Source organism: Panthera pardus, unplaced genomic scaffold (genome assembly GCF_024362965.1).
Source record: "Panthera pardus isolate Hobbes unplaced genomic scaffold, ASM2436296v1 HiC_scaffold_13, whole genome shotgun sequence".
Classification (NCBI taxonomy): domain Eukaryota; kingdom Metazoa; phylum Chordata; class Mammalia; order Carnivora; family Felidae; genus Panthera; species Panthera pardus.
Genome location: NW_026526688.1, coordinates 72,789,649 through 73,042,588, shown reverse-complemented (window position 1 = coordinate 73,042,588; position 252,940 = coordinate 72,789,649). Strand labels below are relative to the sequence as shown.

Below are 252,940 nucleotides of genomic sequence, written 5' to 3'. Positions count from 1 at the left end.
CAATCTTCTGTTGTATATGTACATTCTGTGGCCACCTCATTATTGTAAACTTAATTTCATGGGTACTGCACATAGCATAGCCATGTTGAACACTCAGTAATGATTTGATGATATTGACTCGAACTGGGCTGAAAGCAAGCCTTCAAAAGTATTCAATTATGGCATCAACCTGGTGTTAGGACAAGTGGGAAGCTACCTGGGGAAAATAAGTGTCGTGCGTATCAAACTTCTTATGCCAAAATAAGTTCCAGATGAAATGCATCTTTAAATATAAAAAAGGAAACCACATGGGGTGCCTAACTGGCTCAGTTGGTTAAGTGTCTGACTTTGGCTCAGGTCATGATCCCGTGCTCACTGAGTTCGAGCCCTGCATCGGGCTCTGTGCTGACAGTTCGGAGCCTGGAGCCTGCTTGGGATTCTGTGTCTCCCTCTCTCTCTCTCTCTCTGCCCTTCCCTGCTCATACTTTGTCTGTCTGTCTCTCTCTCAAAAATAAGCATTAAAAAATAATAAAAAAGTAAACCACAAAAATACTAGAAAAATAGTATGAGAGAAACCATTCATAATACTTGAGTATGAAAAGTCTAGCTAAATATGACACAAAACGTTGTTGAATTTTGACTACATAAAAAAGCTTTTTTTCTTAGCCAAACAAAACAAACACTGTTTACAAAATAAAAAGCAAAATACAAAAGACAACAGAATGTATACACATGCATGTCAGCATATACACCGAATACTGTTTCAAGATTACCCACTAGAGTCTACAGAGGTATGAAGTAGAGGGATGAAGGACAAAGTTGGAGAAAACGCTTCATTTTTTCTATATACTCTGTCTTTAGAATTTTGAATATATGTACATACTATTTACCCAAAGTACATATAATTACAACATGTAACTATCAATCATGCACAATGATTTATTTGTTGCACTAATAATTGTTTCTTGATTTTTAAAATTTAAATATAAAAGCTGATGAAAGCATTGCCTTTTAAGGAGAATGTAGCCCAATTGAGAAGATTATGCATAGATAGTTGTTAAGAGTGCTGGAGTCCATCTGCTTGGGTTTGAATCCCATCTCTACAACTCACTAGTTATGTCACTCAGGACAAGTTACTTAAGCTGTCTGTGAGTTTCAGTATCTGTGATAGTAAAATAGAAATCATATTTATAATATAATACTTCATAAGACTATTATCGGGATTCAATGAAATAATGTGCTGAGCACATTGCCTGATTTATAGCAAGAGTTAAGTAAATGTTTATAAGGATTATGTATTACCAAGTATTTTCAAGTGAAAATTGGAATTTGTAGAAATAAGTACTTCATTTCATAAAATTGTAAGATTGACCATTATTGGTAGATTTGGTTTGTGGGGAACAAGCTTTGTTGCTTAGGCTATAGAACATTTTCTGTAATAAGGGATCTATTGTAACTAACTACAGGCTGATGCCTTAATGCTACCTGGAGAAGAAAGCATCTGGTTGTCTAATTTAGATGGAAATCCCACTGAAATCAATTCCACCATTTAAAGATGAAATGCTAATGGAACTGGACTGGGTGCCTTGTGAGAAGGTGTACTTCTTACTAGTAAGAGAGTTCATGCACAATGTGTTCTGACAGAGCATGTCATCACTGTGGTTCTTTTTGCTAAAAGACCATAAAGTGTTGTTTTGTTGAATTTAGGGTAATAATTCATACCTTTGTGTTAAATTTTTATATTTGTAAACACACACACATAATATATAATCATATATATATATAATGTCATATGCACAAGGTTGATAAACACTTAAATTGAAGAAATTGGACAGTCTATCTTATCCAATTTTAGAAGTATAGTACTTGTGTTCCTGACTTTTACTGACTTGCATTGGAATCTGACATGAATAATCAATTTTATTTATTTTTTTTTAAATTTTTTTTAAACGTTTATTTATTTTTGAGACAGAGAGAGACAGAGCATGAACGGGGGAGGGTCAGAGAGAGAGGGAGACACAGAATCTGAAACAGGCTCCAGGCTCTGAGCACTCAGCACAGAGCCTGACGCGGGGCTCGAACTCATGGACTGCGAGATCGTGACCTGAGCCGAAGTCGGACGCTCAACCGACTGAGCCACCCAGGCGCCCCTAACTTGCATTGGAATCTGACATGAATAATCAATTTTAAAGAAAAGACTTGCTTTGTACCACAATCTCAAGTAGAGTTTTATTAGATAAGATGCTCTTTGGGACAAAATGGCCAGCCCTGATTTGGTGACCTACACTGGCCCTGTATTCAGTCCGGTATCTCTTAGGTTGGTTAAATTTTAACTAGTTGTTCTCTTCCACATTTAAGCCAATTATTTTTCTCTGGTAAATTATAAATGATTAATGAATTCTGGGAAAGAAGAATATTTGTTAAAACAGATTTCTGCCACTTCTAGGTTCATTTTTCTGAGAAAATAGCTTATGTGGTGTTTAAGCCAAAATTATTATTTAATTTAGTTCAGAGATCAATGGGTCTGTTTATTGAAATAATAATCTCCCAAATTGCCTATTACCCAATTGTGTTCTGAATGGAAAGTACGACATCTATTGCTAATGGTGTTCATATGTTGGTAATTTACTCTGTGAACCACTTGTCTGCTGCGTTCACCTCTGCTCCAAAATTGTTTGCTGAATTTGAATTTTATTACATAGAGCTAATTTAAGACTTTTTGATCTGGTGACAATGATACAGACTTACAGGAATAATAAAAGAGCCACAGATGTTGACCATATTCTTTGCGCTGGATGTCGTGCTGTAGTTTAGCTGTTGCCATTTTGTATGTTGTCTCGTTTCATCCTCGTAAAAGCCTAGGAGGTAGATATTATTATGTACATCTTATAAATGAGCAAAGAGAGTCTTTGAGAGTTTGTGGTGGCATATGCAAGGTCACTATGCCAGAACAGAAATTCAAACCCGTGAGCCCAACACCTGAGCTCTTAACCATGACTCTAAATATAGTCATGAAGCTCTTCTTAACCTAAGGTGATACCCAGATGCAAGATATTATTATGAGAATCAAAATTGTTCACTGATGGAATGGGTTGTTAGTGAAGTTATTTAAAAAAATAATGTGTGTGCACGTGTATCTAAGTACATGTGTGCATGGTTGTATGAACATATATTTACCTCTATCATATCTGTCTAATCTGCCTGTCTTCTCTGAGGTAGAGACAAGGTTGCTGGATGGTCTTTTATAGTCTTTCTCAAACCTGAGTTTTTATTGTCTCAAGACAATCTGCAGTCCAGTTTTAAGGGAAGCCTTTTTTCCATGTTGACTACATGATTCAAGTTCAATAGGACTTGATGAGCTGAATTATCTCTGTAGCTTAAAGGAAGATACATCCATTAGGTGGTCCAAGAAAGCTTGAATCAATGCTAACAATGATATTTCTATTTGTCTAATAAATAAGCCATTTATAGGTATAAGCTAAATTTGTGGCCTAACTCCTCAGAATTGGATTTCCTCAAAATAGGTAGAAAAAAACGACCTATTGACATGTTGAAAATCAGTCCAATCTAATAGCAGAAATATCCCATTAAGGGAAACAACCTTGTCTGTTAGGCTATTTGCTTTGTTCATGAAAATAGCCCAGGGAAAGTGAAAATGAAAATGTTTACTTGATAGTCTATGAACAATGTGCTTTTAGTTTCACTATGTAAATCAAAGACAGAAAAACAACATGAGTTCTCATTGGGGGCTGGGCAGCAACCACAGCTTGGGTTTTGAGCTTCTGAACTTCATAAAGCTACATCAGATGTATAATTGGGACATCTGGCCTAGGGGCACAGGTGTTCAAAAGTGCTATAGAGGTGATGTTAGAAAATTAAGCAACCTAGTGCTTAGAGAAAGAAGGATTATCCCAATCAGAATTGCATTCAGAGCCAAATATGGCCAAGAAGCAGCCATTTTTAATACAGTTGGAGATTAAGAAATGTTCTGAGACTGCTCTGAATTGAGATAAATCGATGTTAGATTTAAGTGCCAAATTAGTCTCTATTACTGAGTTCCTGGTTTGTTCCTTTCTATCTTCATGTAATCTGCAATATGAGATCCCTCACCCCATGAAACAGTTCTCACCACTAAATGTGATTGGCAGAAGATAGCAAGAGCAAGTGAGTATGGTTAAAAAAAATTACAAAGGGGCCAATAATATTCACAAAAATATGCTCTAGAGAAACAGGACCTTTTAACTCTCTGAGTAGAAATACCAGCCTATGGTGAAAGGAGCAGTACAATGTTTGAGGAAAACTCTGGTCATTTTGTCAAACAAATTATCTTTGTAGAAAAAAATTATACATTCCTAAAGAAGGAGAACAGGTAGAGAGAATAGAAAATGCTATCAAATAAACAAAATGATGCATCTTATCTTACTTAATGCCTGCCTTTGCTCTGAACTTCAGTCTTGAATGAGAGCAAATACTGATTAGACTTGTGTCTTTGTTTTAAATTCTAACTCCTTGGGTTAGTTTATGACCTTAATGTGATTGCAGCTATAGTCCTTTCAATTCAAACGTAATCCATAAAGAATACACCTTATACAAAGGGTAACTTTTTATTGACATTTTGGAGGACCTGGCTTCATCCGTGAGAGGTGACATACATTAATTACCCTTCTTTAAACATAGATAGCTGTGTATGCTTTACCTTGAGTGGTAGAACAGTGACCTCCACTTGCTAAACAGAGATACGATTTGCAAAAGCCCAAATATTTACTGTTTTGCAAGGAAGACCAGAGTGTAAACCACATTCTTAGTTGATAATTACTGGGCCAGTAGGTTACTGAAGAACAGCCTTCAGAGCTAACTTAGGACAGCCTCATCCATAAAGAAACAAAATCAGTCAGAAATTCAGAACACTGTGTTTCATCTGTTATAAACACAGAGGAAATCCATTTACCAAGATCCCGGAAACCAGTTGCTTAATCATGCATCCCTCTGAGTCAGAAAGCTACCTGACATTCTCCTATCAATACTTTTTCTGGATCTCACCCAATACGTTTTTAAAGTTAATTCCCCATTAGCACTTCATTAATATGGAATACTGCATCATCTCATTAGGGGTATGGAAGACCTCTTCCTCACACTTCTCATACCTTCCTGCTTTGGTAAGCTACTTCTGGCTCTGACCACAGATACCATTTAGGATTTTCCTTGGAAAATTCTCCAAGTAACCCTTAATCAAATATGCACCCCAAACTTCGGTTACGATGACTGCACACTGTCCCCTGATATTCCTCCACTGGCTGCTCAGACTAAATGTTTATTGACTGCTTACCAGGCCCTCCTTGTTCAATCCAATGAACAAAGCAGACAGTGTCTCTGCTGTCAAGAAGTTTCCACTGTAGTGGAAAGAAAGAGGCAATAAATAGTATATAGTATTGATTGGTAATAAAGCCTGTGAAGAAAAATAAAGAAGGGTAGGGGGATGAGAGAGGCTGAGCCAGTGCTAGTTGGGATTGGGTGAGCCTGGGGAGCCCTCTGTGATAAGGTGAGGTTTGCTGGGGTTTAGTGGGGCTAGTCACCAAGCTCATGGCTGGCTCACCATTGCCACCTGCAGGCCCCCCAGGTATCTGGAGGGTGGGTGGTTTGAAGCCAGCATACGTAATTTTTTGATGTAGGGTTGTGAGAGATTTGACCAGCCCAAGGAAACGACAGAGTGAGGGTAGAGTAGAGGAACCCTGTGAAAGTTAGCCCCCAAACATGGTGAAATCCATCTACACGACTGTTGTGTCTGGTATCCCGTGAAAGAACTCTGATGATGTCACTCTCTTCATCAAAAACCTTCTGGGACTCTCTTCTTCTTAGCCAAGAAAATACAAACTTCTCAGACCTGTATTTACTCTTCTCCACAAAAATATGCCCAAATGTAGCTTATTAGGCAGATATGCTAAATCGGATTAAGGTATTGCAATCCCATAAAATTTTAAAACAATATTATAATCATGTAATAATAAGTTAAAATAAATTTTATGTAAGCCTCGTGAAGGTAAGGATTTTTATCTGCTATTACCTGCAGCACTTAAAACAACGCACCTCCTTAATGAGTACTTGTTTAATGAACAAAGTTTATTTTACTAAAATATTACTAAATACTAAATGTTACTAAAGCACTAAAATAAAATATGAAAGTGCAGTTTGAAGAAGAACATATCAATAGTAAAGGGTTTACAAGATTAGTCAGGAAAAGGCAAATTACCCCAGCCTTTGAAAGTGTTTGTCCCAGAGAAAAATCTGTTCACAGTTGTAGCAGAGGAATCAGATATACCACAGGGTGGATCAGGTTAACAGTGTAACACTGTAACCATAGCTACCTCTGCACGAACCACGGTGGTTCTTCTGTGACCCCATCTGAGTAGCATCAGTCCAGAAGAGAGACATTCTCTGTCACTTTTTGACCAAAGGAGACCTCATGGGGCACCCGCGTGGCTCAGTTGGTTGAGCGTCTGACTTCTTCTCAGGTCATGATCCCACCGTTCGTGAGTTCCAGGACCGCGTTGGGCTCTGCGCTGGCAGCTCAGAGCCTGGAGCCTGCTTTGGATTCTGTGTCTGCCTCTCTCTGCCCCTCCCCCCAACCCTCAAAAATAAACAAACATTAAAAAAATCCAGTGGAGACTTGACATGTGTTTTATTTTTGGAAAACAAAAGCAAAACTATGTAACACTTTAAAACAAATCCAAGTTGGAATGATGTCCGTTAAAACAGGTTGGACAAGTCCCTGTGCCACAACACTAGGAAGAATTTCCAAGAACTGCCGATCCATTCTGTGAAGTACAAGGAAAGAAGGCTACACACAAGCCTCTGATGTACTCACACTTGTCTAGAACCTGCTCAGAGGGCCCTGAGCAACAGCACAAGCTTACCAAAATTAAAATACTTGAAGGTGAGAAAATAGGGGAATTTATGAAGTTTGTGTGTTGGAGCTCCGTCAGGCGTTTGCACTAATTTAAGAAAAATGTCTCTAGCACACAAGTCTGGGGTTCACATGCATGGTAATGAAAGCCAAATGACCTTCATCTGCCCCTTTCCTTCGGCTTGTCTGTCCTGGTCCCGTGCTTTAGCCCAGCTCACCCATCTATGTCCCAAGCTAGCACAAGTAAGAGGGGTCATAGCCGACATTTCGGAAACTCTTGCAGGGTTTTGGGTCCCCCACCCAACTCCACTCCTCAACCACAATTTGCTGTTGAGCCCCAGACTGCAAATCTCTGTCTGCTGTAAGGAGTCGCATCAGTGCCTCCCAGCCTGGCTCCCGCACCCTGCTCTCCTTGGACGTGTTGTGGCATCTTTTTTCTCCTTTCAGCAATCCCCACCTGTTCTCCCAAGAACAGGATCTGATGAACACAGATGTGGTAAGGTATGAATGATCTAGACTGAGGTGTTACTTTTACCAAGATGGAAACTTAAACATGAGATAAAACTGAAAATCAAAGATACGAGCTTCTAAAGATAGAATTTTAGGTAACAGCTATTGAGAGAGAATTATGGGATCAAATAACACAAATCAGGCATGGTGGTAGTCGTATAAAGCTATTTAATGACGTACGGACCATGTTTCATTTCTGTATCAAATACTTAGACTTTCTTCTACGTGACTATTTCTTTAAAATGCTCCTCAGATTTTTGTTTTGTTTTATTTTAAAATGCAGATTCCCCAGCCCTTTTCTAGATCTACTGAATCGGAGTAACCCGGGGAATGGACATTTTATTAACAAGCTTCCCTAGATAATCACTATGCTCATATGTAGGAGAACCAGGACTGTAAACTGTACTGGAGAGGAATCACGCCTAATTTACACCAGGAGGTCTGATTTCTGCTCAGCAATTTCAAAGCTCATGTAATTCCTCTTTGTTATGTTTTATACCAAAGGCGTTCTGGAACAATTTGTTGTCGCAAAAAGAATTGGAAAAAACGAAAACAAAACCCCAAAATGTAGGAGTTTCTTCTATGTAAGTTAAAAATTAGAGGAGCGCCTGGGTGGCTCAGTTGGTTAAGCCGCCGACTTCGGCCCTGGTCATGAACTCGCGGTCCGTGAGTTCGAGCCCCGCGTCGGGCTCTGTGCTGACAGCTCAGAGCCTGGAGCCTGTTTCAGATGCTGTGTCTCCCTCTCTCTGACCCTCCCCCATTCATGCTTTGTCTCTCTCTGTCTCAAAAATAAATAAACGTTAAAAAAAATTTTTTTTAAAAATTAGACTTTTGGTAATTCAACTTGTTGATATGTATCACATTATGAGCATTGCCTCCATGCTGCCACGAGAATGAAAGATAGACTGGCCCCTAGTCCAATGCTTTAACGCGCACAAGAAGTGCTTACACGTAGAAGATGTTCAAGAAACAACTTGGGGAGATTCAGGCACCTTACAGAAATACACTAGAAAGGATTTAGGGAAGGATGGATGAAATGGGGAGGAGTGGGCCAAAGGTAATAGTTCTGGGGAGTAGGAAAGATGGTGACCATGAACATAAAGAGGAAAATGAGAAGGAACTGGTTTAGGGGAGAGGGGGGAGGCCAGTTTCCAACATTTTCCATTTGACCAGTAATGAGACCTCTAACAGCTGATGCATCGGAATGCTAGAGACAGATTTGGGAGTGAGAACTGATGTTGAGTCAACGAGAGACAATGAGAGTGTCCGAGAAGAAAATATGGTGTGAAAATAAAAGGGACAGAACTTGGACCTGAGTTTAAAGATAACAGAACAGAGAATAAAAGAAAGGTTCTGTCCCTGTCTCCTGCCCCAATCTTACAGATATGCCAAAGACTTTCATATATCCAGAATGAAATCCCCTGTGGACTTAATTAAGTTGACCTATTTATCTGGGCCTCAAATGGTTTTGAGTTAAAGAATAATAAACAATATAAACAAAAGAGAACCTTTGCTGTTGGATAATAAGTCCAATAATATGAAATGAGTAGTAGAATAGTCATTTTATTTATTTCATGTTTATGGAGCCAGAAGCAGATAGACTGTCTAGTAAGTTGATTTTGTTTATTGACATTCTCTGTGCAACTAGTCTTCTAATTGTGCTGAATTTCCTGAGGGACTTGGGCAAATCTGTTGGATTGAAACGTGAATAGCTTTAATACAGCATATGTCATTATAGATACCCAGCTTAGGGCTTACTAAATCTAGTGACCAGAGTATGAGGAATTTAGAAATATGCTTTTTTTTTGAGGCCTTATTTGGAAGGGAGCTCCTCTCTGATATGTAAGGTAACAGAGCCACCTGCTGGTGAACTTACTTCACCATGAGGCAACAATAGGCACACTTCTGTGGGTATCTATCCACTCAGACCGCCTCATACATTCTTGTAGGTAAATATCTTCCTAACCCATTCCTTTTGTATGTATGTAATGTATTGTCTGGATGTTAGATTTTTCTCCTTTTCTGATGAGAGGAAGGGATCGTAAGGTAGGAACCTGTCATCAGCCAGTGTTGATCACCAGCATTCAAACTGGACTCTTAGGTCAGAACACTGAACAGAGAATGTGGGTGTGAGACTTGCCTGGGAGACTCTTTGGTATCAATCTGGGCTCAGTGGAGCTGTGGATTCTAGATGTGTGTTTGGCTGTACTTCCTAAGATCCTTCTTTTGGGATGTTACATAAAAAAGCCAAAGATGGGGGTGCCTGGGTGGCTCAGTCGGGTAAGCGCCTGACTTCATTCAGCTCAGGTCATCATCTCATGATTCATGAGTTCGAGCCCCGCATTGGACTCTGTGCTGGCAGCTCAGAGCCTGGAGCCTGCTTTGGATTCCATGTCTCCTTCTCTCTCTGCCCCTCCCCCACTCGCATTCTGCCTCTTCCTGTCTTTCAAAAATGAATAAATATTAAAAAAAAAATTTTTTAAACCAAAAAATGGCCCCCATATATTGACCCTTGGATTGCTGATTTCTTTACAACAGGCTGGGACCCATGAACTCAAAAGCCTATGGGCACCAAAGCCAAATCTTCATATTTAAAACATATTCAGTCGTTTTAAACACACCCAAAATAAGCATATTTTAAAACTTATTTAGAACTGGCCTGCTTTGCAAATGCTAAGAAATGGCATCCAGCATCTGCTAGCTGTGGATAAAATAAACTTTGTAGCTCTTAAAGACCTCTACTCTGCTGCTGCCCTTTGGAGTTCCCTGATCAGAGGCTCCCAGAGGGGCTGCTGAGAGGCCTCACTTAGACCTGGAAGTCTCCTCTCCCATGAACGTGTCCCCCAGGAGTTCCCTTAGCTTCCCACTCTCCCAGGTGGAAGCCCCTGTGTTGCCATAGCATCCAGAAGGCCCCCCCCCCCCCATACCATGTCGGACTCCCTTCCCCACTTCCCACATGCAAACCTGTCAAAAGTGTTGCCCAAATAAAGCTTGCTCTGTGCTACTCCCTCCTTGGGGTCTTATCTTTTCCTTGATCAGCCCCAGATGTCTCCAAATCACTATATTGGGCAAGATAGGCCTTGTCTCCACAGGGAGAAAGAAGTGAACTTCAAAAACTGAGAAAAGTCAAGTTGTTTATATGGCCATGGCTGTGTCTCTTCTTTGACTGTTCTTGTTGCCCCTTAGAAAGCAACGTTGTTTCTCGGATGGAAGCAAAGGGGCGCCTGGGCGGCTCAGTCGGTTAAGCGTCTGACTTCAGCTCAGGTCATGATCTCGTGGTTCGTGAGTTTGAGGCCCGCGTCAGGCTCTGTGCTGACAGCTTGGAGCCTGGAGCTGCTTCAGATTCTGTGTCTCCCTCTCTCTGCCCCTTGCCTGCTCACGCTCTGTCTCTATCAAAAATAAATAAACATTAAAAAAAAAAAAGATAGAAGCAAAGAGGGCTTGGAGATATTGGTGTCCCTAGTTGTCCCTTCCCAAAGTGTTCTGGAGGACTGGCCCCAAATGGATGAAAGCTCATCTCTTTAAATACGCTGTGCTTTAAATATGCTGTAAATATTCTCCCCCTCCCCCCCTCCCACTCCCCAGGGAAGAGTTGTCCCAGCTGTAGGCAAAATGGCTAGACCTTAGTCTGGCTCTGAGTTTGGTCGAGGACCCCTATGTTCTTGACCTCACTAGTGGAGTACAGGAACAGTGGAGATACTAGGAGAGACATTTCGGCCAAGTTAGGCCCGAAAAAGGACATGGAGGCACTGAGCCTAAAGCCCAGGGGCTCAAGGATTGGAAGGTTATAAAAGCTTTACACACTTTCTTGGTAATTCCTTCTCCTTCTGTATACTTGAGTGTATGAAAATAGCATCTCCCCTCCTGTGGTCAGTCAAGGGTCAGACTGACTGTTACTGTCTCACAGCACCACTCAGTAGCTCCGATACCCTGGACAGTTATTTAGCCTCTCTGTGCCTAAGTTGCCTTGTCTGTAAAACAGAGATAATAACAGAACCCACTCCGTAGGTTTGTTGTGAGGATTAAATGAGATCAGAGTTAATTTTTCTTCTAACAGAGGCAGTATAACGTAACAACTGAGCGTATGGATACTGGAGCCAGATTGCCTGGCGGGTTTTGTTTGTTTGCTTCTAATTTTTTTAATGTGTTTTTATTTTTTTTTTAATTTTTTTTAAACGTTTATTTATTTTTGAGACAGAGAGAGACAGAGCATGAACAGGGGAGGGGCAGAGAGAGAGGGAGACACAGAATCTGAAACAGGCTCCAGGCTCTGAGCGGTCAGCACAGAGCCCGACTCGGGGCTTGAACTCACGGACCGTGAGATCATGACCTGGGCTGAAGTCGGACGCTTAACGAACCGAGCCACCCAGGCGCCCCTTTATTTTTTTTTAGAGAGAGAGAGAGACAGACAGACAGACAGACAGAGCATGAGCCGGGGCAAGGAGGGTGGGGGGTGCAGAGAGAGAGGAAGACACAGAATCCGAAGCAGGCTCCAAGCTCTGAGTGGTCTGTATAGAGCCCAGCCCGGGGCTCGAACTCATGAACCGTGAGATCATGACCTGAGCCAAAGTCCGTCGCTTAACCGACTGAGCCTCCCAGGCGCCCCAACCTGGGTTTAAATTCCAGCTTTACAGCTTACTCGACCTTCTTTATGTCTCAATTTCCTCAACCTTACAGTGGGGATAATCTGGTGGCTCTCTGCCCCTCACCCACTCACGTTCTTTCTCTCTCAAAAATAAACAAACATTAAAAAAAATTTTTAATGGGAATAATTATATTATCCATCTCATAAGGTTGTTTTATTTAATGTGTTAATAAATATAAAACATTTAAACATAAAGCAGCATGAAGAACCTATTTTTGTTATAAAATAAATAAGGCTCTTAGAACAGCTTCTGGTAAGTAGTAAGAGCTCAACAGATGTTAATTCTTTTGTTATTAGTCATGTAACTGCCCAGATCCATAAACTTTATTAATTATCCTACAACAAAGAAAGGATTGGCTTCTGTTTTCTTCCTTTTATTATAAAATTTTACTTCCAACTTAAATTCTTGCTTTTTAAATTCCATCCAGGAGGAGAGCCAGCAGCATTAGACTTGAAAGAATGAGAAGTGCATTACTGGAAACTAAATGACTCAGACATTAAGTGTAAAAAAGGAGACTCACTGCTCTGTCTACCAAAAATTAACTAGCTTGTAAACACCCTCCATGTACTTCTTTGCATCCCTCTTATACCTGTGTAGGAATGTTTCCTGTGATCCTGTGCTCCCAGCAGCCTTGCTCAGATGGTACTTATAGCTATAGAAAAACCAGGTTCTTCGTGGACATGGCTGGAAAAACAAAGCTGGCCTGGATACAATTCTCTAGCTCCTTGGAAGAGAAGTTGGAGGCTGCCATAACTTTATCTTGTTGGATTTTTCCTTCTCAAACACAGACTTTGGAAGAGGGTGGGGAATGCGGGAAAGTGGGGGGGTAGGGGGGCAGGGGAGGGGCAGAGAGAGAGAAAGAGAATCCCTAGCAGGCTCCTCGCTGTCAGAGCAGAGCCGGATGCAGGGCTCAGTCCCAGGAACCTTGAGATCCTGACCTGAGCAGCAAAAGCCAAGACGCTTAATCGACTAAGCCATCCAAGTGCCCCAGGATCTTTAAATCATTGGTACAAACTCCAGAAACAGAAAAAAGGAGCAGAGCCAGCAATCCTAAACCATGTTTTGTGGTCATGGTTGATACAGCTCCAGCACTGGGTGGCAACCAGTGGGGAACGAAACCGCCCGGTTGGGCGCACAGGTGGGGTCCGGCCAGCAGAGGGCGCGCAAGGCGCCGTCCACCCCGCCGAGCGGCCCGCCGGGCGCTGGGACTCCGGGCTTCCTGGCGCGCAGCCTGCGGCGGTCCCTGGCGCGGCGACTGCTGCGGGCGACTCTCCCGCTGGGACTCGGGCACCCGGCCACCGGGCAACCCGGCCGAAGCCGGCGCGGGTGATGGGCCGGGATTGGAGAGCCCGCCTCCGATTTCTGGGGAGACACTGAGGCATCAGGTAACCGAGCGGCAGCCTGCGCCCCGCGCTCACTCCCACTGACCCCGGGGCCCCTGGCCACCGCACGCTCCTTTCTGCGCTGCGTTCTCAGAAGAAAAGGCGGGAAGGGAGGCGCGAGGAGTTGGCTGCAGCCCTGGAGGGAGACCCTAGGTGTGGGGGCCAGAACAGGAGCGATGACACTTAGACTCTACCAAATTTAGAGACGCCCAACTGTGCTTTTACTCCGCCACGTGTCCTAGCTTTGCACTGACCTTTCCCCTCCCCGGAGAAAGAGTGGGCCTGGCACCAGCCTTTGCTCAACCCTTCCCATGGAAAGTGCCCGCCTGCCTCCCTTTCCCTTGCCCTGTGCTACTCAGTCCCTCCCTCCTGACCCGATCCTAGTGCCTAATAGCTTCTCCATTAGGAGCTTGGATGTCTGCTAGTTGCATCCCCAGCTCTTCCAACCTTTGAAAATCTACAAAATGGTTCAGAAGACGTTGGCAGCTGTGAATTTGAGGTTCGGAGTGGGGACAGTTAAAACTGTGATTTTTGTACCTTTCTTGTGCCTTTGGCCCCCTCTAAGATTTGCCTGATTTATTAACATCTGAAGTAAAAATATGTTCTTCCTCTTCCGCTTTTTGAATCCTTTTGTAAGGAGGAAATCAAGTGATGAGAAGAGGATGGGGAATCAGTTCCCCTTATTCAAGTCCTGACTACAGATATACACTAACATATGATCATTGGGCCTGGGGGTTTTTATGTGTCTGTTTATTTACATATAAATCATCTGGTGACATACAATGAACATTCTGGGGAGATTCATTTTGAGGAGATGTAAACATTTTTTTGAATAGAAATGTGTTTTGACACTTGGGTCTGCCCTGGTTGCAGTGTGTATATCGTTTGATTTGAGGGCCCTTGTCCCTGCCCTGAAATACCAAACCCTTGTCTGTCATTGTGCCCCCAAATTCTACTATGGATGTTTATTTCTTTTTGTTTACAGTCTTAAAAGTCTCTAAGAGTTCCCCCTCAGAAATCAAAGTTACCAAGGGAATGATGACATCATAATACGTTATTGAGGAAGAGCCTGCTCTGGGATTCAAGAAACAGGGCTCACTTCTGAAGGCCTACGTGCAGTATTTGGCTCTGGGTCCAGTTCTGCTGCTAATTGGCTATGTGACCTTGATTGTTCAATTTGTTTAATCTCTTGGAATCTTGTTTACCTCACTTCAGGGAGGCTGGAACTAATAACCTTCATCTGTTGGCCAATGAGTGCTAAATATGGCAATCAATCTTCGTCCCCATCTTCCTTGACCTACTAGCAGTATTGGACCAAACTGGTCATTCCCTTCTTAAAATGCTTTCTTCTTGAAGTTTCTTGAAGTTTCCCTCCTTCCTCCCTGCCTACATCTTCTCAGTCTCCTTGACTGGTCCTCTTTATCTCTAAAAGCTAGGGTTTGCAGTGTCCCAGGCCTCTTGTTGGACTTGCTTACCTTTAAAAAAAATTTTTTTTTTTTTTTTACTTTTATTTATTTTTGAGAGAGACAGAGAGAGACAGAGCACAAGTGGGAGAGGGGCAGAGAGAGAAGGAGACACAGAATCCGAAGCAGGCTTCAGGCTCTGAGCTGTCAGCACAGAGCCCGACTTGGGGCTTGGACCCACAAACCATGAGATTGTGACCTGAACTGAAGTCGGACGCTCAACTGACTGAGCCACCCAGGTGCCCCTGGACTTGCTTACCTTTTAAAAGGCACTCTCTTGGGGCACCTGGGTGGCTCAGTCGGTTGGGCGGCAACTTTGGCTCAGGTCATGATTTTGCGGTCCGTGAGTTCGAGCCCCGCGTCGGGCTCTGTGCTGACAGCTCAGAGCCTGGAGCCTGTTTCAGATTCTGTGTCTCTCTCTCTCTGACCCTCCCCCATTCATGCTCTGTCTCTCTCTGTCTCAAAAATAAATAAACGTTTAAAAAAAATAAAATAAAAGGCACTCTCTTCCATGACATTTAACATCACTACTTTGATGGACTCCACATTTATGCCTCCAACATGGACTTGTCCTCCTCTGAAATCCATATTAAGAAACCTGGCTGCCTTCTTGGCATCTTCTGTAAAAACCATCTCAGAAACATCATGTTTAAAGCTGAACTTATGATCTTCACCCCCAAATCTGCTGCTTGCCACCCTACCCTTCCCCCAACTCCCCCCACCCCCCATCTTGTCCATCTCAATGACAACCCTGTCTTTCTCTGCTCAGGCCAAAACCCTTGCAGTCAAACTTGCCTTCCACCTTCACTCCAGTCTATACCACTGTCCTTCTAGTTGGACTATAGCAATAGCCTCCTACCTAGTCTCCCTGGTTTTTCTCTTGCCCTTCTGCGGTGTATTCTCCTCATAGCTGCAACAATAATTCTGTTTTGTTTTGTTTCATGTTTTTATTTATATTCTAGTTAGTTAACCTGTAGTGTAATATTGGTTTCAGGAGTAGAATTTCATAATTCATCACTTATATAGAACACCCAGTGCTCATCACAACAAGTGCCCTCCTTAGTACCCATCACCCATCTAGCCCATCTCCCACCCACCTCCCTCCAGCAAACTCAGTTTATTCCCTATCATTAAGAGTCTTTTATGGTTTGCCCCCTTCCCTCTTTTTCACCCCCACTTTCCCTATGTTCATCTGTTTTGTTTTGCAAGAGTAATCCTGCCAGTCAGTCATGTCCTGTGTTGGATGAAGACTGTCCAATGGCTTATCTCATTCAGAGTAGAATCCAAAGTCCTTACAGCGACCTAAAAGTGTGATATATTTTCAGATTTGTTTCTGGCTTCATCTCTTTCTTGCCCCTCACTACTTGCTCACTAGCATTGCTGGCACACTGACCTCTAATATGCCAAGCACATCTCTGTCTTGGGGACGCTTATTAGTGTAGACACTTACTAGTCTTTCCATCTGAAACATTCCTTCTCCCAACAACCCATGGTTGGCTCCTTCACTCCCTTCAGGTCTCTGCTCACTCAAATATCATCTTATCAAAGACACTTACCCTTGATTACTTGATATTCAATAGCCACATTCAACCCTATCCTTCTTGGTACCTCCTGACCCCTCACCTTACATTATCTTTCTCCACAACACTGGCCAGCTGACAAATATTTGTCGGGCTTGTCTCTCTCTCTCTCTCTCTCTCTCTCTCTCTCCTTGTCCCCTCCGCAGAATGTAAACTCCAAAGAGGGAAGAGATTTGGACAGTTTTTATTGCTGCTGTGTCTCTAGTGGCTAGAACAGAGTTTGGCATATGTCTTAGTCCCTTTGGGCTGCTATAATAAATACCACAGACTGGGTGCCTTATAAACATCAGACATTTATTTCTTACGGTTCTGGAGGCTGGAAGTCTGAGACCAGGGTGCCATTATACGTGAGTGAAGGCCATCTTCCCGGTCACAGACTTCTGCTATGTTTTCACCTTTTGGAGCTCTGGGGGGCCTGTTTTATAAGGGCACTAATCCCATTCATAAGCTGAGCACTTCCCAGAGGTCCTACCTAACACCATCACCTTGGGCATTAGGACTCAATGTATGAATTTTGTTGGAGACACAAACATCAGCATGAAAGGTTATCGACACAGCTTTATTGAATGAATGAGTCTAAAAGGTGATGTTTGTAATATTTAGATCACAGGGCTAAACTGAAGATCATATTGTGAAGCCATTTTGTATGCTTAGTAGCACACAAGGTAGTTAGAGAAACTTTGCTTCAGACCCAGGTTACATACGCACAAATAGTGTGAACTTCTCAGAAGGTCCATTTTCCATATTTGTGGAATGGACAAAGTATAATACCTTGAAAGTTTATTGTGAGTATCAGGCAAAACATAAGTGTACGTGAAACATTTGACTGTGAGGAAGCTAAAAAACAGCAGTTTTGATAACTTATGTGTGAATGTGTTTTGTAAGCTATAAAGTCACACATATATATATAGCATTAATATTACTGAGGACATTGTATGCAGTATACTGTAATGAACTTTTCAAAGTGAATGATTTCAGTGTTCATAGCATAATGCAAATTAGAAAACAAAAAATTAGTAGCATCTATACCTCATACCTGTAGGTTCTAATGGAAATGATTATCTGACATCCTATTGTTCCTGCGTAATTTTCCCTTATCCTTTGGCCCCGCTATGCCTAAGAAAGCAATATATATTCTTATCATCTCAGTCTCACAAAACCACGCAAATTCAGCCGCTTAACTCACAAGTAATCCAAGTAATGATCTGGTGAGAAGCTGTCAGATTGCCATTTCTTCAGCATGGTCCTGCCCTATGAGTACTATTTATTTTATTAAAAAAATTTTTTTTTAATGTTTATTTATTTTGAGAGAGAGAGAGAGAGAGAGACAGACAGAGCGCAAGTAGGGGAGGGGCAGAGAGAGAGGGAGACACAGAATCCAAGGCAGGCTCTAGACTCTGAGCTGTTGGTACAGAGCCCAATGCAGGGCTCCAATTCATGAACTGTGAGATCATGACCTGAGCCACCCAGGTGCCTCTGGTACTGTTTAGTTCACACAATAATAGAACATAGAGATTTAAAGGGGAATATGACATGTCTTTGTGTTATAGTGTAATATAACTCAGGGTCTTGTGGTATAGTGTAGGCCAGTTTTACAAGGTGTATAGAATACAAACTGTTTGAGGACAAGAAGTAAGTGAGTTCCTACCACAAATAGAAGACAGCAGGAAGTCAGATCGCATACTGATTATTTTTTTCATCTTGAGTTATTTTTTCCTTGAAAATCTAAAGGTGTAGGCCGTATTCTTGAGACTGGGTTAGCTCTGACACCTCTAGGGCACAGAAGGTTGTGAGGTGGGGAGACCCTGAGACCCAGGCCCGGTTCTGAATTCTTGTCGTTGAGATTTAAGAATTATAGATTACAGGACTGCTAGATAAATGAAGGCAACTTCAGAGCTTCCCTGGAAGTTCCTAAGCAGTCCTGCTTTGGTTGTGATGTACCCTTTCCCTGGTTTGCAGCCCCCTTCTCAGTAATTTTACAGGCTCAGAATGACTTTAAGAATCCAGGTAATCTGTTAAGCTTTTCCTAGGTCCACACCCCCACCAATCTCACAGCCCCGCCTCCCCGGAAGCCCCGCCTCCCCGGAAGCCCAGCTCCAACAAGGCTGGGTTCTTGAGTGGATGACCAGGGTGGACCATGTGGTCATGAGGACATGATCCCAACGTTTGAGGTCTCAACAAAGTAGAGTTGTCCTAGACCTGCAGTGTGCTTGACATTACATTTGCAGAAGGGATTTCTTCATTGAAGTTGGCCGTGGCCTGGAAATGGGTTTACTTTTTAATGAAGTATAAAGGCTTTGTAAGCACTCACAGGACTGGACCAGGTTTTTTTCATATTTGCCTGGCACAATATATCAGTTATTTATCAATTGTACATAGGTTTATTCCTCAGGAATATCTATTAGTCTCATATTTATTCATCAGGAATTCTGGAATATCACCATTGTTTGAGCTATTTTAGTTTGACATTGACTCATCAATAAATATTTCTTGAGCAGTGTGCTGGCCCTTGGGAATATAAAACAGAATACTACCTATTTCCTGAACCCAAAATAATTTCTATTAGTCTTTATTTATTTCCAGACTTACACCAAGTCCAACATGTTGTTTACCTTAGTTAAAAAAAACCCAGGACTCTCAACAAGAAACGAGAACTTTTCTTTTCTTTTCCTTTTTTTTTTTTGTAAATATAAGCCATAGAAAAACAATTTAAGATGATTATTTCTATCTTCTCAACTCTACTTTTTTTTTTAAAGTTCTGATTAACAGTGTATGATTAAGTTCATTCGTTTAGTTGTTCAGTAGACCTTGGGCTCACAGTTTGAGGGGGCAAAGTGGAAGCAAACTCTGACCCCACAGAGTCACAGAGGGTGACTTTAGTGAGGACATCTTGCAGCCCTTGGGGGAGGGTCCTCCAGCGAGGTCCCCTGCTGCTTTGGCTTCCTTTTACCTTCTCTTTGGGCTTTGGGCTGCTTGCAGGTTCCCATCACTGCAGGGCAGACAGACTGACAGCCAGTTCTGCTCCTTCTGGAAAATTTCCACTGTGTTTTATACTTGTCAGATGACTTTTCTCAAGAAAACAGATTTCATGAGCCACTCTCTTTGCTCCTGGACTGTTGAAACCCTGGCAGATATGATTTAAGAATCTGAACAAAGAAACATTTAAAAGTACATGACACTAATTTGCAATGCAGCGTACGTCTCCGTCTTGGATTTTACATCGTCTCTGAAGCCTACGGTGGTCATTTGAGTTATCCATCAGCCACAAAGCAGGCTTTGTCTGATTTTTGTGGTATCCATTTGTTCTTGTCTTCCTTGTCTCTCTTACCACAATATTCCCACGATCACAAATACATCCACTTGTGCCCTGTTTGAATTTCACACTTTTACTAAACATCTTGACATGAAATCACAGAGTGAGATTTTTCTTCCTTCCCCGAAATCACTGATGAAAAGATTCTGTTCTGTGTGTGGTCTATAGAATGGCTCAGTTGGAGACGGGATGCACAATGTTTCAATGGATGGTACAGCTCTTCATCTCAAAGCAGTTGCTGGTGACTTTTCTGAGCTCAAGTGTCCTGGAGAAATCACATAAAATTAATTATAAGACCATTTATCTTTCATCTTTGTCTTTCATCAATTTCTCCTTTTATTTTAATGGGTTTTCTATATATACATCACCTCATGTCTGTTTACTCTTTCATAGTTGTAAAAACCATCCCTCTCTCTTGCATTATATGGGGGAAAAGTATAAATGACTATCTCAGTAATTATTTAATTCGTATTCTTCTTATTTCTTATTCTTAATTAAGAATTAATTTTTAATTATATATTTTATGTATTTACATAAGGCTTTGCTGTGCCAAGGTCTCTGATCTAGTGAAACAGTTTCATCTGTAAAACCTTATAAGCCTTTATAAATTTCCTACAATTTTAGGACTTTCCACATGACAGAATAAAGGATTCTATGGCAGTTAGTAAGAAATTAGAGGCTTACATAATCCTTGGGTATGAAAAATGAGAGATGTGATGTGAAGAAACCTTTAGAAGAAGAGCTGTTTTGAAATGTACTTTCTTACTCGTTCAAACATTAATTCAACCAGCTTTTGTTAAGTGCCCGTTAAGTACAGTGCTGGAGACTAGGGACACCACACTAAGACAAAGCCCCTACCTTTAAACATACCACTGGTTAGGAGGACAACATATTTTATGGTTGCATTTTTCTGTAGATTTGTTGCTTGTTTTGTACTTTGGGAATTGCCTTTGAATGAGGTTTTTTAACAAGGAAGTAATTTGAAGACAAATTATTTTCGAATGAAGGAAGGAGGAAAACTAGAGGCTTGGTAAGAGCAACTTTCTCTTTGACATCTCATATTTACATCATACTGAAAGCTGTGAGGGGCAGCATTGATTTTCGCCTGAATTGATCATGAGCTTAGAATAGCAAAGAGGATTTTACACTTGATGAATTGGCAATAGATAATTTCTTTTACAAAAAATCCTTTCCATTCGAAGGAAATAATTTCTGGAGAGTACTGGGAAATGGGAAAATCTTCTGCCACTGCTATAGATACTTTTCTGTTTTCTTGTCTTTTCTGTTACCCTATAATAATTTACTTTTCCTTCAGTTAGCATGGTTAAGTATGTGGATTATCATCCCAATATGGCAGGGCTTGAATGTAAAGTACAAGACAAAAAACAAAAGAAAAACAAACAAACAAACAAATTCATTAAGGGAGCTGGCTGACGTTTGATTTCAGCTCAGGTCAAGATCTCACAGTTTTGTAAGTTTGACCCCCACATTAGGCTCTGCGCTGACAGCACAGAGCCTGCTTGAGATTCTCCCTCTCTCTCTGTCCCTGCCCCCACTTGCACTCTCTCTGTCTCTCTCAAAATAAGTAAATGAACTGAAAAAAAAAAAAGCTCATTAAGATATAAAGGATTCCCTAGGGTTTCCCCAGGTTCTGTATTTGGTTAATGTAAAAGAAATAAGATTTTACTCGTATACTTTTCAATTTTGTTTACATTATTGTTAAATTTTAAAAAGTAAATTACACTTTGTGCTTTACTTCTAGTTTTTCAGCTGCTATAGGGAGACAAGCTGGATTATTTGCTTTTCTATTTTCTTTCAGAAATAACTATGTACCTGCTAACTGCTGAAAAAGTAAAATCGTCTGTAATCAGTTTAATAAGCATGTAACCATACTTTGTGGGATAATTACACAAGACAATGTTTCTATAAGTGACTTATTTTAAGACTTTACAGTGTTAGGTCTTCTCATTTAACAGAAGATGTGCCATATATATATATATGTAATTTGCAATGCAGTGTACGTCTCCGTCTTGGATTTTACATCGTCTCTGAAGCCTACATATATATACATATACATGTATATGTATGTATATATATATATATATATATATACATACATATACACACACATGCAGACTATACTTAAGGAAAGCTTTGTTAACATTATGCTATCATATATAGTACATGATAAATATCTTAGTCCTAACTGTGAAATATTGATTAGGACCAGTGGATTTGATTTCCTTATTTTATTTATTTATTTATTTATGAAATAACCCTCCCCCTTTTTTAAAAGTTTATATATTTATTTTGAGGGAGAGAGAGAGAGAGGGAGAGAGAGAGAGGGAGCCAGTGGGGAAGGGGCAGAGGGGGGACAGAGGATCCGAAGTGGACTTTGTGCTGACAACAGAGAGCCTGATGCGGGGCTTGAACTCACAAATTGTGAGATCATGACCTGAGCCGAAGTTGGTTGTTTAACCGACTGAACCATCCAGGCGCCCCTTGATTTTCTTATTTTAATATTTAAGGCCTAGAAATTGGCCTAAAGCAGGGAATATCCCAGCAGAAATTCCATTTAGATGAGAAATCCATTTAAATTATTCAGCTTGTTGGAGAATAGCAAAGGTCTTACTATAGCTATGTCAACAACTTTGTGATAGTTTATGTAAATAGCTGCTTTTATTTGGTAGAATTAACTAAAATAAAGTCATAGGAACATAACTAATTATCTAATTTGTGCTTTAAACTATAGTTTGACTACAAATGAGGTACTCTGGAATGACTTCTTCACCTATGATAACTCTTAATCTGCCCTTTTGGTTTCCTGCATCTGTTTCCATAATCTCTCAATTTAGGAAACACCATTGGCTTCTCCTGAGAATTGGTGTAGGGATTCGGTGATGAATGCTCAGGGCATGGATAGTGTTGGGAATCAGAGGTTTTATTACAATTTTGAACCTAAAATTAAGAGATCACAAAGAGAAGTGATCAGTCTGTTTGATTTTTATCACTTTGGGGATAATGAAAGTTCAGTTTCTTTGGAACACTATGTTAGATCTTTCCACTGATTGATTACATTTTCATCTTCACCTGGAATTAGTTCTTTTCAAATAACGTAAATATTGCTATTAATATTTAAGATAACCTTGTAAGTAATTAAAAGATTGATTCGTCTGAACTGTTATCTTTGAGTTAATTAGATGCATTTTATAGTGGATAACACATTTGTTTTTATATTTTAGGACTTGAGCCGTGTTCCTGATTTTATACAGATACCATTGGGGGTATAGCTCAGGGGTAGAGCATTTGACTGCAGGTACCATGGCTCCGTATATAAAGGACATTCGCTAAAATGGTAATTTGAAAAATATTATATTATTTTAATTTAAAATATTTAAATAGCCAATGGTGTTTATATATATTTTTATAGTAAATATTTTAAATATTAAATAATCTTAATTTCCTGTATTCAGCAGCATATCAAATATTAAGAATGAGAAGATATATAGATCTGTCTATCTATATATTCCTATATCTATATATCCTTATTTACAGCTATAACTATATATAACTACTTGACTGATGTAGTCACTAGAAAGTAAACAATTACATAACTCAACATTTGATAGAGCCTTATGAGCCATCTGGATATGGTTCTGAAGAAAGAAGGCAGTTGTCAATAGATGAAAGAATATTTTAAAACATAGCCCCTGTTAACCCGCCAGCATATTTGGGTTGATTTCCAGTCAGAGAGTTAAAATTGTACTGGCTGTTTGCTCTCCTCCCCCTGAGTCTTCTGTGGCACAGGGCACATCTTATTAGGACATCTTCCTGGAGTCAGGATAGAATTTGTAGCTGTGGAACCATAAAATCTGCTGACCATACTTGAACCAAATCCAAGACTCTGGCCTCATTTTCATAGTGCTGTGGTTTATTGTGCTAACCAAGAAAGCCTTTTGCAGTTGGATACTAGGTAACTCGAAGTGAGTTATTAGGTATTACTGAATACCTCTTCTTTAAGTATTAAAAATGTGTCTCCAATTAAAAAGGATAAATCCCTTAGAATTTGTTATTGTTCAAAATATTTAAGCTGAAGAGCTTTGAATAATTAATTGTATGTAGTTACTACGTACACTTTAGTTTTACTGTTGATGCATTTCACAATACTTGAAGAGTTGGGTCTGTATTTTAAAATATGATTGTTATCCACTAGGAGGAGCTATATCCTCTTTTAAAAAGTTAGTTACCCAGAGAAAGAGTAAAGCAAAAAGAAAGCAAGGTGTCAAGCGAGACTTACCCAAGCTTATATGAACCTCAAGTATTGGTGATAAAGATGTTACTTGTATATTATCTTTCACTTTGGAATCATGAAATGTCAACTGATCCACAAAAGTTTATACTGCTCTTGCAGACATGGAGCTAAAACATCATAGGGCAAACAAGAGCCAAGACATTAGTGCTTCTTAGATGAGAGGGTAGAAATACAAAGGTTTAGGGGAAGGAGTTTCCTTCAGCAGAAGTAACAGTTGAAGCTAGGATTGGGAAGGATTTCTGTAAGAGGGATGCGAATGGGTATGAAGGAGAAGCAGGGTAAGTTAGGAAAGAGGAAAGAGGAGGGGTGCTGGAACCAACAGATGAGGGGTGAGGGGAGGGGAAGGGGTGAGCTGTTGCAGAGACCGGGGAAGAACCCGGATGGTGCCATGTCACCGGAACCCACAGAGGGGGGACTTTTAAGAACATGCTAGTGGAGTTGGGGGAGGAGAGCGGGGGTGAGTTCCGATGTACCTGAGTAGGTAGAGGGGAGTGAAAACACAAAAAAAGTGTTGTGCTTGGTTAGAAAGAGGACTAGTGGATATGAGTTAGAATTACGTACACCTAATAATCATTCTTTGGCCGGTTAATAGGAGTGGTTTAGCAGATCATTCAAAGCTCTCCAGATACTGTCTGATGACCCTTGTCATTAACCACACATACAAATCCATACAGAGTGTGACACCACAGATGACAACAGACAAGGAGTGGGAAGACAGGGTCTTCATTCTGCCTGTGTCACTAACAAGCTTAATGACCCCACACAAGTCACTTGACCCTTGTGTAGTAGTATAAAAATAAGAACCCCTTCTTTAAGAAGGATACAGATGAATAAAAATACACAATCTAGGGGTGCCTGGGTGGCTCAGTCAGTTAAGTGACTGACTCTTGATTTCTGCTTAGGTCATGATCTCCTGGTTGACAGATTGAGTCCCACGTGAGGTTCCACGCTGGGCACGGAACCTGCTTAAGATTCTCTCTCGCCCTCTCCCACTGCCCCTGCAAAATAATAAAAATTTAAAAAAAATTAAAAAATACACCTTCTTCATAGAAATAAGACAGCCCTCAAAGCTTTGTCCACAGTAGTGGTCACAGCTCATAACTCTGAACGTGTACACACAGTACCTTTAACGGGCCCACTGTGAGAGATGCCAATGGCTCTAGGAAGATAAATCTAATTATAATTAGCAGATCTGTTCTGTCCATGCTCAAATAGTCAACTGATTTTGTGTGTGTGTTCCTGACAGCTAGTGCTGTTATTACAAGTATCCAGGGACCTGCAAACATGTTTGTATTTCACAAGTGGGATTTGCATCTTTCACATTCCATAGGGAGCCAAACTCAGATAGTACTAAGGAAATGGCGCCGGTAAAAAGCATGCTGTTCGCCTGAAACGTGTGGCTTTTCAAATTGAAGGGTTAATAAAAGGATTTCTTTATTTCATTTCTCTTCCTGTTATGATACAGAATGTATCGCCTGCAGCAAAATCCATCAGCTGGAACTAAAATGTTGGTAAGAGTAGAAAGGTAGGTACTGACTTATACTAAATAACCTCATGTTTGTGAGCAGCACAATTTCGGTGTAAACTTCTATGTCCAAAGAAGGGTCCAGAGTCATTTTAAACACTGCCTTCAGTGAATCAATAGATCTTCAATACCACTTCGGTAGTTTATAAACATACTACTAAAAAAGTAACTGCCACGAATGAATTTGCTGCCAGCACTATTCATGGATGTATATTTTTAAAATATTTTTTGAACTTTATTTATTTATTTTGAAAGAAAGAGAATGTGTGTGAGCAGGGGTGGGGCAGAGAGAGAGAGAGAGGGAGAGAGAGAGAGAGAGAGAGAATCCCAAGCAGTCTCCGTATTTTCGGCATGGAGCTCGATGCGGGGCTCGAACTCACGAACCCAGTCACCCCAAATTCGTTGATATATTTTAAGTATGATGTAACATTAGCATGTGACAGTCTTCAGCGTACATGATCCCAGTGTGGTGACAAACATGTTAACTCTTATCCAGGAGAATTCCGCTGTAGACATGTTTTTCTCTTATGGAAAGGAAAATATCCCTAAGGAGATTTTAATCTGTTTAATTTGTTTATAGAAAACCAATATCAATACAGTAATACCTTGAGAAGCAGACCCCCGCCTGGTAATATCAGTTTGACCTTTGTTGCCTAAACCCTGGCTGTTCCCTGTTGTAATAGTAACTGAACACAATATAAAATTTACTTGTCATGTATGTTGCATATATGTTTTATATTCCATATTCCATAATGTAACACCAGATTTCCCATTGGTGACTTAAGAATGGAGCATTCCCAGCTTTAACCTTTGGTGGTGAAGTTGTTTTTTGGCTTTGGCACCACGGGTGCTGTGGGCAGACCTCAGAGTGATAGAAAGTTTCCTCAATACTTTAGAAGCTCTGCAAGGTGATTACGTGCTCTTTTCATGAGTAACCATATCTATGTCACTTCAGCTGGTGCTATGGTAGCTGACACAATTTCAGGTGCTTTGTTTATATTCTTCAACTCTAGCCTGACCTTCTTTTTTGGGAGGCCATAGAGATCACCCTGTAACCATGTTCTCTCCAGTGTTTTGGTGCTTAGCCTGAGGAAACATGCCCACATCAGGAGTCCCTGAGCACATAATTTCTGGGGGGAGAAAAACAAAACAAAACTCATGTATTTCAGGAAAATGTATTGGCAACTTTTATTCTTAACTTTGACTTAATGGGAAGCGTGACTCTTTACTGGACGTAAATTGCCAGGGTCCAAAGCCCACGTGTTTCACCACTCGGCCTCACTCAGCCTTTCATTGGTTCAGGTTCCTTGCCTATAAAATAGGGGTTATAATACCTGCTTTACAGGGTTATTTGGAAAACCAAATGAGACATTGTATGAAAAGTGCCTGAAACAGAACACCTTTTTCAATGCATGTTATTAATTTCTTTATTCCAATAATGAAATGTATAGGATTCTCCTTACATATTACATGTTTTTATGTTTTAGCACATATAATAAAGAGTAGGCTCTCCATGAATAAAAGTTTAACATAGCTTTTTGCAAAATATTTATAGAAGGAAACTCTGTAAAGATCGGTTATCATAGATATGGAGAGTGGGAAGAAATTGCCAGACACCATTAACAGGGTGAGTGTGTACTTTTGGTAAGGTCTCTTCTTTTATGTTCTTTATTTGTCCCTCCCTCCCCCTCTCCCTTCCATCCTACCTTCCTTTGGCATGTAGTTGGACACATGTGGCTTCAAAGCATTGATAAAACCTTTCTCCCAAGTTGCCCAGTAATAGCAGAAACTCAGGAGTGTCAAAAGGACTTTCTCAAGAACCACCATAGTTTTAACCTCCTGGGTCCAGAGTAAAGGAAGCAGAAATTCTCTGAGAACCATAGCAACTACAGTGGTGTCCCTCTGGTATATCTAAACCAATAGCAAGACAGAAAAAGGAGTTCAACTTTAACCCTCAGTGGTTAAAGATTGTTGGTTGTGAGAGGTTCGAAGGATGGGGTCTCCACGTACTTCATACTTTGGTTGCTTTATTGAGCACAACCGGGAAGGTACAGGTGTGTGCCATAGTCTGGGGACACACAGGTAAGTAAACATCTGCTCCAGCCCTTGAGGAACAGATCATGTAGCTAGAAGGGAGATGTATTGTGATCTTCTGTCTGCCTCTCCCTGCACCATGAGCTGCTTGTGAGGTGGGGGTCCTTCTTCTTGCTTCCGAATGCCTCGTGCCTGTCTGTCACAGGGCCTATCCACAGAAAGCTCGCAATAAACAGATCCTGATCAAAATAACTAACTAGTGATTTAGGCCGAGAAACTGAAAGTAGATTTCGGAGTGGCCAACACTTGGCTTGTAGAAAGCCTCCGGTCATTTTTCAATGCCATTCAATTTAACATAACACATATGCCCTACCTATTTCTGTCTCTGTTTAACCACAGATGTTACAAGGTCTAGTGGAAATTCTTCCTCTTGCACCACCTCTGCAGCATTCATGCAGCACTTACTTCATTCCTGGGGCACTTGGTTCCCAGCTAGATGACATAACCAAACTCCCTCCACCTGTGTCCCTGGCTTCTGGTCACAGCATCACTGTACCTCGTTGCCGTGCAGTACATGTTGAGCCTAATGAAAGATGGTGGGTGGATCACGGAGATATGATATCAAGAGAGGCTGTAAAAATGCAGTTAGGCAGGAATAGGATCGAGCCAAGAGCAGACTAGCAGGTGTTTTGAGAGTAACAGTTAACTTCATTTTACATAGAGGAGCTCCTTCAAAACAATAGTGATGAGCTGATAAATAAAATGGGACCTAAAATAAGTGGACATGTTAGTTCTCAAAAACAGTTTATTATTTTTTTTAAGGAAGGGAGGAAGGAAGACATCACAAGGAAACCTTTGTGTCTGAGCCTAGGGTTCATTGTGGGGGAACAGCATCTCCCCTGAGAATCTGTGATTATAGACCTGCCTTCACACAGGTTGGTGTTCAAATGTATACTGCTTTCATAGGTGGGGAAGATTGTAGTACAAGTAATTTATTTGGTAATTTACTTAGAGGAGTTTATGGTTGCCAGTATCACCAAGGCATCTGGCAGAAAAAAAATCCAAATCCAGGATGTCTCCTTAAAAGAGGCTGCTCCAGGGGCGCCTGGGTGGCTCAGTCGGTTAAGCGGCCAACTTCGGCTCAGGTCATGATCTCGCGGTCCGTGAGTTCGAGCCCTGCATCGGGCTCTGTGCTGACAGCTCAGAGCCTGGAGCCTGCTTCAGATTCTGTGTCTCCCTCTCTCTCTGACCCTCCCCCGTTCATGCTCTGTCTCTCCCTGTCTCAAAAATAAATAAAACGTTAAAAAAAAAATTAAAAAAATAAATAAATAAAAATAAAAGAGGCTGCTCCACAGATAAAGCCTCATCAAACCTAAAAGGAGTCCAACATTTTAAAACATATGTAATAATGTCTACAGAATTCATAAATTGGAATGATTCGATGCAGAATGGAATATGCATGTTGAAAATGTTTGAAGAGGTAAACATGGTGTAAATACCTGAGCAAGGAATAAGGAAGATTCAGAGAAGGTCTAGATGGATTTGAATAAAAACCAAATGAACCATTGAATAAAAACCAAATGAATGCATTAATTAAATGTATAATCACTGAAATAAAAACTAAGTGGACCAATTAAACAGCAGACTAGATACAATTAATGGAAGACTAAAGAACTAGAAAATGGATCTGGGAAAATTATCCAGAATGCAGCCCAGGGAAAAGAGATGGAAAATGAGAGAGAAGTTAGAGATATGTGAAAAGAATGACAAGGTTTTACATTCTCCAGTTAAAAGCTCTAGAAGAAGGGGATGTGAAGAATGGGGAGAAGTAATGTCCAAAGAGCATTCTTCAGGGTTGATGAAACATATATATCTGCAGAATCCAGGAGAATCACTCCCAAACAGATTAAACAAAAAGAAATCCGTACCATACATATCGCAGTGCAACTGTCTAAAAACCCAAAACTAATATCACAAGAGCACATAGGGGAAAGGACAACACACAAATGTCAGCAATTATAAACTGATAGCAAACCTCTCAGTAATAAAGTTGGATGCCAGAGATTTGAGATAGTATCCATGAGGTTTATAAATGAATGTCATTCTAGAAATTTGTGCCCAGATAAACTAGCATTATAGAATAAAAGTAGTGCTGATACAATACTGGGTGAACAGACCTATAGGAAAAGATGGGGAGTGGGAAGGAGGGTAGGGTGGGTGATGGGTATTGAGGAGGGCACCTTTTGGGATGAGCACTGGGTGTTGTATGGAAACCAATTTGACAGTAAATTTCATATATTAAAAAAATAAATAAAAAATAAAATTAAAATAAAATAAAATAAAATAAAATAAAAATTAAAAAAAGTAAGGGATGTGTGTAGGAGAGTGTTTTTACCCACATTACCTTATGCCTGGAATTACTTGAGACATAATTGAGTCATTGAACAAAATGATACTTTGACGATTTTTTGTTTGTTTGTTTGTTTTCATCACAAGCTTTAATCTGACCTGGATTAAAATACCCATGTCCTGTTTCCCTAAAAGCAGACTAATAAGCAGGGCCCTGGACCTTGGTGCTGATATTCTGATGGAGTGTTGCGTTTATCACCTTTGTTTTACTTACTAACACACAGTTAATTTTCTTTGGCCATTACAGAATATGTTTTCAGATGCCAGTTTGTTGACTTTAAAATATTAAAAGCAAGTTGAAATAAATAAATTGCTTACCTATTTGAGGTTTAATAAGGTCTAGCGTGTCAAAAGGCACACAATGATTTTCTTTAATGTTTATTTATTTATTTTCAGAGCGAGAGAGGGAGGAAAGGGCAGACAGAGAGAGAGGGAGAGAGAGAGAGAATCCCAAGCAGGCTCCACACTGTCAGTACAGAGCCCAACTTGGGGCTCGACCTCACGAACCATGAGATCACGACCTGAAACAAAATAAAGGGTCAGACACTTAAGCAACTGAACCATCCAGGTGCCCTCCACAATGAATTTTAAATCCATTCCATAGAACTGTGATGTTCCATTAAAAAAGCGTGGAATATTTTGTTCTCGTTAACTAAATTATTCAGAAATGGCAATATGAAACTGATTTATAAACTGATTATTGTTGGTGTAATAACTTCTGTACCTTTATATTGGAACTTATGGGGTTTATATTCAAAACTTGGGAATCCTTTAGAATTTTAAGATGATTAGAAAAGTCTTTGCAGTTTGAGGACCATTCTGTATGTCTGGGGACCAGTTTGGCCCTATTAATTTTTCTAGATAGTCATTTTTTTCTAAAATTGGGTGGATTAAACTTTTCCTGGTCAAATTCCCAACTTTTCATGTAACTCCAATTTCTTAGGACCTTGAGGTTCTCTGTTGTAATGTGTTCTCAAGTCAAATCAGGCTTCTCAAGGGTAGTGGAGCCTCTTTCCCTGCACATGGAGAGAGAATGATGATAATTGTGTGATAAAGACAAAAAGGAAGGTCCATATTGAAGGCTTCTTGGATCTCCCTCCTATTCACCCATTCAGACCAAACCCAGTGCACAACTTTGCCATAATGAGTCGTGTTCTGTAGTTTCAAGACTGCACTCTGCCATGAGAGGCAGCTACCAAAGCCAGATCCTCTCACATTGATGCTCAAATCCGTGTCCCCTTTGGTGATTGGTTCTTCCCCCAGCAGACTCCACCTTCTCTTCCTTTTCAAATCTCTTTCTCTCTTGCAGCGTAGCTCTTACTGAAATTGACCTATATTTTCCTCTTTCCTTCCTCCCACTCATAAAGTAGTGTCCTTTGTAATCTTGGTTTTGCAAGTATTTTGAGCAAAGTGTATCCTATGGGTACTCAAGAGGCTGCCAGTATTTATCATTATCTCTTACTAATTGTATGACTTTGGGAAGTTACATGATCTCTCAGCGTCTGCTTTTTCATCTTTGTATTCACATGGGTTATTATGAGGATTAAATAAGAGAATACAGGGGAAACACTTGGCTCAGTGCCTGAAAGACCTCAACAAACATATTAATTGTTACTTGAGATGTGATGAATTTTATGAAAGGGAATGTTCAGGGAGCATAGGAGATTTACAGCTGGGGCCCTTCACTTATACTGAAGGGAACAACGAATGTCCTCCAGAGGAAGTGACCTTTAAGCTGAGACCTTCAGGGTGAATATAATTTGTGATCTGGAAAAAAACAAAGGTTCCAAGTAGAAGAAACCACCTGGCACATTCCAGGGCCTGAAGGCATATGCTGGGGGAATGCAGGAGCTGAGAAGTCCCAAATGGTGGGACGGAGAGAATGAGCTGGGAAGATGGCAAAAGGTGAGCCTCAGAGAAGTAAGCAGGTGCCAGAGGGCAGAGGACTCTGAAGGTCATGGTTAGGATTTTATACTTTACCTTGACCACAAATTAAAAAACACTAAAGAAAGGTTAGAGAAAGGAAATGACATGATCAGTATAAATTCTGAAGAGACCATTCTCCCCTGCATTTGGGCAGGCTGGTAAGAAACACCTGTTGCTTCCTTCTTTAGCTCCAGGAGGAAGTTCAAAACACACAAGGTCCAGTTCACCTGTGGAAACCCTCACCCCAGCCCTGTGCCTTAAATTGCCATAAAATCCAAGTTTCCTTTCCTGACTCTCAAGCCATTTTTGGACCTGCTTGAGAACCTTCTGTGCACTTCCAGAAGGCCTCATTATGTGAGTAATAAACCTCTTCATATGCTCTTGGTATGTGTGTGGCCTCAGAATCAATCTCTACATCTGAACCAAATTCAGATGGTGGGGTTGGGGTGTCTGTTGTGCCTCCTGTGGTAACCACACAATATGGATTATAAATATAAAAACTTTAACATATCTATCTCAAAAAAAGAATGAGATTATACTATGAACATCTGATTTAAAATAATGTACTTTCAACAAGGATGTTATTAAATGTTTTTCACAATATCATTTTAACCACATATACTAGTATATGTATAGTACAAATGATCTAACCAACTTACAATTAGACATATGTGTTAGTTATAATATTTTTACTACTGCTGTAGCAGATATCCTTATAGCTAAACATTTGTTCATTTTCTTGGTAACTAAGATCAATTCTAGTTTTAAGTATTAATCATAAGCACGTTCATCTCATTAGAGTAAACATTTATGGAGCACCTGCCACGAGCAGTTATTGGGATCCTAAATACAAAAGACATCAAAATTGTTTTCAGAGAAGTACTCTTACAATAAGGGATTCAGAGGAATATTTGCAGGTTAAAAACTGATTTTTTTTTTAAATGAAGACAGCTAAAGCCAAGAAATGTAGCCTGTATAAAATTTTATAAGGTGTGAAGCTTGCCACAGGGTGGCACTAATACATTTCTATTAAATTATGATATGTTAGAAGTTTTTTCTCTGTTGATCTGTTTTTTTAGTGAATTATAATTAGGTTTAATTTGATATTTTAAAAATTAGTTTACATTAAAAAACACAAGACAGGGGCGCTGGGGTGGCTCACTCTGTTAAGAGTCCGACTTTGGCTCGGGTCATGATCTCGCAGTTTGTGAGTTCGAGCCCTGTGTCAGGCTCTGTACTGACAGCTCAGAGCCTGGAGCCTGCTTCAGATTCTGTGTCTCCTTCTCTCTCTGACCCTGCCCCACTTCTGCTCTGTGTCTCTAAAATAAATAACCTTGAAAACACACACACACACACACACGACAGCATTTTTAAGAACCTAAATATTATACATCCCTTCATAACCACAGAGCCTGACAGGTGATTTCCGTTGTTTTTGTTTTTGTTTTTTTAATGTTGGTTTATTTTTGAGAGAGAGACAGCATGAGCAGGGGAGGGGCAGAGAGAGAGGGAGACACAGAATCCAAAGCAAGCTCCTGGTTCTGAGCTGTCAGCACAGAGCCCTATGCGGGGCTTGAACCCACAAACTGCGAGATCATGACCTGAGCTGAAGTCAGATGCTTAACCAACTGAGCCACCCAGGAAGCCCCCAGGTGATTTCCTTTTTAAAAAACCAAAAATCAAATTATTGAACATAGTGTATATACACATACACACACATACATATATAAATGTTTATGAATATTATAAACACATAATATTTAGGTTCTTAAAAATCCTGTTTTACATTTTTTTGGGGCGCCTGGGTAGCTCAGTCGGTTAAGCGTCCGACTTGGGCTCAGGTCATGATGTCTTGGTTTGTGAGTTCAAGCCCCGGATCGGACTCTGTGCTGACAATCAGAGCCTGGAGCCTGCTTCGGATTCTGTTTGTCTTCCTCTCTCTCTGCCCCTCACCTGCTCACGGTCTGTCTCTCTCTGTCTCTCAATAATAAATAAATGTTAAAAAAATTTTTTTTTTAAATCCTGTTTTGCATTTTTTAATGTAAACTAATTTTCTAAATGCATGTATGTGTTTGTGTTTTATTGTATGTGAAATAAGAGAGTGAAATACAATTTACAGAGTTGGGTTTATTTTCTGATCTTGTGTCTAACTGAAATTTTAGCTTTTATATTTTATATGAGGGATCCTCAATAGTCCGTTTCTTTGCTCGCCTACACCAGAAAAATTTTAGGGGCAGAGAACTTTTATAAAGTATACTCTACCATTTACCCCTGTTTCTTCTCTCAACCATTCTGAATGCACCTAGGGGGGCATTACTTCCCTTCCTTCTTAATTAGTTCTCTAGTGAGCTTCTGTTAATGACAATTACATTTACATAATTAATTATTATGTCTTTCTGGTAAAGTGACTTCTGTATCATTATGAAATGACCTTTTTATTCCTGGTGATGTTTTTTGCTGTGAAATTTACCATCTGATGCTAAGGTAGCCATTGGTACCTTTTCTTTTGAGTCTTGCTTTTTTATATAATCCGAATTCGCCATCTTGTTATTTGTTACCTATTTGTCTCATCTAACTCTTGGTTCCCCCTTTTCTCTTTTATTTGTTTGAGATTAAAGTTTTTCTTTTTCTTTTTTTAAATGTTTACTTATTTTTGAGAGATAGAGAGAGAACACAAGAAAGAGGGCACCTGCCCTGTGATCTCTAGTCAGCTTTGTCTCCCTAGACTCAGCTTCTCAACTCGGGGTACCTGCTGGGCTCCCCTTGGCTTTCCCCTCCCAGTGTGTAGCCTGGAAACTCAGTCATTGACTCATCTCATTTGTTTTATATATCTTAGGGAATCACTGTTCTTTGTTGCCTGATGTCCACTGTCTTGAACACTATTATTTCATTTTTTTTTTTTTTCTGGTTTTTTGGTTGTTTCAGGCAGTAGTATAAATTTGGCCCAGGTCATTCCATCTTGTCCAGAGCAAAATATCTACCTCAAGTTTTTATGAGAGGTTTTTGTTAGTTTCTTTGTATAATTTTTTATTTAAATCTATGCAATAATCTTGAATTGTACTTTAGATTAAGTAGGGAATTAATTACTTTATCTCGAACACATACTATTTAAAGATTCTACCTGTAAATGGATACATTATACATTAAATAATTAATTTTTGTAGGGTTTTTTTCCCTCATAGTTTGGTTAGAAAAGCAATGGCTTTGACTTATTAACACCTGGAAAGTAAGTCTAATAATGCTAGTTGTAATTTTACTCCTTTAATTACATTATAGTAAAATTTACTAAACTTAAGCTTTTTATAAATTAAAATATATCTGGTAGGTCATCTTCAACACATTTTAAACTGAACATAATTGCATTTCTTTAATACTGTGGAGTTAAAAAGCTAAAGAAATATGTCTCATACAAAGATTCAAGAAATTTTATGAAACAAAGTTACAATCATTTCTTGAGTGCCTACTATGTGAGAGGAACTTCACAAAATTATTTTTTATACTCACAATTAATTTATTAGACAGACGTTGTTGTCCCCACTTGAAAGATGAGGAAATTTACATACAATAGGATTATATAACTTGCCCAAAGTTACAGAGGAAGTAGTCACACAAGCTGGATTCACACAAGCCAAACAACTAAAACCCAAAAGTATTTTATTATCCTATGCTGATTAAACCTCTTCACTTTGTAAAGAGCTTAAGATCTTCCAAACTTTAGGAGAATGAGTTTTAATAATAGATTTATTGATAAGTTTTAGTCCATTAGCATGTCAAATAGTAATATCTTATAAATTTTGCCTCCTATCCTATAAATAACATAATGACAACTTCATGTCACATTTCGACTCTGATAATAACTTAAATTTTGAAGCACTTTGCAGTTTTCATGGCTTTCACGTATTTTTATCTCAATTAATTATCATAACCACACTGGTTAATGCATTAGCCCCATTTTGTTCAAAGTCTATCACTTGGCTTAGGTTCCCGTGATTCTTAGACCAGTATTTTTTCTATTATCCCAAGCTAGCCTTTCTGCATCATTAGATTATTTTATTAAAACAAACAAAACCAAAGTGGCACCCATGTAAAGTAACCAAGTTTTTTCCCAATTTTATGACAATACTTCCAAAAAATAAGGTTTGATTTTTATATTTGGGAAGGTATTGAAAATTTTGCTTACCATATTAGTGTCATTTTCTTTTGTTTTGCAGCCTTGCAGTACACCTCACTGAATGTGATGCTCAGAGTATTGGTGGAAAATTCATAAGTTGGGATTGGATGCCAGACTGGTAGGTTATCAATATATATATATATATATATATATATATATATATATAAAGTTTATATAGCATTTACATTTTAGAAATTTTATTATGTGTTTATTAAATTGTATTTCATTATTTTCTTAATTTATATTGTTTATTTGCATTATATATTGTTTTCATTTTGTGATACACAAACTATATATCCTAGCCATCATTATCTTATTAGGATCTAGAGCTAAGTTTCAAGAGAATTCTTTTTGGCACCTTAAAAATCGTATTTCCCTAAGATAATATACAATATTTTATATTACTATTATTATGGTCTCTGGTTTATTTATTAAGCTGACCTTTGTACCTGTTAATGAGTTGAATTGTGTCCCCCAAAGATATGTTCAAATTCTAACTCCTAGGACCTTAGAATGTTACCTTATTTGGAGAGAGGGTCTTTACAGAGATAGTCAAGTCAAAATGAGATCATTACAATAGGCCTCAATCCAATAGGATTGGTGTTCTGATAAAAAAAAAAAAAGAAATTTGGACAAAGAAAAAGACACGCATAGAGGGAAGACAATGTGAAGACACACAGAGAGAACAACATGTAGAGACAGGACTGGAGTGATGTATCTATAAACCAAGTAACACCAAAGATTGTTGACAAACCACCAGAAGCTTAGAAAGGAAAGGAAGGATTTTCCCCTAGAGCTGTCAAAAAGAACATGGCCCTGCTTGTCTACACCTCGATTTCAAACTAATAGCCTCCAGAACTGAGAGAGTACATTTCTGTTGCTTTAAGACACCCAGAGTTTGGTACTTTGTTACAATACCCCTAGGAAAATAATACAGTGCCTAAAATAGAGTCTCTCTGTTTAAGGACAAAATATACTAAATATGTATTACTGGAACCTTGTATAAATATATATCTAAATATACACTGGAACCTTGAAATACCAGGACCCTATTCCATCCAGGGCTCTGCTGTGAGAAGGTTCTTGGTCCCAACTCTAAGAAGCTCCTGCAACAAGAGCCAGCTTACCAATGTGAAACTTAGAATACATAGGCTTTTGCCTCTAGTAACAATTAGGGATCTATACATGACATTCCAGACCCCAGTCTAGACATTGGTCTTTCCAGTCTTGTCTCCCATTCTTTCTCTGATCCTTGTCCAGAGCCAAGCAGGTGCTATCACTCTTCTCCTCCTCTTTGGCTGTCATATGGTACCAGACTAGTAGGAAGCAGTAAATACATGAGGGTTACAAGCAACAATGGGAAATGTGTCCTTAGCCCTTTACTCATATTTATCTGTATTTTATCTCTGCGAATGATCATTTGCTTTTGCAGTGTTTGCCCCTACTTGGTAACAGATGACTTATCTGATAGTTTTTGTTTGTTTATAATTTTATTTTTACCTCAAATTCATTAGCTTCTATTAGAGACTTATACATTTCTTTTGGTGATGTGGTCAGTCTCTTACTGACCTAGACTCAGGTCTCTTCCATGCTCTCCCTTATCTCATCCATCATCAGTAAGGTCAATTTTTACTCCATAATATCCTTCATTTTCTTCCTTTTATATTCATCCAAATTTTCCAGTTTTCTTATCTAGCTTCTAAAGGCTGTTGTAGAATCTTATGTGGATTCTGAAGGCTATGTAGATTCTCAAGACCATTAGCTGGTCTCCATGCCTCTTGTTTCCAATGTAACAGCTTTGCAACTGTAAAACAAATAGTTGAAGTACAAGAAATCTGACTTCTTAGATTTTATCATCTTGGTTTTATCTTTTCAACCAAATTATAAACTCTCTGAGGGCGTGGATCTTTGCATTCCTACAGATTTATCAGATGCACCATTCAGCCCAGAATAACAATGAGAAAGCATGAACTTTAGAGATATTGCCTAGAATCCTGGTTCTACCACTTATTAGCTCTGTGAGATGGGACAAGTTACTCAACCTTTATGTTCCTCAATGTCACTCATCTGCAGAGTAAGGAAAATGGTAATATCTACTCTGAATGGATTATTATGGAAGATGAGTGAATAAAGCACTTAAAACAGTACCAAAAATGAATAGTAACTTTTCAATAAAATGTTCATTATCTTATTGTCTTACACTTCGGTGTTCACCAAATATTTGGAGACTAATAAAAGATAAGTTGCGTTAACACGAGAATAGAAGCACCTATCTGAACCTATTTTATCTGAACGTGTGTTGCACCTCTCACTTAAGGTGGTGTAGTCCTGAGTCTTGTTGAGTTCCATGAGTATAAAATAAGGGTGATAATACCTACCCATAGGATTGTTGTAGAGATTACTATAAATAGGTTGCTGTTGGTCAGGGCTGAATCCAGTGTCTGACACACGGTAAACGTGTAAGTAAATGGCACCCAGGAGAAAGAGTGATAATGGTAGTATTAATAGTAGTGAGGCAGCAGTAGCAGTGATGGCATGGTAGTAATAATAGCAATAATGGTAGTAACAGGAAGAAGCAGGATTTTACTTAGTTTTTGGTGTGTATGGAACATATCAGCAATTGGAAGTAGCTTGGGGGTTGTGAGGAAAAGGCGAAGATTTTCTTGACAGTCCAAGAGAGGTGATGGTTGAAGTCATGGGAATGGATGCGGTGCCTTTGAGTGTGAAGAGAACAGTACTGGGACAATCAGGGCATCTAGGGAATGCAAGGACAAGGGGAAAGTTGAGGATCGTGGAGAGAGTATAGTTCAAATTCTTACCCATCAAATCCAGAGAGTGTGGGAGGAAGAAAACAACTTGTAAGGTGGGAAGCTGTGAGTAGAGAGTGCCAGACAGTAAGAGAAAGTAGTCAAGGAAGTCAGTGACCTGCCTCGGCTCCTATTACAGTCATTTCTCAACCATTTCCTCATCTTTCCGTCTTACTCAGAATTATCTTCCCTTTAACAGCTAAAAAAAATAAATATATACATACGTTAATGAAATTAAAAACACTATATTTTAATGCTATGGCTGAATGCTATGGTCCATTAAAACCAATTGGCAATACGTCATGAAGAAAATATGGACATGCTGGAGAGAAACAAATATGCTTTTCATTTTAAGAAGCAAATTATGGCCTGAAAGTTATATTGTGAAGCTGAGGACATACATTTGACAGGAGAAATTGAGAAAGCATGGAATGTGCCTTTACTCAATATATTTGGAATCCTTTGCTGAACTCTAACATGTACCAGTGCTTTAGAGAAAGAAACATTTTTTTAATTGGTGAACCCAAAAGTTATGTCCTAAATTTTATATATATATATATATATATATACACACACAAATATATATATGTATATATTTGAACACATATATATGTTCGTTGTGACTTTTTCTGAAAATTATTTTCTAAGTATTTTTTTAAATATGAAGGTTTTATCAAAAAGCAATTTTTGCTTCAGCAATTCAGATAATATTGATTAATGTCTATTTGATTTCGATGTTGTCAATGCTTTAGTCAGTTTGTTCCAAATGAAACATATTTCTCTTGGCTTCCTGCTTTTGCTGTAAACAGCCCGAAAAGCAATTACAAATTAAAAATCATCCCTATTCAGGTAAATAGTAAGATTATATTTATTTATTATTTTGATATTTCTCTCTTTTTTGTCTCTATATACTGTTTTTAAATATATTGTTTAAACAAAGTATTCAAGGGGCGCCTGAGTGGCTCAGTCGGTTGAGCAGCTGACTTCAGCTCAGGTCACGATCTCACAGTCTGTGAGTTCGAGCCCCGTGTCGGGCTCTGTGCTGACAGCTCGGAGCCTGGAGCCTGTTTCAGATTCTGTGTCTCCCTCTCTCTGACCCTCCCCCGTTCATGCTCTGTCTCTCTCAGTCTCAAAAATAAATAAACGTTAATAAAAAAAAAATTAAAAAAAAATAAACAAAGTATTCAATACAATATAAATATAGCAACTATTATACCTAGAACAACCAAAACTGATCTATAGCTTCTTCTCTAAGAACAGTTCCAAGGATACTATCTTAGACACCTTCCTTATAATGGTTGCTGTTGCCATTAAGTATTGCACATGGCCTTTTAAAATTTATACTTTTTATTTATGATACTTAAACACGCAGTGGTCATAATGCAATATAAAATAGCTTCAATTAGTATACATATTCTTTTTCCACTTCAATCTTTAAAAAAATAATAATAAACTCCCAGTGAACCTTTACCCTGCAAATGACCTGATATGACATATTTGAACTTGCAGTGAACTTTCACATGAACTTTCAGTTATCCTCTGAGAAATATAACAGATGGAAAATAGGCAGATTTTTCAAATATTTTTAGATGCAGTGCTTGGACATGTTTAACAGAGACAACAAGGCCGACTATCTCTTTCCAGTGTTTACTTTGCTGACTTTATTGTACTGCATGCTGTTTACTTACATTATATGCATGAATTAAGAGGTTCAGTTATAGTTCTGTTTGACCAGCATCTTGATTTAAAAAAAAAATTTTTAACGTTTATTTATTTTTGAGAGACAGAGACAGAGCACGAGTGGGGAAGGGACAGAGAGGGAGACACAGAATTGGAAGCAGACTCCAGGCTCTGAGCTGTCAGTACAGAGCCCAACGTGGGGCTCAAATCCACGACTGTGAGATCATGACCTGAGCTGAAGTCGGAGGCTTAACTGAGCCATCCAGGTGCCCTGACCAGGATCTTGATTTTAAACCAGCACTTGTATATGTGTTTAAAGATGAGGCTAAGAGGGTCATAAAATATAACAAATTGCGAGAGAACTTTATCGAACTTATTGAAATAATACTGCTTCAAATCATTTAGATATGAGGGACTTTCAAGGATCTATTTCAGATTTTAGAATATGAATCAGCTATAATGTCTTTCACTTTGAATGGTTTGTAGCTGGAAATTCAGTTCAAAATATACATGGTTTTTGAACAGTTATTTGGGAAAGGAAGAGGAAAATTAAGGGAGCACTAGCTATTGTTTATAACTGCTATGGTATGAGATAGTCTCCTTGGAGGTATTTAATCTTAGCAACTCTCTTCCCTAAGTAGTTATCTTATTCATTTTGCACAACAGGAAAGGGAGACAGAGAGGTTGCGTAACTTGCCTGAGAAGACACAGCTAAACTGGGGAATTAAATCCGGGTCTCCAAGACTTTCAAGTCCTTTCTCTTGCAACAAGTTTGTGCTCCCAAGAACGAAATATTTTGTTTGGTCAAATGAATGCTAAAGATAAAAGTGTGATTATGCTGTAATACTTCTATAATCTTTGTTTTGAGAATTTAAAGAGTTTATTTCTTTGTATTTGTTGCATAATATTGCTAAATAAGTTAGGTATACAACTTTCAGACTGCTCTCAGTGATATAAAGATAGTAACTGAGACTTTTGCTTCTCTTGAAAATTTCCTATTGTTTGCAAAAAAACTATACATCTATTACATTTACCAAATAATGCAGGCATTTATATTATTTATCCACTGATATGCATCTCCTTGCTTAGAATCAATTCTTATTAACACCCACTTTATTCTCAGACCGTAATTTATTCATCCTGAATAATGTTTTAGATGTAGTTTAGTTCAGAGAGAGATTATACTTAATGGACATAGATATGTATAAAGTAGCGCACAATTGCATTTATAAGATCAGAATGTGAACTGTATTAAGCTGTAATTAGTCCCTCTTTCCTGACACTTCACTTAGCAACAACAATATCATTGGTGAGGAAAATAAAGATCTTTCCATTTCACAAGGATGTACTCAGAAGCTTGAAGGACCTGTTGTGATCTTGTCAGTGACATAGTTTAAATGGATAGCAAGTTAGGGGCACCTGGGTGGCTCAGTTTGTTAAACATCTGACTTCAGCCCAGGTTATGATCTCACAGCTTGTGATTTCGAGCCCCGCATCGACATCTGGGCTGACAGCTCATAGCCTGGAACCTGCTTTGGATTCTGTGTCTCCCTCTGTCTCTGCCCCTCACCCCACTCACATTCTGTCTCTCTCTCTCTCTCTCTCTCTCTCTCTCTCAAAAATAAATAAACATTAAAAACCATTTTTTTTACATGGATAGCAAGTTAAAGTAAGTTGTTACTCATTTTAAGGGAATTTGTAATACATTCCTTTCTTTAACTTTTTAGCTCATTTATTAAAAACAGCTTTTAATGAAAAGTAATGAACAGTTTTCATATTAAAATAAGTGATCCTGTTTTTCTCTCCAGTGTTTAGGTATTGAAGGTAGTGTAGGTTCAAGGAGCAAAAGGTCTCTTCCTTCTTCCTTTTACAGCTGATCCTTCAACAACATGGGTTTGAACTGCACTGGTCCACTTACACATGGATTTTTTCCGATGAATATAGTACAGTACTGTATATTTTCTATTGCTTATAATATTCTTAATGATATTTTCTTTAGCTTTATTTATTGTAAGAATACAGTATATAACACATATAACGTACAAAATATGTGGTAATTGATTATTTTATTAGTAAGGCTTTAGTAGGCTATTAGTAGTTTATTTTGGGGGGAGTCAAAAATTATACGTGGATTTTTGATTGCGTAGGGAATCAGTGCTCCTAACCCCTGTGTTGTTCAAGGGTCAACTATATAAGGTCTTTTCTCTTGTGTTATTTTGTTATTTGTTTAGAGGTCAGGTGGAAAGCACATAAATTTCCCTCTGTATGATAGGGTGATTTAGTTAGGGATAAAGTTATGATTTCCTGTAGAAAGTAGGCAGAAAACATGGTGGAGAGATAAGCCCACGACTATCTTTGATTTCTCGATATTAGTTAAGACTAATTGGTATATGTAAACTCTAAAACTTACATTTATAATATTGCAATTCCTTAGATTTAGGGTAATCATTATCTGTACAAAGCTAGTTGTGTATGGTGGCACCACGATTATAAAACATCATAGAGAAGGGCTGTGGAGTAGGTATTGAAGTATCAATATAGAGAATATATATCTGTATATTAAAAATAATGTTTCGTTTTTTGATATGGTATGTCCAAAACTGTGATATGTCCATGACAGAAAACATAAAATTTAGGCATACATGCTTTTTTATCTTCTTGCTTTCAAATAAACTCTGAAAGCTACAAAGTGATACAACCTCTAAAAATAAAAGTGTCAAATTTGGGGGCACCCGGATGGCCCAGTCAGTTAAGTGTCTGACTCATGATCTCAGCTCAGGTCTTGATCTCAGGGTAGTGAGTTCAAGCCCCGCGTTGGGTTCCATGCTGGGCCTACTTAAAAAAAAAAGAAAAAAAGAAAAATACAAAGTGTCAGCTTAGTTTTTACATTAATTTTTTAATTAATAATCTACATGTGTACTATTTAGGATTTTTTTATTGCAAGTGACAGAAATGTAATTCAAACTGACATAAAAAGGAGTGGCAGTCACATGCAAACTTGAACACAGATTATATTGTATACCGTTTTTGCCTCTTTTTTAAATATAACATTAGGAGCATTTCATCATAATTAATTTTACTTTTTACCGTTTTTTTTATTTACTTTCTTACATTATTTCAAAAGTGCTCTATAGCATTCCATTATCTGTGTGTATCATATTGTATATTTATTTTTACTTTTTTTAACGTTTATTATTTATTTTTGAGAGACAGAGTGAGAGGAGGGAGGGGCAGAGAGAGAGGGAGACAAAGAATCCAAAGCAGGCTCCAGGCTCCAGGCTGTCGGCTGAGAGCCCAATACAGGACTCAAACCCATGAGCTATAAGATCATGACCTGGGCCGAAGTCAGATGCTTAACGGACTGAGCCACCCAGGCGTCCCTATTGTAGTGTATTTAAATATTCCTTTCTTGTTTGACATTTAGATTGTTTCCAGTAGAGTATTTCCAAAGTCTCTGTCCATGTAGAAGAAAAAGCTTGATTGGAAGCTTAACAGAAATAAACTTTAAAGCCCCAAAAATATTTCTCTAAATTCAGAAATGTAATCTTATACCCCCCCCCCCAATTTATTAAAGCTTTCACTTGACTTCTATGAAGGTCATTATTTCATATTAGAAAAGATAACCTTATTTATGTATGCACTCAGAATAGATACAATTGTTTCCGATAATAGTTATGTGACCCATTCTAGGGCATATTATTGTTGGCATAGATTAATATCATTGTTTATATTTATAACCTTGTCTTAGCAGGTAAGCAAGTGCTTGTTACCATGATGATTTCAGAGCAACTTCTGTCTGCACAATGGAAGGTCCAAAAAGCAACTAAAAAGGGAAGGAGAATAGCTGAAAGTTTTTTGAAAAGGTTTGCACATGAAACAAAATGATGGGTTTTCCAGTCTATTTTAAAGCACATTAGCGATCAGATTATTTCACAAGGATCGTTATTATAATGACTTAACGTTTTCCCCTAATGTGTCTATATATTCACTCATCACGTTATGTATTAAGTGGAGAGTGACCTGCCCCAACAGTTTTGTAGTTTAGTATGCTCAGATAAACAAGTTTTAGTAAGGTTTTATGGATATTAGCTTCTTTCTCTTAACCTAGAGATGATGTTTAGAAAGATAACAGGTGATAGAATCAAAGCAACAGACCCTTTGACAGGTCAAATGGTACATCCGCCTGTTTTTATCTCTGGAGGAAACTTCATTTGTCCTAGAAATTTCTCTTTAAACATATCCAAATAAAGAAATATTATAATTTTGTGGCCAAACTTAATTATTTAACAATTTTTATAAAATTTTTGATGCTAGAACCAAATCATTTACATGTTATTTACACTAGTGATGCTTCCTACCATGTAAGTACCCCCAAATTATTTCATTTTTATCAATAGTGGTGATCAAAAACATTTAAAAGTAAAAAACAACATAAACAGGAAACTGAGTGAAAATAACCTGTGATCCCTTAGCAGAAAGTTAGAGTGTTTTTAAATTAAAGATTTGGGGTGCATGGGTGGCTTAGTCAGCTAAGCATCTGACTCTTGATTTTAGCTCAGGTCCTGATCCCAGGGTCATGGGATTGAGCCCCATGTTGGCCTCAGTGCTGAGCATGGAGCCTGCTTGAGATTCTCTCTCTCTCTCTCTCTCTCTATTTCCCTCTCTCTCTCTCTCTCTCTCTTCTCCTGCCCCTCTCCCCCACTCACTCTCTCTCTCTTGAATTAAAGTGTTTTTTAATTAAAATTTAAGATAATTACAATCTGCATTTTTAAGGCTATCTATATAATTAATTAGTTAACCAGTTCTCTCTTTCAACATATGAGTCCCTTACTACATAGCAGTGACTTCTGGGCCCTGGGTATATAGCTGTGAGCAGGACAGACAAGGTAGCTATCCTCATGGTGTTTAGTAATATGGATAGACATTAAACTAATAACCCACAAATAAAGAATTGAAAAGAAATATTAAAGGGTTTAGTAATATGGATAGACATTAAACTAATAACCCACAAATAAAGAATTGAAAAGAAATATTAAAGTGTATTATGAAAAAGAATAACAAAGAAGCATAATTTCGATTTGGCAGTTAAGGAAGGTTTTATTTTATTTTTTTATTTTTTTAAAGTTTATTTATTTATTTTTTAATTTTTTTTAAAGTTTATTTATTTTTGAAACAGAGAGAGACAGAGCATGAACGGAGGGAGGGTCAGAGAGAGAGGGAGACACAGAATCTGAAACAGGCTCCAGGCTCTGAGCGGTCAGCACAGAGCCTGACGTGGGGCTTGAACTCACGGACCGTGAGATCATGACCTGAGCCGAAGTCGGACGCTTAACTGACTGAGCCACCCAGGCGCCCCTAAAGTTTATTTATTTATTTTGAGAGAGAGAGACAGAGCACACCAGTCGGGGAAGGGCAGAGAGAGAGAATCCCAAGCAGGCTCCTCACTGCAAGCGCAGAGCATAACGCAGGGCTTGAACTCACGAACTGTGAGATTATGACCTGAGCTGAAGTGAAGAGCCAAGACCCGGATGCTTCACCGACTGAGCCACTCAGGTGCCCCAAGGAAGGTTTTATTAAGTGATGTTTGAACAAGGCAACCTGAATGATGGGTGCCTTCTTAGGCACCTACATAAGATAAAAGGCATGAAAACACAGTTATATGTCACAATATCTGGCACATATTATTCAGTAAATATTGTTGAATGAATGAATGACTATTCCAAAAATCAGAAAATAAAGCAAACGTTAAAACGGGAAGTGTAAAACAGTATTTTAAAAGTTAAGTCAAAATCACAGTTGTGCAAATAAATGTAAATGCCGTAGACTGCTCAATTAAAAGATAAAGTCTCTTAGAATAGATTAAAATCAAAGTTCAACTAAGTGTTATGATGCACAGTGAAACCAAACAATGCAAGAAAGTTGGAAGAATCAGTAAGCAAGGAATAAGAAAAAGAAGGACAAGGAGAAGGTAGGGGAGAATGAGAAGGGAAAAAATAAGAGGGAAATGATATTGACAGTAAGGTAGGATTCAAATGGCATAAAATGTATCATTCACAATGAAGATAATGTGGTCATGCCCTTTCATGTGCTAAATAACAAAGCATTAAGACATTTACGTCTCTTTAGATACCTAAAGAGAACGAGATACACAATTGCCACGGAAGATTTTAACAGATCTTCATATTTATTGAGTTAAATGATAATGATTATTTATTTTTATTTATTATTTATTATTAAATAAATGATTAAAAAGAACACAGAATATTGGGATAATACAAAAATTGAATTAAAAGCTACAGACAGAACATTCTCCCCCACACAAGACAAGTATGTACCTTGTTTTTAAGCATCCTCAAAGCTACCTTAATCTGTTTCAGAAAGTAGCAATTTTATAGACCACATTCTTTGATCATATGTTCAATACACCAAATTAATAACAAAACTTTCAAAAACAACCAAACCCCAAAACTCTAGTCTCTAAGAAATGTCAAAAGTACTCGTACCCTGTGGTGCCAGAGTGGTGCAGTCGGTTAAGTGCTTTGGCTCAGGTCATGATCTCAGGGGTTCGTGAGTTTGAGCCCGGCATCAGGCTCTGCGCTTGGGATTCTGTCTCTCCTTCTCTGTCCCTCCCCTGTTTGTGCTCACACGTGTGCTCTCCCTGTCTCCCAAAATAAATGCATAAACTTAAAAAAAAAAAAGTATTTGCACGTGTAATTATTGTATCAAGGAGAAAATCTTCGACATTAGACTGTTTAGAAAATAAAAGACATTGAGGCTATGAACATATCAAATGTTGTGGTTTGAAGCTAACGCTATATTCAAGAGTGACTTGATAGACTTAAAGGCCCCAGATTGCCCTAGGGCTTTCGCTGTAATTGTTGTTGACATCCAAAAATGGGTGACCTTGATCAAGAACGAAAACTAAGGGAATGTTGGAATGGATCCACTGTAAATTCATGAATACTTTTTTCTTTTCCTTCTCTTTTAATGATTCTGATTTTAAGAGAAAAAAAAAATCTCATTTGGTCCTTGAGCACGTGCCAACCTCCCTTTTTTATCATGGAGCCAGCTCGCTATCGGCAGGCTCAGACGGTTCCACCAGAAACAGTATTTGGCTGGAATCTGGTAATGCTTGTTTTCACTTTATTTATTTATTTATTTATTTATTTATTTATTTATTTATTTATTTATAATTACTGAAGTATAGTTGACAATGTTACATTAGTTTCAGGTGTGCATTGTAGTGATCCAACAATTCTGCACGTTACGCAGTGTTCGCTACCCTCAGTGTAGTCATGGTACAACATTATTACGGTATTTTTGCCTCTGTTCCCCATGCTGTACTTTTCATCTCCATGACTTATTTAGTTTATACCTGGACGTTTGCACCTCTTAATCTCGCGTGCTTATTTTTATCATATCCTTTGCTGCAGAACTCATGTTTGAAGACGCTGGTGTGGAAAATTAGAGTGGGGTTCGTCTTCAAATTTTAGGATATGAAGAAACATATGGAACATAAACTGAAACAAATTTAAATGGAGTAAGTAAAATAGAAGATTTCTTATTCCAGTGTAAAAGAATTGGTTTTGAATATTCTTAATCACTTATGTATGAAAGCATTTATTATAAAGACCAACCTAGCTAAGTTTTAATGGGCTATGAATTTTGGGTTACTTCTGTTTTATAGTGTGTATTGTTTTTAATCGATTGTTCTATAACAAGCTCGTTAATTCAATTTGAAATTTCTGTATGCCTATGGCAAAACTTTATTCATTTCCTTTCTCATTATACCGTTACTGGTGTAGCTGTTATGGTTAGGCTCTCTGGGTGCCACATATATGGTTTTCTTAAAAAGTTTTTAGAAAGCTATGAATATTTAAATTTTTAACTTCTAGCTAGTTAGTACATGTTGTTCCTTAGCAGTAAAAACAAATAATGTTCCTTCCATTCTTGCTGGAAAATTTCTAGCTATTCCCTAGAAAAGGAATCAGAGATTCAGAATTGTTTTTTGCTTACACTGAAAGCATTCAACATATAAAGTATGTCAAAATCTATCGTGAGCACCCATTAAAAATCAATTGCATTAATCTAATACAAGGCATTTTGAGATTTTTTTTTTTTGAGAGAGAGAGGGTGTGAAGGAGTGGCAGGAAGAGGGAGGAAGGGAGAAAGAGAGAGACAGAGAGAGAGACAGACAGAGAGAGGCAAGGCTCAAGCTCACCAGATGCGGGACTCGAACCCACGAACCATGAGATCATGACCTGAGCCAAAGTCAGAGGCTTAACTGACTGAGCCATCCAGGCACCAAGATTAGTTTTTAAAATGTAAATGACCAAATTAAACAAAATGAAGTATGGTCAATGTCTCATTAAATTATGGATAATTAATTAGACCTTGCCTAGGAACTTTCTTTCCCTATCCATATATTTATTCCAAGCAACACTATTATAGGTGTGTCTTATATAAACTTTCTAATTACAAGTTTAACCCTTTTGAATAATTTTTTAGGACTTTTTAACTCTGACAGTCTTATTCACAAAGGTTTGACCATATTATTATTCTGGATTATTTGTAGATATCTTGGTGTCTAGTGACTTCTGTCACTTAAGAAGTATTAATCAAAGATGGGAAAGTATATGGGAAACATCAATTACAGCGTCACAGTAACACTAACTGAGAGGGTAGTGCGTGGCAGGCACTGTTCCAAGTGCTCTACTTGTATTTTTTTCTTTTTTAAAAGTTTATTTATTTATTCTGAGAGAGAGAGAGAGAGAGAGCGAGAGCAAGCACGAGTGAAGAAGCAGCAGAGAAAGAGAGGGAAAGAGAATCCCAAGCAGGCTCCACACCGAGCATGGAACTCGATCTAATGACCATGAAATCATGACCTGACCCGAAATCAAGAGTATGATGCTTAACCCATCGAGCCACCCAGGCGCCCCTACTTGTATTTTCATTTAGCCCTCACAACAACAGTTTTAGGTAGATCTGTTAGTATTTCTATTTTATAAATGAGGAAACAGATGCAGAGAGGTTGAATAATTTGTCTCAGGTCAAACAGCTAATGAGGGGCAGGGCCAGATTTTGAACTCCCTGCAGTCCAGTTCTAGCTTCTGCACTTTTAACCTCTAGGAGCAAGAGTTTCATTTTAGTGTAGAATCAATGGAAAAGATCTAAAGCTTCTGTAACTGAATTATTAAAGCTTGAATGCCATAAAAAGATAATTTATTAAATTTTAAAAAAGAAAAATAATATTGTTCCTTATAATCCCAGATATGTTAAAATAGTATGGTTCAATTGTCTGTGTTACAATCTTTATTGACACTCTTCTCTATTTAGGAATTTTCTCTTTTGTACAAAATAGAAAGCTCAACAAGATGTTGGCCAAATATTTTATTTTGATAAAATTTTTAGAGAATTCTTAGTTGCATAATTTTTGCAGTCTGTTATTCATTTCATTTTATGAAGCCCCACTCCACTCCCCAAATGCCAGGAACTCCTGTGTTTTATTTTGTAGGCTAGCATGTGGTAAGGTTGGGATTTAAACTTAGGGACTATTTAGAATTATATGGGAAATTTCAGGTGCCTGATAAAACCCAGAAGCAGGAAGCAGGTGTCAGAGTGTAGTTATTTCACTCTACCTAGGAATATGTGCTCTATGAGTGGCTAGGTGGTTTAACTGACATATATAATTCACCGAATTAGAATTAGTGAATGTAGAACTTAAAATGAAAGGTTATCGTGAAAGCCAACTTTAAAACATTTTTAATTAATTGATTCGTTTTTATTAATTTTTTTTGAGCATGGGCCACACACAATGTTATGTTAGTTTCAGGTGTGCAAATGGTGATTCACCTTCTCTATACATGATGCTATGCTTACCACAGCGTAGCTGCTATCTGAAAGCCAACTTTTAATCTGTTGTTTGGAAGGTGCTTTGTATTAAAGGCTGCTTGAAAACAGTACATGTGTCTATTTTTCATGATGTATCCATAAAGCTCAATTTAGTCACATAATTAAATTGTCAAACAGATTCATTAAGTTGGTTTTAGACAGAGAAATTGATAGTAAACATAATGGGAAAAGTAGAAGTTTACTTTAATTATTGGTCATTAAAATAATTATGTCTCGTATTTGTCCTTGAAGAAATGTTTCACATCTGATGCCATATTGTTTCATCATAGTAGCTCTGTGAAGTAGTTAGGAAGCTGATATGATCTTCATTTGACTAAAAAGGCAAATTAAGTTGTGGGGAAATGAACTGACTTAATGAAGGACAAGCAGGTCTTTAGAATAACAGGCAGAACTAGACCTTAGACTTCCACTCCTTTCTAGTGACCTTTCAGATGACCACACGTTTCAGAGAAGGTCATTGCTAAATCCTTAAAAGTCTCAAGTAAGACATTGTTTATTTATATATTTATGTATTATAACTCTGTTTCAAACTAGGATAACTGACTCATTCTATAATAAACTGTCCAATGGCTATAGATCATGTATGATGTAGATGTCCTTTAAGAGGAATTGAACTATAGCAATGATACACATATCATTTAAAATCATCTGTCATGTGAAGAAAGTAATAGGCCTCAATTAAATAAAAGAGATAGAAAATGGAAAAAATTAAAGGGGTTTTTCAAATAGAATTTTAGCGATTTTTTCAAGCTATCATTCCCATGTGTCAAGTTATATTCCTAAGATACAATTTATTATTAATAATTTATGGAGGACCAAGAGTGTTATCGTTTAATAAGGTGTTTATTTTTGTGGACAAGCATGGCATAATTGGGAAAACCTATAATAATAAACTCTTTATAGTGATCATGCAAATCAGAGATAATTATATGGTCCAGAAATATATCTTCTTTCATGGTATGCAAATATAGGCTTGTTTCATATTTTGCAGTAGACATCTGTTAATTTCTACTCTTTGTTAATAGGGTCCTGGAGAAGTAGTCCTTTGACTTTCAGGACATCATAAACAGAAGAAGGCATTAGAAATTTTTTCAAGAGAAATTGCACAAGCAGGGCCTGCCTGGAATGGGTAAATATGCATATTTTTACAGTTAAAATATGTACATATATTTTACAGGTATAGCTGTAAGAACCTCTTACTTTCTTATCACTGACATCAATTATAATATTCATTATTTGACCCTTCTGAACTTGGCAGTGTATGCCAATGGTCAAGCCATATTCATAGCCCTTTTGCCTTTGAATACCTTTAAACATTTGTTGCGTATATGCCCTTTCTCATAATACTTACTTAAAGTTTATCAAAAATTTTAAAACATCGTGATGTTAAGTATGGGCATATATTTGCCCATTATGTGTATGCCAAATGATGGATTTAGGTTATAGTCCCAAACAAAGCAACCTGGTAAAGCTCATTTTGGGTTTGCTCTGCCGAAGCAGCACACCCATCCTGTGTCCCATTTCCCCCACATCAGGATCCCATTTCCCCAGAAAACGGTCTCTTCTTTCTTAGTACCCTCTGAACAGGTCTCAGGGCGACCTGTGCCATGCTACCTCCAAGCATACAGGATTTCTTTCCTCCCTTGCTCTTGCTCTCCTCTCACAAGTGAAATAGACCTGCTGTGACCACAGGACCAGGCTTCTCAAGGCTTCAGTTTTGCTAATGCAATGAGCTCATTCATTCATTGGCACATTACATTTGAAACGCTTTGAATTCCTACATTTTGCATATGGAGAAATTGAGGCGCAGAGAGGTGAAGTGGGGAACATGAGAGAAAATAAGAACCTTCCTTTGGCTTCCAAGAAGAGAAGTAAAATTTTCTAGAAATGTTAGTGTCATGGGGAAAAGTTCTGTTCTATTTCCACTTCTTTCCTCATTCTCTACCAATGTTTAAAAATGGAGGGGGAAATGAATTTTGACTAGGCAAGACTTACATTTTAAAATTAAAACAAAGCAAAAATCGGTAAGTGGGACTACATTAAACTAAAAAGCTTCTGCACAGGAAAGGAAATGATCAACAAAATGTGAAGGCAATCTATGGAATGGGGGAAGTTATTTGCAAGTCATATTTCTGATAAGGGGGTAATATTCAAAATATATAAGGAACTTGTACAACTCAATAAAAAAAAACAGTGCAATTAAAAAATGGGCAGAGGACTTGAATAGACATTTTCCAAAGATGACATATAAATGGCCAATAAATACATGAAAAGGTGCTCAATATCACTAACATGAGAGAAATACAAATCAAAACCACAATGAGGTATTATCCCACACCTGTTAGAATGGGTATTATCAAAAAGACAGGAGATAACAAATGATACAGAAAAAAAGGGAATCCTTGTGCACTGTTGCACAAGGGAATGTATATTGTTGCAGCCACTCTAGAAAACAGTACGGAGGTTCTTCAACAAATTAAAACCAGAACTACCATATGATCCAACAATGCCACTTCTAGCTATATATTCCAAGATGAAATCCCTATCTCAAAGAGATATATGCACCCTCCCATGCTCATTGCAGCATTATTTACAATAGCCATGGCATGGAAACCATCTAAGTGTCCATCAACAGATGAATAGATGAAGAAAATGTGGTTGGTATATATACAGAATGGAGTATTATTCGGCCATAAAAAAGAAGGAAATCCTGTCATTTGCAACATCGTGAATGGACCTTGAGGGCATTATTAGTGAAATAATTCAGATTGAGACAGACAAATACTAAATGGTTTCATTTATATGTGAAATCTAAAAACACTGAACTTCTAGAAACAGAGACTAAAATGAAGACTGTCAGGGGCTGAGGTGTGAGGGAAATGGGGAGATGTTGGCCAAAGGGCACAAACTTTCAACTATGGTACGAGTAAGTTCCAGGGATCTAACATACAACATGGTGACTATAGTTAACAATACTGTATTGTATACTCCAAAATGGCTATGAGGGTAGAACCTTAAGATTCTCACCACTGTAACAACAACAAAATGGTAATTATGTGAAATGAAAGATGTGCTAACTAACCTTATTGTGGTAAGTGCTTCACAATATAGACATAAATCATCATATTATCCACCTTAAATTTATACAATGTTGTATGTCAGTTCCATTTCAATAAAGCTGGAAAAAATTAAAACACGTTATGGAAATGGAGGCAACCAAAAACCATTTCAAAGTGGTATGAACTTTGGGAAGGAGTTTAGGAATTCTGGGGATTGCTCTTAAATGTCCTCATTCTACATCCTTTTTTTTTTTTTCTCTTCTAGTGGAAAGTAGGGCACACGATAGTCTATTTTTCCGAGGCACAACATGGGGACAGGTCGACAAAATTTTACGTCATGCCTATTAAGAGTTTCCAGCTTTCCACTTTCAGTATCTGTGCCTTCACTGCTCAAAGCCCACCTTCAGCAACCCAGTTCCACATCTGAGATTGCAGCACGCCATTTCAAGGTACCAAATTCTGTTTAGGTGAAGCTTCTTGGTCTCAAACAGAATTCTAGCTAGTTTAAGTGGAAAGAGATTTATTGAAGGATATTAGTGGCTCCCAGAATCTTGCGAGAGCCATAGAACCCAGTTTTGGGTCTCACTCAGTCAAAAACAAAACAAAACAATCAGGCAAAAAACAGTGGTTTCAAACGATGCATGAATGGGTAAAAAAGATATGATATATATATTATTATTAATATGTTCTATATTATTATATATTAATATATTATATTAATTAATTTATTTATATATTATGTATTAATATACAATACATTATATTCATTAGTATATTAATACATTATATTATATTAATTAATATATTGCATATTATTAATTATACATACATATATATATATGTATATATATATATATATATGTATATATAATGGAATAATAGCCATAAAAAAGAATGAAATCTTGCCATACATGACAACATGGGTGGGCCGTGAGGGTATTATGCTAAGTGAAATAAGCCAGACAAAGACAAATAGCATACGATTTCACTTATATGTGGGATCTAAAAACCAAACAAATGAAGAAACAAACAACAAAAGAGAGAAACAGACTTATAAATACAGAGAACAAACTGGTGGTTGTTGACAAAGGGGAAGGGGTGGGGGATGATAACGGGTGAGGGCGATGAAGAGTTACAAATATAGTTATAAAATAAATAAGTTACAGGAATGCAAAGTACAGCATAGGGAAGGTTGTAATACACTTATCATGGTGAGCATTTCATAATGTATCTGATTGTTGAATAACTGCTGTACCCTTGAAACTAATTTAATACGATATGTCAGCTACACTTCAACTAAAAAGAAAAAAGAAAAACAGTGGTTGTAGGGAGGCTGTAGGGCACCGGGCAGGTAGGACACTAAGTGGCAGTGAGCCTACTTCATTGTCTCAGAGGAACCGCTTGGCCACACCACTGTGCTCTCCAGAAGAGACAAGCTCCTGGCATGCAGCGGCCACCTGTCGTTGCTCATTTCTCATCCAAGTCCTGGCTAGATGCCTCTGCCTGCCAGGAACTCAGGCCACCTGCCTGCACCCAACTGCAAGAAGACTGGGGAATGTTGGTGTCAAAATGAGAGAGAACGAGCCAACCTGCAGAATCTGCCACAGTTTTCTGCGTCCTTACAAATTCATTGTGAGAATTCAGGCAAGGTATTTAACCTCTCTACTAATCCATCTTCCTAATACTTAACGTGAGGATTTTGGACGCCATGAATTCCAAGAATCCTTACAGTAATACAAATCTGTCCCTGAACTAGTTAGAACTCTGGCTTCTAGTGATAGAACCTTACATGAACTAGTCAAAGTCAGTCCATGATATTTGTTGACTCTTATAACCTAGATGTGAGAAGAGTAAGGGTGCAGTTAGCTTTAGGGGTGTCCAGCTCCTCTGGCCTCTCACTTGCTCCCCTTTCTGTGTCTTTATGTTATTCTATGAAGACCAGTTTCTTTGGGAAGCTGGAAAAGCAGCCAAGGCTTGTATCCAAACTATCCTGAAATCATAAAGGAAAAGAATTCTTCTCTCCCAGAATCAGTTTCTAAAGTTCCGAAGGCCTTTTTAATTAGCCACGCTTGGTTTGTATGCCGACTCCTGTGGCCAGAGGAGTGGAGTCTTTAACCAGAGAAGACACCTCACACAGGTATGGCCATCAGATAATTTGTTCTGAGGCAATCAGGCACCCAGTGTGACCAGGGCAGAGTCTAAGAGCTAGTGTGCCACAATTTGTGATGTGGGATTTATTCATTTGTTTTCATTTCAGATACTCCAAATGAAATAAAATTCAATTATTTTTGTGAATCTCCATGTTGTGTGGGGCTTGATAAGAGATATGAGCACCACGTATGATTCAGAATCTGCATTCAGGGAACTTAAAATTTAATGGTAGAGATCAAAACAAATAGAGGCACATGAAGTCCTGACGGTAAAGAAACAATATAATGGCTTTAGGGAAAGATCTGAATCCTAAAGCAGATGAATATGGAACTTGAAGGTCATATGGAAAATAGTTTTGCCAGCCATTTTGACCCAAATCATATTCCCAAGCCAAATACAATTGGTATTTGTATATTAAGATCATCTGATCTTATGATCAAAACTTCATTGGTGAAAAAGAAATGTATATTTTTTCTTGAACTTTTGGCCTTTATCTTTTTTTCTTGAATGTTGTCTATGTTGGTATATAGACAGCCTTTTCTTTTGGAAAGTCACAGAATTGTACCGAAATATATTTTGCCTTTAGCAATAAATGTGATAGTATGGTTCTTTGGTCTTGTGTTTTCTGAACATAGCTTGTATAAAAGAAAAAAAAAACAACACCTATTTTGTCCCTAGACTCAAGGAATAGGTAGCTCTCTCTAAAATTTATCTGGACTGAATTTTGCATGTTAAATTGTATTATGTTGACAATTAGATTGTTGGAAAAGTGTGAAAAGTTGCAGTCAGTCTGTGTTTTGGTTCATCATACAAATGAACTTCTTGGTTTTATAATCTGAAGCACATGCATATTAAGTAGATAAAATTAATTGCAGTAAATCCTGGCAATAATCCGGATGTTTCAATAATGTCACATTGTTAATTCTGAGTTTACTTGTAACACTGTTGCATAAGGGTCTTACTTTTACATTTTTAGTTTGGTTGGCCCCTGCTTCTCTGATCATTAATTGCATTGATTAGATTTCATGTAATCAGATTGTATACTTCGATGTCATGTCAAACTTTTTTGAATGCATTTTGCACCCTTTTCACTATGGGCAATCTATATAGATTTAGGTAGTGGTTTATATATATTCTGTTTATTTCTTTCTTGGAATTTTTATTGTAATAGGCAATAACCAATTTGTATGCTTTAGTGATGACCGAGGATCCCTCCTTGCTTTTAGAGTGGATATATCCATCCCAATAATATTTTTAGCGATTACCAAAATCATTTTAATGACTGTTTACTCCAGCATTTATGTCCCTTTTTCATTGTAGGGTAAATGGTCCTTAAAACTAAATGGGAATCTTTAACATTCCAGGGATTTAACCCACAATTTTTGATGAACACCAGTGCTCTAAAAAGAATTGCTGTCTTGGTGTAAATAAAAATCAGAATCCTGGCATTACAATCTAATTGAGAAATCTGGAGAGACAAGTTATTAGAGATCAAATGTGCCCTCATGGAGCAAAAGAAAACAAAAACAATGGCAGTGAGGAGTTGGGGCACCTGGGTGGCTCATTCGGTCAAGCATCTCACTCTTGGCTTCAGCTCAGGTCATGATCTCAGGGTTCATGAGTCCGAGCCCTGAATCAGACTCCATGCTGACAGTACAGAGTCTGCTTGGGATTCTCTCCCTCCCTCCCTCTTTGCCCCTCCCCTGCTCATGTGAGCTCTCTCTCTCTCTCTCTCTCTCTTTCTCAAAATAAATAAGCTTAAGAAAGAACAAAAACAATGATAGTGAGGGGTATAGGATGTTGTGGAAAAATACAGCAGGAGCACCCAACCCAGTCTAAGCATATCAGAGCAGTGGCAACTTAAACTGAGAATCAAAAGATTCCTAGGAGTGATACTTAGCCTTGTGAAAAAAATTCTAATCAGAGGAAACAGCATGTGTGAAAGTCCAGAGGTGAAAGAGAGGTTGGCAGTTCTGGAAAAACTAAAGTTCTCTTCAGCTGCAGCACAGACATGGGGTCAGCTCGGGGAAGAGGGGTTAGGAAACCGATGCCAGGAGAGGCCTAATGTGGGATAAGATTAGCAAGACTAAGCAGAATGGGCGGATCACAGACCTCTATGAGGCTGAATTCCCAGGACTTACTGTTTAACTAGATTTGAGAAACAAGGAGAGAAGGACGTGAAAGATCATTCTGGGTTGGACCCTGGGTGGATGGTGGTGCCACTCACAGAGGAGGACCCTGGGGCAAGAAGCAGGTTTGGGGGAGTCTGTGGGACTTTTCAAGACATCTAGGCTGCCAAGGAGATACCAAGGAGGCATCAGTGTATGTGTGTGTGTGTGTGTGTGTGTGTGTGTATATATATTTCATATCAATGTGCAGGGGATTTGCAAATGACTATCCTTTAAGATAAGCTTACAGAGATCTCCCAGAAGAGGCAATAAAAACTAGAACAGAATGCTTTTAAAAATTCAAGGAAAGAAAGTATTTCCAAAAGGATTGAATGGTCATGGTGTCAAATGCTATACGGAGGTCAAGTAAGATAAAAACTGAAAAATTCCCATTGGATTTTGCAATGAGGGTGCTGTTGGTGACCTTGGCACAAACACAGTCAAGCCGGGGACGAAGCCAGATGCCCCGAGTTGAGGAATGAATAGGAAAGAAGGAAGTGGGAGATAGTGAGTGTAGACAGCTCTTTTAAGAAGAATGTTAGTGAAAGGGAGGGTAAAGATAAGGCAGTCACTAGAGGAAGATGGGAGGCTGGGGGACACTTTAATTTTTCATTTAATATGGAGAGACTTGAGCGTGTTAGACACTGACGATGTAGAACAATTAGTGGAGAGAGAAACGTTGAAGGTACTGAAGGGGGGTGCAATCAATAGAGAGAGGTCTCTGGGAAGGTGGAAGAAGAAGATGGGATGCACAGTACTGGATAAGGGGTCTCTTTTTAAAAGAGGTGGGCTCATTGTCAGGAATGCTTTCCATTCAGGCAACAGAACCTCAGCTGCTGATAGTGCCTCACTCAAGCAGAGGTTTATGTTTTCTCACGTGAGAATCGGTTTGAGGTGCACAACACAGGCATGGCTTCTGTGTCAATGGTGTCAGCACTGAGGGCTTGACATCACCTTATTCATCTTGGCCTTTTCCCCTAGGGCTGTGATCAAGGCCAGACAAGAGTGGGCAGAGGCGATGTTGGCTGCACCTGGTCCTTTAGTCAGGAAGTGTTGCCAGAAGTCTCTGGGAGTCTTCTGCTTATGTCTGATTGGCCAGCACTGTGGGGGAGGCTGATAAAATTTTCTTATCCTCCTGGTTGGAGAAGTCAAGGGACGCAGGACTTGGGAGTGGCAGTTGGACCAGCCAAGTGGCAGTGTCTACCACAGAGCAAGTGCAGATTTTGTTGTTGGGTAGCATGCAGGTGAAGGGCTTCCTATCTGAATTTCTGTTTTCTTTGAAGTTGGAAATAAATCCATCTGCTAGGAGAGTAATAGAACAGGTGAAGGTGGTGAAAATCGGAAATGCCCCTTTGGACAAGTGGAGAAACTGGGGACTGATGAAAGTCAGTGATTGATTTCAGAGCAACACCGAGATTCGATTCAGATTAGAGACCATGGATTCGTGGGACACAAGACTAGAGGAAGGTGTGGCTGCTCAAGGACTATTCAGTGTGTGACCACGGGGCAATGGAAATGTTATGTGTCACTGTTTAGTACACTTTTGATGCATATAAAATGATTGTACCGTTTAATCATTTTTACTTTGAGGGGCTTTTCAAATGTTTATTTTTGAGACGGTGGGGAGGGACAAAGAGAGAGGGAGATAGAGAATCCAAGAAGGCTCTGCCCTGTCACCACAGAGCCCGATGTGGGGCTCGAACTCATGAACCATGAGATCGTGACCGGAGCTGAAGCCGGACGCTTAACCGACTGAGACATCCAGGTGCTCTGAGTTGTTTATATGAAATTCGTATAGTTTTCTTTTTAAAAATTCTTTATTCATTCTGTAAAAGCCATCACTCAACATGTTTTAGGTATGTCTCATATATTTCTGTGGAATATTTTTCCATAGCTTTTCATTTTGAAAATTTTTGAATCTATAGAAAAATTGAAAGAGTTGTAAAATGAACATCCTTATGCCATTCACGGACACTCACTAATTAACATTTTCCCACGTTTTCGGTCTTTTTCTTTTTTTCTGTTTCTCTTTGTCTCTTTCTCTCTCTCTACACAAACACACACACTTTTTTTCCCTGAGCCCCTTTGAAACTTTGAGTTGTAGACAATAAGACACTTCAGCTCTAAATACTTCAGCATGTATCTCCTGGTAATTGGGACATTCTCCTACGTAACCACAACAGCATAATTTTTTGCCTCTTGGAGAATTGTTAATATCATCAACTAGTCTTCAGTATGTTTTTATTTCCCACTTGTCCCCCAAAATGCCTTTCCACCCAGTCTGAAAACTATATATTTATTTTTAATTAATTTAATAGATTCTGAAGTGCCCTTTAGCAGTAGGCTTAATGTTGAAATTTTGTTGCCATCTGAAAGAGGCCAACTTAGGGGACTTAGGGCACAAAAACATTAAGGAGCCCATACTCAAAATGATCTTTAATCTCAGTTTTAAATACTATTGAAAGCTATATTTATATTTCCAACCACAACTCCTTTTTCAGCTAGTAAATTCCTGTGTTCACCTGCCTACTCAACATTTCCTCTTGGATGCCCCATTAGTATCTCAGACCTGCCTTGTTAAAAACCAGGTTCCTGAATCTCACACACTCCCCAAACCTGTGCCTCTTAATAGCCTCCTCCCCTCAGTTGGGCAAATCTATTTTTCTAGTTGCTAAGGCCAAAACCCTTAGAGTCAGCCCTGACTCCTCTCTTTCATAAGCCACATCTGACCTAGAGACAATTTCACTGACTCCAAATTCAATTCAAAATTGAAGGAAAGACATCGCTGACGATGTTTTATAATGGAATCCTGTCCATTATGAATTTTTTTTGTGTGAACCTAAAAAATGATTTGTCATCTTGGTATATTAGTATTTTTATTGAAAATACAGCAGGAAGCATTAATGGCCACTGTTGATATTCCCAACATTCTGTGCTTTCCCTGATTGTAGCCTATTCAAGCCAGAGCAAAAAAGAGATAATTAGATTATGTTACTCTGTGATCTTTTCCAATTCTAATATTCTGTGATTAAATCGTGCCAATGAGTAAAGTGCTTTTAGAGAAATCAGATTATTCACATTTAGGAAAAAGTAAGTGGTGCTTTTTGTTTGCTACTACTAGTTTCCTTCTTAACGAAAGTGCATGTAGGAAGTATTAATCCTCTTTAAGCCTCCGAAAGAGCCCTATCAGTGCTACTTCCAGGTCTGACCACAGTTTACCATGTCCGGTGCTAAACTCCAACCTAAATCACTGTCCTCTCTGCCTTACATCATTGCAAAAGCCTTCTAACTTCCCAGAGTCACAGTTCTTTGCAATGCTCTGCATCTTGTCTCCACGTAGCAACCAGTGTGATCTTGCCATGGAGGTTTCCCACTGCCATTAGACCAGAATAGAAGCTCCTTCCATGGCCACAGAGCCTCACCTGTGGCACCCGTCCATCCCACTGACCTCACCTTCTACCTCTCAGCCCTCATTCACGGCTTTTTTTCTGCTCCTTGAGCTTGACAAGCCCAGACCTCTCGTTTATACTGCTCTATCTTGACGTCTTTCCTGGAAAGCTCTATCCTGACATCTTCTGATAAGTTAGGTATCAGCTCAGATGGGACCTTCCCAGAGAGCTCTGTCTTTATCACCACAAATGAAATAGCACCTGCCCTAGTTGTTCTCCAGTCTGTTACTCTACTTCTTTGTATCATTAAAACTTACCACTATGGGGTGCCTGGGTGGCTCAGTTGGTTAAGCGTTTGACTTCAGCTGACGTCATGATCTCACGGTTCATGAGTTTGAGCCCTGTGGCGGGCTCTGTGCTGACAGCTCAGAGCCTGGAACCTGTTACAGATTCTGTGTCTCCCTCTCTTTCTGCCCTCTCCTGCTCATGCTCTGTCTCTGTCTCTCAAAAATAAATAAACATTAAAAAAAATAAAAAACAAACAAACAAACTTATCACTACCTGCAATTATACTATTTATTTATCATGCCTGTACTGACTCTCTCATGTAAAATTAAGCTCTGAGGTCTGGTTATTGTTACCATTCAGACCAACTTGCCGGCACTAAGAGTAGCCTAGCTCATGTAACTGGCACAGTATCTTTAAGTGCAATAAATGGATGAATGAATTAGGTGAAAATGACAACAAAAACAAAAATTACAAGACTGTATCACTCCAAAGGGCTAAACTTCACTTACAGGGAACCCAGTGGATATCTTCAAATCCTTTTCCTCATTTGTCATGAGTTGAATGTATAATTCTAAGCACTTATTCTTCAATATGTCGGTTAACTCTTGGAATAAAATAGTTCCATACAATTCCTTATCCTGATGCACATTAGCAAAAATTTTATAAGGTGAGAGTAAAAAGTCTAGAAAAAGCCTGAAAATAGATAATGGCCAAATATATATACATATATGTGTGTGTGTGTGTGTGTGTGTGCGCGTGTGTATACACACATACACATATATATACACACATATATGTATATATGTACATATATATGTATATATGTACATATATGTGTATATATGTGTGTATATATATGTGTATGTATATATATATATACACATATATATACACATACACATATATATGTGTGTGTGTATATAAATACACACACACACACACACACACACACACATATATATATATATATATATATATATATATATAGTTTTTGGGTTAAACAATAAACTGAGAGAATAAGCTTTAGAAATAAATGATCTGGGGCGCCTGGGTGGCTCAGTCGGTTAGGCGGCCAACTTCGGCTCAGGTCATGATCTCGTGGTCCATGAGTTCGAGCCCCGCATCGGGCTCTGTGCTGTCAGCTCAGAGCATGGGGCCTGTTTCAGATTCTGTGTCTCCCTCTCTCTGACCCTCCCCCGTTCATGCTCTGTCTCTGTCTCAAAAATAAATAAACGTTAAAAAAAATTTCTTTAAAAATAATGGCAAACTTGTATAGGCCATACTGATTGCCTATATTTTTGGTTGTTGATACTACTTTAAATATTAATTTGACACTTTCACATTTCTTCATTTCTATATGTTTTATTTGTGAACAATCATAAAATCCCATGTGACTCAGATAACGGGAATATGCAATAAGGACTTGCTGTTGGGGGCTTTAGCAGAGTTTGATAACAATAAAGTATTTCACTAATAGGAAAAGAATAAGACAAACCCTCTGTTGACCTTTGTTTCACATTAAAATGACTGGAGTTTGACACCAAAATGACAGCTGGTTAAAACAGCTTGAGATTTCAAAGTGCTTGAGTATATATAAATATTATGACTGATCTCATAAGTGTGTTGGAAAACACTTTAAGAAAGGTCCTTGGCTTAACAGTTTGCTACAGTCTCCTCTGTTGGTCAGAGGGAAATATCACACACACACAGCCCACCAAAGAAAGTTTTATGAACTTCTAGATTTAAAGAAATAGAATAATTAAAAACGCGTAGTTGAAGTCAACAGAACCAAGGCTGGAGATTAATACTTCGAATGTAAGTTACTAGTTTGTACACAAACCTAGGATTCATATTCCTGAAGTTTGGTAATAGGACAGATACTGCTCCAGATTAACTTTCTGTGATGAGATGCCGACAGCAGTAGTATGTGGAAAATTCATCACTAAGATTTATTTCTGTCACTTCCTCTTCTACGGTAGAACATGTTAGGACAAGGAGAACTCGCAGGGATGAAAAGATGTCATGGACAGACCATTCCTGCTCACAGGTCTCACGGCATTCCAAAAGGCACATCTACTGGCAACTCCTTAAAATTGTCTCAACTTTATTTTTAAAAATCTTGAGCAAGCCACTGTTTATTCTAAACCTTATAGCGACTTGGATTCTGTGCAGTTTTCCGTGGGCAAGAAACATTTGGGATGACAGGAAAGAATAGGAAGCAAGAGTGATAAACAAAAGTCAGAATGATATAGTTTGTTAGTGGACAGAATAGATTAAGATTATCAGTAGTGCAGAGCTCAAGCAGAAGCTTTCCCATGAGGTTTGTAACATTTCTAAAAGGCATTAGCGTCAATTAGTGAAAAATTAATTCAGGACAGTGGAGGCTGACCAGAGCCATGTAATCAGGGTGGGGGTGCAAGTTTGAAGCACAGAGAAGTGTCTATGCAGATCTCCAGCAGGTGGGTGAGGGAAAGAAGAGGCAGAAGACATGGTTGCCATAGGTTGAGGTGAATAATTTCATTTCCGTGTTTACTTTTTAATTTTTAAGGGGCGTCTGAGTGGCTTAGTTAAGCGGCTGACTTCAGCTCAGGTCATGATCTCAGGTTTCGTCAGTTCAAGCCCTGTGTCGGGCTCTGTGCTGACAGCTTAGAGCCTAGAGCCTGCTTGGGATTCTGTGCCTCCCTCTCTCTCTGCCCCACCCGTGCTCTCTCTCTCTCTCTCTCTTTCTCAAAAATACATAAACTTTAAAAAGATAGTACATGCACATGGTACAGAATTCAAACAATGCAACAGAGAATTGATTGAAAATTAAGTCAGCTTCCTACCTCAATTCCCAGGTCCTCAAACCCCAGGTCCCTGCCAGAAGGTCAACACTTTCTTGTAAATTCTTCCATTCTCTATGCACAGACAAGCATTTATATATATATATATATGTATATATATATATATATATATACATATATATATATATTTATATATATATATTTATATATATATACACACACACATATATATACATATATATGTATATATTCATTCATTCATTCATTCATATATTCATTCTATATGTATATATATATGTGTGTGTGTGTATATATATATGTGTGTATATATATATATATATATATATACATACACAATTCCTTTTTTAAAAAATGCCAACAATAGTATTACTTACAGCACCTCCATTTTTCACACAAGTCAAATTATTCTAAACCTTGCTTTTTTAACCTAATTCCTCCTAATTTCCTCAGTTCCTTTTAACAGCCGCACTATATTCTGTCCTATGGGTGTGACAGTCTCCTATGATGTACATCTGTTTCCAGTCCTTTGGTCCCACAAACAGTGCTTCAGTCACTGCCTCATACATATGAAGTCATCTCTTTTCTATATTTCCACTGAAAGATATTAGAATGGGGCTGGAAAAATCAGAAAATAAAGTTGTCCTAATTAGATTGAGATATTGAGGACAGGCTGATTTATTCTGGGACAGAAAGAAATTACCACGAGGTGGTACTGATAAGAGAGTAAAAGTTAACTTAGATTAATTGATCTTCATTGCCCATAAACTGATTGGAGGTGAATAGCAAATCTTTTTGGTACATTAGTGTTACTCTTCGTCACAAAATGCAAAGTTCAAGGTTGGAGTAAGTACTCAGTGAAAGTGAGTAAAGAGCAAATATAATGATGACCCATGTAAGACCTGCTATTCTTTTAAGGAAAAACAAGCTATTGTTGAGCAGATATTTTCCCCCAGCTTCAACCAGTGATTTCAAAAACTATTGGGGCACCTGGGTGGCTCAGTTGGTTAAGAGTCTGACTTCAGCTCAGGTCATGATCTCACACTTCGTGAGACAGCTCAGAGCCTGGAGCCTGCTTCGGATTCTGTGTCTCCCTCTCTCTCTGTCCCTCCCCCACTCATGCTCCCTCTCTCTCTCTCTGTCTCTCTCAAAAATAAATAAACATTAAAAAAATTTTTTTTAAACTTTTAAGAAAATTAAAAAATAACATTAACATATAAACATATAAAAATAACAATAAGCATGTTGAAATTTGAAACCTCACTACAGAACAAAGAAATGAAAATGAAAAGGACATCCTTTCTGTTCAATCCAGAAAAAATTATTTTTTAATTACAATGCACAGTGATAGTGGTTAAATAATTAAAGATCCCTCTGCATGGGAGACCATCTTCTTACAGTTTAAAATATATTTGTAATTTTAAAAGTACATAAAATATTACAAAAATAATTTTGAAATAAAATATTTTGAAGAATACTGATATATAAATTTCACATTGTAATGTTTAAAGTCTATGCCTAGAATTATATATATAAGTAAATCTATGATACAGACTCATGTATGTCAGAGAGGGAACACCAAAAAGAGATAACAGTAATGAACTCTGAATAATGGGACTGTGGGTTTTTGTTTACACTTTTTTGCATTTTCTAAATGTGCTACTGCAAGTCCTTGTATTTTAAACAAACATTTACTTTTTTAAAAGATTAAAAAGTGTGGAAATGGAGACATAGCTTATTTTTAATAAGAGCTTTTCAAATCATGTATATTCCTTTTCCCAAAAGATGTATCCTTCCCGTGCTTAGATTTATGGAACAGTTATGGAAATACTTGAATCAGGTCTTAAGGAACTCACATTATAGATTTTATGTTTCGGTCAAGCAGTGTCACGTTGAGATTCAGTGTGAGTGATCTTAAACCCTTTCCCCACTTCATGGAGGGAAAGCCTAATACAGGGGAGGACTGCCCTCTCCAGCCTAGACCTGCCCTTTGAGCTTCAGCCTTGTTTCATCCAAATGCCTCCAGGCACTCTGCTGGCACAACCTCACATTCTTAAAATGTTCCTTCTTAACATGACTTCCTGGGCTTCCCCCAGTCTCCTGTCGCTTCCCAAACTCCTCCTTCCATGTCATTGAAAACCCAGAGAGTCACCCTTGACACTTCCCTCCCTCTCCTTCTCCACATCCGGTCCGTGGCCAGATCCCATAAACTCTACCTGCACTGTATGCTGTGCCTCTGCCCCCTATTGCCGCCTCTACTGTCACCTCCCCTCCCCCACCCCCAGCCACCTCTCTCAGGGCTTGCCGGAGCAGCTGTCATTCTCGCCCCCTTCCAGTCGTTCTCCACGTGCAAGGTAAATGATCTCTTCTCACCGCAAGACCAATGCAAACTACAAATTTATCTGATTGGCAAATTTCAAAAATGTTGATAACACATTGTGTTAGCAAGGAATAAAGCATAATAGGCACTTGAACATTGCTGGTGGGAGTATAAATTAATTCACTCACTTCAGGCCGCAATTTGGCAATACCTATCAAAATTAGCATCTTATAGAACCTTTATGACCTGCCTGTTTACTTCTGGGAATTTATCCTTCAGGTGTCTTACAGAAGAGCAAAATGATATATGCCTGTGCATATTCCTTGTGACGTACATATATGTGTGTGTGTGTATGTGTGTGTGTAGCCTAAATGTCCATCAATGGAGAACTGATATAAAATTAGGAATTGTAGGGGCGCCTGGGTGGCGCAGTCCGTTAAGCGTCCGACTTCAGCCAGGTCACGATCTCGCGGTCCGTGAGTTCGAGCCCCGCGTCAGGCTCTGGGCTGATGGCTCGGAGCCTGGAGCCTGTTTCCGATTCTGTGTCTCCCTCTCTCTCTGCCCCTCCCCCGTTCATGCTCTGTCTCTCTCTGTCCCAAAAATAAATAAAAAACGTTGAAAAAAAAAATTAAAAAAAAAAATTAGGAATTGTAGGTCCATACAATAGAATACACATACATAGCTTTTGGTTAGCTCTAAATGAGATGATGTGATAAGTGCTCCAAGGTGGTTAAGGAAATAAAGCAAAATGCAGAAGAATGTGTATATAACTATTTTTGTTAAAAAAATAAGTTGGAGGGGAGGGGGCACAATAGGTAATTGTGTTTGGTCTCAGACAAACTGGGAACTGGGACCAAACTGAGAACTCGGACCAAACTGAGAACTAGGTGGTTGTAGGACAGGAGTGAGAAAGAGATGATTTTCAATTGCTTACCCTTTTACTGAACTTGATAATATATATAGTTTACGCATTCAAGAGGGAAAAACATTTCTTTTACAGAGTGATCTTTAATGAGTCAAAATATGGGCATATGGCCCCCCTGCTTAGCATCTTGCTGCGAATTCCTTTCCATTTAGGATGAAACCCAGTCCAGGATCATATGTCTCTGTGGGGGCCAGCTCCTGTCTGTCTCCCCAGAGAGCCCCTGGGGACTTCTTTCCTTGCTCCCCACACTCCAGCCCTGCTTTCAGTTGCTCTAGCATGTCATGTCATGTCCTTTTTTAACTCAGGAATAAGACAGCATATGCACCTTTGTTTATATCTCACTGCTGCCTGAAATGCCCATTTCCCTTTTTTCATCAGTGACCCACAGAGAAAAATGCTCCAATCTATGTTAGGTTCCTTTACTAGTCTCTCTCATAGAAGGATGAAATCGCATACTTATCTGTGTGGATTTCAGTTAGTGTCTGCTCTGTGTACCACTTTTTAATTTTATCAGATGGGGGGCAATCAAAGAAAACATTTTGTTGAGATTCAAGAGATCTGAGTTTGGATCTTACCACTGTATAACTGTGGCGTTCAGCAAATCACTTAACTTCTCTGGGCTTGAATCCTCTCATCTGTAAAGTCAGAACACTAGACTAGTTGATTTCTAGGGCCCTACTATTTATTAGGATGCTATGAGTATATTGTATAAAGTGAAATGCACATAAACATTGAATGCTGGTGCGCTCTTTATATAATGTGAAATACATCTAAATAATGCATGCTTGGATAAAAGAACTTTAGGTTAAAAATGAAAGTTTAGTTAACTGTTTTCTTCAGAGTAATTTAACTTTTTGATTATTTCCCACAGCATTGTTTCTTGATTCCTTCTTTAACTGTTACAATTGTGTCAAAAGCTAGAGATCCAAATAACACTCAAAAATGTACTTAATGTACAGATAGGATATGCTTATATGCCAAACCCTAATTGTCTTCTTATAATACTCTCCTTGCCATGTTTTTATATGGCATTATTTTTATGCAGTGTCTAATTTATTAGATCATATAACTCTTTTCTCATTCCTGTTTTTGTTTAAATAATAAATCCACTAGATGGATTTATGAATAGAGAGAGAGAAAAGTTAGTTCCTTTTTCTACTTTATAGCTCAAGTTCAACAATTCTGTTTTAAGAAAGGAAAAAAAGGGGCGCCTGGGTGGCTCATTTGGTTGAGCGTCCGACTTCGACTCAGGTCATGATCTCGTGGTCTGTGAGTTCGAGCCCTGCGTCAGGCTCCGTGCTGACAGCTCAGAGCCTGAACCCTGCTTCAGATTCTGTGTCTCCCTCTCTCTGCCCCTCCTCCACTCATGCTCTGTCTCTCTCTCTCTCTCTGTCAAAAATAAACTTTAAAAAATATGTATTTAAAAAAAGAAAGGAAAAAAATTTCTGATTACATTTCGGTTTGAGGAGCAAGGGAAAGATGTCCCCAACAAAAAAAACACAACCAAAAATTGATTTTCTGCAATTTTAAGGTTTCTATTATCTATTATAATTGTTAATTCTAAAAACTGGATATATAAATTAGAAGAATATGCTAAATAAATAATATTTGATTCAATACATGTGATTAAAATTATTTGCCTTCTTATCTCTTTCAGCTTTCTCAGTTGTAATAATAACTTCACTCTATTCCATAGAAATTTTTGATTGTCAAATTATTCCTCCATTTACTGATTACTACTTATGAATTCTGGATATTGTTTTCACCTGGATTTTCTGAAAAGCTAATAAATAGCACTCTATATTACAAGTTAAATCTGTGTTATAATGGACCACACTGGGGTTATATTATAATTTATCAAACCCTTATATTTTAAGAAAGAAATTGTCTTAATTATTTCTTTTCTCTTTAGCACCTGATCTGATGGCAGTGGGTTGAAGGTCATCCAAAAGTGTAAGTTTATTAATGATATGCTAAAGCCAGTCTTTTATATATTGTTCCCCTCGGCATAGTTTTCTGGGTAGAGATGAGAGCAGAGCAGGTCTAGGGATCACAGGCCTATCGTCCTGACACATCTTGTTCATTAACAAGATTCATGAGGTGCCTCCGTGATTCTTGAACAGTAGGCTGGCCTTATCTGAGAATCCCCTGAGCTAATCCTGGGTGAATCAGACAGGTGAATTGGTCTTTGAGGTTAAAGTTCTCATGAGATAAAAGGCTTTTAAAGTTGAACTAATAGTTGCCAACCACTAATATACATTGGGGGAAATTTGACTTATTGATAATTAAGGGGGACTAATTTGGCTTCACATAACAAAATTAGAGGAAGGTGACCACTTCATTTAGGATAGTCCCTCCCTTACCAGAATCCCTAGTTCAGTTTCTCCTGGTAGTTCTTTCTGTTTGTAGAAAATGAAGCAAATTCTCATACATGAGTGGAATTTTCTAGCAGCTTTGTGCTCTATTCTTTCAAGATAAGATATATGTTTAGATTACTGGATTCCAGTATGCATTTGTGTCAGTTTAATTAGGAATGCACGGCTTCTCTTTTTGTTTAAAAGTCAGATAAAGCAGAAAAAGAGCCTTGAAAGAGTTGGCTTTCCTGTTTATTCGTTTCTCTCCACTCTCCTGAGCCCTCTGCAAGAAGGGTTTCAGCCCCCACCGATCCTCCACAACTGGCCTTGCCAAGGTCTCCCACAACCCTTACTTTGTTTCATACAAAGCTCTGTTATTGTCATCATCTTATGTGGGCCCCAAGCATAATTTAATGCTGGTTAGTCATGCTTTTCCTCTTTTAAATACTTCCTTAACCTAGCTTCCAAGGCATTAGCTTTTCCATGGATGTCTCCTACCTTGTTGGCTGAGAGCTCCCTTGGCTAGATCTCCCTCTTCCTTCCTGACTTCTAAACACTGCATTGCCTTATCACAAACCGTGAAATCCTGACCTGAGCCAAAATCAAGAGTCGGACACTTAACCAACTGAGCCACCCAGGCGCCCCTTCTAGCTTCTCTTACTCCCCTGATGATCTCATCCTGTCTTTAACCTTTCAATACCACCTATATGCTAATGGCTCTCAAGTTTATTTCTCCAGCTTCCTTGTCTCTCTTGACCCTCAAGCTCCTATACCAACTGTTTACTTAACAACTCCATCTGGATGCCTAGTAAACATCGCCAGCTTGACATGTCCCATGCTGAACCCCTTCCTGCCCCCAGCCAGCCAGTTCCCTGTCTTCTCAGGGAACTGAGTCAGTGGCAACTTCAAGCTAAAAACCTTTGTGTCATCCTTGACTGGTCCTTTTCTCGCGTCTCCTATACAGTCCATCAGCAATAGCTCCGTGCTTGTGTCTTCAAAATTTGTCAAAAGTCTGACCACTATCATCACCACTGTTGCCACCCTGATTCCAGCCACCATCACCTCTGGCCTCAATTAATGCAATAATGTCTTAACTGGTCTCCCTGTTTCTACTTGCCACTATTATCTATTCCCCAAATAGAGTGATCCTTTAAATATGTAAGCCAGCTGATTTCTGTCCTTTATTCCAAGTCCTTAAATGCACCTAAGGTAAAAGCCAAAGTCACAGGCTCTGCCCAATCTCTGATCTCCCTCTTCTCCCACCCCCTCCCAGGCACTCATTCCCCCCCCCCCCACCCCCCCTCAGCTATCCTGGCCTCCTTTCCAGGCTGCCTCAAGGTCCTTGTACTCTCTCCTCCCTCTGACTCAACTGCTCATGGCTCTCTGTCTCCCTCGCTTCAAATCTTAGCTCAACGGTCACTCATTCAAAGAGAACCTAACTACCCTGTTTAATATTGCCTAAAATCATTTAACACTTCTGCTCCCAGCTTCATTTTTCTTGAGAGCTTTATCCCATCTGACTTACTTTCTATTTTACTGTTTATTTTCTTTATTAGTAATACTCCTCTGGGTTCTCCCCTGCCACCCTCCCCAAAACACATACTCAAATGTAAGTCCTTTGAGGGAACGAAATTTTGTTTTACATGTTCACTGTTGTACCCTTAACACTGGAGGAGTGCCTGACATATAGTAGGCCCCTAACAGATATTTGTAAAATGAGTGCATGATTAAAAAAAGGTTTGTGTTACTGGATACGCTGAACTAGTGGGATTGAAGCATTCTGTTTATGTCTAAGAGTTAAAACTGTACTATCATATGAATTTTGGTATGTTTGGTTGACTATTCAACCAACATTAATTGAGAATCTTCTCTGTGCCAGGCACTTTGACACTAACCTTAGAGAGGTAAGCAAAACATTACCCCTTGCTGTTAGAAGCTCATGAAACACCTTCCATTTAAATTTTTATTTTGCAATATTTATGGGGCGCCTGAGTGGTTCGGTCGATTGAGTGTCCAACTTCAGCTCAGGTCATGATCTCGTAGTCGGTGAGTTTGAGCCCTGCATTGGGCTCTGTGCTGACAACTCAGAGCCTGGAACCTGCTTCAGATTCTGTGTTTCCCCTCTCTCCCTGCCCCTCCCCGACTCGTGCTCTGTCTCTCAAAAATAAATAAATGTTAAAAACATTTTAAGTTTTATTTTGCAATATTTAATATCTACAAAAATGACACAAAATAATGTATATTCTTTGTATTAAAATATATAAATAATAATGAATCTTTGTTTGTCCACCTTATATCTGAAGAAATAAAACGTTTTAAGTGCAGGTAAGCCCCCATTTTACTCTCTCCAACTGCATCTCTTCCCTTGCTGCCAGAGATAACTGCTCTCCTGAATTTGGTGTTTATCGTTCCCATGCATTTAAAAAATATTTTTGCTACATATGGATCCCTAAATAACACATAGTATTATTATGTTCAATGGCAGGTCTTATATATATATATATATATATATATATATATATATATATATGTGTGTGTGTGTGTATATAAAAGGTTATATATGTGTATTTAAAACTATATATATATACATACACACACACACACACACAAATAATTTGTTGTCAAGTTTACTAACATACAGTGTATATACTGGGCTTTTGGCTTCAGGAGTAGATTCCCATGATTCATCTCTTATATACAATACCCAGTGCTCATCCCAACAAGCGCCCTCCTCAATGCCTATCACCCATTATCCCTGCCCCCATCAACCCTCAGTTTGTTCTTTGTATTTAAGAGTCTCTTATGGTTTGCCTCCCTCTCTGTTTGAAACTATTTTTCCCTTCCTTTCCCCCCATGGTCTTCTGTTAAGTTTCTCAAATTCCACATATGAGTGAAAGCTTATGATATCTGTCTTTCTCTCACTGATATATTTCATTTAGCATAATACCCTTCAGTTCTATCCACGTTGTTGCAAATGGAAAGATTTCATTCTTTTTCATTGCTTGGTAGTACCCACTTTGTATATTATATATATATATACACACATATATATATGTGTGTGTATATATATATATATGTATGTATATGTGTGTGTGTGTGTGTGTGTGTGTGTGTGTGTGTGTGTGTCTGTTCATGTCTTCTGCCCATTTCTTCACTGGATTATTTGTTTTTCGGGTGTTGAGTTTGGAAATCTTTATAGATTTTGGATACTAACCCTTTATCCGGTATGTCATTTGCAAGTATCTTCTCCCATTATGTTGTTTGCCTTTTAGTTTTGTTGATTGTTTCCTTTGCTGTACAGAAGTTTTTATCTTGATGAGGTCCCAATAGTTCATTTTTTGCTTTTATTTCCCTTGTCTTCAGAGATGTATCAAGCAAGACATTCAAATGTAGGTCTTTTGATTTTCTCAGTGTTATTTGAGGGATTCATCTGTGTTGATACATGTAAGCGTTCATTTCCATCACTATATATAGCATTCCAGTTACTTTTCCATTCCCCTTTTAATGAAAACATAGGTTGCTTTCAAGTTTTTGATATTATAAACATTTTTGCCCTAATATTCTAAACCAATTCTGTCCAATAGAAATTTGGGTACTGATGGAAATATCTGTACTCTACAATACTGTAGCCACTAGCTACATATGGCTACTGAACACTTCAAATGTCAATGTGACTGAGGGACTTATTTTTAATTTAATTTAATTTTAATTAATGTGGTTAGTGACTACTCTGTTGGAGAGCAGTTCTATACTACATTTTTTTTTATCTCTTTGGATGCATATGAGAGTTTATCTAGTGCAGTAATTCTCAGTACTGTCAGACCCAACGTGCTCTTCTTATAATAAATATATTTTATTATTAACAAATATATATAACAAATATATCACCCCATTAACTATCTTGAAATGAAATTCATAGATAATTAACTCATCTACACATTTAAAACAATCAAATGTAATGCATTTACTGTGAAATAAAGTAGAAATATAAGAAAACAAACTTTAATAAAATAATTGTATTCAATATGTCAATGGCTACAAATACACTATAGTATATTAGGAGACAAAATGAAGTTACCTACAAATGCAGACTCATAGAATCTTGTGATATTGGAAACTCAAAACTCAAAAGTGGTGTTGCCATTGGTGATGTGAGCAACGAGGTTCTGAACAAGACAAAATACAATCTTCACTTTTCCAGTAGCTGCATCCCTGGAAAGTTGATATATATTAAAATCTTACCAAAAAATACTTGGTATTTATATCTGAAACAAAGTTGTTATACTCTTAGGTAATTATAAACAGACTTTTCATCTACATGAATCCTCTACTAGGCCTTGTAAAGTCATGGAGGATCCAGGACAGTTGTTTTTGTTGTTGTTGTTTTGTTTTGTTTTGTTTTGTTTTTAATGGAACTATCCTTCAGGTTACAGGACATAGAGGATACCTGATCCCCACCCCCTACGTGTGGTAGTAAGCCTCCCATCACTATTATAAACAAAAATGCCCCTTCAGGTGAGGCACCGTTGGTCTCATCCATTACCAGATACATCCAGTACCAAATTACTGGATGTTAAAATATGAGCATCTTCAACATTATTTAATATGTACTTGTTCTCCAAAGTAACCTCCAGTTACTGCCAAGTTCTCCGAAGCGTTAGATCAATTTACAGTCTCACCAGGAGGATATGAAATTTACCATGTTTCCATGTACGTGAAGTATTAAACCCCTAAACCTATTATTGTCCTAGAGGATAGCTTTGTTGAGCTCAACAGTTAGCTATTAAAAACTATAACTGACCTATGCCCTAACCCTTTGTATACCTCACACCAGAATAGGACCTCTCCCACCTCTCTGAATAAGCCCAGAACAGCATACCTGCTACGTGAATGCAATTGTGGTCTCTTCTGCCATTTTCCCAAGCGGTATAGCCAAGGCTCAAAAAGTTCCTAACTGATGCTAGATCCTTTCCACTGACCCCAAGCTATCTATTTCCATCTCCTACCAGCCCCTTCTTCAAATTCCAAAAGGATCTGGTCATAGGTCTCTGGGAAGTAAGTATTTGAGCTTAAAAAAAAAAACAACAAAAAACAAATGGGGCTCCTGGGTGGCTCAGTCAGTTAAGCATCCGATTCTTGACTTCTGACTTCAGCTCAGGTCATGATCTAACGATTTGTGGGTTCACGCCCCTCATTGGGCTTCGTGCTGACAGTGAGGAGCCTGCTTGGTATTCTCTCTCTCCTCTCTCTTCCTCCCCACCCTCCAAATAAATAAATAAACTTAAAAAAAAAAAGTCTTGAAATCTGAATCCCTGGTTTTATGGAGCAAATGTAGATTGAGGTAAATGGAGCCAAGTTCATTACTATTAAGGAGTGATAATGGCCTGATCTTTACAACTCTGACTATAGCTATAAAACAATTTTTGTCATTATAATAGCAAAGTAGTCAACACTCAGTGGCTGACAATAACAAACATTTATTCTTGCACTGGTCACCTTCAGCTGGGCTGACGTAGACGCATCTGGGGTGGGCAGCTCTGCTCCAAGTTGCGAATTGGTTGGCTATGGTGTGGGTTCAGGTCTGCTCCACCTTTTTCCTTCTGGGGCCCAGGGGAGAGGCCAACCAGGGCTTGCTTTTTTGGCAGATCACTGGAGCACAAGAGCATGAGTCCACCAGTCAAGCATATTTAGAGCTGCTATTTCTATCACACCTGTTGATTTCCCAGTGGCCAAAGCATGTCATATGGCCAAGCCCAAAGATAGGAAAATATACTTCATTATAAGAGAGAGGTGGAGGAGGGCTGAGTATTTGCTGAACAATAACCCAGTCCAGTGCAAGGTAGCAGCCCTTTTTTGTAACAAGTCTGTGATTACTAGAACAGTTCTGCTTTCGTGACCACCACACAGCAAATATATCGAAACCAGTATCAAGAATTAATGGAATAACAACTAGAATTGAAGTCCTTTTGTGCATGTGTACATGTACATGCTCTTTCTCTCTTTCATATCAAGCACATACTCGCTGCCCATGTAGCCATGTTTTTCTTGCTCCTTTTTCAGTGACAGAGGACAGAGCGATTTGGTTTGGAGCATGGCCTCAAGTGTTTCTCCTTTGCAAAAATTGGGAAAAGTAACCTCCTTGGATCTCCTTCCACCTTCCACCAGCCCAATCAGAATCAACTCTCTCCAAGTACCCCTTTTCTGAAGCACACTGAATTTAAGAAACTTTTTTGTTTCTCTCCCTTAAATTAGCCAATTTAATAAGTGAAAACGATAGTCCATATCTTCACTATAATGAGAATCTATGTAGTTAGAAAAAGAGATTAAAACTTCTTTGGCTTTTAAAACATCTAAGAAGAGAACTGGGAAATAAGTTGTAGTACATTATTTCAATGGAATATTATACAGTAACTAAAATTTACTGTATAGCATTTACTTTTTGTAACTGAATACATTATAGCTAACATTCAACAAGATGTGTGAACCTCACAAATATAATGTTGAATTAAATAAGTAAAGAACAAGAGAATATGTATAAATTCCATTTATATATGAAGTTCAAAAAGCAGGCAAACCCCCCCCCAAAAAAAAAACAAACAAACTAGTGTTTGGGGATGCATGCTTAGGTGGAAGAACTATAAAGAAAAGCAAGAAAAGGGCACTTTGGTGGCTCAGTAGATTGAGCGTCCAAACCTTGATTTTGGCTCAGATCATGATCCCAGGGCAGTGATATTGAGCCCTCTGTCAGGTTTCACACTGAGCGTGGAGCCTGCTTGAGATTCTCTTTCTCTCCTTCTGCCCCTCCCTCCCACTCGTGCTCTCTCTAAAAGAAAAAAAAAAGAAAAGTAAGCAAATTATTTTCATCAAAGTGGGGATAGTGATTACCTTTGCTGGGGACATTAATTATTGGGAGGGGGAGAAGGAGTCTTCTCAGTTGCAAGCAACAATCCATTTCTTGACATTGGTGGTGATTACATGGATGTTGACTTATCAAGTCATCAGACCTATACATGTCTGTTCCTTGAACTTTTTTCTATAAATATTATATTTCACTGTAGAAATGCCTCAGGATTCCAAGATATTTGGTCTCATAAACTTAATCTCACATGCCATAAAATTTAATAACAGACTTTGTCTCTTGTTTCAACTCTTGGTTAATTCTGTCCACAAACTTTCAGTGCCTTCCCTGTGTCTGTGTTCCTCTTGATAACTTTTGTGGACACATTGTCTGTCCACATTGGATAGGTAGATTTCTTTCTGACCCTCATATTTGTGATTAAAGTTAAATGTTAGATCACATCAAAGCCCATTCACCTTTGTCCATGTCTAGTAATTGTGCCCTAGCCACCTACACTTCTTTTAGGTACTCATTTGGTCTTAAGAGAGACTGAATGAAGACATGTGCTGGAGAAAATCCATAGGTAGTACTAGAAAAACAGTTCAACTTTTAATGACTCAGTAATGCTTGGTTTTCATGTATATAAAGACACTTCTTGATAAAAAAAAAAAAAATCTCAGTTCCTTGGTAGGATCAAAGAAAAATGCAAATAAGAAACAGCTCAGTATATATGGTCAATAAGAAAACTAGATAGGGTTGCCTGGGTGGCTCAGTCGGTTGAGCTTCCGACTTCGGCTCAGGTCATGATCTTACGGTCTGTGCGTTCGAGCCCCGCGTCAGGCTCTGTGCTGACAGCTCAGAGCCTGGACCCTGCTTCAGATTCTGTGTCTCCCTCTCTCTCTGACCCTCCCCCGTTCATGCTCTGTCTCTCTCTGTCTCAAAAATAAATAAACATTAAAAAAAGAAAAAAGAAAACTAGATAGAGGTAGGTCAGGCATGATAAGTGAGCAGAGGTTCCTCTTTTCTGGGCCCCCAGATCTGTAAACTTAATGTTTATTCTCCCTTCTTTTGTATCATATCTCTAGATCTCCTGTTTTACAACCAGTTTTCTTACTGTATCTCAAAACAAGGTTAAGGTAAGAGAGACTCCTTAATCTGCTACCACAGTATCTTAATTACACTTTCACACATAAGTGTTTTTGTGAGAGGTTAGTCTTTACAAGCCTTTTCAACTCTACTGTTTATAATTGTTCATGGGTGTGAATGGGGACTGGGTCACCCTAATTACCTGATTGTTCCTATTGAGTGACAGTTAACCCTCCCCATGAGTTGGATCTGTTAACTCTAGACCAAGTATATGACTACCGAGATAGACAGACTGCATGCTCTTGCATCTGAATTTTTTTTCCTCAGGGCTGTAAGATCATATTGGATATTGTCTCGGTTATTCACTTCTAAAAATATTGCATTTTGCCAATCATCTGTAGTCTAGGAATCAGGATAGCATTCACAGTGACAATATACTGATAAAAATATAAATCTCTCTGATAATTTTAATTAAACAGAATAAACCAAAAGGAAAAAAAATAAATGTTTCTGAACCTTCACACATCAAATATAAAACTTCAGAAGTCATACGTACTCCTGAAAACATGGAGTTTCTTTAAAAAGTGATTGTCAAGATGGGGCACCTGGGTGGCTCAGTCAGTTAAGCATATGGCTTTGGCTCAGGTCATGATCTCGTGGTTTGTGGGTTCGAGCCCCGCATCAGGCTCTGGGCTGACAGCTCAGAGCCTGGAGCCTGCTTTGGATTCTGTGTCTCCCTCTTTCTCTGTTTCCGCACGCCCCCACCCCCACTTGTACTCTGTCTCTTTCTCTCTCAAAAATAAATAAACATGAAAAAAAATTTTTTAAGTGATTGTCAAAGTAATCAAAGTCCTTCTGAATTTCTTAGAAAAATTAGGAAATTTTGAAACTAACATTTATTGCTAATAAATGATATGAAGGGAGGGATCCTGTCTATCTTATTCACTTCTATATCCTGGGACATAATGCCTGGCACATTGTAGATGTTCAAAAAATCTTTTTAAATGAATGAATGAATGTTCAGTGTGGGTTAACAACATTATATATGTGATCTCATTTAATCTTCACAATAATGCTATATAGATGAGGAAATGGAGTCTTAAAAGGGAAGAAAGGTTGCTCAAGGTCACACGACCAGAAAATGGCAAAGATGGGAATCAAACTATAATGTGCCTAATGCTAAATCTAACATTTGTTCAGTGATGACACACATTTTAGCAAAGACTTCCAGTTGCCTACACGAACAGCCATTTCTCTCCTCATCCTTAATTATAACTCTAATTTTGTTTTAGTGTGCTTTCCCTTCAGGTGACTCAGTTATATCCTGATGGGATTGGTCTAAGCCAAAATAATGCCCCCATTCCCCATGTCTGTGACCAGTTTAGGGGTTTGGAATTTGATCTGGCTTTGGCCCATGAGATTGGAAGGAACTATAGTAAGACCTTGGATTGTGAGTAACTTGTTCTGTGAGTGTTCCACAAGATGCGCAAACATTTCTAATACGTTTTAACTTGATAAACGAGAAATGCCTTGCAATACGAGTAGTACGTGATGCCAACTGTCACATGATCACAACCGAGCCAATGGTTCTTCTCTCTCTCTCTCTCTCTGTCCCGCTGCGGGATTGTGGGTGATCGTCTCCCATGCTTGGGTGCTCTGTCTCATGCTGCAGTGATTGGCAGCAATGAGTGATTTTTCAGAATATTGGAAGGTGCTCACAACGGGCACTAGTGTATTTTTTGTCACTTCAAAGCACCTATGGACAGTCCCTTGCTTTTCCATACAAGAGTAAGCTCAGGAATGCTTTGCTTCATTCGAGGTCAGGCTGCCTGCAGATATAGACCCTTTCCTCTGCTGCCTTATTGCCTGTTACATTAAATACAGTACATGACAAGAGTTTATTAATGCTGTACTGTAGTCAACATCTGTGTGAGCATATACAATGGTCCCCATGCAGAAAAAGGTTGAAAAGAAAGGCAGTAAGAAGAAGGACATGATTATGGTGGAAGTTAAGAAAGAAATCATTGAGAAGTACGAATGAGGTATGTGAGTGGCCGAAATTGCAAGATTTTATAAGAAGTCTATGTTTGTATCTCCTCTGCAGAGGAGGAGGAGAAAAAGGTGAAGGAATCCCCCACTTCAAATGAGATTAGGGAGATGTGTCAAATACGGGAACAGTGCAAAATTTTGTAAAACAGCACCCCCCGAATAAGGCTCTGGCAGTGAGAGTAATTAATCTGTTTAATGACAATGCAATGTCATGTTTCCATGAAATCCTCAAAAGAAGGAAAAAGCAAGTGTCATTGGATAGGTTCCTTGTTAAAGTTGCACGAAAAGAAAACAATTCCACTGAGCCAACAGATAGCAGTGATTCTGTTAGTGATCATGAAAGTCGTCCTACACAACAAGCTTCCTCTTTCTTGTCTCCCTCACACTGGCCGTAAAGGTTTTTAAAGGTAAGTGCTGGTTAATTTGTTTATTTTTTTGTATTTTGTATTTTGTTTACTATTTTGTATTATATTACAGTATTGTAATTTAAAAAAAAATTTTTTAATGTTTTTTATTTTTGAGAGAGAGAGAGACAGAGTGCAAGCAGGGGAGGGGCAGAGAGAGAGGGAGACACAGAATATGAAGCAGGCTCCAGGCTCTGAGCTGTCAGCACAGAGCCTGAAGTGGGGCCTGAACTCAATGAGACTTCTTCGAGCCATGAGATCGTTGAGCTGATAGTCGGCGGCTTAACCAACTGAACCACCCAGACACCCCAAGTAATTGTTTTAAATGAATATTTTTGGGTTGTGGAATGAATCATCTGAGTTTCCATTATTTCTTTTGGGGAAATTCTCTTAGATACACAAGCGCTTTGGATTATAAGCATGTTTCTGGAATGAATTATGTTTGCAAACCAAGGTTGTACTGTACTGTGATGGTAGGGATGGGGGAAGGGTTCTGGAAAAGGATTTTTGTTGCCTTTTTAACAAAGAAATACAAGAGAGAAAGACCTTTCTCTATTAAGCGTTGATATATGGGGATGTGATATGTAGAGCTGCTAAATCCATCTTGCCTCCAGAAGAGCTAAAAGACAGTCTTAGGTGTTTAATATATTGTTGGGCTTCCAGTAAGTGGTAGCAATCAATCAAATTCTCGGTTTTGGTGAGCCAGTTACTTGAGAGCTTGAGTTGCCAGCTACCTGGAGTGTCAGTCACTCTGTAATACTGACCCCGTCAAAACTAACTCCACTAGTTTTAAAAACCCGTATTCCAAATGGATGTATAAAATGAAATGCTACTGTAGTTTTTACCATTATTTTATGGAAATGGGATGTCTTTGCTTATTCACTAATCCATGAACCATTTACTGGTGCCAGGAACATGGCGAGTACTTAAAAAGAGATAACACATAGAAGAACAAAGAGAGACACCCAGGCAGCCTACTCAGGAAGAGGAAGGGTCAGGGAAGTCTCTACCCCAGAGTTGACGAGAAGTAACACTTGAAGTGAATCGTAACAGATCAACAGGAGTTACCCAGGTAGAAAAAGAAGAAAAAGGGCAATCCTTCCAAAGGAGGTAGAATATGAGATGCATGAGGTCTGAGAGAATATGGCACATTCAAGGAAGGACAAGTAACTGAGTGTGTAAGGTGCAGGCTGGAAGAATCGGGAAAGAAGTTTAGAGAGGTAAACACGGCCTAGTCACAGAGGGCCTTGGGGTCAAGCTATGGGGTCAGTCCTCCATCAGGAAGCAGTAGGGAGTTCCTGAAGGGAATTAAGTATGTAGGGAACATGATGGTACTTGAATTTTTAGGAAGATTACTTTGGTAGCTGAGAGGAGAATATTTTGGAGATGGTAAAAGAGATGGGTAGAGATGATGAGAGAAGAAATCAAGCAGAGCTTTTAGATTCAAAAGATATTTAGGAAGTGGTTTAGGTGGAACTTGGTGACTTGATATGAGAGAAGAGCAGGGGAGCAGGAGGTTTGCAAAGAAATGCAGGGCTCGCGAGGGGAATGGCGAACTGGGCTGAGAAGTGAGACCATGAGTTAATGGTTCCTATACATATGGTTGAGTGATTTACTTAGTGTGGTGTTAGAAGCAAAGAACGCTGAACTGATCCACATTTGGGTAAGTATTGCAGAAGGAAAAACAGAGCAAGAAGAGTGAGAAGCTGAAGATGTTATTTAAGAGGTTACAGTGCTGAACCAAAGCAAGATGGCAATGGAAGCAAAACCAGAAAAAAGCACGTGACACGTGGAGTGAGTGGGATAAGACTTCAGTCACAATCCTGATGGATAAGCAGGCATTATTGGAGCAATGAGGATAATGGGAGTTTGTGGTAAGAAAGTTGAATGGTATGGTTTAAGATCTTACAGGTGGAGTAGCTGCAGGTACTAATAAGGAAAAGGGGTGAGTTGTCGATATCTGTGTGGAGATGAGGGGCATTGCAGACGAAGAAGCCAAAGCACTGGGTGTTGGAAGGGCCATCCACATGAACTCTGAAGACAGCAGGATTATGGCAGATTTGGGGTAGAGAGAAAAATCATAGGCCATGCTCCAAAATCTCTGATACTAATCAGAGAGTGATGAGAGGAACAGCAAGTGATGGAGGATAGAAAATTTGAGAGGCACAAGTTTCAGAGGAAGAATTTTGACAGGAGATTGGCAGAATATTGAATAGGCAAGTGGTAATTGTTATTTAGCACCTACTGTGTGCCAGGTTCTGTTCTAAGTACTTTACAGATACTAAGCTCATTTAATTCTCACCTCTGAAGTAAGTACTATTATTAGCCCCCATTTTACAAGTGAGGAAACTGAGGCTCTGTGACATTTAATATCTTGCTCAAGGTGCATAGTCATGCTTCCACCCAGGTGATTTGGCTCCATAGTCCGCACTCTTAACAATGTCATTGTACTGCTGATTCTTTTGAACAAACCCAGCCAACCCCTATTGTTAGGTGGAAAGTTCAGGAACAAACAACCTCTACTTAAGGGTGTAGGAAAGAGGTAGTGTTTGTGGTAGGAAGCCATTCAAAAAAGGCAGAACATGACTGGTCCTTGATAGCATCAACTTCTTTATGTTTTCCAGAGTCTATTTTATTTGGCATTTAAACATAATAGTATGCCTTTGAACTATGGGCTAATACATAAACTCCCTCAGACATTTTTAGAAGTGGCAGTAGACTTTTAAAATAAATAGCTACATTAATATTAACTGTAAGGACTCAGTTACATAAAGGAATTAATTTTGCATCTTGCAGAGAACTGAGATACATTCTGAGAATGGCAATGAAGACAAGAAAACATGTAATCTTGAAAGATACGTGGTTCTAGTTTTTTCCCTGGTGTTACTAAGCTTTATAGCAAACCAGTTTATTTGAGGTTCATGCTACTTTTTGGAAGAAATACTCCCATTTTTCTTTTTTTAATTTTTGTTACCTACCAGGCGCTAACATAAAAACAAAGAGCCCAAGAACGTTAGAAGGCATTATAATCCAAAGGAGAAGCCTATTTTGTTTGGCTTGTATGAAGTTCTATTTATTTTCTTAGAATTAAGGCCCAAAGAATCTTGAATAAAGTGCTAATCCTACAAAGCACTGACAAAGCAGCTTCCTTGTTTTACAGCGCTGCTACTCTTCATGACAATTCTGGCTCTAAGAAGTGTAGACATGAGGAAAATACGGATTTATACAAAAGGAAATTTATGATGTAATTATAGAGAGAGATAGAGAGAGAGACGGAGAAAGAGAATCCCAAACGGGTTCTGCACCATCAGCACAGAGCTGGATGTGGGGCTTGATCCCACAAACCGTGAGCTCATGACCTGAGCTGAAATGAAGAGTTGGATGCCCAACCAGCAGAGACACCCAGACCCCCCTAAATTCTTTTCCTTTTTTTCTTTAAAAATTTTTTTTGGTTAATGTGTATTTATTTTTGAGAGAGGGACAGAGCCCGAGCAAGAGAGGGCAGAGAGAGGGAGACACAGAATCCGAAGCAGGTTCCAGGCTCTGAGCTGTCAGCATAGAGCCTGACATGGGGCTCCAACTCACAAACCATGATATCATGAGTTGAAGTTGGATGCTCAACTGACTGGTCCACTCAGGCGACCCCCTAAATTCTTTTCTTGAATTAGTTTTATTTCTAGTTTATTTCTAGGGCTTTGTTGTTGTAGTTTTTCAAATTTACTACCATGAGTGAATAATTACATAATCATTCTATATTTTAATCTCTTTTGCATCGAAAGTAATGCCCCCTTGTTGTGATTTTGTTTGTCCTTTCTGGGTTTTTCTCATGATCTAGCCTTGCTAAAGTTTTGTTGTTGTGGTGGTGGTGGTTTTTCATTTTTATTATTCATTCAAAGACTAATACCTGGGTTTTTAATTTAATTATTGTATATTTACTTTTTATTTCATTAATTTCTGCTCTTGCCTTTATTACTTCTACTTTTTGTGTGTGTTTTGCTGATCTCTTCCTAACTTCTTATGCTGAGTGCTTAGCTCATTAATTTTCCATCTTTTTTCTTTTCTCATATAATGAGTTAGGGCTATAAATACTTCTCTTAGTGCTGTAATGCCAACATTCTGCATGTTAATTTTAGGTTTTTTTTATTCTTTTATGTTCCCTTTTCACTCATGAGTTACTTGGATTTTTTGTATATTTTAAAATTTCCAAATTTTTATGGTTTCCACTTATTTTGTTATTGGTTTCTAATCTAATTATATTATGATAAAAAAATAATAAATGATACTGGGGTTTTTTTTGAAATTTGTTGAGATTTACTTTATAGCTTAGTATGTGGTTAGTCTCCTAGATATTTCTTGTATGCTTGAAAAAATGTGTATTCTCTAATTGGCAAGTGTAGATACATATATGTGTGTGTTCTCTAATAGGCAAATGTGTATACACACACACACAGACACACACGCACACACACACACACGCACACACAAGTTCAAACTTGCTGATATATTGTCTAGATCTTCTGTGTTCCAACTGATTTGATTTGTTTTGTTTTCCTTTTTGGCTGTTTGAGCTATTATTTGCTAAGAGACTATATTACAATATCATAGCATAATAGATTTTTCAATTTCTTGTTATAATTATTTCAGTTTTTCTCTCCATACTTTGAAGTTGTGTTTTTAAATGCACATTTCCAAACTTGTGAATTTAGCCTTTTGTCATTATGCAGAAATTTTACTTTTATATCTGTTGATGCTTTTTTTCATTAAGAGAGGAAATATTTGCAAAAAAACCTGTCTGATAAAAGATTGTTATCCAAAATATACAATGAACTATTCAAACTCAACAATAATAAACCAAACAACCCAATTAAAATATGACCAAAAGACCTTAAAAAACACCACACCAAAAAGATAAACAAATGGCAATGAGCATATGAAAAGATGCTCAATATCATACGTCATTAGGGAAATGCAAATTAAAACAATGAGATACCAGAACACTGACCACACTGAATGCTGGTGCGGATGTCTGCAACAGGAACTCTGTGTTGCTTCTGGTGGGAATGCAAAATGGTACAGCCACTTTGGAAGACAGTTTGGCAGTTACTTACAAACTAAGCATACTCTTACCATATGATTCAACAATTGTGTTTCTTGATATTTACCCAAATGGGTTGAAAACTTATGTTCACATAATATCCTGCACACAGATATTTATGGCAGTTTTATTCATAGTTGCCGAAACTTGGAAGCAACAAAGATATCCTTCAATAGGTGAACAGATAGGTACACTATGGTCCATCAGACAGTGAAATAGTATTCAGTGCTAAAAAGAAATGAGCTATCAAGCCATGAAAACACATGAAGGAAACTTAAATGCATATTACTAACTGAAAGAAGCCAATCTGAAAGGCTACATACTGTTATGATTCCAAGTATATGACATTTGGCAAAGGCAAAACTATGGAGACAGGAAAAGATCAGTCAGTGGTTGCCAGGGCTGAGTGGTGGGGGTGGGTAGGGATGAATAGGTGAAGCACAGAGGATCTTTAGTATTCTATATAATACTATAATGGTAGATACATGTCATTATACATTTGTGCAAACCCATAAAATGCACACCAAGAGTGAACCTTACTGTAAACTATGAATTTTGATTTTGGTGATAATGAACCACTGTAGGTTTGTTGATTTTTAAAAATGTACCACTCTCGTACAGGATATTGATAGTGGGAAGGCTGTGTATGTGTAGGGGTAAAGGATATATAGAAACTCTGTATTTTTTTTGCTCAATTTTACTGTGAACCTAAAACTGCCCTAAAAAATAAAGTCTGAAAAATTAACTGTCAGTTCGGCTGTCCTTTAATGATAATGAGTCTTCTCTTTTCTGGCTTCTTTTGTCTTTGGTATTCTATAATTTCACCATGTTATGTTATGTTCACCATGTATCCATTCCTTCTTACTTTGTATGGAATTCATTGGATTTCTTATATCAGAGAATTTGTTCTTTCATTCTTTCCAGAAATTTGTAAGCCACTATCTGTCTAAATAATTTTCTTTTTCCTTTTTCCTTTCTTCTTTAACTCCAAATGGAAGCTTTGAGACTCTTACTCTTTCCCAAAATAAGAATCACTTGTTAGAGTCACTTCATCTTTATCAAAAGCCATAGTATAAATACATTCTGTAGAGGAGTTTCTGGACTTGCCCTTATAATCCACCTGGACCATGACCTTCCTGAATTATCCTCGGTTGTGAAAAGACAATTGCTTAGAGTTTTAAAAAATGCAATAACACAATATAATGTTTTACATTGACGGATTCATTGGTGGTACTCGGGGCAACTTGATATTTAGCAATATGGCCAAGTTCTCAATTATCTGTAATATCACTGAAACTTGAGATGATCCAGTTTTGTTGGTCATGGACAGTGCTAGAATGTTCCATGATGGAAAAGGGGTGGGTAGTGTCACCAGTCAATGCTATCTACAGATAGTTACGGGAAATTTCGGCCATCACAAGTTGATAACAAGTTTCTAGAACTGCCAGTGTATAGCATGAGTATAAAACTAATATTTAAAAGTGATTTACAATTCAGATTTATCATTTGATTTTAAAAATCCTCCTTTTCACTCATTAATAAAGAGACAAGATGACTAATCTGCTAGTGATAGGCCACTGTGAAGTCATAAAAAATAGAGAAATGGATAAGCTGATTCATAGCTAGTGAAGGTCCCCATCTGGAAATATTTGAAAGATTATCAGAATAAATATTCAAATGCCTCTGATTTGGTTTATTTCTTAACATTTGGAAAGAACATATCCTGAATGAGAACCTGCAGGTAAGTACCTAGTAATAGCATTCAGTATGGCTGCATCTATTTTTGCCAGATCACCTGGTAAAGTGAGTGAAACCTGTTATTGCCAAAGATCTCAGTTTTACCAAGAACTTGCAATAGCAGGAAGCACGGACAAGCTGTGAACCCTCTGTATGCTAAAATAACAGTGGCACAGTGTAATCAGTAATTTTTGCCTTGGTAACCTTGAGCAAGAAAAACTAATCAGCAGTTTTAAGCAGGCTGGACAGGATGGGAGGAGAGTGAAGATTTTTTTTTTTAAGATGGGACAGCTTGAAGGTAAAATAGTCCTATCCCAGAATATATGCAGAATACCATGCCAGTTGATATGTATTGCCTACCTACTCTGTGAAACTTGGTTCCAGTTCTCACAGCACTTACATTGGTCATGAACAGGAACAAGAGTAATTGCAAGGGCAGCTTTGAAAAATAACAAATAATAAAACTCTTAAGTTTAGTACATTTACTGAGAGCTTGTATGTTGCAGGCACTGACTGTGCTAGGCATTAGGACACAAAGAAGAAAAAGACATGGCTCCACCCTCATATAATCATGTAAACTAATGCAGTCATATAAATCAGTCTGAGACATGCTATTCTAGATTTCCCGTCACAGTATGAGTTGACTGTACGTTGGTGTGTGAGCCAGATTTACCACACCCTGATTTAAAAAAAAAAAATGAAGCTGACATTGCTTTTGACACAGAAAGCTCCTTTGTAAGGTGCTGGCAGTTGAGAAAAGGTGTGCCTCACACCTGATTCAGTTCTGAGACAGGGTGAGGAAGCTGGAAATGCTTTTCCAGGGAGACTGTACTGATGAGGCAGCCATCAGTCATCAATCCAGAAGAAACAAAGAGTCTTTGATTTAGTGTCAGCTACAAGGCCATACTTGTTTATGCTTCTTCAACTTTGTCTACCCAGACTACCAGATGGAGTTCATTGCCACTCATTCCTCACCAACAGCAAGCAGAAGCAGGAACTGCTGAGAGAGAAATGCTTGTGCAGAAGCAGAGGAGAAGAGAAGCTAGAAGAAAGTTATATGGTTTTTGTTGTTTTTTAAACTAAGAGATGACAAACCATATGCTCCATGTAGTTCCAAAAAAGCTTCAGAAACAGAGCTTCTAAGGTGGGAGTAAAGAACTGACCAGTTAATATTCCAATTAAACTAAATTATAAGCACAAACTTCCTTTTTCATCAAATCTTTTTTTCTCATTTCCTGGTTGAAAAATGTTTTTTTCAGGTTGCTGTCCACATTAATGAAGAACACGTTGAAACCTTTCACGAAGATCTCATTTTTACACTGGACACATTGGCTTCACCAAATTTACCCAAGATAGGTGATGACCTAAAGGTATGTTCATTTTCTCTATCTGATATTTTCTGCCAAAGCTGTTGTTCTTTCTATTTTTCATTGCTTATTCTTTCTTTTTGGTATCTACAAAGATGATATGGCAGGTATGTAGGATATTTTGGCAGGAAATACTAATGTGGTTGATTTGAGGTCAGTGCGTGGAAATACCTGGATATGACATACAGGGCAGAGCTGGGGGTATAGTTCATGAAAAATACTGGCTATAATAGCTCCTCCTCTTATCCGTGGGGAATATGTTCCAAACCCCCTGTGGATGGCTGAAACTGCGAATAGTACTGAACACTTACGTGTACTATGTTTTTTCCTACATATACATACCTATGATAAAGTTTAACTTATAAATTAGACACAGTAAGAGATTAACAACAACAATAATAAAATAGAACAATTGTAACACTATATTGTAATACAAGTTAGGTGAATGTGGTCTCTCTAAAAATCTTACTGTACTGTACTCACCCTTCTTGTGATGATGTGAGATGATAAAATAGCTATGTGATGAGATACAATGAGGTGAATGATACAGACTTTGTGAAGTAGCATGAGGTACTACTCACTACTGAAGACAAGTTGGAAAGAGGATCACCTACTGCTGGATGCTGGGGTTGACCACAGGCAACTGAAACCATGGAAAGCGAAACCAGAGATAAAGGGGGAACTTCTGTACACTGAGATTAATGGAGAAAATGATGAGCCTATAATTCGACTTGGTCTCCCTTCTCTTTCTTTTTTTCTTTTTTCTTTTTAATTTTATTTTTTAAATTTACATCCAAATTAGTTAGCATATAGTGCAGCAATGATTTCAGGAGTAGATTCCTTAATGCCTCTTACCCATTTAGCCCATCCCCCCCCACAACCCCTCCAGCAACCCTCTGTTCTCCATATTTAAGAGTCTCTTATGTTTTGTCCCTCTCCCTGTTTTTATATTATTTTTGCTTCCCTTCCTGTATGTTCATCTGTTCTGTGTCTTAAAGTCCTCATATGAGTGAAGTCATATGATATTTGTCTTTCTCTGACTGACTAATTTCACTTAGCATAACACCCTCCAGTTCCATCCACGTAGTTGCAAATGGCAAGATTTCATTCTTTTTGATTGCCGAGTAATACTCCATTGTATGTATATACCACATCTTCTTTACCCATTCATCCATCGATGGACATTTGGGCTCTTTAATACTTGGGCTATTGTTGATAGTGCTGCTATAAACATGGGGGTGCATGTGTCCCTTTGAAACAGCACACCTGTATCCCTTGGATAAATGTCTATTAGTGCAATTGCTGGGTCGTAAAGTAGTTCTATTTTTAGTTTTTGAGGAACCTCCATACTGTTTTCCAGAGTGGCTGCACCAGCTTGCATTCCCACCAGCAATGCAAAGGAGATCCTCTTTCTCCGCATCCTCGCCAACATCTGTTGTTGCCTGAGTTGTTAATTTTAGCCATTCTGACAGGTGTAAGGTGGTATCTCATGGTGGTTTTGATTTGTGTTTCCCTGATGATGAGTGAAGTTGAGAATTTTTTCATGTGTTGGTTGGCCATCTGGATGTCTTCTTTGGAGAAGTGTCTATTCATGTCTTTTGCCCATTTCTTCACTGGATTATTTGTTTTTTGGGTGCTGAGTTTGATAATTTCTTTACAGATTTTGGATACTAATCATTTATCTGATATGTTGTTTACAAATATCTTCTCCTATTCTGTCAGTTGTCTTTTAATTTTGCTGATTGTTTCCTTCACTATGCAGAAGGTTTTTATTTTGATGAGGTCCCAGTAGTTCATTTTTGCTTTTGTTTCCCTTGCCTCTGGAGGTGTGTTGAATAAGAAGTTGCTGCGGCCAAGATCAAAGAGGTTTTTGCTTGTTTTCTCCTTGAGGATTTTGACAGCTTCCCGTCTTACATTTAGGTCTTTCATCCAATTTGAGTTCATTTTTGTGTATGGTGTAAGAAAGTGATACAGGTTCATTCTTCTGCATGTCCCTGTCCAGTTTTCCCAGCACACTTGCTGAAGAGACTGTCTTTATTCCATTGGACATATTTTCCTGCTTTGTCAAAGTTTAGCTGGCCATACATTTGTGGGTCAATTTCTGGGTTCTCTATTCTGTTCCATTGATCTGAGTGTCTGTTTTTGTGCCATCTCTTCTCTTTCTTGATGAGAGATCCAAGCAAAGGCAAATGTTATTGTTGCATAAGTCAAGGATATTTTTGCACAAGTGGAAGGCTAGAGAAATAGCCTTTCAGAAAAATGATCTTGGGGTGCCTGGGTGGCTCAGTTGGTTGAGTGTCCAACTTCAGCTCAGGTCATGATCTCACAGTTCATGAGTTTGAGCCCCACGTCGGGTCCTGTGCTGACAGCTCAGAGCCTGGAACCTGCTTCAGATTCTGTGTCTCCCTCTCTATCTGCTCCTCCTTTGCTTGCACTCTGTCTCTTTCTCAAAAATAAATAAACATTAAAAAAATTTAAAAATATTTCAAAAAAAGAAAAATGATCTTATCCTAGGGAGGGGAGGAGATCTAACACTCTAATGAAGGTAGGAAGAGCACAAAAAGATAGTGATTGTCATGGAAAATTGTCACCAATGGAACACTTGAATTAGAAAGAGAGGGGCAGTTTTGGAAAGCTCATCCCACCTTTTAGAGATTTAGTTTCAGGAAACTAAAATAAATGTGCAAAGTAAGGACTCCCTGCATATTCAAAGGGTTTACCTTATATCTACCCATGTGCTTCTTGGCCCAATTTTAATTTTTGTATGTTTATAAAATTTGTTTTAAGGATAATTCAAAATTGAAGATTTTCCCCCCATTTGCTGGGAATGGTTTTCTTACTAATTCATTTTAAGGTGGTCTTACTGGATTTGCTTCTTCTTTACCTTCATCTTGGTGAACTGTATTTATTACATGATTCCGTGCATTAAATTAAATGCTGTTCAACCTTAGTGAGTATCTGCAAAATTTTGGTTTCCCATGAAAATGAGACGTGGATTTAGAGTCTGACAACATCATCATAAAAAGAAAAATTCTGAAATATTCTGCTTTCCACTTGCTAACTGAGGCTGTAGATCTTTAGATTTCTAACAAATTATGCAGGTACATTCATTTAGAATGGTGTGAATATCTTGATAAAAAGAAACAATAGGCCCAGTCCAAAACCTTTGGGATGCAGCAAAAGAGGTCTTAAGAGGGAAGTAGATAGCAATACAGACCTACCTCAAGAAGCAAGAAAAGTCTCAAATGTACAGCCTAACCTTACACCTAAAGACACTAGAGAAGAAATAGCAAATAAAGCCTAAGGCCAGCAGAAGAAGGGAAATAATAAAGATTAGAGCAGAAATAAATGATATAGAACAAAAAAACCCGGTAGAACACATCAGTGAAACTGGGAGCTGATTCTTTGAAATAATTAATAAACTTGAAAAGCCCTAGGCAGCCTTATCAAAAAGAAAAGAGGGGCGCCTGGGTGGCTCAGTCAGTTAAGCAGCTGACTTTGGTTCAGGTAATAAATTTACAGTTTGTGAGTTCGAGCCGTGTATCAGGCTGTGTGCCGACAGCTCAGAGCATGGAGCTTGCTTCGGGTTCTGTGTCTTCCTCTCTCTGCCCCTCCCACACTTGTGCTCTGTCTCTCTTTCTCTCTCCAAAATATATAAACATTGAAAAAATTTAAAAAAAAAAAAGAAAGGACACAAATAAAATCACAAATGAAAGAGGAGAGATCACAACAAACACCACAGAGATACAAACAATTATAAGAGAATATTATAAAAAATTATATGCCAGCAAATGGGGCAATCTGGGAGAAATGGATACATTCCCAGAAACATATAAACTACCAAAACTGAAACAGGAAGAAATAGAAAATATGAACAGACTCATAACCAGCAAAAAAATTGAACCAGTAATCAAAAATCTCCCAACAAACAAAATTCCTGGGCCAGAGAGCTTCCCAGGGGAATTCTACCAAACATTTAAAGAAAAGTTAATACCCATACCAGGGAACCTGGGTGGCTCAGTCAGTTAAGTATCTCATTCGGATCTCAGCTCAGGTCTTGATCTCAGGGTCATGAGTTCAAGCCCCACACTGGGCTCTGTGTTGGGCATGAAGCCTACAAGGAAGGAAGGGAGGGAGGATGGAAGGAAGGAAGAGAGAGAGAGAGAGAAAAAGAGAGTTAATGTGTATTTTTTTTAACTATTCCAAAAAAATTGAAATGGAAGGAAAACTTCCAAACTCATTCTATGAGGCCAGCATTACCTTGATTCCAAAACCAGACAAAGACCCCACTAAAAAGGACAATTACAGGCCAATATCCCTGATGAACTTGGATGCAAAAATTCTCAACAAGATACTAGCAAATCTAATTCAACAGTACATTAAAATAATCATTCACCATTATCAAGTGGGATTTATTCCTGGGCTGCAGGGCTGATTTAATATTTGCAAATCAATCAACGTGATACACCACATTAATAAAAGAAAAAATAAGAACCATATGATCCTGTCCATAGATGCAAAAAAGCATTTGACAAAATACAGCATCCATTCTTGATTAAAAATCTCAACAGATTAGGGATAGATGGAACATACCTTAACATCATAATGGCCATACACAAAAGACCCGCAGTTAATATCATCCTCAATGGGAAAAAACTGAGAGCTTTTCCTTTACAGTCACGAATAAGACAGGGATGTCCATTGTCACCATTGTTATTTAACATAGTACTGGAAGTCCTAGCCTCAGCAATCAGATAACAAAAAGAAATAGAAGGCATCCAAATCAGCAAGGAAGAAATCAAACTTTCCCTATTTGCAGACAACATGATACTCTATGTAGAAAACCTGAAAGACTTCACCAAAAAATTGCTAAAACTGATACACAAATTCAGCAACATTGCAGGACACAAAATCAATGTACAGAAATCTGTTGCATTTCTATACACCAATAATAAAGCAACAGAAAGAGAAATCAAGGAATTGATCCCATTTAGAATTGCACCAAAAACAGATATCAAGGAAGAAACTTAACCAAAGAACAAAAAGATCTGTACTCTGAGAACTATAGAATACTTATAAAAGAAACTGAAGATAACACAAAGAAATGGAAAACATTCCATGCTCATGGATTGGAAGAACAAATATTGTCAAAATGTCTATACATCCCAAAGCAATCTACACATTTAATGGAATCCCTATCAAAATAACACCAGAGCTAGAATAAACAATCTTAAAATTTGTATGGAACCACAAAAGACCCTGAATAACCAAAGTAATCTTGAAAAAGAACGACAAAGCTGGAGGCATCACAATTCCAGACTTTAAGTTATATTACAAAGTTGTAACTATCAAGACAGTATGGTACTGGTACAAAAACAGACATGTAAGTCAATGGAACAGAATAGAAAACCTAGAAATAGACCCACAACTATATGGTCAGGGAATCTTCAACAAAGCAGGAAAGAATATCCAATGGAAAGAAAGACATTCTTTTCAACAATTGGTGTTGGGAAAACTGGAGAGCAACATGCAAAAGAATGAAAGTGGACCACTCTCTTATGCCATACACAAAAATAAATTCAAAATGGATGAAAGACCTAACTATGAGACAGGAAACCATCAAAATCCTAGAGAAGACCACACAGCAACCTCTTTGACCTTGGCTGCAGCAACTTCTTACTAGATACGTATGTCTCTGGAGGCAGGGGAAACAAGCAGAAATGAACTATTGGGATTTAATCAAGATAAAAAGTTTCTGCACAGTGAAGGAAACAATCAACAAAACTAAAAAGCAGCCTACAGAATGGTAGATATTTGCAAATGACATATCTGGTAAAGGGTTAATATCCAAAATCTATAAAGAACTTAACCAAACTCAACACCCAAAAACCAAATAATCCATTTACAAAATGGGTAGAACTTGAACAGACACTTTTCCAAAGAAGACATCCAAATGGCTAACAGATGCATGAAAAGATGCTCAACATGAAAAGATGCTCAACATCACTCACCATCATGGAAATACAAATCAAAACTAGGATGACCTACCACCTCACACCTGTCAAAGTGGCTGCATTTAACACAGGAAACAACAGATATCGGTGAGGATGCAGAGAAAGGAGAGCTCTCTTACACTGTTGGTGGGAATGCAAACTGGTGCAGCCACTCTAGAAAACAGGACGGAGGTTTCTCAAAAAGTTAAAAGTAGAACTACCCTACACCAGCAATTGCATTACTAGGTATTTATCTGAAGGATACAAAATTACTGATTCAAAGGGGCACAGGCACTTCAATATTTATAGCAGCATTATCAATGATAGCCAAATTATGGAAGAAGCCCAAATTTCCATTAATTGATGAATGGAAAAAGAAGATTTCATAGTATATATGCATGTATACAATGAAATATTACTCAGCCATCAAAAGAATGAAATCTTGCCATTTGCAACGACACAGATGGAGCTAGAGTGTATTATGCTAAGCAAAATAAGTCAGTTAGAGAAAGACAAATACCATGTGATTTTACTCGTGTGTGGAATTTAAGAAACAAAACAGATGAACATAGGGGAAAAGGAAAAAAAGAGAGAGGGTAAGGCAAAACATAAGAGACTCTTAACTATAGAGAATAAACTTAGGGTTGCTGGAGGGGAGGTGGGCAGGGGATGGGCCAAATGAGCAATGGGTATTAAGGAGGGCACTTGTTGCGATGAGCACTGGGTGTTATATGCAAGTGATGAACCATTAAATTCTAGTCCTGTAACCAATATTACACTATATTTAACTCAGTAGAATTTAAATTAAAACTTTGAAACAAAAAATAAAATGGAAAAAACAAAAACAAAACCCCACAAGCACAAATCCTACATGGTAGCACAGATACTCATGACCACAGAGAAGAGAAACACTGAGACTATGGGGTGTCAGGCCCAGTGTCAGTCCCTGGCAGAGTGGGGGATGCAAAGCCTCCCTTGAAGTTAACACTTAAGGGACTCAAACTCATTTTGAGTCAGTGTGTGTTTTACATCTGTCCCCACAAATTTGTCCTCTGATGAAAAAACACATCGTTCCAAGGCAGTTGGGTTGGGACCAAAGCAGTAGGGACACACATAGAAGTCAACCAGCAGAGCATGGAGACTGGAAGGAGTACAGAAACCCAGAGAGAGCCTCACAGACATTCCTCCCTTCCCAGGGCCAAGATTCTTTCTTTTTCTGTAAAAATGTTGGTGTAGAAAGAAAGAAGGAAAGGGAAAGGATGGGAAGGGAAGGGATGGGAAGGAGAGGGAAAGAAAGGGAAGGAAACAATTGGCCCAAAATGGAGTCACTTTTGCTAAGCTCAATCAAGACTTAATTCCTAATCTAATTGCAGTTTCAATCTTTCCCAGGAGTGGAATTTTAAACCAGTCTGTCTGGAAGGTCCTGATCATTACTGGTGAGGTAATCTTGATAAGACCCCTGCCTTCCCCTACAGGAAGGTAACTTACCTGAAATAATCCATTCTTTTAACTTCCTTATCCTGCCCTCTTTCTGCTTATAAAATCCTCCATTTTGTATAGCCCCACAGAGCTCCTTTCTTCTTACTAGATGTGTTGCTGCCTACTTTATGAATCACTGAATAAAGACAGCTGGATCTTCAAATTTAGTCAGTTGAAGTTTTTTTAACAATTCAACTAATATTGTCACTAAATCTCATTTTTACTATAGGTTTTACATAAGTGGAATTTCTTGTAAAAATTGTTTAATTTTGAGAGATAAAAGAGAGAGAGCCCATGAGCAGGGGAGGGGCAGAAGACAGAGAGAGAGAGAGAGAGAGAGAGAGAGAGAGAGAGAGAGAGAGAGAGAATCCCAAGCAGGCTCTGCACTGTCAGTGCAGAGACCAACGTGAGGCACGATCCTACAAACCCGTGAGATCATGACCTGAGCCGAGATCAAGAATCAGACATGCAACCAACTGAACTACCCAGGTACTCCACAAAATTGGAATTTTTTAAAGCAAATATATGTATTTATGCCTCATAAATGTTAAGTGTTCCTAGAGGTCTAAAGAAACATGAGGTGTATTCAACCTAGAGTGCTAAGATTCCTCCAAAAAGGGATTATCTAATTTTGACCAATGAAGCTGTTCTATGTAACTTCCATGTCAGAACAACCACATTCCATATGACCATCTTTTAATTTTTTTATATATCTTTTCAATTTTCTTCCATTGGTAGATCTACCAAGTGGCTCGCTGACATATCACTTAGAAGGTCTGGCCTATTACAACAAATGGGACAAAGGTAACCCTGCAAAATAGGTGTTTTTGCTTAAAAAAAAACAAAAAACATTTATATATCTAAACTTGATTTCAGTCATTTAGTATGTTTTCATTTGGATTTGAACAAATAAGGTTTTTGTTCACTGTATTGGTTAAGTTATATTAGGTTGTTCAGTGCTGTATAGCTTTTACTTTTTGACATAACAAAGAAAATTCTGTGCTTAAAATAAGCTGTGGCTCTCCATACATGATAATTAGTTTTTGCAAAAGTATTCATATTTTAAACATTCTTGGGGCTAGAAAATCCAGTCCTATTTTATAGTATTTTGATGCACATATTCTATGAATTAATTGGCCTTTGCCAAGAGCTGCCTTTCAATCTTCTTTTTCCTAATGTACCTAAATAGTATAATACTTCATTATATCACCATATTTCTGTTTTTCCTTATTCATATATATTTTCTTTACTTATGTATTTCTATTTTAATCTAATTTTATTTATTTATTTATTTATTTATTTATTTATTTATTTTTTGAGAGAGAGAGACACACAGAGGGGTGGGGGAGGGCCAGAGGAAGGGGCAGAAGGAGATAATTTCATGCCCAGCACAGAGCCCGATGTGGGGCTTCATGCAGGGCTTGATCCGACTATGGTGAGATCATGACCTGAGCCAAAATCAAGAGTTGGAGACTTAATGACTGAGCCACCCAGGTGCCCCATGTATTTTTAAAGAATATCTTTTCATCTCCTAAAACTCCTTTCTCCTTTTTTCCTCTCTAGAAATTGCTGGATCCTTTCCTTCTCCTTAGAATGACTTTCCTGGTTCTTCTTCCTTTTAACCTCATGGAATGCCTTTGACTCATCTCTTTATTGAAATCCCAAGAATAACTAGAATATGTTTTAATAAATGCCTTTTAAGTAGACTATAAAATCGTTGTCCCTTCATAAAAATATATGTAAAAATCAGAGTGGACCTAGATCTCTATTGTCAAGTGAGTTTCTAATGCAAATGTACACATTCCTGTTAAAGGTGCCTGTATCTGAAATCTTTTAAACAATGACTCCATTGGCGCTTTGTCTACACTTGCCAGCTATCTGGATTATGGCCACAGCCAGTTTATATACTTCACTTTCACCATTACCTGTTGTATGTATTTGAGCTATTTGAGCTGAGGTGACTAAAAGGAATGGATTAACCAGCTTTTTATTCCTGATGATAAAAGAGAAGTGTTTGCATTCTCAAAATAAATTGAGACATTTATATCTGCCATCTTTCACTCAAAAAATATTTAGTATCTTCCATTCCCTAGAACATCAGTTGTGGGCAGGAATAGAACAGCAAGCACATTAGCCAAGGTCCTTGATCTCTGAAATGTAGCCTTTTAAATAAACTTAATATCCCAATATCCTTCCTTTGATTTTACATCAGTCTTCTGTACTCTCTTGGCAAGTTGCCGTTTTTTATGCAGTTACGTGCCTAGTTTCAAAAATTAAAGGAATGAAATAAATTTTCTTAGAATTTCATAAAGCCCCTTGAGATAGCCAGAGCAGAGTTGCCAGATAAAATAAGGAATGCCTTGATGTGGTTTATATGTACAATGGAATACTACTTGGCAATGAGAAAGAATGAAATCTGGCCATTTGCAGCAATGTGGATGAAACTGGAGGGTATTATGCTAAGCGAAATAAGTCAGGCAGAGAAAGACAGATACCATATGTTTTCACTCATATGTGGATCCTGAGAAACTTAACAGAAGACCATGGGGGAGGGGAAGGGGAAAAAAAAAGTTACAGAGAGGGAGGGAGGCAAACTGTAAGAGACTCTTAAATACTGAGAACAAACTGAAGGTTGATGGAGGGTGGGGCAGAGGGCAAAGTAGGTGATGGGCATTGAGGAGGGCACCTGTTGGGATGAGCACTGAGTGTTGTATGGAAACCAATTTGATAATAAATTATATTTAATAAATAAAATAAACATCAGTATCTCAAATATAAAATAAAATAAAATAAAATAAAATAAAATAAAATAAAATAAAATAAAATAAAAAAGTAAGGAATGCCTTGTTAAACTTGAATTTCAGATAAACATAAATAGACATTGTATGTCCCATGCAATATTAGGGATGGCCTGAATTTGACATACCTAAGGATGACCTAAATTAGAGAAACGGACATTTGGAAAGCCAAGAGAATGATACTCACCACCAGGGGATTCCCTTCAATGGCAACAATTTGTCCACTGTATCCTCCACATCCTCTACCCCCACATCCATCCCCATGCACTACACAATATTCCCATAGAATCAGATTAAGATACTTCAAATTAACTAGTCATCTTGATCAATCTTTAGCATATGTGCTTATTAATATGATGTCTTGTACACAAATAGGCATCACAGCATGGTACCCTCTCTCCTACCCACACTTAAAAATATTTCTAATTATTCAAGCCATGGATTACTTCCAAAAGATTCTGCACCAAGAACAGCTGGAAGGGAATTTAGTAATAAGGTGTGGTTCAACTTAAGTGATTGGATCACCATGTTTATATCTGGGGCTCATAAGTAGTTAAGGATATTTTGAATCAGCAGATCAATAGCTTTTATTTTAATTCTAGGACTTTTATCTTTTGCCCACATTATAGGAGATATGAAAGGCAGAATACATGATTGTTATCCTTCAAAATGAACAGTCTTACTAAATTGACACTCCTTGTACACTTGTTGAATTGACAGGATTTGGAGCATCTACAGGTCAGTATGAGACCCTTTGATATAGGCTAAATTGGGTGGTCCAAACACTAAATCTAGGAGATGGGAGAGAGGTGTGTGACATGAGTTAGGGAGAAACTTGATATAAATCGTATGTTGGCCTTTCTCAGTGTCAGAATCTTAAGTGAATCATATGCCAGAGAAGGTTTATTAATGAAATGCAAGTATCTTTGGTTGCTCACTCTAAATGAACTATAAATAGTCCAATTTTCTTAAAATTAAGGAGCTTTATAAGAGTATAAGAAATATATTCAAAATATGAATAGCATATACATCTTAAAGCTCTAAATTACATATGAATTGTTTGATATGACTACGTTATGTTTTCTTTAAGGATGATTAATATTTTTAATGAAAAACTATACAATTAAAAAAATTTTTTTTACTATTTATTTATCATCGAGAGAGAGAGACAGAGCACCAGCAGGAGAGGGGCAGGGAGAGAGGGAGACACAGAATCTGAAGCAGCTCCAGGCTCTGAGCTGTTAGCACAGAGCCTGATGCAGGGCTCGAACTCACAAACCCTGAGATCGTGACCTGAGCAGAAGTCAAACACTTAACCAACTGAGCCACCCAGGTACCCCTAGACAATTTTTATTTTAATCAGTTTACCATTTCATTATTATTTAACTTCTTTTCATTTTCTGATAGCTAACTTTTAGAAATTCGTATACCTTAGCAGCCTAAGACCAGAGGATTGCAATAAATAGATTAATTTATTTACCATCCAAAATCAACAATAAGAACAATTAAAGCTAAAGGTGGTATAATAGATGTTCCTACTACTATATAAATAATCTTTTCTGTAGTCTTTGATTTTGGAAAATGTTCCTTCTTAAATGCATTCTTTATTTTGGTTCATTGGTGTTTTATGCCTAGAAGTGACAGTGAGGCTATACATTATGTTTGGCATTCCGTCAGCCCCAAGTAAAGCCATTTGTTATTACTTCACACTCTACGTGGGTTTTATCAAAAGTCTTAGCCTGTTTTAGGTGTTTGGATATATCAGATCAGTAGCTATTAGAGCCCATCAGTGCCACCACACTTTGATAAACAAGGTGAGAAGGCCAGGCATTGCAGTTGGAAGGTTTATGCAAGAGTTTGGGGAAGACAGGCAGGGACCAAAACCAGACAGATCACCATCAGTGTTTTGAGTGGGAGTGTTTGAAATGGGCTGGGATTGCAACCTGAAGGATCACTCAGGCAAGGCTTAATTGAGAGCCATGACCCAGTAGACTGGGGTTACAGTAGGGCAAAGCTATTAGCAGGTTGAAACCCATTGGCTTCGCCTTCCCCAGGGAAGCCTGAGGTCATGATCAGGCATACTGAGGATTTCTTAAGGAACAGCCAGATAAGCTGAGGTCTAGCTCTGAGATAGTACTAAATATCAGTTCCTGTAAATTATTTTGGTAAGCTGTATTTAACTTGCCTTTTCTCTGTCTGGACAGGGACAAGTCTTCCATAGAAAGCTTTGCTACTATGTCAGTATTTCTGACTATTGGGGCAAATCAGCAGCTGTATTTTCAAACTCCCAAGACCTGAGCCATGTTTGTGTGGGATAGCAGTACTCTTCCGGGAGACCTTGGCAGGAGCTCTCTTAGAAGCCAGGTCCTCTGATTTCCTTTTAGCCGCCTTCATGGGACTTTTATTCTCGTCCCTCCCACCCCTACATTCTGGGCCAAGGGCCAGGCTTATAAAACCAGGCTTAGGATCAGGATTTAGACAAACATTGCTTATAAAAATGTCTCTGAATTGCAATAATTAGTCTCCTGTGCAACTGTATTTGGCTTTAAAATGCTATGTGTGTTTAGCAATTGCTGTTACTAGAACTAAATCTACAGAGGTTAGGTTGGGGATGATATAAATATTCTCAACCAAGGGAGTAAAATAATCTAGGAACGTTTCTTTTACTGTCTCCTTTTAAAGCTTTTAAAACTATTGGACTCTGAGCTCAGGTTCCTAAGTGTTACTGGGGAAGGCTATATACTAGTGTGATTTGATTCTGCTGTAGAGTCAGGCTGTCTGATGTCAGCTAAATGATTCTCCACCCAGGGCATTTAGAAACAAATGAGGCTATTTTGGGTTATCACAATGACAGGGGAGCAATTCTGACATTGAATGGATGGGAGCCAGTGATGTTAAACTTCCTACAGTGCACATGATAGTCCTGTACAACCAAAAATTACCCTGCACAGAGTTCCCATAGCACACTCATGATTGACAAATACTTGTGATCTCTAGTTGATTCCTAGTTGCATTGCCACTGGTAACTGTACCAAATTATTTGTTTTTCTCAAAACCACTCAGTTACCTCCCTCATTTCATATTCTTGTTTCCTCACTCTTCATTCAACAAAAACTTAATGCAAATTCCCCGTTTTCCCCTTACTATTTTCTCTCTGTGCCCACTCTGTTCTCCTTCCTGCCCTCTCAGCAACAGGAGTCTTTTGTCTCCTTTCCAAGGATAAAGACAGCTTCACCTAAGGCTTTGGTCCCTTCCCATCCCACCCTGCACCACCCCATCCCCAACTCTTGTCTCTTTCATTTTTAATGCCTTGCCAGTCCTTTCTTCCACTTAGAAAACTACTTGAGTTTTTCTATCCTAAATATCAAATAAAAGCAAAAACAAAACTCTTAAACCTGGTACTTACCCCTTCACATTAACATTCCACTTTATTTCTTCCATGTAGGGCCCAGGCTCTATGAACCATTTTTCACTCAGTGGTTCTATTTCTTCACCATCTACTGGCTCCTAAAACCCTCATAAAATGATTTCTACTCCCCCAGTTCTGCTCTCCTGAAGGTTACCTCAGTGGCCTGTTGCCAGACCACTTGCTCTTCAGATTCCTTGGATTTCTTTGCAAAATGGGATCCTTGATAAACCACATATTAAAGATCATTCTTCCTCACTTTTCTTCAGTTTGCCTCTTGATTGTTCCCAAGAAGACTAGGGCCCGCCACACCATATGACGTTCTTCATTTTCCTGTACCCCTTTTTAGTATTTTCCTATTTTCCTTATTTGTATATGTCCAAGACTCTGTCCCATTTGGGGGGCTCCTTTTCGTCTTTGCTTTCCCATACACTGAATGTAGGTGTTGGCCACCCTCCACTTACTGTCCTTAACCTTCTTCTCAACCATGTGGACAATCTGCAAATCTACTAACACACCTAGCCATAACCCCACTCCTCAATTTCAGGCCAAACAAAAGTTACCTGACAGATAATTCCACTTGGCTGGTCCCCTGACACTCTCTAAATTTAAAATAATAACAAAATCTAACACATTCTGGTATATTTCTTTGATAGCACTTTAAGCTTGGTGGTCATTTTTGTAGGTGACTGTCTTCACTACCAACCTGGGAACTCCTTGAAGACAAGGATGGTTTCTTACTTAATTTTTGCTCCAGTATCTGGTGCTTTAAAAATGTTAATTGAGGGGTACCTGGGTGGCTCAGTCAGTTAAACATCTGACTCTTGATTTCGGCTCAGGTCTTGATCTCACAGTCATGATTCATGGTTGGTCATGAGCTCGATCCCAGCGTTGGGCTCCACGCTAAGCATGGAGGCTGCTTCAGATTTTCTCTCTCTCTCCTCCTCTGCCCCTCTCCCACCCCCTCCCTCAAAAAACCTATTTATTAGATAGTAAAGAAATTGATGAGTGAGTGAGGACTTGAGGTTCCTTAGAAAAGAGATGTGTCTTTCAAATCTGTAGTCCAGTGCTGGCCTAGTGCTTGGCACATAGTAGGTACCAAGCAAATATCTTGAGTGAATCTATCTTCTCTTCTTCCAAAATCAGCACCTTCTATTTTCTTTCCTATCGATGTCAATGATATCCGCATTTTCCTACTCAACCAAGTTGCAGACCTCAATGTTCTCTGATTCTTCCACAGTCACTAAATCCAATGAATCACCATGTCCGGTAAGGCTCCCTCAAAGATTTTAAATACTCCCTTTTACAGGCATACCTTGTTTTACTGTGCCACACCTTATTGCACATTGCAGATACTGTGTTTTTTTACAAATCGAAAGTTTGTGGCAACCCTGCATGGAGCAAGTCTATTGGTGCCATTTTTCCAACAGTATTTGCTCACTTTGTGTTTCTGTGTCATATTTTGGTAACTCTTTCAATATTTCAAACGTTTTCACTATAATTGTGTTTGTTAGGGAGATCTGTGATCAGTGACCTTTCACGTTGCTATTGTAATTGTTTTGGGGCACCACGTGCCCACATAAGACAACAAGCTTAATCAATAAATGTTGTGTGTATTCTGACTGCTCCATCAACCAGCCATTACCCTATCTTTCTTCCTCTCCCTGGGCCTCTCTCTTCCCTGGGACACCGCAGTGTTGAAATTGGGCCAATTAATAAGCCAACGATGGCCTCTAAGTGTTCACGTGAAAGGAAGAGTGACACTTCTCTTACTTTAAGTCAAAAGCTAGATATGATTAAGCTTAGCGAGGAAGGTGTGTCAAAAGCCAAGACAGACTGAAAGTTAGGCCTCCTGTGCCAAACAGCTACCCAAGTTGTGAATGCAGAGGGACGAGTTCTTGAAGGAAATTAAAAGTGCTACTCCAGTGAACACATGAATGATAAGAAAGTGAAACAGTCCTCATGCTGGTATGGAGAAAGTGTGAGTGGTCTGGATAGGAGATCAAAGCAGCCACAACTTTCCCTTAAGCCAAAGCCTAATCCAGAGTAAGGTCCTGACTCTCTTCAGTTCTATGAAGGCTGAATGAGATGAGGAAGCTACAGAAGAAATGTTGCAAGTTAGCAGAGATGGGTTCCTGAGGCTTAAAGAAAGAAGCCGTCTCCATAACATCAAAGCACAGGGTGAAGCAAGTGCTGATGTGGAAGCTGCAGCAACTTATCCAGGAGATCCAGCTAAGATAATTCACGAAGGCAGCTATACTTAACAACAGATTTTTCAATGTAGACTAAATAGCCTTATACTGGAAGAAGATGTCATCTAGGACTTCCATAGCTAGAAAGGAGAAGTTGGTGCCTGGCTTCAAAACTTCAAAGGACAGGATGACTCTCTTGTTAGGGGCTAATGCAGCTGGTGAGTTTAAGTTGAAGCCAGTGCTCACTTACCATTCTGAAATCCTAGGTCCCCTAAGAATTACACTAAATCTGCTCTATAATGGAACAAGAAAGCCTGGATGACAGCACAGCTGTTTAAAATGTGGCTTACTGAATATTTTAAGACCACTGTTGAGACCTACCATTCAGGAAAAAATCCTTTCAAAATATGACTGCTCATTGACAATGCACCTGATCACCTAAGAGCTCTGATGAAGATGTACAATGCGATTAATGGTGTTTCCATGCCTGCTAACACAACATCCACTCTGCAGCCCATGGATCAAGGAGCATTAGATTTTCAAGTCTTATTATTTAAGAAATACATTTCATAAGGCTGTAGCTGTCATAGGTAGTGATTCCTCTGATGGACCTAAGCAAAATAAAGTAAAACCTTCTGGAAAAGAGTCACCATTCTAGATGCCATTAAGCACATTGTTGATTCATGGGAAGAAGTCAAAATATCAATATTAACAGGAGTTTGGAAGAAGTTGATTCCAGTTCTCATGAATATGACTTTAAAGAGTTCAAGACTGCAGTGGAGGAAGTAACTGCAGATGTGGTGGGGACAGAGAGAGAATTGCAGTTAGAAGTGGAACCTGAAGATGTGACTGAATTGCTGTGATCTTATAGTGAAACTTTCACAGATGTGTTCCTTCTTATAGATGAACAAATAAAATGGGGTTTTTTTGACATGGAATCTACTCCCGGTGAAGATGCTGTGAAGACTGTTGAAATGACAGCAAAGGATTTAGACTATTATATAAACTTAGTTAATAAAGCAGCAGCATGATTTGAGAGGACTGACTCCAATTTTGAAAACTCTACTGTGGGTAAAATGCTATCAAACATCAGCCCAAGCTACAGAGAAATTGTTTGTGAAAGGAAGAGTCAATGCAAACTTCATTGTTGTCTTAATTTAAGAAAGGGCTGCAGCCACCCTGACCTTCAACAGCCACCACCTTCATCAGTCAGCGGCCATCAACATCAAGGCAAGACCACCAGCAAAAAGATTATGACTCATTGAAAGGTCAGATGATGGTTAGCATTTTTTTAGCAATGAAGTATTTTTAAATGAAAGTATGTACATTGTTTTTTTTAGACATAATGCTATTGCACACTTAATAGACTACAATATAGTAGAGAGAATGAGAGGAAGGGCATTCCAAGTTCAGGGAACAGAGAGAGAGAATTTGCAAGTAGGAAATAGGAATCGACGAGTCCGAGGACCAAGTGGTAAAGCTTGGACTTTACCATCCCCAGAGTGTAGGCTGTCCTGTCCCAACTCCATGTTTTGGATCGCATGATTTCTTTCTATCATCCCGCTCTTCTTCCCATCCATCTTTCACCACCAAAATACTCATATCTACCCTTATAAATCCTAGCTCAAATAATTCTTCCCCTATGAACTGTCCTTAATTCTTCCAGGCAGAAAGAATCTCCTTTATTTTTTCAACCCCTTCTGCTTTCCTTTGGCCTGTGTGTCTCTCAATCTTGTATTAATGTTGTTGTATCCATTTTCTGGCACCATCAGTTCCTTGAAGTATAGGGAGTATGTTCTACCTCTGTGCTGGGCACCACGCACACAGTAAATGCTCACTAAATATTTGTGAGCCTTGGATCACTCTTTTAAAAGAGTTTTAGTATCAATTTGTAAGCTAGTATTTCATGGCAAACAAAATCTTTTTTTTTTTCTTTCCAGAATATCCTTTCAATAAGAAAATATCTTTAGTGAAAGTGATCATTAAAACGACTTCTTTTTTGAGAGTTTTTTTTTTGGGGGGGGGGGCATTTAAAATACTTTCAGTTATTAAGTTATATCATTTGGGGTCCATTTTATAATTGGTATTAGAATGAATTTTTGAGAATAGAAAGTAAAAGCTACTGGAGGAAAAGTAAAGAGAAATTTCTAATTTAATTTATGAGAATTTTAAGGATTATATTAAGATTTATTAGTTTCTAAAGGTTTACTTTTTTATGTTTAAATGTTTATTTATTTTGAAAGAGAGAGAGTGAGAGAGGGCAAGCAGGAGAAGGGCAGAGATAGGGAGAGAATCCCACGTAGGCTCTCTGCTGTCAGCACACAAACTGTGAGAGATCATGACCTGAGCTGAAATCAAGAGTCAGATGCTTAACCAACTGAGCCATCCAGGCACCCCTAAAGGTTTACTTTTTAAGTTAGTTTTATGTAGGTGGAAAGATTCAGTCAGCTGTTTTTTCACATACATTGTAAATGTCACTTATGAATAGTTATGTAATTAAATAAAATATTGCAGGACTAGTTACATTTTTCAGGTTTCTGAATTTTTTTTGTTTTGTTTTAAAAAAACAAAACTTTTGCCCCAAAGAAATTAATTTGCATCATAACAGAGGTATTTAGTCAGAAAAAGCAAACCTTATATATTCTATTGCTTTTCAGTTTATTTCAGTGAATATTCAGTATTTGAATAAAGCAATAAAGTACATTTCTTAAGAGTGTAATAGTTCCTTAAATATTCAGCATTAAGTTTATTCTTTCTTTCTTTCTGTCTTTCTTTCTTTTTTTATTTTTTTAATTTTTTTTTTTTTACATTTATTTATTTTTGAGAAACAGAGTGAGACAAAGCATGAGCGGGGGAGGGACAGAGAGAGAGGGAGACAGAATCTGAAGCAGGCTCCAGGCTCTGGGCAAGCGGTCAGCACAGAGCCTGATGCGGGGCTCAAACCCACGAACTGTGAGATCATGACCTGAGCTGAAGTCAGACGTTCAACCGACTGAGCCACCAGGCGCCCCAAGTCAAGTTTATTCTTGTGTGTCAGGGACAGTTATAGATTTATGCCCACATATGGCTTTCCCCAGGACATGGTTATTTTGGACCACCTAAATCCACCCACACTTTAAGTATTTAAGCAGATGTGATATATTCATTGATCTATAAAGATGCTGATAGAAATTATCCTTACCCTGTCACCCTATCCCCTTTGTTATTTGTAGGATGTCCTGAGATTAGAGCTATTTGCACTAGGGACTAAAATACTAATTACCTTGTGTAATTCCAATTTAGTACTCATTAAAAATCTTCCCTAATCAATTGGACTAACTAGCACCAATAGCATGGGTCATTGAATTTAAACATTACTTCAGTTGTGCCTGCTTCAGCAGCACATATACTAAACATTACTCCAGAATACAATATTTAAAATAATATGGCATTATCAATATTTGGATAATGGAATCTATACTTGAAGAAACAAATCCTAGGAAATGTGTAGACCTAGGAAAGCAATTTCTGATTCTGTTAACCAGAGAAGCATATGGCTACCACATGGCTTACCTTCTGGTCAGTAATACAGCCAGCCACACACACACACACACACACACACACACACACACACACACATGCACACACACACACAGGGTGTTGCAACTTTTCTGAGAACAAAGAGCATGTTTCGTCATTCTGCCTAATAAACTCATGTTTCCTATCGGTACCAGGGAACGCCACACAAAGCATGTCTTTGAATATCTTTGAATGCCTTCATGCTTAGATTGGTTCCTAAAGGGTTGGGGTTTTCTTGGTATAACATCATTTCCTCAGTGTGTACAATCACAAGGAAATCATGAAAGCTATAATACATTAAATTTAAGATTTTTATTTTCTGGATATGTAGAATTGGAGCAAAATCATATCCTTTTCTTGGGGCCATCTGGTAACCTCACTAAAAAGGAAAAAGTAAATATGTTTCTAGTTGCTTTGAACAAACCCATATGCTGCCAGTCGTTACTAAAACCGGCCAATGAGAGAGTTGAATTTCACTAGTGTATTCTGAGATATACTCTGATCATCCTGTAGTTTCTATAGCTAGATTCTGGGCGGATATATTTTCTTTCTTGTATTTTCATTTCATACTTTCCAAAGACGATCTATAATCAATTGATATGTTCTATTTTTCTCTATAATTCACCAATAATAATTTAGCCAAAACAAACAGGAAATTCTCCTGGAAGTCTGATCCCTAATGAATTCTGAAACTAAGCTCAGCATATTAAAGGAAGTAATTAAGAAGGCACCCCATTGTGTTTAGATATGCTGGGTCAGCCAAAACAGGATTTTTCTATTTTTATGAGCTTTTGTCAAATTTAAAGTATGTTACATTTTAAAACAAAAATTTAAAAGAATTTCTCAGTAGCCTTACTACTCTGTAAATATTTTTTAAAATTATTCTTCATGTAATGTAAAGATGACTTTTTGAAACAAATGGCCTAGATGTGCCAATAAAAGTACCTATTCAATTTGCCAAAAAAAAAAAATACCACAAGTATTTTCTAGTTAATTGTGTGCACACATTCCGTATAACATAGCGGCCACGTACTAACCATTAATTGTGAAGGACTATAGAGGTCATCCGGTTCATCACCTTACTTCAGAAAGGACTGATCCTGTATTACCCCTGGAACATGGTTGGTTAATGTGCTTTTATTGTTTTTTTAAGGTTTTTTTTTTTTAGGTTTATTTATTTTTGAGAGAGACAGAGCATGAGCGGGGGAGGGGCAGACAGGGAAACACAGAATCCAAAGCAGGCTATAGACCCTGAGATGTCAGCACAGAGCCCAAGGTGGGGCTTGAACTCAGAACCGCGAGATCATGACCTGAGCCAAAGTTGGACACTTAACCGACAGAGCCACCCAGGCGCTCCAGCTAATGTGCTTTCTTATCTCTTGCTCTTACACTTTGTTTTTTTACATTGCAGTCCTAGTCCTAACCCGCCTTTTCATGGTGCTCATGGTTTGCCAAGCACTGCTGCACTTTTCACACTGGTTCCTCTAACCCTTCTAGCGGCTCCCTTGACTAGCGACCGCCAGACTTTTTCTTTTGTTCTCTTGCTTCTTACTGAACTCAACTCTGACTTTAGATAGACTCTCCTCTCTTTCTTCTCATATTCTCGTGTTCATACTTCCTTCGCACTCTTTTTCTTTTTCTACCCTTGTCCCCTATTTGTGTCACTGCATTATCTCCTGCCATTTTTTCCCCTTCTCCTTCTATCACCTTTTTCTAGCACTTTCACCTATCCTAAAAATCCTTAGCTGGCAGTCTTTGCTGGGTCCTGAGCTCTCAAGGTAAGCAGAGGGAGTGCCTAGAACTCCCAAGCCTGCACCACCCACTTGTTCCCATCCCTGTTGGGGGCAGAAGTCTAATGGGCTCGCAGGCAGCAATTGCAATCATCAGTGCACAGTGCCAGTTTGGTCTGGAGATAATCACTCAATCAGTTACATTGCCATTCAGATTAGCAGTCTTGTGAGAAATAAAAGCCCGCCCTCTCTGATGAGCGTTTCATGTACATTCTTCCCAGCAAAGATCTTTTAAAGCAGTGTTTAAGAAATGTGAGCTCGCATCAGTCACCTGGAAGGCTTGTTAAAACAGATTGCTGGGGCGCCTGGGTGGTTCAGGCGAAGTCGTCCGACTTCGGCTCAGGTCATGATCTCGCGGTCCGTGAGTTCGAGCCCCGCGTCGGGGCTCTGTGCTGACAGCTCAGAGCCTGGAGCCTGTTTCAGATTCTGTGTCTCCCTCTCTCTCTCTGACCCTCCCCCGTTCATGCTCTGTCTCCCTCTGTCTCAAAAGTAAATAAACGTTTAAAAAAAAATTAAAAAAAAAAACCAGATTGCTAAACGCACCCCTTTCTGCAGTGGAAATTGGACATCGGCAGTTCTGGCTGACCGTGCCAACACTGCCTGTCTGCAGGTCACTGGTGGAGTAGCACTACTGCTCAGTTCTTTTCAATTTTCTGATCACGAACTTAAATGATTCTGGCTCATTTCAAGGCCAATTACCTGTATTCTTCTTCCTTTGGAAATGATTTTCAGACAATCCCCGGGGAGTGACTTTCGGTCATGACGTTACATTCTTACGGCTAAGGAACACAAATCTCTTCAGCTTTTTACAAAATGTATGCTGTAAATCTGTTATCACTGTTAATTGCCCTCTTCCATTTCTCCTACCGGTTGTCTGCACCATCCTCGGGTTGCAGATAGGCAAAACAAACTTAATAATCTATACGGTGTTTCACTTGAAAAGAGACTTGTCTAATTTAGACTTTGGTATGTGGATTAACTTCTGGTTTCCGTGTATTTTATTTATTTATTAATACACATGTATATCGGTGTGTATTTGGCACCTGTGAATAGATGGCACCAACACGTACCGTGCAAAGTGAACTAGGATACAAAAAATTTAACCCATGCATCTAGCACTCAAGTTGCTTTGCAACTCTTTAGGGATATAAAACAAAACAACAATATGACAACAAAACAAACAAAATCCCAGTGAAATAGAACTTTTAGAACTGGAGTGGACCAAATAAACATCAAGCCTTGAGTAGCAAAACAAAATTGAAACAGTAATTCAAGGGGAAATGGTTGAGTCAGTCATGCTTAACTGAAAAAAGGGTGACCCTGATAATGATTGTTCCTTTGAATATCAGTACCCATACAAATATATTTTCTGTCTAGGCCATCACTTGATATATGCCACCTTTTGTAATCATTGGTTGTATATGTCCTGTCTTCAACTACCATTGATGGCCCTCCAAGACCGAGATGATGTCTCATGCATTTTCATATTACCAACACTTAATATAGCATAAGTATGCGTTTCCAACTTACTGTTGATTAAATAAGGGCAAGTGGACACAGGACATAAGCTGGTTGGCAAATAGAATGGTCATTGAATCAGTTTTGTAAAGCTTACTAGGTAATTTCACATCAACCATATTAAAGATCCTTCTAGGAGGCACCGTCTAAGCCCAAGCACAATGTCCTGCGTGTAGAAGGACCTCACTACATCAGCTCATTCAGTGGGTATTCCTTATTTATTAAAAGTCTAACTGACCTACTCAGGGTCTTTTAGCACTTGTTAATTTACTTTTTCCTCCTGACAACCTAATGATACTGGGCAGGAGGTACAGCACACAATTAAAAAATAATTTACCTAAGGTCACAGTAGTTGAGCCAAGATTCAACCAGGGAGTCTCCCAAGTCTGTGCTTTTGATGACTACACTGTATTATCTTACCTCTCAAAGCATGCCCATCACAGTCTTCATCTCTGCAACAAGGTGACACTCTCCCTTGCATTATTTCTTTTCGCAGAGTTGGACATTGTTGCTTCCAAGGTATAATGGGATGTGTGGTACATGTGGGTTTGAGGTTTCACTTTGATCTAGCGCTAGCTAATACACTTAAAGTGATTCAACTTTTAAAAATAGGAGTTAATCTTGGCCAACATTTCATCCTTCTTTGAGCTCCTAAAGGACTTCATATTATTCTCTTGTCCAGGAGAATATTCTCTTGTCTCTTGTCTTCCAGGATTATTATGGAAGACTGGTATACATCCTGTAGGGCAGAAATGTTTGTTCAGTAAATCAGGAAATAGATAAAAGAAGTCTGGGGAGAATTCCGGATCCTCCTGAAATTCACGAGCAGACTTTTCTTTTTGAATGTAATCACAGTAATTATAAAAGTATGGTTAATAACCGTTCTTACATAATTTTCCATTTTTTCATTAAGCCCACATTCCACCTGGTTATGTGTACAAGGAAAAATGGGTCAAATTTATATTAACAGTCATTGACTTACGAGGGAAATAGTAACCTAGGGCATGTTCTCTTATTTGAAATTAATCTTTGCTTGAAATTACACATCTAGACATTTCTCTTAAAAATGGCTTTTGAGTAATAATGAATATACTTAATACTATGTAAAATTGGTAACTGAAATTGCACAGTGAAAAAACAAATCAAAGGCTAGTTGTTTCAATTCCTAAAGGTAAAGTTTAAGAGGAAATGAAAATTCTCCCTGATACCAGTCTTCTGATTAACATAATATATGCTACAAAATGAACAGTATATGAAGAAAATGCAAAATTGTTTTAAATCATTGATGGTGAATCTATCTTCTGTCTGTCTTATTGCTATAGCACATATTGAATGTGTAAATTCTCGTATCAGTGCCTATGCAATCAGGATATTCTACTTCCGTAATAATTTTATTTCTTATCCATCCTTGCATAATTACAATTACGTTCATTTTTCCACGTTATTATTCAAGAAATTAACAAAAACAATGCTTAAAATATCAGGAAAACATCTTGTTACTAGATGACAGTATCTATACTACATCCAAGCAATTCAGCTGCCTTTCCCTCTTCATTTAATTTCCCCATTTCTGCTTCTCCTTTCACAGATACACACTTTGGTCACAATACTCTGTTTCACACTGTCCTAGACAGTGTTACAGTGTTGATCTTCTCTGAATTACTTCCATGCATGTATACATAAATATTACATATATATATATGTGTATATATATATATATATATATACACATCTTATATATATCTATATATATCTATATATAGATATATATAAGATGTATATATATATATCTTCTGTCCAGTGCTCATTAGGCTTAGAGCGTGGGAAAAATAGAGATATGTACTAGTAGTACATACTATTAATATACATGTTTGTTTGTATACATATCTATATTTTTCCTATATATATGTATATAACAATCCATTAGAACATACTATTAATATATGTGTTGTTTGTATACATATCTATATTTTTCCCATGCTCTAAGCCCAATGAGCACTGGACAGAAGATACAATTCTTATATCTGTCTTGTCATTAGTAAATCTTCCCTGGAAACACTCATGAACTGTCTGTTGAGATATTCTGATTTCAGCGTATACTTTGTGGTATATGGTCTGGTCCGTGCTCAAAGGCTAATATTGCTTGAAGGCAAAAAATTTTAGGGGGAAAAGTATGTCTTGTTGGCATCCTCATGACTAACACAATATATGCTGTGGGTAGACTTCCTGCTTTCTACCACCGATTTTGCCTCCTGGCAAACAGTTTTGAATTTTAAGGCTGATAGCAGTATGCCAGTGCCAGTGCTGTAGCAGAGAAACTGGAAAGGTGTTTCTGTACTTTAAAACACAGGTTTCACCGTGGCATAAGGCATCTTCAAACTAATTGTCAATGGAGCAGTGGGGAAAACCAGCTGAGGATTGGTGGAAGCCCATTGCTGATACGAAGGGTATCATTGTCATTGCTGACACTTGGGAGGACAGACCAGTAACTGTAAGGATGGCGGCTGGATGAAACTATGGCTACACTTTAATCAGAGTGTTAGGAAGAGGGATTGCTCCTATACAGCGCTGGGCGTGCTTGTCCATAAGGACCATACTATACCTATCCTGTAAAATGCTCTTCAGTTAAAGCCGCTATTGTCGAGGACATGCTTTTTACCTTTCATCTGTCAAAGAATGATAGAGACAAATCCAAAGAATACACGGGCCAGTTTGAAGGAGCTTCCACAAGACAAACTTGAAATAATATGACCGTCAAAATAAATAACATATTAAAGGATTATGATCGATGGAATAAAATAAGAATACAGCGAAGTCCAAAATAATGTCAATAAACAGGGGAGAATGGAAAGCTTTTCCTTATGATAGAAATCTAACTTCTTACTGTAGAAAAAATGATGAAAATTGAAAAAAATTACCATTTGGCAGGATTTTGGATTCCTGGACCCCATTTCAATGGGGCAGGATAGGGATGCAGTTTTCCCTTAACACCAACAGTTCTCTGGACACCAACTCCAAACGGATGTCCTACAGTTCAACCTATTCTGACACCATCTACCTCGAGATAGCAACAGCTTGCTGATCATGGGCTCAGTTCTACAGGACTTTTCTTCTCTACCCCCACTTCAGATGCCAGTCTAAAGCACAGGTTGTTGTTACCTGTACTTCTGGCTGCCTGGTTATAAATCAGAGGTTCCCATTATTCCCTCCTTGGGTTTGATGAATTTGCTAGAGCGGCTCACAGAACTCAGGAAACCCCATTTATTCACCAGATTGTCTATCTGTTATAAAAAGATACAACTCAAGAACAGCCAGGTAGAAGAGAGGCATGGGACAAGGTATGTGGGAAGGGGCACGGAGCTTCTCTGCTATATCTCCCTACATGGCAGTCTCCCTACATCTCTATGTGTTCATTAACTTAGAAGCTCTACGAACCTTGTCCTTATGGAGGCTTCACGGCATAAGCATGGTTGATTTTTTTTTTTTTATTTTTAACGTTTATTTATTTATTTATTTATTTATTTATTTATTTTTAATTTTTTTTTAACGTTTATTTATTTTTGAGACAGAGAGAGACAGAGCATGAATGGGGGAGGGTCAGAGAGAGGGAGACACAGAATCTGAAACAGGCTCCAGGCTCTGAGCTGTCAGCACAGAGCCCGACGCGGGGCTCGAACTCACGAACTGAGAGATCATGACCTGAGCCGAAGTCGGCCACTTAACCGACTGAGCCACCCAGGTGCCCCTAACGTTTATTTATTTATGAGACAGAGAGAAACAGAGCATGGACAGGGGAGGGTCAGAGAGAGGGAGACACAGAATCTGAAACAGGCTCTGAGCTGTCAGCACAGAGCCCGACGTGGGGCTCGACCTCACGAACTGAGAGATCATGACCTGAGCCGAAGTCGGCCGCCCAACCGACTGAGCCACCCAGGCGCCCCAAGCATGGTTGATTAAATCACTGGTTTTGGGTGACTGATTTAATCTCCAGCCCCTCCCTCCTCAGCGGAGGTCAGGGGGGTAGGACTGATAATTCCAACCCTCTAATTACATGGTTTGTTTCTCTGGTGACAACCCCTGTCCTTAGGTGGTCTAGGGGCATTGCAAAAGTCACCTCATTAAAATAACAAAAGATACCTGTATTGCCCTCCTGGCTTAAGAAATTCCCCAAGGTTTTAGGAGTTTTGTGTCAGAAATGGGAGGAAGACCACATATACTTCTTATTAGAAATCACAACCATCTTAGTAATAACTGAATCAGGCAAGAATCATCCGTGGATGCTAAAACTGGTAGAAAGGTAGATATTACCAGGATATGTAAGTAGTCTCAACTGAGCAATGTTATCACTAGCATCAGTTCTAAGCATCTAAGCATCAGGCTAAGACCACCAGGAACACACCTGTAGTCGAGCAAGCTGGGATTATTGTTGCAGTAAGGAACAACGCACACCATGAGAAACCATGGGACGGTTCAGTGAAAGGAAGTTAGAAGGGACTTACAGGATTTGGGGGTGGTTAGGTAACTCTGGAGAGTGGTAAAGAAAATGGTTCTGAATTGGAAGCTGTCAGGAAGTATGGGTAATTCTATCATTGGGTATCTCAGGAAATCATATACAGAAGGAAGGAAGACTAGACTGAAGCTAGAGCCATAATTGGCAAAGCAGCCACAGGCATACATATTACCCAAGATAGAGGGAGGTTTGGCCATTAGTGCAATGATGACAGTGTTCATTGTTTTGTCTGTGTTCAGACATGATAATGGAGGGGTCTTGTCACAAGGTCCCAGAGTGGCCTTGACTAATATTGATATTCTGGGAAACAGTTTCTGTTCAACACAAGAGCACCAAGGCCCAGCTCTGAGTGCCAGTGCATCTCCTAGCAACACCAAGGCCTAGATGGTGGCATTCTCAGACAGCAGAAGTCAGGGACTGCTTTTCTTTTTCTCACTAGTAACCCATTAACCAGAACCAACCAAATCAACATCACGTGCCTACTGATACGAAAAGGAAAACACATCACTCTTGGGGCATTCCTGCCAAAAATACATACCTGAACCTAATCAGGGGGAATATCAAACACAAACTGATTGATAGGCTACAAAAGAGCAGGCCTGCATTCCCCAAAAATGTCAATATCATGAAAGAGATTGAGAAATCGCTCTAGATTAGAGATGAGCCAAACATACCAGACTGCAATCTATGAATTGGAATTTTCTTTTGCTATAGCAGACATTACTGGGATAATTGGCAAGTCCTAAATAAATCTGGAGTCTAGATGATTGTAGCAGCATTAATTTTCTGATTTTGATAATGATACTGTGATATTTAGGACTCTTTTAGGAAGCACATTGAAGAATTTAGGGGTAAAGGGGCATCATATCTACAAATTATTCTCAAATAGTTCAGAAAAAAATGTGTGTGTGTATATGTGTGTGTGTGTGTGTGTGTGTGTGTGTGTGTGTGTGCGCGCGCGCAGAGAGAGAGAAAGGATAAAGTAAAATTTGGAAAATCTGGGAGAAGAATACATGGGAATTCTTTATATAACTTTTGCAACTATTTGTAATTATATCAGAAGTTAAAGAAAAAATGCCTTCCCCTTCCCATTTACCAGTGCTTTTCTTTTTTGAGTAAATGTTATCTTGGTTGATGGGGGATTCAGCCTTGGTGTTTTGGTCACCACATTCTTGAGTGAAATATCTATTATATGCATATTTACATCTAAATCTCCTTTCTTAATTTTTTATGGCTATTATAAGACAGACAGGGGGTTTCCTTGGGGGGGTAGCTAATTCCTTTAGCAGTCCTTACATTTGGTAAAATGTATTATAATTCATCTTTTCTTAATTCCACAGATATGAATTGCTAGGAACATATGCATTCAACTTTATTTTGAAAAATTGTCTTGGCGGTGGAAGCACCACCTCATTGAGAAGTGATCCACGGGTAAGCATCTAAACATTGCATGTTTTCTCTTTTGTGTCTTTCTTCCATGTGCTGTTGACATTAGCCTGTATCAACAATATTCTATAAAACATAGCATATACACTAATACTACAGGGCTTTCAGTTCGGAATGAGGAAGAAAATAGGAGTGAAGTCTTCTTGGATAACTTAGTGAGAAAGTTATCTTCATTATGAGTGTTGCTTAGAAAACTATCTCAAGATTTAAGAAAAGAGTTCATTTAGACTTAATCTTGAAGCTAAAGAGTATTTGGTCTTCCCTAGATTAAGGAGAGCCATTATTTGAGGTAAAGAAAAGTATTATTTTATTATCATTGTCGAGAACAAGCTGAAGCCACCCACATACCATGGAACTGTGTTGAAATATGCCTGGGTCATCCTAAGAAGGAGCTAAAGTCAGTTAACTTAAGCTCAGTCCAATGTATCACTTAGCCTTAAAATTTTCCTATTACTTTGTAATGTTGCTATGTTTAGATCTTCTTAATAATTGACAACTAGTGGTGTCTCTGTAATTTTGAGTAAAAGCGTTGTTACAATATCTCATTCAGTGGGAGTTTCTCATAGGTTCTCACATGTGAATATATATATATGTATATATGTATATATATATATATGTATGTATATATATATGTATATATATATATGTATGTATATATATATGTATATATATGTATATATGTATATATATGTATATATGTATATATATGTATATATATATGTGTGTGTATATATATATATATACATGTATATGTATGAGTTGCCTTACTGAGGACTCCACTGTATCAACCTCACTCAGCATCATTACTTTTGTGCCTGAGATTTGGCACAACTGTATATTGATTGATTGATTTTTAATTAGAGCGCAGGAGTAGGGGGAGAGTGGCAGAGGGATTGAGAGAGAGAGAGAGAGAGAGAGAGAGAGAGAGAGAGAGAATCTCAAGCAGGCTCCATGCACAGTGCAGAGCCCAACTGGGGGCTTGATCCCACAACCCTGGGAACATGACCTGAGCCAAAATCATGCATCTGACTGAGCCACCCAGGCACCTCTTTCTTTTCAATTTTTTTCTTTTTTGGTTTTTGTTTTTGTTTTGAGAGGGAGAGATCAGCTTTGGTAAAGGCAGTTCTCAAGATGTGAAGGCCACTTGCCTGAAAATCACCTGCGGTGCTTGTTAGAATGAAGATTCCTGCCTCCACCTCAAACCTATTCATTTGGAGGCTCTTGATGGGAGGCTCTGAAGCTATAAATAGGGACTTTGAAGTTCATTCAGAAAGATGACTCTTTGCCTAAGGTAATACAGTCTTAAACACAGAACTAATTTTGAAATATTAAACAATGGATTTAAGGTTCTTAATTAATTAATAAGTATAACTTCATAAATAAAATGGTAAATATAATTATTAGATAAAATTTAAGTGGGAGTTTTATTTAATGCCCACTGTGAACTCAGAACATTTATGAATACTTAAGTTTTAATCAAGGATGATGGATTTCTAGATAATGTTGCCAAAATGAGTTTTTTTAAGTCACATTTGTGGTCAGTAATCTTGGCAATAAACTTTTTTTACAATATCAATAATTATTCTTTCTTATTTATTCTTCCTGAATTTGGCATTCTGAAAAAAGAACAATTGATAGATATTCTACATTGAAGGTTTAAATATGTAGAGAAAAATCTTCAAGATTTCTTCCATTTAATCTATACAGCAAAATACTTGGTTAAATTATACTCACTTTTTAAAAAAAGACGAAAGGCAGAAATTGTTATTTGAAAACCAAATGGTACAGCCATAAAGGACATTCAGTAGTCCCCCCTCATCTTCAGGGGATAGTTCCCAGTCCCCAAGTTTGCAGATAGTTCTGTGAAAACACAGATACTACCAAACCCTATATATACTATGTTTTTTTCCCATACCTATGATAATGTTTCATTTATAAATAAGGCACAGTAAGAGATTAACAATAATAACTAATGATAGAACAATAACAATGTACTATAATAAAACTTATGTGAATGTGATCTTTCCCTCTCAAAATACCTTATTGTACTGCCCTCACCCTTCTTCTTGCGATGATGTGAGATGATAAAATGCCTGCATGCCTACATGATGAGATGCAGTGAGTTGGAAGATACAGACATTGTGACGTAGTGTTAGGCTACTATTAACCATCTGAGGACATGTCAGAAGGAGGATCATCTGCTTCCAGGCTGTGGCTGACTATGAATAACTGAAACCAAATGAAGCAAAGCTCGGATAAGGGGGTGGGTACGGGATAAAAAAAAAAATCTGGTCCCTTTCATCAAAAGTAAAGACAAAGGCTGGGAGATCCATAATTTAAGGAAACAAAAAAGAGTTTAGACTGTCATATTTGACTTGGCAGTGAGGTGTACAGGATGATTACCTCTAGTTATTGCTCAATTGAATTCCAGAAAGTTCAGGAGGTGAAAAGACAATGAGGGTCACCAGCAGGGAAGGTAATGGATACTGTCACCCCTTCTGTAGATGAACGGACAGGACATGAAGAGTTGAACCAATTTACTATAGGTTGGAGCGTCCAATGCTTGATTTCATCTCAGGTCATGATCTTGCAGTTCAGTAGGTTCAAGCTCTGCATAGAACCTACTTGGAAATCTCTCTCCCTCTCTCTCTGCCCGTCCCCTGCTCTCTCTCTGTCTCTCAAAATAAATAAATAAGCTTTAAAAAAAAGTTATGGAATTTATTTTATTTTTTTAATTAATTCTGTGTGATTCAAATTCAGTTCCACTCACAAGCTTTTTTTTTTTCCTAAGTAATCTCTACACCCAGTGTGGGGCTTGAACGCACGACCCCAAGATCAAGAGTCGCATACTCTGACTGAGCCAGCCAGGCGCACCCCCCACTCATGTGCTGTCCATGTAAAGAATGGGTGTGAATAAAATGCAAATAATCCGACTTAATGGGATGTCCTAGCAGAGGGCAACCAGGATAAAAAATCAGTGAACTTAATTCAAACATAAAGGTCTGTACCTACAGAGAACACTGGCAGCCTGGTGCTTAAAGAGAGAGCTATCCACTTGGACTTCTTCCAGTTAAGAAATTTGAGACAATGTAAAATCAAATTTCCCTTTTTTTTCTTTTTAGTGTTGCTTAAAGTATTTAGTTATGAATCCACTTTAGCTGAATCACACTGAATTTTGTTTTAGTGTGGAGTGGGTTAAGAGTATGTGTAATTACAAATATACCAGAATGGTACACTTACCTCCCTTCAAATTAAGTTTAGAAATGAAAGAGATGTTATTCTTTTCAAAAACATAGCAATAATATATATTGCTACAAAATATCGATGAAACAGTGTGTTTATATCATTTAAAGTTTCGGTAGGATTGAACATGTGTAATCAAAGGAGCCACTGATTGCCAGGACCAACTGCTTCTAAACTTTTGCCCCATTTTTCCTGTTCTTCTTGTGTAATTACTGCTTCACTAGAGTATGAGTGATTTCTTTCTCTCTTTTTTTTTTTAATTCAATGAGGCACTGCATTGTTTAAACAGTTAAATAGTGAATCCTATTAAGATTTTCTAAGTACCAGACAATAATTCATCTTCTGTTTCCGGTAATTGCTCACTGTGAAAATTCACCAAGAACCACAGTTAAGACTCTCTGAAGGGCCTGAGTAATTTGATTTTCATAGGCCCCAGGACCATTCACACTTGGAGGGTTTAGAGAACATGTCATTCTAATCCAGCTCACGACACTTCACAGATGAGGCCCCAGGAGTCTCCGAGATCTCACACACCATCAGAGAGGAGTATCTGAAGCTAGCCTGATACTAAGAAAGTTCTGCATTCAATTACCTGTCATTATATCCTTAGAATGTCTAGCATTTACAAAGGATTTTTGAAATATAGTGAATAGGATGGCATTGATCCCCAATCAATTATTATTATTGTTATAATTGCCAATGCTGTCCTGCTTGGGGAACAGCAATACCTCATTTCTTCCTCTATCATGGGTACGATTACAGTGGTGGCATTTCAAATATGTGGCCTTTCAAATATGTAGCGCAAGGCTATTGTTACATGTGCTTTTGTTAACAAACCTGGGTTACCAAATACGCATATTTACTATTGCCTTACAATGATAAGTTAGAATAAAAAGGAAATAAGATGAATTTATTAAGAAGTAACGTGACTTGCCATTTATTATTTGTATTTTAAAACGCAATATGCTTTACATGTCGTGGGGCATCTCGAAATTCTTAGTCATTTTATCATTTCAAACATGGACGTTTGGGGGGTTTGTATGTTTTGAGAGGCATCTTAAAACAAAAGACTGGTCTTTACCTTTGTTTTTACGGATTATAAAGGACTTCACTGGTGGTGAGCAGCTGGAGGAGCAGAGCTCTGACGAAGCTTCCAAATCTCCCAAGTGTGATTCGTTCTCTCTCTGCCCGCTGCCTATTGACTGTGCCTCTGTGGGCGCACTCAACGCCCCAGCTCTAAACGTGCCTGCTTTCTGCTCCCCACTGTGGCTCTGGGCCGAGTCCTTAGCAGGGGTCTACGAGTAAAAGCATGTCCTTTGTCTATACCGCATTCTTGGGTGACTGTGGTATCAAAGCAGAAGGGAAAAGCACCTCTGTCCTTGTTTCTCTGAAGAATAACACATACGATATTACCGATGATGCATTGTGTTATGAATCTCCATGCAGTGATACAGTACGTTCAGTACATTTGATTGTGTTTAATCCTCTAAACATTCCTTTGAAATATTCCCATTTCAGAAAGATGAAATCGAGGCTCAGAGGTGGCAAGTGACTTGTCTGAGTTCATTTAGCTGTGAATGGCACCACACGACCTTAAACTCAGGATTTTTGCCTCCTTCCTCTATGTCCCAGCTGCCTCAACCTGTTGTTAATTTATGTGAAGCCTGGATTTACTTTGGTCGTGATTCTTCATGATATTAAATGCACATTCTTTGGTTTTGCTCAATGTTATTTTATGGTTAGCACAACAAACAAACAAACAAACAAAACCCCTAAATCCTGTCTGGCTGGAACTGCGACCTTTCATCTTTGTAAGGACAATAGGCAGGATTGAGGCCCTCATAATAAAGTGCTAGCCAGCCAGGAAGGAAGCTGGGGAAGTCTTCCTCCCAGGAGGTAATTGATTCCTAACACCCTAGGTAGCACTGAGTTTGAAGGCTCCATGAAAAGGTGTCTGCTGTTTTCTTCTGCTTCCAGGGGGATGTGCACAGAGCCTTTATTCTCCCCACTCCCTTAGAGTTAGCCAGTGAGGGCCTCTGTGTCCACTGGGCCAGACCTGAGCATATGTAAATGAACTGAAGGCAGAGAAAAACAAATGTTATTACCTATGTGCCCCCAAATGTAATAACCTTAAAAATGTAAGAACAACAACAAACTAATTCTAAAGGAGGACAATAATTTTAAAACAGGAAGTTTAGGGGCACCTGGGTGGCTGAGTCAGTCAAGCCTCCAACTTTGTCTCAGGTCATGACCTTGTAGTCCCTGAGTTCCAGCCCTTTGTCGGGCTCTGTGCTGACAGCTCAGAGCCTGGAGCCTGCTTTGGATTCTGTGACTCCCTCTCTCTCTGCCCCTCCCCTACTCATGCTCTGTCTGTCTGTCTGTCTCTCTCTCAAAAATAAACATTAAAAAATAAAATAAAAAATAAAATAAATCTTAAAAACATAAAACACGAAGTTTAGAAAACCAAATTTATCAGGCTTAGGGGCCAGGGGAAAGAAGGTGTAAGAAGTAGGAAGTCTGGGATGACCTAGGTTTTGCTTCTGACTCTGTACCCTTGGGCAAGACATCAAACACTCATGTCTAAGGAAGGTATGGGACTTCGTGGCCACTCAAGTGCTGGGGCCTTCCTCGTGAGGGAATACTAGTAACCAGAACCTTAATCAGATCTTTCTCACTATTGCAGTAAAATAGCTGATGCTAAAAATTAGACCCCATGGCACTAGAGAAGCAGGGAAATGAATTCAAATTCAAAAGAAAAGGTGTGAGATCTAAGTTTAGGGTTAGGTATTTCATTGAGCTGAGCACAGCACCTGACATATAGCAGGCATTTAATAAGTGAATGGATGACAGGTGGATGGACGGATGGAAGGTCAGTCCTTCCCTGGTGGTGATGGACCTGGGGACAGAGAAACCTGTAGTCGAGTCCTGATCCACATCAACACAGTGAAGGAGGCAAAAGTATAGGCCTTAATGTCTTCCTGTGTAAAATAAAACCGAGATGGCACTTCACAAGGTAATGAGGATTAAGTGAGAAAATGCTTAGTTCAGGTCCTAGTACGTAGGAAGCACACAATTTTGTGATCAGATCCTCTAAGGACTTCTCTGAGGAACAAAAAGGCTCCAGGGGCAAGAAGTGTGCAGGTCGGAAATCTGTTAGCCTTCCAGGCTTCCGCTGGACTCTGTACCTTGTCTCTTGAGAGTGAGACCTCTTTCTCCTGGGACCCACAATGAGATCAAGGACTCTAAGATGAGGCCCAGAAGTTAAGTGGGCTCTGTGAGCCCCAATTTCAGCCTCCTTTGCACAGAAAACCAGCAGAGTCTTGGTCTGTGCAGCTGGGAGAAATGGACCCAGGCCTGAGCACTGCGGGTGGGGCTGCTGTCAATGTCCTTTCTGCAGGAGGATGGGGAAGCAGTGTCTGAGGTGAGGCTCAGTTGACCTTCCAGTGAAGTCTATGTGTTGACCGGGAAAGCCTCAGCTCTTTCAGAATTCCTAGGCCAGACCTGGCAACACATTTGCATGCATTTAAGATATCTCATGGAGACTTGTTGAATGTAGCTGACTTTCATAAAATCTGGAAAACAAGAGGTCTTTCCAGCAACCCATGGGGATGTTCCTCGCTCTAAATGAACAGTTTCTGGTTTAGGAAGGAGAACTTCCTAATGTTAGATTTCTCTTGGGCCTTTCCTTCTAAGAGCAGTTTTTCCCCCATAGTTCAGCTAAAATTGATGCAGGCAGAAGAGTATTAGTGGGAGTGTACCTATTAGCATACAACCATATATGTATTGGTTATGTGCCTCTAGGAAGCAATCAAAAAAACTGGCTGCTCAGCCACAAAAATATATACAACTCAGAGAAGGGTGAGGGTTGCCTTTTGTAAGGTGAGGTCACCATAGGGAGGTCATATCCATTGGGCCAACAAGAGCTCATTTTAGGACGCTGTGTTTTTTCCGTTGAGAAGCAGCCTAATCTTCCCTAACCATTCCCAGTTTAAGAGGTCTGAGAAGACTTCAGAAGTAAGACAAAGGAAAATGTTCTACAGTCTCCTCGGGGTTACCCAAGGCCGAATTCCCGCAGGGGGTCAGGGGAAAGCAAATCAGCCTGGCACTCTCTTTCACAAAACCTCCAGAGGGGATGAAGCCATTGAAGGTCTAGGGGTGATTTCTCCTTAATACATTTTTGCTCTTAAAGAATATTCTGTGGAGCCGTCAAACAGTTTTCCATACTTCTGTCTCTGCAGATTCCCCAGGTGGAGACGGTCGTAGGCCTTAATAAGCCGTATTAGTGACCACCAGAGACGGAAATCGCTAATTACGAAGTCCCCTTTGATCTCCCCCAGCCGTTTGGTTCCCGACACTGGAGGTTCAGGCATCTATTCTTTCTTAGAACTGGATGCGACTAGCGAGCCTTAGAGTCCGACCTCGGGCCTGCAGTTTAACTTATGCGCCGAGGTCTGGATCAGATTTTTAAAAATTTCCAGACTGCCCAGATTTTAAAACCAGCCACAGAGCTGGTGTGCGGCTGGAAGCTAACCAACGCCCAAGTGTCTGATTAATTTCAGTAAGTACCTCCGCGCTTTAAATTCTGGGGGCAGAGTGGGGAAATAAATTATTTAAAATTTCCAATTCACTGCCTTTCTCCCCTTCTCCATCTTCTGCTTTCAATTCGTTTGTGGGAAATGGAGTTTTCTCCTCTATGCTGGGACTGTAATGTGATTCGGGATCACTTGTGAAATGAACAGAAGTCACTACCGGCAAACGGGACCACTGGGGCAGAACGCTGACGGCAGGCCGGAGGTGAGAGCAAAGGCTGGGCCTCCGAGGATAATTAGAAGCCAGCCTCCTCCCCGCCTGGTCTCCGTGGCCCCCCTTCATCTTCCAGGTAAGATGAATGGCCCTTCATCCATCATCCACAGCCCAGCCACCTCCCCCAGGCAAGCGGAGAATCTGCTACCCTAAGAAACCTATTAGCCCCGAATTGGGCAGCTTTGTGGAGCCAACCGAGGCTCTCTATTGTGGCCTTTGTCTGCGGAATTTAAGCATTTACATGACGCATTAGCACGGAACTCCGCGCAGGGTCGGAACACCGCGTGCCAAACCTGGCGCGGACCGCGAGTTAGCAGCTCCCTCACCCGGCTGCTCCCGGGGACCACCCTCGCCGTTGCGCCTGGGTCACGCTGTAGGCGCTCTGGCAAGGAACGCCGTACCACATCCTTCCTTGGCCACCTCCGGGCGGCTGCGCTTTGAAAGAAAGCGGCAACGTTCTGGTGGGTGAACCCGAGCTGGGTCCATCTGAGCCTGAAGCCAGAGAAATAAACTTGACTTTAATCCGGTTCTCCAGGCGGTCGTTGGGGGCTTCGCCGTTTTTCAGCTTACCGTTCGGAGCCGTGCGCTCAACGGTCACTGGTGCCTCCGAATGCAGAGGCTTCTTGGGTTCTATTCGCCAGCTTGCGGGACCTGGACGCCGACCCGCGCGCCAGCTGAGAGCAAAAAGGATTCGAGCAAAAAGCGTTTAAAGGGGAGAACGATCCGCGGCGCGTGGGAGTACGGCTCTAGGGAATTTAGGAAGGAATCCGCAAGCTTTGGAGGCACGCACTCTTCGCAGAGTAAATGCAAACATTTTAGTAAGGTAAGGTCTCTGGGTATCCAATCCTTTAGAGGGAGGTGGTTCGGCTCAGAAATCTCGAGAGAGGGGGCTTTTGCACCGAAAACGTTCCCGAAGCGCCCAGAATGCACCCCAGTTCAGACAGGTGCAGGAACTTTTTGTGTGGCCACGCCTCGTTCACTACTTCAAACGGCTGCCCAGCGGACGGAAGTGCTTAGGTCGCGAGCACCAGAGGGAACCTGCGTCTGGAAGGGGCTCTCGAGAAAGAACCCCGGACCTGGGGGGCCCCAGACGCGTTCCAAACATCCCGCAGTCCCGCGTGCCCCTCGCAGCGGCGCTTGTAGCCGGTGCCCAATCAGCGCTCTTGCCGGGTCTGTGACGGCGTTCATCCCCGCCCCCCTGCCTGGAATAAAAGGCCTCGGAGAAGGCTCCAGGCTAGAGCTCCGCGACCTGCCCTGTGTCCCGGCGCGGCCCCCAGGTGCGTTTGGTAGCTTGTTGCTCACAGCGCCCGTCCCACTGACCCCGCGGTCAGCCGCCGTCGGGTCCTCATTCTCCTCAGTCCCCAGTGCGAGGCGGCCGAACCAATTTCCAGGCTTTCTCCCCTTTCCTTTTTGCTCCCCCTTCCTCCGCGGCAGCTGCAGTCCCCCGCGGCCCTGGGCCGCTGGCCTGCAGGTGAGCAGCAGCGCCCCTGTCCGGCGAGCTCGCCTAGCCCTGCCGGTGCCGGAGCGGCGGCGGTCGCCCCTGCCTCGGCCCACCCCACCCCCAGCACTCCCTTTTCCCTGCAGGATGAAGAACCCAATGCTGGAGGCACTGTCCCTATTGCTGGAGAAGCTGCTCCTCATCTCCAACTTCAAGCTCTTCAGTTCCGGGGCCCAGAGCGAAAACAAGGCGAGGAACAGTTTCTATGAGATCAGCCGTTTCCTGCGCGGCGACGTGCTGGAGGTGCCGCGGACCCACCTGACCCACTACGGCATCTACCTGGGCGACAACCGTGTCGCCCACATGATGCCCGACATCCTCTTGGCCCTGACCGACGACAAGCGGCTCACCCAGAAGGTGGTCTCCAACAAGCGTCTCATCCTGGGCGTCATCGGCAGGGTGGCCAGCGTCCGCGTGGACACAGTGGAGGACTTCGCCTACGGAGCCGATATCCTGGTCAATCACCTGGACAAGTCCCTCAAGAGGAAGGCGCTGCTCAACGAAGAGGTGGCGCAGAGAGCGGAGAAGCTGCTGGGCTTGACTTCCTACAGCCTCCTGTGGAACAACTGTGAGCACTTCGTGACCTACTGCAGATTCGGCACACCGATCAGCCCCCAGGCTGACAAGGTACACGTGTGACTTGCCTGTGGGCTCAGTGGGGACGCCCTTTCCTATCCCTGACTTTTTTCCATACCCTGGGATCAGGGATTGAGTTCTAGAATGAGTAACGACCTCTTCGGTGTCCCTACGGGAGGCCAAGTAAATAAATAGAGCTGTCGCTTGCAAGATAACCTCGAAACGCGCGGTTAAAAAGTGTGGCAATGCGGTACCGCTGCCAGCGATTCCAAGAGATCTACCCAGCTACTGCTGCAGAGGTCGCCAGGGTGTCCACCCAGCTAGTCGAAATGATAGAAGAACAGGTGGGGGTGGGGGTCAACAGAAAATCTGTCGCCGTGTGCTTACAGATTTCCCCAAGAATTGCAATAGGAAAAAAGGCGTTCAGAGTTTGTAATTAATCTGTAACCCTGTGTGCAAATTGTGCCTTTAAAATTAAGCAAGCTATGCAGGTTTTTCCGTCTGTAAAATGCAGAGAGTGAATTCCTTTTGCTTAATATAAACTATCAAATTTCCCAGTAAGAAGACGTCCGTGGTAGATCCCTTACTCCTGCGTCTGGCTTCACAGAAGTCATTTCCTTGGTATTCTGAATTCTTTCCTTGAAGGCTTTAATCCCCTTGTAGACTTCCTCATTGTTAAGCATCCTTTAAGGATTAGTTCCGAAGGTGGGTTAGATTGTTTATGGGTTCCCCAGAGAGCAAAACAATTGGTTTTCTAGAAGATTCATTAAATGTTGTAATTTTTATGGGTGCTTTTAAAAAAACAGTATTAGCATTCAAGATGATTGAATCCGTCACAGAGCCAAAGGAGGGAAAATGGATTTTTTTCTTTCGTTTGGAAACCTAACTTAAAGGTAGTTAACATTTTAAACTTGCAACTTCATTCGCAATTAGAAGCTTTCTCAGCCTTCACTGTAGTTGTTAAAGAGGTTATTGTTAATGTTCGCTCTTAATGGAAACCTGGGCTATCATGTAATGAGCTTCATATTTTAGTCTTCGTGTCTAGATATTTTTCAGACCAAGAGAATGAGTCCATGCAACCACTTTTGTTCTGCTCCACATCTTGATTAATTTTTTGACCTATATGGGAAAAACCTTTCTCTCCTCTGTGGCAGAGCATAAAAGTATCATGCTTTTTATACACCGGAATATGAAACCCTAGTAGATTATTTATTGAACCGCAAAAGACTCAATCTAAGAATTGTTTTCTAAGTTAAATAAAAACGTAGTTAGAGCACTGTGCGATGATTTAAGAAACACAACTCCAGTCCAGGCCTGGTTGGAAATGAACTCCACGACATTTACAAACACTGGCTCCAAAAGTGTACAAAAGGAAACGCGTCAGATTTACTTAGGAACCAAGCAAGTTATTTCTCTAAAGGAAAACAGTATTTCTATCCAGTAATTAGGAGTTACCCTTTCATGGAACACATAGGGCACTGTATTGCATACTTCTACAAAAAAAACCAGTACAAGTGTTTTTTTTAAGGTAGTAAAATATTTAATCTGCATAAATAACTAGTTGGAGTAGTTTTTCATCTTTGGAAACTTTGTAAGGTTTTACAGAAGTGGAGAAGTGTTTTAATTGCCATTGCCGCATAGCACCTCTTGTGAAACTGAGTTTTTGTCTTCACTTTGAATGGTGTAACAAACAATTTGGCCAGAGTAGATTTCCCGGGAAATAAAATTCCCATCCCAAATTTTCCAATTCTAAGAACCGGTTTTTGGACATGTCTTGCTTGAGAGAAGAAGATCATTCACACTGAAGGAGGACTAATTTCTACTTTTCAGAATGTAAGGAATTACTTGGTCTGGGGTCTGCTTGTTGAGTTCTTTAATTACATACACTAGTATAAGCCTAACACTGAGAGTTACAAGTTGTCTCTTAAATTTGAGTTTATAAACACTCTGAATAGCACTTTCCCTCATGAAAAGCCCTGAAACTAATTTGAAAATAAATTGGAAGAACATAATTTACTTTTTTGTAGTGAAGTTCTTTTTAACAAGTTTAGAAATCCTAAAACTAAAGGGAGTTTTATATTACTGTTAACAATTTCAGTGTTTTGTAAACTATAAAGCCCTTTAATTACTATTACTATGCCTTACGCTTTTTCAACTCTTTTTTTTATGTTGCTGGTACTGCTTTTCATTGCCAAAAAATGAATGCAAATACTCCTTTTAATTTCCGGGGACTCAGTGCTCAAAAAGTGTCCCTACAAGTTTCTTAACACCTTCTAGGAATGCAGGACATTCCCTCCTGTTGAGCACCACCAGAGATGCCTCCTAGGCTCATGGCCAAGTGAACACGACCAGGACATTAGAAATATGATGCTCCTTGAGAAAATCTGCTTTTGCGGGAAGGAGTCACAATGATTCTCTGTTTTTCGTAATTAAAAATTATTAGGGAAAAGATAAAAAGAAGCTTAACTGTATGAAGACAGCTTACTCTTTTACCCAAATGCATATTCTCCCATTATCTGTCAAGCCCTTTTTCTCATTGTCCCGAAAACTTCATTTAGTTTGATCCTCACTTTATGATTGTGTATTTGGGACTTGATGTTTTGTTCCATAAAAGGAGACAAATCATCCGTTTGACACGTAAGGAAAACAACATCGGGATAGCTGACAGGAAGTTTTGTATTTGTCTAGCAATTGTATAAAAGTATGGATAGAGACAACCTTATGGTCAAGATAGCATGTTAAAATATGTTGGGTGTGTATACTCTGTCCATTAAGAATTTAGAAACCTAGGGGTGCCTGGGTGGCTCAGTGGGTTACACGTCCATCTTCAGCTCAGGTCATGATATCATGGTTCATGGGTTCGAGCCCCGCCTCGGGCTCTGTGCTGACAGCTCAGAGCCCAGAGCCTGCTTCAGATTCTGTGTCTCCCTCTCTGTTTGCCCCTCTCCCACTCATGCTCTGTCTCTCTCTCCTTCAAAAATAAAGAAACATTAAAAAAATAATAAAAAGAGAATTTAGAAACCTAGCTTTAAAATAAAAAGACATTGGGGTGCCTGGGTGGCTCAGTTGGTTGAGCATGTTGAGCCTCTGACTCTTGATTTCGGCTCAGGTCATGATCACAGGGTCGCGGGACCAGGTCCCAGGTCTGGCTGCGCGGTGCTCATAGACTCTGCTTAAGATTAGCTTTCTCTCTCTGCCTCCCACCCCCTTCTCTCTCTCTCTTACAAAAAAAAAAAAAAAAAAAGAATTTAGAATTGCTAAATCTATCCAGGACTGTATAGTAGGAGACCCTCAAAGCATATACAATGTCATGTCTAGAAAAGGAGCTTAAGATCAGTATGAGTAGCAAAAGTCATATGTAAAAATTGAACAATTCATTGCTAAATTTTGCCGACAGGGATGAGGTAGAGAGAATTGTCAACACATGTAGCAGTAATAATAATTACTGTAAGGCCTTACATTTATGCAGCATGTAGAAGAATACAGAGTACTTTTGCATTAAAAACCTCATTTGAGGGGCACCTGGGTGGCTCAGTGGGTTGAGCGTCCGATTTCAGCTTAGGTCATGATCTCGCGGTCCGTGAGTTCGAGCCCCGCGTCGGGCTCTGAGCTGATAGCGCAGAGCCTGGAGCCTGCTTCCGAATCTGTGTCTCCCTCTCTCTCTGTGCCTCCCCTGTTCATGCTCTGTCTCTCTCTGTCTCAAAAATAAATAAATGTTAAAAAAAATAAAAATAAATAAAACCTTATTTGAGCCTCACAACAACCTCAGTATTCCCATGGAGGAGAAGAGGGTAGTCTGGACAAGTTCAATGATTTACATGAGATTTACTCGAGCTAATAAGAGGTGAGCCAGGACTGAAGCATAAGCCATCACTTCTGTATAAAATTAGTTTTTATATTTATATATGAGAAGAATGCCTTCCTCAGGGCTATGGATCATATTTATCTTTATCTCCAGCAGCCAATTTTATGTCCCATAATTGACTGAATTTAATTTATTCGGGTAATGGGACATGACAAAAAAAATTAGACTTTCTATGTCTTTAGATTCTGAGACATATAAAGAAAGTTATCATTGGTATCATCAAATTTTCAAATGAGTTATAGGAACTGAATTCACCAATAATAGACTAAATTCTGTTATTCAAGGTTAGAGATTCTTTTGCCTATATAATTTTAGAATATGTTATTGTTACTGACAAGCAGTATAAAGTTTTCACCTTTAATCCCGAATAACTTTTATGTGGTTACACTCTCTGTAGTTTTCTATAAAAATGCTGTATTTACAAAGGCAAGTGCCATTATGAGCTCAGTTGCCTGAAGCATCATTTCAGCTATTATGGGATGTGAAATCAAGAAACTGAACTATTTACATCTTAAATTCTTTCTGAAGTCGTAATAGAAATTCTAGTTCTTCTGTTGAACAGAAAATATTTGAGAAAATTTTGCTTTACTGTGATTCTTCTTAGATTTAACTACCTTTTCTAATATTGTTCAATTTTATTTTTCAGTTCTGTGAGAATGTGAAGATAATTATTCGTGATCAGAGAAGTGTTCTTGCTTCAGCAATCTTGGGATTGGCGTCTATAGTCTGTCTGGGCTTGGCATCATATACTACCCTTCCTGCAATTTTTATTCCGTTCTTCTTATGGATGGCTGGCTGACTTCATATCCCCGTGTCAGTGTGTGTATTCTGTGTGTAAATATGTTTATATTTATAGAGCACAAATCAGTATAAGCATCTTCAAGAAAAATGTGACCTGTAACACTGTGTTCTGGATAAAAATGTGATTAAGAATCACGCAGAGTGCTTACTGTGTAAGCCCAAGAACAAAGGCTTTCTCAATCTTCTCAGGCAGTTGCATTTCAAAGCACTGTGCAAATCTTGGAAACATGGCAACTTGTAATAGAATTCAACATTACAAGAGAACCAGCCCGTAAGGTGATGGCCACAGGAGATTATTTGCGTGTTTGTTGTTTGTTTTTTTCCTCTTGTAATCCTTGCTCTTCTCTTGTTAGACCTGAATTTGAAGACTATAAGACTCCTTGATTGAAATCACTAACTTTATTATAAATGTATTCTCTTTCATTGAAAAACTTATATTAAACTAAAAGAATTTCCCTCATTCAGTTGAAAACATGTTTGATGATTGGCAAAAAAAAAAATTCATAGTCTTTTTTTTAATGTATTATATGTAATTCCCAATAAGTCAAGAATATTTTCATTACTTGAAACCATGTTGGCAAAGTTAGAGTTTAATGATAAAATAACGACTGGAACTGTAGAAATTTGTGTCTTCCTGCAGAAAAAGCTCCTATAGCATCAGTTGAACAATTCGATTTGACTTTACTCACTAGGAAGCCTGGCATTCAGTTTTTTCTTTTCCTTTTATGTGTCACTGGGGTTACTTTAAACCACTCTGAGAAGTAAATGGATATAGGATTGAAATAATTTGGGTATTTGGAGTGTGTATGTGTCAATCAAACATGCAGATGTCCACATATACATAGACTGATGAGAGACCAATTTTGTTCTTGATTGCTTTAGTATCCACCAGTGTGGTTACCATAGAGCATCTGCAGAAGTGAGTGTAAAAGTAACTTTAGTCTGTTTTCTCATGTCTGTGGTATGATTTGCATATATGTCATTGGACAGTTTACCTTTTTAAGCACTTACTAATGTACTGTATAATTTTTAAAAGCTGTCAGATTTGTCTTCTAACAGGTTTCTTCATTTCATTGCAAAGTACAGTTTATATCCTTAAAAGAAGGATACCACAAAGAAATAACTATTGGAAGTGGTTTTTGAGTGTCTTAGTAACGCCAGGCATGTGAAATTGGTTACACTGAGGCTGTTTTAATATCAGAGTTGAGATGTAGTCCTGTTAAAGCAAGCGTTCGAGTAGTTTTGCAGAATTACCAAATTGTAAAAACTAAGCCACAAGCTAGACTTGCATTTCAAATATTAAAATTTCTTTATAAACTATCAAGAATCACAAAATAATGAGTCACATGGTGAGCGTTAGGGGGAGAGTGGGGTCAGTCACTCAGTGACCCAATCAGAACAAATTTAATAGCAGATTTTACATTCTGTTGGAATTTAACATTCAGTTGGAGTTTAATAATAATTAAACTTTGTTTAATTTAAATGTTTTAAATAGTTAAAACATGAAATGGTAACACTACAGAATAAAGTTTCTCTGGGCATATTCCAACCACTTAAAATTATTTTAAGTATGTATACACTATGAGAACTCCATTGTATTAGTGGTTTTTCACTTACTGTTATTACCCTCGGAGCAAGTGTTTAAATAAATTGATCTTTTAAAAACACGATGTCCTTCTAAATAAACGCCTTTTTTTTTTTTTTTTTTGTGGATTTCAGTATTTTGGGTAGTGAAAACCACTGTCTGATGTTAAATCTGTGTTCAAAGATAATGATCCCTTATTAAATGCTAAGGGAAGTACTTAAGGTTGGAATTAACATAATTAGTCTTACTTCGTATCCTTAAAGTGAGATCCAATTCCTCATTCATTTGAGTGTTCATTACATGCCAGGCACTGACCTGTTATAATTTCATGGTCTAGAATTAATATTATTTTTAAGCTACCTATATTAGAGTGTATACAGTGCTATGGTAATACAGAAGAAGGAAAAACAAAATCTTCCTGAAGGTCAGAGAAATCTGAAGTAGGCAATGCTAACATTAGGCTGAGAAACAGCAAGAGGTGATTTTATCACATTGATATATTTTACTACTTACTGGAAGAGGGTACTGGAAGGAGGTTTTATTTATCTAATATTCCACAACACTAGAATTTGTTGAGTTTAGGACAAAGGGAAATTTCGTTTTGTTGTGCTCCCTTTGATGAGCTGCGTCTGGAGGCAAAAGAAACATAATATCCTTGATTCTGGCTGTGGAACAAACTGAGCTCTTCCTGTGTCTCTGCTGAATGTCTCTGGGCTTCATTAGTTAAGACTCACGCTTACGATTCTGCAAGTCCTTGCACTTACAAATTTCGCTTCTAACTTGTGGAATGATACATAGTGTCTGATACAGCTTTTTGTTGCTTCTTTTGTCGCCGTATTGTCACCATATTGTCACCATATTGTCACCATATGGTTGCCATATGTAGATGAAGGCCAAAGAACTAGCTTGGGCTAAGATGAAATAATGCAAGTGTCGAGTACTATGCAGGTATTAGGGATGAAGAGAAGAATGAGACATGGACCTCAAAGTTTATTGCCTCCTTGACATAGAAGCATTAAGACTATGCTAGAGCTGATTTAAGGCACAGAAAAAGACATGGTTTTACCTGATGAAGCCAAAACCATAGGGACTGTGTCCTGAGACTTGGAAAAATGGGATGTGTTCCAGGGGGACAGATCTGGGCAGGATATCGTACACATTCTGAACAGTATGGGCAAATGCAGTAACACTGTTCACAACACGCCTAGCACATAAGTGTGAGGTACTCGACTGTTGGTTGACTGAAGCATGAAACTGTATGGGGCATTCAGGCAGACGCAAGTGGTTCAGAGGCTAGAGTGGAGCAACGGTGCTGAGGGGAGGTACTGGAAAACGAGAGCAATGATCAGGTGGTTCAAGTCCTGTGTAGACCAAGAAGGTTGGACTTTATGAACAGGCAATGGAGGTTTGAGTTCAGAGAGGTAACTCCAAAACGTATCAAGGAAGGATGGGGCATGGGGCAAGACAGGACAAGGGGCTCTATTAGAAGACTAGTTATGGTCCTTAATCTCTCAAACTGTAATTGTGAGGGTGGAGAACAAACATGTTAAGGAAGCGTCAACAGACTAGCCAAATTCTTATATTCGACTCGTGAGTAACTATTGGTACAGTGTCCGGGAGGAGTCATAAATCCTTTCCTGCCAGAAAATCGGTTCCTGAAATATAACAATGTGGTGACTGTATGTATATTGGATATTCCAGATTTTTGTTCTGCTAGTTCTATTTCTTGGCAAGGACAAGCAAATAAGTACAGATTTATAGTTTAATTTTTTTTTTCAGAATAGAGATATATTTATTTTTCCATTTTCTATTTCATACTATTACTGTAAAAAAAAAATGTTTTTTCAAGGGGCACCTGGGTGGCTCAGTTGGTTAAGCGTCCAACTCTTGATTTCGGCTCAGGTCATGATCCCAGAGTTGTGGGGTCAAGCCCTAAGTTGGGCTCCGTGCTAAGCATGGAGCCTGCTTGGGGTTCTCTCTCTCCTGCTCTCTCTGCCTCTCTTTCTCTCTCTCAAAATTAATAAAGAATCATTAAAAAAAATGTCTTCCGGTAATGTCACAGGTATGTCAATGACAAAATCTTTTTATAGATGAGAAGCATATAAGAAATGATGATTGCTAATAGTGTGTTTTGTATGTTCTGTTTAGAGAATTTTATCTAACCTAGATCTATTAGTTCAATTAGTTTTATATTTGGTACATATGTGTATTAAATAAAATCAATTTGACATACATCCTGTCCTCTTTTGTCTTTGAATTTGATATCCATAAATATTCTTCTAAGCTTGGTAGCCTGAAAAATTTTGTCTCTCAAAGCTTCCTTTACTGAGCAAAGCTAGCTTTACATATTTGAAATTAAAACTATGTGAATCTGCCTTCAGACTGATAGGATCTATGTTATCTGCATCTTGAAGCCTACCTTGATTATGTAGAAAAGGTTCTGCGTCATATTAAATAACAATTCTCCGTTCCACAAAACCAAGAAGCAACAAAACAGAGCTATAAGCATGAACTCAGTCAGCAGATGTTTAATACTACCAAGGTGGCCTGCCATTTTACTCTGGCTATGGGTTGAGTGCGGATGAAGTGTGAGTAGAAGCGAATCCCAGGGCCAATCCTGAGATGTATTCACAGCTTTGCAAAGAACCACAGAGGTTACTGGGCCAAACCCTTAAACAACTCCTCACATTTCAGACATGGAAAATCAGGCACAGAGGTTCAGATACTTTGCAATTACACAAATAATCAGAGACAGATCTACAATTTGACTCCGGCTCTCTTTCCTCCATATGATGTTGGCTTCCTAAGGTCTCCCATAAATTGGACAATCTTTCCACCAATGAACGTATTAATTTCTTGCAGACCTTTTGTGTATTCCAAGCAGGGCCACAAAAGAATGAACTAGTTAGAATTTTAGTCCTGCAGTCGCTCAGTCTCATGAGAAAGAATGGCAAGTAAATAGATTTCAAAACAATGATAAGCTTGTACAAGTGTCAGAAGGGCAGAGACAAAACCCGTAGCTGCCTGCTGGGGGCCAGTAAAGAGAGATGGGAAAGAATTTTCAGTAATACCTTAACTGAGTTGTAAAGTGTACAAACATTTGAAGTGGAAGAGACCTCCCTTTTCCATGCCATTATAGGCACCGGGAGCAGTAAATACACAGGCAACAGGGTCGTGAGAACCCACATCACAGTTGGGATTACTGCCAGTCACTAAGAACAATGACTTGTGTTTATGTTGTTGCTTTAAGAGAAAGGCGCCATACTACTCCACCATTTCTTTGAGGAAGACAGCTCTTGACCCAGGTGATGTTAGAGACAAGAGGCAAGATCATGGAGGACTTCATAAAAGTCTGAAGTGGAAAGGAAGTATTTCCTAAACTTTCCAAGGACCTCAGGTGAGACTTGTGAGCATGCCATTTTGTGAAACGTGAGGAATAGGGGTGGGATTAGCTTGTTTGGAAAAGAAACATGAGTTTTATGGGTGGAGGTTTATTTAAGGGCACATGGAAAAGTGGGAACTACACGAATCGCATCTCACCATTCGGCTCCCAACTTCTCCCATGTCCCAACAACAACCCTAGTGCCATCCTCCTCTCGAGTCTAGATCCTGCCCTGGACATTTCATTCTCCTGAGCTTAAAACTGTTACTCATATTGCTACCTGGCTACTGTTCCTAACCTTCAGTGTATCATTGCCTCTGCTGCCTCATGGTTTTCCTTACACCTTTATTTTGTGTTTCTTCTACTTCTTCTCCACTGTGCTGGGACGCTGTCTCTCATTTACAATTTCCAAAGGATCTGGAGCACCTGGGTGGCTCAGTTGGTTGAACGTCTGACTTTGGCTCAGATCATGATCTCACAGTTCATGAGTTTGAGCCCTGCATCAGGCTCGCTGCTATCAGCATGGAGCCTGCTTCAGATCCTCTGTCTTTCTCTCGCTCTGTACCTTTCCCCTCAGGCACTCTCTCTCAAAAGTAAACATTAAAAAAAATAAAATTTCCAAAGTATCAAATTAAACTGACCAGTCATGAAGCAGTATTGGTGGTCATGTACAAAGTTCTCTAGCAAGAAGACCTCATGGCCATTGGTCCTCATATCCTGTAGGTCTGATACTTTCAGATCAGGTGACATCCTTGGGCCAATCATTTGTTGCCAAGTTGTACACCAACGTGGCCCAAGGTATGGTGATCTATTCTAAAGGAGCTACTTGTAACTGATTTTCCTTTGAAGATAGCTATCTGTTTGACTTTAAAGGAGAGGGATACATCTCATTATCATCTCAGCTCATTCTGCAACAATGTAGAGAATGGATGAGGTGAGGAGATGTAATTTAAAGGACATAAATTCTATCACCAAAATGCAGGAGAAAAATGATGAAGGCTAGCACTAATTCAATGGCAATGAGGATGGACAAGAGAGAATGGATTGATTTGAGGGTTGAGAAGGAGGCAGTTTCATATAGGTTCAACATAGAAAACAAACCATTCTGAGTATTGTCTGGCAGGATGTGTACGTGTATGTGTATGTGTGTAATGCCCTGGTTTTTCCTTTTCCTCTCTCCCTCCAATCTCCCATGAGCATCTCACGTTGGCCAACTAATCCAGAAACCAACTGGCAGAAGAGCCTGCCAGGAAAGGCAAGAAATGCATCTGAAGCATAACAGGCTAAAACTGGGCACGGGGATAAGTGTAACTGATTGTATGTGGCATACTGGCTAATTTGGAAGAATTGGTCTTGGAAAAAGCAAGACAAGCTTGGTTTGGAATATATAAGTTTGAGTAGCCTTGGGTCTCATAGATGGCAATACAGACAATTGGAAATTGGAGTCTCATGCTCTAGACAAAGCTCAGGGATGGGGATATATTTAGGACTCATGACAGTGGTGGTTGAAGCCAAGGATATGAATTAGACCATCCTGAGGGAGTCTATAAAGAATTTTAAAAAGTGGAAGGATTTTTGGGAATGCAAGCTGGTGCAGCCACTCTGGAAAACAATATGGAGGGAGGTTCCTCAAAAAACTAAAAATAGAACTACCCTACAACCCAGCAATTGCACTACTAGGCATTTATCCATGAGATACAGGTGTGCTGTTTCTTTTCTTTTCTTTTTTTTTTTTAATGTTTATTTATTTTTGAGACAGAGAGAGACAGAGCATGAACGGGGGAGGGTCAGAGAAACAGACACAGAATCCGAAACAGGCTACAGGTTCCAGGCTCTGAGCCCGACGTGGGGCTCGAACTCATGGACCGCGAGATCATGACCTGAGCCGAAATCAGATGCTCAACCAACTGAGCCACCCAGGCGCCCCAGGTGTGCTGTTTCAAAGGGACACATGCACCCCCATGTTTATAGCAGCACTATCAACAATAGCCCAAGTATTAAAGAGCCCAAATGTCCATCGATGGATGAATGGATAAAGAAGATGTGGTATATATATACAATGGAGTATTACTCGGCAATCAAAAAGAATGAACTCTTGCCATTTGCAACTACATGGATGGAATTGGAGGGTATTTTGCTAAGTGAAATTAGTCAGTCAGAGAAAGACAAAAATCATATGACTTCACTCATATGAGGACTTTAAGAGACAAAACAGATGAACATAAGGGAAGCGAAACAAAAATAATATAAAAACAGGGAGGGGGACAAAACATAAGGGACTCATAAATATGGAGAACAAACTGAGGGTTACTGGAGGGGTTGTGGGAGGGGGGATGGGCTAAATAGATAAGAGGCACTAAGGAATCTACTCCTGAAATCATTGTTGCACTATATGCTAACTAATTTGGATGTAAATTTAAAAAAAAAAAAAAAAAAAGTGGAAGGATTGTAAGACTAAGGTCACAAAAAAAAAAAAAAAAAAAAAAAAAATGGAGGGAAGAAGAAAGATCAGGAAGAGCTCCTGAAAAGGACCGAGGAATAAGGCGCACAGGTTGGAGCAAACCAAAGAGACACTGGGTGAAGAGGCCAGGAAGGAGTGAATTGTAGAAGCTAAGAGTCTGAGTAGCATCGAGATATAGAAGAGAACACGGGCCTCAATGCTGTTCCTAGCAGATTTGACAAAAAAGGAGACTGAGTGGCCTTGATGAATAAACATCCCACTAATGCTAGGTACGGGGGTTGTTAGGAGGTTAGGGGAAAAGGCAGATCGTGGGTTGAAACGTAAGTGGAAAATGAGTGCGGGCTTACTTTTGTAGTGGTTTGGTGGGAAAAGGAAGGAAACCAATAAAGCCCGAAGACTCAGAAAGCAGTATAATATATGACATCTCTGCTTTCCCTTGAGTATTCTTTGGAAGGGAACATACTGTGAATACACTCTGAAAGGCTTTATGCCTCGTTTAAAAAGCATAAGTTAAGTTTTCATAATTGTTTCCTAAGGGACAAGTGCTGTTTTTGTGATAATATCAGAACGGTGCTTTTCTTTCAGAGCAGTGATTACTATCAGAGGGTTAAGTGAAATCAGTGAACATTCCCATTTCTATTGTCTTCTTTGAAAATAACCCATATTCAGATGGAAATTCTGTTAGGGTCAGGAGAAGGGGGAAGGCGTAGAAACAAAAACCACACTGCACGGGACTCTAGAGCCTTGGGCTCTCATTCAATCTGTTGAGGGGAGTCCATCACCACGTCTTCCCTTTCACAGAATGATGGAGACATCAACACACAGTGCAAGACTCAGATTCAAATGCTATTGGAATTTTGGGGCCATCACAGCTTCATAAGTACTTCAGATTCTCTGCAATTAAAACAGTCATAAAAAATTACAATGGAAGGTTAAACAAAGCCAAGTGGCTAACATGTTCAACGGATGTCATGCAAAATAATGGCTTCTTATCTGTTAGTTCTGTGCTGACCTCAGTACTTGTAGAATTTTGAGATCATTTCATCTGCTACTTGGCTGAATCACCTCTTCTTTGAAGAAGAATGTGTTAGTATTCCTAAGTAAGTCTTCTTGTTTATACTGAGTCAAACAATGAGCCGAAACTCCAAAATTTATCAGATAAACGGCTCTTGTCTGCTAGGCCTGGCTCAGCCTACAGCCATCTCCTAAGGATCTGCTCAACCAGAAGAACCAGGACTTAAGCTCCTTGTTGGTCCAGACATCTGACCTGACCGGGTGCCTCACTGCTGGGTGGAAACAGAAAAGGTAGAAATTGCTACATGCTTGAGCAACATCAAAATTTACTTCCTCTTCAGGACTCCCCTAAGCCAGCTCCCCACTCCACCACTGCACCTACATGTCTCTCCACTTTACTTCTGGCAAGTCACGGACAAATAACCCCTGGGGAATTTAACTATGGCCAATTCTTTTCATTTTCCTGGATAAGGAAGGACTTCAAGTGACCATAACATTTGTGACAATGCTCTTGAATGCTACAAAGGAATTTAAGGCAGAAGACAAGACAGGGGGAAAATCTAAACATAAAGAGAATGAAGGAAATGAATTTAGAGTGCCACAACAGTCCGAGGGACTAGCTCCTCAGGGGGGTGAGTAGCCCACTCCTTTCTGCACCTGCTCTGAGGACTGGTACCCCTCCTTCTGTAGCTCAGATTTCTCTGCTTTTGGTGCTCATTCTCCTGACCACTCTGAAAACAAGTGCTACGGATATCTTTTCTCAAAAGAGCTTTTGAGAAAATATGCTCTTGGCATTTATTCTCTGCACACCTCAGCAATAGGTGGAAAAACCAACAAGAAGACTTTCTTTTTTCTTTCTTCTTCTTCTTTTTTTTAATGTTTATTTATTTTTGAGAGACAGAGAGAGCATGAATGGGGGAGGAGCAGAGAGAGAGGGGGACACAGAAACCAAAGCAGGTTCCAGGCTCTGAGCTGTCAGCACAGAGCCTGACGCGGGGCTCGAACCCACGAACTGTGAGATCACGACCTGAGCAGAAGTCGGACACTTACCCAACTGAGCCACCCAGGCTCCCCAGGAAGACTTTCTTTTAAAGCAGTGATTCTCTGAATATGGTCCTTTAGTTGATTTTCCTGCCAGGCCTCAGACTGATCTCCCCAAAGTAGGTCTGTCCTTTGGTTTGTACTAGAAAGTGGGAATGGGTGGGATGGATGAACTTTAGTCTTCGTCTTCTTTTAAGGAGACAGAAATAAAAATTTAAGTCACTGTGTGAGAGGGCTACATGGCTTGAGTGGGCATGACCTGAAAAAGCTGTAATCAGGACTTCACGTGAGCACTTGGAAGTTTACCTCCCTGCAGTACAATTAAGTCTAATTTAATAAGGGCGCTTGATGGCTCAGTCGATTAAGCATCCAACTCTTGATTTCGGCTCAGGTCATCTCATGGTTCCTGAGATGAAGCCCCACGCCAGGCTCTGCACTGACAGTGAGGAGCCTGCTTGGGATTCTCTGTCTCCTTCTATCATTGCCTCTCCCTTACTTGAGTGCTCTCTCTCTCTCAAAACAAAACAAAACAAAATATAATTGAATACAATTTGTAAATTTGCTGGTTTCCTTTTTATCTTTTATCTATCATCTTTATATTTCCTTTTTATCTTTTATATTTCTTTTTTATCTTTTGTCTTTTATTATATTATATTATTTTATTTTATTTTACTTAGGCAAAGATGAGCCCATTTTCATTCTTGGAACTTCATCTCTATTTTTCCCTGTGAAAAAGGCAGCTAGGTGTTCATCTTTCCACCATGTCCAGACTCAGGTACTACATACGGCTGTCAGCGACTTTGCCTGTTCGTCGGGACTTTTCAGCTCAAGGTGAACTGATGCAACATGCAGAATGGACACTCACCAAGAGACCAGAACATGAAAGTTGTTTTGTTTTTTTTTTTAACTCCTGTGTTGTTTATTTAGCGCTGATTTCATAATGTGCAGGAATCAGACAGCCCTGATATTTCAAAATATGTCACACTGAGTAGAACAGCTATATAAACACAGCTCAAACTTCATTTGCTTCTAGAAAGTACCATCGAACTACCTCAGGTGAGAACAGATTAGAATACTTTTCACATCAAGGCATACATCGGAAATTATATTTTTAGCCACCTGGAGGCTGGGGAGGACCTGGCTTACCCTTCTTGTCCAACAAGCCAGGCAGGCAGAAATATTCCCTCTCTCAAACAGCTAATGCCAACTGCAGTGCCTCTCATGGCTGCCCATGTCACTGAGAATGTTGGTTCTGTCACAGCTTTTTTTTTTCCTTTTTAATCAATTTTCACTGCTTTCCTTTTGCTCTCAGAAAACCCAAGGCTAGAAGTCCCAACAAGGGGTTAAGCGACTGAGAACCTGGCTTAGGAGAACATGAAAGTTTTAAGATTTATTTAAGTAGTATGCTGAAACTGTGGAACGTTAACCACTTCTGTGCCAAGCTGATTTATAGTCAACTGCCTCCAAGTGGCAGTTGACTTGTGGTTACAGTGACTAATAGTGAACGTCATTCACAACATGTGCTCCTAAGTCAGTGTGTTAGGATGTGCTCCTAGGTACAAATTTGTCCTGGTATGAGGGAGATGTGGTGGGGTCAGGGAGGTCTCTCTTAGGTACCCAGAATCTGTGGGGTTCACTTACCAACCACTCCACACATTTGTACTTACAGGCTTAGGATACTAACTCCTTTTCGGCAGGGCAAGGCAGCAAACTCATTCCCACGGCAGAGAATTCAGATTCTGCTGCGTGAGTCTCATCCCGCTCACTTGTACTGAGTGTCTACTGTAGAGTAGTCACTGAACTTGGTAAAGGGGCTACGGGGTGAAAGATGAGTTTTCACTCTCAACGTGAAGGCATGCTATGACCGTAGGGTTAGAACTATCTGAGCTGAGGGGCACCTGGGTGGCTCAGTCGGTTGAGCGTCTGACTTCAGCTCAGGTCACGATCTCACACTCTGTGAGTTCGAGCCCCACGTTGGGCTCTGTGCTGACAGCTCAGAGCCTGGAGCCCGCTTCAGATTCTGTGTCTCCCCCTCTCTCTGCCCCTCCCCTGCTCATGCTCTGTCTCTGTGTCTCAAAAATAAATAGAAACATTAAAAAAAAAAAAAAGAACTGAGTTGAAAGTGGCTTTCGAAAATATCTAACATTCAGGGCGCCTGGGTGACTCAGTCGGCTGGGTGACTCGGTCTGTTAAGCTCCTGATTTCGGCTCAGGTTGTGATCTCACGGTTTGGGAGTTCGAGTCCTGCATCTGGCCCTGTGCTGACAGCTCTGAGCCTGGAGCCTTTGGATTCTGCGTCTCCCTCTCCCTCTGCCCCTCCCCCAATTGTGCTCTGTCTGTCTCTGTCTCTCAAAAACAAATAAACGTTAAAAAAAATTAAGAAAAAAAAATATCTAACATTTTCTCATTTATTATTTTATAAAGTGCTATCACACACATTTGCTTATTTAATAATTATTACTTTGTATGGGTCAGTTAAGTATCTGACTTCAGCTCAGGTCATGATCTTATGGTTCTCATAGGTTCAAGCCCAGCATCGGGCTCCACACTGATAGGAGCCTACTTGGGATTCTCTCCCTCTCCCTCTCTCTGTGCCCTTTCCATGCTCTCTCTCTCTCTTTCTCTCTCTCAAAATAAATAAACTTTAAAATATTAAAAAAGTTATTACCCTGTAAGAAAGAAACTGGGCATATAAATATTAAACGATTTAGTTTTTAACCACGATGTTGTTATTCTTGTTTTATAGTCAAGGAAATTGACACTAAGCAGGTCCAATGTTCATGATCCTGAAGTCAGCAATGTAGTATCAGGACTCAAGCCTTGGTATCTTTACTCCAAATTCTATATCATATCACATTGCCTTAATTGTGGACAACCAAATAAATGAGATGATCAATTTCTTTCCAAGATCATACTGCTACATCTAACCAGTGTCTTGTCATGAGAAGGGGACACATTCACATGCCTCTCCTTACCTGTGCTTTTGGGTTGTAGAGTTTGAAGTTCAATAGGATGTAACAGTTCTTAAGATCTTCAACACAAGAAAGGTAAGGTCCCTGTCCCTGGAATAGCAAAGTTCAGCCTACACAGCTGATGTGTGGTTTTAGTTCTGTTAAGGTATGTAAAGTGTGCCCAGTTACACCAGATACTGTTCATATTTGGCCGTCCTATGATTTGGACAACATGGAATTTATAAGTGGACAATACAACGAACACTCTGTATTCCATAGTGAGCTGTTTATAAGGCAGCTTCCCTGGGGCGTGTGGGTGGCTCAGTCGGATAAGCATCTGACTTCAGCTCAGGTCATCATCTCATGGTTCGTGGGTTCAGGCTCTGTGCTGACAGCTCAGAGCCTGGAGCCTGCTTGGGGTTCTATGCCGCCTTCTCTCTCTGTCCCTCCCCTGCTTGCACTCGATCTCTCTCTGCCTCTCAAAAATAAACAAACATTATAAGGCAGCTTCCTTTTGTGAAGCAATGTCAAGACAGACATTAAGATAAAACAAAAGACTGTAATAATAATAACAGGGGTGTCCCTCTCCCATCCATTTGTTGGTAAGCACACAGATGCACACACTGTTCCCTAAACTGCACATCTTATTATTTGGGACGTATTATTTGGGTAATGCAACTCACATTCCAAATTATAGCCCTGGAACTCCACTGGTGAACCCTGAAAAGCTGAGAAATGGTGGTGGCAAATGAACTATGCTGGCTTTCCATCAACGGGAATAGTGAAAGTCCTTCTCAAATAAAACTTCCAGGTTTATCGTGAGTGGTAGAATCACAATGACAGACCTGGGTTCCAGACTGAAGGACGTTAGCTGCGGGTGTGATGTATGCAACGTTGTTGACTCAGCAGAAATCTGTCTTGGCCGTCTTCCGAGAACGGACAGGATTGAATATCCTCCTACAGTTTTAAACGTTTTTCCTCTAGCCTCTGTTCTTGTGAACCATGGCCTAGAATCCCTGCTGATGGCACCATTGAGAAGGCAAGACAGGGGTGACAGGTCTGAAGGGTGAGGCCTTACAGAGGAAATTAGCCTAGGAGATGGGCATGTGTCAGGAGGCAAAAGTGGGAGACAGGTGGGGCAATGGCTCAGGATGGCACCAGTTGGAAAGCCACACCATTGGCCTACTTGCGTAAGTACAGGCCTCCCAGCTTCGTGTGGCCCCGCTGGGCACCCGTTAAGTCCCAGACCAAATGTTCACAGCAATGTGAGGGAAGAAAGAGAGAAACAACACTTGCAGGGGGGCTGAACTGGTGGATGCAGGCCCAGCAGCTGCCTTTGTGATTCTAAAATGGGGGCTATGGCCAAGCTCAAGAGGCTGAGATCACCCACGACACCACATGCTGCAGGTTTGAAATCAGTGCATTTGCCTAGTTGACAGCTGGTCTATCCAGCTCCTAAATTAAACTATATGCTCTTTTAAAGTATTTCTAAGTGTCTGGTATAGTGTTTAATAAATTGTAAAAAAATGAGTACAATTTCACTGTCTCCCAGGGTGTTTTTTTCCCCTATGGATGGTCAGCCAAAGCAAGAACGTTCTCTCATTTTTAGATCCTCAGCGGATTTCCATTCAAGCATTCTTTTATTCTTTTTCTTTTTACTTTCTTCCTTTCAACACGTATACATTGAGTACTTGAGTGCAAGTTGCTTTTATGTGCTATGGATGTGGACAACAAGGCCCAGGTCTTTCTTTACTACCAGAAGGCCAAGGATGGCTCTGTGTTGCCTCTCATAATCTCATGTCTGACAGCGTTAATGGTGATATTTGGGCTGTGGTTTATGGGCATAAACATGGCACTCATCAGTAAGCGTTGTAAATTTCTTGTTTAATCCTTTGCTTATCTCTACAGACCATCTCGTGTCATAGTTTAAATTTTTGTTTAATATTTATTTGAGAGAGAGAGAGAGAGAGAGAGAGATCACATGAGCACGGGAGGGGCAGAGAGAGGGAGACACAGAATCCGAAGCAGGCTCTAGGCTCTGAGCTGTCAGCACAGAGCCTGACGCGGGGCTCGAACCCACAAACTGTGAGATCGTGACCTGAGCTGAAGTTGGACACTTAACTGACCGAGCCACCCAGGTGCCTCTCATGTCCTAGTTTAAAATCTTGGTTCTTAAGACTTGGTTCTGGGTTGAAGGTAGAAACGATCTTTCTTTTCTCCATCTTGCTAAATTTCTTCTGTTGTCCAGATAGCTAACTAACGTATTAAAAAAAAAAAAAGAAGTTTTGGCAAAGCACCAGTCTGAGGTAGTCCCAGAGTGTGGGCCTGTTGTCCACCTAGCTGCTGTAGCAGGCACACATTCCCATAAATACTCTTATTATTGGTGAAACAACCTGTTTGGTCTCACAAGTCTTCCTGTCTGTCCACCATCTAATTTATGGGAGACTTTCAAAATGATTGTATTTCTAGATTTAATAGGAACAAAATATATTTATATTGGAAATGCTGGCTTTGTTTCATCCTTTGATTTTTCTGTTGTTTCATGAACAGTATCACATTAATTTGTGGTTCCCCACCATCATTTCACTTTCCCCCTATGGTTCTGTTCCATCTTTATCAGGGAGCCTCTGTGGCAAATGGAAAAGTCTGGCTTTGAGTCTTGCTCCTGACCGGCTGAGAGTCTTTGGCGAACTATCTCATTCTTAGTTTTCTCAAGTATAGACGGCAGATGAAATGACTTACCTCTCAAGATAATTGTGAAGGTTAAAGGATGTTGAGCCTTTCAGTGGGCTCGGCACAGAGATGTGCTTCATAAATGGTAACCCAGAGGCTATAGTTAGTATTGCCTCTTCCACACTCTGAGCAGTATTTCTAGGCTTACAGTTCCTTCTGGGACCTACACACCAATTCTTTCTGTTAATGTTTACCGAAGGGATTCCCTTTCCTCAGTTCCTGCACAGCAACTTGGCTCTCAGAAGCCGAACAGCTATTTGGCTCCCCAGGGCCCAACCAGTGGGGTTCTGGGGTGCTGCATGAGGTTCCTATGCTGGCAGAGCGTCAGGCCCCAAGGTCCACAGATGGTTGTTTAGTTGGTCTGCCCGTTCCAATGACCTTTTGGAAATCCCAGCAGTGGCCAGGCTGGCCTGGCTTCCAGCAACTGGATGTGCTGGCTCTTTTAGAGCAAAGACTTCATGAAGAGAAAGGGCTACTGCCAGTGAAAAGCTTTTTATGTAGAATCTGGGTAATACAAAAAGTTTGGAAGCAGCCAGGGAAGGGAGGAGGGAGGGAAAATGAAAGTGGAGCCTTAACACAGAGGCCATGAATGTGAACCACAGCTTGTATCATAAACGAACACCTCTTATTCTAAAATCAGAACCTAGGAAAGCAAAAATAACTGTTGAGTTGTAACTAGCAATCAGATTAATAACTCTGGGATTTTACAGCGTTCAAGATGCCACCTGAGAGAAAGATTCAATTATGGTCAGTCTCTGGGGTGTGTGTATGTGTGTTCAGGGTTTGTTCTAAATACTTGGAAATAATAATCCATATATGATAATATGACAATACTTAGCCACCTAAATTTTTTTTATTAACAGTCGCACCCCATTTTCCAGCATTCTTAATAAATGCCAGTTCTCTTTTTAAGGTATACGTTTCGTTAGACCTGATTGCCTCCATTAAATGGACTGCTTCTTTTTTTTAAACCTCAGTATCATCCATTTCTATTTTTTCCTTTGTTCTGATTTCCTATAGTGTGGTTCCCTAATGCATACTCCACTGGTCACTTGCATCAGGATCACTAAGGAAACCTGTTAAAATTTCAGATGCCTGGGCACACCTGGGTGGCTCAGTTGGTTAAGCAGCTGACTTTGGCTCGGGGCATGCTCTCGCAGTCCGGGAGTTCGAGCCCCACGTCAGGCTCTGTGCTGACAGCTCAGAGCCTAGGGCCTGCTTTGGATTCTGTGTCTCCCTATCTCTGCCCTCCCTCTCTTTCTTTCTCTCTCTCTCTCTCTCTCTTTCTCTCTCTCAAAAATAAACATTAAAAAAATTGCAGATTCTTGGACAACATTCCACATACAGTGGAGCAGGGATTACTAGCTGGTGATCACAACAGCATTGTTTCTTTCCCTTTTAGTAACATGATCCTTACTCAGTTGGGGCTAGCAAAACACCTATTTAAATACTACATAAGAAATGTAGCCAAGAAGGCTGCCTTTTCCATGTGACAATGTTCTGACCAATCTACTGAAGACAGATGTGTTCGTGCAGGAATACCAGCAAGGCACCTTGAAAGGAAAGGAGTGCCCTTTTTCTTTCCCCATTTCTCTTGCTGCCAGCCTGGAAGTGAACATAATGGTTAGAGTGCCAACAGCCCTTCTGGGTCATGAGGTGACTCTGTGGATGGAAGCCAGGCACGTAAAGTGGTAAGGCAAGAAGAAAGAACTATGAGTCCCTGTGGTGACACCATATCAGATATGTACAGTGTTCCTCCAGAGAAAGTAAAATGTTAATTTATTCAGGAAGTTGGAGTTATTTTAGAATGTTCTGTTCTATGCAGCTGACCTCATTGCAATTGCTAAATTTGCTGGTTCAAAAATCTCGATAGGGATCTTGAAAATACACATTTTTAACAACTCCCTAAGACAATTCTTAAACACAATCAAATTTAGGAACTACTGCCATGATAGTTTTACAATTATATCTTAGGCCAGCCAGAGACCGGTTATACCTTTATACCTTTGCTTCGATTGTTCGGGATTTGGTACTCTGACAAACAAACATGGAAATGGTCCATCAAAGTCTACAGAATGAATAATTTTCTTCCTTTAGCTACCAGAGGAAACATTTCTTCACTGTGGACAGTCTTTAGAAACACTTAGAAGGTAAACCTTGTTCCAGGGCTTTGCAAGTCGGAAGTATACTTCTCTACTGCAACACAGTGAGCAGCAGCTTTGCAGGGACAAGTTTCTCAGCATGGTGGCTATTCTGTCTCTGGAGTCCCTTCCAGGTTTGCTAGGAGGGTAGCATGAGGTCACTGGTCACACTTAGTCCTTCAATTTTGCTAGCCTTAGGGGCAGTAAATCCAGTTCTAAATACAAAGCAGTTAAGTGCTTACCATATGGCTTTAATGATCTGTATCTTTATATGGACATACACATCATTTTATGAATAAAGTAAACTTCCAAGTTCTTAGCATTATATGTCCTTAATATTATGGTAATTAATAACTGTGATAATCACCCTAGTGAAAATGCTGGTTATTTGAATGAAAAGTTACATCTTTTGTTTAGAATGTGGTGCTCAGAAGTCAACGATGATGCATGTTAATGACTTAGGGGATTCTTACTAAGAATTTTGATACAAATTCACCTCACGCTTCAAGACAACATTTATCCAATGTTTCTAAAAGGGTATAAAAAATCCACCTCTCTGTTTTTATATCCATATTTCCATAACACTGAGTCTATCAGCTTACCCAAGTTATTGTCTTTTCTTTTGGCTCTGTGAGTACTGGAATATGCTACTAAGAGCTAGTTCCAGAGATTCCATAATTATTATCATTGGGCAATGTTTGAAGACAAAGTGGCTGCTAAATTCTTATCTATACATATCAGCAACACCAAAGTTAATTAAAAAAAAACAACCCAGACAACTAAACTTTATAAGCTTTGGTTTTCTTCCCTGTAAAATAGAGATTAAAAAAATACTGTTTTTTTCATCAAATTGCAGTGAAGAATAAGTAAGATAATACATTTAAAGCTCTGAGCACAGTACCAAAACAAAGTAAGTGCTCAATAAAAGTTTGTTGTAATTGGTAAATTTTCCTTCTATCAAATGATTCAGCCTCATTCTGTGTTTCTGACTAGATGATAAAATATCTGTGAAACTTTATTAAAGACATTTTCTTAAACTTATTCTCTGAAGTTTTTAATAAAATGGAAAAGCAAAATCACTTTCCTCAAATGTAACCATTTTCCAGAACCTGGTTCTAACATTTCCAAAATTAATAATAGAATGGCAGCCTATGTTCCTGGGAGGACACGGGAAAAACTTTGGAAAGAGATAGTGTCATATCATTTCATTCATTCAAATTCTACTGGGAGGAATAGAACCTTCTACTCCGACGCTGTGATGCAGAAATATGGCAGCACCAACCAGGGCACCTAATGGGAGGATTGTATCAGTCAGGGAGGTACTGGCTGTGGTGTAGAGTAGACAGCAACAGAGTTGGTCCTGGAGTTATCCCTGCTTCCTCCTTTACTCTGTAAGCACTGGGAGTTTATAACCAGAAGCCTCTCTGGCCTCTGCCAGATGTCAACTCCATATATTCATCAGCAAGGGTACAATACAGGGACCCGGCCTCCATTCACATTACTAATGAAGAATGCCAATGTGACTAAGACCTTACAAGGAACACTGTAGCATTGAACTACACTGAACTAGCTGTCGTGGATGAAATTACATTAATGAGACTATTCCAGAATGAAAGAAAGATGAAATGTCCCCTGAGTGAAGGAGCTCATAGAGAGCTGAACAAAATGGATGAGAAAAAAAAATCCATACCTACACACATTATGATAAAATTTAAGGTCAAAGAAACAAATTATAAATGCTTCTTCAAAGAGAGAATCGTATACCTTCAAAAGAACAAGATTAATTGACATCAGACTTCTTCACAATAACACTGGATTCAAGAAGAAAATGAAGTACTATTTCAAGGTGTTGAGTAAGAGAACTGAGAAAGTAAAATTTTATATACAGCAAAACTATTATTTAAATATGATGGAGCAAGAATGATAGTGTCAGGCATTCAAGTCTCAGACTGTTTTCAAAGGCCAACTTTGAAAAGACTATTGGAGGAAATATTCTAAGAAAAAAAAAATTAATCTAACCCGTCATTATGAGATATATGGGAATTATGATTGAATAAATAACTTACTAAATAATTTATAAGAAAAGAAGTTGTGTGTCTGTGCACATGTATACGTGCACACACGTGTGACAATCCAGAGTGAAAATTCCATGTAACAGAAACAAGTCATGTGTGTGATTTGGTTGGGAGAGCAGGTAAAAAAAAAAGGGAGCTGAGAGAGTTTTAGAGTCCTTGTCTTAATCAGAGAAAAAAAATACAAATGTTGTTAAGTATAGGTCTTAGTAAGTCAGGCATATAGAATGTATAACTTTCATATCAACAGAAAAATAATCTATAACAGAAGTTGGAAAAGGGAAGGAATAAAAGAACCCCATCCTTTTCTTCTCCATTGTGTTAAATCCCTACTTCCCTTATTAATTTCATCATGTACAAATTGACAACCTCATTAGGAGTTAACAATTGGTCATATACTAAATTTGGTTATTCCCTCATTTTAGATAAAATCAGGCTAAATTACACTCTGGAAAACAGTGCGGAGGTTCCTCAAAAAATTAAAAATAGAACTACCTTACAACTCATCAATTGCACTGCTAGGTATTTATCCAAAGGATACAGGAGAGCTGATTTGAAGGGGGCACATGCACCCTAATGTTTATAGCAGCACTATCGACAATAGCCAAAGTATGGAAAGAGCCCGAACATCCATCAACTGATGAATGGATAAAGAAGATATGGTATATATACAGACAATGGAATATTACTCGGTGATCAAAAATAATGAAATCTTGCCATTTGCAACAATGTGGATGCAACTAGAGCGTATTATGCTAAGTGAAATAAATCAGTCAGAGAAAGACAAATATATGATTTCAGTCACACATGAAATTTATGATATAAAACAGATGAACATAAGGGAAGGGAAGCAAAAATAATATAAAAACAGAGAGGGAGACAAACTATAAGAGACTTTTTTTTATAAATTAAAAAACATTTTTTTAATGTTTATTTTATTTAATGTTCATTTTCGAGAGACAGAGAGACACAGCGTGAGTGGGGGAGGGGCAGAGAGAGGGAGACACGGAATCTGAAGCAGGCTCCAGGCTCTGAGCTGTCAGCCTAGAGCCCGACACAGGCGGGGCTCGAACCCACCAACTGTGAGATCATGACCTGAGCTGAAGTTGGATGTGTAACCGACTGAACAACCCAGAAGCTTCCATAAGAGACTCTTAGAACTTTTTTTTAAAAATTAATTTATTTTTGAAAGAGAGGGAAAGACAACATGCACAAGTGGGGTAGAAAGAGAGAGACAGGGAGAGAGAGAGAGAGAGACGGAATCCCGAGCAGGCTCCACACTCTCAGTGCAGAGCCCAATGCAGGGTTCTAACCCACAAGTTGTGAGATCATGACCTGAGCCAAAGTCAGACGCTTAACTGACTGAGCCACCCAGGTGCTCCAAGAGACTCTTAAGCACAGAGAACAAACTGAGGGTTGCTGAAGGGGCTGTGGGTGGGGGGGTGGGCTAAAGGGCGATGGGCAATAAGGAGGACACTTGTTGGGATGAGCATTGGGTGTTATATGTAAGCGATGAATCACGAAACTCTATTCCTGAAAAAAAAATTTTTAATTTCATTAAAAAAAATGAGGCTCAATTATATACCAATAGACCTTACAACCTCATTAATTCAGAGCAACACTTTGTATTCCGTGACACTATTGACAAAGATGGTTGAGGTTTAATGCCACTTGAATTTAAGAAAACTGGTAATGTATTCAAGATTCCAGATTACAAAAGAGAATATTTAAATTACTTGAGACAATCATTTTAAGGATCTCAAGTACTTCTCAAGCTACTCACACCCATTTACTTGCAAATACACTCAGGTAAATTACTCTTATTTGTCCATTAAGTCTGTTCTCAAAACAATTCTTTCAGTCAGTATTTTATGCTCAAGTTTCTGTTGAAAATAATAAATGTTTATTGCAAGTCTGCACATATAGAACATTTGAATTTTGCTTAAATTAAGATGAAAGTTTTTTCCTGTCTTTTGATTAACGAGGTAGATTTCTATTGTAAAGAGGAGTCCAGCATTAAATCCTTACTAAATGCAACACAAGGCTCTAGCTGACCTCCTGCTGACCTTAGGTGACAGCATATACTCCATAGTAAGAACTATCCCCATTCATGGTGATTCTAGTTCTCAGAGTAAGCAGAATCTAGATTTGTTTTTGCACTTTACATTTATCAGGAGGGTGTGTTCCGACAAGATAAATGGTACATAATGAAGAAACAGACGGCTTACTAAAACTACACGTAACACACGTTTCTTTGGCTTATTACTAAGTTCTCTTTTTTCTGTGGCAGATGAAGGCTAATTTTACCGAGTGATTGATCTATGTAACTGCCTAGGTTACAGAATACACACAAAAGAGGGGCCAGTTTATGCCTTGATCTCTTCTCGGACAGATAGCTTCGATGAGCTCATCCTTGGTCTGAGGGGACTCCTCAAGGCACCGTGTGCTTCCTTGGCCTCAGCTCTGCTGGTCTCAGCCTAGTTGGAGATTCCTGGGGGCTGCTTCTATTATCAACTAGTGATGTGTTTGTTGCAGGAGAATCCACCTGCTCTTGGACATGCTCCCCTTCACTTACGGGTACAGGCTGTGATACAGGTGACTGCCAGTCTTAAGATTTGCAGTGTCTTCTGAGCAGCCAGCACAGAGTTCTCATTCTCCTCATCCACATAATCTCAGATATTTGAGCATTGGCAGTACGCTTTGGCTTACCTGTGTCTGGATGCTTGCCCTTGTCTAGCATCAAGCCTGGGAATGGACAGTCATGGGCTTGTAGATGATCAGGCCATCCTCGATCAGCTTTGGGATCTGCTGACTAGAGTTGGTATTGGCTATTTCTCTGGTCTTATAGGGGTCCAATCAGATCTTCTTCTCGCCATAACAGAGGATGCCGGAGGCCGGCCTCTTCTGAACCCTGTACATACTGACGGCTGCTACCACAGCACAGAGAAAAAAGTAAATTATCTGATTTTTTTAAAAATTACATTATCTTTTTTTCTTTTCACAAAAGAATTATATTACATGTTCACGATAGCAGAATAAAATATGATTTTTATTACTTTTGTTAATATTACATGAGAACATTTTACTTTTTTTAATTTAAATTTTTTAATTTTTACTTATTTTTGAGAGAGAGAGACAACGTGAGCAAGGGAGGGGGCAGAGAGAGAGGGAGACACAGAATCCAAAGCAGGCTCCAGGCTCTGAGCTGTCAGCATAGAGCTCGATGTGGGGCTCGAACTCACAGACCTCAAGATCATGCATGACCTGAGCTGAAGTTGGCAGCTTAACAGACTGAGCCACCCAGGTGGCCCATAGGACACCTCTGAACTTCTAATAAGCTACTAAGCGATGACAATTTTGAAGAAGGGATATAGTATGTGGTGTTTCTCAAATTAATTTGATAATATAATTATTTTTCCATGGAGCATTTTCTAGCTCAAGCATTGTACTGAACTCACCTAGCCCACTTTGGTCCCCAAAAATACTGCCTGTGGGAGTTCATCTGCGAGGTAGAAGAGCAGGTCCCCTGCCCAGGCCTGATGTCATTACCCAAGATGACAGGGAGGTACAAAGCAATGCTGAAAGCCAGCGCCCACGACTAAGGCCTCAGGACACACCAAGGGAAGCCCTGGGTGTCCTTGGAGGGACTCTGAAAGTCTCTTTGCCATAAGAGGGTCCCCTTCACAAACCTGTCTGAAAGGACATGGGAGAGTCAGGGGAGTATCTGCAATCGAGCTGCTAGACGAATATCTCTGCTCCACCAGGTCAATAAAATGCTTCCGGATCTCGAAACAAAACCAGACCAAACAAAAAACAAAAAACAAAAAAACTTTTTTTTGTCTGTGAATACAAAGATAATGTTTTTGAAATAGAGGTAGCTCCGCTTAACCAACAAGAAGGCATGCAAGGTGTAGCCTGGAGAGAGGAAAGGGACAGATCTGGGGTAGATGTTACACTAGACACTCAATGTTTAATATCGGTGGTGGTTGTTGATTCTGCTGCTCAGCAAATATGCAGGTGCCCACATTGTACCTTGTAGGCCCCTTTGTTGGTGGCACCGTGTGACCAGTCCCAGCTAATGAAATGTGGTTGAGAGGATGTGTGTCAGTTTGAAATCTGGCATTTAACTGCCCCTGTGAGATTGTCCTTTCCCTCTGCCAGGGCAGCCCGCAATGTGATATCTAGCTGTTCGCCATCAGTCTCTGTTCCTGAGTAAGGGAATGGCTGCATGGGAGTAGAACCACAGCTATTGTAGCTCAAGAGAGAAACAAACCTTTGTCATTTTGAGCTGGGATTTGTGGGATTATTTGTTATTTATCCTGTTTATCCTGACTGATACAGTGTCTTATTTCATCTAGACTACCAACATTCAAAGCAGGCAACTTTGTTGTATGTGTAATTGATATGAAAATGAAGACTTTGAGAGGCTAAATAATTTATGGCCAAGCTTACACTGCCAGAATTTGAACTGTCTCATTCCAAAGCCCATTGTATTTCCACTGTACTGCTGTGACTAAAGTATTTTGAAATATAACTCATTAGACTTACTAAGTGCTTAGAGAGCAGTAGGTGTTAGACAAATATTTGTTGAACAATGTTGCTCATGTCCCTGAACTACTCTTTCACTGATGCCTGGGGTAGGACTCTTTTATTGTGCCAGCCAAGTATACTTCAAGAGGCTAAGGAGAAGACTGGCTGTAAAATTTCCTTGGGGGGTCTTCAGGAATTTAAGATTCATGGTAATTTCAAATCCAGGGATAAATAAACAGAACAGTTTAAATTGTCCAAAAGCTAATTTTGGAGTCCCATTTCTATCTGCTTCAAAATTCTTTATCCATAACTTCTCTAAATCCTGATATTGTGAAAGTCATTTTGCTCATATTTTGAAAATCAGTACTCTAGTTTTTCCATAGAAGCAGGGAGATGGACATAATGTCTTTCTACATTTTAGTAATTTGGCAAATCACATAGGAAGTATACTTTCATTTAGTCACTTTAAGCATTCAGATTTGAGAAGAAATTGGGTGCCTCTAATTTTTAGTCCTTTATTCACTCTTTTGTGTCACTTGACAAATAATTGTTAAGGGTACTGTGCTAAGCACTGGAGAGGCAGCAAGGATAAAATAGACACAAATCTCTGCTTTCCTGGATCCTGTATTTTAGTAGGAGAGACAGATAACAGCCAGATCAAATAGAGAGAGTTAGATGGTGGAGAAAAATTAAGCAGAGATAGATACAGCTTGTGAGTGATGGGGAAGAAGGATGTAATTTACAGAGTATGGCTTTGGAGGGTCTTACGGAGAAAGGGGAATTTGAATAAAGCCATACAGAGGATGGAATAGCCAGCCAGTTGGCCAGGTGTAAGAAGCACATTCCAAGGTCATGGAACAGCAAGAGTAATGGCCTTGAGACAGCAGTTTGCCTAGTATAGTCAAGAATAATCAGGAAGTCACTGTGGCTACCGTAAAGTGAAGGCGAGGATTTTTGTCTGTCTTGTTCACCATGAATTCCCACCCTTGCAGTTAGCATTGCGCCTGGCACATAGTAGGCACTCCATAAATGTATGTTGAATAAATGAACCAATCAGTGGGCAAAGGGAATAAATGGGAGGCCTAAGAGGATTTAATTTTTATCTTATGTGTGCATGTGTATATATACTTTTTTTAATAAAAAAAGACTTAAGGCAAATATGACCAGATGTTAACAGTAATCAATTCTGAGTTGTGAGAAAGTACATTGCGCTTAATTTTTTAAAAACTTTTTAATGTTTATTTATATTTTAGAGAGAGAGAGAGAGAAAGCGGGGGAGTGGCAGAGAGAGAGGGAGACAGAATCCGAAGCAGGCTCCAGGCTCCAAGGTGTCAGCACAGAGCCTGACGCGGGGCTCGAACCCACAAACTGAGATCATGACCAGAGCTGAAGTCAGACACTTAACTGACTGAACCACCCAGGAGCCCCGCACTTAGTTTTTTAAATGTCTATTTTTTTTTTAATTTTTTTAACATTTTATTTATTTTTGAGACAGGGAGAGACAGAGCATGAACGGGGGAGGGTCAGAGAGAAAGGGAGACACAGACTGAAACAGGCTCCAGGCTCTGAGCTGTCAGCACAGAGCCCGACGCGGGGCTCGAACTCACGGACCGTGAGATCATGGCCTGAGCCGAAGTCGGACGCTTAACCGACTGAGCCACCCAGGCGCCCCTAAATGTCTATTTTTAAACTTCTAAAATTATAATAACAAACAAACAACCAAAAATTCTAAAAATGCCACGTAAAATCTCACATCCCACAAATGAAGTGGGTGCTACGGGGCTTGGTATTTTTACCTGCTAATTCATGTTACGCTACCTAGCTGTGAGGCGGTTGGTGTTATGACTCTTTGACAACCGTGAAAACTGAAGCTCAGAGAGGTTAAGTGAGTTGACCAAGGCCATATACAACTGGAAAAAGAAGAGCTGAACTTGGCATATAGATTTTTTGGCTCTAATTCCAGTGCTTTTTTTTTTCAATACCATCCTACATATAAGATATATATGAAACAGACTTTTCTACACATATAAACTAAGAAATATATTTAATTTGTTGCATGTAGTAAGTAAGTAGCAAGAAAAACAAACCGGTGTAAAATTTCAATAATATGAGTTGATGCTATTAATATTTGTTCTGAAAACAAAGCATTCTGAATTTACATCTTATAGTCATTCTGCTGATCATTCCTTCTTTCTTTCTATACCTCTAATTGACATATATACTATTCACCCACTTCCTAGCCCTCTAAACACATACTACAGACTTCCTCTGTCTCTTAGTTATTCTAGTACTAAAGCCCCATGTCTGGGTTACATAAGGCTGCTGGGCTGAACCAAAGAAGCAGTTCTAATCCAGTCTGGTTAGCCTGTCCCATGTGCACCGGGCAGTCCTGATGAAAATCAGAATTACACATTGTACTTGTTTCCACAGTTTACATTTACATACATTTTCCCAACAGAATAAGATCCCTTATGTATGTAATTTCTTTCTTTCTTTCTTTCAAGGGCTTAGTAAATCAGTAGTGCTATAAGATGCAGGTTGAGAGGGAAATGTATCCCACTTATTAAGAATGAGGATAGGAATGGAATAAGTAAAAGTTGGCAAAACATAAAAGGCCAGTGATCTCAAGGATGCCCTGGAGATTGTAGATCTCTATATATAAGTAGATCAATGCAAATTAAAGCAAATGCTTTATTGGAAAGATCTGATGCTTTAATTTAAAACACAGACTGCATTGTGGATTGTAATGGTATTCTACTTCCCCCTTAAGAGTGCCCTGCATTTGAGAAAATGCAAAAACGTTCTCCTAGGCAAACACAAGGAGTCCCCCTCTGCTGCTTCTGCTAAGACAATAACTGAGTTAGGTAGGCAGAGCTGGAGTCACCTTGGGAGGGTACCACACATCGAGTGTGAAGAAAGAAATGTAATACCCAAGAAACTGCTTTGCCTCACACATCCTTTATGGCCAGGTGCACTAATGTCCCAGAACCAAAGCTGACCCTGTTGTCCTCAGCCAAAATGATTTTCTTCATCGAATGTATTTATGATGGCTTTAAAAAAAAACGCTGTAGAAGTTAAGAGTAAAATTTAAAAGTTTCTGTGAGAGCCAGGTTTTAAGACTGAAAGTCAGAAGAGAGAAGCTGGAGATCCAGTATTTCCACTAACTGACTCTGTGATTTTGGGGCAAGTCGTTCTGGCTCGCCTAGCCAGACAAACATGCAAGGGTGTCTGTCAGCTCTAGTTCCACTGTAATTTGTTACCTACAAAAGTTGCTCCCATGAGATAAGCTTCTCAAGTGAGAGAACACAGGAAAGAGTTCATCGCTCTCTCTTCCTAACCAAGTGTTTAAAAAAAAATTTTTTTTTTCATTTTATTTTTGAGAGACAAAGACGGAGCATGAGCCACGGGGAGGGGCAGAGGGAGAGAGAATCCTAAGCAGCCTCTACACTCAGCATCTCGGAGCTCAGTGAGGGGCTCGATCCCGTGGCCCTGGTGGGATCAGGACCTGAGCTGACATCGAGTCTGATGCTCAACCAACTGGGCCACCCGGGTGCCCCCAAGTGTTTAAGTTTTTAATCAAAAAGTTATTTTTTACATATGTTAGTTTTTCAGATGAGTGAAGTCTGTATTTTTCAAAGGGGAAAAAAGATGATTTTCTGGGATTGTCTAACACTATTTATAATATTGTAGTTGATTAAAAAAATAATAACTAGATGACTGGATCTTGATGTTAACTAATAACTAAATCCAATCAGCAAAGTTTGGCTTTACTACTGCTTCCGTCAGCACCTATATTAAGTGAGGTCTTAGTTACAGGTTTGGTCCCTCTATAGACCATTAATTATGCCCCAAAATATCTATTTCTAATTTGTTGCCTTGAAAAGATAGGTTGTTAATCACAGGAGGTACACTGAATGCATATAAAGATGGCTCGGGATGGACCATCCCCACCGCTGGGAAAAGCATCTATTCCACCTTATAACCATCTTGATGCTGACATTTACATCCCATAGTCATCAAAAGTTCAAATTAATCTGTCAAGCAGAAAGCATCAAACAAGGGTCAGTGAATTGGAATAAACCCATTTACTTTGAGATTAAAAAAATAAAAGCCCCCATACTTCTGAAAGTGTTTTTGAGATATCATTTTGAATGAAGAGTCATCAGATGAAAAGATAGTGCTTAGTTCCCAAGCTGTGTCCTGTAGAAAGATCGTTAATTCTATAAATATGCAAACCATTGCCATGTTTTTGGTGGATCCGGGCCATCACTGCCACATATGGAGGGAGGAATCTCTAATACTACACGGTGCTCTTTTGTATGAAACCATTGACCTTTCATTTCTCTTATTAGGACTAAATTGCATTTTAAACATTTATACAGAGTTCTCATTGCTTTTCTTCCTTTTTGGGGGTTTGTATTTTACAGAAGGTATATGAAGATATTTATTCCAAAAAACTACATTTCATATGAGAAAAACCACATTTACATGATATCCAGACTATTTTAACCAACTCTAGTTTTTATATCTCTTCCAATTTTTATTGATAATTTTTTCTTCCTGCAACCCACAGTCATGTAGAGGTCCCTTTCTATTTTCTCCCTTACCAACAAGTATCCAACCTTAGGCTTCTTTTCAGTAAAAAATATGTCTATATCACTTATTTTCATTCTTCCTATTAATTTGGATCTCCTTTTCCCATAAACTTGCAAATAAACGTATAACAGACCCTAATTTGGAATTGATTCCTGAAAAAGAATTCTAGTTCTAAAGGTATTTAATCTCTTTTCTATGAGCCTTTGGAAATAAAGTTAAAGGTCATTCCTTTACTTGTACATACAGAGAATATAGTTTTTATAGCATTTGAAAAATACATCTTCAAAAATACACCTTTAGAAGAAACATGCCCAAAAGCACATACAACGTAAGTGTTGCAAGCATCTTTAAATAGCACTGTCTTCATCTAAGCAAGGCTCTATGGCCTGACTAGTTCCTATTCAGAAGCCTTTGCTTGTTTTTCTTTATATGGGGGAGTGTTGGGTGGAAGGAAACAAAGAAAGCTAGAAATGTAAAATAATCCTCCAGGCTACTTACTTCCAGGAACCATCTTTTGTATCTCATAAGATAACATCTCCACCTAGTGAGGTTTTAAGGATCTTACAGCAACTCCTAGAAATTGTTTAGTTGTGTGAACTTTTCAGACTAATATGTCTTAACACGATTTCATCTAGTTTAACCTTGACACGTGTATTTAGAGTTACTGAGAAATGAGACAGCATCAACATGAAAATAAATAACGTGCGTAATCTCTTTCTGGAGAAATGCATGAGCAGTTACAAATAGTAATCAATACGATAGAACAATTATCACCTTAGCAGTTCTTGAGGTAAAGAATTGCCATGTTAAAAAAAGAAAAGGCAGCCAAATAGTTACATTCTATGTCTGATTTTCTAGTTACTTAATTTATCATTATTATTTGTGTAGGCATATATAGCCTATATACATGAGATTGGAGGTATTTATTAACAGAAGGGCAGTCTAGGAAGGTATTTGTTAAGCTTCCACTTAACATTCTCTGGGCATTATGCCACTTGTTTCTGGACACATTTTGAGACAGTATAGCCTAATGGTTATATCTGCAGGGTTCAAAGCCAAAATAAACTTACTTGCTGAACGACCTTGAACAAACTACTTAAGCTCTCTTTCTGGGTTTCCCCACCTGAAACATGCAACTACACGGGTCTAGTACCTTTGCCAAAGTTACTGCTAGAATTAAATGAACTAATATACGAAACTAGATTACAGTTGCCTCTGGCACACAAGTGCTCAATATTTGTCAACATTATTTTTAATTAATCCTCCCAATCCCCATTTTAAATTGGGGCTCAGAGAAGTTGTATCACACCCACAAAATGATAACAGGGATCTTAGCCCAGAGCTGTCCAAGTCCTTGCTAATTCCTACCGTTGGGGGAGGGGTAGTACATACGCGCGGCTTGTTAAAATTTAGTACATTTATTCGTGGAGACAACAAACTGAAATCACTAGTGTGGAAAAAAGCACCTCGAAGTTGGGTATTAGGGCACCAGTGTTATTGCGTAATCCAATGGATTATTCTGGGCGTCAAGTTCTTCATCTGTTAAAGCAGAACTATGTGATCTAGTTTCTTTCCAGTCTTACTATTCTGTGAGTCTATTAGTCTACAGAATTGGTACCTAAAGCCGTTTTTCTTTGCCATTTAAACTCAAGCTCTATCTTCAAAGGAAGCAAAATTCAAGGCGTGTATGCAGAATAACGCACAACTGTATCTAAGAAAGTTGGTTTTATATAAGGGTAGTAGTACCTGGTTCTTCAGCTCTGACAACGTCATCTCTCCCCAAACTGAATCAGGCCTGAATCAGGCCTACTAGGTCTCTCGATTCAGCCCATTCTCCTAGGCATTTAAACCACTTAATTTCTACATGTTCGTCCTATCTGAAAATCCTCAGCAAATTAGCCTTATACCGCCCCATCCCCCATCCCCACACTGAAAGACGTCTAAACTAGGAGTTTAAGACTTGAAAACTCCGTCAAATGAGAAGAGCCTTTAAAATGTATCTACATTTCCCCCTAAGTAAAAGGAGTATGTTAAAATCATAGTGTTTGTTTCCCCACACCCTAACAAAACACGCAGGATTTTCTTTTGGCAACACTACATGTATGCCCACCCCCTAAAACTCGCTCTCCTTTCCCAATTGGCTAAAGTGCCTGTCACTCCAAGCACTTTTACGCCCCTCCGAGAGCCTCATTCGGGTAAAAACCTTCATCCCGCCCACTCTCCACTCCCTACTCCTCCCTGAAGCTGGTCACTGATTGGTTGGGGCTCCACTCCGCGTGGGGCTGCCTAGGCCACTGCCCCGGCGCCTGCTGGGAGACAAACCAAGGCGCGAGGACGGCTCGAGCTCTTCCCGGTGGCCTCCCCCGCTACGGCGACCCCCCTCCCCCGCTCCGACCGATTGGTCCCCGAAACGGTGGCGGCGGTTTGTGGTCGTTGGTCCCAGGGATTTAGGACCAACATTTGAAGCCCCGAAGGGGTGAGGAGGGGATGGGGACAGCGGGGTCACAACCAAACCGCTAGTAACGGCTGGAGACCCCGCCTTCCGGCCGCAAAAGGCCCAGTCCGATACACTGTTACGCCAGATACGCAGTGGGGACTCACGCCCCTCTGGAGGCAGTGTCTGCGGGATTCGCCCTCCTCACTACCCTGCCCCGTCGAGCATAGGGAGGGCTAGAGTCATTGACGCGGTTCCCCAGCCCCAGAGGGCATCTTTTGACCCGATAGCTCTTGCCGTCACAGTTTGCGCCGCGTGGTCCCAGCCGTCCAGTCCCCCAGCTCCAGTTGTCGTCGGGGGCCCCTTGGCGGCTCCTTCCGCCCCTCGGGGGCCCTGCCCTCTCTCTGCTTTATTTCCGCTCTTCCCCGACATCTTCCGGCCGCTTCCCACCTGCTGCCCTCCATGTTCTCCTAGCACTGCCTCCGTCGACCGCCACACGTCAAGGGCGTCTGGCCGTTGTGGCGCCCGCGCGTCCCCTGTAGAGCCTTTGGGACGACGTCCGGGGCGTCCCGACTGCTGGGTGAGATTTGGCAATCCTGTCGTCGTTTTCATTGAGTTCTAACTGGGATGAGCCTCGAACTTTCCTCTGCCTTTGACTCTTCCTGTTTATTCCCCAAGTGCTCTCTTGTGTGTAGGGTCTTGAACAGTGGAAGGCTGTGGGTGTTTGGGAAAGATAACTGACCCCCTTCTCTCCCGCGACACGCCGCGGCAGGCAGCCATGGACGGTAGTACACGCAGTAGTACCATTTGTGTTTCCTAAAGTCAGATAGTTTTAATTACAAACCTTTTAAATATTTTCTTTGGGGGGGGGGGTTCTAGAAAGACCACTGAACGTGATGTCAGGAGACCTGGGATTTAATAATCCTTGCATTGATGTTAATTGTGAGATCCTTGGGGAGCCAGGACCAATTATTTGGGCACCAGTTGCCTTATATGTGAATTTAGTTAATGTTGAAGTTTCTTTAAGCTCTCTCTTTACATTCTTGACAAATAATCTATTGTCTTTATAATAGGCGACGATTCTAATATAGGCCAGTATTGTAGAGGGACTATCAGGAGGAGCTTTTTAAGACTTGGCTTCTCTTTAGAAATCTGTTCGCTTTGTGTTTGATAATGGCGTTAGAACCAGGCAGCAGGATGTGTTCAATGTATAAATAACATATTCACGTGTTGGTAGTATTTTCCTTATTTAAATAACAGGAAGATATTTTCATTTCAAGAATCACTACAATGTATATTTGAGCAGTTGGACAGACTTCCATACAGAGCCTTTCAGAATTAAAGCTCCTTAATCATCTTTAATGATATTCTTTCCAAGGTGCACATATAAAACATTCGTTTTTAAAAATTTGCACCTGTGTGCCATAATGGACATAAAGATGACTATTAGTGCTGCAATTGCTAAATATTAGCAGTGCTTTAGTTTCTGTTTAAGGCACTGCTTTAATTGCTAATTTTCATTTAAGAGGGTAGAATATTGGATTTGAACATTATTGCCAAAGATTATGATACATATCAACGTCTGAAATATAAGCATGTGTATTATTGGATCTGTTATGAGTTAAGAAATATTAATAACAATATGCCCAATTTATGGACTGATATTAAGCCTCCTATTTTTAATGGTGTCATTTTTGTTGTTAAAAAACAGACATGTCGGTTTAAGGAGGGTTTGTGAATACAAATCAAATACTTGATGTAAAATCTGTCCAGATTTGTGTATTAATGCTGGGTCGTGTCTTATTTTACTACCTGATTGTTGCTAAAACGAAATCAGTGAGAGAAGAAAATGTGATATCTATGTTCAAATTATAATAGATTTTGGATGAAAGCTTATAGGAGCTTTCCTTTTCCTTTTCCTTTATGTAAGGAATATCACTGTATTATTGTGTAGTAGCATACAAGAATTTTGGTTCTATTGTAGGTATCTTTATACTAAATTCAAAGAATTTTGTGTTCAATGCAATATTTAAAAAATTGTTAATTAAATAATTAAAAAGTACTCTCTACGGTATTACTAAAAGTTGTGAAACACCCAGTACCAACACTTTTATTCATTATATATTTAACTTCTAGGAATAATGTGTCCTCATTATTTAATAAAAATAATTTAAAATGGAATTGAGCCAATCCATCTATACCCTTTCATTCTGAAATGATGTTAGACTTCTATATCCATATACTTTTGAGTAATCCTCATTTTATGTGGAAAATAAAAGTAGTGCAGTCTGTCACTAAAATGAGTTACCACTTAAAAAAACCTCCATTGACTTGGCAACCATGGTCTCAGCATTCCATACTCAATAACAATTGAACAAATCAGGAATTTAATACCACGTAATTTAAGGAATGCCATAACTAATATGCTTTCTATACAAGTGTTTTAATACTTTAAAAATTAATTTTTTTCACTATTGCAGTTTTTATTTCTATTTATTTTTAATTTTTTTTAACGTTTATTTATTTTTGAGACAGAGAGAGACAGAGCATGAACAGGGGAGGAGCAGAGAGAGAGGGAGACACAGAATCGGAAGCAGGCTCCAGGCTCTGAGCTGTCAGCACAGAGCCCGACGCGGGGCTCGAACTCACGGACCGTGAGATCGTGACCTGAGCCGAAGTCGGACGCTTAACTGACCAAGCCACCCAGGCGCCCCACTATTGCAGTTTTTAAAAATAAAATTTATAAAATGTTCATTTTCATTTCATAAATTTTTACAGTAATTCATAAGATGAAGGGTCAGTTTTAAGTAGTTTGAACACAGCTGACACAAATTTCTTTAGATAAGTGATTAATTTTATGTATATTTTGCTAAAATTGTGCTAGTAATTTTTTAATAGTATATTTTCTATTTTGAAAGGCAGTACAAATTTGAAAATTTTTATTTTTGTTAACTTATTACGGTTCTTAAAATTAGTGAAGATATAGTTAGCATTTAAAGCTAAAGGCTTGATTCAAATTGTTACTCGAATATCTATCCTGTGATTGGCTATGCCGTCTTGGCCTACTTAATAGCTTAGAAAATTTTTTCTTTTTAATTTTTATTCTAATTTTACTTTTGAAACTGAGCTGGAAAGGAATCTTTGAAAGCCCAAAGTTTAGGAAAAAAGATTTATCTGTGAAAACTAGAGTTTATTTATGGTACAGCAGCTTTTAATCTGCCCTTCCCCACTATTTTTTGTATAAATTGTTTGTGTCATTCTCTTGCTTAGGACCCTCCTTCCCTTACTCAGATTCCTTGGGTCAGCAGTACTAATTGAGCCTAGAAGCTTCAGTTGGTATGACAGCTTTGTCATAATGTATAGGGCTGCTATACTTCCTTGGAGTTTTGGTAATTCTCAGATTGATTCTGGAATAGTTTAGAACAAATATTAGGCTGTTGTATGCCTGTTTTAGATTTGATTTTTAATTATCTGAGGTTCTTGATTTCTGGCCTTTTTGGAAATGTATTTTGTTAGATTAAATATGGTATTAAAGTTAGATATTTTTGATTTTTGAATTAGAGATGTGTGTATGTTACCTTTGTTTTGAAAGCTTTAAGATAAAACATATTCCTTTCTAAAGAGAGAGTGAGGTTGGTGACTCTTACACTTTCCTAATTTTAAGTTTTTAAAATATTTTGATTGAGATTTCTTTAAATGTACTAAGTCTAGCATATGTTTCTAGTCATTGTATGTTAAAAAGAGTCTTTAATGTGGGGACTGCCATTTGTTTCAACGTGACACCCTAGATAATATAATATCTTTAAAAATACAACTTTAGAGACATGAATTGACCCAAAATACATGTCTGTAAGTAATTGCAGGGGTGGTTTGCATTGCACAAATCGGCCATTTAGAGTAAGCGATGAGTTACAGAAAAACAAAACTATGCATTGATTAAATTCTACATTTTGGGTAAAATGGAAACAGAAGGTATATTTCTCAATTGTTTTATATGTAAGGCAGCATATTAAACTAGTCTTTTTTTTTTCCCTCATCCTTGCAGCATGCTTAAAAAAATATAAATCTCATACTTTCCTATTCTCCACATTGTATCAACTTGATGTCTTTCTTTAGTGTAATGGGACAGTATGATGTCCTATAGGATGTTTAGGCCATTAAGGTCCCTCTGGACTAAATTCTGGAAAAGAGCCAGAGTCAGAGTTTATTGATGTCTGAAGGTTTGAGCCATAGGTCTTTTCAGTTACTAGTTTTGTGACCTTAAGCAAGTCTATTTTAGTTGCTCTTGATTTTCTATGTATAACATTGGAGGTGGTCTACGGTCCACTTGTAATTCTAATATTTTCTTAGTAGAAAATCTTCCATGATGGTATAGTCAAAGCCAAGTAGAATAAAAACAATCCTAAAGGGAGGAAAAAGGTAGTTATATTATTTAAAATGCTTTTTGTTTGAAAAAGGGAGAGAGAATCTTAAGCAGGCTCCAAACTCCGTGTGGAGCCCAATGTGGGGCTTCATTTCATGACCCTGGAATCTCGACCTGAGTGGAAATCAAGAGTTGGGCACTCAACCGACTGAGCCACCCAGGCACCCCTAAAATGATTTTAATTTTAAAGCAATGATAGAAGGACATTGCCCTTTTTTTTTTTAAAGACAAAAGGCTGAAAGTTGGTTTGGTTAATTAATCTTTATCTTATTGATGGTTCTGATTGTTAAAGAGTACCTTAACTCTTAACAGAATCTGTTAATAACAGATTTATTTATTTATTGGATTTGATGTCACGTAAGTGTGTTCCTGGAGTATAGTGTAAGGTACCCAGCTGACAGTACAGACTTCCTAATTCTGCCATTTAATAAATATGTGAAGCCAGAAAGTTAGAAGAATCTAAAAATGATGGAAAGAGAACAGAGACAGTATCATCATAGTTCATCATAGTAATCATAGTAATCATATATATAATCATCATAGTAATGGACATAGAAGGGGTGAATTGAGGAAAAGCTGAACATCTTTTTACCTTCTCTGGAGATGGTCTTTTACAGGATAGCTTTATTATTTAAAAAAACGTTTTTTCAGTATATCACATATACTCTTCAGATGTAAATACGTTGTTAAAAATTAAAACCCCAGTGTTGATAGTATGCTTCATTCAACCATCAGTATCATGCAGCTGTGTAGAACACTGATGGAATCTTTCTCTGTAATTTTGACCACCATACTTGTAAAGGAAAAAGAGGACAGTGAGGGAACATAGGGAACAAACTGTATCCTGTAAAGAGCAGTTAAGGCAGCATTTTCCAAATAATTTTATAGGCAGTTAATACAGGTAGCAGGGAGAATTAGGGTGTCATGTTGAAATGTTTGAGAAGCAGGAGTTAAAGTTGAAAGGTTTTAACTGAAACTTTTCATCGTCTTAAATATGCTAATGTTTGTTGTGATACTCTTAAGAGAGACGTATAGTGATTCTCAGATGTTATTTAGGTATGGAACACATTTTTGAGGCCTGTTAATAGCTCCTAGAATAGTATTCTAAGGGACATCATTTTAGAAAATGTTGGATTTAAGGAACTGGTAATGTTTAGCTTGAAGAAGAGGAGAAGAATTTTTCAAGTGCAGTTAGATGAAAGAGGCATGTTCAGTGTGGCCAGAAGGATGATATGAGGATCTATTTGTGAAAGTTACAAGGGAAGAAATTATGATCATTATAAGAAAGAGCTTTCTGAAAGAGTTAACCAAGGTTAAGTTGTTCTAGAGAATATGAGTTTCTTGTAAGAATTCAAGAATAAGGTAGGTGACTGCTTTGCACCCATATTGTAAAAGAGAATTGTATATCAGATAGGTGGTTGAATGAGATGATTTATAAGGTCTTTAATAAATTTGAAATTATTTTATTAGAGATTTTCCAAAAATATTTGACTGATTTTTTTCCCCTCTAAGGTAATATAGTTTTAAAAAGTATCATGCTGTAGTTTTTTAAAGAAGCCATAAATATTTGAGTAGTTGTTATAATCATATTTAAAAGAATAACTATTGATCTGAAAAAACCTGGATTCAGGTACTGATTTTGCAACTTATATGGCCTCTGGCAAATCACATCGTTTTTATGAAGATCTCAGATTATTGAATATCAAAAATGAAGGTAATATAAAGTATTCCTTCAGGAGCCCAATATTTAGGCAGACAGGTTTGAATATCTACCCTACCAATTTCCTAGCACTGTAACTTTATCTTAGTCTCAGTTTATTTTTGAAATGGAATAGAATAGTACCTATCTCACAGAGTTATTGTAAGTACTAAATGAAATAATGTATATAAACTGCCTATCATCATGCAGGGTATATAAGGTGCTAAATATATGAATGCAGAAATAGACATAAAATGGAATTTCACAGATTAGGAAAGTAAAGGTAAAGGCTGTAAAGTAATTCATCCAGAGATTTCTTGACTAAGCACTAGAACTCAGGCCTTCTCTTACCCGAGTCCATTATTTTCAATTAAATCACAATGTCCCTCCCTTTCTGTCTCATTCATTGAACATTTATCACATATTAGGGAGTGTACATGGTGGTAGAGATTTGGAAATAAAAAACTAGACCCTTCTTGATATCTGGCAGAGTTTAGGGGGGGAGGTGGTAGAAGGGATTGACAGACCAGCACTCTGAGGTGTGTTCTGTGATAGTAGTATAGAGGAATGCCTAATTTAGCATTGAAAGGGAGAGTCATGGGGTGGTTTTTCTGGAAAATGTTAGGAGTGGGAAAGGCAAAGAGAGTGAGACAGGACTGTGGGAACAAGCTACACAAAGGCTGGTATGTGAGCACTTGGCACATTTGACAAATGACAAAAAGGTAAGTATTGTTGTTGACATAGAGTAAGAAATGAAGTTGGAGACGTAGGCTGGGCCAGATTAGGAAAGGACCTTTATGGCTTTTTAAAGAGTTTGGATTTTATATGTAAGGGACAATGGAAAACCCCCCAAAAGGCTTCCTGCTTTTAATACAAGTAGCATATGTTCTTGACAGTCACAGAAAAGTGAAACATTAAGGTGCTTTGACTCCTCATTCCTACTTACCAATGGTTAAGTTTTTCTAAAATTTTTGTATGCCTATAAAACGTGTGAATGTATACTTGAGTATCTTCAAACAAAACATTCAGTTGGTAAACCAGTAAATATTATTCTCTGGCATACTTTTCTCATATATTTCTTAAATATTTTTCCATATCAGCACATGCAGATCTATGATATTCTCTAACAATTGCATAATACTATAATTTTTTAAAGATTTTTTTTAAAGTTATCTATTTTGAGAGAGAGAAAGAGCATGAGCATGCACACACATGCAATCTGGGGAGGGGTGGAGACACTGGGAGAGAGAGAGAGAATCCAAGCAGGGTCTCCATGTGCAGAGCCTGATGCAGGGCTCGATTCCACCATCCATAAGATCATGACCTGAGCTAAAACCAAGAGTCAGATGCTTAACCGACTGAGCCACCCAGGTGCCCCACTATACCATAATTTTTTAATCAGTACTCTCTGTGTAGACAACTAAATATTTTTCTAGATTTTTGCTTTTATATACAATGTTTCAGTCCACATCTTGTGCATGTATTTTTGCATACTTGTGCAACTATATCTGTAGGTTAATTTTTTAGTAATTACTGTTTATATACATTTTAGATTTTGATAAATATTGCCAAATTTCCCTTTAAAAAGATAATTCCAATTTAATATGTACCTGCCAACAGTATATGAAGTCCTGGTAAGGATTTTTCTGTTAGACCCATCATCCAGCAAAAAATTATTGAGTATTTACTGTGCACCAAACACTGTATGGATAATAAGGAAAGTATTCAAGGCAGATGGGATCCCTGCCCTTATGCAGCCCAGAATTAAAAAGATAGAAAGTCGGCAGGTGTTTTGTTTGGTCTGTATAGTTTTTGTTACTGTTTTTATATTTGAAGTAATTTTCAGTTTGTTTTATTTTGTCTTTCTGACTATGCAGTACTCTGTTTTCAAGGAGCCGCGAGCCTCTTGTAGAGATATTGCTCCTGAAAATGAAGGCTTGAAACATAAGACACCTAACTGGATGATGATGATAATACTGTTTTCTGGGTTATAAATCCTTTGAAGGCAGCTTCTATGCTTTCACTCTCTGTACTAAATTTTGGAAGGGATGGTAAAAGCCACATGGTCCAGTAGTGCACCCTTTGCTTGAATCTCTACAGCATGTTTAGCCCATGTTTGAATACTTTCATTTGGTAGGAAGTTACCTTCCTATAGTATGTTCTATAGGTATACTGTGTACTATACCTGTATAGTACACACACACACACACACACACACACACACACACACACGCACCCCACATCTTTTTTATCCATTCTTCTATCAGTGGGCACCTAGGTTGCTTCCTTATCGTTGTTATTATAAATAATGCTGCAGTGAACATAGAGGCATGTGTATCTTTTTAAATTAGCGTTTTTGTTTTCTTCAGGTAAATACCCAGTACTGGAATTACGGATCATACAGTAGTTCTATTTTTAAGTTTTTGAGGAACCTTCCTACTGTTTTCCACAGTGGCTGCACCAGTTTACACTTAACACCAGTTTTGCAGTTTTCGTGGTAAATTCAGCTCTTTGGTTCTCAGATTTTAAACATTGAGATTTCACATAAAAATCTGCCATTTCTGGCTTCTCTCTTTAAAATTGGAAAATGTGGCATAACTGGGCAAACAGGATTTGAAGATGGAAACAGTTTATTAGAATTGAGTAGTCATTGCCGTTTTCAGATGGTGCATAGCACTTCTTAGAGTCTTGTTTTTGGCCTTTATGCTCATTTAACATTTCTTCCCAGGGCCTTGTAGGCATTCGAGTTGGTCATTTAGTGGATACAAAAACTCACTGTGTTCAAAGCTGAACTCTGATCTTATCCCTAAAATCTGTTCTAGCTCTGCCTTCCTCATCTTTCTGCTTCTCATTGCTCTAGCGAGTACTTTGGTGTTATCCTTGACTTCTCTGTTTATCTTCCAATCCATATCTAGTCTATCAGAAAATTCTGTTAGGTATATCTTTAAAATGTATCTCATATCAGAGACTACTTCTTTTCCCCTTCATCACCCTCTCTGGTCCATGCCACCATCATTTCTCACCTGAGTTTTAGTTGTAGTCTTCTCTTTGGTCTCCCTGCTGCCACCTTTGCTCTTCTTTTCTTTCTTTCTTTCTTTCTTTCTTTCTTTCTTTCTTTCTTTCTTTCTTTCTTTCTTTCTTTCTTTCTTTCTCTCTCTCTCTCTCTCTCTCTCTCTCTCTCTCTCTCTCTTTCTTTCTTTCTTTCTTTCTTTCTTTCTTTCTTTCTTTTTAAAGTTTTTATTTTTAAATAATCCCTACCTGCAACGTGGGGCTCAAACTCATGACCCTGAAATCAGGAATCTTATGCTCTACCAACTGAGCCAGCCAGGCACCCCACTTCTTTTGCCTTTCCGCTATAATAGCCAAATGATCCTTTTAAAAGGAAAGATGATAGTTCTCCTGTGTTCAAGAATCTGTGGTGGCTCTTCATTTAACCTAGAATAAAAGCCAAAGTCCTTCGTTACCTGACTTACAGGGTCTGTGTCATGTGGCAGCTTATTACCTCTCTGATTTTATCTCCTACTATTCTTATTGTCTTCCTGGCTTTGCCGTACCAATCCCCTTGCTGTACCTTTTGTGTGTCATGCACACTTCTACCTTGTACCTTTGTCCTCCTTTTTCTATTTGTGTGAAGTGCTCTTCCCAAATAACTGCATAGGTAGGTTTCTTAATTCTTTGCTCAAATGTTGCCTTCTTATTGAGGTTAGTACTAGTTATTTATTTATTATTTATTTAAAATGTAATTATTTTATTTTGAGAGAGAGCTAGAGAGAGTACAAGTAGGGGAGGGGCAGAGTGAGAGGGAGAGAGAGAATCCCAAGCAGGTTCCATGTTGTCAGTACAGAACCTGATGTGGGGCTCGATCTCACAAACCGTGAGATCATGACCTGAGCTGAAATCAAGACTGGGTCAGTTAACCAAATGTGCCACCCAGGCGCCCCATAGCTATCCTCTTTAAAATTGCACCCTGTCTTCTGTTTTCTGTTAATCCCTTCCATGTGCCCTATCCCTGCCCCCCAAGCCCCCACATTACCTTTTAACATATATTACTTACTTATTACTTTAATTATTGCTTGTTTTCTTCCACTGGCTAACAGGCTATGCCAGGGAGGGGTTTCGCTCTTTTATTTACTGATGTATCCCAGACATAAGGAATAGTACCAGCACACAGTTGGTACTCAGCAAACATTTGTTGAACAAGTGAATGAATCTGAGTTTGCAATCCCTGGTCTGCTGTTTGTGTTTTTCTTATTATTTTATTAATTTATTAGACAATATTTTATTAGAAATTAAATTTATTTATTTTTGTATATTAAATAGTAAATACATTTATAGTGCTTATATCCAAAATACTGTTTTAAGCCCTTTCTCCATAATCCTGACAACAACACTCACTATGAGGTAGAAATTCTTATTATCTACTTTATAGGGACAAATAAACTGAAGCCAAACTTGCCCAAAGTCAGAGTTAGTAAGGGGGAGAACCAGGATTTGCCTTTAAGCCATTATTTAGATACTTGAATTTGCTTTTAATTATGACACCATGCTGCCCTTTTTTTATTTTGAAAGTAGCCTTAAATATGTGTGTTGCAGATCCTTTTTCCCTGTTTATAATTTTCTGTCTTGGTTTTGTTCTTTTTGCCTTCCAAGATGATAGTTAATATTTATGTAGTAAAAAATAATACAGTAATATTTTCCTTTGAGGCTCTTTTGTTCATTTTCTAGAAAGGCCTTTTGATTCTAAGATTAAAACATAAGAGTACTCATTTTTCCCCTTAGTTTTGATTTGTATTCACAACTTAAGATGATCAGATATCACCTCAACAGCATCATGGAGATTTTGTTTGCAGGGCACAAGACTAAAGCCTGTAACAACAGTTAAGAATCTAGTACTGGTTCCAGTAACACATAATTGAGAACAGGCTGTGGGGATGGACAGGAAAAGATTGATTTCAAGGTCTGTTCAGAGGTAAAATATGCAGGTGTTTGTGACTGAATCAAAGGAAGACTCTGGGTTAACTCACATTGTGAAACTCTGTGATAGTTTGTAGGAGATGGGAGTATGTTTGTTGTGGTTTGTTTATTGGTTGAATGGAAGAATTGATGGAGATGTAAAACAGGAAGGAACTTAAACAGGTTTAGAAGTTAAAATGACATTGAGTTTTGGATATGTTGAATTCAAGATGCCTGTTGAATATCTCATTCTCAATACATTCATTAGGCAGGTTGATAAATGAATCTTAGCTTCATAAAGAAAACTGGGCTAGTAAGTTTAAGGAAATTAGGTAGATGGCAGGTAGAAACTATATGGGTCCAGGAGCTACTTTCTTGCCTCATTTTCTTCAGAATTACTCCATTGAATGCAATATAATAGCTTGGAAAGAGCTTTAAAGACTAAAAAGATTGTGTGTGTATAGTGTGTGTGATATAAATGTGTTTGTAGCTATATTCACCGCTCAGAAAACATTTTGCAACTAGGAAGGACTGTAGAAGTCACATGACTAAGGTGTATTAATTTATAATTTCTGCATATTCCACTTGCATGAAAGTCAATTTGGGTGCTTCTTCGTTTTTTGAGGGACTTTTTAAGGTAATGTTGCGGCAAAAGGTATGTCAAAATCATTTTCTTGGCAGGAGGGGATATTTAGCATCAGGCAGACCTGGAATTGAATTCTGTCTGTGCCGCTTTCTGGCTCTGTGATCTTGGATAATTTCTTTGTTAGCCTGCGTTTTTTCATCTGTGGAAATAGTATTTTCTTTTAGCAAAGTTGAGACTCTCTTTTAGTAGTTGTATAAACTAGAGGTAATGTGTAGAAATTCCATGGCTTTATAATAGGCTACTAAATAAACTGAACTTCTGAGTCTTATTCTCAGCCTGTTTCTTTCTATCTGGTGTCATACTTTTGTTCTGAAATCAGTTACTGTAAAGATAAATATCTGGATTTTAAGCTATCGTTATTCATAGATGTTAGTGATTTTAAAGGTTCCAATATATGCATAAAATTAGCATTTGTGTTAATATTCATTAAGGCTATCAGATAGGCAGTGTTATTATCCTCATTTTATTTATTTTTAAAACTTTTTTTAATGTTTATTTGAGACAGAGTGAGAGCAAGTTGTGGAGGGGCAGAGAGAGCAGAGAGAAAGAATCCCAAGCAAGCTCTGTGCTGCCAGCACAGAGTCCAACGTGGGCTTCATCTCAGAGACCATGAGATCATGACCTGAGCCGAAATCAAGAATTGGCACCTTAAATGACTGAGCCACCCGGGTGCCCTATTATTCACATTTTAAAGATGAGGAAATTAAGATACAGAAGGGCTAAGTAACTTACTGAAAATTATAGCTGGTAAGCAAAAAAGGATTTGAATCCAGGCAGTCTGGCTTCAGAGCTGTTGTGCTATATTAAGTACTAGTGAGTATAACTACAGTGACAGTTTCACTTACTTTAGAGCAGTGATTCTTTGGTGATGTCTTCTGCATTCCTATCCTCTATCCACTGTAGAGATGCAGATACTCTTCCCTAGATATGTGTCTACCATATCGCACCCCCTGCCCACACAACCTTTGAGAAAATGCACAAAATGTTTCTGAAAAAATCAAAAACAGTGTGGGTGTGTGAAAAGTTAAGATGTGCTCCTCTCTAGTATTAATCAAAACTAACCTTTATTTGGCCTTAGGTAATTCTAACAAGACTTTTACATCATTGCCTCACTGAATCCTAACAGCAACCTTGCAATAAGTTATATTGGTACTCCCATTTAAAAAAATTTTTTTTTACTCTTTATTTATTAGAGAGAGACAGAGAGAGAGAGAGACAGAGAGAGACAACATGAGTGGGGGAAGGGCAGAGAGAGAGGGAGACACAGAATCCTTAGCAGGCTCCAGGCTCTGAGTTGTTGGCATAGAGCCCAATGTGGGGCTTGAACTCAGGAACTGCAAAATCATGACCTGAGCTGAAGATGGATGCTTAACTGACTGAGCCACCCAGGCGCCCCGGTACTCCCATTTTATAATAAGCAAGGAAACAATGAGCTGATCAAGTTTCCACAGCTAGAAAATGGCAGAACTAAGTGTGAAATTGAGGTGCTGGGGGTAAAAATTTCATACTTTTTGAAATGCTGTGCTACAGTGACTTAGTTTCCATTTATAATTACCAAAGTTCTGTTGAAAGCCAAAATGGCTTTCCCAGTGCATTTCCCAGACTGTGGATTTTAATTTTTGTATTTGTTCATAGTAATACCAAAGGAGAGAGACGTATAATTAAGAAACAGAAAAAAATAATCTTTAGGATCAATGTGAATTTTCTGATAACCTAACGACATTGTAATTAAGTTCATTTAAAAAAACTAAAAACACATATGGTCAGCAGAGATCTCAGGTTCTTTCTAGTTCCTGCCTACCCACCGATGTAATTCTTAAGCTGCTGCTAGTTGGAAAACACAGTAGTTCCTGTTTCTGCTCGGAGGACAAGTGGTTGTGATAACCTACGTTTTTTAGTAGCTTCTTTTAGGAACAGGGACTGGTTTGAAATTCTGTTTACTTACTCCAAGCGTCTGTTCAATTTCTGATAACTTTTGGAGTTCTTAGAGATTGCTGACAACATGAGCTATATTGGCATTAGGCTACATTTATCTGAGAATTGTAAGGCACAGTAAAATCCAGTTGGCCTGTATGATAAAATAAACCTTGGGCCATATAGATCAGCAGTGATAATGTATTCACTGATGGCAGTATATTTGTTTTGTTACTCCTTCTGCTTTCTTTTCTCTTCTCTAACCCCTTCTCATTTATTTGTGTTTTTTTCTCTTTTTTACTTTTGCCTCCCTTTGTTGTAGCTTACGCCTTCTAAAGGTACTGCTTAATTGATCAGTGACATTAAATGGAATTTCTAGCTTCTGCTGTAGAGCAGGACTTAGTGGGCAAGACCACAGTGATCATCAGATGTTAGCAGCCACACTGTTTTTGGTTTCTTGCAACCTAGAGGACTCCTTCATAGATTCCTGGTGCTCTGTCATAAACACTGTTTTTTGAATTTTGTTTTAGGAATTGCAACCATGAATGAAGAAAACATAGATGGAATAAATGGATGCAGTAAAGTCAGAACTGGTACTCAGAATGAAGCAGCATTACTTGCTTTGATGGAAAAGACTGGTTACAACATGGTTCAAGAAAATGGGCAAAGGAAATTTGGTGGTCCTCCTCCAGGTGTGGATGTATTTATGTTCAAAAAATTGTATCTTTAATGTACATTAGGTGCATATATCATTAGTATCAGTTTTTTTTTCTTATAACTGCTTTAAGACCTTAGTAATCACTTTTATAGTTGTGAGGGGAAAGAGGTATTATTATATATGTGATGCGCATATAATAATGCGTAATATTATAGGTATTATGCATGTTTGACCTTTACATTTTTTTCAACTCTGCTCTTGGTTAAGAAACAGCTGAGAAGGAAGTTGGGTGTTTTTTTTCTCAAAATTTTATTAAATTCTAGTTAGTTAACATATAGTGTAATATTGGTTTCATGAGTAGAATTTAATGATTTATCATTTACATGTAACAAACACCAAGTGCTTAACACAAGTGCCCTCCTTAATAGCTATCACCTATTTAGCCCATCCTCCCCAACCTCCCCTCCAGCAACCTTCAGTTTGTTCTCTATAGTTAAGAGTCTCTTGTGGTCTGCTTCCCTCTCTTTTTTCCCCCTCCCTTATGTCCATCTGTTTTATTTCTTAAATTCTACATGTGAGTGAAATCATATGGCATTTGTTTATTTCACTTAGCATAATATGCTCTAGCTCTATCCACATCATTGCAAATGGCAAGATTTCATTCTTTTTGATGGCTGAATAATATTCCATTATATATATGCGCGCGCACACCCACACACACACACACACACACCCACACACACACACCCACACACCATATCTTCTTTATCCATTCATCAGCTGATGGACATTTGGGCTCTTTCCATAATTTGGCTATCATTGACAATGCTTCTTTAAACATCGGGGTGCATGTGCCCCTTCGAATCAGTATTTTTGTATCTTTTAGGTAAGTACCCAGTAGTGCAATTGCTGGGTTGTAGGGTAGTTCTATTTTTAACTTTTGAGGAACCTCTGTACTGTTTTCCAGAGTGGATGCACTACTTTGCATTCCCATCAGCAGTGCAAGAGGGTTCCTTTTTCTTCACATCCTTGTCAACATGTGTTGTTTCCTATGTTGTTAATTTTAGCCATTCTGACAGATGTGAGGTGGTATCTCATTGTAGTTTTGATTTGTATTTCCCTGATGATTAGTGATGTTGAGCATCTTTTCATATGTCCGTTGGCCATTTGGATGTCTTCTTTAGAGAAGTGTCTGTTCATGTCTTCCACTTGTTTATTAACTGGATTATTTGTTTTTTGGGTGTTGAGTTTGATAAGCTCTTTATAGATTTTGGATACTAACCCTTTATCTGATATGTCATTTGCAAATATCTTCTTCCATTCCATAGGTTGCTTTTTGTTGATGGTTTCCTTCACTGTGCTTTTTATCTTGATGAAGTCCTAGTCATTCATTTTTGCTTTTGTTACCCTTGCCTCTGGAGACCTGTCTAGTAAGAAGTTTCTACAGCCAAAGTCACAGAGGTTATTGCCTGTGTTCTCCTTTAGGATTTTGATGGGTTTCCTGTCTCACATTTAGGTCTTTCATCCATTTTGAATTTATTTTTGTGTATAGAGTAAGAAAGTGGTCTAGTTTCATTCTTTTGTATGATGTTGTCCAGTTTTTCAAACACCATTTATTGAAGAGACTATCTTTTGTCCATCCGATATTCTTTCCTGCTTTGTTGAAGATTAGTTGACTATATAGTTGTGGGTCCATTTCTGGATTTTTTGTTCTGTTCCATTGATCTACATGTCTGTTTTTGTGCTGGTACCATACTGTCTTGATGACTACAGCTTTGTAACAGAGCTTGAAGTCTGAATTGTTATACTTCAGCTTTTTCTTTTTAAGATTGCTTTGGCTATTTGGCGTTTTTTGTGGTTCTGTACAAATTTTAAGATTGTTTGTTTTAGCTCTGTGAAAAATGCTGGTGGTATTTTGATAGGGATTTTATTAAATATGTAGATTGCTTTGAGGGGCGCCTGGATGGCTCAGTCGGTTAAGCGTCCGACTTCGGCTCAGGTCATGATCTCGTGGTCTGTGAGTTCGAGCCCCGTGTTGCGCTCTGTGCTGATAGCTCAGAGCCTGGAGCCTGTTTCAGATTCTGTGTCTCTTTCTCTCTCTGACCCTTCCCTGTTCATGCTCTGTCTCTCTCTGTCTCAAAAATAAATAAATATTAAAAAATAAAAATAAAAAAAAATTGTAGATTGCTTTGGGTAGTGTGAACATTTTAACAAAATTTTTCTTCCAATCCATGAGCATGGAATGCTTTTCCATTTCTTTGTGTCCTCTTTAATTTCTTTCATAAGTGTTCTATAGTTTTCAGTGCACAGGTCTTTCATCTCTTTGCTTAGGTTTATTCCTTGGTATCTTATGGTTTTTGGTGCAATTGTAAATGGGCCTGTACCTTGATTTTTTTTTCTGCTTCTTCATTTTTGGTGTACAGAAATGCAACAGATTTCTGTATGTTGATTTTATATCCTGTGTCTTCGCTGAATTTGTGTATCAGTTCTAGCAGTGTCTTGGTGGAGTCTTTTAGGTTTTCTAGATGGGTTTATAAAGAAGTCAGGTTTGGGTTACTGGGGAAAAGAGTATTCTAGCTATTAAAGGAGAGGTCATTTGGGGAGGATTTTGAAAGAGCAGTGAGTACAGGAGTGGTGTTTATACTAGAGGCAAACCAGATGCAAACAGCTAAATAAATATGTTTTGCCTTTCAATAGTAGCCAGTGCTGTTTCTTTGCTCAGCACCCTCCCATTAGCTTTCTATCACACTTAAAATAAAATCTTGGCCTCTAGTCAGTGGCACTGACTACCACTTGAATATTGCTTCAAGTACGTTAGTCATACAGGCCCATGTGCTCGTTGTTGTTCTAATGTATAAAGCTCTTGCTTTCTTCGTAATGATATATTCTCAAAGCTTATTCCCTCATTTCATTCAGGTCTCTGCTTTAAACCTCATGTGTTCAGAGGAGATTTACCTGACTGCTAAAAGTATCAACTCTTTTCTGGCTTTTTCTTCATAGCCTTTATCAGTTATTGTTTATGTTCTCTGTCGAATATATATGCCTTATGAGGGAAGGGTCTTCTGTTCTGTGCACTGTTGTATCCTCAACATCTAGAGTAGTGCACAGTACATAGGAGGCACTGTAAATTTGTGGAATGACTGAATCATTGAATGGTGTATCAAAATATCTTATTAGAATTTGTTTATTTTTGTCTTTTAGGTTGGGAAGGTCCACCTCCACCTAGAGGCTGTGAAGTTTTTGTAGGAAAAATACCTCGTGATATGTATGAAGATGAGTTAGTTCCTGTATTTGAAAGAGCTGGAAAGATATATGAATTTCGACTTATGATGGAATTTAGTGGTGAAAACCGCGGTTATGCTTTTGTGATGTACACTACAAAAGAAGAAGCTCAATTAGCCATCAGAATTCTTAATAATTATGAGATTCGACCAGGGAAGTTTATTGGTGTGTGTGTAAGCTTGGATAATTGCAGGCTATTTATTGGAGCTATTCCTAAGGAAAAGAAGAAAGAAGAAATTTTGGATGAAATGAAGAAAGTTACAGAAGGAGTTGTAGATGTCATTGTTTATCCAAGTGCAACTGATAAGACCAAAAATCGTGGTTTTGCATTTGTTGAATATGAATCTCACAGAGCTGCTGCTATGGCTAGGAGAAAACTAATCCCAGGTAAACTTGACCTTTTAAAATTTACTTTTTCGTATTAGTCTTATTATAAATATGGAAAAATGACAGCATTTCTTAGTTCGATATTTTGAAACTGTGTAATGCCCTTAAAGAGGTATAGAGATATTTTGTATAAGGAAGTAAAATAAATGCTTCTAAAAGACAAGAAGTTGCTCCTATCTTCTAAATGACAAGAAGAGTCATTATCTATAATAATATACTAATTTACTGAATGTATACACTTTTATTGTTGTTTGATGAAAATTCAAAGGATAGTACCTATAATTCTTCTGATAAAGGTCTATTTTTGAAGTGTATTTGTTCTTTTTCTCTTAAATTTGTTCTGTTTGCTCTTAAAATGAATTCTGTAAGTTCTGGCTGGATTGCCGTAGTAAAAACTTTCATGTGACTTTCTTGTGAGAAACTAATGTTTACTACTACTGATGGGTATTTGAGTTCCTGATTCTTTGGAGAAAATTTTACTTAATAGTTTTTGACTTTTAGTTGTTTTAACTGTCTTCAGGGTAATTTATTCTCTTTTACAGGTACATTCCAACTATGGGGCCATACCATTCAGGTAGATTGGGCTGACCCAGAGAAAGAGGTTGACGAGGAAACAATGCAGAGAGTTAAAGTTCTCTATGTAAGAAATTTAATGATCTCAACTACAGAGGAAACAATTAAAGCAGAATTCAACAAATTCAAACCTGGTGCAGTTGAACGAGTAAAGAAACTTAGAGATTATGCTTTTGTTCACTTTTTCAACCGAGAAGATGCAGTGGCTGCTATGTCTGTTATGAATGGAAAATTCATTGATGGAGCAAGTATTGAGGTAACACTGGCAAAACCAGTAAATAAAGAAAGCACTTGGAGACAGCACCTTAATGGCCAGATTAGCCCTAATTCTGAAAACTTGATTGTGTTTGCTAACAAAGAAGAGAGCCACCCAAAAACTCTGGGCAAGCCACCAACTCTTCCAGCTCGTCTCAATGGTCAGCATAGCCCAAGTCCTCCTGAAATCGAAAGATGCACTTATCCATTTTTTCCTGGAATAAAGCTTACTCCAATTAGTATGTATTCTTTAAAATCCAATCATTTCAATTCTGCAGTAATGCATTTGGATTATTACTGCAACAAAAATAATTGGGCACCACCAGAATATTATTTATATTCAACAACAAGTCAAGATGGGAAAGTACTCTTGGTATATAAAATTGTTATTCCTGCTATTGCAAATGGATCCCAGAGTTATTTTATGCCTGACAAACTCTGTACTACCTTAGAAGATGCAAAGGAACTGGCAGCCCAGTTTACGCTACTTCATTTGGGTAAGTTTAAAAATACTTTAAATAATATTGTACAGTATGAAATTAGGAAATACTATTATTATAAATTATTTTGAACTCAACAGTGATATTTAACATACATTTTACTTCAGTTTTATGAATTCATGGTACATTTTGTTGAGACTTTTCTCCTGTATAATATTTCTGTATTTAGCTTTTTAAACTTTAGTTAGGGGAAAATTTGGTTTTGATTCACTTTATAGAGTTCATGATCCTATTTCATTAATTTATTGTTTTTGTAATAACTAATCCTCATTTGAAGTAATTTCTATATAACTTATAGGATGTTACTTAAACCAATTTCTAAGTAATTTGTCCCTGCATCTTTGGTGAAGTCTACACAGTAATCATTTTGGGGAGTGGGGGTAGAGATTAGTAAAATCAGACGTATTTCAGATGGGTCATGTGTAGACACAGCCTTATGCTCACCAATCTGGAAATTTGTCATTACTCATGAAAGACAAAAAGCATCACTAAGAGATGTTTATGACCGTTCTCTCTAATTTCATGCTTTTAAAAAAGTTTTTCTAAAGCCTTTGAGGGATAATTAAAAAGGCTTTGGGCCATATGGTAACAAACTATTTGGTATTGTGAAGGAAGAGATGTAATACCACTCTGGTATTTTCATATTTCTGTTTTTTATTATGTTATTCTCTCCTCTACAACCAGTTTTTCTCAGTTCTATTTTTTTTTTAAACGAAGCTATGGATTTTAGTCGGTGATTATTTTGTACCTCAAATAATATTTGATAGAAGAATAGTGGTTTCTTGAAAATAACAATAAAAAGGAAAAGTTTTCTACTAAGGATTATAATTATTTCTTGATTATAATTGTCAAACTCTTAGCTTAAAATTGATTTGTTATATGGTTGCAGAACCATACTACTGGAGCTTATATCTGTTTAAAATTGATATTATCAAATTTGTAAAGAGAAGGCAGTCTATAAAGAAAACCATTTTCAAGGGGAGAGGGAATCTTATGTATTGTTTGGATCGATTTTATACAGTGCTTATCCATTGTAGCCACTCCTATGGTATGCATATTTTTAGGAGATCCTGATGATTAGGACTTATGGTAGGGTTTCTTGGAAGGAAACTTTTCAGTAATGTCCTCAATTATTAGTTGGAAATATTTGGGAATTTTACTGTCATACAAGTGAGTAAATTCTTATGTATAATTTTCATTAATACACAAAATAGAAACCTTCCATTTTTTCTTTCAATAAGAAATTTTTTTTTTCAGCTTTTTTTTTTTTTTTTTTTTATTTATTTTTGGGACAGAGAGAGACAGAGCATGAACGGGGGAGGGGCAGAGAGAGAGGGAGACACAGAATCGGAAACAGGCTCCAGGCTCCGAGCCATCAGCCCAGAGCCTGACGCGGGGCTCGAACTCACGGACCGCAAGATCGTGACCTGGCTGAAGTCGGGCACTTAACCGACTGCGCCACCCAGGCGCCCCTCAATAAGAAATTTAAAGATAATTTTATATGGGCAGTTTAAGTTTAGTTTATCTTTATGTGGACAGCAAATAATTCAAAGTACGGTTCCTAGAGAAAAATGGATCAAATTATTTTTTTGGAGTGGAATATAGATAATTAGTTGGCTGAGCAAGATTTTCCCAGGATACTTGTGTCTGACCTAACATGGTATTACTGAAGCATATTTCTGCCCCCACTCATTTCCCTTAACAAATTTATCTTCACTGACATTTCTAAGATACTTAAAATATCTTAGTTTATGTCAGATTTTCTGTTTAGATGTGATTTGCTCATCTTGTTATCCCATAAAGAAGATATTATATGGAACCAGAGGGTTTTCATCAGCTTTTAATTCCATTATTAACATGGTTTTTACTTGAGTCCTCAGACCATAATTAACTTGTATTGACCTTATAGTTCCCAAAGAAAACCCCTATTTAGGTATAGTATTCCCAACTTGACTATGTTATTTAGGGATAAAATTAGCTTCAGTAAATGAAATACTTAGAGGGCACAGTTTGCTTTAGTCATCTATTTCAGATTTTATCAACCTTATCTAAAAGCTACTTATAATAAAAAATTGGACAATTTGTGTTTCATATATTTTCTCAGTTTCTAATTACGATCAGAGAGAAGACCTAAGACCCAAATATAAGCCAAAACTTTTGATTAAATACTAAAGCTTGTTTGGATGCACTACACAAGGCTTGAGGCCTTGTCTATAGGAAGTAACATAAAAATACTTACTGCAGTTGACTAAAATATGAGCGAAGATTGAGTTAGAGGCAACTGTTAGAGGAGAAGTAGGGAGAGAATTTAGGGAAGTGTAAGACTCAGAAATCAAGGGTCTAGGAATCTTTGATTAGAAAACACATGCCTGACATTTGGAGGTTGTTAAAGTAAGACAGGAACTATAGACAGCCAGGATGTTACATGTTGCTCTATGGGAAATAAGGATATAGGTTGAATATTGTTGTGGCAATATTCTGGTTTGCTTTTTACTTCTGTTAACATTGGAGCCTCTGGGCTTCAAAGAGTTGAAGCCTTTTTTGGGTAAAAATTCCTATATTTAGATATAGGAACCTTCAGAGGTTGCAAGCTTTTATTGGGCGGCTAAGGGTTGAGACCATTTGTTGTTGGTGGTGTGTTCTTAGAGGGGGAGGGGTGATATGTTGTTCATATCCTGCTAAATATTTATGTGTTTCAAGCACTGGGCTTTTCTGAGATCTTGAGAGGTTGCTATTGGTTCCTGGAGTCTCTCAAAGAGAGTTCATTGAGTATGAAATCACTTTTGGCTCTATTTTCTTAAATAATTTGAACCTAATTTTCTAGATAATGAATTTAACTACTATTTTAAGATGTTTTCTTTGTGTGTGTAGTAATTTTTTTTTTAGTTTGCTTCATTTTGCATCAATTTAATGCTATTTTTAGCATTATTATTTAGTCTTACCTTGATGATCTTTGACTATTGTATGTGATACAAAGTCATTTACCTTTTTATTTCAGACTTCTACAAGAATGTACTTTTAATATCCACATTGTTTTAGTATTACCATGCCCATTTTGAAGTTTGAAAAATAAAAGAGAAAAAAAATAGCCTTTATTTAGTTATTTAGTTAAATGATTATCATTGGTGTTAGGAAAATAGAAATTTTCTTGAAGAGTTAACAGGCATTTAAATGAGCACTAGAAGTTAGAGAGTTTACTTCTAGTGACTATTTAGTGGTCTTACCAGAACCCCAAAAGTTCTTAATGGGTAGTACTTTAAAATCAGTTTTTCAAAAATTTTGGGTTTTTTGGTCCCATTTAAAGTAAGCTCTGTTTTAAGCAGAATACCCCTAATAGAATAAAAATTGAAATCTGGGATTAATGCCAAAATTGAACCCTCATTTTTTTCTTTTATTTTGTTTTGTTTTTTTTTACTTCAAAATTGGAGACTATCTTCATCTTCATAATGTCATAGAATGACCTCCCTAACCTCACTGGAAACTGATCACCTAACTAACAGGATAAGAAATTAATTGTCACTTGTTTATATTTAGGAGCCTATAATAAGTGGGATACTCAGTGGGTTTAATACTTGTGGGCCAAGAGATAGATAGGTTCTATTCTACATATTTCATGTATGGAGACATCATGGGTCATTCAGAGTCACGTCTTTTTAAGTAATCATTTTCTATTTCATAATTTTGTATCTGTTTAATAATAGATTAGACTATCAGTGTGAATAATTTTGCTTTTCCTAAAACTGTGCCTCTGTTTTGAGTACGGGCCTTCCAGTTTTGCCACTGCTTTCCCTTAGAGGATTCTTTGCCACCTGGGTGTGGGATAAGCAGAAATTGAGCAAATAAGGAAGGTCCTGGAGAGTTATAGTTTTGAAGAAAGAAAGTCCTGGAGAAAAGTTACTGGAAGAAGGGGGGGTAGCCTCTGTGTGTTGGCAAATGCACTTTGTTAAATAATTTATTAACAACTGATCGAAGGCAAGGAATTTCTTGTTTCCATGTTTGTAGAACACTGACACACATGGCAGTTTTACTACACAAAGCTTTCAAACAGGAGTAAAGAACCTCTGTCGCAGACCAGCTTGTGCCATTAATTTTCATTTGACTTGTGTACTGTTGTTTTGGCTATGACCGATGAAGTTTATTTTATTTTTTTAGGCAATAAAACTTTATTTCTCACTGAAGAAATTCAAAGAGCCAATTTTTCTTATATGCCTCTTTTGAGGGCTAAGTGTACTTCTGTAAGCAATCAGGAGCTAAATATAAATAAAACACGGTTTTTGGTCTTAAGGAGTCATGGTCTACTGAAGAAGGCAGAGATACAAACTCTGCATAAGTTGTTTTGAGAATACAGAGGAAGGGCATGCTTCCTACCTGATTTTGAGTTGTAGATCTTGAGGAGAGTTTATAGGCAGAGAGGGGCACAATGTGGGCAAATACCTGTTAGAAAAATAGCATGGTGGTGGGTTTAATGGCAAACAGTTGTGTATAGTGTTTGCTTTGGGGACTTCAGTCAGGTTTTAAGGATTAGAAATTGAAAAGATGTGGATATTAGTTAATTAAAATTTCATCAGTCTTGCTTTTTAAAACTTTGCAAGTTGTTTTTTTTTTTTTTTGGTACAGCTATGATGGCTTTAGTTGTTTTTCTTCTGAGCAAGTAATTTTTTCTGGATGAATCCAACCTAATTTGTGTGGACTATTTTATGTCATTTTATGGTCATCTTCATTTTGTGGCTGATTTGCATATTGTTTTTGATATTTGACTTTATAATGACATACATCATTAGAATGTTTAATTTTTTCATGGTCATGGACTGGTAAAATATTTAGATATATATATCCTAAGCATGATATAGCCATTATGTTTGCTATCCCTTCAATATCATTAAAATTAGGTTTTGATTTATGCTGTCACTTGTAACTTAGTTGAAAGTTATAAAATAGAAGGCACAGCAGGATGTGTGTTTTAATCTGAAAAATAATTGGTGCTTTTTTTCTTATGAGCTATCATTATTTCCAGATTGATGGGCAGAAAGCAAAAATAAAATTTTGATTTTAAAAATTTGTTAATAAATTGCTTTGAAACAAAGAGACACCATCTCCATTTTATTTTTAAATTTAGGAAATAGTTTTGGGAGACACTAAATACAACATAATGGTTGTATCCTATTATAATGAAATTTATTATAAATAATTAAAATAAAAATAATACTTTTAGAAGTTATTTTTTCCAGCTTTAATTACAGACCTAACTTTGATGGCACCATTTCAAATTGATATTTTAAAGAACAAAAATAAGTTGCTGAATTTGCTCTAAAATTCACCTAGTTAAATAAGAAGTAGGATTAGCATCAACATTTATACATTAATTTATTTTCATATGACCAAATGGTGAGACGAAAATTCCATTAACTCAACTATGTGTCTTTGCCCTTTGAGTGGGCCCACTGCTCTTGAAAATACACTTCTGTTCCTCTTGAAACTACTGTATTTTCCTGAAATATCATCAATCTGGTGTTACTCGTGATTCTTACCTTATTGATACTTTTGTATTAATGAACCATAATTATCATGGTGTTAGTACTGTGAGAGAAGTGGCTTATTTAACAGAGTATTGAGTAAAAAGTACAAGAACCTGTAGCCTCAGCCACCAACAAACTGTAACCTTAGATGGCAAATAAAATCATTTACTCTTTGTGCATCTCAGTGCCTTCACTTATAAAATATCAGGGTTTTACTTGGTGAGCTTTAAGGATTCCTTTATCCCCCCAATTTATGGTTTTGTTTAAAATACAGACAAAAATCTTATGGAGGACTAAAAATAATACTTGTTTTTTTTATGTGTACCAAAGTACATTTTTGAATTCAAATAGTCTTAAAACCAAGAACTGCTTTTGCAAGAATTAACTATCCATTTAATATCCCTTCCTATATATAATTGAAAGCTTTTATCAGTCTACTTCACAGCAGAACATCTGGTGGAAAAAAAAAAAAAAAGGAGAGTCAGTCACCTGTTTTATTTGCATGATGACAAGTAATTGCTTTCTGGTTCTTTCCTTCCCTGAATTTGACAGTTAAATATAATCAAAACCAAGATTTTATAAAAACAACCTAATTACTTAAAAGTTTGGAAATTGGTTTTCTTTTGTAACAATCTAGGAAAATAATAATGTGTATGAAAACATACATGTGACCAGTATTTGTTCCAGTTGTTTCGTGTTATTAACTGGCTAATGTGATCTGTGATTTCATTTACTTCATACATTTATTTGATCATGTTTGATCCTTTATCCTACAATTTCTTAGTATCTTTGGTTAATACATTCCTAAAATACCTGTTCTTATACACATTTTAACAGTAGCTACTGTTTTATTTTTAAACTTAACATCTGTTTTTGTCATTTAATATTTAAAAAATAATGGTTTGTAAATTTTCCCCTCTTGTATCAAATGTCACAATAAACTTTGCATGTATACTCAATTCTTAGATGTCAGCAGCAGTGTATAATTTTGCCATATGATGTCACCTAAATATATTTTTTAGTGTGGCTTTGAAAGGAAATTTAAATGTTATATTGATTTTGCTCTTCTTTATGGCTTATTTTTTTGCAGGGGTGGGTGGTTAGCATCAGTTAAATGTGTATGAGAAACTGCACTTAGTCTTCTGCCTGTCATGCCTTTGTTTATGCTTCCTATTTAAAATTTAGCAGACGATAATTGCTTATGCTGTAAGCAGTATAATTTAGTGAGTGGACTAGTGAATGGAGACAGAAGATGTTTTGGAAAATGGTTTTACTGTGATGAATTTATTCAAGTGATCATCTGTGCTTTTAACTACTTGAAAATTATTCAGTGTGGGTTGCTTCCAGGCTTTTTGGTTGGATTAAATATATCTAATTTTATTAGTTAATTTCAGATATATCATCTATTCTAGAGCAATTTATCCTCTGTTTAGAGTAATACATCTCTATGTAAGACATGGTAGGGCATTACCTCCAAAAATGGTGCACTTACCTCTGGGGATTCAAAACAAAAGAAAACAAAATTAAAAAAACCTTTAGTCTCCCCATCTAATTAGAAGTTTTAAATCACCAGAATATTAATAAGTACTTGGATTTTCTTGCTCCTTATATTTGTAGTATTGGCCTAAAGATATGTTAGTTACATATGAGGCATTATTTATCTCATAGTAAGTGACATTTGAACTATAAAAATGACGTGTATATGGATTTTTTATACATAATGTAATTCATATTTTAAGAAAATGATTTGTCTAACTATATACCTTCCTGCATTATTTTGATTCAGTAAATACAATCTATATACCACATTACTAGTGAATTAGTGAATTCTATGATTGTATCTGTAAGTTAAAAAGTAGATAGTAATGCAATTATTAGAGAACAGTCTGTTGTAATTTTATTGCCTGATAATTTGGTGAGGGCGCTTTGAAACATCTCTTTTGTGTTTAAACTGTGTAGCTCGTTTTTATATACAACTCAAGGGATTGGCATTTGAATAAATAAACTTGAATAAGAAAATGTAAACTAGGATATACAATTCTGTCTTCCTTATTCATTAGATAACTATGTTGACCTTTGCTTTTCATTTTCTTTTATTATGTTTTCTAAGAATATTATTAATAGAGATACTTTACTTTTTTATTTAACTTTTTTTTTTTGTAATCCTGTTTTGTATGTAGATTTTTATAAGACTACAGAGCAAGCCCATTAACCTAATATTTTTTCTTGTTACCTTTGTTTTCAGCAGTACATGTTCCAGTCTGCTTGTTTACTGGCCAGGTTATGGGGTAAACAAATCATTTTGCAGCTTATGTGCCATATATGTGTATGGCTTTTTTTTCTTCCATTGCTATGTTAATGTTTAGTTCAAGGGTGACTAAATCCGTAGTTATGAATTTATGAAAATTATAGATTATTTTGGGCACAGGATTTATAGGATTCCAAGTGAGCCAGTATGGGTCTATGGAAAACAGGTTTAACGTTGTATTCTGCATTATAAAGTTACAATTTTTACCAAAAGTAAAAGAAATAATCAAGCCGGGATGATTCTTACCTGTGTCTACTATGTGTCTACCTGTTTCCTTGAGAGCTCACAAATCAAATTTCGTTGTGTGATCAAGAATCCCTTAGAGATTCCTTGGTATGAAATTTAGATTTATCAGGTACAGAAATAGTGATGATACCAGAGTATTGGAAAGTTACTCCTTCTCCCTTAAGAACAAGAGGAGAAAAGGACATGTTAAGCAAAAATAGGATTGCTTGCCCTATGAAAGCACTCTCCTAGCTTCTGAGGGGGTTTTCTGAATGTGATGAAAGGATTATTTTTCTTTTTTCACTTCATAAATTTTTTCCCATATGATTTACTTAGTAGTAGACTTAAGATTTTTAACTTCTTGTATTGCAGTGCATCTAAGATATCTGGGATTTTTCTGCTCTTTTTCCAGTCATCTACTTTTTATTTATATTCCAGCATTTTTAAAAATCTCACCTCTCTGATTTTTAAAAATCTTTGTACTTTTATTTACTTTTACTTATTTTTATTTATTGTAGTTTATGTGCAAACAAGGAGTTACTACATTAGTGAACATGACTTGGGAGAGAGATAGACAAACTCTTCCGTTAATTCTCTAAGGCCTCTGAAAATGGATTGTTGATGTCAACCACTCTTTAATTTGAATTGGTAAATGAGGGAATTATTTCATTACCTTAAGATTTCAGGTAATTTTTTTTCAGTTTCTTTAATATTTTATATTGAGAGTTTTTCTATGACAAGAAAAATTCTGTAGTCCACTCCCAAATATTTATATTTAGATATGGGGTATGAATAAACCAAAACTAAATATTCCAAGTATAATTGGCTTATTTATTTATATTTATCCTGAGATGCTGTTTAAATGTATAGTTCATCAGTTCAGGGAATTTATGTATCCTATTATAAAACTCAATAGGAAAAGTTGGAAACTTACCCTCAGCTCAGCTTCTTATTGGGGAGGGATGGCATTGTTTCATATTGATGGAATGCATGGACTTAAGTAGAATATTTATCTTCCCTCTGTCTTTTCTTTTTTCTTTCTTTTTTTTTTTTAACTGGTAATGGATGGCTTATTCCCTTTAATCTTACCTCATTCTATGAAAGATATGGATTATTAAAAGTATGTAAAATAAAAAAGGATTCAAATTTTAAATGGAAAGAATTGAAGCAATGGGGAATTATGAATAGGAAAATAAAGCCAAGCAAAACTAAACAATTTATTGTTTAGGGATGTATGAATATGTGACAAAACCAAAGAGAAAAGCAAGGGAATGATTAACACTTAAAAAATAGGATCATGAAAAAAATTAGGATCATGATTACTTTCAGGGTTAGAAGGAGAGATTGGAAATGATGCAAGAGAGACTTCTAAGTTACTGATAATTTTCTGTTTGTAAGCCTGGGTGGTGAGTACATGTTTTTATTTTTTAAATAATGTAACCTGTACATTTATATATTACACCTTTTTCTGTTTCTATAACATTATTTAATAATTAAGTAAATAAGCTGCCAAAGAATGAAAGTTAGCTAGTCAGCCAAGAGTAAGAACTTGAATTATTTTGTCAAAACTAGAATGAGTCATTATACTATAGAGATTCTCAAATTAGTGTAATTCAGGGTAATAAAGTTGTGTAGTTTCTAGACCATATATTTTTATTCTGCTCAGACTGTATCTGAAATGTTTTCTTTTGGGCCCCAGAGTTTAATTAAACCTTGACAACTATGGAGGACCTGGAAACTCTGTAATGTGAAGTAGGACAGTGAACAACTAAAGAATTTGGGGCTATTTAGACTGTAAATACTAATATTTATAGGGGAAATATGATTGCTGTCTTTAAATGTTTGAAGAGCTGGTACATGGAAGAAAGACTTTAATATGAAGCTCCACAGGTTAGAATTAAATCTAATAGAGGAAAGTTTCAGGGAGGCAGATTATGATTTAATATAACCCAGAACTGTGTAAGTTTTTAAAGTACTAAAAACTCTGTATCACTCAGTTAAAAAAGAAAAAAAAATTAATGTTTATTTTAAATGTTTATATTGCTAAATGTATGGGGAAAGGTAAGATTCTTTACTAGACTATTTTAACTCAGAATTATCTTCCTTAACAGTGCTTGGAGTGTATTAGCTTGCTGTTTTGAAGTCCTCTGAAAAATGTACTTTTTGAAACTTTGACTAAAGAAAGTTTTGGCATTCTTATTCTTAAATGAATAACCCTTTTGTTTATTATTATTCACTCTTTTAGGCTTTCTTTTCTCATACTTGGTTTATTAACTGTTAATCCTGGTTAATATGTATGTTCATTAACTAAATACTGAACACTGCTTTTATAAAGCCCTGAGGATTTGTAGTGAATCAGACCCAGTTGCTGCCTGCCTTCATAGGGTTTACATTCCATTGAGAGAGATACTCAGTTACAGTTCTGGTAAACATTGTGAAGAGGTACAGGGTGTATGAGAAGATGTAGTTGGATGACCTGACCTAATCTGGGATGAGAAGATCAGCTAATAGTATATTGCATTTAGAAAAAATTTCAGCAAAATAAAATTCACTACTTTAAATTTTGTATAGCATATAGGCTTCATAGACTAAAAGAGCATGGCATTTGGAGCCAGATTTCCTGAGTCCATATCCCAGCTTCATTACTTATTTGGAAAAAGTTATTTTAATCTCTTTGTTCTTCAGTTTCCTCATCTATAAAATGGGAGTGTTAAGTTTTTATCTCAAAGGGTAATTGTATGTATTAAATGAATTAAAATTTTAAAAGGCCCATTATAGGGCCTTTTGTATATTAAAATGTGCCATATAAGTACTGAAAAATAATATTTATTCAGAAAACAAATCCAAGACAACAGAGTTTCCAATCACTTATGATAATAAATATTATTAGTAATAGTAATAATAGTTAAGATTCTTTGAACACTAACCATAGGTGCTATACTAAATGCCTTTATATATTATTCTGATTCTGATGCCTCTTTTAGGTAAATATTACTTTAACATCTACACTTTTTTTTGGTAACAGATGAAGAAACTTGAGTCTTTAGTAGATTAAATAATTTGCCCAGGATCCCTCAGTTAGCTAAGAGGCTGTTCTTTGTAACTTCACATGATTCTACTGAAAAACTGACCTTAGTCTAGTGTTAAGCATATGAGAACAGACTGAATTCGTAGGATCTTTTCGGCCAATTATGCTTCTAAAAGTTAAAATGAATGAGATGGGTCTTTGGTCCACGCTTTACTTCCTTTTCAGAGACCATTTTATCTTATCAGCCCTTCAAGCCAGTTTATTAGACCACTTGAGTGTAGTGTGGACCTCAGAAATCTCTCAAGCCTAAATGAATCGTTCTAAATTACAAAGATCTTATAAACAGACCCTTGTTTACAAGCTAACTTTGGGATTTTTAAGCTTACTTTAGGATAAGCATTGACAACCAGTAGTACATGTTGTATCAAAGTGGTGGATGATAAAAAAATTTTTTTCCATCTATCAGATGCTAGACAGAATTTCAAATAGGCGGAGTTTGTTTCTATCTATTTCATGGTCCCCTTGTTGCTTGGTACTCTCATTTTGTTCTCTGATTATATTCAAAACATCTAAATACATGATTCATCCATATAATTTTTCACTCCACTTATATTTAACTGTGTTTTTTCATTGTTATTTCCTTGCTTAGGAACCTACCAATGGCTTGCTGTTGTGGTACCATCAGGTCCTCTGAACTCCACATTCTCTTTTTTGGAATGCTCTAATGTTTTTCCCCATCTTACCTAACCATAGACAAATACCCTTTGTTTTGATCATCTGAATTTGCCATGCTTATTGGTACTTCCAGGCTTTTCCTAGTGTCGTTCACTCTGCTTAGAATATTCTTCTACTTGCTTTCATTTACTTAACCTCTTACATTAAGCTTTTCTTAGACACAGTAACTGAGAATTGTTACTTCTTGTTCTTCATAATATTACTCAACGATTCAGTAATTTTTATATTACTATTTACTGTTATAAAATTTTTGATCCATCAGGATTATAAAGCCAAGGGACTTTGTACATACGTTTTTTTAAAATTTGTTATTATTTTTCCTGCATTTAATATTTAGCATGTCGTGCTTTTCAAATAATTGAAAATGATGTACATGCTGTAAGATTAAAAGGTAATGATTCTTAGGAAAAATAAAGTTTGCCTGTGCTTTGAGCAGAAAGTAAAAAAAGATTGGAAAATAAATGTCTTGAGTTGGTAGGTACAGAACAATTACATTATGCATGGTGGTTAACAGGACACTATAGATTTATATTTCAATTAAGTAGAAATAATCAGTATCTAGTTTTTAAAATGCTGATTAAATGAGTATTTCAAAATAGTGAAACCCTTAATATATAGGCTGAGTCATGTGGGTTATTTTATGTTAAAGATGTATATATTTTATTTATATGTATAAATGAAATTTGTATAGTGGAAGAATAGGAGATTATGATTGTAGTAGTATAGAATATACTAGATCATATTACATACAATTTTATACTTTTCATTGACCATTATGATAGCCTAAGTTCATTACACAAGCCACAGTTATATTTAGTGCCATCTATAGCATTTGTTAAGCCTCTACAAGTGGAAAATAATTGGCAATAGCTTATTGTATGTTATTTCTAAACTTGAGGTTATAATAGCTTGCATTTCTTCTTCATTCTTCTACACAGGTACAGACTAAGAAGATGGAATTCTTTCAGTTTATTTTTCTAAAGGCAGGAAAAGCCCTGAAAATTCAGGTTGCTAACATAGATGCCTTATTTGGAATATACTGGAATCCTGTGCATTTAGTTATTTTCTGTTTTGGAAAGAAATGGCAGTATGCCATATCTGAGAGTCTGAAAAACAGTTCTTCATTTTGCATACCAGTTACTATAAAATTTATTTAGAATTCATTTTCAAACTGATAACCAGTAAAATCTTCTTCAGAGATACACAGTATGCTCATATGATTAGTCTTAAGTGACTTTTAAAACTTTTCATCACATGTTTATAGAACAGTTCATATCTACAGTGTTAGGTCTTTGTGGATACAATGAAAATCAATACCTCAATTAGCAGGAGTTTTACTAGTTTATCTTTTTTGGCCTTTATTCCTACATAACAGAAGACTAAAAATAATGTATCTAATGATTGCAGTTTCATAGAAAACAAGATCCTGTCTGTGAACTTTGAGCTTTAATGTATCCTATTGACTTTCTGACATGCCTTTTCGTTTCCGTAGTTTTTCCTTGTGTCTTGATTACTGAATAATCCCTTAGCTAAATAATCACTTGTGTTATATAGCTGAAACTAAAAAAAAAAAAAAAAAGGAAAAAAAGAAAAAAATTCTTCTGAGGTAATTTCTTGGAATATATTTATTAACAGTCATACTTTTTCAAGGGAATGATGCTAACAAATGGCAAATTGAAGTACTAGCAGTAACCTTGTATTGACATTTACTTGAGATTCTGCTGATGGTTTTTACTTTTACTTTGAGGATTATCATCATATTTTCTGTATATTAACAGAAATGTAATTGTCTTAGATTGACAGTTTAAATCCCAGCATTTTTCCTGTTAAATTTAACTAAAGATTAACAAAAAATTAATTGTAAAACTACAGGTGGTAGTATGTGAAAGCCTTATGGAGGGAAGTCTGAGTCCATATTTAGTAATAATTTCAATTAGCATCTCTACTGAAAATCACCATTATAGTTTTTAACTTACTCTGAATCATTTTTATTTTTTTTTGACCATAATTGTATTATAATCGGTGGTATTATTTTTTAATTGTAACTATAAATGATCAATTTCTCATATATGTATATCACTACACAAATGGTAACTGTTGTGATTTCCCTCCTTTTTTAACTTTATAAGTTATTACATTATGTACAAACAGAAAAGTCCACAAATTGTGACTGTGAGCTTTGTGATTTACCACAGAGGGACCATGTCTGTTTAACTACCAGATGAAGACATAAAATATCAACACCCCAAAAGGCTCCTTTGTTTGTAGCCCCACCCACACATTACCTTCTCTCTTCCCAAAGGAAACCATCCTTCTCACTTCTGTGTTTTTGAAATTTATACAACATTTTACATACTTTTTGTCTGGCTTCTTTCAACATTATGAATAAAGATTGGTCCATGTTGTGGCAGTACTGTCCATTCACTCTCACGGATTCCAGTATTTCATCAAAATGTTAGGATTTATTTGCTATTTCTTTTTTTTAATGTTTATTTATTTTTGAGATAAAGAAAGAGCACGACCAGGGGAGAGGCAGAGAGAGACGGAGACACAGAATCCAAAGCAGGCTTCAGACTGTGATCTGTCAGCACAGAGCCTGACATGGGGCTTGAACTCACAAACTGTGAGATCATGACCTGAGCTGAAGTCAGATGCTTAACCAGCTGAGCCACCCAGGTGCTATTTCTTTTGTTGGTAGAAGTTTGAGGTGCTTTCAGTTTGGGCTATTTGAATAACGATGCTGTGAAGATTGTTTTGTTTTGTTTTGTTTTGTTTACAATTTTTTACATGTTTATTTTAGAGAGAGTGCAAGCAGGGGAGGGGCAGAGAGAGAGGGGGACAGAGGTTCTGAAGCAGGCTCTGTGCTGAGAGCAGAGAGCCTGATGTTGATGTCGGGGTCAAACTCAAGAACGGTGAGGTCATGACCTGAGCCGAAGTCAGATGCTTAACTGACTGAGCCACCCAGGTGCCCTTGTGAAGATTCTTGCATACGTTCCTGTTGAATACATCGGAGTAAAAGTGGGTCATATTTTTAAAACTTTAGTAAATAATGCCAGCTTTTCAAAGTGATTATATAAATTTACATTTCACAAGCAGTATATGGGGTTTCGGTTGTCCCACACTCTTGCCAACACTTGGTCTTTTAGTTTTTGAAAATTTTGAACATTTTGGTTAGCATATATTACTATCTCATTGAGATTATAACTTTTATATCACTGTTTACTAATAATATTGAACATCTTTTAATAAGATAATGGGGCATTAAGGTATCCTCTTGATGAAAATGTCTTACTTTAAGTCTCTTTTCTCTGTATTTTATTGGGTTGCTTGTTTTTTTCTTTATTAAGATACAAGCCCTTGTTGGATACATATTTTACAAATACCTTTGACGTTGGTGGCCTGAGCTAGGAGAGAGAAAAGCCATTTTCACTCAGTTTTGGTTCCCTGCCTGAGGTGCTGACCCAGTTTGTTGTCAAAAGAGTTGGTCAGAATATACAGATCCTATAGGGTTGTGTCATCCTCTCTTAGTAATTTTTACTAATTCTAGTTAGCCCTAGCTTGCTTTTATAACTTCCATGGCTTTGCCTGATCTACCTATTTTTTCTCATCAAGACATTGCAGCATTTTAGCCAGGCAGTACTTAACTCATTTGTTAGGAAAATCAAGATGTGGCTAAAGATCAGAGGCTCAATAGCAAGCTGGGTTGTAGCAGTGATGTCAGTCCATTGATTGTCTTTAGAGAGTGAAGGATGGAAAAAACAAATTCTTACTGATTAGACAAACATGATCTGCTAAAGACACGTGCTTTTGTAGAACTTACTATCTGGTGTTTTTCTGGGAAAAACCGTAACTGCTTTATTTGAAACAAAATATGCTGCATTTGAAAATAAATACCTTCTTCTACTGTGTGGCTTGCCTTTCTACTCTATTCATGGTATATACTTTGAAAAATACAGAAGTTCTTACTGTTGGTATGTTCAATTTATCAATCTTTTAAACTTAGTAGTTTCTTTCCTGCTTAAGAAAACTTTGCTTACCTCAAATTCACGAAATATTTTCTTATATTTTAGAAATTTTTTATCCTTTAAATTTAGTGTGAAGTATGTGTTCAAGTTTTATTTTGCCTTCATATGTATAATCATTTACACAGCACTATTTATTGAAAAGACTACTCTTTTCCTGTTGCTTTGCAATGCCATCATTAGTGTAAATCAAGTATGTTATGTATATGTGTGTGTATGTACACTCATGCACACCTATCTACACATACATGCCTTATCCTGGATTCTTTATTCCATTGATCTAATTTAATTTACTACATTGTTTTGGTTACATTACTGTGAAAAGTCTTAATATTTGGTATAGAGAGTATCTTTATCCTTTCTTTTCCCCTCAGTTACCTTGGCTCTTCTCAGCCCTTATATTTCCATATGAACTTTACAATTAGATTGTAAATTTATACACAGTTTATACCAAAAAGAAGTCTTACTGGGACTGTGGTTAAAATTTAATTGCTTCTATATAGATCAATTTGCAAAGAAATGACACTTTATAGTATTGGAACTTCTGATCCGTGAACATGATAGATCTCTCCATTTATTTAGGCTTTCTTTAATTTCTCCAAACATTCAATAATTTACCGTGTAAATTTCTCCTGCATCTTTTATTAGATTTATTTGTAGGTATTTAATGTTTTCCAATGCCATTGTAAAAGGTGCTTTTTAATTTTGATTTCTGATTGTTCCTGTTTGTATAAATACAATTTATTTTTTTATGTATTGAATAAAACTATTTGATTCTAATGGTTTGATCCTACATTATTTAAAATTTTCTACCTACACAGTCATGTCAGTTGCAAATGATGAACTTTTTCCTTCCTTTCTATCCTTAAACTTATCTTTTTTCTCTTGCCTTATTGCACTGGCTAGAACCGCTTGTCCAGCATTGAATACAAATGATGATAGAAGGTATCCTTTTAAACTTTCAATATTTCTTCATTAAGGTATGATGTTTATTGTAGCTTTTATTATTATTTTTATTAAAAATTTTTTTTGATGTTTATTTTTGAGAAAGAGAGACAGAGCACGAGTGGGGGAGGGGCAGAGAGAGAGGGAGACCTGGAATCCAAAACAGGCTCCAGGCTCTGGACTCAACACAAGCCCTGTGGGGTTTGAACTAGCGAACTAGGAGATCATGACCTGAGCTGAACTGAGCTCGGACACATAGATGACTGAGCCACCCAGGCGCCCCTGTTGTAGCCTTTATTAATATAAGCCCTTTGTTACATTAAGGACATTTCCTTCTATTCCTAGTTTGTTAAGAGTTCTTTTATCAAGGATGAGTTGTGTGATGAATTTTATCAAATGCTTTTTTGCATCTACTTAATTACATTATTTTTATCTCTTATTCATTTAATGTAGTGAATTGCATGGATGTTTCAATGTAACATCAACCCTGTATTTCTGAAATAGATGCAGTTTGGTAATCATACATTGTCCTTTTAATGTACTGCTAAATTTCATTTTTGATATTTAGGATTTTTACATCTGTGTTCATTAGTGAGATTGGCCCAGACCTTTCCTCCTAAAAATAGGAAGTTTTTTTTCTCTTTGATCTTAGTTTAGAGTTTTCAGCCTTTCTGTTACTGCAATATATGTATATTCAGGCTACAAATTTCCCTCATAAAGTATGGTTATAGCTACATCAGTTATGTTATGCTGCATTTTATTTTTATAATTAAAAAAAAATTTTTTTTAATGTTTGTTTATTTTTGAGACAGAGAGAGACAGAGCATGAACGGGGGAGGGTCAGAGAGAGAGGGAGACACAGAATCGGAAGCAGGCTCCAGGCTCTGAGCTGTCAGCACAGAGCCTGACGCAGGGCTCGAACTCACGGACCGTGAGATCATGACCTGAGCCGAAGTCGGACGCTTAACCGACTGAGCCACCCAGGTGCCCCTATAATTTTTTTCAAAATATTTTATTTTGATTTCTTCTTGAACATGGGTATAAAATTCTAAATACATGGAATTTTTGTAGTTACATATATATGTATGTAAACTCCAACATCCACTCTTAACTTATTGAAATCTAATACTAATTAATACTTTTACCACATTCTAGACAATGTAAGAATCTTCATATTTCTTCTTTCAGTTTGTATAGTGTCTTGGTATTTCCATATGTTTTAAATTTGTATATTTTAACCACTGCATACCTAATTATAATTGCTTTTTGTTAATATACATTTGTATTCATTTACCACTTACATATTTATCATTTCCTTTACTCTTCATTTCCTGTGAAATCTCTAAACTTCTACTATGATTGTTTCTTTATATTCTGCCCAAAGAACATTCATTATATTTCCTTTGGTGTGGATATGCTTATGACAGATTATCTCAGTTTTATTTACCTGAATATGTCTGTGATTTATCTACCTTTTCATTTATGTAAATTGTTATGTGCTGTCAAACCGTATATATGGGTACGGGTATTATACGTACCTATATATATGTATATATACATTTTTTTTTTTAGATCAGTTATTTCCTCTAGCCCTTTGAAGTTATAATTCCACTCACTGTCTTCTGGCTTCCATGGTTTCTGTTGAGAAGTCAGTGGTAATTTACTTACTGCTCCTTTTAACCATAAACCCTTCCTATCCCTGGGAAAGTTTTAATATTTTCTCTTTGTGATTTTTGGAAGTGTCATGGTGATGGACTTATACTGTTTTCTTGGTCTTTATCTTAACTGAGACCCTTCACCACTTCTGAAATCTGTAGATTAATGTTAATCATTTGTTTTAGAAAGTTCTAAGTTAATCTGTTTTCAAATACTGTTTTTGTCTCATTTTTTCTTCCTTTTTATAATGGTATTCCAATTACACCTATGTTAGACCTCTTTAGTGTATCCCATGTATGTATTCTACATTTTTCATTGTTTTGTATGGTTAGTCTGTGTATTTTCTTCAGACCTTTTGTTTGGTTCATGAATTCTTTTTTTTTTTTTTTGTAATCTGTGTCTAACATGCCGATAAAACCATTTATTTGGATTTATTTCTCAGTTCTAGAATTTCATTTGACTCTCTATGCTTTGTATTTTTTCTTCAATATTTTCAGTCTTTTATTTCCTTTAGCATGTTAGGCATAGTTATTAATATTCAGTTCTGAAAACTTTATCTAAATTCCCTGTAGATCAGTTACAGTTAACTGTTGTTTCTGTTGGTTTTAGGTCACATTGTTTTATCTTTGTATGACTGATTATTTTTGATTGAATGTCAGATATTTTCTATGAAAAATATAGAGGTAATTTGAAAGCTAGCATGTTGTTACGTTTACTCAGAGAAGATTTATTTTGCTTCAGAAAGATGGCCAAGGGACTGGCAATCCCAGATTGCCTTAATCCAGGCAGGGACTGGGAAGAATTGAAGTTGAATTTAGTCTCTTTAAAAGTTGGTCTACTTCTAGTTCAGTTTTATTCAGATTCTAGGCATGCCTTATCACTAGCTCTGCAGCTCTAATTTTGCCCTTTTAAAAGGCACGGAAATTTGTCTGTCTCCTGTTATCTTCCCTTGTCTGTCAGATCCCTCTTGAGTTGGTCAGTCCTTCTAGGGGAAACACACCTCCAAAAGATGTGTAAGCCACTTTGAGTTTCCTTCTTATCCAAGATAATGGTCCCATAATTCTTCACTGTCTTTCTTGGTCCTTCTCAGTGCTTTCAGATGGATATTTTTGCTTTTAATAATTACCTACATTTTCTAATTCTCACCAGGAGGGTTGATTGAAGGTATCTAATTTCATCATATAAAAATCAAGAAAGTATTGTGAATTTTTTTTCTGCTGAGTACTCTTTAAGATGGCTATTTAAAAATCTGTCATTCTGTGTGGATCATCAAACATTTTCATTTGTTCATACTTCTTCGCACAGTATCTTAGCATGGAGTTGGATGTACATCCCTACCAGAAAACTTTATGGGATATAAAGAGATAACCACTAAAATGTATGAATGTCCAAAGTTGTACTATACAGATATGGTTACATTAGGCTTCAAGTAGATAAAGTTTAGCTGTTAATAGCATTTTTTTAAGCTTAGTATTATTTTGGCCATCTATATCTTTTTAAGACCGAAGGAAAGGATTTTGATATTTTTCACATTTGTTTAGGTTCTTTGGCTATCTACTTACCAGAAGTTAGGTAGTCTTATTTGTTTTTAGTCCTTTATTTTATTAGTAGAGTAGTATTTCTTGGAAAAACCAATTAATAAGGACTTAATTTGTATAGGAAGATTTTTTTTTTTTTGGTAATGTATTAACTCAGACTTTTTGTTCAGAATACCTTTCTCTTTGTTCATCTTTGCAGAAATTCAGAAATTATTTGTCACTTGTTTCTTTTGTTCTCTAATTTTATTTTCCTATTTACTGATCAGAAGGTTTTTAACTAAAGTTATCAAGGATTCCATGCACTTCCAAGATTAGGGATAACTAAAGACTCCATTCTTTTCTGTCTTCACTGCTTACAGACAGGGAACACAGTCTCTTCAGCCTGGACCTATATAGAAGAATTTGGAGAAAATAAACAGGTAAGAAAAAGTCTTTAGGAATGTTAAGTGATATATTTAGTTTTCAGAAAGTCAGTTACAAGTTATTCTTATGGTTATAAGAAGATATATTTTAAATTGTCGAATGAAAGCTTGTGAAATATTTTGATTATGATAGCTTTATTTAATTATAGATTCATTAAGCAGAGTTTTAAAAAGTTAAACTAGTTTCCATATTTCAGGACTTCTTAAAGCTTATAAACATACTAGTGTAACGTTTTGAACCACCAAACAGGATAAACAGTATTTTAATGTAGATGTAGTGGGAGTGAATGTAATATGTAGATTATTCAACATTTCTCAAACTTCTCTGAAGAATTTTTATCTATATTTTCGAACTAATAAAACCAAAATTATTTTTGATACCATTTAGAATAAAAGTTATGTTTACTAGGATTCACTCTTTAGTTTTTCCAACATTCTATTGAGAAGGAGAAGTTTTAGTAGGTTGTTAAAGGTGGTTTATAGTTTGAATAATGACTACCATTCAGACCATTCAGACTCCTTTTCACATGTTGAGGCAAAAAGAATGTTGTTGTTCCCTGAGCAGAATCCATGTACTAGTTCTGTGTTTTTGAGTAAGGTATTTCATCTTTCTGTGCCTCAATTTCCTGGTTGTTAAAGAAGAAAATAATAGTACTTATTGTAAGGCTATTATAAAGATTAAGGTAGTGCTGATGTTGTAGAGTTATTTTTGGCACTTAGTAAGTACTCAAGTATAACTTCCTAATAGAATTCACACTTCAGGTATAAGGAAATCTGTTTATTATGCTTGAGGCGTATAACTTTATTTTTATAGATCTTAACATATAAATTCAAGTATGTGTTGCTATTCTCAGAAATATCTTTTCTTAAAAGTTTTTGTAGTTCAAATTTTGAATGATGAGGACTAATTTTACTGATAGAAATGAAACTTGAAAAGAGTTGCTATCTTTCCTAAGGCTTTTTTTCTTCTCTTTACTTTTGCCTAGATAGTTTTTCTAGTGAACTGCAGTTTTTGAGCCATACTGAAGCCTAGGTAAACTGTAGCTCAGATCATAATTTTCTGTCTTATCAGTTCCTTTTCTGTTAATCTTTTCCAAATGGTTTAGAAATTGTCATTAAAAGGAATTTGACAGAATCTATTAAACAGAGGTAGCAAACTGGAAGCTACAGATATGGTTTGGTCTCCTTCGTTTTTTGCAAGGAAAGCAGCTTGGTTTAATTTCAGTACAAATAGCTAGACTCCTATTTTACATTTGGTCCTCTTTGAGTTCTCTGTTTGTTTGTTACATTTTAGCCCCTGAGGGCATTTGAATTTGTGATCACTGTGTTTAACATAGTTCAAGAAGTTTTCTGTTCTGCTTTCAGTGTTTTCCTATCACATATTGGCCCCATTAAAAGTTCTTCCCAAAGTGATTTGCAAAGTTGTTCAGTGAAATGACTTTCTAAGGTCAGACAAATTTGGGAAAAACTGTGTACTATATACTGCCCTTGGAAAAATCATAATGCTTATTAGCATGTTGAAAATCATTGTAGTAGCAATCTGTGTAAGTGTTAAATCCATTTTGACTAAATTTTTTTCAAGATTTTATTTGGCTAAGGGATTCTTATTTTGAAGTCCTTGAATTGTATGGGGATATAGGTTATGAAACCCTGAAACTAACTCAAAGAAATGCTTGGGTTTTGTTTATAGCCTTATTGAGGTATAATTTACATACAATAAAATGCACATTTAAAGTGTACACTTTGGTCAGTTTTGATTTATGTCTACATCTGTGAAATGATATCATAATCAAGAAACAAACATTTCTGACATCCCTAATGTAACGTTACTCCTTCGGCCTCCTTTCCCAGGTGACCTGATTGCTGGCACTGTATATTATTAGTGTGCTTTTGCTAGAATTTCAGACCTTTGTTTTTGAAAGTTTAAGTTACAATCTTTAGATAATTTGGAATGAAAGTTTTAATTTCTTAAAAATAAAATTACAGATATCTGACAATTATGTTTATTTAAATTGTTATGTGCTGTCAAAAGTTTCACAGTAAGAATTTGAAACCCAAATTATTCTTTCAAAATTATATGGAAAAACAACCTTGTGAATTAAAAAAAAATTACTTGAATTAAAAACAAAAGCAGATGATTTTTACCCTACCCCAAAACTGAATCTGAGAAATATAATTACTCTAGTAAAAACAGAGAACTAACAAACTTATACTTTATAAGAAAGGAGTTAGAGATAATAACTTTCATTCTTATCCAGCTGCCATTACTAAGATTAGCATTCTCAAAGCCTCCTAAAAATCCTCTTAAAACAGAAGAACTGACCTAAGTTACTCTGTGAGCCTAGTCTTTCTTAGAAAAAAAACATTGGTCACTTCATGTTTCCTCTTGCTCTTTGCTGTCAGTCGCCTATAGCAAAAATTAAGTAGAGGATAAAAATAGGGTTTTTTGGTCAGAATTTAATTGCAATAAGGAAAGTAAATGAGGTAAAAATGCCAGTAAATTTGATAATAACTGTTGTATTGATAATATTAATAACTCATGTATTAGCCAAAAGTATTACTTAAAAATTTCTAGTTAATGACTTTTAAGTATGTCATAGGCTAAAAGTTGTTTAATAATTAGCAATTTTGAAAATTCCTTCCTCTGCTTCATAGTTAGCTCTTGGTATTTTTTACTAGGATGGAGAGTACAAAATAATGATAAATGTTATTTACATTATAATATAGTATTTAAAATCTCTGTTTAAACCCAGTCATGTTTTTGTGTTGCGGTATGTACAATCCTGTTAAAAAAAACGCTTTGGCAGCTAGAGTACAGTGAAAGAAAGTAACTGAGTCATTTCAGTTATGGCTGTTTGAATGTTAGAAATTGAAATAATAAAATGGTGACGTGAGGAAATTTTTAAAGACATTTTAATAAAGATCCCAAAGAAATCTAAAGAAGTGATTCAAATATGTATTAAAGGTAGGGATATGTGTTAAAGGCATGGGAGAAATGCATTTTGTAGATCAAAGTAATCAGGTGGTTCATTCTCATTCATTGCTTTTGGGAGGGTAAAACAGTATAGCTTTCTTGGAAAACAGTTTGGCAGTACCTAAAAAAGTTAAACATAAAATTACCATTTGATGGGGCACCTGGGTAGTTCAGTCAGTTGAGCTCCCAACTCTTGATTTTGGCTCAGGCCATGATCTCATGGTGGTGAGGTTGAGCCCCACGTTGGGCTCTGTGCTGACAGTGCAGAGCCTTCTTGGGAATTTTGCTCTCCCTCTCTCTCTGTCCCTATCCCTGTTCCTGTGTGCACACTGTGCTCTCTCCCTCTCTTTCTCTCTCTCACACACTCAAAATAAATAAATAAACATTGGAAAAATTACCATATGACCCAGCATATCCCATTTCTAGTTATTTACTCCAGAGAATGGAAAACATGTGTCCATACAAAATTTTGTACACATTATTATTATTATTATTAGCAGCATTATTCATAACAGCCAACAGGTAGAAACAAAGTAAATGTCCGTTGACTGATTGGATAAACAAAATGTGGTATGTTCACGCAAGAGATATAAAAATGAATGAAGTTCTCATATATACTACAACATGGATGAACCTTGAAAACGTTAGTTAAGAAGTCAGTTAAAAAAAGATGACATGAATTGTATGATCCCATTTATATCAAAAATCCAGAATAGGCAAATCAATAGAAACAGAAAAATTAGCAACTAGTGGTTGCTAGGCCTGGGGGAGAGTTTGGGGGGGTGGTGACTGCTAATAGGTACAGTTTTTGTTTAAGGTGATGAAAATCACCTTAAGGTGAGAAAGGATAGTGGTGTTGGTTGCACAACTTCGTGAATGTTTTAAAAAACACTGAATTGTACACCTAAAAAGGGTACATCAGAAAGAGGGAGTGGATGTGAAGGTAGAACTTAAATAGTTAACAAGAAGAAAAAAACAATTATGAGGAATATACTTATTAATGGAAAATTGAAGAGTGTGGTTAGAAACGAACTAAAAGAAAAAGCCAAAATAAGTATATAAGAAGACACTTTCATTGAACACAACTTAAGGTCTCTATTAAGGAATTCCTCTCTCTTTATATGAAGCAGAAAAGCAGAGAATCCATGGTGTTTGCTCAAGATGTGTAAGACAATTAAAAACAAACAAAAAAACTAGACACAAATGGAGTAAAGCAGTTTACGTCCATTGCATAGATTTTCACTGAGAAATGTACTGGTGGTATTCATCTCTTGTGTTGGACAGAGAAATGTAGTAGACCAACTTACATCGCTTACAAAAGTGGGATTGACAAGTAGGTGGTGAATGTGCCGCCAGTCTCTGCACTTGCTCCCGTGTCAGTGGCACAACAGTTACTAACTATTCACTTTCCTGCTCATTCTAGACTCAGCTTCCAAATCATTTGGAATTTGGGATCCTTTTAGCCATACTACTTGATTAGAATTGGCATGTAAGGTTAAGCCTATATGCTAGTCTTTACATAGATCAAAGTTATTCTGTGAAAATGTTTATATTCATTCAAGATATAAATACAGAATTCTAGAGGATTTGATCAAAATGCTATCTCTGTATTAGACCAAGTTACTCTCACACATTTTTTTCTTTTGTAAAGGGCCTTTTCTTCAAATGAAATTATTAGATAACATTTAGCATATAAAAAAAACAAGGGAATGCAGAGCTGTGTGGGTTGAAATGCAAGTGTCGGGCTGGGCAGGTGCAAGCTGCAGCCAGGTAGCTTAGCGCACCATCTACTGTATTTCTGTTCCCCTAGCCATGACAACCTCTTGATATACTTTCCTCAAGATTGCCAGAGTGAAAAAGTTTGGTCAAGTAGAGTAGTTTCCTAGGAATTAGGAGGCCTAATTTTTAACTTGTTTTTCTTCAACATTGGGAGTATTGAACGGTCACTTAATCAACCGTCTTTTGTCTGTGTCATTTTTCAGTGAAAAGAGGTGGTTGGAATTAGAAGCTACTGAGGACTCAACCGGTCCCTGGTTTATGATTTTGAATTAGAGAATTTGATTAGTTAAAAACTTTATTAATAATAAGCAACAATAGAAAGTCAAGCCAATAAAAATGAACAAAAGGCTTGGATATATATCTTACTAAAGAACATATTCAGATGGGCACTGAATACATTATTAGTCACAAGGGAAATCCAAATTAAAACCAAAATGAGATACCATTTCACATTACTGGAATGGTCTGATTAAAAACTCTAGCAATAAATACCAAATGTTGGTGAAGGTGTGGGGCAGCCTGAGCTCTCATAGTTTACTGGTGTGAATGTAAAATGGTCACACCATGGAGAATGGTGCAGCAGTATCTATTTGCCCTATGATTCAATAATTTTAATCCCAGTTATTTACCCAAAATAAATGAAAACATATATCCACAAAAAGAATTGTGGAAGAATGCTCATAGTAGCTTTATTCGTAATAGAGTTTAGAAACAGCTCAAATATTTATCTGTCAACAGGTAAATGGATAAAAAACATGGTATATACATACAACAGAATACTGATGAACAATAAAAAAGGAATAAACTACTGACATACATGACATACATGGATGAATCTTAGAAATTATATTGAGAGAAAGAAGCTGGACATAAAAAGAACTTAAAAAATACATTTTATGTGAAGTTGAAGGATAGGCAAATCTAAGCTATCGTGAGAAATCAGAAAGTGGTTGCCTCCAACAGAAGGGCTATTGATTGAAAGGGAGCACAGGGAGCTTCTGGATTGGTGGATATGTGTTAGATCTTGTTTTAGGTATTGTTTGCATAAGTTTATACAATTATCAAAACTCATTGAAATGAACACATAGGATGTATGCATTTTATTGTATGTAAGTTGTACCTTAATTTAAAAAGAATATTAAGACAGTTGAGTAATTCTGAGTGTAAAACTCGTATCATTCCCTTCAGAAAGGGAAAGGGGAGTATAGATCCCAGTCTGAGGCAGAAACAGTGGGATTGAAGAGCTAAGGATGTTCATTGGGAAACAAAACCAGGGATGGGCAAGTTAAGTATGTGGTAGGAATTTTGACTCACTTATTAATTTGTTATTTCATAAAAGTCAGTGATTCTTTCTGATTTTTATTTTCTGTGATTGTGTGTTAGAGCTAAGGAAAACATGACTTTTCTAGGTTTATGTCACTAGTTACTATTTGATAATGTGTTTTCTAATCACCCAGATGTGTTTTTCTGAATATGTTTAGATTCTTACATTGCAATAAAATTTATTTTTGAAATGCTTGTAAAATCTTAACAAACATTGAAGCTTTCATTTCTTAAGCTTTGTAGTATCAGGGGGAAATTTTTTTTTCTTGGTTTATCCTATATGAATAAAGTCTTCAAAATCAACATTTAATTTTGTATTTTAGTCTCTTTAGAAATGTGAGAAGACCACAGCTGATTAGTGTGTTTTTACCTAGGAGACCATTAGGAATGCCCATTTTCAGACCTAAGTACTATGCCAGTAGCCAATTGCCTGGCTGTCTTCTTTGTGAAATGATTTCCTGAAGATACCTCTTTTATTTATATTTCAGTGAATAGGTTGCATTAACTGTTGCATGGATGTCAGCCCCAAGTGAAAGTAATTTCTCTGAAAACTACATTTTCCCTGAGAAGTCTAACAGTTAAAAGATCTGTTTTTCTAAATCATATTGTCTTGTGACTGCATTGTTAAAAATTGAAAGAGCTAGTTGTATTGTAGATACATGGCTAATAAGGAATTGACTATATTTGTGTAATAATCTTTAGGAGGAGAGAATCAGAACTTTTTTTTTTTAAGCAATTGAGTTATAGGAGCATTAAGGTTTCTGTCAATACTAAATACCATACCCTTCAGGCAAAGTGGATCCTTTAAGAGAAGAAAAATAATTCTGTGATACCTACTTATCCTACTTTGGATATTAGAAAAGCAAATGGTATCAGAGTAATTCTTTATCCAATTTCAAAATGCTGAAAATATTTTGAACTGGATATTTTTAATGTATTTTTCTTCTTGGAACAGACTGCTCTTATTAATCTTATGGGTACCATTAATAAAAAATAAAAAGATTATAAAATTAATAAAGTTAAGAGTTTTATGGTGCTAGAAATTAAACCTATCTTTAACTGATTTTTGTTTTTTCCATTTTTTTTCTTAACTAGGTCCTTACTGATGTTGCTTGAGCTTACTCTCCTGCAGTTGGTCTCATTGCTGTTGGCTAAATATTAAGTCCCATGACAACATTCAGTTAATGCTCAATGTTTTAGGCCTCATCTATAATACCAGGAAAATATAGAAAAAAAACCTTATTTGTACATTGGATTACCTAATTCCTTTTCTTTCCTTCCTAGAAACACCATGACTTTTATAAATAATCATTTTATAGTCATTGTCAGACCCTTGGCTTTTACTACCCTAAAGAACATAGTTGAGTTTTTGGAAAGTACAGGATTTACCAATTTGGTCTTTAATATTCATAAACATATATAAACATTATAATTAATGAAGCAGGAAATTATTGGTGCATAAGATGAATGTTTATTGTGGAATAGTAATATTTCAAATATAATTGGTTTTTAAAAAAATAATTCGGTTTTAATTTTTGGGTTTTTCTATACTATAAGTTGATAATGGTTTCTTGAAGTTAATTTTATAAACATGATTCATTTTATTGTTTTATGGTACAAGTAGGAACTCTAATGTTAAATTGGTGTATTGAGTTAATACAAACGTTTATATTAGTATTTAAATAATGAAATATTGGTCAGTTAGTTTACACCAAATGTTTTTGCAGTCCAGGGGAGAATGCTTCGGCTGGTTTGATGCCTAATACAGTTTCAAGAAAAAATAAGCAAATATGAATTTGCTGTTTTTTATCTTTTCTCCATGGACTACCCCTTAGCATCAGAACCAAATTTAAAAGGAGCTTCATTGTGGAGCAAGAGAAATCAGAGGTTCTCTTTTTTTTTCTGTGATCAAAAGACACAAAGCTTATAATTGAAAGATATGTAAGAAAAAGATATACAAGAATGCATTCTAGTAATATCTCTGAAGCGCTGATTCAGTGAAAGAAACGTAATACTGGCTGATAAAACTATCAGAACTTGCAATGCAGTGAATGCTCAGTCTTTACCAGCAAAATAGTATTAGCAGGATTTCGGATGTTAGGACATTATGTTAAACTGTGATTATAGTTTTAAACGCTTTGTCTCTTTGAATTAAATTTGTATCCATAAAGATGTGCAGCATAATTGTTCATGTATTTATTTACAGACTACAATTTCCGTCGCAGCTCAATAAATAGTCTTTCCCCTGTAGTGCTACCCTCTCTTCTGCGACTCCCAGCGTGCTTCCTTATACTTCAAGGCCTTGTTCTTATCCAAGCTATCCCTTGTCACCAACAATATCACTTGCTAATGGCAGCCATGTTGGACAGCGACTATATATCTCCAATCAGGCCTCATTCTTCTGAAGAAGATATTGTAAACATGAGTATGAAAGTTTCTTTGTAAAGCATGCAAACTAAAATACTTTAGTTTCATTTTAGAATCGGGTTTACACATTTGGTTTTAAAATGATAAATATATATTTATTTCAACATAGGAAACATCAGCCGTAATTCTGAATAACCTACAGTTCTAGAACTTATAAAAATGCTAAGTTTAAAAAGTTATTCAGTGGTTACCCTTGATAAAGGTATAGCAAACTACTATTCTTTTTAAACTTTTGGGATTTTAAATACTTCTAATTCCTGAGTGGGGAATAGAACCCAGTAGTTTATGTTAAATTTTTGCATAATAATTTTGCTAAATAGCATTTCACAAATATTTAAGCACTTGCAGAGAATGGTTATACTAGATTTGATTACCAAGGATCACTATCTGTATTAGATATTATAAGAATTATATAACCAGAAGCATCTAACTATTATGTAGAAAGTAATGAAGGGACAAAAGATTAAGATGCAAATTTTATGCAGTACCAAGAAAAAGCAGTATACCATTGTGGTCCTTGAAAACAACTATAAATATTTTAGTTAATTGTTATAGTAATAAATTATAATTTTGCTGTTATGTATTTCAGGTTTTTATAGTTATGCTTCTTTTGTTTTTGACATTCACTGTATAGTTGTTTGAATAATAAGTGTTAAGGGTTTTTTAATGTTGAAATCATGTGTTGTTTAATTTTTGTACTTGAATTCAAATTCTTTGACATTAAATATGTGATGCTTCTAATACGCATGTGTTTTATTTTTGCTTATTAGTAAGCACAAAAAAATTAGCTCTCACAATCACTTTGAGCTTTTCATGGGACCAAAGCAAAGGATATTGTATACAGAAGATTGTTAGTTTGGTGAAACACAGTAACCAAAATCGTTTTCGGGAGCCAATAGACATATTTTGTTGGTAAAGCCAGTGAAGTTTCCTTCTTTTACTTAATTAATACTTAATGAATCTAGTCATTTTGAGTGTTTAATGGTTTGGTAAGGTATATTTATAATTTCTTTTCAAAAAAAATTTTTTAATGTTTATTATTTATCTTAGAGTGTGGGAGCAGGGGAGGGGCAGAGAAAGGGAGAGACATACAGAATCTGAAGTGGGCTCCAGGCTCTTAGTTGTCAGCACAGATCCCAACGTGGGGCTCAAATCCATGGACCATGAGATCATGACCTGAACTAAAGTCAGACACTTAACCAACTGAGTCACCCAGGTGCCCCTATAATGAATTTCTAATGATGGTTTACATAATTGAAAATGAAATGAAAATTTTTCTACTCTTAGATACCAACTGTTAACTCTGTTGATTAACTCATTCTATAGCTGCAGAGGACATGGAATTTGCATACACAGAATATGAAATAGTTGTAGATAATTTCTTCTCCTAGCTTAAAGTTTGTAGCAGAAGTTATATGGAAGGTTGCCTGGGTGGCTCAGTCCGTTAAGCGACCAACTCTTGATTTTGGCTCAGGTCATGATTTCGTGGTTCATGAGTTTGAGGCCCGCTGTTGGGCTCTGTGCTGACAGTGTGGACCCTGCTTGGGATTCTCTGTCTCCTTCTCTCCGTGCCCCTCCCCTTCTCACTCCCTCTCACTCTCAAATAAGTAAACATTTAAAAAAAAATAAAGAGGTTATGTGGAGAGTAAATTACAGTTGACCCTTGAACAACACAGATTTGAACTGGGCAGATTTACTTACACAAGGATTTTTTATACAGTACAGTACTGTAAATGTATTTTCTCTTATGATTTTTTTCTTTCCTCTAGCTTACTTTAGTGTAAGAATATAGTGTATAATACTTGTAATACATGTGTGTTAATAGACTTTATATTACTGGTAAGGCTTCAGATAACAGTAGGCTCTTAGTTAAGTTTTGAGGGAGTCAAAGCTTATATGTGGAGTTTCAACTATGTGTTGGGGGGTCGGTTGGCACTCCTAACCTCCCATGTTGTTCAGGGGTCAACTTTAGTCTCATTTTTCTCACACTCTGTATAGAAGGCTCATTCCATATAACCATATGCAATACTTTCCAGGTTATTACTTTAGATTTTCTAATTTAAATGAACATAGATACTAAACCAAAATTAATTTTTTTCCTGACATAACTGTGAATTGTGTGGATTTTGCAACTTAATTACCATGATTTATAGGCTCATATCACTCCTTCAGCAAACATGGAATGTTTATTCAGTCAGCTACTGTGCTAATATCCTTGGGATACAGAGGTTACTCAGACTCCAAGCCAGAATAAACACATTACTATAGTTTTTCATAGAAATGTTTGTAGTGGTCCAAATCATCATAATACAAGATCCCACATTTTCATTAAAATACACACACACACACACACACACACACACACACACACACACACAGAGGCAATTGAGAAAGCTTACCAGCCACATAGTGTATATGGAGACCCATAGTAATATGGAAAATATGTAAGCTTTGGCTTATTTCTGCCAAGTAACAGTTCTTTGAACTTGGGCACAGTTTATTGATCTGTCTGGGTCATACTCTTCCATTTCTAAAATGGCGATCTGTACGTTATAATGTTAAAAGTAAAACATCTGACAAATAGAAGGCACTCAAAAATGGGAGGTGATATTATTTGGATATAATTATATACATCATATACTATTAATTTCAGTGTTTCATCTCTTCTCCTTCAAGCAGAAATCTAGAAAGTCAGTACATTCATGTCAAACACTCCATTTATATGTTATAAATGAGCAATTAATTTTGTTCAGACTTCATATGAAATTTCATTTAGCTTGTGAACATAGCTGCTAATTATTTTCTGCTTTAATTCTTATAGGCTGTATAAGGCCTTTGTTTCAAATAAGGACTTCCTGAGTTCGTAGACCACAAGCTGTTATTGATAAACCTCTTAGCTATTTGATATAGCTCATTGGTCAGGGAAACAGTTCTAAAGACAGTCCTTTATCACATTATCTGTGCAAGGGACCATGGCTGAGAAGTAGGTCCTATTATGTAGCCATGATCCATTTTGCATAAAATCCCTTGTAAACAGATCAAAAGGTTATGCAGAAAGTTTAGCCTTATTCTCTAGTTTAATTCTTTTACAATGGTTGCATTGGGAAAGATTTTTCTAACTATGACTCAAAATCTAGTAGTCATTCTAGAAAAGATTGATAAGTCCAATTTGAAAAATCTGCATGGTAGGGGCGCCTGGGTGGCTCGGTCGGTTAAGCGTCCGACCTCGGCTCAGGTCATGATCTCACGGCTTGTGAGTTCAAGCCCCGTGTCGGGTTCTGTTCTGACAGCTCAGAGCCTGGAGCCTGCTTCCGATTCTGTGTCTCCCTCTCTCTCTGCCCCTCTCCTGCTCATGTTCTGTCTCTCTTGTCTCAAAAATAAATAAACATTAAAAAAAAATTAAAGTCTGCATGGCAAGAAAGTACCATTCATCAAAAGACAAATGATAAATGTGAATAAGAATTGCAAGTAATTTTCACAAAAGGCTAATCTCTAATATTTCTAAATATCAAAAAGCATCCACTGAGAGAAAAATGGATAGAATGTATGAATAGGCAGAGAAAGAGACAATGTTAAGTGAAAAAGAGCAAGTTTCAGAAATATGTGTAATATAATATGTTGTATTTTGGGTATAGAGGAAGAAAACATTTGCGTGTGCTTATATTTGCATACCAAACCGTGGAAGGGTATACGAAAAACTAAGTGATTATGAGAAAGCAGATAAGATCACACTTTAAAAGTTCCCTTTACCCCAGACACAATGTGATTATCCGTTTGTCTATCTACCTACCGATCAGGTATCTTAAATTTTTTAAGTTTATTTATTTATTTTGAGAGAGAGAGAGAAAGCACAAGTCAGGGAGGGGCAGAGAGAGGGGGAGAGAATCCCAAGCAGGCTTTGCACTGTCAGCTCAGAGCCTGATGTGGGGCTTGAACCCATGAACTGTGAGATCATGACCTGAGCCTAAGTCGTACACTTAACCAACTGATCCACCCAGGCACCCCTCATCTTTTAAAAAAGTGAAAAGACATATAACTTCTCAGAGCCAAAATGAAGATCTCTAGTGAACTATAACCTGAACACAAATACATTAGGAAAAGCTACAATGATCAGTGATAAGAAGTTCGGTTTTGAGGGGCGCCTGGATGGCTCAGTCAGTTAAGTGTCTGATTCAGCTCAGGTCATGAACTCACAGTTTATGGGTTCGAGCCCCTCATCGGGCTCTGTGCTGACAGCTTGGAGCCTGGCGCCTGTTTCGGATTCTGTCTCCCTCTCTATCTGCCCCTACCCTGCTTGCGCCCTCTGTCTCTCAAAAATGAATAAATGTTAAAGTTTGAAGAAGTTGGGTTTTGAGTAGGGATCCAGGACAAAACACACCCAGGTGGTAAATGCAACAATACAAGCAGCTATGCACTTCACTGCTTTTGACTCAACGGGTCCAGTGCATTTAAAATACATCACTAATTGTGTATGACGCATACTGAAGAAGACCCCTGGGATTTGGAACAAAGCCAGGTTCTCTGAGATGAATAATTTGCCTTTTGAGAAACACCCATTAGCTAATGATTAGGCCTTAATACAGACTACTGTGAACTGGGTTATTACTTGATCACCAAACTCATAAGGTTGAACATGTCCAGTCACACTGCTGTTAAGTAGAAATGGTGTATGACAGTCTCAAGTATTCTTATTGCCATGCTGCCATCCCTTAATCTCTTGTAACATGCAGGGTTTCTAAAATCAATTGCTTATGGGAAAAAAAATTGGAACCCAGTATTCTAAGGATAATAGAAGTCTCCCACATCCAAATCTCTTTATGCATCCTCTAGAAACTATCCCGAACAGTAACAAAAGCAAATAAGACCACACAACATGATCCATACTTTCAGCATAACTAGAGAATACTACAGTTTCCAATGTTGATGTAAATAAAAATACATATGGGCATCAAATTCCAGGAGAGTTATTTTTTGAGCTGTTGCAACCCTTTACGGAGAGCAAGAGATGTGTCGAGGTACCTGGAAAACTACAAGAAAATAGGGATAGAGGGCCTCCGGGTGAAGTAGCCGGAAACCCACCCCAACTGTGAAACTGCCGAAAAAACAAACTCTGGTATGTCCACGCAAGCCTTGGAAAGGCAGTTTCTTCATTTCTCTAATATGTCATAGGAATAGATGATAAAGTAAGGCAGACGAACATAAAGTTTTAAAAGGTATTTATATAAGCAAAGTGTCTCTCCACATTTAAACATTCTTCACGACGATCTTTTATGCCATGATACCGACCTTCCAAAACCAGCAGTAGAAGCCATTCTCAGGAAGAATAGCAGTAGTGCTGTTACCAAGTGCTACTGGGCACTGGTGTCACTTCTCACCTGTCATTGGACTGAGTTCATCTTGAAGATCTCATGTACTCAATATGCAGACCCCTTATATTCATTCATTCTGCAGCAATGTATTTTATGCCTACTTATTCCTGTTGTAATTAGTGTTGGGTTTACAATGATGAGCGTACATTTGTCCCTCTTCTCTTGGAGCTCATAGAATAGGCAGCACTGAGAAGCCAATATATAACGCTCTCTCTAGGTCAAACTTCTAGATTGCTTGGTAACAGAGATCTTACTGAGAACCCTAAGTGTCCACACCAATATCCAGTCCTCAATAAATTAGGTGAACACGAGGATTGCACAAAATCCTAGACAGCACAGACGTTAAGGTAAAACACTTCAGCTCTGAGTTGGTAACTAGGTACTCATTTACAAACGCGCTCTGTAAGATGTTCTTCAACTGTAAGTAACGCTTAAAAGGAAACCTTCAGAGAACATTGGGGAGAGGAATGTAAACCAAACTGTCATCTACTGAAGGATATTTGGCCCTTGAATTGAATGCCTAGGGCATCTTACGCCAGTTCCACTTGAGAGCATCTACTCTCTGGCCTTTTAAGTTCCCCAATATAGGCACCAAAATAGTACATAGTGATTAATGATCTTAGGTGTCACATAAATAATTCTGGATAATCTGGTGTGTGAACGAGCAAAAATTATTCTCTAGGCAGAGGAGGACGTGGTGTGCCAGTTAGAAAAGTAACGTGTGAAGATGGCATTGTGAGGCCGCAGAGAGCATGCAGGGAATTAGAAATTTGGAGTGGTTGGAGGGTAAACGGCAGGACTGGCAGAGGGACGAGAGCTAGGAGGGAATCTGGCGTAAGCTTGGGGAGGAAGGTAGCTGTCAGGTCATGAGGGGCCTTGTGAGCCATTTAGAGGAGCTTGTGCTTTATTCTGTAGCTCACGGGAAACCAGGTACCAAACAGCCTGCAACTGACAAAAGAATTCGCATCTCAGAAAGGCAGTTTCGAAGACAAGTTGGTGATGGTCGAGGCCTTGAAAAAGCCTGGTTAGGAAGCCATGCCAGTAATCCAGGTGATAGATGACAGCAGCCTGGGCTGTGTATGACATGGCAGTTGAGCCGGAAGGAAGACGATGTACTTAGAAGATAACTTGGGAAGTGACTGGATGTAGAAGTTGAGGAAGAGGGAAGAATCCAGGGGAAGCTTTTCTTTTCTCACTTGTAAGATCAGGTGGTATCCTGGGTATGATATTCCTGGCAATTGGCTTCACGTATGTTCTTCTTTATTCTCTCCTATATCGTAAAAGGATGGAGGCTAGCAACTACGTTTTCCAGGATCCTTCGCACCTATGGTTCTGGACTTGATTAAGATTCTGCTCATGAACTGGGGGGGGGGGGGGGGGGGGGGCGGCGCCTGAGTGGCTCAGTCGTTTAAGCATCCGACTCTTGATTGTGGCTCAGGTCATGATCTCATGGTTTGTGAGTTTGAGCACCATGTCGGGCTCTCCCTTGACAGCATGGAGCCTGCTTGCAATTCTCTCTCTCTACCTCTCTGTGTGCCCCTCCTCCACTTGTGCTCTCTCTCTCTCTCTCTCTCTCTCTCTCAAAATAAATAAAGAGATTCTGCTCAAGAGATGGACTCACAGGAGCTTTGGAATTTGGAAGTGAGGTAGAGGCTGTCTTCCTACTGTTGTGCTTGCTGGTGAGAAAAGTTGGATAGATGTGTGTGCTTTGAGTAGCAGATGCCCCTGTAGGTATCAGCTTTGCAGCGGGGAGGCAGTTTTGGCGGCAGCAGCTGAGGTAAGAGTATCACCAGCACCTACCTGATGTGTGAATTGCGGCTGAGCAGCGTCACTTCGAAATCTAAACTGGCCGCTGGTGGGCTCCTGACTTAGGGCTCTGTCCAGCAATTTTTGCAAGCACTCAGTTTCCTGTATTCAATCCTTTTCTGCTTGAAATATCTAGAATGGTTTCTGTTTCCCTCACTGTCTTTGGGATGGGACGGCCATCTCTACCCAATTGTTGGTTACCTTTACCACTCACTGAGTATCTGAAATTGTGAACATTTTTGTGAAAAAGTGAGCTCTAAGTTTGAAACCTGTGTAGTTCAATGTAGATGAAATGTCAAATATATCTAGGCAAAATGCTTAAAAAACTGGAAAAGAAATACCATTAGATCCTTACCTCACATGAATTATCAAAACAAAAAACCCCGACGGAGGAACAAATAAAATGTTTAAAGCTGAATACATAAACATGTGTACTCCGAGATGGGAGAATAGTCCCAGGCAGAAAATGAACCTCGAATTGTCAGAGCATCATAGGAAACAGTCCAAGCTATTTCACCTTCTCAGCCATCTCCTTAGATATTCTTGCTCTGTAACAACCAGAGAAGCCACAGCTTATTCTCCAGACCAGAGAAAGAGAAAGTTTCCTGCTTCATTCTTCTTTTTGCTTGAGGTCTGGGAAGGAGAACACAATGAGCGTTTCCTCTTCACCTAGATTTGTTGAAATTTATACAAAATACTGCACTTCAGTGGCCATTTTCTCCAAATTGCCTTTTCTCAGGCACCCTTTTCAGGGCAGTTTTTTCTCCTCAGCAGAAGTAATGACCTATTTCAGGATGTATCTTTCTATCACAGCTTGGGAAATTACCTAAGTTTTCCTGCTGGGGGCAGCATCCTACCGTTTATGAGGAGAAGAAAAATGAAAATCTGCAATATCATAGCAACCTGGCTTGGTAAAAATGCGAGTGCTTTTTGAAAATAAAAAAGTTGCACATGTGTTTGCTTGATTCCTAGTCTATATTTCTTGGGTGAAGGATAACTATAACCTCATATATATATATTTTTTTAATAAAAAAGGACTTTAAAAGAATATGTGCTATCTTAAGTCAATCTTAGTTAATATTTATTGCACACACAGTGTTTGGATGTCTAAAAGCATAACTGACCACCTACTATAATTTGTTTATATGAAGAACTGGAGAGAGCTACCAGGACAGAGGAAAAGGTTGAAGGAATAAATGTGATATTCGAGGAGTATAATAGGGATCACCTTCCTCATGCATTTTCATCAGTGAAAACTTATTTATTGATTGCCTCTCATGTGTGAGGCATTGTGCTAGGTGCCAGGGATACAGAAGCGAAAAATACAGTGTTTTTTGCTTCGAGTTTAAAGAGAAAAAAAAAATTAACGTTTGGTAAGAAAGTATTTTAAAGATTTCTTTCGGGGTGCCCGGGGGGCTCAGTTGGTTGAGCGTCTGACTCTTGATTTCGGCTCAGGTCATGATCCCAGGGCTCTGGGAACGAGCCCTGCATTGGCTCATGCTGACCGTGGAGCCTGCTTGAGATTCTCTGTCTCTGTCTCTCTCTCTGTCTCTCTCTCTGTCTCTCTCTCTGTCTCTCTCTCTCTCTCTCTCTCTCTCTCTGTGTTCCTCTCTTTCTCTCCCTCTGCCCCTCTCCCCTGCTCTCACACTCTCTCTCTATAAAAAGGAAAAATGTATTAAAAAATAAAGACTTCCTTCAATATAATTTTTGAAATATTTGTTTTCGAGAGAGCGAGGTTGGGCACATCATTGGCATGTCACTTTATCTTTGGGCCTCGAGAAGAGAAGTCACTTTTACTCTCTTCATATTTTATCTGGTCCTCTACCACCAAATGGCAGCACCAGGAGGCCTTTGCCAGCTTGCTTTGACCTTCCTGTATCATTTGAGGCCATTTCTTAGAAAGATTTACTTGTGTGCGATTTACAAAGGGTCTTCACACCTATTTTTTTTTAAATCCTCCTTCAGACCCTGTAATGTTAGCAGTACAATGAAGCTGAACTACAATGAGATGAAGTGAATTGATAAGGCTCTTCTTTACCTCCTCAAACCCCAGAGTGTTACCAAATGTCTTCTTAATATTTAGACCTTCTTTTTCTTCATACTATCCCTCTAGATATCCTGTGGCTAACGAAAACTCAACGCATCTGTAATCCAACTAACCACGTCTCTTAGTTCCTAAAATACTGATTCTCTTACTGCCATCAGTCACATAGTCTTCTCATTGTACGTCCAGATATATTGTGCTTTAGTTCTGGCCTGTTCAGCTGCCACTGCCATTCCTCAGAGCCTGAACTAAGTTGTTGTTGTCTGTCTGGACCATTACAGTAACCTCTAGATTGAGCCTGGTATTAAAGACTGCCTCCCATAGACAAAGTTTGTAATTATATATTGTCAGCATTGTATTTGTTTGTTGCCTATTTCCTTGAGGGCAAGGACCCAAGTGCATACAACATCGGGTATAATACATTGACATTTCTTAATAACTGTTAGTTGAATGAATGTTAGAGTGATAGATGGCACTATAATTATAATCTTCCCACAGCCCACTTCTGATGATATCACCCTTGCCCCAAATTGTCCATGACCAACCCAGGTCTAAACTCTATTGTCATTGTCTGGCCTGCAACTATTTTTCCACTTGTCTGATGTGGATGTGGAGAAAAGGGAACACTGGTGTACTGTTGGTAGGATTTTAAATTGGTACAACTACGAAGGAAAACAGTCCAGAAGAGCCTCAAAAAATTACAAATAGATCTACCATATGATCCAGCAATTCTGCTTTTGGGTGTATATCCAAAAGGAAACAAAAACACTAACCCCAGATAGCTACACCTCCATGTTCATAGCAGCATTATTTGTAATAGTCAAGACATTGAAACAACCTAAGTGTGTATCAAAGGATAAGGGAATAATTGAGTTATAATACATATACCCAATGGAATTTTATTCAGCCATAAAAAATGAGGAAATCTTGACATTTGCAAGACCATCCTGGCCTTGAAGACATTATGCTGTGTGAAATAAGTCAGAGAAAGACAAATACTCTATGCCCTTACTTGTATTTGGAATCTCAAAACAAATTAAAAATAAACTCCTCAAAAAAGGGATTAGACTTGTGGTTACCAGAGCAGAGTGTGGCGGGAGGGGAAATTGGAGGAAGGTGGTCAAAAAGTATAAACTTCCAGTTAAAGATAAATAAGCAATACAGATGTAAAGTACAACATGATGAATACAGCTAACACTGCTGTATGATACCTGGGAAAGCTGTTAAGAGAGTAAATCCTGAGAGTTCTCATCACAAGGAGAAATTTTTTTTTCTTGTTTTTTTTCTTCTTATTGTACCTATATGAGAAGACGGATGGATCACTGAACTTACTGTGGTAATCATTTCACATTATATGTAAACCAAACCCATCATACCTTATATGGTGATGTGGGTCAATTATTTTTCAAAAAAATTGGAAAAAATTTTTCATTAAAAAAAAAAAAAAGGATGGGTTCTGGAGCTAGATCACTCAAGGTGGGGCTGATAACAGAGACCCATCTCTGCAAGGTGGGGTGCAGATTGCTCCCATTGGTTCTCCAATGGTTAAAACTTTTACTAGTGGTTAATTGGGATGCTGTGCTGGTGAAAAGGGTTCCACTGTGCTGGTGAAAAGGGTGCAGTGTATCAGGTATTTGAAAAGTAGGAAGGAAATTATGATTTTAAGAACAGTGGATTTTGATGGCGCTGGGTAAGTTTGACTGATATTCTAGAAAATGATGATGAAAGGCTGAGAGCATTTTAATAGGCAATGAAAACTAAGTGTGAAAGCCAGAGGGCCTAGGTATCTTATAAAGAGGCTCTCATCTTCTAAAGAGGGAGCTCAGAGAAGACTGTGCAGACTGGCCTATGACTTAATTGTCAGAGTAGCTTAACTCCAGAGAGGGTTAAACTCCCAACCACAGCAGGTAGATCCTGGTTAGCACCCTCTTTGAGAAAGAAGGGGACCTTGACACATAGACTGAGTGATTCCCCTGATCCCCAAATCTTTTTTTTTTTATAAATTTTTAAGTATTTTAAAAATTTTTAAATATTTTAATTAAAAAAAAATTTTTTTTAACATTTATTTATTTTTGAGACTGGTTGAGAGAGAGCATGAACAGGGGAGGGTCAGAGGAAGAGGGAGACATAGAATCTGAAACAGGCTCCAGGCTCTGAGCTGTCAGCACAGAGCCTGACGCGGGGCTCGAACCCACAGACCGCGAGATCATGACCTGAGCCGAAGCCGGACGCTTAACCGACTGAGCCACCCAGGCGCCCCTAAAATATTTTAATTTTAATCGTAATTCCAGTATAGTTAATATGCAGCGTTGTTTTGGTTTCAGGTGTACAATACAGTGATTCACCACCAATTCCATACATTACTCAGCCCTCATGAAGATGAGTGTACTCTTAATCCCCTTCACCTATTTCACCCATCCCCCTACCCTCTGGGAAGGGTGGTTATCTGTTCTTTATAGTTAAGAGTCTGTTTTTTCTCTGTCTCTTTTTCCTTTGTTCATTTGTTTCCTAAATTCTACATTGAGTGAAATCAGATAGTATTTGTTTTTCTCTGACTTGTTTTGCTTAGGATTAGACTCTCTAGCTCCATCCATATTGTTGCAGTGGCAAGATTTCCTTCTGTTTATGACTGTACAATATTCCATTATATATATACATATATATATATATACATATATATATGTATATATATGTATATATACATATATATATATGTATATATATATACACACATATATATGTCGTATCTTCTTTATCCATTCGTCTATTGGTGGACATGTGGGCTGCTTGCATAGTTTGGCTATTGTAAATAATGCTCCAGTAAACATAGGTGTGCATGTATCTGTTTGATTTAATGTCTGGTATTTTTGGGTAAACACCCAGTAGTGTGTAGTTCTATTTTTAATTTTTTGAGGAACCTCCCTACTGTTTTCCACAGAAGCCGCACCAGTTTGCATTTTGTCAGTACTGTTTTGATTACTACCGCTTTCTAGTATGACTTGAAATCTGAATTGTGATATCTCCAGCTTTATTTTTCTTTTTCAAGTTTACTTTAGCTATGTGGGGTCTTTTGTGGTTCCATACAAATTTTAGGATTGTTTGTTCTAGTTCTGTAAAAAATGCTGTTGGTATCTTGACAGGGATTGCATTAAATGTGTAGATTGCTTTGGGTAGTATGGACATTTTAGCAATATTTGTTCTTCTAATCCATGAGATGTAATGTCTTAATTTTTTTTGTCGTCTTCAAATTCTTTCATTAATGTTTTATAGTTTTCAGAGTATAGGTCTTTCACCTCCTTGGTTAAATTTAGTCCTAGATATTTTATCATTATTTGTGCAATTGTAAATGAAATTGTTTTCTTTTTTTTAAAAAAATTTTAATGTTATTTTTTAGGAGAGAGAGACAGAATGCAAGCAGGGGAGGTGCAGAGAGAGAGAGGGAGACACAAAATCCAAAGCAGGCTCCAGGCTCTGAGCTGTTAGCACAGGGCCTGACATGGGGCTCAAACTCATGGACCACGATGTCATGGCCTCAGCTGAAATCAGATGCTTAACCAACTGAGCCACCCAGGTGCCCCATGAAATTGTTTTCTTAATTTCTCTTTCTGCTGCTTCATTGTTAGTGTACAGAAATGCGATGGATTTCTGTACATTGATTTTTTATCCTGCAACCTTACTGAATTCATCTATCAGGTTTAGTAGTTTTATGGTGGAGTCTTTAGGGTTTTCTATATATAGTATCATGTTATCTGAGAATAGTGAAAGTTTTACTTCTTCCTTACCAATTTGCATGCTTTTTGTTCCTTTTTCTTGTCTTATTGCTGTGGCTAGGACTTCCAGTACTATGTTGAGTAAAAGCGGTGAGAGTGAACATCCTTGTGTTGTTGCTGACCTTAGGATAAAAGCTCTCAGTTTTTCACTATTGAGTATGATGTTAGCTGTGGGTTTTTCATAGATGGCCTTTATTTTGTTGAGGTATGTTCTCTCCAGACCTGCTTTGTTGAGGGATTTTATCATGAATGGATGTTGTACTTTGTCAAATGCTTTTTCTGCATCTATTGAAATGCAGTTATGGTTTTTATCCTTTCTCTTATTGGTGCGATACATCACATTAATTGATTTGTGAATATTGAGCCACCCTTGCATGCCAGGAACATGCCCACTTGCCTGATCCCCAAATTTTGAGTTTCCAGATTCCTCTGAACCTTCTGAGCCTGAACCATCCCTCCCCCTATTAATAGCGAGAACTCTCCCTTTGTTGGAAGGTGATGCCGAGGTGCCCCTTGGTGTCTTATCTCTCCTCCTAGCCATGATGCCTGCTTCCAGAATTGAGTCTCAACATAACCCAGCAGGATGGGCTGGGCCTGATAAAGGAGGAGAGGGAGTGTACTTCAAATGTACCGTGAGACTTACAACACATTGGCAAGAGTCAGAAGAGTATGAATGGGACTCGGTTCTGAGGTGCTTGATCACAGAGACTAGCAAAACAAAACATTGATCAGTGGAGAGTATATTGGTTTGTGGGCATTCCTTGGTGATACAAATTTAACACCTCGGCAAAGAACCCAGAAGATGGGATGAACTTGCTCCTCGGGTGGTTCCTAGATGCTGGCTGGACAGTGATGCTCAAGCTGAAATGTGGAGAGGGGAAGTTGTGGGGTGGGCAGAATCGAGACAGGGCAGTGTTAGGAAGCTTCTCCTGGGCTGTAGGCCTGGGCCTCCTTGCTGTTGAGGTCACTGCTGAACCACAGCTGCAGATCTTGCTGTGCCCCTCAGAGACTCTGTTCCTCAAACTCCTGCTTACCCAATCATGGCCTTTAGGTTTCTAAGGGCTTTCTAACTCTGGAAACTTCAACCTTGCTTTATTTGAATAGGGCAGAAGCCACTATAAACCTGCTTTGAGCTTGCTTCTCAGGTGTCTTTTTAAGGTTGATTTCCCTGTGGATCCCTCTCAGCAGATGCCCTGGCGGGGGTGGGGGGGTGGGATTCAGACCTGAGCATCAAAAGATTTTAGGCTGGAAGATCATTTGGTAGGAGATTGCAGAGAATGTGAACTGTCTCTGAAAGTGTAAGAAGGGACCTAGAAATAAAAGGTATGGTTTGAGGAACATGGAAGCCATAGTAGAGCGTGATGGTAGAATGATGAGCCCTGGGGTGGGATTGCCACTCAGAGGCAGATGATGCAGGGCTTCAAAAACCAGGCCGAGAAGTCTGGGGTGTCACCCAGGGGTGGTGGGACAAAAAGGAGGGCTTGGTTTGAGCTGCAACAGCACCAAGTTATACCTTACTGTAGTCAGGAGAATGATTTGAAAGGGAGGATTTTATTAAGCCATTTTTATTATTTTATTTAATGTAACATTTAGTTAATAGTTGTTAAATATATAAGTAAATAAGCATTTAAAACTATAAATATATGTCTATATTGCATATGTTGAGTATGTAATAAATTATATTTTTATAAGCAAAAAATAACTAACATTTATTAATTAACTTTTTAGTAGAAAGCAGGTGTTGAGGCATTGTGGGTGTGGGTGTCAAAATAGCAAAGAAGATCCCTGCCTTCCATCTAATCTAAATAAGACCCGGTATGGGGCGCCTGGGTGGCTCAGACGGTTAAGCGGCGGACTTCGGCTCAGGTCATGATCTCGAGGTCCAAGAGTTCAAGCCCCGCGTCGGGCTCTGTGCTGACAGCTCAGAGCCTGGAGCCTGTTTCAGATTCTGTGTCTCCCTCTCTCTGACCCTCCCCCGTTCATGCTCTGTCTCTCTCTGTCTCAAAAATAAATAAATGTTAAAAAATAAATAAATAAATAAATAAATAAATAAATAAATAAATAAATAAATAAGACGCAGTGGCCCCGTGAAGCCATTGTTAAAGCTGAGCGTGGACCTTTGTTTTTAGCTGACAAAACAAAAGTGGTGGTAACGGGCATAATGACTCAGAGGTGTGTGGATTAAGAGAGAGGCTGGAGGAACTGAAGGATTCAAGGCGAAGTGGGTGCCTCACAAGGTTGGAGCCTTGGCATTGGGTGTGAACGTGGGGCACAGCAAGGGCCATCGGCACACGTTTGTAGTTGGTGGTGTAGCAGTTGCGAAATTAGCACAGCAAGCAAGAAGGTCGGGCTGCCTCCCAGCCTGGAGTGCTATTTGCCTTCCTTACCTTCCTGTCAGCATTCTGTCTTTTAAAACTCAGCTGGGTTCTTCAAAAGCCCTTCGCGATTCCAAGTTGAACTTGAGATCTCTCCTCAATTCGCTGCGTGCATGTCTAGGTTACTACCTAATTCTTTCTCCTCCAGGCGGAGCCCGCTGAGAATGTGCCTGTCTTCACCAGGGTGAAAGCAGGAAACATGCAGTTTTGCATCTTCCGTTGCTGAGCACAGCCCCAAACACCCAGAAAGTGCTCAAGAAGGATTTCTTTCTCTCATTCGAAAGTGACTCACATCCCCAGCTGAAGAACTGGTGTAGTAGTAGACTTGTGAACAGACTCTAAGTCCTGGTCTTTCCCAGTGTGCTTTGCAGTCTTTGCTAATACAGGATTGTATACATTTTGCAAGGTCGGTTATTCGTGTCTGCGTGATTGCCTTTTCCTCCCGCCTTGACTTTTTTGGTTTTTTTTTTTTTTTTTTTTTTTTAAGTTTATTTATTTATTTTGAGAGAGAGGGTGAGAGAGAGAGAGAGAGAGAGAGAGAGAGAGAGAGAAGGCGTGTGCCCGTGAGAGAGAGAGAGAGAGAGAGAGAGAGAGAGAGAGAGAGAAGGCGTGTGCCCGTGAGTGAGCTGGGGAGGGGCAGAGAGAATCCCAAGCAGGATCCATGCTGTCAGTGGAGCCTGGTGTGGACATGACCTGAGCCAAAACCAAGAGTGGATCGCTTAACCGACTGAGCCACCAGGTGCCCCCTGGCCTTGAGATGTTAGTTTTATGTTTATCTTATCTGGTTGTAATAAATTGATTTTGGTAAATTTTCTCAACTTTCGTGGAATGAGGCAGGATACAAATAACTGTTTAAAAATAGCTTCTTAAAATAAGTAATGAATATGCACAACCCTTCCATTAAATATGGAGCTCTGTGAAAGGAGGCCATTATAAAGGAACATGATTGGTACTAGATTCTCCAAACTGTAGGACTAGACCTGAGAAATCTTCAGAAGGAAAAGGAAGCTGCTCTATAGGCTACGAAGTTTGGTAATCTGTAAGGACTGGGCTAGGAGCATGTTGCCGGTCTCTGCTTTTGTGTTCATGCTGGTTAAGTTTCTGAACATGTCATCCTGAACTTTGTTCTTCTTACAGCTATGAGTCGGGTAGGAACCCATGAATCCGAATCCATTATCCATTACAGATGAGCAATGAAGGAATTAAGCTTGACTGATTTCCATAACAAGTCAAATTAAATTCCTCCTATGCAAAAGGAATAGGTATTTAAGGAGGTTCAAGTTTGCATATAAATTTAGTGATATTATTGCACCCCAGTGGGCAGATACAAAAATTCATTGATTTTACATTTGATTAACATGCGTTTCATTTACACGGCTTTGGAAGTTAAACTTTTCCTTCAAAAAAGCAGAAGAAATTCTGACAGTTGATCTGAAATTCCAAACCAACAGCCATTTTTCATAGACATGAATAAAACTTTAATTACTTAATAGAAATTAATCGTTATGTCAATACAAGCAGATGCTTCACCTCAATGAAAATAGTACTCTTGCCAGCCTATGTTTCCGCATGCATAATTTCCCAGATTGATTAATCTTTTTCCAGATTGATTAATTTTATTTGTTTTGGAAGTAAAATCTGCTTTAGTGAATCTATCACTCTTGAAAAATTTTAACTTGTAAACATATAGCTGCATTGGCTCTCTCTTTACTGAAGGCATGTGGCCAAGCAGGTCTCCAAATCACACTGTGTACAAAATGTGTCAATAAAGTCATGAGTGACTATTATAAATAAATATTTTAAAAGTTGTTTTCAGATCTGCTGTGTGGGCCATACAAGAAAAATTAGCCTCATTATTTCACTCACTTCTTATTTATAGCCTTAAACATAATTATTCAAGTTTGTTCAACACATCCATCCCACTACCTGCAAATGACTTTTGGACTTTTCACAAACCACACACCCATTCTCAATTGATTAACACCATCACTGAGACTACCCTTGAAAGCTGGCTCTGCTTCTGATTCGTGTTATTGTGTAACATACTGTCTGGCTTATGGTAGTTGCTCAACTAGCAAGTAAGTATCTGTGCATCTGAAGAAATTCCTCAGGAATTCCTAAACCTCTTCAGTGCAGAGAATGTATCTTACATTTATGAGATATCAGATAATTTAGCAGTAATGCTCCACACCTGAATTTTGTACATTACATTTTGAGCTGGACGTGAAAACAGCTTATTTATACAAGTCTCTCTACCATGTGTGGAAGATTTAGGTGAAAATGCATCATAGCCAAAGCAATCAATGTAATACTAACACTTTTCAGTATTATAGAACGTTTCAGTTTTTCCAAGGTCTTTAAAATGTATGATTTCATTTTACTGTCATGAAAATGATGTGATATGAACAAAAAAGTAGAGGCAGAGGAAGATGTAGGTTTTCTGATGGAGACTAAAACTTATGTAATTTGGGGGGTACTCAGTAAGAAAAAGAACAAAATTATGTAAGAAAATATTTATTTGGAATGAGGAAAGAAATTACAACAAATTAAAAACTTAAACAGATGATAAATATCATAGTCATCTTGGAAAGATATTTTTATTAATGACCTACCTAATTCACATATGTAGAAATTTTCCCTATATATCTGGCAGTACAATCTTGGATTGACTATTTATATGACAATTTAATATAATTTTTATAGAGATATAAGAACGATAATTCAAGTTTTATTTTAGTCTGGTTGATTACTTTTTTATGGTTGATCATTGGGATACATAAAATATGTGACTTACACACAGTTACATTTGTGACTCACAAACAGTTGCGTTTGTGGCTCGCAGACTGCTACAGGATTGTGCCCTAAAAACCCCCAAATTGTGACAAATGCTATTTTGCTTCATTCTTAACATAAAGAAAAACACTTACGGCTCATTGATATTTGTGTAAATTGGATTATAAAATATATTACTAACAAGGGAAAAACTTGTTTTGACTTTGTCAGTGTCCTCCAGCAAGTGAAGAATTATTATTATGTTTTCCTAGTAACTAAAGTCATTTAAATAAAATCATTCTATAAATGGCGTGTAAGTTAAACATTATACAAAAGTAAAAAATAAGACTTCACATCTCAGAAAGAGGTATAGAATTTGAGTGACTATTTAACTTTTCCTCATCTTGCTTAGTCCTGAAGAATTTTGAGACAGTCCTGATTGATTCTTACAATGCACCCTATGAAACACATTTTAAATAGGTGGGGCAATGAGGCAAAGGAAGAGAAGGCTATGGGGAAGCCAGATGAGACCAGGACAGTGACTTCAAACAAAGATAATATACTAAAGATCCTGCGGTCCGTGAGTTCGAGCCCCGCATCGGGCTCCGTGCTGACTGCTTGGAGCCTGGAGCCTGTTTCCGATTCTGTGTCTCCCTCTCTCTCTGACCCTCCCCCGTTCATGCTCTGTCTCTCTCTGTCTCAAAAATAAATAAACGTTAAAAAAATTAAAAAAAAAAATCTCATTAAAGATCCAAGCCTCGTGCCCTTGAATACTGTATTGGTTGAGCAAGTTACTCAACCCCTCTGAACCTTTGTTTTCCTCTCATCTATAAAATGAGGACATTAGTAACAGCTACCTCATGGGGTTTTTGTGTGAGGATTGAATCACTTAATATATGTAAGGTACTAATATTAGGTAATATTGTTCCTTGGATTGGAAGCTTCAACTAGAACTGAGGTTTACTATTAGTAACTCCTTAAAATAATGATCAGCAGACAACAGATTTTTTACAGTGTAGGTTGTTCTACTCAGCTGTTCAAATTTCTTCAGAATAATAGAACCAGAACAACCTAACACAACGATAATTTTTCTTTGTGCTGCGTCAATAACTAGGTGATGTCTGTCTGAAGTCAGCTCGAAGGTCTGATTTTGTTTGAAGTGGAGTTCTGTCCCATAGCCACAAAATACTTTAAAATGTACTCTTTCATGGCTACCTGCATCTGTTAGCCACATTTCAGAGACAAGGGGGAAGGTGGAGAGAGACATAGAGGAAAAGACGCGTGTCACTGTCTTCTTATTTGTTATTGTCATGCAGTCAGTGGCTGTCCTACTGGTTACTGTTTCCCAGTACATCCTGCAATGCTAGCACGCAGTATAGACCCTCAGGAGATGTTTGTTAGGCTTGAATTTAATGATCGCGAATGTAAGATAAGAAAGTGTGCTCCAACAGTCGGTTTTGTTTTAAAGAACCTATTTCCAGCTATCTTTTCCTAGGCAGTTGCACACTTTATTAGCTTCTAATGGAAATATTGAAATAAGAAGCTTTGCAATTTATTTTTAAAATCTTATTTTGATTGATAATAAAATGTCTTTTCCAAAAGGCGTTTATGCTAGTAGAGTGGGGGAGGCAATTGAAGAATAGGTGAAGTTTCTGCCAGTTACTCCGCTCCTCTCTTAACCATTGTCTTCATCTGCTTATTCTTTTTTTTTTTAATTTTTTTTTAACGTTTATTTATTTTTGAGACAGAGAGAGACAGAGCATGAACAGGGGAGGAGCAGAGAGAGAGGGAGACACGGAATCTGAAACAGGCTCCAGGCTCTGAGCGGTCAGCACAGAGCCCGACGCGGGGCTCGAACTCACGGACCACGAGATCATGACCCGAGCCAAAGTCGGACGCTTAACCGACCAAGCCACCCAGGCGCCCCATTCATCTGCTTATTCAAAACTGGATTGCTGATGTATCTGCTTTCAGGTGTGCAGGAAAGGAAAAGGGGCCAAAGTCTGGAAGGGCCAGCTTGTCTATAAAAAGGAGCTGACACAGAAGTTGTACACGTCCCTTTCTCTCACCTCTCATTGGCTCAAGCTGTCGCAAGGGAACACCTGGCTGCCACGGAGACATAGAATTGTAATTGTTAGCTAGGCAGGCGTATGTGGGGAAAGAGCAGATTTTGAAGGGACACATTTGGCATGACTATCTTAAGCAGCATAAATGATTTTTCTATTGACATTCCTCAAAACAACACATGAGTTTTCTGTAGGTAGTAAACTTTAGTGTATTCAAAAGAATCTCAAGTGCATGACAGCATTGAAGAGAGCATCCCTGTGTGAGTAGATGGTCAGACTGCTAGGTAAGAAAGAAAGCATGTCATCTAAACAGCTGTGTGTGTGTGTGGGGGGGGGGCTCTCTTTGTGAGAATAGTTTAGCATTTGCCTTAACAAATTTAGAGATAAGGACCTGGGAATGGTGTACTGTCGTAACAAAAATAAGGGCATGTTTCATATTAGCAGACAAGTGGCAGGTGACAAGGAAATAGATATTGCAGTCTGGAATACTGTTGGCCATTTCTCATCACATAATAAAACATTTGGTAAAAATGGGGCGCCTCGGTGGTGCAGTCAGCTAAGCATTTGACTTTGGCTCCGGTCATGATCTCGGGTTTGGGAGTTTGAGTCCCGCAGTGGGCTCTTTGCTGTCAGCACAGAGCCCACCTTGGATCCTTTGTCCCTACCCCCTGCTGCTCTTTCCCTGCACACGCGCTGTCTCTCAAAAATAAGTGAACATTAAAAAAAATCAGGTAAAACTGTCTATTTTTAAATAAAATCTCTTAAAAACCAGGAATAAAAGAGAAGATAGCATTCTTATTCTCCAAAATAACTATAGCTAACATCACCCTTACTGGTGAAATGTTGAATTATTTTCCGTTGTGATCAAGAAGAAGACAAGTATGTTTGCTGTCACCACTTCCATTCAATAACTTTACTTGAGATTCCAGTGAGTTCAATAGAACTAGAAAAAGAAATAAAAGGTACAAGGATCAGAAGAAAGAAACAACACTGTCATTATTCAGAGTTTTGTGAGCGTTTGCAAAAACAACAGACATGGCTTGAATTGTACAAATACCATTCACAACAACATCAAAAATATGGACTACTTTGGAATAAACCCAACCAAATATGTGCCAGCCTTCTACATATAATCTTAAAAGACTTATTTGAAAGAATACTGTAAAGATGGAGAGATACGTACTATGCTTATAAATTGGAAGACTAGTATATGGAAATGCCAATTAATCTAGAGAGTCAATGCCATCTGAATCACAAACCCCAGAAGGCTTTGTGTGTAACTTGGCAAGCTAAGTCTAAAGTTTATATAATATACAAAAGGCTGACATTGCCCTAAAGAAGAAGTTGGTAAGATTTGTTTACTAGCTACGAAAACTTTTTTGACAGCATAGTAACTTAGGCAGCATGGTATTGGTATGGAGATAGGCAGGTCAGTGGAATGGACTAGAAAGCTGAAAATCATAGCTACACACATAAGCGTACTTCCTATTTGACAGAGGCAGCACTGCAGATCAGTGGATATAGGACACAGTTTATGGTAAATGATACTGAGACAAGTTGATGTCCATATGGAAAAATATGAAACTTGATCGTACTTCATCCCATACTTAAAAAACAATTCCAAGGGGATTAACCTCTCCGCATGTTTTATTGATTCTAAGAGATACGCGTTAATATCTCTTTGTCTGAAATCAGGATGTTTTCACAGTCAGTGACACCATAGTTTACTTAGCAATAGTTTTTCTTTTTTGTGTTGAATATGTTAGTGGTGGATCTTATATATTTTTTCTTTTTAAAAGTTTATTTATTTATTTTGAGAGAGAACAAGAGAAGCAAAGAGAGAGAGGGAGAGAACCCCAAGCAGGCTCCACACTGTCAGTGCATAGCCTGACATGGGGCTCGATCTCAAGAACTTTGAGATCATGACCTGAGCTGAAATCCAGAGTTGGACGCTTAACCGACTGAGCCACCCGGGTGCCCCTGTGGATCTCATATCCGATGATGACTTAGGTTTGATGAAATATGGTGTAACAGTTTGAGTCTGATCAGGAAAATAAAAGTCAATCAGTATTTCAAGAATAAAACATGTTGATACAGGGAATTAGGGGCTTCTAGCATCAATGGGAGGATTAAGGAAGTGAAGAGCTTGAAAGCTCACCAGTAGGCAACTGAAAAATCCCAGGAACCTCCAAGAAGCCACTGCAGCTTCTCAGGAAGCCACTAGCCGTGATCACACGTGCCTAGAGATCTGCATAATTTGAAGACATGCATTCCTATGACCCTTTGATGGTGTTAGAAAATTATTATAAGAAAGAGATACATTCAGGCTAGAATTTGGTCCCCATTGCGTATTGTGTGCATATTGGGAGAGATGTAAATAACATATAAAAACTACTTTCTAGTTGATACCTTTCTGGACCATGAGGAGCCACTCTGGATCAGATAGAAAAGTTGCTCATCACTCAGGGATCCTGAATTTTGAACCAGCCACAGTAACCCAATGGGACTTTGAACACTTTAGGAAAAGGGTCGTGTGTTGCATGTGTAGGTAGAATAACGTGTAGGATATTTGGGTGGACAGAGAGGCAGACCACAGCAGACTGCAAGTTGTCTCTTCTTCCTGGATATGTGGTAATTCATATAGAGGCTTTATTTATAAGTCTTTCTTGCAGATAGGTATGGTCATGTGACTAACACTGAACGAAGGAGATCTGAGAAGAATAAGTGACATTGTCAACTTACATCTCTTCTCCAACTTAAGGACTAATTACTTTTCCCAGACAGTTGTTCTTTTCCCCCTGCAGGAACTGGAACAGAGACATGCCAGACCTGGCTATGACCATGAAAGCAAGGACAATGCCTTTGGGAATGACCAAGCACAGGTGGCAGACACATGGATCTCAGAATGCCCATGTGCAGAAGAGAGGTCCTGCCAACCTAGAACAGAGTGGAGTATAATATGGTAGAGAAGTAATAATCTATCTTATTTAAGCCATGCTCTGTTGTGGTCTCTGATCTATTATACCAAAATTATTATCATTGACAAATACAATGCATGTGTCATTGCATTAAAGTCATTTTTGTAGTTATTTTACTACGCAATAAATTAGCAATAACCTTTTAGTTCTTGAGACCATTTTAAAATGAGCAAATCCAGAGTCTTATACTTGAAGTTTTCCCATGGTCCTAGGTTTTATATGAATGCCTCTAATCTTGTATTCCCTAAACTCCCAGTAGAGGATTAACTCAGACAACATGGATTGGTTTTCATTGTATAGCTTTATAAGCAAGTCCAAGGACATTGCAGAAGTTCAATAAATATTCTTTGATTGATTAGAAATGCTGGAAAAGGAATTTCAAAGGAATTTAAAAAATAAACTTAATGAAAATAAAAAGAACCACCTTCTTCAATTTTAGATAAAGAAGTTAATTTTGGCCTGAAGTTTGAAGTTCCTTACTGAAGCCATTCTTTTAGCCATTAAGAGATGGCTCATTTTTCACACTGATGTATGTTGGGTTCTATTCTTTCCAGCCATAAAGCAGTTTTTGACCATCATTACATCTTTGATAGCAATAGATAATTCTGAAGTTTGTTTGTAGGTCAGAATTTTGTATATTATGATGTTTTCCATTGTTTGCTTTAATTTTCCTGAGATGTTCTAAGTTTTAAATGTTTTTGGTGGTTTTCATCACCTTCTTCAGCTCACTCTCCAAGCCATCTTCTTGAGGATGGATCATTCCATGTTAAAACTGCATATCTCTCCATATCCACATGCGTGATCCCCATTTACCTCTTTCTATTTAGTTTCCACTGCACTTACCGTCTTCTACATGCTACGTGATTTACTTATTACAGTTGTTGTTCTTGTCTGTCTCTTCCCACTAGAATAGAACGTCCGTTCATGTAGGGATTTATATCTGTTTTACTAACTGAAGTATCTTTAGTACCTAGAGTGGGTGCTCAGTAGATAATGGCTTAATAAATGAAGAACTTCCACTCTATTAAAGAATAATTTGATTTAATTCTATTTAGATGAACGATTGAACAATTTGATACTAGGAACCCTAAAACTATGTTCTATTTTTAAAACCTGAGCTGTATATTTTCAGGAAAGATATTCAAACAACAAAATGAAGTTGAATTTCTTTTCTATGAATTATTACTTGCTTTGCCTAAGAAAAAAACAGATGGTCACTTGCCAGATTAAGGACTATACCATGCTATTTCAGCCCACAGTTTTACCACACGTGATGCCCACAATCTGAACATGTTGTCCCATGTTTCTGTTCATAAGAGAAGATTTTTGTACTCTGTGCTGTGTTGACTCTGTGCAACTGCATCCAGTTGGTTCTGACAGGTCAGTAGCACTTCTAAATGTTGAGGGTTCCATTTCTGGGATTGCTGTGTTTCCACTAGGCACAGGGGCTAATTCAATCCTGCAAGTTAAATCTCACATATAATCAGGAGTATTGGGGTAAAAAGGGGGAGAGAGGCAAATAAGTAACCATTGTTATTGTCTGGATGACAGGGAGTCATGCCCAGTGCACATTATCATATGGGTGCAATTTAGTGTTGTCTTATTTTACATTCCTGCATCTATTTATACTCTTGGATCCTTATATGAGTAGCTGACATTTATTCACTTACAGATACTGTTTTAAACATTATATATCTATCTACCTATATCTATCTATCTATCTATCTATCTATCTATCTATCTATCTATGTATATGTATGTATATGTATATGTATATAGTACATACATGTATATATAGTTAACTCTTCTCGGCAATATGATGAATTAGATATTTTAATTATCCCTTTTTTATGGAGACATAGAGACAATTTACCCACATGCACATGGCTAGTAAATGGCAGAGTTAGCATTCACACCAATAGTCTTAGCCTCTAGCCCATGCTCTCAAATGCTATCCTAGTATGAGATTACTATTTGAGTTTCCTGTTCAAAGGTTCCCTGATGCCTGTTAAATTTTACTTCCGTTGCCAGCCAGCACTTTCCGTGCTCTGGCATCATTTTGTCCTCCTCTGCATCTGCTAACATTCTCTCTGCTTCAAACACTCTGTTTCACTAAAGGGTTTATTGCCGGTTCCCTGCCTGCTGTGTTCGTGGTGATTTACTCTTTTAAATCCTTCATCAGAGACTGTGTGATATGTAGGAATGTGTTAATTATCTTTAATCCTCATGGACAGTGCTTAGTTGGGCGAAGAGGGAATACACACTTCAGGGATGGTGAGGTGGCATTCAATCAAAAGGGCACTTTCAGAGAGAGAGAGAGAGCTCCTATGAGCTCTTCAACTATCTTTAGCTCTAATCAACCCTAGGCGTTTTGTTGATTAGCAAAATGAATGTTAGAAATTCGTTTTTGCTAGTGAAGTGAATTGTATTCTAGATGTGTGAATTAGCCTTAAATGTGGTAGAGTATAAGAATTCAGTAGGCCCAGAAGTCTCCCACCCTTTGGTATGATGCCCATAGCCTGATTCCCAAATATTACCTGTGGGGAGCCTCCTATTCAGAAGAGTCTGGTTGTCTTGACAAGATTTTTGGAGTGATTGGTGGGGGTGGTTTGGAGCTGACAGCTAAGAAAGAATTCTTGAAGACGTCTTTGGTGCAAAAACGTGATTTTATTAAAGCACGGGGACAGGACCTGTGGGCAGGGAGAGCTGCACTGGGGTTGTGAAGAATGGCTGGTTATATACTGTGGAGTTGGAGGAGGTAAAGTCAAGGGGAAGTTTTCAAGGAGATTTTCCTATGCTAAAGAAGAGGCCTAGCTATTGTTAAGCTAAGGTTGTAGTTCCCTCTAGCAAAGCATTAACATTAAGACAGGGCGTTCCTGGAGAAATGTTCTACTCTGCCAGCCTCAAGTATTTGTCAGTGGGCTGTAGGTTATAAGGGAATTTAATTTACCTGCCATTTCCTTCTTGTCTTTGTTCCCCACATCACTGTGGAGGGGAGGGTGATGTTGGGGCTCCAGGAAACTGAGTCTACAGATTTCTAGAGATTAGGCTATTGATAAGATTGCCCTTTTCTTGTAATTTAGTAAGATATTTGTAAACTGATGGAGACTCATGTCCTGTGTGACTGTGATCCCTACCAGTTAGCCATTTGTTTTTTTTCCCCTCCTTTGTTTTTGGGAAGCCAGGAGTGCCTGAGAAATGTCACACATATCCCACCTGGAGGGCGTATGTGTGCCAGCTTGTACTTTGCCCTCAGCCTGTCTTATGCTCCCTCATCAGTCTCAGGCGAAACAGAAGTTTCCTTGACACAGCCTCTGAAAAATTGTTAGTTTCCAATCTAGTGACCCTTTTGATGAGGATGTGTGGGGCAAGCTAAGGGCAAACAAAGTACAGGCTAACAGCGTGCACCCCCACCCCAGGTGGAATATGTGTGATATTTCTCGAATACTCCTGGCTACTCAAGAACAAAGGAAAGGGGTTTAAGTGCTTGCCATGTTAAAGTGGGAAACTAAGGGAAATAGAAAATTAAATTCCCTTACTGCCTACAGCCCATTGACAAGTCCTTGAAATAGGCAGAGCGATCTTCCTCTAGGGCCTCAGCTGCCTCCAGGATGACACTTTGCTAGGGGCAAAAGGGAATCTTGGCTTAATATTATCCTGATCCCCAGGATCCTCTAAGTCTACTTTAACATGTAAAAATTCCACTGGAAACTTCCTTTATCTCAACTCCCCCAGGATATATGCTGGCAATCCTACTCCAAGTCTATGGTCCCCTGATATACATCTAAAGGATCTCATGACTGAAGTTTTAGTACACGGTAATAAATGGTATTTTCCTAACAGCAGCTAACTCCTCAAGCTCCTGGGAAACTTGCTTCCAAAATACCTTAGAGGCTTACTCTATCCCTAACTCCTCCCAACCTGAAGGTATATAATCAGTTACCCGTCACAACCCCAGCGCAGCTCTTTCTGCCCACGGGTCCTGTCCCCATGCTTTAATAAAATCACCTTTTTGCACCAAAGACATCTTCAAAAATTCTTTCTTGGCCGTTGGCTCCAGATCACCCCCACATCACCCCAAAACCCCATCACTTTCATGTCAGCTATGTATGGAGCACCTAAAAAGACAGCTGAAACTTGACCTCATAAAATAGGTTCCTATGTATTTATTTGTCTGTTTGCTAATAAATGTTTGTAGGTGTAGACAAATTCAGTTGGGAGTTAGTTTTTTGGAAACTGGTAGTGAGATTGAGGAGGCTCCCTAGCGCCTTACATCTAATAGCCATTACCTATCACTGGTAACAGACACCTATTTTAAAATTCTAATTATAAATGGCCACATTGGCTGCATGAGTTTGGTACCACACCTGTTCCAGGTTCATTTCTCCTTTTTAAATTCTTGTCTTTAGTATTGTTTCCTGCTGAGGTACTGTTCATCTCAGCCACACATTTCACAGAACATTTCATCTTTTTATTTCATGGCTCACCCCAGAATTCCACATTCTCATGAAGGCTTTGCTGACTCTTTCAACCTTTTCTCATCATTGAGATGGGCTCTTACTGCAGTTATATATGGCACACATAAAAAAACTTTTGATCCTACACAAATTTCCCTGACAGTGTTCATTACCTGATTGAGATACAACTTAATTGAGGAACAAGACTCACATTAAGGGGATCCCAGTTGGTGATAAGGCCAATCCCAACTGGGAGCCATTCCTTTGCAAAGGAGTAAACAGTGTTGCTGCTTTGCTCTCAGGCACCTTCACCCTTTCCTCCCGTGGTGTTTTGTTTATCATCGTTCTTTTTTTCTCTTATTTACCTTTGGAGAGTTTGAACTTTGATAGAAGCAAAATTACAAAGTAAAGGCCAAAGGTGATAGAGAAAAATAGTTCTTGAATATGTGGATTCCAGATCAGAGGAGAAAGATTTTAATCCACCAATTTATTATTTTTAACTTGCAGTAACATGCAGCATAGAATCTTCTGCTATAAAAGCCATATTTGTTACTGAAATTCTTAAAATTGTTTAATGTTTATTTTTGAGAGAGAAGAGAGAGAGTGAGAGCAAGTGAGCACAAGGGGGGTGGGGAGGGGGCAGAGAGAGGGAGACGCAGAATCTGAAGCAGACTCCAGGTTCCAAGCTCCAAGCTGTCAGCACAGAGGCAGGGTTCGAACTCATGAACTATGAGATCACGTCCTGAGCCAAAGTCAGACGCCTAACCAACTGAGCCACTCAGGCACCCCTATTATTGAAATTCTTGAAGGGAAACAATTTTGTGTAGTGAATCTGAAGTTATCTATAGCTTCATTTCCTTCTCTTTAAATTAATAGTTTTTACAGATTTTTATTATTTTTATTTTCATTTTGTTAATGTTTATTTAGTTTTGAGAGAGAGAGAGAGAGAGAGAGAGAGAGAGAGCGAGAGTGGGGGAGAGGCAGAGAGACAGGGAGACACAGAATCCGAAGCAGGCTCCAGGCTCTGAGCTTAAGCACAGAGCCAGATGAAGGGCTCAAACTCACCAACTGTGAGATCATGACCTGAGCCAAAGTCAGATGCTTAATCGACTGAGCCACCCAGGCACCCCTTTTTAGGTTTTTAACTAAAAGTTAAGATTTCTTAGGAACTTTGCTTTATACATACACATATACATATGTAATTTTGTATATTCTATACTTACACACATTTATAATTATTATATAATTATGTATATACATATAATTTCATCAGAAAAGGCCACATACCATTGTGGTTAAGAGTTACATCGTTTAATAGTTCAAATAGTGTTAATTCAATGGATTTATAAAGTCCTTAAAGGATAAGAACCTGTTGAACACTCTTTTTAGATTTTCCTTATGCCCAACACAATCCTAGGCACAGGGGAAAAGGAGGCAGGAGCAACAGATCCAGTATTAAGACTTAGTCTGTCTAGCATTTTAGGTAAATTCACTGACAGAATCAACTTCGTATATGTAATTATTCTTCTAAACATTTTGTAAACCTGCCTGATTTCTTATAGCATTGTACCTCACAGCAACACATAAGAACATTGAGAACTTGAGAATATACAGAAAAAAAACCTGGTGTAAGAGCCAGATCAAATAATAGATTTAGCTAATAGAATTTCTAAAAAATATAAACAGAAGGCAGGTTTTCTAAAATGTCATGGTTACTATGGGCTTAACTACTTTATTAGAAAGAGCGTCCTTGTTGGGATGAGCACTGGGTGTTACATGTAAATGATGAATCACTAAATTCTACTCCTGAAACCAATACTACACTATATGTTAACTAACTTGAATTTAATTAAAAAAAAAAGAGTGCATTTAATTTGTTTCACCTGATTTCATAAATAATTGTGTTGTTCCTACTTATAACTTGATCTAATGAACAAACAAACAAACCAAGCCCTAATACTCACCAGCTGGGCAATGTAGGCTAAGTCATGTAATATCTCTGGGTTTCAAATTTCAACATTTATAAATGGGAACATCACTATTCCATGAGTTAATGTGAAAGCAGCCAGCACTGTGCCCGGCACATCACTAGCAATCAGCAGTACTAGTTTGCTGGGAAACAAGTTGAAATAACTTATTCAGGGAGTTTTCCTTAATTGTATCAGATTTTCAGTTACTGAATACTAATTGGAAGCAGCATTACCGATGGGGAAGAGTGTGGACATGACCACGTGCACATAGCAGTACTTGTGACCTTGGGCAAGGCCCTTAAGCTTTCTGTGCCTCAGTGTCATCGCTTATAAAATGGAAATAATAAGATCACTCTTGTGTTGAGGATTAAATCATTTGATGTACAGAAAGCATTTAGAACAGTGCTTGGCAATGGCAGGCACTCTAAATTTCAGGGAATATTAAATTACATGCAAAGGATTGTATTGGCAGTTTTAGAGGATAATAATTCTCAAAGATGAATGTGATTCAGTTCTTTTTTCAAGGAGTTTATAATCTATTGTGTACTGTAGGAGGGAGAGAAGCTAGCCTGGTTAATCAAATATTGAATAAGTATAAAATGTGATACAAAGTAAAAAGATAATCTGCTGTAAAAATGTAGAATAAGGAGTCAGAGATTCAGACTAGGCAGAGCAATGAGAGCTTCAAACATGGCAGTGGCATTTGAATAGGCCTTAAATGATAAGAATTTTAATAAATAGTGGGAAAACTTCAGCTTGACAGAATCACATGAGCATGGGGTCTTGAAAATGCTTGGAATGTTTGGGAAATAGGCATGGCTGGAATGTAGGAAGCATTAGAAAATGTAGGAAAAGGGAGGATGGGAATCAGGTAAGGAGAATCTTGCATGCAATGCTAAGAATTTATTCATGAAGAATGGAGGCTAGCTCCTTTCCCTCCCATAATATGCAATATATTATAAGCCTTTTGAAAATAAGAACTGAATCACGTTCATCTTTGAGAGTTATTATTATCCACTACAACTCCTGGTAATTTTCAATGAGAAACTTTTTTTAACCTAATCTTTTTAAAATTGAGTTAATTGTAGATTCACATGCAGTGATAAGAAATAAACAGAGAGATTTCTTGTACACTTTTCCCAGTGTCCCTCGATTGTTAACATTTTGCAAAATCTTTATTAATAAAATACCACAAGTAGGATATTGACATTGATACAGTTCACTCATCTGACAGTATCAAATTTCTCCAGTATTATTCATTGATGTGCATGTGTGTATTAAGTTCCTCCCCTGTGTGTGTGTTTAACCACAGTAAAGATCCTGAACGGCACAATGCTCCAGCATCCCTTGTGTTGCTTCTATAACTTAACCCATTCTCTTCTGCTCCCTTCCCCCCCATTGCTGGCAAATACTAATCTGTCTTCCATTTCTGCAATTTTTCTAACCTATTGCAATTGACTTTTTTCACTCAGGATAATTTCCCAGATTTATCATAGCTGCTGTGTGTGTGTGTGTGTGTGTGTGTGTGTGTGTGTGTGTGTGTATCAATAGTTCCTTTCAATTGCTGAGCTGTATCCACTGTATGGAGGTGCTGCAGCTCCTTTCATCACTTATCTGTTGAATGACATTTGGGCTGAATATAGACTCTGTTGATTACAAATAAAGCTGCTATGAACATCCACACCCAGGTTTTTCTGGGAACACAGGTTTTCATTTCTTTGGGATAAATACCTTGGAGTGTAAGTACCGGGTCATATGATAGTTACATGTTTAGATTTTTAAGAAACTGCCCAACTGTTTTCCAGAGTGGCTGTACATTTCACATTTCCATCAATAATGCATATGTGATCTAATTTCTGTGCATCTTCAGCAGCATTTGGAGCTGTCATTCATTTTTATCTTAGCTATTCTGATATGAGTGTACTGATATCTCATTTGGACTTTAATTTGCATTTCTTTAATAGCTAATTGTGTGCATTTTTTTTTCATTCTCTTATTTGCTATCTGTAGCTCCTCTTCGGTGAAATGTCTGTTCATGTCTTTTGCCCATTTTCTAATTGTATGGTTTGATTTTTTTTTTCTTTTTATTGTTGAGGATTGAGAGAACTTTATATATTTAGATAGGTGGTTTGCAATCATCTTCTCCCAAACTGTGGCTTGTCTTTTCATTCTTTCCAGGGAGTTTTCATAGAATAAAAGTTTTAGTTTTGAAGAGGCCCAGGGGGTACAGAGATCAATTGACATGGGAATTCCCTCCAGAGAGCAGAATCTGGGAAATCCCACCTCCCCATCTCCCACTGCCTGGACAGGACAGAATTTTCTCAAAATTCCTGTCTGCAAGAATTTCATCATTGCTATGGATTAGTGTCTATTTTTTCAATTCTTTCCTTTATAAAATTAAAGTGTTTACTGTGCCTATCTTGTCCTTGCCATGACTTAAATATGTGAATGAGTATGAGTGCATATGTGTAAGGGGGGGAGGCCAGGGAGGCAGATGACTTATATTTTTAAGTTATAAGTCTCTGGACTATGAAAAGACATTTTCATACTTAAAGAGGAACATGCATCATCCAGAGACTCTGGATTTCGAGCAAGATGCAGTTACTGGAAGGGACTTTGGCTTCTATCCCTTAGGGAGGGGGTAAGTGTGTTCTTTGTGTGGAAAAAGGGTGGAAAGGATATTTGATGAGCTGAAGAATGGACTGTGATAGAGTCTGACTAGCTGTTTATCAAAGCTATTTCCTTTTCTTCCTGGGAATACAGTTAGATTACATATGGACTGAGTTGTGACCTCCTCAAAATCATATGTTGAAGCCCTAACCCCCAAAGTGACTATATAGAGAGATGGGGTTTTTAGGAGGTAATTAAGATTAAATGAGGCCATAATGGCTGTGCTCTATTCTGATAGGACTGTGGCTTTATGAGAAGATGACTCCGTTCTCTCACTTCCCTCTCTTCCCTCCTCACTTTCCTCTCCCTGCCTCTCTTTCCTCCCCCTTTATTGTTCTCTCCTTCTTTGCCTCTCCCTCTTTTCCTACCCTCTCCTTCTCACCCACATGAGGACGCAATGGGAAGATAGACATCTGTAAGCCAGGAAGAGAGTTCTTACCAGACACTTTGATCTTGGACTTCCCAGACTTCAGAACTGTGACAAATTTCTACTGTTTAAGCCACCCAGTCTGTGCTATTTTGTTATGGTGACAGGAGTTGATTAATACACCTCTCTTAGATATGCCATATAAATGAGTTCTAGTTAGTAGAAAGGGACCAGAAGTGATGTGCCTCATTTTCAGAAAAGGCCACAAAATTAGTTTTGCCTTATTTCCCATGCTGTTTTTCCTTCTACTGGCTCAAAGAAGATGTGCTCAATGAACTTGAAAACAATGTGTGAAATATGGCAAAGTGAAAACAAGATGGAAGGTGCCTGAATCTCTGAATCACTGATGGCAGAGAATGGCCCACTAATCGGGAACTTTTATTTTGGACTATATATGTGCAAAAAATAACTTTTAGTATGCAAGCCAGTATTTTGAGAGGTTATCTATGATAGCAGGTGGAGTAACCCTATCTAGTATAATAGGAATGTCACTAGAGAACATGGAGGAAAAAAAATTTGGGGGGGGGGGAAAAATACTGTCAATATTTTTGATGTCCAATAGGCAGTTGAAAATTCATATCTGCCAAAGAGAACAAAATGAAAAGGTGTCTGTGTTAGTCTGTTCAGCTGCTATAACAAAACCTAACATACTGGTGACTTATAAACAACAGAAATTTATTGCTTATGGTTCTGGAGGCTGGAAGCCTGAGATCAGGTTGCCAGCATGGATAGATGAGGCCCTTTCCTGCACCACAGAATTCTGTGTCCTCACAGGGCAGAAAGGGCAAGGGAACTCCGTGGGGTCTCTTTGGTAAGAGAACTAATCCCATAAGGGCCCCATCCTCATTCCCTAAGCACCTCTCAAAGTCCCCACCTCCTAACACTGTCACATTGGACATTAGAATTTCAGTATATTAATTTTGGGGGAAAGACACAAAGATTTAAACCTGTCCAAGGATACAGACTTTAGCAAAGTCTACATTTAAGGGGTTAGAAAATTAGGGAGATGCATCCCAAGGGAGTGAGAAGGAACAGAGAGATTAGAAATAAACCAACAGAGTAAAGTCTTTCAGGCGACAAGAAGGGAGATTCGGTGAGGAGGTGGAGAATATCGGTGAGATGAGACTTTCTTCTTTCACAGAAGAATGAAACTGGATGGGACCACTGCTCTGAGAAGTTTGGCAGTGGAAAAAAAAATGATACACAGGGATAAACATCTTCAAGGGAAAGATTGCTGAGGATTTGTTTGGTTTTGTGTGTTAAGTGAGAGGAGACTTGAACGTATTTGTTATTCAGGGAAAAGCAGTTATTCATGGGAGAATGAGATCCAATTTATGAGAAAGAAAAGGAGTAACAGAGAAAGCCAGATTTTTGAAGCAATAGTATTACCTGTACAATTTCTAATTAATACTTCCTTAATAAATTTGAATCTGCTCAGCTTTCATATTAGCACAAAGGTAAATGTCATATTTTCCATTTTTAATTTCTTTCTAACTCAAATATGAACTAATTCCAATATGAACAGATGAATCTTTCCTTACTTCCTCTGGCAAATAATAAGAGTTGCTGGCGGTCAGAAATACATTTTACAGTTATATTTTTTATTAACTACAATTATTTGTTTTATGTTATTAGTATTATTACTTTAATGTTTATTTATTTTTGAAAGAGAGAGAGACAGAGCGTGAGCAGGGGAGGGGCAGAGAGAGAGGGAGACACAGAATCCGAAGCAGGCTCCAGGCTCCGAGCTGTCAGCACAGAGCCTGGCGTGGGGCTCGAACCCACAAACAGTGGTATCACAAGCTGAGCCGAAGTAGGATGCTTAACCGACTGAGCCACCCAGGCGCCCGTTTTATGATATTATTTAAATCTAACTCTAGATATAGAAGAATGTTCATTTAGGTCTAGAGCTTTACTATACATCTTTTGAAATATGAGTAGTAGGAATTGTTCTTTTATTTCCAGACCTTTGGAACTTAATCTGTTTTTTATTCCTTAAAGATAAAAAAAAAAAGAATGTAACATACTGCTGTTTATTGGGAAGAAAAAAGGAGAATGAGGGAGGGATTGGAGGGTGGAATAGGAGAGATTTCCAGAAATTCCTAGAGATTTCCACTCATTTCCACTTTATTATTCCAGAACTTGTTCAACACCTATTGTTGAGGAGAGAACTAATTAACACGCAGTGACAGTCAGCTACATCTACCCTGAAAGATCTGTATGTGTAAAAATGTGGGAAAATGAGAAGTAGGTCTCTGTGGGGATTAGGTATGAAAATTATGTGAGATAACAAACATCGTATGTAAGACCTCTTAATACAGAGACTGGAATATGTAGGGAATCAGTAGACATATATTTCTCTTCCATTTCTTTCGTAATTGTTCTTTGTTTTTTAACTCCATAATTTAAAACAATTTTCTAGTGTTCTGCAGGTTAACTATTGCTTTTTGCTAATAATACCCAATAAAGTTATTACTCATTTAAATATATGTGCTAAAGGTTATTCTGACATCTATCCTGAACATACACTTAAAATGTATTCCATGTTATAATAAGAGTTTTAATAATTCATTGAATCAGCACCATTAGAAGTCATGTTGGGGGGGGGGGGAAGAACTAACAATAATTAACCTAATATTTAACTAAGTCCTATTTTTTTAACTAAGATTGCCTAACTTTGCGAGCTATTTATTATGATAATCAAATTCAACTGACTCAGTCTCATAATGATAGAATTCCTTTTCACAGAATGATGGGATACCTGTTGTCCAGGAACAATAGGTTTTCTCTCAATTGTTTGAGTCTTAATGTAGGGATTAGATACACACTTTTGAAATGCTTTTAGATTTTTGCATTTAGAAACATGTCTATCTCTAGCTTCATCTTTACCTCTTTCTCTACGTTCCTTCTCCATGGCTATTTCTATCTCTATGTCTAGATCCTTCTGTTATACATGTTTCCAATACATTTGTGGCATTGATAGTACACTGCCATTTAACATAGGAGATATGACATAGAACATTTCAGAAATGGAAATGTTAGCAGAGAATTATATTAAGAACCAGTCCAAGGTCACATTAACCTTTTCAAGAGGATATGTACTTCTTTGGTGAGAAATGAAACAAAACAAGAGAAATGACCATATCACTAAAATTTAATTTAATCAAAGACATACAGGCAAAGACTAAGGCCATGGTCGATTCAATGGTTCTTCTTATGCATTAGGAATATGTCCACTTGGAAAAGGAGACTTAAATGGACATTTTTAGTTTAATATGAAAGAAATATCTGGCACCAAGTCTATGTTTCAACATTTCTATGTAAAATCCTCCCATTAAATTGCACTCTCATCACTATTAAAAGGAATTAGCATCTGCTTAGCATTAGGAAATTAACTGACACTATTTTTTAACACCTTGCTGCACTTCATTTTCAGCCTTGAAAGCAATAGCTGTATGTTTTTTCACTGGATACCCACCTCAATGACTCCCTGGACACCCACTCTAATGAATGCACCAAGCCTTTCTAGCATTCTTGTTTCTTCACCTTGACCTCATTCTGATGTTTAATGACTCATAACACAGGGCTTGGTTATATGCCTAAATACGTATATTATCAAGGGGTATGGTTTGATGGCTTTTTAAAGGGCAATGAAATGAAGATATATTTATGGTAAAGGCACCTCTGGCAACACCCCCCATTTTTACCTCTGAACATTGTTAAGGCTATGTTTTCCGTTTCAGGTTGTAGTTATAGGTTTAAGTGAAGTCATTCACCTAATATCTTGATGAAACTAGCCTTCCTAGGGAACAATTTAAGACAGGTGGTAATAATTCCTTTTGAGTCCTATAGTTGAGCACTCAATTATATGCAAGGTGCCCCAGTTTTTCCTTATTTCCTGCACTTGGTTCTGAATCCTGACATGGACAGAGCAACAGAGAAATGATAAATTGGGTGAAGTTATTCCCAAAATATAAAACCAATGATGAAATAATATTTGGAATAACCAAGGAATGGCTGCAAATCACTGAGAACAAGAGAAAAAAAGAACATGAACAGGCAATTAACAAGATGAAACCCAAAAGAGAAATTCTCACATAGGTCCATAAAGGAACATGTTCGGAGATGGTCATCATAGCAGCATTTATGAGAGCAGGGAGCTGGAGGTAATCCAGTATCCAGTGGGAAGGTGGCCAGAGTAGATGGGTAATTGAAGCAGGGGGATGCTCTCTAGGAACTACCTTGTGACAGTTTGAAGCTAGGTTTCCATATAACATGAACGAATGGTAAAAACAGAATTAGAAACAGAATATGAGACTCAGGATGCAATGAATACCTTAAAACCATTTATGAAAACTTAAAATGTATGCTCATAGAGCAGCAATACATATTTTGCAAAAGGTGAGACAGGAAGGAGAATGGGAGCAGATAATCATTGTATAGACTATCCCTGAAGCCTTCCTGAAACAGGATCCATTGGGCTGAACTTACTGGATTCTCATTCTTGGATGGAGAAGTAAAATTTGGTGGCATATGGGAACACAACTCACTCACCAAGTAAAGTGGGAATTAAAATCATTGTGCTTTTCCCCAATTAACTGAAATTGAAATGTTGTGACATTACAGCTAAACCTATAACGAGAACCGTAGCAACCTGAAGGCATTGCTGGGTAGTGGCAGTGGTGATCACAGCAGCATTGAAACCAGAAGACTCTAATCCCATGATCATTCCTGTCAGTTGTGCAGAGTGTTGGCTGGCTGCTCTCTGGCTTTACTTGTAAACCCTGGACAAGTAGGAGAAGTACAACAAATGTTTTTAAAAATTCCTTCCAGGTTACAACTTCATATTGCATTCTCTAACACTCCCTAAGAATTCCCCTGGAGATTAGAGACTTTGGGTGGCATTGCTGGATAATCCTAATTCCATGGGCGCAGCTCTTCACTGAAACAAATCTGCCAGTAGAGTAGTTACACATAAGACCACTTTCTACATTCACCATTGGACAAACATATCAGAAGTCTGATGCTGCCTCTCATTACTGCTTTGGGCAACAATTAGACATCTCATGGCCTCTATCTTATATCCCAATTATATCATCAATACTGCCAACATCACCCTTTCCATCCTTTCCTACTGAAGAAGGAAAGAAGAGAAGGAAAAAAGAAGAGAAGCCGGAAAGCTTTCCAAGCCTCACATGTGAGGTCTTGTGATCCCAGTTTGCAGCACGGATTTTAAATTATCCTCTTCCATAGAGGGTTCTTTATAATGTATAAAAATTGGGATGTATCTAATATTACCAGTGTTATCAGAATTTCAAACGAGATTGCTCTTAGATACCTCTGATAGAAACCTAATCATACCAGTTTCTTAGAAGCATGACTATTAAAGTAGACCTAAAATCCCATAACCTAGTGTTGTAGATGTTCCTCATTTTTAATATGCTATGATGTCATTGGGCCAATGAAAAATTAGTAAATGTAGAAACAGCAATACATTTAAAAGAAAACACAGAAAAGAATGAATTAAAACAAAACAAAACCAAGTATCAAGGAGATGCTGAAAAAATTCTATTGGCTTAATGTATATGTAAATGGAGTTCTAAGAGGAAAATAGTGAAATGCATAAAAAATTTTTTTGGAAAAATTTCTAAATTTGGTGGAAACTGTAAGCCCACGTGTCCCAGAAGCTCAACAAAGATAAGTGCAGACATATGAAGAAAACTACGGCAAGTGTTCTGGTTCTACATGTGAAGAGCTTGGAAGTCACCACTCCATCCTAATGATAAGTAAAAAGATAAACAAACTGAAAAATCAACTCTTCTTGGATCCATAGGAGAGGGGAGGATGAAGAGCAAACCACTATGTACAAGATGGAGGGACAGACAGGGGAATATGGGGAGTCACTGCTTATCAGAGCAGAGCTCACATGATGCTGCAGGAACCAGTGCTGGGATAGAAAAGCCTGAGTTAAGATGGCAGAGGAATAGGGGGACCCGAAGCTTGTCTCCTTCCTGGAACACAGCTAGATAGTTATCACATCGTTCTGAACACCTAAGAAATCAATAGGAGGTCTGAGAGAACAAAAACTGCAAGTCTCCAAGTAAAAAGGTGACCACCATTTGGAAGGTGGGAGGTGGGGAGAGTTGGGGGAGATGTAATTGTGGATACAGCAGCAAGGAGGGAGCCTGCTTATGGAGGCTACCACAAAGTATTATAAGCAGCAAAGCACAAAATCTGAACTTTCAGAAGTTGTCTACCTTAGGGGGACATGCTGGGTTTAAACGTGCTCGGGTGGGGAAGGAGAGTGGAGTCCCAGGAGTGACAGTGTGGTCTGAGGATGCCCTGTGTCACTAGGACAGAGTGTTCTGCACTGTTCCCAGGCATAGAAGCAGGGACTCCAGCTGAGGGCAGCAAGCCGGGGTGTCAGGTTTCTGCTCAGTTTTGCCACAAACTCCCGAAGTCCTATGTGGTCACATGACTGCTTTCCTTACATGGGCTTGCAAATAGCAAAAGGGGAGATGTGCAGGGGAGATGCGTCCCCCAGAGGAACAGTGCTGGTCTGTGCTGCGGGAGTCCCTAAATTTTTGAGTTTTGAAACTCAGTCACATGCTTAAGATAAAAAACAAACAAACAAAAAAACAAACCCAAAAGCAAACCCCCCACCCTCAGTTCCAGAGAGGGTGAACACAAGGTTCTGACAGAAATGGGGGACACACAAGGGGTGATTTATTGCTCTTCTGTGAGGATTCCCTGAAGAGTTGGGGGGGGGGAATGCAAACTATCAGCTCCTGGGTTATAGAGCAGAGTGGCCCCATATTCATCCTGCCATCAGTACTGAAAGCTTTCAAATGGAGCCAGAGTGGAGCCACTTACAACAGACCCAGCTCCCTGCACCTTGGAGGTGCATTTCCATTAGGACAAGTCCACCAGAGAATCAGGGCAACAGGCCCCTCCCTCAGAAGACCAGAATAAACAACTTGCTGGCATCAAGTCTACTGATCATAGAGTGCTGCAAAGCTTCAGCTCTAGAGGAAATAGGATTTAACTTCCTTTTTACTATTATTCTTTATATTCTTTATTATTTTTTAATTTATTTTCTTATTTTTTCCAGTTCTTTTTTATATTTTATATTGTTTTTTAAATTTATGTGTGTGTGTGTGTGTGTGTGTTTGTTTGTTTATTTTCATTTTTCTTTACCAATTCTTCTTAAACTGTTCCAAAAAATAGAAATGGAAGGAAAACTTCCAGACTCATTCTCTGAGGCCAGCATTATCTTGATTCCAAAGCAAGTGGGGTCCAGACAAAGACCCCACTAAGAAGGCGAATTACCAGGCAATACCCCTGATGAATATGGATGCAAAAATTCTCAATAAAATGCTAACAAATGAAATTCAATAGTACATTAAAATAATTATTCACCATGATCGAGTGGGATTTATTCCTGGACTGCAGGGCTGGTTCAATATTTGCAAATCAGTAAACGTGATACACATTAATTAAAAAAAAGGATGAGAATCATATAATTCTGTCAATAGATGCAGAAAAAGCATTTGATAAAATACAGCATCCATCTTGATAAAGACCCTCAACAAAGTAGGCATAGGAGGAACATACCTCAACATCATAATGGTCATATATGAAAGACCCACAGCTAATATCATCCTTAGTGGGGAAAAACTGAGAGCCTGTAGTCAGGAACAAGATAAGGGTGTCCACTGTCACCATTACTATTTAGCATAGTACTGGAAGTCTTAGCCTCAGCAATCAGACAAGAAAAAGAAATAAAAGGCATCCAAATTGGTAAGGAGGAAGTAAAACTTTTACTATTTGCAGACAACATGATATGTAGAAAACCCAAAAGACTCCACCAAAAAATTGCTAGAACTAATACATGAATTCAACAAAGTCACAGGATATAAAATCAATGTGCAGAAATCTGTTGCATTTCTACATAGCAATAAAAAACAGCAGAAAAAGAAATCGAGGAATAGATCCCATTTGCAACTGCATCAAAAACAATAAGATACCTAGGAATAAATCTAACCAAAGAGGTAAAAGTTCTCTACTCTGAAAACTATAGAACACAGATGAAAGAAATTGAAGATGACAGAGAGAAATGGAAAAACATCCCATGCTCGTGGATTGGAAGAACAAATATTGTTAAAATGTCTATACTACCCAAAGCAATCTACATATTTAATGCAATCCCTATCAAAATAACACCAGCATTTTTCACAGAGCTAGAACAAACAATCCTAAAATTTGCATAGAACCACAGAAGACTTCAAATAGCTAAAGCAATCCTGAAAAAGAAAAACAAAACTGGAGGCATCATGATTCTGGATTTCAAGCTGTTTTACAAAGCTGTAGTCATCAAGACAATATGGTCCTGACACAAAAACAGACACATAGATTGATGTGACAGAAAAGAAAACCCAGAAATGGACCCACAATCGTATGGTCAACTAGTCTTTGACAAAGCAGGAAAGAATATTGAATAGAAAAAAGATAGTCTCTTCAACAAATGGTGTTGGGCAGTAACATGCAGAAGAATGAAACTGGACCACTTTCTTACATCATATACAAAAATAAATTCAAATTCGATGAAGGCCTAAATGTGACACGGCAAATTGCCAAAACCCTAGAGGAGAACACAGGCAGGAACCTCTTTGACTTTGGCTGGAGCAACTTCTTACCAGACATGTCCCTGGAGGCAAGGGAAACAAAATTAAAAATGGATGATTGGGACTTTATCAAGATAAAAAGCTTCTTCACAGTGAAGGAAACAATCAACAAAACTAAAAGGCAACTTTTGGAATGGGAGATTATATTTGAAAATGACATATTGGATAAATGGTTAGTATCCAAAATCTATAAAGAACCTTTCAAACTTATCACCCAAAAAACAAATAACCCAGTTAAGAAATGGAAAGAAAACATGAATAGACACTTTTCCAAAGAAGACGTCTGGATGGATAACAGACACATAAAATGATGATCAACATCATTCATCATCAGGGAAATACAAATCAAAACCACGATGAGATACCAC

The 252,940-nt window shown here is 38.2% G+C and overlaps 2 protein-coding genes across 11 annotated transcripts; both read left to right on the top strand.

Annotated features, from left to right (window-relative positions):
* The first annotated feature begins 13,244 nt into the window (after positions 1–13,244).
* On the top strand, positions 13,245–133,755 carry LRAT (lecithin retinol acyltransferase). 6 transcript variants are annotated; one of them, XM_053901176.1, is made up of 21 exons: positions 13,245–13,421; positions 23,017–23,129; positions 25,568–25,611; positions 27,167–27,238; positions 28,468–28,580; positions 32,169–32,334; positions 36,192–36,269; positions 44,390–44,501; positions 47,643–47,763; positions 48,072–48,178; positions 51,576–51,679; positions 69,564–69,604; positions 77,929–77,979; positions 79,749–79,971; positions 88,154–88,358; positions 88,474–88,584; positions 117,166–117,256; positions 121,619–121,756; positions 124,753–125,393; positions 126,902–127,442; positions 131,903–133,755. In XM_053901176.1, the coding sequence occupies exons 20-21, from the start codon at positions 126,903–126,905 to the stop codon at positions 132,053–132,055; spliced, it is 693 nt and encodes a 230-aa protein (XP_053757151.1). In that variant the 5' UTR covers positions 13,245–13,421; positions 23,017–23,129; positions 25,568–25,611; positions 27,167–27,238; positions 28,468–28,580; positions 32,169–32,334; positions 36,192–36,269; positions 44,390–44,501; positions 47,643–47,763; positions 48,072–48,178; positions 51,576–51,679; positions 69,564–69,604; positions 77,929–77,979; positions 79,749–79,971; positions 88,154–88,358; positions 88,474–88,584; positions 117,166–117,256; positions 121,619–121,756; positions 124,753–125,393; position 126,902; the 3' UTR covers positions 132,056–133,755. The 6 variants fall into 6 exon arrangements, with proteins under 6 accessions (XP_053757151.1, XP_053757153.1, XP_053757152.1 ...); XM_053901178.1 differs by lacking the exon at positions 121,619–121,756 and adding an exon at positions 99,481–99,589 and having other exon boundaries at positions 125,197–125,393; XM_053901177.1 differs by lacking the exon at positions 121,619–121,756 and having other exon boundaries at positions 125,197–125,393.
* A 29,182-nt stretch (positions 133,756–162,937) lies between these two features.
* On the top strand, positions 162,938–211,925 carry RBM46 (RNA binding motif protein 46). 5 transcript variants are annotated; one of them, XR_008421652.1, is made up of 6 exons: positions 163,082–163,576; positions 177,162–177,323; positions 180,491–180,958; positions 181,501–182,283; positions 199,027–199,100; positions 210,964–211,005. XR_008421652.1 is itself a non-coding variant. In XM_053901175.1 (6 exons), exons 2-5 carry the CDS (start codon positions 177,173–177,175, stop codon positions 202,672–202,674), a joined length of 1,458 nt encoding a protein of 485 aa, XP_053757150.1. In that variant the 5' UTR covers positions 163,082–163,576; positions 177,162–177,172; the 3' UTR covers positions 202,675–202,678; positions 210,964–211,005. The 5 variants fall into 5 exon arrangements, 4 of the variants coding, with proteins under 4 accessions (XP_019296728.2, XP_019296729.2, XP_053757150.1 ...); XM_053901175.1 differs by lacking the exon at positions 199,027–199,100 and adding an exon at positions 202,619–202,678; XM_053901174.1 differs by lacking the exon at positions 199,027–199,100 and adding an exon at positions 202,619–202,678 and having other exon boundaries at positions 209,853–211,005.
* Positions 211,926–252,940: the final 41,015 nt, after the last annotated feature.

Bases quoted from the DNA above. Each gene is read 5' to 3' on its own strand.
- LRAT (XM_053901177.1), top strand. From the start codon at position 126,903: ATGAAGAACCCAATGCTGGAGGCACTGTCCCTATTGCTGGAGAAGCTG. The intron at 127,443-131,902 runs GTACACGTGTGA...TTTATTTTTCAG, and splicing joins TCAGCCCCCAGGCTGACAAG to TTCTGTGAGAATGTGAAGAT.
- RBM46 (XM_019441183.2), top strand. From the start codon at position 177,173: ATGAATGAAGAAAACATAGATGGAATAAATGGATGCAGTAAAGTCAGA. The intron at 177,324-180,490 runs GTGTGGATGTAT...TTTGTCTTTTAG, and splicing joins ATTTGGTGGTCCTCCTCCAG to GTTGGGAAGGTCCACCTCCA. The intron at 180,959-181,500 runs GTAAACTTGACC...TCTCTTTTACAG, and splicing joins TAGGAGAAAACTAATCCCAG to GTACATTCCAACTATGGGGC.